The sequence below is a fragment of the Oreochromis niloticus genome, linkage group LG13 (genome assembly GCF_001858045.2).
Source record: "Oreochromis niloticus isolate F11D_XX linkage group LG13, O_niloticus_UMD_NMBU, whole genome shotgun sequence".
Lineage (NCBI taxonomy): Eukaryota > Metazoa > Chordata > Actinopteri > Cichliformes > Cichlidae > Oreochromis > Oreochromis niloticus.
This window is the reverse complement of record NC_031978.2, coordinates 19,468,793-19,755,394: the sequence shown is the minus strand read 5'-3', so window position 1 is coordinate 19,755,394 and position 286,602 is coordinate 19,468,793. Positions and strand designations below refer to the sequence as shown.

The following is a 286,602-nucleotide window of genomic DNA, read 5'->3' as shown; positions in this document are numbered from 1 at the left end:
TGTCATTGGGTTTGTTTAGGCAGCAGTTCTGAGCAAAATATGCTGTTATGATGACGGTATGGAAATCATGATTCCATTCAAAATGAATAGGCCAGATTAAATCTGCAAGGCAGTGAGAGCACAACTGCACGAACTCCTGCTGAGAAGTTAAAAATGAATTAAATGGTACATTTGAATTAAAGATGTGAGTATCATGGTGGAGCAGTGCTTAACACGGCTGCCTTACAGGAAGCTCCAGTACCCTTGATGACATAAGGTTCTTATAAAAGCCTCAGCATCTTCTATATGTCTTTTTTTTTTTTTTAAATTAAACCCTCTTCCTCATGGTTTATGTTGGCATCATAATACATTTGAATCCAGGATTACGTTTTGTAAAATGTGCTTTATGTATGTATGTGTGCATGTATGCACGTATACATTCTATTGGACTACTGCCTGTGAAGCAAACTGTCCCATGGGGACATTGTTACACGACTCTACCCACTACTGAGTTCTGGTTGGCTCCTTGCATCATCTCCCTGTCCCTGTTTTGTTTCCCTGTCAGAGTGATCAGTTTTTTTTCTTGCAGTTTAAATATATCTAAGATTAACTGAAATTTTGCTCTAAGTGGGTGTGAATATAAACGGTTATCTGTCTGTCTGTTAGCCATGTGAACCAGCAGCCTGTCCATTTTATATGCTTCTTAGCCAGTGTCAGCTGAGATTCTCGGTGGATGTGAAAATTTCAATTTCAGTTCAGCCATCCACTGTGGTGTAAAATCATTAGTGTCCAGTTATTTTAGGTCCCTCAATGTACCTCAAAAGTGCCATTGATTGAGGTACTGCTAATAATTTTATGAATGTGTTATTGACATTATTTTGAAGGTGGCACGTGAAATAATTAATTTTAAATTGTTGTTGCAGTCAATGTTATTGCTAAAACCTTTTAGGAGACATCGGTCTATTCAGCAACACGAGTCATCTATATTTTTTTTGTAGCAAATTGATTTATATTTATGTTTCTACCCCAGTCATTGTCATTGTCCATTAGCTTTTCCAGAGAGCATCCAGGTATTGACTTTTCTGACTGTGATTTTATTATTAAGGCACAGCAGGGTTTTTTTCTTTACGCTGAAATTTGCCTTGTTTATTGCATTGTGTGACTGTCTCTTGTATGTCAGAGAAGACTCGTGTTACATATGCCTCATTAGTCGTTTTTACTGCATTAATGTGACACAAAGTGGAGATTTATCAAAGAGTTTTTTGTTTAGTGCAGCCATGAACTGAGTCATTACAACTATGCTTCCTTATCCTGAAGGTCAGACACTTATGTGTCCTTTCTCAAGACTTCACTCTTGATAACATAAAGTAAAGCAAAAAGAACATGTTCAAGAACAAGAGGAAGGACAAACATACAAGTGCTCAGCTATAATCATTAGAAGTGGTAGACTAGTTGTCACCCCACACCATGTTTCCTGTCTTAATGCTAGACTAACTGACTGCTCACTATAGCTTACACCTGTTTAGCTGCTTGTTAACAACACTATCTAATGAGCCAATCACATGGCAGCAACTCAGTGCACTTAGGCACATAGACATGTGTGGCAGGGGTGTGGTCTCTTGCCTGCAGCAGAGGAGGGGTGGTACAGTGAGCTCTCGGGGCGGCGTCAAGGTGACAGAGGACAGAGGTGTATGTGCAGGTGACTGTTGACGCACGCTCTCTCTCCCCCATATCGGAGACGCGTGGGAGAGCGAGTGTGAGTGGAGTAGCTGCAGAAGGAGCTGCTTCCTGAGTCACTTCTATCTATGTGTTGTAATGCAAAAGAAACGGCTGAACAAGCAAAATAAACATTTCCCAAGCAATGGGTTTGTCAATCCTGTGTGTGTCGGGTCTTTTGCTACAACATGCTTAAGATGAGATGTTGAGGTTCAAACTGAGCATCAGATTCAAGGGACTTGAATGTGGGGTAGTTGTTGGTGCCACACATGCTGGTCTGAGTTTTTCAGAAACTGTTGGTTTTCAGGATTTTCCCTCAAAACCATTTCAAGGGTTTTAAAGAAAAAAGAGAAAATAGCCGATGAGCAGTAGTTCTCTGGGTGAAAATGCCTTGCTGATTCCAGAGGTGTCTTCTCTTATGAAATCTGCGCCATTAAGAAAAGCAAATGAGTGTATTTCTGAAAATACCAAACTGTTTTAAGACTTACCTCCTGGTATATTTTAACAGCATGTTTGCCCCTGCTTTGTATAAAGCTAGGCTAATTGCTTGTTGGACATGACCTTGGATTTAGCATACGCACATTAAAGTGATCTACATTTCTCAAAATGTTGAGAGGTGTGTTGGCCTACTGTGAGGTCAATTTATTATAGCTGCTAATGTGCATAATTTGTTTATTGTGACAAAATGGGCAAAGTATCAGTGTCACACCAATTTGCAGACCCTTTCATGTTTATCTTCCACTTTAATGCAATTATGGAGATGTGATGGCTGATACCCAAAGAATAATATAGAGGAAAAACATCTGATCCATAATAAACTCTCAGAAAAAAAAATAGCAGCTGCTTGCTACAACTGTGTGGCACTGCAGGAGTACCCTGTGATGTAAAAAACAAAAAACAAAAAACCCAGCTCATTCAAATTATACATATATATATGTATATATGTATATATATATATATATATATATATATATATATATGTATATATATATATATATATATATATATATACATATATATATATATATATATATATATATATTTCACAATATTCATTTGTTAACCTGGAAATTGACTTTTGTAGTCTTTTTCTCCACTCACAGCTAACAATCAGCAATTAACCTACATGTCCTTGGACCTTTGAAGGAGAAAACCTGGAGAAAATGTTGCAGGCACAGAGAGAACAAAGGCTGCAGACATCTTCAGACCCAGTTCTTTCTTGATGTGAGGTGGCAGTGCTCTGCTCCTTTAAATACATATATATAAGACAGATGGAGAATGACAGTTGTTTTTCATTTAATGTCAATAATCCATAAAACCTTAAACGAAAATATGTATTTGGCCTAAAATCTTTTGCATTTAGCCAAAAACAAGCAGTTTTTTCATATTGCATCTTAAAATCTGGAAGCCCAAGATTAGCCCCAGGGGGTGCATTCAAAAAGATTGTAACCATAAAACCAGAAATAGACTTTTACTGTTTCCAAATTTCTGAGCGTGTATGCTATGCATTCCACATAAAAGTTCAGAAATAACTCCTGGGGTTCATGTCACTTTGAGTGGGTGTCAAGGTCTATAACAGGGGAATACCACGCACTTTTTCAAAGCTGCCTTTTTCTATTAAATTAATGCTATATGTTTCAGGTGTCATCAGTGAAAGTAGATTGTTTTCTCTGAGCCCAATTTACTCTCAGAACATAGAAGCAGAACTCATTATTTTAGGAACCAAGCCTCCAGCAAAACAATGTCAAACACAATGGAGGTAAGCTTCTCTTCAGTGGGCTCACCTAAGACTGTAGACAAAATGATGATATTTGCACTCAAATATAAGAAGATTATTTGCAGTAATGAGTAGGCAGCAGCTATGAAATCATGAGTCTGATCCATTAATTTTGTGTCATGTAGGAGTGAGCTGCTGTCAAAGTCGGCTTTCATTTTCATGTTTGAGAGTAATAGATCAATCTTTTGTTTGTATCGATCAGCTCAGCTAGGTTTTTGTCTTCATTTAGACACCTGACAACACTGAGCTGTTTAAAAAATCACCAGTCTTTTATTCTTGCAATATGTGCAATATGAAACAAACTATCTGTATCATTTGTTATTCTATTTATATACTGTATATAAAAATGCTTTATATGTATACTGGAGAGAGTGTACATATATATATTGGCAGATTATTGAAAAAAACAGCTACAAGCACCTTGGTATTCCAAAGTCTAATGGGAACAATGATGAAGCTGCAAAAGGTCAGCCATAGCCAGTTACTCCCACAGAGTGAAATGGGAGCTGAAAAGTCAAATCAACAGCATGAATAAGATTTAAGCAATCAATACATAGGCCTCACTGGTCATCAGATACCCAGCTGGAATAGCAAGAGGCCAAAGGAGGAAATCAATGCCATGGATGTCAAAACATGAAAGTTCCTCACAATGCAGATGTTTGCATGGATGTTTCCACCTCATGGCTCTGAGCCACAAAAAGTGGAAAAGGGGGACTAGTGGGTGTCAGAGCTATGAGAATACATTAGGGAGATGGCCCCTTTGAGATGAGGTGCTACAAGAGTGCCTCAGGCAGCTGAAGACAGATGGTGATAAGAAACAAAAGGAGGAAGTGTGGTGCAAGACCAAGACCCTGCATTTAATGTGCTATTGACAGACGGAGGAAGTGGCTGACATTGAGAAATACTCCCAAATGCTCGAAAAGGCTGACCAAAAGGACAGGAAAGATGTTTTGATCATGCAAGCACAAGATCCTAAGCACCAAATCCACAGGGGTAGGAATCTACCATAGCCATCAGGACTCAGGTTGAAGGCAGTACAAAAATGTGCCCTGGATACAGTCCAGCTCATAGTAGCAGGATGCAAGAAGCAAGATGGGACAGCGTACACAGAGATGCACAACTAAGCAGCTGGGATAGTATACAGAAACATCCGTGCCACATATGGATTAGAAGGCTCCAATTCCAGATGGGAGACAACAGCTAAGGTGATTGAAAACAAAGAGGCTAAGGTGCTGTGGGACCTTAACTTCCAGACAGACATGCAGCTCCTGGCCAACCAACCAAACACAGTGGTGGCTGACAAGCAGCAGAAGACTGCAGTGGTTATAGATGTGGGAATCCTGGCTGACAGCAAATCAGCCACACATCAGAGAAATTCCTTTTGATTTTCCATCAGCTGGGATTGCCGCATTTATCACATCATAAAGAAGAAGCACGAGAAAACTGAGCAGTACCAGGGGATGAAAGATGTCAAAGGTAAAATCAATAGCAGTAACAGGAATATTAGAAGTTGTAACCCCCAAACCAGCAGAATCCAGGCACAACATCAAATTATAATAGTGAAAAAATGTTCTTTTTGCTTAAAAAGCTGATATGAGCAATTGTGAAATGGCACATCTTTCAATACAAACACATGTGAAACATGTAAAATACTGCTCAGTGATCATGTGTAGTTTCTTTAGTCCTGATGCATTTAAGTGCTTTAAACATTCATTGCTTCTTGTTGCCAGCAGGAGGCTTCTCAGTTTGTAAAGACATCTAGGCGCTACTGCTCACTCTCTATTTGGTTTCAGCAAACACTTTCCAAATGAGATATTGGTCTCAATCTCTAGTTAAAGGCCTTGTTTAATGAAACGTTTTGGTAACGAGTACCTAATGTTAAACCTCACACACTGTATTGTAAAATGGGTGTAAAGTATCAGTCGAGTCAGTTTAAACAAAAATATTTCTAAGGTTCTCTTTTTTATTCTTGCCATGTTTTTTGAGTTTATATGTTGGTTGTTGCTCACCAAATATGTGACTGAAGCTCACGCTCATAAAATTTATAACACCCAGGATCTATACTCATTCAGTATTGAAATTGAGCTCTTGCTAAAGTATCCTAACTGTAAAGAAATAAAAAATGAATCAGATATTCTGCCTTTGGTGCTCCGCTAATCAGATAAAGTCCAGCGTTAAATAATAATCACAACTAAGCAGCATGTTATCCAATTTTTTGTTAAAATGCCAACCTCAGGCTCTGAATCCCAATTCAGTTAACCAAAAATCCCTAATGTGCAATACAATAATCCACGGCAGCCTGTTCTTTAATTGAAAATACAGAATCTAAGCGCTTTTTTTATTTATATGACCTTAAATGTTTCTGATTTTTGTTATTATCTCAACATTTATCGAATAGTATGGAGTGAAAATACATTACAACGTATCTCCCTGCAGAGATATTAAAAACGATCCATAATCAGGATTCCAGTAAATACTGAGAAATGACATCAATGCAGAACTCATCGTCTGTTGTTTTTTTAAAAAAAAAATTCCCCCCTTTGTCATGATTTGCAGGTTTGGTTGGTTCTGATTATATCTGCCAAATCCCTTTCGCAACATTCAACTTTCTATGCATGTATGAGCATGTCTCAACGTCTGGGTACTCTTAGGGAAGAGATGGCAGAGATTAAAATTTAGACCCGTATTGGATTTTTCTGGGTGGATGTAAATTTTAGATTTACTACAATTTCTGCTAAACTGACTCTAAGCTCTTTTGTTCTTGAATGGTTCTTAGAATTATAAATGTAATTTTATACAGTATATCTTAGTGGGCTTTGACTAAACTCATTTCAGCAGGACCTTTATTCCTGTTGTGTTACTCTTAGTTATGCATTACCATTTTATATTACCTTGCCTGCTTTTCTCATTAATGTCTCCACCTCATATAATGGCTGTGGGTGCAATAAATCCCCACTGTTGCTGATTAATGGCCGATATATGACACAGCCTATAGTCTCATTCAGTATGAACTGACAACTAAATACCACACACAGACTGTATATAAAGAATGGACAGAGGCTGGGGGTTTAAAAAGCTAAAGCTGCATTTCTTCTAGGAAGTGATGATTGCAAAAAAACATTAAGAGAAAATTACCCTACTTCTCACATAACTCATGACTTCAATAATTACTTTGATGACTATTCTTCTTTTTTTGTCTCAGTTCTTTGTTCCATGTGACATTTACTAAATCATGAAACTCATTTAGTAAATTGTTGTGCTTTTAAGCGGAAAACAGACAGTAAAGGAGGGGTCAACCTTGTGACTTTCGTTTTTTCTTGACTTCAGGTTCACACCTTAAAAAACATCTTAAAAAACAAGATGGAAATGGCCAAAAGTTTTAAAATGGGAGACAGAAACCCATGACTGACACCATGGTAGCTGCAGCCATCTTTTGCATAAAGTCTGTGGAATGATAATAAAAATATTTTACTATAATTATAATATAATGATAATAGATGTATGTCTGTACATGTATGTCACCCTTTTTCCTCCTTAATTGCAGGGTGAATCCGAACGACACTTTGCAGGAATATTGTCCCAAATATTACATCTGTTCCTGTATTCATCAGCGCCCCACTGAAACAAAGGGATTGGCCATCTCTTGGATTTATGTAAGCATCTTGCGTGTATTCAACACAATTGCCTAATGCTTTAAAGTTAAGTGTAACTATATAGTGTAGAAACTACATGATATGCAGAGAGGGTATATTAAATTGTTCATATCATGTTCGAGTGAAGTAAGTCAATAATATAGCAATGTTAAATCTCGCGACACCGCACATGATTTCATCTCGCACACTTTGGATCGTGGTTTGAGGAAGGCATCCATCTCAGTCAAGTCAAACAGCCGCCTCTACTTTCTTCGGTATACCGATAAAAAGATATTGGGTGGTTGTTACATTTAAAAAAGTCTAACTTGTAACTCGCCTCTCAGCAAGAAGGTCCTGGGTTCAAATCCACAATCTGGCTAGTTTGCAGTGGGTTCTCTCTGGGTATTCTGATTTCCTCCCACAGTTAAAAGTCATGCAGTTATTAGAGCTAAGTTAATTGGTGATTCTAAAGTACCCGTGAATGTGAATGCAAATGGTTGTTTGTCTCTACACTGAAAAAAAGGCCATGTTGGATTTACTTGATTCAATAGTGGACATTGGTTGCACACAAATGTTTTGCTTTGGCAGAAACTTAAACAACTGAGTTAAATCAACACAACTTATTCATAGTCAATAAACCTGTGCATTTTGTGTTCATAAAAAGTGATTGAAACATGTTTAGATTAAGTAAACTGAGCTCTTGGAATATTTTAATCCTTCAAAATTTTGTCATTTTATTTCAACACTATTCAATAACCTTTACCACAGTACTACTTGATCACTTAAATACTACATGTTGTCTTTATATTACATAATGTTCAACAAAGTCTAGAGTCTGGTTAACATAAAAGTTGAATGGATCTACAAGAACTAACATCCTATCTTTATCCTGGTTGCAGGGGCCTAGGTTACAAGGTAGGGTACAAACTGGACAGCTCACCAGTCAATCACATAGAGACAAACAACCATTTGCATTCACGGTGAATTTAGAATCACCAATCAACCTAAGCTAACTCTAATAACTGCATGACTTTTAACTGTGGGAGGACACCAGAATACCCAGAGAGAAACCAGTGTAAACTAGCCATATTGTGGATTTGAACCCAGGATCTTCTTACTGTGAGGCAACAGCGCTAACCACCATGTCACCAATCTAGGGTTGACAAAAGTAGGAAAGCTATGATTTCAAGGCTTGATGCAGAATTTTCTGTATGTTTTTGTCCTTGACAGGTTAAACCACAATAAAAAACAATAGCATACACGTTGTGTGTGTGTAGTGATCTGCCTCTTATAACTCTAGTAAATTTTCCTGCAGTTTGAAATCTCAGCTGATCTTGTTAATTTCATGAGTCCAGCAATTAACCACTCCTACTAGATTGTATCATGTCATCTCAACAAGAACAAATTAAGTTGTTGAATTTCGTACAGATCCTACATGATTTAATTACGTTCAAGATAGAAACATGAAAATTTAGTGTTCAATTTACAAGTTAGACTTTTTTAATGTAACAACTACCCAATTTACTTCTTTTGGTATACCAAAAAAAGTAGAGGCGGCTGTTCGACTTGACTCAAACCACGATCCAAAGCATGCAAGACTGAAATCCCATGCAGTGTCGCGAGATTTAACATTGCTATATCATTGACTTACTTCACTCGAACATGATATGAATAATTTAATCTACCCGCTCTGCATATTATGTATTTTCTACACTATATAGTTACACTTAACTTTAAACCATGAGGCAATTGTGTTAAATACACGCAAGATCCTTACATAAATCCAAGAGCTGGCCAATCCCTTTTTTTCAGTGTATGTGATAGACTGGTGAGCTGTCCAGGGTGTACCCAGCCCCGTAACATATCACTTCGGGGTTATGCTCCAGCCCCCGTGCAACCTGGATAAAGATAGGACGATGGTAGTCGCTGTAAATCTATTCAACTTTTATGTTAACCAGACTCTAGACTTTGTTAAACATTATGTAATATGTAGTATTTATGTGACCAAGTAGTATTGGGGTAAAAGCTATTGAATAATGTTGGAATAACATGACAAAATTGTGAAGGATTAAAATATTCCAAGAGCTCACCTTATTTCATCTAAACATGTTTCAATCACGTTTTATCATCAGAAAATGCAAAGGTTTATTGAACATGAATAAGTTGTGTTGATTTAACTCAGTTGTTTAAGTTTCTGCCAAAGCAAAACAATTATGCACAACCAATTTCCAGTATTGAATTAAGTAAAACCAACATGATCTTTTTTTCAGTGCCTGCAAATACAATGTTATATTGTCCATTTGCGTTTGTTTCACATGTTTCACATTCAACGTATATTGCCAGTACAAACATACAATGGTCACCAAAATTTGTATGTAAGATGCAGTTTTGTTTGAGTCACAGCTAAACACAGAATTTTGAATTTCCCCCCCAAAAAAACACAGCAGGTCTGACCTAGCAAAAAGTTTCATGTTAAGAAAGTTTGTCTTTTAAAATGATCGGGTGAAATGCACAATTTTAATTAAAATTTTTGACAGCTCATTAAAGATGCAGCTATTAAAATAACCATAATGGCCGAATCAAAAACAGTGAACAAAAAGTATAGTATCTGGTCCAGAAAGCAATTATAGAACCACATGGAGCCATTAGTCACAGGTCCGTGCTCACTGCTGGATCTCACACAGTTGTCTGACACCTGTCTGTCTAGCAGCAATAACCTACTTACAGCTCCACCTACTATAATTCATAATACATATGGGCTACAGTATGTGTTCTGTGTAAAATGAGACTGTTCCTAAACTTCGTGTTTAGAGCCTTTGATTCACAGTTATGTTGAGTATCTTTGTGTATGTGTGCGTGCATCTATACGTGCACATGAAAGTTGAAGAATAAAGCAAGAGGCTCATAATAAAGAGGTGAAGCTGTGAAACACAGCAGTCAGAGTGAGAATTTCAACTCTAACTTCTCATACATCAAAAAATAAAATAAAATAACTGTTTTTGTTTCTTTCAGAAAAGCCTCCCCCTGCCTCCCCATACTGTGGACATCTCTTATCCACTCCCCTCCTCCCTTTCTGCGCCTTTTATAATACAGGAGGGGCTTCAGGGGTTCTAATTATCCAATCACCTGCTGCAGCGCCACCACTCTTTTGCACCACTGGACTGCCAGATTGTAGAATCAACCAACTGTTGCCTGCTGCCAGCCCCTGAGCCACTCCTGCACTGGCTGAGCTTTGTTACACTTTGCCCTGGCGTTTCTTCAGCCAACAGTCTTCAAGTTTCTTTGCACTCTTCAGTCTCAACCACTAATCTTCAACTTTCTGTCAGCAACCTCCCAACTGCTCAAACTCATTCTGTTGCTGGCTTCTTTCCCCTGAACAGTAATCATACCAGGATAATTCTCTAGTCTGTGGCTCTTTACCCATGGACAATCTGGGGAGAGAGCCCTGCCATTCAGCCTAGCAGTCTTATTCTCTCTACTACATCTAACTGTATAAATAGACTTCTTGTCCTTTGGTAATCAAGAAGGCCAGTGAGCTCAGAGTAAACAGGTGGTTAAAGAGACCATAAATGTCTTAAAATACCCCTCAGCCTAGTTATCTGCAACAAAAGAGAGGTCATTTACCCTCTCAGCTACTGGCATTTCACAATCTGTGCTTTTCCCTCTTCCAAGTCCCACCTCAGGAATTATGTGACGGAGACATCAGTTCTTGCCTAAGTGTGTTTTCCAGTTTTTTGAGCTCCACGGTTGTTCATGGCATCCTGCATTGTTTGCCTAATGTGAACAAATACCTGATGAAAATGAAGGAATTCTTTTTAATTAAATTAAAGTTAAATTAATGATTAACAAAGGCATCAATCATTAGTGAATTTTTAATATGAATGTCGATGTAGGAAGCACTACAGAGGCCCACTTTGTTTTTACTTAGGCTAATTCAAGTTTATGTTTGTAAAGGCTGATTAATCATTAAAATCTTTTCCAATTATGTAAGTGCAGGTGAAAACATCTGTGATGATTAAAGAAGCAACATTTTTGATTAATGGCGTATCAGCCTTTGTCAGTTTTATGTGGCCTGTACGGGAAAAGAGAGCTTTCTTTTAAGAAAGGTATTTCAAAATTGACAAAGAAAATACAATTTTAATAGTCCCTTCACGCAAAAACACACACTGAACAACCGAAACTAAAAGAAAAGTGAGCAACAGGTACATCAGAGTGTTTAGACTGAAGAAAAAGCTAAGAGATAAAATAAATGGTACCTGTAAAACAGAGAGTTCAGCAGCGTCAGCAAAGACACATCACCTTAATGCTGACCTTCGAGGGTGGCAAAGAAAGAATCTTTTTGTCCTCCTTTGTCAAGCATCTATTCTTTTGCCCACCTTCTTTTCTATTCAGTGTTTCGGAGATGTTTTTTTTTTATTGCAACCCTGTGCTGCTGTTGAATCAGCTTCTTTTATATGCTGCTGTGAAACATTTTGTGGAAACCTCTAAATATGGCATGTGCAGAATTTCAAACAGTGAATCTTTGTGAATAATGTGAAAACGTCATATCCGAGTGAAGTTCACATCCAAACTTCTGCAATCTATGCAGAATAATAGGAGCAGTCTATAACATGTTTGTTCGAATAGTTTAACAGATTAAAAACTACTCAATCAAGATTATTCTACTGATCTTATTCCTAAATGGATTAACGGGACACAATTATGTTCTTCTCTAAAGACTTACAAGAAGACAATGCCTCTATTATCTGGCCATTCAAAGCTAATCTCTAATGCAGACACAGCCGTCTGTTAAATTTTCCAAAATCTATAGTGTTCAGGACGCAATCGGGCTTTCAAGGGACCATGTAAGCAAGAGCCTCTCTTTCCCTCCCACACACTAACAACAATAATCTAATCAGGTCATATCTATTCACTCCTGTGGCAAATTTTACAGCTGGAAGTGGACTGCATTACAATAAGATGGAAAGACATACCAACAGCATCACCGGGCTCAGGATAGGGAGGTGGAGAATATGCTTTTGTTGCTTGCTGTAGCCAAATAGTTCAAAGTCTCACTGCTCATGACTGCCATCAAAAGTTAGAGCATCTTCAGTGAATGGAGATGAGGATGAGGAGTAGGAAGAGGAGAAGGATCTATTATGCCTGTATTGCATCAGATATTGAGATTATTGTTATTGAATATATTGCTTGGGCTTTTTACATTAAGATAGGGCAGAAGAGACTTGCAGGATAAGATTTAATGGGTTAATTTAGGATATGATAGGATGGCACAGAGTAACGATTCTTCAGGAGTTGCAGGTTTCTGTATCTGAAAATGTGTAATACCTGCCTGTTTGTTACTTGCCAGCAGCAATTCTGTCACTCAGTCAGGTTTGTCAGGGGAGTGAGGGTATCTGCTAATTTGCTGCAGTAAGCTGCTGGTATATAACTCAGCTTTTCCTTCATTCTTGCTAGCAGTGCTGTTGTTCGTGATGAAGGGTTTAGCTGCAGTCATAGCCAGTTTTGTCTGGTTGTTTAGATAGGCCTAGTTGGGCTGTTGTCAAATTAGAGAAAACACTAACTAGTCGGTCCAAATAAATAACTAATGTGGATGAAAATGATTATTTTGGATAACTAATTCAGATATTTGTGTGCTTTTATTGCAAGAAGCCAGTTTGAACCACAAAATTAGATTTATATATGTGGAAAAGAACGACTGAATACGATGGGATATGGTAGGATTGCCTTGAATTTTACTTTATTTATTCTCAAGGGGAACGCACATATTAACACATCACAAATCCCACACAAATGTGTATGAAAAATGTGTTTTCAAGTGTTTTCAAAGGGGTTGGATGTTCTTGGGTTAAGTACTCTGCCTCAAGAGTGTATGGAAGGTCATCGAGGTTAACCATATGATTACAATTTTTTCTATTGGCCTTTATAGGTGGATTTAGATTTTATGTTTTATTAAAGGATAAAGTACAATGTGCTAATGATAGACGCAGTGTTGTTTATGCAACCCAGCACTATAAATACTATGGGTATTGTGATTGTAAGAGGTGTGCTTGATAATGTTGGCAAAGGGTAAAGGAACAAGGTTTCAAATGTGTCCTGCTAAAAATTTAATCTGGATTTTGCACTGACAGGCTACATTTCTAAATCTGATCACAAAGACTTCACACTCTGTAGAAAACAGACAGTGAAGCCTCTGCGATGTGATAATAGCAGCTGGTTACTGTACTGCCCTTTGAAGCCTTAAATTTTGCAACTTGTCTATCAGCTTATTTGCATTTTTTTTAGACGAATCAGAACTGTGCACTATGAAGCAAATTTAACATACCCAGGATCTCTTTCCTTATCTGGCTTCACTTACCCAAACACTGCCAAAGAAGCCAAGTGGTAGCACGAAGGTGGTTATCAACTAAATAATTCGACCCAGGGTTTCCCAATCTAGTAATCAGCACATTCACATGAAAGGGATTCCGTTATGAGTTATGAGATATATCTATTGGAACCAGAGCGACTGATTTTACAAAAGAAGATAAAATTATAATTTTAGAAAAATATGAAGAGGTTACACACAGAGGGTTAGAAAACAGAATGAAAGCAACACAGTTTCCAAAGCAGCAGCGTGAGTGTCTGTGGCAGGAAAAGCAGTGTAGTCTACAGTAGTACATTATGAAAAATCGTTCCACAGACGATGCCATCTCTCATCTCCTCCACACATCACTCACTCACCTGGACACTAGAAGGGGGAATTATGTTAAAATGCTCTTCGTCGACTACAGCTCTGCATTTAATACCATAATTCCCTCCACACTCACCACCAAGCTGGAGCACCTGGGACTCAGCTCATCTATGCGTCAGTGGATCTCCAACTTCCTAACTGGCAGACCACAGGCAGTAAGGATGGGCGGACATGTCTCAGCCTCCACCACTCTCAGCACTGGAGCCCCCCAGGGGTGTGTTCTGAGCCCTCTGCTGTACTCTTTGTACACATATGACTGTGTGGCCACTACCAGCTCCACCACAATCATCAAGTTTGCTGACGACACCGTCGTGGTGGGCCTGATCTCTGACAACAACGAGACGGCCTACTTGAAGGAGGTTAGGAATCTGGAGACCTGGTGCCAGAGGAACAACCTCCTTCTAAACGTCAGTAAAACAAAGGAGTTGATAGTGGACTTCAGTACTAAGCAGGAGAGGAACTACCAGACCCCCGTCATCAACGAGTGCCCAGTGGAGAGAGTGGACAGCTTCAAATACCTCGGAGTTCACATCACGCAGGACCTGTCATGGTCCTGTCACATCAACAGCGTAGTGAAAAAGGCCCGACAGCGTCTCTACCACCTCAGACGCTTGAGAGACTTCCGACTGCCCTCCAAGGTGCTCAGGAACTTTTACTCGTGCACCATAGAAAGCATCCTGACGGGAAACATCCTAACCTGGTTCGGGAACAGCACCATGCAGGACAGACGAGCTCTACAGAGGGTTGTGCGATCAACTGAGCGCACCATCCGCTCCGAGCTCCCTGACCTGCACTCAATCTACAGCAGGCGGTGCTGGACCAAGGCCAGGAAGATCGTGAAGGACCTCAGCCATCCCAACAACGGACTGTTCTCTCTGTTGAGGTCAGGGAAGCGATTCCGCTCCCTGAAGACCAACACAGAGAGACTGAGGAGGAGCTTCTTCCCGCAGGCGATACGGTCTCTCAATCACACCACCACACAGTACTGACCCACACATATGGTTCTTACATACACACACTGGACAGTCTGGACTTTGTTTACACTTAATCACTTTAAGCATATTTGCACTGCACAAGACACCTACAATGTGGTTTGCACAACACTGGACATTATATTTCTTCATTTCCATTTAATACTTGTAAAATGCTGCTGTTATTGTATATATATTTATATTTCTTCATACATTCTTGTATATTTCTATACTGTGTATTGTGTATTTTGCTGTACAGTTATTTTATTTTAAACTTTAATCCATATATATTTTTTATCCTATTCTTTCCCAGTTAAATTTGCCCTTCATTCTAATTTGTGTTGTAGAGTTATTCTATTTTCAACAAACTCATATATATATATTTTATTTTATTCCTTCCTAGTTAAATTTACCCTTTTTAATTTTTCATATTTATTTCCTATCTTATTCATAGCCTTTTCTTTTTTCTTTAGGTCACGAGCAGTTGTATAAGCATTTCACTGCATATCGTACTGTGTATGACTGTGTATGTGACAAATAAAATTTGAATTTGAAAAATGCTGTATGAATGTGTGCACTTTGCTCAGTAAGACTGGAAAAGACCTGCTGTAGTAGGCTAGGGTTAAGTTCAGGCTACTTAAAGCCAGTAAGGAAAGCCATCCAAAAAGAAGACTGTGTACATTTAGTAGACATTGTCGAATGTGATGGATTGCTGGATGTGCATAGGATGGTTTTTTTTTCTTTAGCTCTTGTGATGTTTGAGTGTCTGAGAGCAAAGATTAAATATAAAAACAGAAGTCAAGTATACATAAGTAAAAGTACAAATTTCTAACAAGGCACAGCCAGCTAGTATAGATAGGTGTCCTGTTTTAAGATCATATACTAAGACATATAGAACAATAACATTTGTATAAAATTGTTTGCATCCAACCAGAGGGGGAGAAAATCTTTAATATTGAACATAATTCACTCTGAAACAGGTAAAGGGCTGCAGCGTAACCATGGCAACGCACTCTCCAAAAGAAGTGTGCCACCTTTGTAACGCTGAAAACTAGTGGTGTGCGATACTGCAGATTTTGGTATCGATCCCATACCAAGTAAACTGTGAGCAATATTGCTGATACTAATACCGATACAGATACTTTTAACCCATAAAGGGAGCTTATGTAGGGGAGAGGGGTGTGTGAATCATTGTACATTTGCTAAATTCTGAACACGTTTTAATGAACACCAACACAACAGTGTAGCAAAGCTTAGTTAGTACAGTTTTCTTAAATATTTATCCTGCATTTTTTTAGAGAGCTGGAATGTAAATGTGCCTGTCTGTAAAGGGCTTTGGGTCAGCTACTGTTGTTTAAATGTCCATAGGCTATAAAGAATTCAAAGGAGTTTGCAAAGAAAAGCGTCTGGACTTCTTTAAGTTGCTTGAAGACGTTTCACCTCTCATCCGAGAAGCTTCTTCAGTTCTAAGGTCAAATGGCCAAGAGTCCCAGATTTAAACCCAGTGGGAGTATCCCCCCAAAGGGGGACAAAGGACCCCTGGTGATCCTCTAATCACATGCGCCAAGGTGTGAAAGCGGGTGTCATCCCCTATGTAGCCGGTGTATCAGAGAAACTCAGGAGAGTTTTCTCCAAGCACGACATCCCAGTGTACTTCAGACCCAGCAACACACTCAGACAGAAACTGGTTCACCCAAAAGACAAAACTCCAAAACACAGACTGAACAACGTGGTGTATGCTGTACAGTGCAGCGAGGAATGCCCAGACCTCTACATTGGAGAGACCAAACAGCCACTTCACAAGCGCATGGCACAACATAGAAGAGCCACCTCCACAGGACAAGACTCAGCAGTCCATCTGCATCTTAAGGATAAAGGTCACTCTTTCGAGGATGCCAATGTTCACATATTGGACAGAGAGGACAGATGGTTTGAAAGAGGAGTGAAAGAAGCCATCTATGTCCACTGTGAGCGACCATCTTTGAACAGAGGCGGTGGTTTACGACACCAACTGTCTGCCATCTATAATCCAGTTTTGAGTTCCCTCCCCAGACGACTTAACGCCCACTCACATCCTGGGCCATCTGACCTCAGGAATTCACATGACAAGGTGGGGCCAGGTTTCACAATGAGCTCACCCGAAACCTTGGCTGATTAGGTCCCACACCCGCTTTCACACCTTGGCATGTGATTAGAGGATCACCAGGGGGTCCTTTGTCCCTCCTTGGGGGGATACTCCCACTGGGTTTAAATCTGGGACTCTCGGCCATTTGACCTTAGAACTGAAGAAGCTTCTCGGATGAGAGGTGAAACGTCTTCAAGCAACTCAAAGAAGTCCAGACGCTTTTCTTTGCAAACTCCTTTGACTACGATGACCTGGATGAATGAGAACCTTCACAGGCTATAAAGAATTGACGTGACAATATTTTTAATTTAAAAAAAATAATTAAAAATTAATTTAACACAGTTCAGTGGGAAACACTGGGTTTAGGTTAATTGGTGGTTCTAAATTGCCCATAGGTGTGAATGTGAGTGTGATTAATTTGCTGTCTCTCTGTCTTACCCCTACTATAGACTGACAACCTGTCCAGGGTGTGCCCTGCCTCTCGCTCTAGGACAGGTGGGATAAGCTCCAGCCCCCCCTCCTCACATACTAGACTTTGAGGACAGAAACAAAGTATCAATCCAGTTGTGTTAGTATCGATCTGATACCGTTGTTGGTATTGATACTATCGATATGTGGATCGATCTGCCCATCTGTATAGAAAACTGAGGGTTAACACTGAAGTTACTTGGATAGGTTCAAATCCTGCTTCGTAGTGCACGGCTCTGGTCAGTGCATGTCAGTGCAGCTAGCTGGGTTTAGTGGAAATCTACAAGAGTTTAAAGAAAAGCAAATCCTGAATGTTTAGTTAGTGTCCAACTCTGCCACTGAATAATTTGAAGAAGAATAGCGACAATTACATGTGGAATAGAAAGTTAAACACAGACAAACAAAACTGACTTTCCTCAGAAACTGAACAGTTCCTAAGAACACTTTTTTGTAACTTATGAGCTAAGAATAGAAAAGAAGTGGCACGCGTCAGTTATTTAAAATAAACACATCCTGTATAATACTTCATACAGGAAGAGGAGGTAACACCCCCCCCTTTTTTTTTTTTTTACCAGGATGTAAATATATTTTTGTTGAGGTGGTTGTTTTTTGCTTTCTTTTCATTGGGGCTTTTTTGTTTGTATGTTTTTTTAATGGGGAGGTTATGTGATTTCTGCCATTTTAACGTTAGTGGAGTGGGGATGAACTTGATTTTCAAGCTAGACTCTAGTAATCGTGTTAGAAACTGCAGTTTTTGGCACCTTGCCTTCATTTTCCAACCTCAGAGTTTGCTGTCTTTCTCAGCTTTTTACATAAACTTGAGAAACACTAGAATGTGCTGAGTCGCATAGAAAAATTCATGTTAAAGCTTTTTTATTAAAAAAATTACATTAAAAAGCAACAAACAGACATTAAACGGAGCCTGTTTATTTTACACTGAGAAAAAATGGAGGTTTCATCCTAAAGGTAGTATTATATTTAAAAAACAAGAGGCTTGTTTAAGTATTCATTGTCTTGCTTACTTATTTTGATCTGTTTTTTTTTCTTTACCTAATCTAAATTATACATCTTTAAATGTGGACTTTAATGAGGTTGACCAACTGTCTTCAATAACATGTGATAATAAAAAAACATGTTAAATAGTGTAATTTTGTTTTACAATAAGAATTTCTTGCTTTTTCCATATTTTTTAAAAATAATTTCAGGAATACTGCAATTAAACAAAGCTTCAGAGCTGGCAGCTTCAGCATATTGAATTATTTTTTCAAAGACTCCTGTGCAGTGAGCTTCAAAGTAAGCTGCAGACCTTAAGGTTCTTCCTTCACACCAGGCTCATTTCCATATGTTCACGCTCTGAAGTGAAGCAGAGGACATGCTACGGTGTTATTACAGGTTTGTCACACAGTTTATGAAACTCTTTTTTTCCATCTTAATGGCTCAGTTACACAAGAAAAGCATTCCTAATTATTATTCACATTTTTTTTATTTTGGCAATTTATTATATCTATGCTATTATTGATAAACCTTAAATTAAATAAGTCTTATAACATAAAGATGTTAGGTTATGCTTAAGGAGCAGTGAGTTTCAGTGTGCGTGCTCTTTTTTCCAGTTTTTCCAGAAAGCCTTAAAGTCTTTCTGTTTCTCACTTTCATTCTTTCACAGTTCAGGAAGGCATATCAAAACCATGACATAAGTTCTGTAGGGAAATTTTTCATGTTCGGGCAAGCCACAAAGTGGAATGGTAGTTCCCAACTGATTATGCATTTATACCAATTTTTCTTTTAACAGTTTGATCTTTTCTAAACCTTCATTCCTGGGGTGGGGGGTGGCGCTCTGTCAGTAAGACAGAAATACAATATTCGTCATGTACCATTTGCACTTCTCTATCAGAATAAAGACAGAGAGCAGTATGGATCTACCTCCACAGTCCCATCAGTCTGACTAAGGCAAAATAAAGAGAACCAAAGTGGGAATGGCATCGGAAAAGCAGCATTAAAATAAAATTAACATTTAAAATGGCACTGAATTCTAAGTGGTGATATTATTTGTATAGAAATAATACTTGAATAATTAAAATGAGAGATGAATTGCTGCACTTTACATGCATTTACACTGGAGGCAAAGTGTAAATGCATGTACGCTGGATGCTTTACCATTATTTCCTGGGTGCTTGTTTTGAATTAAAATCTCTGAATCTCTGAACCTATGCTATTCATGTAGTGAATCATTATACTTGACAAGTCACAAAAATACTGTTGTTGTCATATCATTAAAAGAGTTTAGTGCTTTTCCTAAAGAGAATAAAATAAAAGCAAACATTTTGCCACTTGGTTAAAAGATTGTGGCGTGATTGAATACACAGTAACTCCTGTGGTGTGCTCCACATCAGCCCCGAGCGCTGAGCATAGAGTACATCCAGTGTTTGTGTGTCAACATAATCAAATTAGGGAATCAATGTAGTAATATATGAACATATTGCGTAGAGACAGACCTGCACCTCAAGTCAAGTATGGGACATTGACTTTTGCCTCAAGGCAAAAAACCTATGAAATAAAACAAACTCTTGGAAAGAATCTCTTAAAAGCAGATGAGTAAATAAAGGAAGTGTTCTTCATTTTCCTGAATACAATATATTAAAAATGATGCAATTTTTTATTAAGAAAATACAGCACATGTTTTACAGAAGTATTGCACCCTCCCAGCATTCGGTAAAATCTGTCTGACACAGGATGTGCTCCATCATGTCTTATCTTGGACACCTGTAGCATTTGCAATGTTTATACCGTAACTTACCCGTCAACATTCAAGTGGAATAATGCTTTGGCAGTAGTAACAGCACCTTGGTATGTGTATACACTTGCAGCAATACATTTTATACATTTGTGACATTTTGAAACAACAAAAAGGTACGTGTCCCCAAACACATTCTGACAGTGAATTTGTTAGGAAGTTCAAGTAGAAGAAAGACACAAAAGCAGCTTGACAACTGTATTACCAAATTATACAAATTGCCAGTCGATGGCATCCATCAGTGCACCTATAAACCAGTAAAGACGTAAACTCTGTTTGCCAAAAACAGCAAAGTGCAAAGCTACATGTATAAACATTACCCATCACATGTGCATTAGTAATTAGTGACCTGTGAAGAGTGTGCGTAATGCTAAGATACTTGTCACTACTTGTTCTTGTGTATAAAATTTCCCACTCTTTGAAAGAATTTCTCCAGCTTGTTTTCATGATGTCCACGGGCAGCCTGAGTGCTGTTGAGTTCAATAGCTGCCTCGCCTTTTGGAAGGCTTTTGGACTTCTCCGGGGACTGTTTGATTCTGAAGCTGTGTGGAGTGCGTAGAGAGGTTTTCTTTTCCAATGAGCCGAAAGGCTCAAATCTGCTCGGCAGGCGATTCTCACCTCCTCGGTCTTTGCTCCAGCTGCTTGAGTGAAATCCAGGCCTTGTGTTTTTGTCAAAAATGCTGGGTTTCTTCTGTGTGGTGGTGGTTTTGGAGAGAGCGCTCTGCGGAGGTTGTTGTTCTTTCTCAGTTTGGAATCGCGATTTTAAAGATTTTAGGCCCTCCACGTTGTTCCTCTTGCGCTCTGAGGAGGAACTGAGAGAAATGCTTCTGCTTGGGAGATGTTTTTGTTCTATAACTGACGTTTTCTCCTCATCCTCAGCAGTTAGAGTGTCCGAGCTGTCCGCTGACCTCAGACTTGGTGTTTTTGAGTTCCTAATTGAATTCTCTTTTTTCTCTTGTATGTTCAGCAAAGATGTGATTTTCTTAGCGCCCATGTGGTTAGATTTATCAGTCAAATCCTTGGTTTTCACATCCAGGGCTGCTGCTGACAACGCCCTGGCCGGTGGCTCCTGCCAAATGGGGCCACTGGGACTCTTTGTGCTTGTCATGCTCTTGACATCATAATGGGAGACAGATCTCTGATCTTCATTTAGATTTGACCCATGTCCTCCATTCAGTGCATTCATTGCTGCTTCACTTTGGCCTTCTTGCATCCTTACAAAAGCACTGTACATGTGATTTGATGATTCGTGTGTGCTTGATCTTGGATCTGCCACACTGTGCCTTTTGACCCAGTTGTCACTGAAAATGTTGGGGTTCGTGATTATTTGCCTGTCTTTAGCTCGGCTCAGGTTGGCATATGAATGGTAAGGGTTTCTACCTGCATCATAGCCTGCTCCTGTTGGAGTCCATTGCATGGATGAGTAGTGTAAATGACTGTTTTTTGTTGGGCTAAGACTAGTAGAAGTATGTAGATATCTGTTTGGCTCCATTTGTTCTTGCATGGTTGGCCTGAGAGCAAGAGAGGACCTCAACCCTCCCTGCATGAAGGGGCTAGCTTTGTCCAGTTGTTCAAACTGGTCTAAATAGTCGCAAGAGTCCCCAAATGGGACATCAGGATTATTAAGATATGACTCGATCCTCAATGTACGCATATAGGACTTGGACATATTCTCCACTGTTGGCATGTTCTGCTGCCTGGACAGAAGTCGTTTGTCATTTCCGTTGTAAGGCTGCAAATTGTGACTTCTGTGTATCTGTGACACTTGTAAATAATTATCCATAGCATAGTTGTTTGCTCCATCTCTAGAGATATTCCAGTTGCTCCCTCTGGGCCTGATGTTCTGTGGGATGGATTCGTGTCCATCTTGTCTCTCTCCAGCATAGCTGTGCCTTTTGTAGAAGTTCATCTCCTCCACCGATTGAAATTCCTGAACACCAGTGCCATTTTCCATCAATGGTCTAAGTTTGTAATCTTCCTCTTCAACCAGCCTCTCTTCATAATCTCTTGGACCAATGTTCCTCTCACGAGTCTTCCGATAGACTGTGTCCAGACTTTGCCTCAACATGTCCCTCCGCTGAAGATTTGGAGCAGAATGACAGTTTGGTAAAATCTGTTGCCCGAGTGACCCGTTTCGTTGAAGCAAACCCTCTGGAGGACACAGTTCGGGCGGCACCGTCGATCGGGCATAGAGGGTTCGAAACTCCTCATCGTAGGACTTCACCAGATGTCCTGTGATGATCTGAACCATGCTCAGATTGATCTTCTCAAATGACCAGGTGAAACTGTAAACAAACAGGAAAATACTTGTATAAAAAACTGTAATGTGATTTGTTTCCCTTGGTTTACAGCTTAGATTTGTTATCCATGTAGGAAAAAAACATGAAAGTCTCAAACTGAAAGGCTTTCACTTTAAATGAAAACCTTTCACTTAAAGGTTTGCACTTACAGACTCTAAGTGAAAACCACTAGTACGATACATTTACAACACCTGGTATACTGAAACTTTTTTGTCACCATAAGTGCAGTCACATTTTCTACAAGCTTTTCACATTAGTAAACAGCAAAAAGCTGAAACAAAAAATAAATACTAACTGTGACAGAAATTTTGTAAAGCACCAGAACAAACATAGTGCTGAAAGCTTTTTGTATGTTTACCTGTATGAACCGTAAATTGCTGTGTGACAGTCAGCTAAAAGAAACTTCTGCTCCATTGCACCATGAAATTTAGCTCCTGATCGACAGCGGTAATCCTGACCTTTCACGGTGCGTATCCTCATGTTCTGCAATCAGAGCAGTGAAAGGAGAAAGTCAGAACATATGTATGACTGTCAGATTTTACAAGTGGTAATAATATGTCAAAGACGAAATAAATATGTGATAGAGGCATGCGCATTGTACAGAACCATTACGATATTTTGTCGAATCCTCGAGTTGTTGTTGTTACTGTTGGCCTGTCATTTCTATTTAAAAGGAACTTTGTAGGTGTGTTTGAGTCTTTGTAATGTCTCACCAGTAATTACAACTCCACCCAAAAACAGGAGTAACCAGATTTAAAACTTTAGAGTTAAGGTCTATTTAAAGAAAAACAAACATGGTAATTTTTCACTTTGTATATGCCAATAAACACAGTTATTTGAACTTTGTTCTTAATTACTGTCAACTTTAAAAACATTTTAAGCCTGGGAAGATTATATTTGCATGTAAGAATGCATGACCAGCCAAAACATCAAATGAATGCTTTACACCCTAAACTTACTCTCAGTTGTTGGAGTTTCACATCTTGATTTTCAGCCATTGTCAGGAAACTTTTCAAATGGTAATCATCCAAAAGCACATAAACCGGGACTCCCCGTATTGAAGCATCGACGGCTTCTTTGAATATATCCGCATCAGTGAACACGTCCATCACAATGGCAATGACCTGCAAGGACAAATCAACAGTGAATAGTAAATCAATCTGACATCTACAAGCTCATAAATGATTAATTGCCGTAAATGAGATTAGATTAATCATTTATGAGGAAAGTCTCCAACATGATTCCATGTTGATCGATCCAGAGGGAAGAAAAAGGGGCACGATAAACGCCTACATGTGCTTATCTATAATCAATACATTTAAATGGTAAATGGGCTGGTACTTGTATAGCGATTTTCTAGTCTAACCGAGCCCTCAAAGCACTTTCTACCACAAGCCTTGTTTACCCAATCACATGCACATTCATACGGGCACTTTTTCTACACCTAAGCACTTTGTCTAACAGTCATGCACACACTCACACTCCAACGGATGCATCAGGGCCAACTTGGGATTCAGTATCTCCTGAGCCACAGCCACCCCCCTGAGCCACAGCCATCCATTGATCTTAAATCCATTTCAGTCACTCCTGGAACATTTTTGTGAGTGGGACCAAGCTAGAGCCCTTTTGCTTCGTTCTTTGATTTCACTTCAGGTTCAGTGAGGTTACATAAAAGGTTCCTAATGATAATGCAGATGGTGAAAATCCTGGACACTTTGGAAATAGCACTATCACACTGTGTAGCATGTAATGAACCTATGTGTCACTATACTGAGTGTTACCTTAATCCATGTTGTGCCTGTTGTGTGTGATCTCCATTGCATGTTCAAATATGCACTATTTAAAAATTAAAAGTTGCTGTCTGGACAGGCTTGAGACAGTTCAGCTGCTGTGTTTTATTAAAGATTTATTCCAATTTAGTTTTCTTTACACTTCACGAGCATGAGAACTGAGGGGATGGTTTCTTTAGCGCTTTGGGAGCTTTAGGAAACAGTCTGATGAACTTATGTTGATACTTTCCTGACATTTTCTGGTGAACATGCTGCTTTAATTAACAGCCAGCACAGCAAAAAGCAAGAGTTTCAAAAAAGCAATTGTCCACTACGCACAATTTTGAGAAGAAAAACTAGTTAATGACGATTTCTGACATAGGCTGTTTACTGAGGTGTAAACTGCTTCTTATAATGCAGTAATGCAAATTACTACAAGAATAGCTCACACACTCATTTCTCATGATGGTGAGTTGCAGAACCAGATTTTGGCCCCAGCAGACACTCCTTTTCCCTGAAGGAGAAAGGTGCTTCTGACATGCTTGTGTGATCAACGCGTGCCCGCATGTCTCAGTCCATTGTTGCTGCTAGCTCTGATTACCTGTCTTGCATCCTGAATGTGCTTCCGGATGACTTCTTTAATTGTTGGGCTGTTTAGTCTCGGTGGATGAAAGAGCAGATCTATATTAGTCTGTAACATTTCATGCAAAACCTCCGGCCACCCTAAGTCCAGATTTGGAGTTTCCACATCTGAGTGCATGGGCCAGTATGTCCCAGAGGATGATTTGGTATCCGAGGGATCGTTGATTTCCTCTGTCTGGGTTTGAGGTGGGAGCTGTTCCGCATTTCCAGTGATGAAGAGGATCTCATCCTCGGAGAGAAAGCTCCCGAGCCGTTCTCCTTTTAAGAACTCCTGGTAACTGTCTCTGCCGCCATTCACCAGGCGATCAATTGCCAGCCGATATGACTCCTTATAGTGAGGCTGAATGAAATCCTCTGATTTAAATTCACCTCGCAAGGAAGACAACAGGGAAAACTCTGGAGACTCCATGGCTCCAGACTTTTTCAGTAGGACCTGTAATAGAAAATGAAAATCAATGACATAATGATAGAGGATCAGAGAGCAACAGTGTAACAGGGTGGAACCGGTTGACTCATGGCAAACTTAACGAGGAAAGGTAAACTGTAATGCAGTACGCGGAAAGGTGTTAGTGTTAAACTATACTACAGTTTGCATGGAAAGGTCAAAGAGTACATTATAGGCAGTGTTCCTATTTAAAACAGTAAATTATTTAATGTTCTAGATAGTTTATGAGGTGATGAAGATATTAAAAGGCATGTTTAAAGATTTATTTTAGCCATTTGCCAGGCCTTATTACATAACACATTACAGACAGGAAAGCATACTCTAACCCGAGCCTCTGATGGAGACCTCAGCATATGGATCGCCTTCTCAACCAGGTGAGCTATAGTCCTGGTCAACATGTTTTGTTTTAATGGCATGTGCAGGCCTTCGTCTTCCCTAATCGTTGAAAGTATTTCAGTTTGCCTCAACAACATATAATCTTTTTTTTACGGCGCTGTTTCGAAACCTGAAAGACTTAAAAATTCACATCAACGGATTTCCACTGTACAGTTGAAGTGTAAATAAAACCAACCTGTTTTCACTTCTGTCACTTTTATCAACGTGAAGACCCAGCGTGGTTGGATGGTGAGCTCACCACTAGAAAAAGAAATCAGGGGCTGTACGAAGAGCTGTTTACTGAATAGCTAACCAGCATTTCCTCAGTAGCGCTCAATAATAAGATATGATAGATTACTTGAGAAGAGGGTAGTAAATGTCTCATACATCGGCTTGCCCATGTTATATAAACAACACAAAATAAAATTGCTAAACCAGGAACTACTTGATAATTCGCTGTCAGCAGATTTATATTTAATTGGTTTTTAATGTACACTGGTAAATCCGGTCTGTGTTTTACACTTACTTTGGTTTCGAAAGCTGTTTTGAAATACTGAACACCATATCTTCTCCTTCCATGTTTAAATGTGAATCGCTTCAAACTGGGGTGCCCTTTTGCGCCTTTAGAGTTTAGATTGACATGGCTAAATAGAGAAGTAGACAGCTTAAAGCCCCTGTTAATATCAGTACTGGACAACAGGAAATTAAAAAATACACTGTAGCCTTTAAAGCCCACGGTTTTCATTATTTTCAGTGATCCAGGTGCTTCCCTGTTATATTTGACATTATAAATCCAATCAGGTCTCACCAGATTAATGCAAACACGTGCCGACTGAACAGACGAGTGTTACAATTTAAACATTCAAGCTTTTCACTCTAGTTTCACATTAATGTTAGCTAAGTGTAGAGAGCAGAGAATCAAATTTGCACTCACCCTTTTCTCTTTTACTTTCCTCTACGGGAAAGTGTGAGTGGAAATTTTACTTTCACTGCCGACTTTGTTGCAGAGCATGAACCACTGCCAACATACAGATAAGTATAGCTGTCTCTTATGCCTGTTTTCAGGTACCTTTTCAGCTTTCTTGTACATTCTGATTTTATACATGCGCAGTTATTTACATTTTGAGTTAGATCTCAGTTATCAAAGCTCCTTCAAGTGTGCGGCTTGGTTGTGCTGCTTTTATAGTAAACAGAAATGTCAAAAGGCTGAGCAGCAGTTACCGCAACGCATTTAATCATAGGACACACACCTCATAACAACGGCTTGTTTTTTCTGTTTACATTTAACCACAAATCTCCCAGTGTTCATTCATGTGAAAGTGAGGCATTTGATATTTTTACAGCCGCTCGCTGAATGCCTCTCAGCGGCTTCAAAAGCTCAGGGAGCTAGTCACAACAATGTTATCTTATACTCAATAACAGTGACTTACATTTAGATTCCTGACTCTGTGAAAATCCTCTTGACTGCTCCCAGAATATCCCGCTTACATTTACATAATTTCAACTTATGTTCAATCTTTAGAGACTCATGTGTGCCTACTGAAAAAGACAAAGAAGCAGAGGTGTCTCAACATGATAAGCAGTCTGCAGGTTGAGGGTGTGGATTCCAGTTTTGACATGCAAATTATCAGACTCGAAACTTGCTCACAGGCAGTCATAAACCTGTTTCAGACCTAAAGCCACTCCCCTTCTCTCTTTGGGTACAAAGTTCAGAATGACGAAAATTGAGCGTATTGACGGACATAAAGAGGCTTTGTTAATACATCGGGAATAGTGGCACCGCACTCCTCAAAGACAATACATTTGAATTTTACAGTGTGACTCTATTTATTGTTATGTGTGGCCAGGAATATGGGTTTAAAACAGCAAATCAAATAAAACATGTGCAGTGTCTTCACACAGATGACTCCTACAAACTCATGTGAACTTAGAAAGATTACTCACATTTATCTCAACCCCTGTGGCTGAAATGTCAGGGTGGAGCTACCCAAACTTATTTTGCTGACACAAGTCACATTCCTTGTCCTTTTTGGTCAGCACTCAATTGGTAATGAAAAAGGAGCTATTAGGTAACAAAGCCACAATCACTGAAGCATTTTACCTGACGCAAACGAGTCTAAAGGACAACAACACAAACAGCCAGTTTAACTTTGTTCAAGAGCTGGGTGACTGCAAATAATGTGTCTAACATAAACAAGACAGCCATAAAAGATGTTTGTTGCATTTCCAAACATTTACATTCACAGAACCCAAGTGTGTGTCAGACTGAGACAAATTTATTCTCTATTGCACGTCTGTTTACAGTATACAGTGTGTTATCATGGATTAGGGACGACCTGAATTTTAGTTTAATTACTTTATTTGCTGACTATTAAACTGAAATGACCAAGTGTGACAAGAAAAGTGTTCTAATCTCCCTGTCGGGGTGTATCCAAATGCCATTAGCCTTAAAGCATTTTTAAGGCCAGTTCAGGTTTATATATCATGCAGAGGACTTTAACAGCAATTGATTAACTAACACCACAGGACACCTGCTGAAATAACCATTAAGCCTGTGCCTAGAGAAACAGACTCCCCTCCAGTCCGCTCCCTGCAGCCTTAGTTTGAAAAGATGTCTGTTTAATCCCTGGGAAAGTTAAAAACAAACAAACAAACAAAAAAAGGTCTGACATTTTAGGAGGTATCCATTTAGCCGATCGTCAGAAGAGATAGCTTGAAATAGTTATCTCTTCTGACTAGCAGCACGAAGACTGGAAATGGGAGAAAATGGCTCATCCAAAGATGACCTGCCTACCAGCACCCCTAAAACCTATCAGCAGGCTAAATGGATTTTCTTTGTCTTAGATGTAAAATAATTATAAACCACAAACACTATTACAGGCCCAGCTGAGTGAAATGATTTAAGTGACTGCTTTTTCTGTTTTCAATGAACTAACAATTAACTTTCACAGTGTGCTAAAGCACTGTCAGTCACAACTAGTTAAGACTACCAATGGGTTATCAGTTTGCCTAGTTCTTCTGTGCATTACATTCTTTTAATCAATAAAAAAAAAATCTGTCTTAAATAACCTGTTCCTAATAATATGACCAAGATATGAAAATCAAGTTCTTTTATATATATGAGACTCGCTGAGCTAACACTGAGGAATTAAAGCAATAATATGATGATTATTTAAAAGGGACTTGATTATAAAAGCTCCTGCCTCATTACATTATTCCAAATTACTTGTCTCTGGTCAAAGATTCATGGGAATGTGTGCTCATGGAAAAATGGCATTGTTACATACAGTGTCGACACTCTGCTCCTGGATCAGGGCTCACACACCTCGGGTAGTTCTCCAGTACTTCGCTTGAAAAGTAAAACCACAATGAACAAAATCTCTGCACCATTGTTCTGTCTTGAGTCTGGGTGTGTGTGGATTAAGTAACGTATGCAGGGAGTTTCTTTTCCTCAGTCGGCCTCCCTGTGAGTCACCTTTTGTGACACCCAATCCCTGTAGTCATGGTCAGTTCCTCAGGCAGTTCTCAGCTCCTGCCGGCAAGTCTGAGCAAGTGGTATGTTGTTATGTCGCTGTGCAGCGCCCGTAATCAGTTAACTACAGCTCTGACGTCTTGATAAACATCAGTGCTGAAGCAAGAAACTTGTCACTGAGTACACTCAAAATAGAGGAAGGAACTTATTAGTCTTAGAAGCATTTAACAATCATGTTGCATTCCTATAGCTTTTTGTATTTGAGAGTAAAAAAAAATGTTTTGAGTAGTTTTCCATGTTGAGAAATCTCCTACAGAGACTAAGCAGCAGGCTTAGTAGACAAATAATTAAATCTTCCATAACCTATTCTTAATAATTCCTCTTGCAACATTTAAATGAATGGTTTAGAAAATGATAATAATAATGTAATCAGTACAGAAGCATGCTCAGATACAAGGTGAAATCAAAGGTTTCAGCTGTTGTAAATTACAGGTGTAATTATGCATGCTGGATTTGTATCCGTTAAACACAGGAGGAAGTGTTACATCACCGCTTTGGTACAGAAGCTTGATCACACCTTGTTTAGTGGTTTGGATTTTTAGTTAATAGCCCACACAAATCAAACGTAGCTGCCAGGCTAACCACAGCTTTAAGTAACAAATGGAAAAATACAGATGCCGGAAATGCATCCAGACAAACAGTGGTCAGGTTCTTTATGGTCACTTATTATCTGCAGTGGTGGGTAAATACATACTTTCCTGTCCTGACTTGATGGTTCAGCAGTCAGCCAAGGATGTGGATAGGTAATTATAAACCAACAACAGATAGCGTAACATTATTTTGCCATTGTGACTGTGCCCAGGCCTATGGTGGTTCACCCTCCAGCTTTTTAGCAAGCCAGCTCACCACAACATATTAAAAATTACATTTTGAAGTTACGCTGATACTCATTTCTTGTGCCGTAGTAGAAGCTAACCGACCGCCCACTTCATCCATGAACCAAGCTCTCAAACAGTAAGACAGTCTACTTCAGTAGACTGTATATGGACAATGGGAATTCAAGATTCAGAGACTGAAAAGTGGAGCCAATGTAACCTGACATCTGTATTTTTTTTTCTGTTGGCCAGTAGGGGGAGACATCTTTGTTTTGTTTTTGTTGTTTTTAAAGCGAAAAAAAGTGATTGTACTATTGGACTACTCCCTTTACTGGATTCTATAAATAATGATGGGTGGCTGTAACTCAGGATGTGGGGCAGGTCCTCTACTAATCAGAAGATCTTTGGGTTCATTTGCTGGCAAAGTATCCTTGGAGCAAGATACCCCAAGAAACCCAAGAACCCCAAGTTCCTCTCCAATGCATTTATCGGAGTGTGAATGCTAGATAGAAAGCACTTAGGTAAAGCAAAAAGTGTGTGTGTGGATGGGTAAATGAGGCATGTTATATAAAGTGCATTGAGTGCTCAAGTAGTGGGCATGATTTACAGTAGCATTAAAGTCTGTATTCTCTATGCAGTTTCCCTGGTTTTAAAAAACATTAAGACTTTGCCATTCATGTCCAGTATCCAAATTGGCAATGGTCAAAATGCTCAACTATGGGCTTCAAAGCACAAGTCCACAGACCGATGAGTGATATGAGTTAACTATGTCCATCAATCACATGCTGTCTATGGCACTGAATGCAGAGACTAATATTCGAGCTCCATAGCCACTTAATTTTTGGCATTCTTTTGTTGAATCTATGAAAAATGTCAAATATAACCCAGCTTTACAGGCATATTATATTAATTTAGCATCAACAAGGTGATTCCTAGCTATTAACTGAAAAACTCTGAATACCTTAGCTTGGTGTGCAATGTTTCACAAAAAAAATTGACACAGCAGGAAAGTCATGTCTTTAAAGAAGTAGATTTAAAATCTGAGGGGACACTGAGAGATTCTCAAGGCAGCCGAGAGATCTAATCTCCCCGGCAAGTGCTGGGTGTGCCCTGGGGCCTCCTACTAGTAGAACATGCCCAAAATGCCTTACCTAAAACCCTATCAACTGGCTCCTTTTGAGGTGTGAGATCATTTTGTGAGACAATGGAACAAAGTGCAGCCAGCGTCCACAGAAGAGCTTTGAATGTCCTTTAAAAAGACTGGTGAGCTATGCCCAAAATAGTTCAGTTGGTTATACAGACTTTCAGGTTCATTAGACTTGTACAAACTCCGTCTTTGCCTGTGCTGTATTTCCATTTCTGTTTGCATGTCTCAATAAATGGTTGCACCTAATTCTCATTTACCTAGTGAAATATAAAGAAATGAGGAGTTGCTCAAGACTTGCACAGTACAGCACCTTACAGATATTGTATCTATACACTTTCTAATCATATATGGCAAAACGTAGATTTATAATATCGTGAAAGATTTTCTTCATTCAAAAAGCCTTTGCTTTTATATCCTGCTCATCAATGAAAGGGAGGGCAAAGGGATCGATATGCTGAAGCTTTTACTGACAACAAAAACTGAGAGAAACTAATGCGGAGAGATGGAAATCGAAGACTAATTTTTCATTTAAAAGCACTCTACAGCACACAAATCAGTGCCAATTAGTTTCATAAAATGAAAATCCAACATATTTTCCACTCAAGTACATTTTACAGTGAAAGACGATGCCAGCTGATGGCACTTATTTTAAACCTTTTTTCTTGTGTTTTTTTGTTTATTGTTACTGAATCACTGAATCACATACCCACCTAGCCTTAACCTCCCACAGTAATCTTCTCAGGAAAAACTTCTCATGTGTGGTTTTCCCTTCTTCAAAACAGTGTCTTCACACTGTGTCTAACTCAAACAGAATGCATTGTTCTTCAGCTTGTCAGAAAGCACAGAATCAAAGCCCCACACTGGCACTCAGATGTCAGTGAGAAAGTCCATTTTCATGAGGCCGTGCTAACACCCGCAGTTCTTAATTTTTTCCCCTGTTGTGTTCACATTCAGTGCATGGTCCTGTCTGCACTGCAGTTTTCTCTTTTCACTTTCAGTGAGTTTATCGTTAAAAAGTAAAATGAAAATTACGATCAAATCAAGTACATGACTCTTTGTGAGTGCCTAGCGTTTAACATGGGCTGAAAAACTGCCCCTGGTGGTGTTGTTACAGTGAATGATAGAAAGGCAATATGGCTGCATTCTTACTAGCATTAGCAGTGCTTGAAAAACAAAGCATTCCTTTATTTGAACATTAAAGTACTCATTAGCATTCGTGCATAACGCTTAACAGAAGATTTTCCACTGCCATCTCAAAATGGTTTGACATCTGTGCCAAATACTTAAGATATAAACTGTTTCCTGGAAACAAGTACAAACTCAGAGCCGCACAAAACTGCCCTCAGCGGTATTTCAGAGGAATTAAGTAACGCTAAGGTGGTGAAAGGAACTATTGAAACTTTTGTACCCTTAGAAGTGCACAGTGTGACATTTGACCATGCTGTATATGACAGCTGTTTTGGTTTTGGGTTGAAAACGATCATCACCTTCTTTATTTTCTGCTACCCACAAAAGTATGAAGAGGACAGAATCTCAGTGAACTTAAATTTTAGTATCCATTTATTAGCTAACAACAAATAGCTAACAACACAGCTATTGTTGTTAGCTATTTCATGGATCGTGATGGTCCAATGTCAAATATGTAGAGCATTTTTGAAAGGAGTTTTGCAATTCCTGGAGAAACTCCAGTGAAATTGTTGCCACTGGTGCAACTGGTCCGTTGCAATGACTGGTGGGAGATGGAGTTGAAAATGTGCATTTTTTAAAAACATACTTGTACTATGTATACAGAATGAAAAACACAGACTGTGGCTTCAGTGTGGCTCTGTTTTGCTTTTGCTCTTCTTAATGTTTAAACTTCACTCTTCTTTACAAGTGACTGCCACACTAACAACAGCAGAACAAGAGTAGCCCACAGACCAGTTGTACCACATACTTTGGACACTGCCTTCATCTGGCAACAGATGCTCTCTGCAGGTAGACAGTCTGTCCATAGCTCTCTACTGTCTATCACCTGTCAATGGAAACCCATTTTCAGCCCATCACTGTCAAGGGTTTTTGTTCTGTCTACTGGAATTTATCATACGCTGGTTTCTCAACACTTGTAACTCAAAAGGCTGACTAAACTAGCCAAAGGGACAAAACATTTGACAGGTTTAAAAAAGATTCAAAAAGCTCAATAGAATGTTTTCATTGTGAAAATCTGACAGCTTAAAGCATCCAAGTAAATTTCCATAAATGAAGACTTTAATTCGAAAATCAGTGATCTTTTTTTAACACACAGCTTTTATTTTTAAATTGTAACATCAATAAAACATCTTGAAAATGTGTAAAATGTAACTGGAGGATTTATTTAAGTTCCCATAACTATCCTGGAGCTTTTATTTTGAAAATCACACGACAAAATAACTGTAGCTGTATGTGCAAACTGAGAAGTTGTACTTTGAGAAGTCCATACATTTTAAATCATACTGGTCTCCCAATCAACCAAGGGCTTTTATTTTGAAAATACAACACACCTGGTTCTTCCTGTTAGCTACTAACAGGGTCTGGGACTGTTGTCTGTTGTACATCAGTATGTGTCATGAGAAAGAGGCAGACAGCTTTAAAATTGTGTGTAACTTAGAGACTTAGAGCTTTTTATTGTCATTGTGCTGATAAGACCAGAGATTAACAAAGTTCGAATTCCAAGGATTAAAAAAGACCAAAGCTAGGTATACAAATCCATGAAGCACAGGAAACTACTTCAAGAGAACAACCGGCTTCATGGAAAATGTGACAAAAGTGAGACGAACAAATCTCTACCGAAATAAGACAGGAAATAACAAAACTGAACAGGGGATTACAAGTCGACAGAGGGAGGACAGAGGCAGGCAGGTTAACACAAATGAAAGTGAAGGAACAGAATGAAAAAACTCTCATGAATAACAAGCTAAACAATAACCAAAACTTACAGAACCCCAAACAAAGATAACCTAAAATAAAAGACTTGAACAATAAGCTAAATGTATACAGGAGCCACTCGGAAATAAATTACATAAAACATCTATATACATAAAAGTATAAACAACACTGATAATCTAATTTTTTAAAAGAAACAAAGGACAAAACCCACACATGTATCATACACAAAAAGAACAAAGAACTCTCAAAAACATTTAAAAAGACCCAGGACCATGACAGAATGACAGAATGGTACTTACATACATACATGCTGTTACAATTAGTCTTACAACAGAGTATAAATTATATCATTTACTCAAAACATGTGTTTGTATTTTCTGTACGTTCATAGTCAAAGGAGACGGTCACAGACTGTCAGCGACACCACAGATATAACAGACAGATGGCTAGATAGCTTTAAATACACTGAAATGTGTATAATTTCAAACATGGCCTTATAATCAGACTCAAGCATTTGCCTGGGAGACAGACAGGCATTTGATGTGATTGCACAAGACAAATAACAGCCAATCACAGGGTTGATATTTGGGCGAGAAAGGATATTTAAATTAACCATCTAGATGGAAATATTCAACTGAATCAATTTTTCAGCCGTCCGTTGCTTATATCTGGAATGCAGCCCAGGGCTAAGGGTACAATTCATCTAGATTTAAGTGGAGTTTCCAAAGCATTTTATTTGAAATTACCATGTAATTATATTTACTTGAAAATGTGTAGATACATATTTGTATCCTTTTTTGGGGGGGATAACAGCCTGTAGTTGTTTGCTATAGTTTTCAACAAGTCTCACGCATGTCTCCTGAGCAATCCCGGCCCATTTTTCTCCTCCAGATTTGATGGTTTTCTGACATGGACCTTGGTCTTCAGTTCACCCCACAGATTTTCAGTGGGATCAATCAAGTCAGGACTGTGTGCAGGCCAGTCAGTAAGGTTCACTTTGGTCTTATTCTCTTCTTCTTTAGAAAATGTTGACAAAACAAATTTCATAGGGGTCTCTACACTAGACTAATGGAGTAATAATTCATTTTATTACAGGAAAGTAGTCATTCTAAGTGCAGAACCTCTGTGTTATTTAGTTATTTCCCCATTTTACACTGTAAATATGCTGTAATTTTATTATGTGGCTTAACCTTGCCTTTTAAATATTTTGATAATGCAGTATATTTCCAATCAACATGGCTGTTTCACTATTCAGTTGTCCTGCTATTATTAGCACTCTGCACTTGAAAAAACGTTTCCACATTAAAATTATAAATTTGCACATCAGATCTTTTAAATGTTTGATCATTTATTAAGTATTTTAATGATTTATGTGTGATTCTGTTCTCTAGCCATATGAGCAGCCAGTCTGTGTATGGTGGACAGATAAAGAGATAATATTAGCCACAAATGCCAGTGATTGCCATGTGGGGGGGGAAAGTGTGGTCAAACATATTTGTGCAATTTATTGAGTACTAATTTTAGTACAAGTGGATTCATCATGTAGCCTGTTTTCTCCTTTTTTTCTCCATGGTGCTCAAGCAAATGTGTTCCTGGTGGTGTGAATTACTGAAAGAGACCAATAAGATTGTGGTGTGGGGCAGTTGCTTGGGGGATTGGGGTGATTACCTGGGGCTCATACAGTTATAGAAGCTTTATAAAAAATATCGTATATGTGGGAGCTGTTGGTGATCTTTGCTGATGTTTATGCAGTAAGCATGGAAACACGCCTGGCTTGTTATGAGTAAAGTGGTTCGTCGGCAGCTGACTACCCAATTTGTATCTGCAGCTGGTGGAGGTCATAAGTGCTCCATGGTAACTTGGTAAATAAAAATAACAAAATCTTGTCTACTCCAAATCCTGCTTCTTCTCCAATGTTTGTTGCCTAGCTCCTCAATGGTGTCATTCCAACATTTTTGGACTGTGCATTTTAAATAGTTCACTACTTTTAATAAGGCATGGGGATGCAATAATGGCCATGGTTGGAAAATCATCTAAAAGAAGAAAGCAAAAATAAGAGACTAAACTGAACAAACTGAACAAAAAATAGATAAACATATTCATAATTAATAAGAACACTGCATTGTTATTTCTGTTGTGGCAAATATAGATATATATATATATTCTGTTGGAGTCTTTCTTCAAAAAAGTCCATTTTTTTGTAGTTTTCTTGCAGTCATTTTTAAAGTTGATGGCTGAACAGTATTTGTGAAAGAAAACATCCAGTTAGACTTAGCTCTATCTTTATAAGGGTCACAGTTGGCAGCATGGTGGCACAGTGGTTAGCGCTGTTGCCTGGCTGGGATAGGCTCCAACATATCCCAGGGATCTGAAATTATGATCTTACTAACAGAATTTTTCTGCTTTTCCCACTCTGTTGGTTAATTCATCCACTCTGACCCCGCCTTTCACTTGAATGAGTATTGATGGAGATTATTCAGATTTTTGCAACAAATTATGAAATGATTTGTAAAAAAGTAATTAAACCAAAGTGCTAGCAGTCATAACCCTGCCAAGCCATGTGTAGTAGGCTCCAAGGAAGAAAAATAATAAAAAGGAGTTTAGTTGATCATAATATTGTCATAGCTTCTGCCAAGGCCATGCTAAAGACTCATTGGCAGGACACGCTGGTAGAAAGTTCAAGGATTTTAACGATTTTAATGAACACTTCAAATTTATAAAGAGTAAGTACTTATCCTTGTTCAGAAATCTCTGTTTCTTTACAGGATTAAGTCATGTTACCATCAGGTGGTTTGACAGATGAGTGTGTTTCTATTTCCAAGCTGGTTCCTGGTTCAAGTAGTTATTGCTTTTACAGTGGAGGTTACAGGCGAGTCTTTGGGTGGCACAGGCACAGAAACAGGTAAGAATACTCTGTTTCCGATGAGTTTGAGCTCAGATAAGTATTTTCTTGTGGGTGGGAGTGGAACACAGGTTTCTCCAGAAGCAGGTGGCTACAGCAGGACAAGATCTGTGACAAAAGAGGACAGGTCTGGTAAGTACATTGAATGGATTAAGAGGTAAGTAAACAAAGCATCAGAGCTGTGGGTTCTGTGGTAGTGAATTACAATAACACAATGCATACACAGAGGACAAAGATAGAGAACGCAGGTTAACACCTGAGAGGACACGAGCATGGCAAACATATACTTCCATTGTTTGCAACAATCTAACCAGGGGTCTTTAAATTTCATTCATCTATTAATTTTATATCCATACATTGCTTTTCTGTAGCCAACTCTGAGCATTAAAGGTGATTGATCTAAGTATCCATAGTATCCATCCTGACACTGGTACTGATATCCAACCAATACTAGCTTTATAGCACTGATATCTTAATTCTCGCCTATAAGTTCAGAATGTAGACCAATGAATTGTGTTACTTTTACATACACTATGGGAATATCTGTAAAATGTGTTCAGAAATGATTAATCTCATAAATCATGACACACTGCTCTCCCCTACTTAGGCTGCTTTTATAGGTTAAAAGAATCACTATTGGTATGGATTGGTGTGAAAATTTGCAGTACTGCACAGCACTGCTGAGCATCAGTATTATAGGATGTATCATACTGTCAGCAGATAAACTCTTTGTCTCACAGCCTTGTTTTTTTCTGTGTCAAAACTATTTTTTAATCTAGTCACATTTTACCACATGTTTAAAAAACCTATGCTTATGAAATAGAGAAAAAACACTGGTGTTTATGTGTTCTTATCACATTGATAAGACAACTTTAGATCTGATAGTCACATCCCTTTTTACTCACTTAACTAAGTTTAGAGAATAACATCCACTTGCTGTGACATTTGTGTTCACCCTCACATCATCTATCTCTAGTGAATGAAAAAGGAGAAAATATAGGATGACGCTGATGTATTTGCAGGACTATAGCACACAATATATCCATAGTTTATATTCATAGGAGAAAATGAAGATTTAATGATGTATCAAAAGAATAAAAGGTGACAGATGTCTCAGCCTCTGGCTGATGACACAAGTTATATTTCAGGGACACCTCGAGATTACTCAGGCTCTGCTGTTATCGTTTGGGTTTTTTAAAGAATTGCCCTCAAGTGACTGCTAGCAGATGAATTTGTATTGAATTTTTGTGCACCTGAAGTGCATTGACCTGGTGGTGACACCCCAAAAGAAAACAAATAAACATTTTATTGTTCAGCATTAATATTTTATAAGTTGTCCTGTTTGATCGGTATATTAAACCCATTAAAGGGTATTTTTTTGTTCTATTAACAAGTTCTCCTCTCAGGAAAAGCAACTTATAGTCTGACCTGGGTGATTTGCTTTGACATTTACAGAGGCTACTGTGTCCAGGCCACCATACTTTCTGCTGCAGTTTTCTTTGCTCTGTTCTTCATGCATGCTGGAGATAAATTTAATCTTCCTTGTCACGAGTTCATTATTTGCTCACAGTGATCTATTATTTCTGTTTTTACAGTATAATACCATTTGTGTAAACTTTGTGAATACCAACACAAGGGAGTATATGTAGTTTTACTGCTGGAATAAAACCAGCAGGAAGTAAACAAGCTTTCTGGGGGGCACGCAAAAAGGCAAAGAGTAATGTTTTATAGATTTTCTTGGCGATCCCTTTGACAGCACATCAAAACATACAGCTCTCCACACATGACACATATCAAGGCTCTCTGAAATAATTTATGAGACCTTCTTCACAGCTGCTACCCACACTTGCACAACAGCATCCGAGATCTACAAACCAAATCAAACTTTTGTTGAGTTTTGGCTGCACCCTGCATTTCTGGATCAGCAAACAATACATGAGATGGATAAACTTCCAAGCCCTCGTGTGAAGGTGATATGTTAAAAGTAGCTCTTTATATTTTAATGCATAATATAATAGTGCAATATAATAATGCAATAGACACATTTCTATATATCATCTTGGACTCTATAGTTTGGTTTTATATTTTAATTGCACATGTATGTATTTTTGTGTCAATGGACTATGCAGTATATTTTCACATTGTTAAAGCAGGTCCAAAAAAGCTCGATACGAAGTGTTTTTCTAAGGTTTGGGGCCACCATGGGTGGTCAGACTCAACTAAAGTTCAGCTGTCATTGATTCTGAACTCTGTATGGAGCACCATTCTTGCCAAAGATACCCCCTCGTTTAATTTTTATCATAATTATTCATATCATTTTCATACTCATTAAGTCATTCAGTGACCCATCATGCTTGCTGGATGGGGGCACTATTATCCAGCAGGATAGAAGCACTCAGAAGAACTTTTGTATTGATTTTCTTTGACATTGTCTCTGTAATGGGAGAAGTGAACCAAACCATGTCAGAAAAGGGCTTCCACATCATAAAGCAGCTACTGGATTCATTCTCGCTGGAGGGGTCGAGGTTTTCCTCCCTAAATATGCAATGCACTGAGCCTGTACTCTCGCAGTCTATTGTTTCTCTGCGCTCCATTTTTGTAAAGCAATCAGAAGTTGTCATGTTAGAGTAAGTGTCAATATTGTCAGCTGTACCTGAATGAAACTGTGTTGTGCCCATGATGGATGGCGTTCCTCTGTAGCTCAGCAGGGAATAATGACATACATTAGCAGGCATTAACAGTAGTACATGGAGACCAATTTTCTTCTAATTGGATATAATTGGATCTAAAGCTTAATTTTGCCTCTACATTATAGTGGTCTTAGTCACAAACCAGAAATTGCCCCCCCACCTCCCCACACACCTTTTATCTTTTTCTTTTTTTTAAATAAATCAAGATGAAATTAATGTGATGATAAATTTCAATGTAAAGAATATGAAGCATCTTAAGGGACATCTTCATTACACAAGAGAGCAGCTAGGATCTGACTGAAAGGACACGTGTCTGTGTCCACACTGGCTGTCTAATTTTGTTAACATTAAAATTAGCTACTACTACATATATGTATGTGCAATGGTGGCTGTTAAACATACTAATAAATAAGTATTTACCATATAAAGGTTTCTGGTTACCTGTGTGGGCAAGAAGTAGAATTTCAGTCTATTGTACTTCTCCACTTTGCACCACCATAGCCAAAGCTAATCTTCCTCTCTTAAAAGTCAAATGGATGCTTTTATATATGAAACCCTAAGGGAAGCACATTTTTGTAAAAAGCACCCACCTTTTTCTTTATGTGGGTAGGTCACCACTACCTTTCTGTCTGGCTGTCTGCAGAGCATTCGTCCACGGCTTTCAAAGATGTCTTTTACATTTGCAACCCTCAATGCGTCCCTTTCTATTTATAGGAATAAATATAGCTGCACATATTTAGTCATTCCTTCTTCAGCCATCACGTCTGTCTCATTTTAAATATTCATATTTTTAGTCACACTGGTGTTGCCTCCACACCTGATAAATATCTTATAGGATACATTTCTAGACAAGATAAATCAGTGACCTTTAAAGAATCCAAGTTACGGTTTAGGAGTGTCTGAATTTAAATCAATTATCAGGTCAACTAAAAACTCTTAGTGCCAGGACTTGGCCTTAATTTGAGAAGAAGTTATTTGTTTACAGTGAATAGAATAAAGTGCACTGTGTGGTTAGTAAGATTATTCAAAGTGCTATATAAAAGCCTGCCTATTCCACAGTTTACATATGTGGTGTCAGTAAGTGTGCAATAAGAGTTAAACATTTTCTGTTCAGTGTAATTGCACACTTTTTTTCATGGTTATGTTGTAGCCATGGGTTATTGGCATAAATAATTCATATTGTTATTCTAACACATTTATAGTTTTGATTACAATAGAGCTATTCGCAGATGATTGAACCTCCCGTGTAATGCGGAAATCTCTGAAGCAGCTGTTTAAAATTAATTTCTAGTTATCATAGTACAATATTCTCTTATTACCACATGTACAGTGTGTCGTCTGAATGAAAATGCTTTCAGGTCAGTATCTGTGAATCCATCTGGTTTCCGTAAAATTAAATAGGTGTGAGGATGCTGTGGTATCTGACAACGAGACATGTATGTGTAGCAGAATGAATATTATATTTCAGTATTCCATTATTAATGACCGTTAGTAGCCAATCACATTATATGGTGCTACTATAAATCGTAGCTGCCATCTGAGTATCTTCCACTCACTCACTTGTTGCTGTGCGGCCTTCCCTAGCTGTTACAGGTAGGAGTCGCGCACATGTCGCTGCTGCCTCAGACTCAGTTGGCTTCATTTCTGTTGGTTGGTGCTACTCAAGTTTCTGCAGAGATCACCTGCAGATTATTTCCTTTGAAGCCTTCCAGCACTGTGAAGTTATCTGGTCTAAACTGAAGATTTAATTTATTTTGTGTTTTTATATTGATATATTTGATCTGTAGATTCTCTTTTGTGTTACTCAGCTGGAAGGAGGCTCTTTTTCTAGCTGATGATCACCAGTGTGTTTCTGCAGTCAGGTTAACCACAGAGGGTGCATTTGATTTTTGTTTTGGATACATTAACAACTTGTGTTTCTCTTTGATTCAGAAGCGGAAGGCCTAAAGTGGAGGTGGTGGGGCCTTCTGTGTGCTGTGCTTATTTATGCACCGTTGGTTCAAGCTGCACCATAGTGTGAGTGTGTGTGTGAAGATGAGCTGCACGTAACATAAGTTGGTGATTTTCTGAACCTGACCTTATCTGGCATCCCATTCACCCAGTGGTAAGCAACAACTTTACAGTACATGTAGAATCGATTCCTGGGCTCTTTTATGTGATACATTTTAGATAGCTGTCAATAAATTGTATTTACACTGAAACACATCTCTCTCTCTCAAGTATAACTGACCTAATGGACCGATGGACAGGAGGAGGAATACAGGAATACAATAGGGTGGTGGACAGCTTCGTTGAGTGGTGTGAGCTAAACCACTTACAACACATCACAAAGACAAAGGAACTGATTGTGGACTTTAGGAAGCATGCTCCTCCTTCTACCCCTGTCACCATCAGAGGGGCTGACATGGAGGTTGCGGAGGATTACCGGTAACTGGGGGTACACACTCACTGTAAACTGGACTGGTCCAAGAACACTGACGCTGTCTTCAAGAAAGGGTAGAGCCGGCTTTTTCTACTGAGGCAGCTCAGGTCCTTCAATGTCTGTAGGAAAATGCTGACAATGTTCTATCACTTTGTGGTAGAGAGCACTGTGTTGTTTGCAGCTGTGTGCTGGGGCAGTGGGGTGAAGACAGCTGATGCCAACAGGCTGAACAAGCTGGTTAAAAAGGCCAGTTCTGTCCTGGGTGTCAGACTGGAGAACTTGGTGGAGGTGTCTGAGAGGAGAATGCTAAAAAAGCTTCTCAATATCATGAACAACCCTTCTGATCCCATGCATGCTTCCATTTATGGGACATTGGAGCACACGCAGCAAAAGACTAAATGCAGAACTGACCACCACAGGAAATCCTTCTTATCTGTGACAATGAGACTGTACAACTCTTGCTCACTCTGCAGATGACTTGTTTAGAATTAATATTAATGTAATTTTTTGTCTTTTTACTCAGATTGTGCAATATTATTATTATTCATCTGTATGTTACTGAATGTTTGTTATTGAATGTTTGTCTCATTCCCCCATATGCTGCTACTCTATTTTTATTCATTGCACTGACATTATGTCACTTGTATTGATATTTATGTTATTTTATTTTATTCTATTCTTGTGTATTCATTTTTTTCACTCTTGCCGCAGTGAGCATGTTTATGACAAAAGAATTTCCCTCGGGATAAATAAAGTTCTTATCTTATCTTCTCTAAGAGCCTTCTTGATAATTAGCATAGTTTCAAACTCATTATTCTCTGGGTGAAATTCCCAGAGTGGCGTTGTTGGGTTTTGACTATAATTGTAAAGGCTTTTGAGCTGCCAATTGCTGCAGTCCTAGTGTGTTTGTGGCATCACTGGTTACTTGCTCTTCTCCTCATTACCCTTCACCACCTTGTGATGCCACATATGATTTCACCATTATGACTGGGGTAAAATTTATTTTTGTGTTTTAAAAACCCATAGCATTTTTTTATTATTAATATTTGGATACACAGACACGGTTGTTCTTCAGGATGTGCATGCATTCAACTGGAAAACACCTTCCAAGAAATAGTCCCCATTGCTGCTCTCCACAGAAGGATTAAGACTAGGCTTTGAGACTATATTCCCAGATGTTTCATGATCAGCTCCAGATCTCAAACAAGGCAAACTTTTAAGTAGGTTTTGGGTCCTCTGTGTATTATTAACGCAGCAGCAAGAGTGAGTGAGAGGTTCTATTGGCATCTTGTGTTAGCTTGACTATAGATATAAACAGTCTTTATAAAAATTAAGATACAGACAAATGGGTGCAGACAAGTGATGTCAAGTACCTGTTAAGGTTCAGATGTGTGGAAGGTAAGTTTTGGATCCAAACCCAGGACTCCAAAAGCACAAAGTAACACTCAAAAACAACTTTATTGTTGACTCTCTCAGAACACAAGGAAGACAGGTTAGGAGAAAATAGTCCAAGGACACAGCCATGAGGGACGACGCAACAAAGAATAAAAGGAGACTCAGGCAGTATATACACACCAGGTAATTAGGGATATGAGAAACTTGAGGGAACACAGCTGAATGAAATCAGACTAAGGAGACAAGCTTTTTAGCTAACTGGCTAGTCTAGCCAGTTTTCAAACTACAGTTTATTTCCCCAAAGCATGTATACAAATTGTAATGTATAAAACATGTTTTCTCCTCAGATGGGTAGCCACAGCGACAAGGAAGCTATACAGAGAAAAGTGTTTAAATAAAGCACAGTTTCTCACATCTAATATTCATTTAACTTTGAAATCATTTGAAAATGGGCCAGTCATCTGAAGATTTCTGTGTTGAACTCAGTCCCTTATGCCCAATTAATGCCTTTTGTCTGCAAATAGATCTGTGACCCTAACCTAAACGTAATCCCTGTTTGTGCAGTCTTATAGAGCCACATGCACATGAATAAATAAATAAAAGTAGCTTCTGTGTAAGTTTTGGGGGAATGTGGGGAATGTGGGGAACTTCAGAAAGTTATAAAAGGACTACATTAAAAAAGCCGTTATTATCCATTTTTAATAGCCCTGGGATTCACTTTCATTGTATTTCTGTTTAACAGTTTAAATAGCAGCGAAATATGTGTGGACCCCTATTAAGTAAAGAATAATACTTTGTACAGTTTGGGCCTCGGTGCCTCAAGTAACGTCCTACTCATGAGCTGGATCACAGGCAAGGTTTAGTTTGAGATTTTTTTAGCTCATCTCTGACTATCTTTGAAATTGTAATTGCCACTTTTAATGATCACATGTCAGTTATTTTTATGGTTGCTGAAATAATGATCAAAACCAGTGCCCCTATTTGAAGCGCACATCCTTCCACATCAATTACCACTGACCACTTTGCTATGGCTTTCAAAGACCATGCGCTGAACTGTCACACAGATGAGATCATAATTATTTTAATGTCACATGGATATTGTTGCCTCATTAAGGTCATACATCTCTGAAGTAAAACTCCAACCACTGCTGAACAAGCCTATTTGTTCACTCAGATATGCAATACAGGAGAACAGAGCTGCAGTTCACTTGTATTATTAAATGACCAGATACCAGATTGTCTTGTCTGTTTGTACATTTCTAAAGTATTTTGTGCCTAATGCTGCTGTGTTCAGCTATAGCACTTTACCAGATAGTACCAACCACTGTGTTTCATCAGTTTGAGCCCATCTCACTTCTAGACTAAAACTGACAAGTTGAAAACTTCAGCGCTGATTTCTTTCAACCCAGGTTCTTCAAAGGTATAGATAGAGAGTAAAAGGACCACTGATTTTAGATTCAAACTCGAACCAACCAGAGCACATCAAGATGCAATATGTTAAAATAAATACTTCAAAGTCAAATCACATACAATCAATATAAACAAGCTATGGCAAGTGAAAATAACCAAGGTGTGACAGGGCCATCAAGTTAGATGGCCACAGGTGAGAAATTTCTGTGGGGCATTGTTTGTCGAATGAGTCTTTTGCTGAATGAGTTCCTGTGCCTGTCCAGCACATCGTGGAGATGATGTGAAGGATTGTCCAATATTTTCTGTAACTTGGACAGCATCGTCCTCTCTGACACTTCAGTCACAGAGTCAAGCTCCACACCCACAGTGTTGCTGGCCTTGCAGGTCAGTTTATTCAGTCTGTTGGTGTCCACTGTCCTCATTATGCTGCCCCGGCACACTACAACATAGGAGTGTATACTGGTCACTGGCTACCAGAGATTCAGCAATTACAAATTTGTGTCCAGTCACAGGTTCAGTCTCTCCACATTTTAAGCATGCAGCTGTGCTCTTCTTGTAAAAGTAAAGAAAACCACTCTGGATCCAAACGATCCATCAAACTCTAGACTAATCTCTAGCTTGCCATTTCTGTCTAAACTTCTGGAGAAAGCTGTCTTTTAAAGCTGCAATCTTTTTGAAGTTTGATTGACACTGGTTGGATTTTTCAATCTAGTTTTAAATTATACCAAAAAGCACTGAGTGTGCACTTTTAGGAGCTTCTAATGATCTTTTATGTATTGCAGATGCTAGTGACTGAGCTCTGCTTGTATTCCTTAATCTCATTACTGCATTCACACATGAAAAATTGATTTCCTGTCTTGAGAAATAGATTGGTATTAGCGGCACAATACTAAATTGATTCAAGTCATATCTGACTACATAATCTGCTGAATGAATATAATTTTATTCCCACCATGTCTATTTAAAGGACTCAGGTACCTGTCTGTCTCAAAGTTATCCCAAAAAGTTGACTATGTTCATCTGGACTTGATCAATGACCACTGATTAATGGCTATTCACAGAGAGCTGGGGAATAGCTGCAATCACAGCATTGTAAGATGGTGAAAGGTATACCCGTAGGACCATAGGAACAAGACATACTGGGGAGACAAAAGGAGGAGACACAAAGAGGGAAACATGTAAACAGTTAAGGGAGATACAAGGACATGACTACCACCTGGAGAGTGAGGGAGTGAGGGTCACATAGATGAAGACAAAGACACAAAGGGAACTTAACAGACAAGAGAACAAACCAGAAATGACCAATAAATTCAGCAGCATGAAAAGGACTAAACTCAATATTAAATTGCAGAAAACTAAATCATTACAACTCAAAGAATCACAAAAACACAATAAACTCAAAGTGCTGTGTCAAGTGACCCAGATCCATGACACATTTCCCAGCTCTCTGTGAATGGTACTCATGGCCATTGATCGGTGGTCGTTGATCAATGGCCGCTGTTCAATGGTCATGACAATTTGCATATTAATGATCAAAAAACTGACCTCACAGCCCATTGTTCGTCAGTGGTGTTAGTTTAAGTCAATATGTACTGTTTATAAGGTTTGGGAAACCTGCAGTCAGCTGAGACTGAAGAAATCACTTGGATGAGTGATAAAATGTTTCTCGCACTGAAAACGTGACATCCAGATAAACAGAATCAACTTTTAAGGGTTTCCTTACCTGGATGATTGAGCATGCATCAAGACATCTCTGAGTTATGTGAACATCAAATACATTTGCCAGTAATAAATTCAGATTATTAGATTTTCAGTCCAAATGTTGTGTTTTTGATAAATCTAGATAGATTTGTTTTAATTCGCTTAGCATCATTCAAATACTTGAGTAAAACAAACTTTTTACCTTGTTGTAAGATGTAGTGAAGTTTGCCTGTATAACTTGTGCCAGTCTTTAAATTATAGTTAATTTAATCCAGCTCTTCTGAATTTACAGGGAGGGAAATGTGGACATCGTGCTTGTGGCAGTAATTGGATGAGAATGTGAGACACTACAAGTTAATTACTATAAGTTGTCAATATGAATATTAAAATTAAATGACACTAATATGGTACATTTTGTTTTAATTTGGGAAAAAGTTCACCAATTTCTTCCAGAAAGCCATGTCTAAGTCTAGGAATATGATATATTGTGGAGTAGGGGAGTAGTAGGATACATAGTAGCAGGAGATATAGAATACTTACTAAACTTAAATGTTCAATATTCAGATAACCTTGTTTGTCAATGTAACCAACTGACCCCCTGCTTTTCCTGAACTCTGAAACTCTCCATCACTCCACATTAAATTCATTAAGTTTTGCTCTGCTGCATTCAAATACTGATGTTATTGAAGCAACAAATTATGTGGCTTGGCTTTAAACATTCAGAATGAAGACTCGGGGAAGAGCTACAAGACAGAGCCAAAGCTCCTAAAAAGTTTTCCCTCCCACAGGTGCCATTCCTTTTGACAAATCTTTCATTCCTAGTGGCAACTATTACATCACTTTCCAATGAAAATAAGATTTTTCAGCACTAAATGAGGTAAATAAGACATTTATTACAGCACATGCAGCACAAGAATCTTACAGTGTTTTAAAAATTCCTGTAAAATGTTTTACCAAGGAGCTGTTCACTGCGGTAGCTCAATTCTTTAATTGTGCTTATGTTTTTTGCAGAGATACAGCATAATATTTCAGGTTAGAGCTTTAACTTTGTGTTGCCCATGCTGGATAGGAAAACTTCTGTCTGTCTGAATGCTGAGCATTTTTCCTTATATGAATTTATAAGCAACCATGTATAGTGCTTTCATATATTCATATAGAGCAAAAAAGCACACTCAGAATGAAAGCAATAAAAACGTTTCTCCACCCACACAAAGGAAAACAAAGGCTAGTGTGTGAGGCTGGACAGACAGCTGCATTGATTTCACAGTCAGTGATTTCTCCCTGTCTTTGGGAAATAAATGTTTTAATGTTTTCTAAAACGAAAGGATTTATTCTTTAAAAATGTTTTCTTCTAAACAACAAAGCATTTTTTAGGGATTTAAAAAGAAGTGTTGCTTCCTCAAAAGGTTTCTGACTCAAGGGCATCCGAGAGAGCGGAATATGTCTGCTTTTTCCCTCACACTGTTTTCCAAATTCATCACCTTCTCTCAAAACGAATGAGAGGTTTCTCAATGATGGCCAGTCGTTTCATTCATTAAAAATAGCTACACGCAGAGGTGCCATTACATGTGCTTCAAGTACTTGAAAATCACACAAACAGAACTTTGGCTCTCAAATCTGTAAGAGGTTGTTGCTTCACTTTTCTTTTTGCTAGTAACTTTCTTTAAAGCACCTCCAAGTGGTACTCCATTCCTTGTTTCTCTCAGAGGGTGGAACTGAAGCCAGACAAAAGTTTACCTAAAGGAGCCTCCCGCTCTTTGCCTCCTCACTGTTGAGGCCCGACCTTATTCGATTTCACCATGATTTATCCTCGGGAGCTTCTTCATCGTCTGTGTTCCACCCTTCTCCTCAAAATGTTGATAGATTAGACCAGTAATGATGCCTTCAGCAATGCAAACCTCTTAAAATGTCATGCATATTAAACTTTAAAATTTAATCTAATTTCATTCATTTGAATCTCAGGGCACACTTATGTCAGTGCAGGTGAAATTACAATTTTCAGTTCACACTCAGATGTAATTTAAAAATAAGTAAGGGTGGTATTGAATGATGGTTGTAAGACTATGAAATGGGGGAAAAAAGTAATCTGGCATCAAGCCATCATTTTAAATGCACTGTTGTGCAACCTGTTTGACTGCTTTCCTTGCCCTGAAAATGCTGTGCAAAAACTTTAACTTTCTTTTTCAATATAAGTACTCCTAATTTTTTCGTATGCAAGCTCTTTTATGTATGACAAAAAGTGTCTCTTGCTCAGGGGTTCTGATATCAGAGGAAATCAGCAGTGACAGATCCAGGTCTGGCATAAACTAACAGCACAACATCAACCTTGAATTTGCAAACAAAAGGTGGTTCTGCATTTTTATGAGGAGCAACGTTGAGTTTACTGAAAATGTATTAACCTTTCCTCCAGGGCAGCTAAATGTATTAGTATTAGTCTTCAGCTGCTGGTACTGGTGAGCACTACATGTATTACATTGCTCTAATTTGTGAAATAACCAGTGGGATCAATAAGTCAGATTGTATTTTAAACCCTGTCCACAGGGTGTTGTGGATTTTACCACAGCCAATCTGGGATGAAAGAGAATTTAAACAATTATTAATATAATGGTTGTTAAACAGAAGACGGTGTTGTACTCTCAAACTCCAAAGCCTGAGCATCACCACAGATGGCAACACAAAGTTGTTGTCTGTGCACAAAATCCCAGGTTTTGAATTATTCATTCTCCCATTTTAAAATAATTTGTGGCCACAAGATGCAATTGCTTGAAACAGATTAGGCTTTCTCCCTAAGTCATTAATTGTAGTGCATCTGCTACTTTGTTGAAAAGATGTTTACAGATTTAGACCTTTCAAGGCATTAACTGATTTTTTTTCCCTTCAAAAAACTGTTGCCTAGCTGAAGGCAACCCCAAAGGGCTGTTTTGATGGAGAAGCCCTGAAAAACTCGGAAGCAAAACATTCTTAAAACACAAATAATAACTTTTGCTGGTATAAATACAGCATGGTAGCCAATGAGCCACAACCCATTTTTCTTTAAAACTGCCTAAAAATATGACAACCTTTCAAGCTGGATAAATTGCATATGAATGCACGTTTTGAACTTACAAACAGAAGTTATTCATTTTGCAGAGACATGTCATTCTATCCTCATTTATACCCATTAGTGTATTAATTTGCATTGTAAAATTAGTCTCAAGGTCAATGCAGGTTTGCTACCTGATCAAGATGGAGGGTCTGTATATCAAGAGCCTCAGCGTCTGCCACATGTTCCAAATTTTGTGATTACTTTGCTGCTAACATTCATTCTATTTCAAATCAGCACGGGCCTTCTGCTCGACTGCATCCTATTTTTGAAAAATGTCATGGCACAAACTCTAAACATATACAATGATTGCTGTAAAAAATATATCAAATACCTTTTAAGGCTTTCAGGACTTTTTTTTCTTTCCACATTGAAAACTGAGGCAGTGTTTGAAGCTAAAAGCCTGAATTTTTCACTAGCCTTTCTTACATATAAAAAAGATGTCACCCTGGACAGGTCACCAGTCTGTCACATACAGACAGGCAACCATTTGGGCAATTAAGAGTTACCAATTAACCTTACCCCACTAGCTGTATGTCTTTGGACTGTGGGAGGAAGTTGGATTACCCAGAGAGAACCCACGCAAACACAGGGAGAAAATGCAAACTCCACACAGAAAGACCTCAGCCTGATGGTGGAATTGAACTCAAGACCTTATTGCTGTGAGGTAACAGTGCTAACCACCTTACCACCAAAAAAAAAAGTCCAGCACTGTAAAAAGTCTATTTTTGAACACACACTAGTAAAAAAAAAAATAGACTTCACACTGGACAAAAAGTGAAAATTTCTAAATGGTTTATAGTTATATTTCTGTGTGCATGAATCAAACACCAGTTCGCAGATGACCACGTGGTGCCAGGTTTTATCAGCAGGGACAACAAGGAGGCTTACAGGAAGGAGGTGAAACAGCTGGCTGCTTGGTGTGGAGATAAGAATCTGAGCCTTAGCATCAAGAAGACCAAGGAGCTTAACACTGGGGCAGCTCACACACTCCATTTAACCATTTTCAGAGGCAGTGAGGTGGACTGTGTCCTTAAGCTGATTGTTTTGGGCAGTGGCGGTCCTAGCCTAGAACACTCCCACAAGTTTCTTGATATTTATTTATAATCACCTCTGTTAATCCCTTATTTATAATTGAGTGATCTGCATGTATTAGTGCTATTTCTTAAATGTGTAAAATCTGTAACATAGTATTGTTTGGAGTTTAGTCTGTTACTGTTACTATTTTTACCATTTCTTCTTGGAGCAACTGTAACCCACATAATTTCCTTAGGGATTAATAAAGTATTCTGATTATGATTCTGATTGTTTCAGGATACATGACCTGCCATTGTCCAATGACACATCTGCTTACCTGCATCTTTTGCTCGTTTCTCCTCCTCTTCTTTTCTATTTTTCTAAACTGAGGACCTGATGGCTTTGAACTTTTCTTGTCCATCTTCCATTGGTTTTAATTTTGCACTCCAGTATGAACACCCATCCCCCAACCAAAGGATCACCACAACATAACCTAACAGACCTACACCTTAGTTCACAGATTCACTGGGATTTTGCACAACCCAGGATTCAAATCATGAATACATAATGGGCTTGGATTTACAACATTATGAATGAAATGTGCTCTGCTCTCAACCCCTTTCGACAGGTTGTGTTTGAGACTTTAAATCATGAAGCTGTAAATTATAAATTTTAAATTGTTATCGCTCTCTTTACCCCTCGTCCTAAAGTGGATATTTATTTTCTTACTCTTCTTATATTTATTGTTTGTTTACTTGCACTGCTGTAACTGGAGCCTCGTCGTCTCGTCTCTCTGTATACTGGACTGTATGTAGCTGTCTGGTAGCGGAGATGACAATAAAGTTTACTTTGACTTCAGCAGCGAGCAGGCGCACGGAGGGCTCTCACGCTAACTTTTCGCATATAGAATTTCGAAAAAAAATGCAAATTATAAGTCTGTATCATGATGTCTGGTGTTTTCGTGTTTGTTGGCTTGTTTTTATTTTGTTTTATTTTGCCAGTTGGTTATTAGATACTGCTCCAGCCAGCCAGAGAATCCTCCGCCGCAAGCAGCAGGCGCACCTCGCAAACGGAGGGCGCCCTTACTCCCAGCAAATGGGCGATAGAAAACCGATCGGTGCCTATGCCATTCCCAATATCCGCTGGCATGACGTCGGGGCAGCATGACTACGAGCAATTTTTTTAATTTTTTTTTTTTTTTGCCGATGCCCGTGATGCCGCCCCCCACCACGATGCCGCCCTGGGCAACCGCCCGTGTCGCCCGTATCAAAACCGCTACTGGTCTTGGGAGTCCTCAGTTGGCACACAAATGAGCTTTCTCCCTGAAATGCCACGAACTTCTACAGAGACATCCTAAGCGTCTTGACCAGTTGCATTACAGTGTTGTGCAGCAGCTACACTGCATGTTTGCATGTCAAATTGAATGCCAAACATTATTTTATTGTTTGAGTAATCTACTTTTCAATGACAATAACATCTAATGAAATCTGGTTCTCGGTTACTCATATTTAGCCAAATTTCTCAAAATCTTTATATTCCTTTTCTGTGCCTTTTCTGCTTTTCCTGCACTGACGCACACACGTTAATTTTGTTTTTTCTGATATTCAGCAACCTCCCGCCTTACTCCGCATCTCCTCCATACCCTTCGAGTGGCCTCAAGTCCCTACTGCGAACTCATATTTCTCTTCTTTTGCTTTCAGCAGCCCTTCACATTTCTTAAACCTCTTATAAGGACTTTGAAGACCTTTCACCGCCATCCCCTGGCCTCAAGCTTCACCCTGAGTTTTTCATCTTCTTTGGCCACGATTTTTCTCCTTTCCTGTATCTCACACTAAATTCTATCTCTGCAATCTTTCCTCATAATAATTTAATTTCATATATATATTAAAAGGGGATTTGTTTGCTCAAAACTAAAGTCAAGTGTTTGTTCTGGGCATTTGGCAGACTCTTGACTTTTCCTTATCCTCTTGACCTTACAATGTGCATTTTAAGTGCCCTGAGATATCCACTCCACACTGACCTTCTCTTGCATATATTTGGTCAGGTTTTATCATCCGAGCCTAAATGCCACATTTTTATTTTTGAACCTACTCTTGTATTAGACTAGGTAGCGCACGTGGTTAGCACTGTTGACTATTGCCACACAACAAGATCCAGGACGACAGCAAGGTCCTGGGTTTGATTTCAGATTGGGACCTTTCTTTGTGGAGCTTCCAGGTTTTATCTGTGCATGCATGGGTTCTCTCTGAACTATCTGGAGCTTTTTCTTCTTCTTTTTTTTCAAAGACATGCAAGTTAGGGTAATTAGTGATTAATTAGTAATTAGTTATCACTTGTGAGGGTGACAGATTGTCTGACTCTCTATGTCTGCCCTGCGACAGACTCACTATCTGTCCAGGGTGTACCCCAGCTTTTGCCCTATGACAGCTGAGATAGGCTCCAGCCCCACAATGATCCTGAATTGGATCACTATATTTAACCTAACATGATCTTTACACTACAGTCACACAGTCTCTGTGATCTATCCAACATCCATCTGGTCTTAGTCTGCAATCGCTAATGTCAAAATAAAATGTGTTTTTTGTCAAACTAAGCTAATAACGAAAACCCTGTTGTTCATGTTTTAAGTGAGGCAGACAGATACATTATTGTGCGCTGCAAACAGAAATGTAAAATAACAAAATGGTATTTATTTAACTGGGTGCTCCTGTTATGGTTTTAGGACTGGGGTGGAGTTTGTTTTCTTTCTGTTCTTTTTCTTCCTCTGTTTTGTTAATTGGAGTCGTTGGTCTGTGTTCAATCTATCGATGGAGCCTTTCTGGCTGAGCTGTTCTCCTTATAACTTTCCACAATGAAGCAATTAAGCAGCAGGTATATCAAGGTTGTGTGGCTTTAAGACTCTTTAGACTGCTCATATCACTATAGTAACTTTTAGGTTTGTTTTGTTTGAAATTGCTTTTGGAAAAACTATTAAGCTAACTTGTTGCCTCTACTCACCTCGCAGACTCTTGCCAGAGAATCCTGGTGAAGCTCAGCTGACCACACACCTCTCTTGCTTCTGCGATCCTCTCTGGCCTTAAAATCTCAGTAAGAAGTCTCTCATACCAGGCCCCAAACTGCCTGTTTCTATCCACCTGAAAATCTTAGAACTATGTCTGCCAACCCAGTGCTCCTTCCCCACTCAGCCTCCGCAGTGTAAAAATGTCAGATCACTCAACTCTAGTTCCAATTACGCTTATCTCACCTTCTAGAATAGACAGCAACCTATCCTCTCCCCTAACACCCATGTGAACTTTCCTGAACTGAAGTTTCTTTCTCACCTTCACCCTCAATCATTCCATAAATGACTCCATAAGTACTGTCGCTCGAGTCTGCTCTTTCGGTCCGGTCAGAATCACATGACAACAGCTCATTTTTCATCCAACTGGTGATTCTAAATTGGCAGCAGATGAGAGATGGAGCGATGAATGAGGTGCCGAAAACAGCCCTGAGCTATTCAAGGGTAAAGATGTTTATATAGAGTAGATGAGATAAGATTTGATTGTGTGTTTATATGTTTGCTTGGATCCATAAAAGACTTGGAAATTAAAACTCTTCCTACTTTCTCTCTTAAAGCTCCTAGCCCATGTCCTTGTTATTGATGATGGTGGTGGTTGTGGTGTTATTGTTAACCAGAGTTTCACATCATTAGCCATTAGTCATTTTCATGACTAAAGCATAGAGAAATCAAACACACATCAAAATAGAGAGCTTCTTTATTAAATGTTACAATTTTTCATAAACGAATTAGAAATAATAAAATATTTTCTTCCCAGTGAGTTACATAATTTGCATTAATTTAATGCAGGCCATTGGTAAATTGAACAGCTGCAAAACACATGCATGTGTGGCAGCAATTGACCATTCGCTAATCTAGGCACTGCTGATCAGTCAAGCTCTTGATTATTTGACTGATTCAGGTGACATTTCAATAAACTTCATTCTCCACAATTAAAGATTTTAATGGATGACGTAGTAACAAAAAAACCTGCAACTGTCACATATTTCACAACTGTAATCCAGGATGCTACAAGATCCAACTGTAGGGTAAATCTTAGCAGCTCTGTGAGCTTTTAACTAGATTTAAGGATGTCTCCTGTAGTCAGTACGTTATGACATAGCACTGCACTCCTATCAACATGCTGAATAAAATATGAGCAATGGGGTGTTTGCATGTTATCTACCCAGTCAACCATGACACAACACCCTTTCCTATCATACTTACAAGATTGGTTATATTATAGCTCAGTGGTGCAATACAACAACAATGTGCCTGCATTATTTGCATGATTTATTTAATACATTTTTTTACATTTAAGCTTAGCTTTCCATTGCAATTTGGTTAAAATACTTTGGTTAGAGCTAGGAGCATGTAGCTTTATTACATGAGTAATCAGGTCAGTACTTTTCTCCACTATGTCTGAAATTAAAGGCGTGTTGTTTGGTGGTTAATCTGCAAGTACTTAATTATCAGCTGCACATGTGCTGTGGAAAGATCGAGATCAAAGGATCAGGAAAGTAGCAAAGGGTCAATTGCACACAGATTTATGGTCTCTGTAAGGAATACTAAACCAGTGTTATTTACTGTAAACAATCATATGGAGATGTAATTTTTTTATCATTCTTGAAAGGTACAATAAAGATTGTTCCTGAAAATGAGACCTCGTGTCTCAATGAGATTTACCTGTATAGATAAAGATGAAATAAAAGTTTTCATCCTTTAGATGTGATGTTTTTTTACCGAGTAAGGCTTATCAGAAATTCAATAAGAGTTATTCACTGTTTTAAATATGAGCTTCAAAAGCTTCCATATGCCTCTCGGTGGAGCTGAAACTTGCTGAAGCACCTTTCCCGTGGCGACTGAGCTGCTCGTCAGGCTCTCTAATGTGCAGATCACATAGTGAGAACGGACTTCTTCTTTCAGGCTTCCTCTCCTCTCTCAACATTTTGCCCTTTGTACCTGTGTGTGAATCGTTCCCCACCTCATCGGGATGTTTGTTTTCCACCTGAAATAGATGAGAATACAATGTTTTTCATTTTAATGTCCTAAATGGCCAACATGAGCAATTACAGGCTTTGCAATTTTCTGCACTTTTTAGTTGTCAGTTTCAATTTAGACCTTCCCCCCTTGAGCCTAATTTCATCTCACTGTGAAGCTTCTTGATATTTCACTTGGGTTTTGTTCCTGCATTAATATTCATTGTGTGATTAATTCTAACTGACGGCTATCTCCCTGGACTGAATGTTGACTCCTGGTCAGATGCTCCAGTATATTGTCTGTAGTTCTACAATAATAAATGAATAAATAGAATAAATAAACAATTTATATTAAATTACCTGAGCTAATTTACATGCCAAAATATGACACATTTGGAAATGTTTGAACATTGTATTATTGGTGTTTGTGCTGATGTATTATTACAATTTCCTGTTTTGTCAACAAATATGTCTGTATTTCTCTCAAAAAAAGAAATTGTACACTATTGAGGGATGAGAGTGCACCTATTGGTTCTTCATATTCTGCTATTTATAATTACCGGTATAATGGCGTGTGCACAGTTTCAAAACATGAGGTCGGTGAATTTAGGCAAAAACTTCCTACTATTCCAAACTGTCTTTTTCAGAATTGTCACAGCTCAGACGATGGATATGTAAGCCCCGCCCATTTGCTCCATAAACCTTTCATTTGCAAATTTTAGAGAGACTGGCTTTAAAGAATAACAAGAACAGCTTGTTTCAAATGGAGAATGATCCCTACTTTAAAATAAGTCAACATCACTTAAAGAAACTTAGTATCATATCTACTATAATGCAGTCTGATGTCATGCTATAATGATGGTAGTGTTCATATATATGCATCTTTGTATGTTCCCTATCTGCTCCTAGACAAGTGGACTAATATTGATAAAACTTTGCATGAACATTGCTCAGGGCACTGTGAGTGTTAATATCTATATCATATACAAATATTTTATGCAAATTCCAACAATTGTATATATTTGTACATTTCATAGTTTAATTTAGCACACAATAGCAACCTGACAACTACATTTACCGTGCACACATTTGTTGAAGTTTAAATGTGTGCTTCATTTCTGAAAGAATTCACTATGAAAATCCCTAAGGCTGAGAAAATAGCTCAGCAAAGCAGAAGCCAGCAAGGTGGGAATAAGAACATGAAGTTTGGGTGAGAATCATCATGTCTTGAGACTTTTTATGAAGCAAGCTGTCTGGTATTATATCCTCTCTATTAATATTTGAATAACTTTTCAATAATAAATAAGGTTTAACCTCCTATTAAACAGGCTTTCCATTCTGGGAAAAAATAAGTTATGTTAACAAGAAAGTTCATGCATTCGTGTGAAAATTAAGAGGGTAAGTAACAGCCAGGTGCTGCTAATCAAATTCACTTGATTAACCGATCATCAGCAAATGTGAACATCACCACCATTAACATATGTGTTAACTCAATGCCACAATCTTCCCAGGAGTGGATATCTCAGCAAATCCCTCCCAAGGTCAGACAGTTCAACGTTCAGAGAAACTGCAAAAGACCCAAGAGCAACATCTCAGACTCCTGCAGGCCTCTGTCATCATGTTCGGTTTTCAAGTTCATGAAGGTACAAGAAGAAGATTGAAGATCGTATCAACTGCCAAGGATGGTAGGTCATGCATCAAGGTGTTGCAATATTTCTACCCGACTGAAATGCAGTGGCGGGACCTTAAGAGACCTGCGCATAAATGAATCCCAGCAAATTGCATGTAGACCTTTGAAGGTCTACCGTATAGGCACATAACTTGTGCTTCCGCTAACATTTTTGTGGTGACAGAACTATTTAAAAATCTATTGATTTCCATCTTCAAGAGAATCTCCAACGTTTGGAAATCCTCTGATTGACTGAGAAGCTGCATGAAAAAATCAATAAAAAATTATTTTTTGCTCTGTATTTGGTGCAGAGCCTCAGTCAAGCTGTGCATAGAGGCTGGATGCAGGAGGGAAATTGTCAGCCAGTATCTATACCATCAAAGGTGATTATCAGTTGGAAGTTTTCATAAATACATGTTGTAACTTGTGTTTTTGGAAATGCGCAAAAAAAAAAAACTTGAATAACAAGACAGCAATTTCAAAGCTGTTTTTGTGTTAAAGGTGATTTTGATCAAAAGAACTGCCTTTCCTCAGTGCTGTATCTCTGGTTTGCAAAAACAAGAATGTAAATGAGACAAATTTGGAGCTGTTGAAAGATTTACCTCTTCCTTATTGACTAGCTACCACCCACTGCTTCTCCTCTCCAATGCAGTCTGGACTAGTTCTTTTTTCTGCTAAAAGGACAGACATTAAATCAGTGTCTAGTTTCTTACCCTTTCTGAAAAAAACAAAATAGCAAAACATTCTATAAAATTCCCTCCTGGGTAGCTGACATATTATCATGTGTGATCACATAAATCCATGCCTATGGAGAAATATCTATCAAAAAAAACTTTTGTCTGAGTACCTGTAAAAATCAATGTTTGTTTTATATGACATATAGGAAAGTAATCGATTCCATGCTTATCAGAGATATTGTTTGATTGATTAATCTTTAAATTTATTAAAACATTTCTTTTCTATATGGGCACATATTTATTATATACATACTGAAAAATCAACATCATTATCCTCAATAAATGAAATCTAAAAAGATTGCCAGCTTTGTAAGTTTTGTGTCTGAATTTTTGGAAAAGAGACTGTTTGGTGTCAGAGATGTAAAATTCACTGAAAGTCAGTCTAATTGTTCAATACTCAGTGACGAATTTTATGTTGTCTCATTACAGGAAAAACATCATTTTTTTCATGCAGGATCTGTCAAACAAGATGAACAACAGAAAAATGCCAGGACTACCAACCCTGCATTCAAAAATTGTGCTTCTTGTGGCTGCAGAATATGAGGGGAAAACATGTGAAAATGTTCCTTTTTATGGACAACATTCACACTTATGTATATATTCCTTAACAAGTGTAAGCAAGTCATCACTGCTTTAACATAACATAACCTTTAACCCTGTGCTACAGGAATTTAAATGATGTGATTTGGGGGATTTGTAAACCTTTCATCTTTTTAATATTTCATGGTTTCATAGTGTGATCCAGATCAAGTTAGACTCAGGCCAAAAATTCCTTCGTAGTAAGTGTGTATACCAAAATTGAAATACAGATCGATTTAAAATGTATAAACAGCCTATCTGATATTAATGAATGGGTGATCAATCCTTAATTAATGTTTCAGAGGGAAGAGAAAGTGCGGGGGTTTTTGGGGTTGTTGTTTTTTTAGCTTTTACCACATTTGTTTTTGGCCTTAAATCTGTCTTACCTTAAGTTATGAAAACAGTTACAGCTGCCTTCACTGCTATAGTATATACCAGAAACACCTCCATAACTAACATCTATAATATCCCTAATAATTTGTGGCAAACTAGTGCATTTAAAGTAGTAGTAGGAGACTTTGTGTGGGATTCGCACATGTGTTTCCATAGACTCTCTGAAACGGCAGCTCAGGAGGCTTTATAGTTCCCCGCCTCTCATACTCTTCTTTCAATCTCAGTTACTTTTCGTTCAGTTTGTGAGGATTTTAGGTTCTCTGACCATGTGTTTTGAGTTTTGGTGGTTTGGATTTATTTTTGAGTTTGTGAAAATAATTGAGATTCTAGTTTTTGTGGTGTTTAGTCTTTCGAGTTTAATGTTATTCTCTTATTGCTTCTAAGTTTTGTTTGTTGTGGGTTTATTTATTTTTTTATATACCTTAGTTCTTCATCCTCTCCTGTGTCTCATCTCTGTGCAGTCAGCCTTTGTCTCTGTGTTTGTTTACCTTTGGTTTATGTCTACTTATAGGCTCAAATCAAGTTCGTAGTCTGTAGTCTTTGTTTATACTCTGGTTCTTCTTCTTGGCTTTGTGATATTTAGTTAGTGTCGTTAGTGATCCTATTGTTACCTCAGTCTTGTCATAATGTCTCTCTGTTCTGTATCCATGTTTATTTTCTGCCCGTGTAAATGTGGTGTGTCTTAGTTTAAGTTTCAGTATTACTTATACTTTGTGCTAGTCTCTTGTCTCGTGTGCATTGTGTTAAATTTACTTCCCTAGTCTGCTTATTTCTGATTTGCTCCCACTGTCTTTCCCACCCATTTCATCTTTGCCCCTGTGTATTTATGATGCTGTCTCCCCTTAGCCTAGTCGTGTCATACTGTTCTCCCAATCTTTGTTCCCAGTGTTAATTTTCATTGATATCTGTGTTCTCACTTTCACAGATTGATATAGGCCTTCAATAAAAGATTGTTTTAAGTTTCAAGCCTGCCTTGGACTCTGCATTGGTGGGCTTGCTCTTTCTTAGCACGACACAGTTAGCTCAATGGCTGGATTCTAATTAGTTTATTTTTACATTATTTAGTTGCATTGTGGGCGCATGCAGGAGCAAATGTAATATACTCGTCATGTAACGAGCGCATGTAACACTTTATTCTATACAATCCAAGAGGCCAACTTAGAATCACCAATTTATCTAACATGCATGCCTTTAGACCGTGGGAGGAAGACAGAAACCCAAGCAGGCACAGGCAAATGTTGCACGTAAAGACCATTGCTGGGAATTGTCTTGCTGTGACGTGACACTACTAACCTCTCCATCACTGTGCTGCTCGATTTCAGATTTCACATCTGTGGGAAGGTACTCTCAGACGTCTGTACAATTCATTTCATGAAGTGCACTACTGTATCTATCATCACTCCAGAGCTTTTGGCTTTTACTATTTCACTGTTTCGTGAGCCTTCAAAGACCCAGCAGGTTCCTGTCTGTGTGGCAACCTGGGGAATGTGTTGGGAGCACAGACAATTCTTATGTCTCTACTAAAACCACAATTTTCCTTTACTTCACCCACACTGCACTGGTGGATCTAAAATCTAATTTGAAAAGATCAGGTTAGTCAAATTTGACCCAAACAGTTTATAAGGTTTAAACATTTATGAGGTGCTGCCAACTCGTGGTGGTTGGTAACCCCACATCAGAATTACTTAACCTTTTCCAGACTTCTCCAAAACATTATGTTCAGATCAGGGTAAGGCTAACAAGGGTAACTGGACCTCCACAGGGTTAATGTTGCGTAAGATGTTGCTGTTTAGTATTTCTCAGTGGAACCTGCACAGGCAAACCAAGGGCATCATAAAAGGTAGATTAAGAAACTGGTGTCAGATGGAATCATCTTGATCAAACACAGCACAGTGATCTGTTTCAAATCTTTTGTTGTGTTTTGTTCTGAGGCTTAACGTAGCGAGTCACATCTCCTCAGCCAGGGTGGTTAAAGCAAACACATTTGATACATCTGTGTTTAAACTCACAGAACCTGACTGACTTCATTTCTGTTTTTATACCAATTTGAAGAAGACCTGTGGAGTCCTGAACTAAATTGTGTTTACTTAATGTTTAACTAATGCTTTGTGCATTAAGGTCTAATAGCAACGTTAAATGGGTTCCTTTATAAAAAGCTGTACTTTTTTTTGTTGTATGTTACATGTATATTTACCAGCTGCCAGTCTTTGTCACTACATCGCACTGCTGCATTTTGTTGATGTACATTGTGTACATGCATATTTATACACTCACCAACAACACAGCTCTATAGCGTCACCTTTAATGATATCAAATAAAAATGGTCTGACAGGACACTTTTACCTTTAAGCACTTCAATACTTGTGAGTGAGGATAGGTTTGGAGTTAAACTGCTTGCTTTTAACCAGACAATGAGATTTAGTAGAGATGTTAACACTTATTCAGTTGTTGAGGATTTATGAAAGATGTACAACACAACTTTTATTTTTTCAACAACATCACAACATCATTACAACATCACAACAACACCATAACAGGTTGATGTCATCATATTGTAATAAAAACAGGCCGACATCAGCATGTTGTGATAAAAACATCATGAAGCATTAAACAATAGCACTTACCTCTGATTTCCTGACTATGAATTGTCACTGAAACATTTATAATTACACTGATCTTTCTTTTTTAGAAAAGTTTGACAATGCTTGTTGTTTTGCAGTATTCTTTCATTTTTTTTGTTCAGTTTCCTCAGTCTGTTTTTTGTTTTTTAAATATAAGCACATAAGTATCTGTCAGGCAGCTAATCTGAAATCTTTTTGCCTCTCAAATTGAAAAACTGACTTTTGGCCATCGTATTTGGTTTTCTTCTGTCAGACAAATACTCACTCTTTAAATAGTTCTTCTTGGCAAATGCAACACTCACATCTTTTGTACTTTCATTCTGACATTATGATGATGCTGATCTAAGGCTGTGGCTGTGATTGTAATATTAGACTTGCTTCGATGTGATGGGTTTACAGAAAACCAAACAGACATAATGTCGTACAGAATTTGGTTATATTTTTGCATTTGGCATTTAAAATCTGCCCCAGTTAAATCAAAGCAGGATAAAATTCCCCAGGGAGCGCTGTGAAGCAGTTCCACATGAAGCTGGTTTGATGCATATAACTCTGATATGAAATATACATATACAGTGACGTCAATTGAGATCAGACAAGTTGACACAATTAGGATTAAGAAAGAAAGCAGACAGGGAAAGAAGCAGGAATGGTGAAAGGACACCAGCAAATCAGTAAAGAGAATAATGAGTGTCATGCAGAGATTACAACCAGTTGCAGTTCTGCAACTGGTTGTAATCTTAGCAGCTATTAATCATCTCCTGGCTCTCAACATTTAAATTTTCTTATGCACCTTTTTTCTGACTTATGCTGTCTTTGAAACTCTTTGAGGAAGCTACTAAAATTACAAATGATGTATGTTTTAAGATTTCTGGTCTGGGTGCTTGGCTCTTGGGGTACACAGGGTTGTCTATTAACTGGAAAGTCAGTGGTTCAATCCCTGATGCCTCCAGCCTCAATGTTAAAGTACCTTTAAGCAAGAAGTATTTGTCTGTATCTTCAAAATCAGACAATTTAGTTGTCATTCTCTATTTGTTAGCCCTGCAGTGGCTGGCATCCTGTCCAGGGTGTACCCTGCCTCTTTCTCTGTCATAGCTGGGACAGGCTTCTCTGCAATCCTGAATTGGATAAGTGGAAAAGGATGGATGGATTCCAAAGCCAGAGAAGTTACATAATCATCAACATTCACAGGGTGTGACATTTATTAGTGGAGCCAAAAACATGTCATGTGAAATTATTGAACAGCAGTAATTTATTTTGTATATCTGACTATCTGAATAATTTTACATGTGAAGGCTAAACAGATGGCTGCAGCGAAGGAGGTCACTCTTTTTAATTACAAGAAACTTTCCCAACTTATTTACTTATTTACCCCCCCCCAAAAAAAAAAAAAAAATTGCATAAATTTCTGCAGCCTAATGTAAGAATATGTCTTCTACATGCATATGTCTTGATGCATTCTCAATCATCCAGGAAAGTTGACTCTGTTCATCTGGACGTAGCGTTTTGTGGGAGAAACGTTTCGTCACTCATCCAAGTGACTTCTTCAGTCTCAGCTGACTGCAGGTTTCCCCAAACCTTATAAACAGTACATTTGCATAATGACTGAAACCAGCCCACTGAAGGAACAATGGGCTGGGAGGTCAGTTCCTTAATCATAATTATGCAAATTCTCATGACCATTGATCAACAACCACTGACCAAAACCCACTGATCAAAACCCACTGATCAATGGCCATGAGTCCCATTCACAGAGAGTTGGGGAATGGCTGCAATCACAGCGTTGTAAGATGGCGAAAGATGTACCCTTAGGCCCCCTCCTCGATTCAGAGATGGTCTTTCCCTTTTCACGTAAATGGCCTCCTTGACTCCACGCTCAAACCAGCGTTCCTCCCTGTCCAGGATGTGTACATCCTCATCTTTGAAAGAGTGTCCACTGGCCTGTAGGTGTAAATAAACTGCAGAGTCCTGGCCTGATGAGGTTGCTCTTCTGTGTTGTGCCATCCCCTTCACCAGAGGTTGTTTGGTTTCCCCCGATGTATAAATCCTGGCAATCCTCCTGGCACTTAACAGCGTACACTATGTTACTCTGTTTGTGTCGGGGGACCCGATCCTTGGGGTGGACCAGTTTTTGGCGCAGCGTGTTTTGGGGTTTAAAAGCCACAGAGACCCGGTGTTTAGAAAAAATGCGTCTCAACTGCTCCGATACTCCTGACACATACGGGAGTATCAGAGGTTTTCGGTTGGGCAGCGGTTGTCCTTCTCTCCTGGATCGGCTGGAGCTTTCTTTAGGTGCCTTCCCAGCTTTGACAAAAGTCCAGCTGGGATAACCACATTTACTCAGGGCCTTCTTGATGTGCTGTTCTTCTGCCTCCCTGGCCGCTGTGTCTGTGGGGATGGTGTTCGCTCTGTGTTGTAACGTCCTAATGACACCCAGTTTGTGCTCCAGTGGATGATGAGAGTCAAACCTTAAATACTGATCCGTATGTGTAGGTTTATGGTACATGTCAGCTTGTAGATGTCCCCCATTACTGATGGAAATCTCACAGGGAACTGACCTCCCAGCCCATTGTTCCTTCAGTGGGCTGGTTTCAGTCATTATGCAAATGTACTGTTTATAAGATTGGGGAAACCTGCAGTCAGCTGAGACTGAAGAAGTCACTTGGATGAGTGACGAAACGTTTCTCCCACAAAACGCTACGTCCAGATGAACAGAATCAACTTTTTGGAGTTCTACATGCATACTTCATATTATGCAAGTAAGGTGAGACTGAATTTAAGTTTTAAGTTTGCAAAAACACCTACTCTGTACCAGCTCTGCAGTCAAGTGAAGAACAAAGTTTTTAAAGGACTCTATGAAGTCCTATGACTAAGACTTTCACTGTTTCCATAGGAATTGAGAAGGTAAGTAGCAGCCAGGTGCTGCTAATCAGATTCAGCTGAATGACTGATCATTAGCAAGTGTGAGAACTTATATAAAAGCAGAAATTCTGTCAGTTTGCTAATTTGAAGCATTCAGGTGTGTTAACACAGTACACAGTGTTCCCAGGAGTGGACCTCCCAACAAACTCATACCCAGTTCAGACCTGCTCAAAGAAATTGCAAAAAACTTAAAAGCTATAATTTAGACTCTGCATGTCTCAGTTAGCATGTTAAATATTGAAGTTCTTGACAGTACAATTAGAAGACTCAGTATGCATGTCTTGTTAGGAAGGGCTGCCAGAAGAAAAGCTCATTCTCTCCCTAAAATAATAGCATCATGGTTTAGGTTTGCAAAGTAACACTTTAACAAAACACCAACTTCTGAAACTTGTTTTGCAGCCACAGGATCAGGGCATCCTGCAGTCATTGAGTTAACCATGAATTCCTTTGTATACCAAAATATTCTGAGGTCATCTCTGTGATAGCTAAACCTTAGGCCAAACTGAGTCATACAACAAGCACAACAGCAAATCTATATCATAGAGGCTGAAAAGAATCCAAGTGTGGCAATGATGCAGTCCATAGTCCAGACCTCGGGATGAATGCTATGAACTAGCAATGAACTAAAGCAACATTGTAAACAGCGGGCCAAAATTCCTTTACAACGATGTGAGATACTGATAAATCATACAGAAAATAATTACGTCAAGTTATTGCTGCTAAAGATGGTTCTAGAAGCTACTGAATTCTGGGTTGTGCTTAGTTTTTCATGGGATTGTAGAAAGCCCTATGAAAAATTTCACATGGTGCATATTAGTATGCACTAATTACCATCCACAAATTTTCCAAATAATTAAATATGTAGTGATTTTAATCATGCATTTTATCTCATTTATTACGATTAACTGATTTTAAAAATATATATTTTTATATTATTAACATTCTCGATTATGTATACTTTGCCTGTATAAATTAATGTACTTCTGTCTCATTATTAGTCACAACCATTTGTTTAACTTCTGAGAGGGTCTTTTTCCTTCTGTAGTTTTACTTCAGTTTGGGATTTTTGTGTCCCCGTACCCATTCCGAATTTCTTACATATAATAAAAAAAAATTATATGGGAAATAATAAAACTTATTTAAACCACATTTAGATGTTTTAAAATGATAAAAACTAAAGAAAATTTGAGCAACACCTCTCTGGAAAATGAAAATCAAATCAAAAATTTAAAATGTAAGCCTAATTAAAATTATGGCGATATAACAACTCTGATGACCAGATTCAAGTAGGAATGTATAAGTATTGGGAAGCTTCCCCATCTCCCCTGTGGTGCTAAACACACCTCTGTGCACCAGTGTATAAACAAAATGTTTGGCTTAAGTCACTCAGGTCAAACCACTGTGGCAGCCTTCTGGTCTTGCAGGTAAAGAGAATGCCCGCCTCAAATGCAGATCTTTTATAGCAGGGGTAGTGAACTCCAGCACTTGAGGGCCGGTGTCCTATATATCCTATAAAACAGGGGTTTTATAGGAGGTGAGCTGGCAAGAGCAGGAGCTTGATTGGTCAACCATTTGTTGAAATGTAAAGTAATTAGAGAAGTGTGTATGTGTGTATACATGACATGTTTGCTTTATATTCCATTACTGACAAATGAATGATAATTTTAGGATTATTTGTGAAAATTACTCTTCTTTGTTTTTCTTTTCCCTCAAACTGATAGGCCAGTTTGAATTGAGAAGGCGGGGTCTGAAAGTGCAGGTGGACTGCTGGATGAGAGAGAGGGAGATGGATGGGTTGCCGTTTTGGAAGTTGCTACTTGTGTGATGATTAGAGGACAATTAACTAACATTGTTTGCTGCTCAGTCAAGTCAGAGTGATGTCTGCTGTTTTCCACACTACACCTCTCTGCGTGTCAATAAGAAAGCATCTTTATTCTTTTTATGAATACAATAAATCTGGTCTATGAGTAGCATTTTCAAATCTAGTGTCAAATGTTTCATTTTTCACAATTTGCTGATATAATAATTTGTTTAACTGGACACTTCTGATCATAAATGCTAGCCAGACCTCAATACTCCAAACCGCTGTCAAAAGTCACAGCTGGGGGCATCCTCTCTCTGCGACAGAGCCAAAGATACACCCTGAAAATAGTCACAGAAATTGCCTCGGTTATGTGGCAATAAATACAGACTGACGCAACTGCTTGTTGTTGCCACAAGTCTTCAAAAAAATGACAGCTGAAATTGACCAAAAAGGCACCCTGTCAGAAAGTATTGTGGCAGACAGCAACATCCTATTTTTGTACCAACACAGTACACCATTAGAATAACTGGATGAATGTGACACGCTGGACTGCCTGTAGCCTTCTAGACAATGCTTCAATGGAAGTACTAATTAAACAAAAAAGTTTTGGGGTTTTTTTTTTCTTCAAATGTGCTAATGGCTGAGTTTTATATATGGTGATGTTTTTCTTGTTTGTTTGTTTTACTGGTGGCTGGAGCCTTCTAACTGCAGCTGCAGTGACATAATTGCAGGAACAATCAAAATGTGAAACACTTCCAAGTCCCACACCTAAACTTAAGAAGAAATGAATATTTTATTACATATATTTGACCTTTCTTTTCTTCACAATCTGCTGCAGCATGTGGGTGTTTGTATGGGTAAACAACACCAGCATGTTAAATGGCAGCAGTTGTATAAACGGCATACAGCCGGATGGTGAATATAACTCTTGCTGCTCCCCGTGGTTCCAAACAGTCTGTCTGCAAATGTAACAAACCAATTGGGAAGCGAAATATTCCATCGATATAGCCAGGAAACAAGCTGCCACTTTTTTTTTCCCCCAATAGAAATGGTGCTAATGTTTGTCTCACTGATGATTTGACTTTCACATTAGAAACAATGTTTTTCGCATCGGAAGTGTCAGCATTGGCATTTTAAAAAGCCTTTTTCCTCCGGAACACTCGTGAAAGCATGCATTCATTTATTAAGTGTTTGTATCTCATCTGTTTTTCTATCTACAAATGCTTGCCTTGTCTGCCAGTCATCATGCTGACCTTGGCATTTCCTCAATAAATAGATACATTTTTTTAAAAAAAATTCAAAGACTTCAGACTGTTCTCAAAGATTAAAAACCTTGTTGCTGAATAGATTAAGATCATAATTAGGACTCAGTTACAAACACTGCTAATGCTTAAGTTTTCCAATAAAGAGTTTGTATAGAGGGATGTGTTCATTACAACATTGACTCTGATTATCTCTAAGTATGCTGAAAAAACTTTGACGTGACGTTTAGGACGCTCACATTAATTCTGTGGCCGTTGCTTTGCACCTCCTGGTTTAACACCCTGAGTCGTCACGTGGCAGAGCAAAGCACCCTGTACTTTTCTTCTCCTGTCTAAATCTGCATATTTTAACAGCTGTTACTGCAGCCCTTGGAGACCGTAGGTCATAAGCCATTTGTGCGGGCAGAAATTATGACCCATCGTTATGTTTTAAAGTTAAGCGACCTTTAAAGGAATAATTGCACAGAAAATACAGTGTGGAGTCATCAACTTTTAGGTGGAGATTAGGTTAAAGTCGCCACCCTGGAAAGCTTACAGAATGAAGCTTCCTAATGTGTGACAATATAAAAAGGGGTATATTTTAAAACAAAATAGCCTTCATTAAGATGTTTTTGTGCCAAAACCCAACCACACCATTAAAGAGAAAATGTTAACAGTTATTGAAATGAAAGCTTTAACCAGATTGACTCCATTTCCAGTTAACAGGACAGTTTATTAGTCGTTATAGAGGACAGGAACAAACCATCCATTATGAGTCTGGACTGATCAGGTGTCATTTATCCATACTCCAGTAACATCTAAACTTGTTCCCCCACAGTCAGCAGAATAATTACATTTTTTCCCTGTTAGATACATTACAGCTCATTACGTTTTCTGCTTTAATGTTTTTTCCACAATACTTTTTAAACAAAAAAGTTCATTTCTTTTGAAAAACCACTTTACTAAAGAGATGGCTTTTTGGACGTCCAGCATGATGCTGAGTGAAGCAGTTTCTTTCTGCATCACTTCACTTTTTTTTAATGTGAGAAAGAGACAGTTTGTAAACAAGCCCGAAGCTCAGTGGCTTGTGAAGGAAAGGGACTCATCCTCTAAGAGAGTCTGACAAGATTAAAAATATCTTTGGAACAGACTCACTTTTCACCTTAAACGCTAAAGTAATGTTTGACACGATGGCCTGCACGAATACTCTGCATTGCTGTAAGCTGTGATAAAATGTAGAAGGTACCCTGTTAGTTTCAGATGTAATAAACCTGGGAATCCTCTCAGAGGATAAATATTTGTTAAAATATTTTTAAAAAGTCTGGTGTACCGTGAACACACTGTCATGTTCATGAAACCAGTTTGAGATGATTTGAGCTTTGTGACATGGTGTGCTATCCTGCAGGAAGCAGCCACTATGCGATGGCTACACTGTGGTCATAAGAGGATCGTCAGCAACAATCCTCAGGTAGGCTGTGGTGTTCAAATGATGCTCAGCTGATACTGAGACAAAGTGTTCAAAAAAAGGATATCACTCACACCATTACGCCACCATCAACAGCCTCAACTGTCAATACAAGACAGGACGGTTGCATAATTGCATGTTGGAAGTGACTTCTTGTAAAAATGACAGCATAAACTGACCAACACTTACTTTTTATGCATGCGTGGATAGTCGCACTTGTTCCCTCTCAGTGGTTTAATGGGAAATAGCTGGAGCCAGAAGCTGCTTAAGTGAGGAAGACAAGAACAGGTATCTACACTGATAATAGAAGGCAAAGGTGTTCAAGTTTGTTATCTTTTTCTCAGCATAAGGAGTAAGGTTAACTCATTTTTGCCTCCCTCAAAAGAAAATTGGTAATGTAGCACAGGGCATGATAAGAGCTTTTAGACAAATTACCTTGTGTCTTCAGGGAAACTAAGGGCGAAAGATAGGATACAGTCAAAAGTTCAGAAGTTTTACCAGAATTTGTCTTTTTTCTTAAACTTTTTGTCTTCTTGTATGTTTGCAGTGATTTTATATTATGGTGAATCTAGGAATTTTCACCAGTCAGTCATAGCATTGTGACCTTACTTACTTAGACTTAGACTAACCAAGCGCCACCAAGAGACTGACTCTTGGTGGCGCTGTCACTTGGTGTTCGCTCGCTCTGTGGTATAGTATCACTTCCTGTTCCTGCTCAAACACAGTGGTGTTTCTGAGTAGCTTTTCTGCTTAGCAATTTAATTTAAATCTTTTGATACATCCCTTTTTCATAGTATAATCTTAACGTGCTTCATCTGAATCACCCTTTCTGTGTACTCACTACCTAATTTATAGCCAAAGTATTCACTCACTGTCTCTTTACTGTTTCGCTAGCTTAGCTTAGCTCGTAGCCGACTCGTTAGCACCATGGCTACTTCACCTGTCCCTCCTGCACTTTCCTGCTCATTGTGTCAGATGTTTAGTTACTCCTCGGCCTCCTTTAGCAGTAATGATACCTGTAATAAATGTAGCATATTTGCAGCTCTGGAGGCCAGGATTACTGAATTGGAGACTCGGCTTCGCACCCTTCATTCACCCGTAGCTAGCCAGGCCCCTGTAGCTGGTGCAGCCGAAGATAGCGTAGGCCCCGCTAGCTGTTCCCCGGCAGACCCCAAGCAGCTGGGGAAAGAAGGCGGCTGGGTGACGGTGAGGAGGAAGCATAGTCTTAAACTGAAGCCCCAGGTACACCACCAACCTGTTCATGTGTCTAACCGTTTTTCCCCACTCGGCGACACACCCGCCGGGGGTCAAACTCTGGTAATTGGTGATTCTGTTCTCAGACATGTGAAGCTAGAGACACCCGCAACCATAGTCAATTGTCTTCCAGGGGCCAGAGCAGGCGACATTGAAGGAAATTTAAAACTGCTGGCTAAGGGTAAACGTAAATACAGTAAGATCATAATTCACGTCGGCAGTAATGACACCCGGTTACGCCAATCGGAGGTCACTAAAATCAATATTGAATCGGTGTGTAACTTTGCAAAAACAATGTCGGACTCTGTAGTTTTCTCTGGTCCCCTCCCCAATCAGACCAGGAGTGACATGTTTAGCCGCATGTTCTCCTTAAATTGCTGGCTGTCTGAGTGGTGTCCCAGAAACGATGTGGGCTTCATAGATAATTGGCAAACCTTCTGGAGGAAACCTGGTCTTGTTAGGAGAGACGGCATCCATCCCACTTTGGATGGAGCAGCTCTCATTTCTAGAAATATGGACAAATTCATTAAACCCCCCAAAATATGACTATCCAGAGTTGGGACCAGGAAGCAGAGTTGCAGTCTTACACGCCTCTCTGCAGCTTCTCTCCTCCTGCTACCCCCCCAAAAACCCATCTCCATTGAGACTGTGTCAGCTCCCAAAAAGACAAAAAACAAACTAAAAACCAGCAATAAACAACTTAAACATAAAAAATCACAAAGAAAGAACAATACAGTATCCACATCTGAACCAAAGAGTAAAACAGTGAAATGTGGATTATTAAATATTAGGTCTCTCTCCTCCAAGTCTCTGTTAGTACATGACTTAATAATTGATCAACAAATCGATTTACTCTGCCTTACAGAAACCTGGTTGCAGCAGGATGAGTATGTTAGTTTAAATGAATCAACACCCCCGAGTCATTCTAACTACCAGAAATCCCGAAGCACAGGCCGAGGGGGCGGTGTGGCAGCAATTTTTCACACCAGCCTATTAATTAACGAAAGACCAAGACAGACTTTTAATTCATTTGAAAGCCTGATGCTTAGCCTCGTCCACCCCAGCTGTAAAACTCAGAAACCAGTCTTACTTGTTATCATCTATCGTCCACCTGGGCCTTACACAGAGTTTCTCTCTGATTTCTCAGACTTTTTATCTGATTTAGTGCTCAGCTCAGATAAAATAATTATTGTGGGTGATTTTAACATCCATGTAGATGCTAAAAATGACAGCCTCAACATCGCATTTAATCTGTTATTAGACTCAATTGGCTTCTCTCAAAATGTAAAAGAACCCACCCACCACTTTAATCACACTCTAGATCTTGTTTTAACATATGGCATAGAAACTGAACATGTAACAGTGTTTCCTGAAAACCCTCTGCTGTCTGATCATTTCCTGATAACATTTACATTTACAATAATTGATTACACAGCAGTGGAGAGTAGACTTTATCAAAGTAGATGTCTTTCTGAAAGTGCTGTAACTAAGTTTAAGAATATAATCCACCCACTGTTGTCATCTTCAATGCCCTGTACCAACATAGAGCAGAGCAGCTATCTGAACGCTACTCCAACAGAGGTCGATTATCTTGTTAATAATTTTACCTCCTCACTACGTACGACTCTGGATACTGTAGCTCCTGTGAAAACTAAGGCCTCAAATCCAAAGTCCCTGACTCCGTGGTATAATTCTCAAACACGTAGCCTAAAGCAGATAACTCGTAAGCTGGAGAGGAAATGGCGTGTCACAAATTTAGAGGATCATCATTTAGCCTGGAGAAATAGTTTGCTGCTTTATAAGAAAGCCCTCCGCAAAGCCAGAACATCTTACTATTCGTCACTGATTGAAGAAAATAAGAACAACCCCAGGTTTCTCTTCAGCACTGTAGCCAGGCTGACAAAAAGTCAGAGCTCTACTGAGCCAACCATCCCTTTAACGTTAACTAGTAATGACTTCATGAACTTCTTCACAAATAAAATTTTTATCATTAGAGAAAAAATTACCAATAATCATCCCACAGATGTAATATTATCTACAGCTACTCTTAGTACCATCGATGTTAAGTTAGACTCTTTTTCTTCAATTGATCTTTCTGAGTTAACTTCAATAATTAATTCCTCCAAACCATCAACGTGTCTTTTAGACCCCATTCCTACAAAACTGCTCAAAGAAGTCCTGCCATTAATTAATTCTTCGATCTTAAATATGATCAACCTATCTCTAATAATCGGCTATGTACCACAGGCCTTCAAGCTGGCTGTAGTTAAACCTTTACTTAAAAAGCCATCTCTAGACCCAGCTGTCTTAGCTAATTATAGGCCAATCTCCAACCTTCCTTTCATATCAAAAATCCTTGAAAGAGTAGTTGTCAAACAGCTAACTGATCATCTGCAGAGGAATGGCTTATTTGAAGCGTTTCAGTCAGGTTTCAGAGCTCATCACAGCACAGAAACAGCTTTAGTGAAGGTTACAAATGATCTTCTTATGGCCTCTGACAGTGGACTCATCTCTGTGCTTGTCCTGCTAGATCTCAGTGCTGCGTTCGATACTGTTGACCATAATATCCTATTAGAGCGATTAGAACATGCTGTAGGTATTACAGGTACTGCACTGCAGTGGTTTGTATCATATCTATCTAATAGACTCCAGTTTGTACATGTAAATGGAGAGTCCTCTTCAGACACTAAGGTCAATTATGGTGTTCCACAGGGTTCAGTGCTAGGACCAATTCTATTTACATTATACATGCTTCCCCTAGGCAACATCATTAGAAGACATAGCATAAATTTTCACTGCTATGCAGATGACACGCAGCTCTATCTATCCATGAAGCCAGGTAACACACACCAATTAGTTAAACTGCAGGAATGTCTTAAAGACATAAAGACCTGGATGGCCGCTAACTTTCTGCTTCTTAATTCAGATAAAACTGAGGTTATTGTACTCGGCCCTGAAAATCTTAGAAATATGGTATCTAAGCAGATTCTTACTCTGGATGGCATTACCTTGGCCTCCAGTAACACTGTGAGAAACCTTGGAGTCATTTTTGACCAGGACATGTCCTTCAATGCACATATTAAACAAATATGTAAGACTGCTTTCTTCCATTTGCGCAACATCTCTAAAATTAGAAATATCCTGTCTCAGAGTGATGCTGAAAAACTAGTTCATGCATTTATTACTTCCAGGCTGGACTACTGTAATTCACTATTATCAGGAAGTCCTAAAAACTCGCTGAGAAGCCTTCAGCTAATCCAAAATGCTGCAGCAAGAGTACTGACAGGGACTAGAAAGAGAGAGCATATTTCTCCTGTTTTGGCTTCCCTTCATTGGCTTCCTGTTAAATCCAGAATTGATTTCAAAATCCTGCTCCTCACATACAAGGTCTTAAATAATCAGGCCCCATCTTATCTTAATGACCTTGTAGTACCATATCACCCTATTAGAGCACTTCGCTCTTGCACTGCAGGCCTACTTGTTGTTCCTAGAGTATTTAAAAGTAGAATGGGAGGCAGAGCCTTCAGTTTTCAGGCCCCTCTTCTGTGGAACCAGCTTCCAGTTTGGATTCGGGAGACAGACACTATCTCTACTTTCAAGATTAGGCTTAAAACTTTCCTTTTTGCTAAAGCATATAGTTAGGGCTGGACCAGGTGACCCTGAATCCTCCCTTAGTTATGCTGCAATAGACGTAGGCTGCCGGGGATTCCCATGATGCATTGAGTTTTTCCCTTCCAGTCACCTTTCTCACTCACTATGTGCTAATAGACCTCTCTGCATCGAATCATATCTGTTATTAATCTCTGTCTCTCTTCCACAGCATGTCTTTCATCCTGTTTTCCTTCTTTCACCCCAACCGGTCGCAGCAGATGGCCGCCCCTCCCTGAGCCTGGTTCTGCCGGAGGTTTCTTCCTGTTAAAAGGGAGTTTTTCCTTCCCACTGTCGCCAAAGTGCTTGCTCATAGGGGGTCATATGATTGTTGGGTTTTTCTCTGTATTTATTATTGTGCTATCTACTGTACAATATAAAGCGCCTTGAGGCGACTTTTGTTGTGATTTGGCGCTATATAAATAAAATTGAATTGAATTGAATTGAATAGATCCTCCCATGCTTTATGTGGCATATCGGGCAGCAAACGAACGCCACCAGGCTCGATCTTGTGCCCGGGTTTCAGCTTCTTCCAACGATATATTCAATGTCTTTAGGTCTTGATGGAATGACCTTCGCCAGGTGTTGCCAGCGCATTGCTGTTTTTGGAATCTGTGCGTCATCCATGCGGAGGATATGGCCGGCCAGTCGAAGCCTTTTGCGTGCAACGATGTTGTGAAGTTTGACTGTGCCACTCCTGCGCAGGATCTCCTCGTTGGTGATGTGGTCGGTGTAGCGGATCCTCAGAATCCGGCGAAGACATCGCTGCTGAAAGACGTCGAGCTTGGTGTTGATGCAGGCCAACACCTTCCAAGTCTCGCTGGCATAAATGGCGGTTGGGATCACGATTGAATTAAACAAGCTTTGGCTGTAGCCACAAGGAGCAGTAAGTACGTTCCAAGGTCAACGTCACTTCCTGTTTGCCATTTGTTTGAAAGTTGTGTTTTGATCGTGTCCTGTGGATTTTTGAAATTTGGCCATCAATTTCTGGAGCAAAGACTCAAATTGTTGGAACTTTGGTAAAACCCTGTTTGGATTAAGACTTTGATACAGGATATTGGACTGGACTAACAGAGTTAACGAGGTAATTGCAGGCTAGCCAACAGGTTACCAGGCTAACAGCTGACTGAGGAATCAGCTGACTGAACCTGCTACCAGGGTAACCAGAGAAAATGGGGCCGAAGAGGACACCGACAGCTGAGGAAGTCGAGGACATTAAAAGTCTCTTGACTTCATAATGGAGGAAATTTCCACTATCAGGTCGCAGCAGAAAAAATATCATTGAAATTGTGGAAGAGGTAAAGCTCCGCATCCAAAACGCCGAAAAAGATAAAAAGATTGCATACCTGGAAAGTAAGGTCGCTGACCTGGAACAATACTCCAGGATAAACGACGTCATGATATTGAAAGAGTCAGTGAAAATAAATTTCTGGGGGTGATAATAGATGAAAAACTTAACTGGAGAGCTCACGTAAGATATATTCATTCCAAAGTATCACGTAGCATTGCAATACTAAACAAGGCAAAACAGGCATTCGACAGAGCATCACTTCATATTCTCTACTGTTCACTGGTTTCACCATACTTAAGCTATTGTGCAGAGGTCTGGGGCAATAACTATAAAACCACATTACATTCACTTTTTACTCTTCAAAAAAAAGCAATTCGAATCATCCACAATGCAGGTTATAGGGAACATACAAACTCACTATTTTTGCAGTCTGAAATATTGAAAATGAATGATCTAGTGAAATTCCAAACAGCACAAATTCTATTCAAAGCAAAAAATAAAGAACTGCCAGCTAATATTCTGAGTATGTTTTTTTTGAAAGAAGGAAGTTATAATTTAAGGGGTTTTTGTAACTTCAAAACAGGGAAGGTACGAACTACAAGAAAAGGCTTTTGTGTTTCTGTTCATGGGGTGAAACTATGGAACAGTCTCAATATGGAATTAAAGCAATGTCCAAACATAAAACTGTTCAAAAAGAGTTATAAAAATATGATCTTCTTGAACTATAAAGAAAAGGAAAATATTGAAATTAAGTGAATGTCTCTATTTAAAAAAAAAAAAAAAAAAATTCATGATATAATATTATAGTATAAAGTATATCAGAAATCTGTTCACTATTTCTATTACAAATTATATCAGTAAGGAAGCTGACTAAATATTAACTGATAATTTATGGCAAGGGGGTGGGTTTAAATAAGTGTTTACTTCTTCCCACTCCCTTTCAACATGTAAATTAATGAGAATGTTTTTTTTTTTGTATGTATGTATTTTGTATAGTATTTTTTTCTGTCTCTCTCTTATTTTCTTTTCTAAATGTACCTGTATATTGTTCACATGTTGAAATAAAAAATTACCAAAATACCAAATACCAAGTGGAGTTTGATCTTGAGGGAGATGGTCGGGGAGGACCAGATCTTGTTCAGCATTGTGACCACCTCCCTAATATCATGTTGGTCCCTCATTTGCTGACCGGTCGAGGCATCGGCTCCGCTCAACCCTTGAAGGTGTGCTGTGGTACCAAGATGTTAGAAAAAGAGCCTTTAAGTCTCGTAAGTTGAGAGGTGGAGCTTCCATGGATTGAACTTGTTTGCCTAGCACATCCCACAGAGGTAAACACCTCAAACTCGTTGTTGTGCTCCTCAAACCATTTCTGAACCGTTTTTGCTTTGTGGCAGGGAGCAATTCTGCTGAAAGAGGCCACAGCCATTCAGAATACACTGTTTGCATGAAAGGGTGGTCTGCAACAATGCTTGGTGGTACGCATCAAAGTAACATCCATATGGATGGCAAGACCCAAGACTTCCTATTAGAGCTTGCCCAAAGCATCACATTGCCTCCACTGGTTTGCTTTTTTACCCAGATTTCATTGTGGTGCCAAACCCGCTGGGCCATCCACATGATGTCTGCAGCTATGCAGCCCCATACGCAATAAACTGCGATGCACTGTTTGTCCTGACACCTTTCTTTTAGAATCAGCATTACATTTTTTGACAATTTGAGTTACAGTAGCTCTTCTGTTCCATATTTACTCCCCACGTGCATCACTGAGCCTTGGCCACCCATGACCTTGTTGCTGGTTCACCACTGTTCCTTCCTTAGACCACCTTCAACAGATACAGTACTGACCACGACAGACTGGGAAAACTCTGACCCAGTCATCTAGCCATCACAGTTTGGCCCTTTTCAAACTCACTCAATCCTTATGCTTGCTCATTTTTCCTGCTTTGAGAACAAAATGTTCACTCCACGCTCCCTAATATATCCCAAACACTTCCCACAATAAAGAAATAATCACCTGTCAGTGGCTATAATGTTATGCCTGATGGATGTATATTCTGTACTGAATGTACTGAATGCTTTGGCGAAAAAAAGTATCCATGCTATCCATGATCTGGAGATTGGAATATAGTTTGAGTAGTTTCTGGAAGTTTATTTTTACTGTGAGTCCGACAGTTGCAGTTCAGTGCAACTGTCACCAACGAGACACATTTCAAGTCAATGAGGAGGATTGTGCAGACTGTGAAGTCTTGTTATCACATAAAATAAAAACTGATTGAATGCCACTAGCTTACCCTTTTCTTGTCAGTTGAGGTCTGCTTGCTGACAAACTGCCTGAAGGGCTTTGGATGAAATTCATCTGTATCCTCTATTGTCAGTCTCGGAATGGCCGTCATCGGGCGAATGACCCCAGGTTTTGTCTGGATAATACAATTCAGACATTTGACAGCACAAAGGAATTAATTCTCATAAGCAGCTCATAAATTCTCATAAGTCAGCAGATGAAGGAGCGTGATCAAATAAAGAATGTGTACCTGTTTGCGACCCAGCAGTTTTCTCTCCACGTCGGCAGATGGGTGCAAGCTGCATAAAGATGCCTGAATAAATAAGTTAGAGGAAAAAAAGAAATATTAACACAATTACTAATTCCTCTCACAAAAGTTAAACACTGATAACCAAAAGCACTCCCGCCTTCTTCTCTTTCAATTAATTATGATATTTGCCATCAGAGAGAAAACAAATACAACTGGGACAAGTAATTTATTTTTGAGTTTTTATGATAGCATAAATACATAAACATCTGGTTGCAAATCAGATTCATTATTCTTGCTCAAAATAACAGAAAATTATTCGGTTCATGCAAGAAGATATACAATTTAGAGGAAAATTAAGTTTTAAATTGGAGTTTAATGAACCCAGGAATGAGGTTTTATTTGTGAGTTTGCTAATAAACTGTTGCTATGAAATAGAGTAGCTTCAACACATGATAGCACGCTGTTTTGAACGTCTTATGCGTGCATACTTATGCAGTAAGCTACTTTATAAATGCCCCGTGTTCCTGGTGAACTGTGAAATCTGTCAGAAGCTCAATACAAACACAGACCGAGAGGATGGAGTCTATCCCTGCTGTCCTAGTGCAAGAGCACACCTTACAGCCCATTTAAAATCACTAGTGAGCCCAACATGCATGTCTTTGGACTGTAGGAGGAAGCAGAGGGAACCCACGGACTGTAGGCACAGGGAAAATATGTAAACTCGGATTCAAATTCCTTGCTGTGGGGTGACATTAATCACTGCACCACTGTGCCACCCATATTTCCCATTGTGAACTATTCCTTTAACTTTTTTGAAGCTGGTTGAAATTCGGCAAGTTCTATTTTATAATATTCAAAGAGAAAATGTTTTGGCATGCGGAAAATCTTCGAGCCACCTTCAAATTCCTAATGAAAAATATCTCACCTCACACCTCACAGTGAAAAAATTATTTGCTTGCCATGTCCTGTGAATTCTGGAATAAAAGCATCTGAATAAGCACTGCGAATAAGCACCGTCAGCAGCAGGTTGTTTATCCTGTGGGGTAAAAGCTGAGAAAAAAAGAAAGCATTTGCCTTTAATTCAACGTGCAAAACTACCTGACCTCTACTCACATATTTGGTTTCACGTCCCAACGATTTTGAAAATGATGAGTTTTTCGGCTGGAAATGAAGAAGAATAACAGAAACTGAATGACACAAGCCGGATGTCAGGGGAAATTGAAAAATAAGAATCATCAAATGACTCATTCATTTGTAACTGTGACGGTCACTTTTTAGAAAAGAAATTAATGAAAAGATGATCAAAAGAAGTCCTTGGAGAACATGAATCATGGCCTCTCCAGAACACGTCTCTTTATTTTCTCAGACTTGAATTTAACGTGTTTTCTTGTTACACAACACAGTTTCCCTTGTTAGCGACTGAAAAATTGATGTTTTCATGCATACTTTCCCCCCTGCTGAGTTTACACAAGCATCTAGCTTAAGAGCACACATCCCATGGATGACATTTTCTCTCTCTCACACACACACACACACACACACACACACACACACACACACACACACACACACAGTTGTTTTCTCTGGAAACTATAGGAAGCATTCTCCTTTGATAAATAATGGACAGATGTCCCTTCATTTCTTGTGCTCATATAGTTAAAATTCACTTTTATCCAACTTCCTGCTTGTGTTTCAGTAAAACAGTACAGAGGACTAATTTCTTCAGTTCCAAAGCTACTGCAGTTCTTTATTTATCTTTTCTATTTCATTTTTACTTTAATGGTTCACACTTTTAGCTATATATAGACACAAATATACATTTTCTTTCTCTCTTTTATTTGTTTTTGGGAGTGTTTTTGTGTGAAAGCTGCTTGCCTGCTCCTTTTGAGAAATGATGAAACTGCAATTAGGATGCAAAATGATGACACTGATTCGCATTGTTATTCTGGGTGCAAAGAGCATGTGTTTACTCTTTTGCTTTTTATTGACCTAAACAAATTCTGCACTAAAGAACTGAGATGACAACGCTTTAGTCAGCTTTGCATCACCATGTGTGCAAAATTTGCAGTGTGAACTTTTAACAGTTTTTACAAAAAGAAAGACTAAAAAAAATAAAGATAAAAAGAAGAAAAAATTAAATTTTGTTAATCATCACAAACTGGACAAGATGGTGTCATTTCAGAGTGGTAGCTGACAAAGACACAATCAGCTACCACTAGTCCCAGATACCCAGAGAAGAGCCAGTGACCTTCATGGTAACCACCAGTCGCTAGGGGAAACCATCTAGTCCCTAACTGTTTGTCAAGTGTTTGCTTGAGTTGCTGGCTGTTGCTTGGGGAAATCAGTCACAGAGCGGGGCGGGGGCTACACCAAGAATCTGCTCATGATTGATTTGGTCACCAGCAGACAGTCATCTGTAGTTTTTATTCAAGATGCCATTTGTCTGTAAACACTCGCTAACTAACCACCAAGCAAAAGAATGTGAAACTAGAAACGGAGGATGTTCACCTTCAAAGTAAAAGCTGTGCCCCACCGCTGCAACCCACGTGTTTCAAAAGGGGCAGCTTTTGCGATGATTGCAAATGGGTTCTGTTTCCATTTGCTCAGTGAGCAGGTGGTGAGTATTTGCAGACAAGTTGACATCTTCCATATAAACTGTGACCGCTGCAGTGAAGAAAGCAATCAGAGGATATTGCCAGTACAGGGTAAGGTAAGACTTTTCATAGACAGACAGTCACAAAGCACTGTGCAACAGAAAAAGAGTCAAATAAATAAGAAAATTTTAGCAGCCAATATAAAGACATAAAATGCAATCAATAGAATTCCCAACAGAAGGCATGTTTAGTCTAAAATGTTTTTAACTGCTGCTTTAAAAAGATTCCACAGAGTCGATTTAGTGCGGTTGTAGTGACTGAAAGCTCTTTCGTTGTGTACGAGGAAAAACTACGAGATTCTGAGCCTGTGAACGACGACTGCGAGCAGCAGTGTGCTTGGAGATAAATAAACTTCTTTGTGACTGATTTCACCTGGGACTGGGCCAAAGATTGATCTGACACCATTCTCAGATGTGTCCCAGTTCAATATGAAGCTGGAGTCAGCAGCCAGTCACCTTAGGTTAGTATAAAGACAGAAACAGCAACCTGACTCCATCTAAGCATAAAGTGTGTATGGAAAAAAAAATGACATGGCCTCCGAGAGTGAAACATTTGAATTAAAGCTGCATTCTGTGTAACAGGATCCGTGACTCATGTGGCAACAAACTCAAGTTCAATTTAATAGAAGTTCGTGGAAAAATTACCATACTTTTGGATTTACTGCCAAGTTAAGCTTTTTATGTCTTTGGTACAGCACGATACTAATCTCAGAAAAATACAGTTTTAACCATTTTGATAAGAAAACAGAAAATAAGACAGGTTATGATCATATACAGGTGCGTATTTCACTGTGGGCTCAGATCCCACGTTTCCTCCCTGTTTCACATTATATTCAAATTTAAATACTTGTTAGCTAAGTAACATGTTTAATCCTTCAACTTCTAAGTTTTAAAGTGATAAAAAAAAATAGCTCACATGCTGTTAAAGAGATATTTTACCTGCAGACCATTGTTGGTTGTTGATGACCCGATGGACTACAGTGGCAGGGTTGTGTTGGAGTTAAAGGATAAAAAAAAAGAAACCTGTTAAGTGACTTTCAGCACCACATTTGTACTTGTTTAATTTCATATTAATAGTGAAATAAAACACCAAACTCACTGCAGCAACGGAATTTGCCAATATCTCATCAATGACGGCATAAAGTTCCTCAGACTGCTGCCGGAGCTGAGCAGGCGAGCACATCTGTGGAGAGCACAGACTTATTGATGCCGTTTTGCAACGTGTGCGGTAAATAACGACGGCGATGTGTGCTGTGGTACCTCGGTGTGGGTGTCTGATGCGACGCCTGTGTCCAGCGTCTCACAGGAACTCATTTCTCTCTCGACCTGCTCATCTATGGCCTGTGAATACAAAGAGAGCCAAGACTAATGGTTTCACTGGAGCAATAGCACGCAATTCATTACAACATCTCCTCCAGACAATTCCTGTTGATCCACTCTATATTCCTCACAGGCAGAACTCCTTCGTCTACATGTATCATACAGAGGTGTGAATGTGTTTTCATGTCTCCCTGAGCATGATATGACTTTTAATAAAGCTTTAAGAACTACTGTCCTTGCAGCTGCTGTTAAGTCCTTCTGAAATGAAGGAAGAAAATGTCTTTTTTTGCAGTTTATAAACCTGATTAGTGCATCTCAAGATTTATCTTAAATTACTCACATCATTCTCACCATAGCAACACTGGCTGCATCATTAGCGCTTCGTACTGTATGGCTGGCCATTTAATAGGATAACGAGGCAAATTAATGGGATTAGAGCTAAAAGTGAACTCACTTGCTGATCCAGTAGCAGGGTGTTTGTGGGAATAGCAGCGAGGGATTTGTAGCTTAGCGTAATCTTGTGTGTCTGGAGACAGAAGAGCAGACAATATGAATATAAATATAATTACAATTTCAATTTTATTGAAGATAAACTTTGTAGACAGTCTGGTGGAAATTGTTTCTGTCTCCTTTTGGTGCTGGCTGCTTATCATGCAAAACAGTCAAACTCAGAGTTGCCCAGCAGTGTGAACCGAAGTGTGTTAGCCTGTGGAAACTACATCACTTTGCTGCAGAGGAGGCCTGTTTGATGGATTACATTATGAACAAGCTTAGTTTTCCTTCACTGACAGGCAAGAAAACTGGATGAGTGTGTTATCAACTTATTTTCCCCCTGCTGGCTCGAAATAAATTGAATTCCTGGTGGTTAATACTCTGAATTTTCCACCCATTCGGTTGATTTCAGCTTTAAAAAAAGGCATTGGAAAAGTGCACTTGAAACTGCTGCAAAGCAACAAATGAGCACTGACGAAGACAAACGGATAAAAGACACATCTAAAATCAGCTCCACATAGATGATGGCGCTTGATATTCACTTGTCAAGTGGGAGAAGTCTGTTTTTAGCCATGCAGCGTGTGAGAACAGTATGTCAGAGGGAACACAGTAAACGAGTCATGCAAACGGCACGGATAGAGGCTACCTTTCTTTTTTTACCCTCCCTGTCACTGCAGTCTGATATTCCACTCCCCGGCCTTGGTGAGGGCGTGGAGCGCAGGGAGAAAGGGGAAGGGGTGAGATCTCTGATTGGTGGAGCAGGAGAGGGTGTTGGCGTGGGAGAGCTGGTGGGTGATGGCCATCCAGAAAAAACAATGGGCGTGTAGCAGGAAGGTGACAGACAGGGGGCTTTGCGAATGCCCTGCGAATGTGTGGCGCCTGTGGGGTCGAACTGGCTCCTCTCTAATTCGCACCTTCCTGTGGGATTTCGTGGAGGAGGGAGAGGTGATGCTGTGTCAGCACGAGCGGGGAAAATCACTGCACATGAGTGAGAAGGCGCAGGATGAGAGGGGAAGACAGGCGAAGATCTCAGTTGCTGAGAAAGCCAACGAAGCTTTGAGAGAGATGAATTTGGCTTGCGACTCCATTTCTGGGGCGTGGAAGTCTGCGGCTCGTTAATGAGTTTGGGGGACGGGGAGATGAGTTTTTTAAGGTTATTATCCGCACTGCCCTTGAGGAACGTGTGATTACTGCTGGGCTTCAGCTCAGGGAGTTTGGAAATGGAGATGTGTGTGAGGGGCAAGGTTTTGGAAGTTGTACAGACTGTTTCTTCATGCTTTGGTGGAGAAGCAGAGAGGAAGTTTGAGCAAAATACAGGAGCTCGGGGTAGCTTGAAACTCTTCACTGGCTCTGAGCATCTTTGCACTTGAGACGGCATGCACGTTCTGTTGAGCTCATTTGACTGACATGTTGGTTCCCTGCAATGGTGGCTCTGAACGTCTATAGATGCCAGGGAGGAGAACCGAGACGAAAACTCGAGGGGAATGGAGGCCACGCTGGAGGCTGCTGAGCACGCGTTACAGAAGGACAGCGTTACGGGGTTAACGGGCCAGCAGGGGGTGTAAGGTCTCTGCAGCGTTGAGGACAGAACAGGAAGACGACCTTTTCTCAGGATGGCAGTGAGGAGAGAGAGTCGGGTGAGAGGAGGCCGATGCCGGGGAGGGGGGTTCTGGGAGCAGACAGAAGAGGAGAGGCTCTCACAGGATGAGAAGCAAGTCTGAGGGATGTGGATCAGACTAGAGCCAGGAGCAAGAAAGTGCCTCTTGACCTGGATCACAGAAGGGGTGAAGACACCAGAGGGGACGGATGAGCAGGGAGAAATGGTACGGCTTAAAGAGGCAGGAGAAGTGACCGAGGAAAGCTGCACGGCGGACCAGCTCTTCTCTCTGTCCGAGGCATCTGAGAGGATGGACTCCCTGGAAGAAGCCAGTGTGGGAAGCAGGTCTCCAGAGTCTGCAGGGCTTAATATGTCCTCTGACCCTGGCGTTCTATTTGCACAGCAACCCAAGCTAACCTCAACATGTCTGGAGGTGTGGTGACACTGCTGCTGGGAAATGTCCCTGTGTTTATCAGCGCCTGTTTCCATGGAGGCCGTCCCTGCGGCTGCGTGGTTGGGTGTATTTTCAGACTGGGCACTGACTGAAAGAGAGGATTTGGTTTGAGAGAGGCTGGCACGAGCTGGAGAAGTCTTCAACTAAAAAACAAGAAGAAAGAAAAAAGAGAGTTTGGGGGGTTTTTTTCATTTTCTTTCCTGCGTCTTATCTGAAAATTCACACCTCAGGAAGCAATTACTGAAAATGGACTTTCCCTCCACATTCTTAAAAGCCCAGATATACCAAAAATGCTACCCCTGCAAATTAGCGTTTGTAACAAGCTTGTGGCCGATTTGTGAAATTACTTTGATGAAAACACCATCTGACCCCCTGCAAAAGCACGACTAAAATGTACTCATTATAGACACTGTAACTCTTGTATTTTTAGAGTCCAATTAAAATGTCACATTTGAAAAGCAGCACACGCACACCTTGGACAGTTGTTTTATTTTTAAATTAATCTCCCGACAGTGCTTCTTTAATGAATGTCAGCTTACCAAATTTAACTTTACATTGTAAATTAAGCCCCTGCAAAGATACATACTGTGTGTATACATGTACACACACAAACACATAAGTACATCATATTAAGTCAAAGCCTTTTTGTTCTGCCTTGCTCATGACATTGAGAGTTGTACTTACTTGCGGTAGGGTTACATTTCCTGCTCCTCCCTCCACAGAGTCGTTGATTAAGACCCACTCTGCTCTGATAATCTCCCCGTCTGATACACTTTTCCTGCTCGTCTTCTCGTGGGACACGGCTCCGTTCTGACAGGGGAAGATGAAGCAAATGTGAAACAGAAACTTAGCCAGTGAAACCTGAGTTGATCATCAGTGACCCTTTCTGAGCTTGGGGGTGTGCTTGGTTTCTCCACGCCACATCCCCCCACACATATAACTCACATGGGCACGCACATGTCCTCCAGACACCGGCGTAGTACACGCGTCATGTGAGCTACTGACGCAGGGTCTGTGTACATGCCAAAGTATTAATAAAATGTAAAGTGACAGCAGAGAGTGTGAAACATTAAAGCCTTGTTGTTTTTATGTATTAACACGGTGTGTTTGCCACCAGATGAAATTTAAATTTTGCACTTGTGGTGTCCTTTTGACCTTAATCCTCTTACCAGGAGATAATTAGAAAGACCAGGTAGTAGCATAAGAAACCTTTGAAATATTAGGCTCTGGCAGGATCCTTCTCACCTGAGGATTTGCACCTTCTGAACCCATTTCTCCAGATCCCAACCCAATCAAAATATATATAGCTATATGTATTTTAGACAGAATGAAGTCAAACAAAAATTAAGCACTTTCAACAATCAGGATAACAGAGCACCCTGAGGTTGATATTCAGGACTGAACATCCAAATAATCATCTGTGGAAACATTGGGAAGGCTGACTTCCAGGAAGTATCGCAGGTCATCTACTAATTGGAAGTTTGGTGGTTCAATCTCTGGCTGCCCTAGTCTCCAGTCTGCATGCCTAATTATGTTTGGGGAAGATACTAAACCACAAGTCTCTGATGCATTCACCAGAGTGTGAATCTGTGTAACTGGTACATAGAAAGCACTTGCATGTAGGAAAAAGTGCTTGTGTGAATGAGGCCTGTTGTATAAAGCGCTTAGAAAAGTGGTATATAAGAAACATCTCTGACTATATAGCTAAAATTTCAGAAATATAACGCATATTAGAAGCATAAAATCTTCTATGGTGTTTAATTACATTGAGTAAATGTCTGTTAGAGGAAGCGTGAGCACCCAGAAGACCCCCGCAGGCGCAGGAAGAGCTCTACGCTAAACGGTACCAGCTGACCAGCAGGTTTGAACCCAGAAGCTTTTCGGTGTGAGGAGACAGCTAATCTTTTTGATATAGTCAGCATTTTATCTGTTGTTTTACTTTCATTTCTGACTTTTCCTTTCTGATGTTTGGTTAAAGTTGGGCAACAAAGCTGTGTGGTTAGACTTAGCAAAGAAAAAAAGAAAAAGAAAAGAAATAGAATTTGGTTTAAAATGCACCGTTTCATAGTGTTAGTCACATATTTCCAGGCAAACTGGTAAGTTGTTAAACTAAGTTTCCTGAGTCACGACACCAGCAGCGCACATATTCCTGCAGCCTTGTGGCATACATTTTAGACACTGAAGAACTTCAAATGAACTCTATTAGATTACCATGCACGTTAAAAATGGATGCCAAAGGGGTACCAATTGCATTACTTTGTGAAGGCTTGGGAGTGGGCAAAGGTTGGGTTCGATCCAAAGTTAAAATCCAGCACAGCTGAAGCTCACAACAGCTACAAGCGAGACTCTTTGAGTTTGAGGGCCATAAGCAAGTGGACTGTCTTTAGCTAGCATGGCTTCCAACATTAATGCTGGAATCACACAGATTTTGTATCAGTGAGGGTCAAGTTCACATTATTTAGAACATTCATTTCACTTTGTGTTGTAGAGACCAGCAGTATTTAAAACCAACGCCACAGATAACCAAAAATGAGGCCTTTTCACTGTTTTACATATAATTAATATTAGTGTGAGTGACTATAAACGCATTTCAGGAATCGAGTTTAAAACAGGATTATCTGTGAAAATACATGTTGAGCTAAAAACGTGTAACTGCTCATTATATGAATCATTATAGATATGAACGCACTCTCCCTGGCATGGCAATTAGGATGCTAAATATACTTACAACATCATCTTATAATGACAACCTTCAGATTTCTGAACCAATTAAAAAATTCTCTGTATTTTTCTTTTGCCTGTAATGTAGATGAGCACTAATCAAAGCAATGAAAGGCTGCCAGAAGGATATTCATTTCTGGAACTGTGTGCAGCATAAATGTCATCTAGTAAGATTATCAAATACCTTGTGTCAAACGTCGTTATATTTAGAAGCTATGTGAAAGTGAGTTTTCTTATCTAAACTAAGTGCCATGAAAAAAAGTAAGGTTAATGTAAGTGATAAGATAAATTATTGCATCTATGGTACAAATATATTACTCTGGTCTGCCTAGTTCTTAACTAATTAATATAACAACATTTGTTTGTTATGGTTGCGTTTAAATATTGGCTCAGTTAAGCTCCCCCATCTCTTGGCAAGAAAGTGAAGATTTAGCGCCGGGTGTTTCAGAAAGAAATCTGCTCACCGCTCAGCTCAATTGTACAGTTGAAGGGACTCTGAGATGCACCGCGGATTTAGTGGGAATAAAAAGAAGGAAAAAAGTCAAAATGAGTGAGTAATTATGGGAAGAATCTCGACAGCTTCATTTCAAATTTTTGTCAGCCAATCAGAATGCAAACTGTCAAGGAGAACTTATCACAGTCCATCGCAAAGACATGTCTTTCCTCAAAACAAGAAAGACTCTTAATCTGGCTGCTCTAAATCACACTGATGGAGCTCTTGAATGTCTCACTAGGAATTCTTTACATTCTGTATATTGGGATGTCAATATAGGAGTCAGCTCAATTCAGGCAGTAAGTGTAGACAATGGGATTGTTCGATCGGCCAAAGTGAGCAACACGTGGTTGGATGTGGGTTGTAGCATGCACGAGCTATAGACAGCAGGTGAAGGTAGATGTTGGAGTCGTGTTTATATATAGCTGACATGAAAGCACAATATCAGGATGAGCACTGAGCTGTGATGAAGCGATGAAACCACACTAATGAAATATTTGCACTGCACTGCCAGCCTGTTATTTTTATGCATATTATGAAAGCATAGTTATCCCAGAAAGCTGTGTGCAACTTGAGGCTACAACTCAGCAGAAACCAGGCACCCGCTGTAATAAACTACTGTCTTCACAAACAGAAGAAAGAAGGAAAACGTCTGCTCATTAATTAATCTCCCCTCCAGTTGAGTGATGGACCAAACAGAGTAAAATCTGCACTCTGGCCTGTCAGCGACTACGGCTTCACTTCTAATAACCATATAACATCTCATTAAGAAAGATAAATCAAGGATGGCGATAACTGAGCACAGTCGTTTGTTAGTCTGCCTCTCTCGCAGATGGACCTTTAGATCCTATGACACTGAATTCATTAAAGGGAGAAAAAAAAGGATTTGGGGGATTGTGTAGAAAGGCTGTGCTAAAGGAAGGAAGCAAGTCAAAGATATCTCTCCAGATTTGTGGGAAATTTTTTGCTCCCCAGCAAAGAACTAGATCAGGAGCCAGATAATACCAGTCAAATGTCCGTGTGTTTGGGCTGCCAACCCTCCACTAATGGCCACAAGGCTCCCAGAATTGGATTAGTCCCGTAGAAATAATTAAAATGAAATCATTTGAAAGAGTGTTATGGAGTTGTTTTCTTGCACTTCAAATGGTGGGATCAACTGTTCGTGTTAGATTTCAGTTTTAACAAAAGCCCAACTGAATAGAAGATTAATAAAGTTGTGACTGGTTCATTCAGTCTGGTCTCGAATCGCTGCGTGAAACTGATGGGCACCCTGTTAACCTGAGTGTAAATCATCAGCGGCTGAGCAGGGAAGATTGCAATAGTGGAACCAAGGAGGCTTTTTTTCTGCGCTTAATGGAAAGTGGTGTGAAAATGAGTTCATAACTCAGCTTCACAAAGTGGATAATTTGAGAGCAGAAAGCAGCCTTTTTCACTGTTATCAAATGCTTTTCTTTTATCCAGAATGTCAAGGACTTGAACAAATAAGGGAGAGAAAAATTAAAGGAGGAAACAAAGAGAGCTTTATATCGGGGGCGGCTTGTTTAAAAAGCATGTCACTCAGTGAGGCACCACCATACCACCATGCTGACTGGTAACAAAATTCTATGCTTTGTTTTTCATTATTTATAATTTTACATTTATTTAGGATTATCTTTCCTTTATGGGGCGGCTGTGACTCACACGGACCCTTTAATGTTGGGTGTAGCGTGTTACTGTAATCAGTCACAGTAATGTAACTTATTACACTAAAGTCAGTTATTACGTCACAGTACAATTATGTCATTACTTGCATTACAAAGGTTCTTCATTTGTGTACACATTAAGAATAGAAAGAAAAGAAAATATATCAAACAACCTTTTGCCTCCTTTTACAGTCAGCTGATTTTGGTTCCTGTACAGGAGGAGGGCAACGGTGGAGTGATCGACAGCTTTTGAGCAGTGAAGATGAGGACATTAGTGCAATGGTGAAATGAAAACTCTGTCCAGGATAGAAACAAATCCAGTATACTCCTGACACAACATCAGCTCTAAGCAAGTATCTACACAGACAGCATGCTAACACAAAGCTAGCCAAGAACTGAGAATGATGTTAAAGCTGGGTGTTTGCTGACCCAGCAGCCTGACCCTTAACTTCAGGTAACTAAGGCAGTGATTAAGGTGAGTTACTTTCTCCAGAAAGTAATTAATTAACACACTGCATTGCTTTTAGGAAAAGTCATTAGTATCATGTATTACATGGTTTTTTTCTTGAGTAATGAGTCCAACACCTGTCGTCTGCCAACTGGAACATCCGAGGATTGATCCCCCAGCTCCTCCAGTCTGCACACGAGAGTAGGCTTGGGCAAGATACATGCACTTAAGTGTACATAAAAGTGCTTGTGTCTGTGTGTGTGTGTGTGTGTGTGTGTTTGGGTGAATGACACTGGTAGTAAAGGGCTTTACTGAGATGATTCTGGGTTCATCTAATTTTCACTACAAGGCAGGAGCACGGAGAATTTCATGGTTTGATCCAGGAGTTGAAGCCGTATCACGGCCACTTTCTTATATATTTCAGGATGTCAGTGGGACAGTTTGAGCTCTTGCTGGCAGACTTGGGACCATATCCAAGGAGCAAGAGAAATAATTTCAGAAAGCCGATCAACCCGGAGCAGCGTCTAGCTGTGTGTCTGAGGTAAAATAATATTATTTTACTACTTGTATATTCAATACTGGTGCACGCCTGAGCCTCTAGCACAGTTGTAGCCAAATCCTTTGGCCTGATTGGTCAGATCTGTTTATTTGCAAGAGAAAATTCAAAAGAAAAAAAAGAAGAATGTGAGCTAAATGCTGCAAATTTGTCCAGTGAAATATCACGTATGAACGACTTCATCAAGAACAGGTGAGTCCGAAAAACATTTTAAATAAAATATTTGCACGATTTTTATTTTTCTGGTGTGTAAAGGCCTTAAAAAAGCCCTTTGAGTGTTTAACCGAGTACAAAGGTGTTATATACACTTCATTTCTCATTTATAGTTTTTCATCATTATATAAAAAGCTATCAGGCTTGATTACAGTCATGTAACGCTACTTAATATAGATGATAAAACCTGATCATTTAAAGCTATATGAGAAGAACCTCTGTAGCTAACTTGAGCAGGTGTTTAATCATTTTCAAATTGAATAACAGAAAAAAAACAATGCAACCATATGAGAGGAAGATATAGATCACTGTAGAGGTCCATGTGAATAGAAAAGAAAACTCGGAAGATCAGCTGCATTCATAGCAGAGAAATTTGGAGCATGCAAACACACACACACACACACACACACACACACACACACACAGTTATCTGTTGTTCATTTACGAAAAGACTGAACACAGGCTTCTCTGCACTTTTGCAGCAGCATAGCTACGCCTATATGTTGTCAGTCAATAACATGAAGGGCTGTCACTCCTTTAGGTAATAGCTGTGGGGGAAGATGAGAAACTAATGGTGTCACCCCCCTAGTGAGAAGAACTTTGAAGTCTATATAGAGACAGACAGCAAGCTGACTCCAGGCACCCAGAGCTGTGATGCTGCTGTGATTTTGATGCTGGATCAACATCCAATAGCACGTTAACCCCTTCAGCAATCAAGACAACTGATGGTCAGCATCAGCCCCCTCCCCCAGATCAGCTGGTGTTTCTGATGTCCATGTGCGTGCGTGTGTGTGTGTGTGTGTGTGTGTGTGTGTGTGTGTGTGTGTGTGCACTAAAGTAGTTTCCAACAGAAAAAATGTCACATATTTGGTGAGAGATTATTTACATTTGATTCATTTTTGCTCCTTATTTTGTAGAAAACTTAACTTTCACACGATGAGCCGAGGAGCGTCATTAGCAGCAGAACCACTCCTTCTGCCATTTACAGTCAGAGAACATCTAATTTAACGCCCGAGGTCACTCTGACATATGTTTGATGTGGATATATGAATCTTCAAACATGATATATTCATGTAGGCTGTGTGAGTGTGGCTGCTGGAATACCTAGAATAATTGACTCCATCAATTTGCTTAAAGATGTAGAAATGTAACAGGAAATTTCTACCTGGGTAAAATATTTTCATTGTGAACCTGAGAACTAATTATAGCCTTTTCCTCTGGGAAGGTGATTCATGCGGATGTCTGTTGCACTGTCTGAGAAGGAAGTACCAAGAGTGAGATTAACTGTTCTCAGAAGCTAAGGTGTGTCTTTTGATCCTCGGGTGAATCATTTACAATTAGAGTCATTTGGAAAGTTTAAGTTTCATTTTCCACTGGAAAGAATCTAATATTCTGTCTGAGGTCTAAGCCATCATAGGTGATAAACCTAACCCCAGCTTAACCTAAGGCAAAACTGACTTTTTTTCTTTTTGATGTGGGGTAGTGGCGTTGCTTGGGGTGTCCCCCATGGAGGAAGAGTTTAATGGGGAAAAAAACAACATGTTTATTCTAATTTCCTTTAATAAGAAATAGGGTTAGTGTAGTTTGTCTCAGATGACATCTGTGTTTCTGTACAGTCACATGCAAATTTAGTTGAGTAATTTTTTGACAAAATATATGAAGTTTGTTTAAATAAGTGTTTCATTTTGAGACTTATTAGAGTGAGAAAAATGGGAACATATATGTCATGTTAATTGTAAAAGGAAAGTGGATATATTTGTAGTCATGTGAAAAACTAAGTACACCCTTACTGTTTTCATAAGAATTAAAAAGGTTAAGTAAGATTAACTAAATGCACTTGATTAATCATGATTATCAGCAGGCGTGACCACCTCTATAAAAGCAGAATATTTGGCAGTTTGCTGGTGTGGAGCAGTCAGGTGTGTGTTAACACAATGATATAAACTTCCCAGCAAATTCATCCCAAAGTAAGAGGAATTGCACAAAAATAAAAAATAAATAAGAGCAGGCATCTCAGACTCTACAGCTCTCAGCTCCCTGTTCAAGTTAATGACCGTACTGTTTACCAGAAGAAAGCTTCTACTCTCTGAAAAGAACATGGCAGCAAGGTTTAGCTTTGCAAAGCTGCATGTGAACAACCACAAGATTTCTGGAACAATGTCCTTTGGACAGAACAGACTGAAGTGGCCATTATTTGCAGTGCACACATTTTCACATTTTGTGAAACCCAAACATGTCAGCACAAACACCTCAATCCAACAATCGGGAGCAGTGGTGGAGGGGAGATGAACTGAGGTTGCTTTGCAAGTCAACCATGAATGCTTCTGTATACCAAAATATTCTAGAATCAGGTGTGAAGCCATCTGTCTGATAGTTAAAGCTTGGCCCAAACTGGTTCGTGTAGCAGCACAATGATCCCAAGCACAGCAGCAAACTGCAAAAAAAGAAAACATTCAAAATGTTGCCCAGTCAAAGTCCAGACCTCAACCTGATTGAAATGCCGTGTTGGGACCTTAAGAGAGCCATGCGTAAACAAATATCCACAACCCACAATGAAATGAGGTAACGCTAAAGAAGAGTGGGCCAAAATTCTTCCACAGTGATACGAGAGAGATTTATATAGAAAAAGATTACTTCAAGTTAGCGGTGCTAAATATGCTTCTACATGCTACTAAATCATGAGTTGTGATTAGTATTTCACAGAACTGCGTAGAGCTCTATAAAACTTTTTTAAAGGACTTTTTATGCTGTCATCCGATTTAAGTAAGGACAGAAATTTAAACTTCTCGTTTTAACACCGAGTCTGCAATTTCAAAAACATGATTACTTCAACTTTTGACATAAGCTGGAGGAAGTTTTTATGTAACAAGTCAGATGAGTGGGCTCATATTCAGTGCTAGTGACTCACCACTCAAAACATGAAGCATGAAAGCGTTGCTCTGCAGCAGCGCCACAACCAATACAAATATCAGGCATAAAATTCGATTAATATTTTAAAATCAAATTGTTTCAAAGATGAATATTAGTTATTAGTTATGTAGTTATTGCTTTGCCATCTTCTGGACAAGTGGTGCTGCCGTACCTTATCTGGTTTTTCTGTCAGAGCTCCAGATCTCCCCTCCTCAGTGAAAATGTTTTTAATTGCCAGTTTCTGCACTGCTGGCACAAACGTGAAAGTAGAAAGCTTCGAGGGCACTCCTACGGAAACCTGTAGAACGGAGAGGAGGGGAACAAATCATTCATGGGCGAGTTTGCTGAGTCAAGCATAAAGAGGCTTATTCTCAATTAAAAGATAGAAAGCAAAAACAAGTTTAAGGAAAGATGCCGAGCGCCCTGTGAAACTTTCAGTCGCTCCCATTTCTGATCTCTTTCTGATCACAGGGTTGTGTAACTATACCCGACCACTAATTATCCAACATCGCACTTTCACACAGATGAGGCAATTAAGCACCCTACAGCTCAGTGGCCTGACACACCCACCCTCAACGAGGAGTGATGAGTTGCAATTAAATCAGCTCCTGTTCTCATCAGCATCAAATAAGCCAAAGATCCTCCTTTGTGTTAAACAAAGGTAACTGTAGCGTTTCCACTGCAGGAATTTTCATCACAGGGCCGGCTTTTATTTCCATATTTTGGGCGAGAATATTCATGGGTTTAGCGCTGCACAGCGGGTCATTTGAAATGCATGTGACAGATATTATCACAGCTTTGCAGGCAGTGATACTAATGGACCGCTAAGAACAAGCTCAGGAAAACTAAAGGGACCAGAGGCAGACTGATAATCTGGGCATTTTGTCAATGTCCAGAACATTCTGTGGGTTGGACATAATTACTATTCTGAGGCAAGAACCTCGGATTGACTGGCTGAAAGGAGATTGCCTAAATACTAATCAGTGCTTCTGTGTGTCTGTGTAACAACAAAGCAGTCTGAAAAGTCTGAAAAGTGCCAAGAGCTGTAGATCTTCAAAAACTAGTAAAACCCTCATAGACTCTACTGCAGGGGGGGAAAGCCTGGTGCCAAAAATAAATAAATAAATAAAAAGAAATGTTGGTCTCTGTTACTAATTTCCCTCTTCATGACATCTACACTGAAAAAATTCAATAAGATGTACCATTTTAAAATGAATGAATTTCCTGTTTTAATATTTCACAGATGCTTTTTTTCTCCATATTTTAACCACATGTTGAATTTTACCAAACAGAATAAAACAAAAATGTTACCTTTTACGAATGTATTTATTGTTTTTAAGAACTTTTTCTTTGCTTCTTTTTACAGTGTAGATAAGTCTTTATGTAACTCAGTAGTTAAAATGTAATAAGCCTTAAATTAAATTGGCCACACTGACATGTGTGCGCTGGGCTGTTTTACTCAGATTTCATGTATTTTTTAAAGAAACTATATCGAAACAAGCTGGTTAAATAATTTAGTAACTCATAAGGTCTGGCTTTGTGTTCACTCACCACAGCTCTAATATGATACAGAGATAATAGAAAAAAGAAATTAATGCCAAAGTAAGAAAGAAAGAAAGAACCCAAACAGAATTGAGTGGCATTGTTTTTCTTGTTCCTGCTATATAAGTGATTAGCTCATCACTGTTATCCTGATGGTATTTACCATTTCACAACAGCAGCTGCATCTATCAAGAGAACTAAAACTTGAACAACAATAGAGCTATGACAACAGCAAGAAACAAGAAGGTGCTTGTCAAAATGTCAGTGTCATCAGAAAGAAAAACACTGAAGGGGAATGCACTAAACGGGATTATCATCAAATCAAATACCACAGTGTATCAGCTAGAAATGCTGTTAAGTGCAAGAGATTGGCAGTTCTTTGGTGGACCAGCTGGTCATGGAAATGTCACGGATTCTGCAAAAGTCCTCCTGGAATCCACGCTGGAGGACACAGACACTTCTTTTGAAGGTTAAGCTTAAAGTTTAGCAGGATATTGAAGCAGTAATAAAGCTGTGGAACTGTCCAGCGTTCATTTTTTTACTGCTTTGTAAAGAGATATGAGAGTAGATACACTTTTCTGTCAAGAGTTAAATGACATATCACTCTTGTGCTAAGCTTAGCATAAATGATATAGAGAGGCAAAATGATTAACATGGCACTGCCAAAATATGTTTTAAAAAAAGCTGGAGAAGTCCATTATTAAAATATTTTTGTTTTGTCTCTTTTAATTTGTCATTTAAAAAGATTTTGAGGTGTAGATGATTGTCTTGCAATGCTGTGCTGTGCTGTTTGTCTTTACATCAAAGACTCAACTATTCTAGAGCCTCTACAGCTCAGTGCATATCACATTAGCTAGCAGTGATAATCAGTTGACTCTCACTGAGGCCACTCATGCAGTTGAGAGGTGTACAAATTCAAATTTGGCAGAAAATGATGTTTGTTTCCACCTACAAAGCTGAGATCAAGCTGCACAAAGTCATTCTAAACATTACCCTGGTGTGATGAGGCACTCCAAGTGTTGTGCATATATGTGAGGAAGTGCTAACTTCCAGTTCCCTCCAGAATGAGAGTTTAATGGCGTTTCTTATTCTGTGTTTGTGAAAGTGTTTTTGTCTGCAGCAATCAAAGCTCACACACATTCATCAAAAGTGTTTCTGCTGCTCAGTAATCACACTTCTCTGCTCAGTGTGGTGGGGTCATCTGCAAGGCAAGCTGGAGAGTGAGGCGGCTGAAACGTCTTGCCTAATCAGTGGAGGTTATTGTAGCAGATATTTGAGGCAGTGGTAAAAATGGATCACAAAACCTTTGCTCCTCAGTGTTCACATAGTCGGAGAATGAGCCAAACCACTTTATAAAGGAGCTTGGATAGAATATTTACTCAGATATTTGCAAAACAAGATTTCTTATTCATCGCATTCCCTTATTCAGGATGTCATTTCGTTTATATTGTATGTCACGCAGATGTATATTGCAAACAGTGGGATGTAAGTAGGTGTGATGTTTGAATTCCTTACAGGAAATAAACACTTCAGGTACAGGTTGTTTTTTCTTTCTTCAACAACATCGCATTAGACTTTAAACTGTGGGGGACGTTAATAATAACTAATGATTACATGCAAAGTGTTGTATAAACACATAGTGTGGAGAGTGAAAAGAGGTGGGTAAAGGAGAAATGTTCAGTGTGTCATGGGAAGCCTCCAGCAGTTTAGGCCTATTGCAGCATAACTAAGGGAGGGTTCAGGGTTACCTGATCCAGCCATAACTATAAGCTTTATCAAAAAAGGAAAGTTTTAAGCCTGATCTTAAAGTAGCGAGGATGTCTGAATCCATATTGGGAGCTGGTTACACTGAAGAGGGGCCTGAAAGATTGATGGTGCTGCCTCTCATTCTACTTTTATTCTACCATATGAACCACAAGTTAACTAGCAGTTAGAGACCAAAGTACTCAATTAGGTGATGTGGCACTATGAGGTCTTTAAGACAACTAAGGTCCTGATTATACAAGACTTTGTATATGAGAATGAGGATTTCAAATTCTATTCTGGATTTAAAAGGGATCCAATGAAGAGAAGCCAGTATGGGATATATATGCTTTCTCTTTCTAGTCCCTGTCAGTACCCTCGCCATATTCTGGATCAACTGAAAGTGTTTTTAGGACGACCTGATAATAAGGAATTAGAATAGTCCAGCCTAAAAGTAATAGTAACCAGTATCTAGTAATTAGTTTTTCAGCATCACTTTGAGACAGGATGTTTCTAATTTTAGAGATATTGCACAAATGTAAGAAAGCAGTCCTTCGTATTTGTAGTAAATATGCACATTGAATGACATATCCTGGTCAAAAGTGACTCGAAGATTCCTCACAGTGTTAATGGAGTATTAGGTTAAACACTATGTTTTTAAAATCTTTAGGGCTGAATTATAAAAGCAGGGAATGAGAGGTATATTAGAGGCCTTCATGTCTTTAAGACATTCCTGCAGTTTAAATACCTGGTATATGTCACCTGTCTTTATAGATAAAGCTGGTTATCATCTGCATAGCAATGAAAATGTATTTAATGATACTACCTAATAGAAGCATATATAATGTAAACAGAACTGGTCCCAGCACAGAACCCTGTGGAACTCCATAATTAACCTGTGTGTTTGAAGAAGACTCCCAGTTTACATGAACAAACTAATTCATTAGAAAGATATGATTCAAACCACTGCAGTGCAGTATCTTTAATATTTATGATGTGTTATTAAGTCAGATAGTATAAAGCAGGATATGATTTAGGGTCATCATACTTATGATTGGCATGTAGTTAATTTAAAGGTCCTTAATGGTGACAGTAAAAGTGATTCATAATGGTATTCCATTCCAGGGCATTACATGTTTTTTATTTTTTTCTCATCAATCGGCTTTTCAAAGAAATCTTTTTCTTTTTCTTTTTCCCTTTATAAAAAGAAAAAGAAAAACATTCTTTTTCTTTAATGGCAAATGCATTATTTCAAAACCAATTTGACCATTTATCAGCATTATATTATGTAAAAATTATGTATGCATATATACTAGTATAACTTTGTTGGAACAACACTTCCTGCTCTGTTGCCCTCTGTTCTGGTGGGTGTTACGCATAAATAATTAATAAGAAAACTGAATTAATGATTACATAATTCAGAAAATGCTTCTGATCATATTTAGGCTGCATGTTTAGTGATATAGAAGCTGTAGAACTAGCAGATGATGAATTGTGTGCAGTAAGATCAGGAGAGGGAAATATTTATTTCAATTCCAATAAAACAAAGTTCTCAGTTTCAAATGGAGGTTCATTTAAGTTAAACATATTAGTTCAGTCTGTGTTCAACATATTCACATGTTCACAGAGAGGTCATTCATAAAAAATAAATGACTGTGATATTGCATTGATGAAAATGTCTTTGTGAAAGCATTCTTACAAATTAGACAAATGTGTGTGTGTGTGTGTTTGTGTGACAGAGAGAGAGAGAGATGCAAACATGTGTTTTTGATGGTATTGCTATGATTACTCTGGTATTTATGGGTATGATACATTTCAAAGAGGGGGATGACAGAAACACAAATGCATGATCGATCTGAATGGTCTGCACTGCTGAACTCATATTTATGATTAAAAAAAACATGTCACAGATAAAAAATAGTTATCAACAGTGGCATTTGTTAAATAATTACAATTTTTTCATATTTACCAAAAACAATATTGAGGTTAAGTTTAACGCTGTCAGTACCCATTCTGTCTCTATGATGATTGGTCCACTTTTAAGTGCAGTTTATACGGTGCCATTGTAAGTTTACCATAAAAACAACAGCAATAATTTTATTTAACATTTTGAATACAGGGCCTTAACTTGTAATCGAGTATTTATATATTGTGTCAATATGGCATTTATTTAAAACCAGTACTTTTGAGTTTTGTGACATCTTAGACTTCTGGGGCCGTGAGAGGTTTAGTTATATCCAACGTATCACTAATCAGCTTTATATAAACAACCTGAACAAATTCTCAGGCTAAAATAATCCTGAGTCATCATATTAACTTGTTTATGTACTTGTGTTATTATGAAACCCCCTTGTTTGTGTGTCCTCTGTAGTCATAGCAGAGTAAGTTTACATGGTGAAAGGTTAAAACAGGCACTTCCTACTTGCCTGGCGAAGCCCTCGTGAATGTTTGAGTGTTGCTGAGGTCATGATGTCCTCATGGATCACATTTCCAGCCACCACTGGCTTAGTGTGCTGCGTGTCACCTCACTGTGTGCGAGTGCCATCACTCAGTTATGTCTTGTGGTCTGTCAGACCCGTCCCAAAGACCTTATAAAAGCTGCACTAAATCATCTCCTGAAGGAGACCACCCTGTGTGGGAGCCTTCAGGGACTCTCCTAAAGTGACCTGCTGCTAAATGACAAATCTGTTTTTAGGAAACTCAGCATTATGAATGAATGCTAAGGATGTTATGCTTTTTCAAAATTGTCACAGTTTGAATATTCTCAATATTATGCACTTTTTGCATTTTTTCTTTAATATCTAAAAATTTAGGGTTGACTTCTCACATATTGTTATCAGTCCTTGTTGTTCACAATGCTCAGTTCATTTCCATAATTACAGCTGTAAAGCCCAGACTGCTGTGTTCCACAGATGCTAAAATCCATATCAAAGCAGTTCATGCTGCGCCACAGCACATGCATAAGGAGTTGGGTGTGCCACTAAGTAAAGAGTTTAATTACAGCAAACACACAACCCCTCCCTCCAGCGTAGTCTGTGCAAATATAGCTCACAGCCAGCTGCTTCAGAGCTCACTAGGCTATTGCTCAAGATTATAAACAAATATTATCATTACATATCTCATACAATAACAACAACAAAGCATGTGCAGGCATTTCAGTTAACGTTTGAAAATTTTAGGGCAACATGTACACGGATAAAAAGGCATGTAGAGGAAAATTAGAGTTTAGTGACACTGTAGCTAATAAAAGTCATATATATCAAGTTCCAGCTATATATTAGCATTAGACTATAAGTTCTATTCTTGTAACTTATAGTTCTGGCGTAGTAAAAGTTAGCATTAAATCCCTCAGAAATTACTCTGAGTGAAAATGTGGCAACCGTTATTCACCCGAGCGCTATGGGAAACAGTGGTTAGTATCAAGTATCTGAAAATAAACTGCCTCTATGTGTTTATGTGTGTAAGCCTGGAGGGTGGTGACTGCTGGTAGAGGGCACAGAGAGAGTGTTGTTTAGACAGAATCGTGTTAATGCATTAAAATTAAATTCCTGGTTTCCTTTTTCTAGAAGGAAAATAGCTTTGAGGGAAATATTCTTCTAAAAACATCATTTTAAACTAGCTCCACTGGAAGTACAAAAGTCAAAAGAAGGCAAAGGCAGGTCAGTCGCATCACTTCAGCTTTATAGCGATTACCCAAGAAGAAGTTTAAATGTCTTCAAGAGAAAAAAGTATATATATTTCCAAATCATCTTACCTCTCCCGTGCTCAGATTTAAACTGTCCATTTCGGTCTCAAATGTCTCCCCATCCAGAAGTTTCGCTTGAGTCCAGACTTAATAAACGACTTCACATGGAACTCAAAGCAGATATGGAAAGCAGGATGCCCACTTTTCAGCTCCTCTCATGAAGTTCAAAGTGTATTACTGTTGGTGTGTGTATCACCCTGCAGATTTCCTTTTATAGACACATAATAGCCACAAATAGCTTGCAGACAGCAATCTGCCTGCTGGGCAGTGGTAACAATGTTCACACCAGGAGCAGCACACACACGGGAGAAAAATAGCCATAACTGTTTCATTTTGCTTTTGACTTTCTTTTCAAATAAACTCTTTTTCCTCACATTCCTCACAACTCAGTTGATCCATGTGTCACCCACAACTCTTTAGTTTCACTGTAATAACATTACTTTGTCCGTAACACGGTTTTAGAAAGCATTACTTTTCAAAAACTTCAGTAATCACATTACTGTTACTAAAATAACTGCTTCACAGTCAGGCACACAAAAAGCAACTGTCCCGAGTGTGATGCTTTCTTTCAGTGTTTTTCTTACATTCATTGTTTTAGAGCTTCACGCCCAACCGGTTGCAGAGGATGGCTGCCCCTCCCTGAGCCTGGGTCTGCTGAAGTTTCTTCCTGTTAAAAGGGAGTTTTTCCTCCCTACAGTTCCCAAGTGTTTGTTCTTTTCTGATTTTCTAATTGTTGCTTCTCTGTATAACTGCAGGGCCTTTACCTTAGAATATAAAGTACCTACATAAATAAAATTGAATTAAATAGGTTTTGTGTTATCTTTTGTTTTGGCTCGTGTCTATTGTAATTTGTATAAGCATTTGTTTCCTAGTTTTTTATTATGCGGCCCTCTGTCTCATTTCCATATTTATGCCTTGGCCCCTCTCCGATTCCTTGCTAAGTGTTAGTATTCATGTCTGGCTTTTGGAAGGTTTGTTTCCTTTCTTGTGTTGGTGTTTCTTCTTGTCACCTGTTGTTAAATGTGCTGGCCTGTTGTCCTCTCCCTCCTCTTTCCCATCACTAATCAGTTTCTTGAACACTTAACGTCCCTTATAGTCTTTCATTGCCTCGTCTGTAATCCTCTGTGGATTTTCCTTGGCGTGTTTATGTGTTTCTCATGCATGCAGCCCAGTAGTTTCCTTTTGAATTTTACCCCTGGCTCTTTGTGCTCCCCATGTTTTTTTCTACCTTGATGTCTTTTTGTTTGCACAATCTGTCCATAATATCATAAACAAATTTCCCACGAGTGGGACTAATAAAGGTTATTTTATAAGGATGAGTTAGTTTTGCGTGTGTGTGTGGAGTTGAAGTGGATGGTTGGAGGGCTGATGGGTGAAGCAGACATCATCTGTTACACATATAAAAAAAATATATTGTCTGACAGAAGCCAGATTACAACAAAAAGAGATGAATGTGAAATTGATTATACTGTGAAAAGAATGTGTCTGAGAAAAAAAAACCTTTTTCAAAGGAGGGCGTTTATGAATGTTTTTGTTGTTGTTTTTAAATCTGATTGTTTGGCAAAGCTTTTGTAGTAGCAGAGAACACTGAATAATAGCGCCTTTGTCCTATTTTGACGTGTAACCGCCAAGAATGCAGCAGTTTGGTGCACAGAGGACAGCATTATAAAATTACCTTCTTTTTTTTGGAATGAACAACAATTATATACTTTTAAATAAAAAGTCTGAATAATATCAGATGGTCATTTACAGTGTGCAGATGATCTAAAGTCCTGTAAGCCAGCAGACCAACGTGACATTTGCAATAAAGAGATATCAGGCAACTTGAAACAGAATTCATTACCCTGTTGCAACATCGACCTCCCGGCTCCCTTATCAGTGAGTAAAAACAGACCTCTGAAGTGGATGCTAATCCTTTACGTACACTACATTCTTCATTCCTGTCACAGCTGTTCTTGTCCATTTCCACCCTGCTGTCTCCCTCTTCCTGCCTGTCTATGGCAGAGAAAAACACATTAAGATAAAGCGTACTCCAACACTGCTTCCTCTTCCTTTCTATTTTACTCACACTGTTGTAGACTCTCAGGAATATTGGCATTTTCTTTCATCGAGGTAAGTATTCGACAAGTGCCCAAAATGCTTTTTGAGTGGCAAATCTTGATAGCTTCAACTTTTAAATTGTAGCCTCGAACCATAAATGTGATCCTGTTTCACCTGACTTCTGGCATCCATCATAAGAGGGTGTGGGGGGGAGTCACATGTAGGCAGGAAGCATGACTCTTAGCTTTCATCTTTGAGGAGATTTTCTTACGAGTGTACTGACACATGGATTCGGGTGGCATAAGTGAACATCAGCAGAGATGTGTGTCTAATCCACTCACAGCGAATCAGCATTTGAATTAGCAATTATCTTGACATAATGCTGTCATCATAGTCATTACTGCATTACATGATTACATTAACTCAGCTCTCAGATGTCAGACCTCATGTATCCCTGAAAGCTATCTCCTTATTTGGTGTCAACTATACACCTGTGTCTTTCAAGACTCTGATGCTATTGTGACTGATCTGCCTGCAAAATACTCAAAACTACTTTTTTGTAGTAGCTCCTGCTACAGCTGGAGTCTCCACAACTACATTTTCTCACTCAAACAGACAAGAACACACGGCTGTAGTTTTGCTTCAGACACAGGTATTGTTCTTGACGACACTGAACATCTTCAAGCTTGTGTTAGTGGTTGCTGTCTTTTGCACTATGTGGAGGAGATAAATAGTAAAGGAATTCAAAAAACATGGCTAATCCAAACAAACAGCACTGGATTCTTCTTCTCTTGAAGCCACTAAGGGACGCCGATTATGATGGGACATTAGTTTAAACACAAGCAAAAAGGTCTTTCTTGCACAGACTGCAAGAGTTTCAACATGTGCTAATGATGGACTCATCTGAGACATGCGTGTTCAGTTGTTCGTTACTCTGTAATATTATGAATGCGTGCAGATGGAACTGGATAGCAGACAGGTAACGGTGCATATTGTTTTGACATCTTTGAAGTTTTCACAACTTGGGCTCTTTCTCGGTCGAGGTTTTGGAAAAATGCATGAATGAGATTTTCTGGCAGGTGGAGGTGTCTCCCTTCCCACTGGATCCTGTTACACATGAATGAATGAGCTTAAGAATAATAAAGGTTTTAAAAATGGTGTTTGACTGTGTGGATCAAAATGTATGGACACATTTTGCAAGGTTAATATTAAAAAATGCTTCAGCATTTATGAAGCTATTTATAATGACACTTTTATCCAGATATGTTATTTTTGCTGCGAAAATTATAATTGATCCTTTTTGGCAAAATATATCGGCTAAAGCTTGCCAACTAATTCAACTCATATGAAGAATACTATGTTAACTGTAAAGATGTGTCTTTAGATATAGCCTGTAAGGCACCAAGTCTACAGTTAGGTAATATATTATGTGCCTGTTATGGAAGCAATAAGTATATAATATATTACCTAAGGCTAAAAAAGGAAATAGCTCTCCAAGGTTCAAGTCAGGATATCAAAGCTATCCTGAATCATGTAAAGCTGAAGTCATCTTAGTGATGACGACTGAAACAAAGCAATTTTTAGATCGTGTTGTTCTACACTTTGGATAACAAACCTGAAACTCATTATGAAAAGGATCGGAGTTGTTAATAGAATCTAAAAAAAAAACCCCACAAATCAATCTACAAAAATGTATCTAACAGTCACCTCCCGAGCACACAGGGAGGCTGGATTCACCAATCAGCCTGTTAGACTATTCAACAATTTCATTCTGTGTGAGCGGCTGTTCTTAAAAGGTAAGCATCCAAGCCATGATACCAAGGAAGAATATAAAATAGCCTCAATAAAAACACAATAAATAAGATCGTCATGGTTTCCGCTCTGTGGGCATAAAAAAGTTTCCTCAAGCATGACAGATGCTGGTGGCCTTTTTTTGCACAGAGCTCCACAGTTTGCTTCAAAGTTCACATTTGAGTTAATAATTGGTCCGAGATTGAACGCACTCCTTCTTTCATGAATAAGCATATCTTTTGTTTTAGGAATGGGACTCATCACACCAACAGAATCACAGAGGACTGGGGAGATGCCTAGTCTCATTCTTCTGGAGCTGATTATCAATAACTGATAATAATCTGCATACACTGTCTTCATATATCATCTAGTTGTGTGCACTGTAAAGAGAAAGCACTTAAAAAGCACTTAAAGTGGAAAGTTAAAGCTCTGTGTAGGGAAGTTTGTGTGTGTGCAAATGAATAAATACAGATTTGATTGCTCAGTAATATCAGAAAACCAACCCATAATGTATCGTTTTTCATTATTTGAAGACTAAAAATCAGTAAATCATTTGACATTGTCAAATGAATATATGCTTCCTACAGTAAAGGCACTTATGGAAACATATACCCTGTGACAATCTTCCCAGATTCACAGTTTATTATCTAGTCCTCCAAATCCATGTTCATCCTCCTCATCTCCTGCGAATTTACACAAACGCCTCTTGAGACAGTTTCACATAATAGACTCTGAATTGAATTTCGCACACTGGATGTGCTTTCCAAACAGGTCGTATCCCTAAGGGAATATCACCCAGGAGTCATCACTATCATATGTTAAAGAAGCAGACAGTTTTTTTTGTGGGCAAAGGAAGAGTGAAAACAGAAACAGCAGCATTGTGCAATCTTACATTTGCACAAGTAAACACGCCTCCTGCCACTCAGATAAAAGCCTCTTGGAATATTGATATTGTTGCTCTTTATTGAGAAAGTAACACGAGGTAATTATGCATTTACGGGCTGAGCATTCTAGGGCTGTGGAAGCGAGATTGCAGATTCCTCCTGCGATGTGTCCGGTCTCTCCCTCGGCTCTGCGTATAATCTCACAAGTGTGCATTTTGCTCATACAGCAGGTGTGTGAAGATGAGAAGCAGAGTTCAGTCAGTCTCAGGTCTCTGTGGGATTCAGACTCCCTGCTGTGCACTCTGTTCATCCATGTAGCATTTTATCACAACGTGGGCTATAAAAGGTTTAAGGGCTTCACACTGTCATGGGCGGAGACACTGTGTGCCTCTACGTCCATAACTTACACTCCGTGGTGTGAAGCAGAGGTATCCAGCAAGCATTCGCTGTTTAAGTGATCACATTTGACACTACAACCTGTATTTTATGTGGACTTTGCAGAGCTGTACAGTCTTTTTAATTCAGTTTTGCAAGAAAAAAACATTTCTAATAAGCATTTAAAGCTTTAAAAAATATTAAACACTATTAGCAGCAGTTGAAACTGACAGGCAAACAAGCTTTGCAGTGACAGTGAAAACCACATTCCAACAGTCTGTTTCATGCCTAGACTACACAGTAACATCAGTGAAGCTTCAGTACTGAAATAAAACATTGAGCTGGAGAGGAATAGTCTGTGTCCTTCATCTCTGCAGCACCAATCTGTGGTCAGGGCGGACAGAAAGCACTGTCGCAGCGGTCAGCGTGCACTCGTTTGCCAGGACCGTCAAAGTCACGTAGCAGTTCTCTGCAGGGGCTTTGTGTCAAGAGCTCCACATCTTCATCTGAGGTAGAGGGATGAGTGAGGATGATCCGGGGGATCTGCCACATGATTGTCAGAGAAGGAAATAGGATGGAGGAAGGAAACAGGCAAGTTATCAGGTGATATGATGTGAAGACGCTGAAGTCTCAGAAGAATAATGTCACATAAATCCTAAATAGACAACGTGGTTTTTACAAGATTTTCATATTAGCATCTACTACTCCAGGAGACAGGACATTCTTTTCAAGTCAGATGGAAAAATGATGACGTCCCATTTTTTTACTCGATCACTTGACTGACCCATACTCACAGCTAAGACATAAAATCTTTGCAACTGTTTTATTATTATTTGTTTGCTTGTTTTTCATTGAGAAAGTACACTAAAAATTGATTCTTGGCTCTCATAAACATGAAGCAATAATTTTGAGCAAAATCCAACTGACAAAAATCCAATCAAAGGTTTATTTAAGTGCACATCCTCAAATCCATTAAGATTAGAGTCAGGAGTTCCAAATGAGGTGTCAAATATCAGCACTACCTTAGCGAGAGACAGGTGGAATATGGTTTCTCCGATTCTTGCATACTGTTTTCTATTGAAGTGTTTGGTGTCATTATGCCAAGTTTTAAGCATTTTCTCAAAAGCCTTCATGGTTGTGCATACATCTGGCAAGTAAATTTGTTTGAAAGTCTTTACACAATGAAAAAAAATCAGCAACAAGTGATGCAGGTTTTTAATGACTGCTAATATTGCCAAGATAGTTTGCCCTAGGACATTCAGCTCACACACACTGTCTCTAGTTGCAAAAAGAAGTCTCCAGGTAAGTCTTGCAACCATCGCGCTACAATTTAAAGAAAATATTTTGCAGGCACACAAGGAAGAAGCCTTTGCTGTACAAAAAGAGCAACAGAGCAGAAATATTAGCTTACTAATGAGTATGTCTGATCAGGGTAGGCAAATCGAGCAGCCACAGTAGCAGCAGACGTGCTCGCGGCAGATAAAAAAAACAGCTTTTCATAAGAAAAACGTTCTAACGACTGTGAAGCACAGCACAGTGGAAATTTGATGGTTTGGGGGGGTTGCTTAGCTGCTTCTGGGACTGGCCAGCTTGCACATAGTAATGTTGCCTCTTATCAAAGAGTGCTTGAATATAATGTGAGGCCATCTGCCTGACAGTTAAAATCAAATGAACCCTTCAACAGGATGGAGACCAGATGCGTTACTAGGATGTCAACTCTGTGTTTATGATAAAAGATGAGGACAAAAAAGCCATTTCTCCGAAGAGCACAAAACTAGTTTCTAAGGCCAGTCGTGTATTTAGTTTGTCCACAACAGAATATTACATCAATTCAATTTTTCATTAAGACAGTACTGAAAAAAAATGTATTTTCCTTGTGATGTTTTTGTTAGTACGATATTTTTACTTGTGGGCAGTTTCAGCTTTTCCTAATGTGTCTCAAAACACACCGGATTTCATCAGTTGTAGTGCAAGCTACTTGATGGCAAGTTTTCCCCGAAAAATAATAACGATAGGCTTTATTTCAGAAGGAAGGATAAGAAATCTGCTTACTGTCATCGTCTGTTTCCCCCCTGCTAGGAAATCGTTTTTTGTTAAAGCCTCCGCCACCAGCTCAGACACAGTCCTTTTCAGATCACTCTCCAAATCAGACTGAAACAAGAGAAACAGAGCAAATTGGGAAGAAGTGTAAAAGAATTACTAAAGGAGTGCTGTTTCCTGAAGGTTTAATCCACACGTGGCAGGTGGAAAAACAGGAAGGATTTAGAAAGTGTGTTTTGTGTGCTATATAATATATGAGTAAACCACCCACAATGCCGTTGCCATTGCACACAACCGCCTCAATCTTCTTGGATACACAGTCTTCTGCGCTCTCCAGCTTGAGCTGTTTACTCCGGCCTCCGCCGTGCTGGCTGCACAGCTGCCGTCCAGCCGCATCCCGAGGATCCTGAGACACATCCAGGTCACGCACCACTCGAGGTAGAAGCCTCTCTCTGAGTACTTTCATCTTGATACAACTCCCAGCATTCCTGAGGGCGCTGACCGCTTCGTGGTGGGTCGCTCCCTGCATGCTGATGCCATTGACCTGGGAGGGTGATGGTCACATTACACTTTGAGGAGCAATGAAAGCAGGAGCACGAGTCAGAGGTGAGAAATTCTCTCTCTCTTTTCCTCTCTCTCACACACACGCACCATAAGTACTGAAATAGTATGTCTAAAGGTAGATATTCACTTCTTAATTGCTGTTTTCTGTTTCTCACAGCGGTGATTGTCTTCTATGTTAGTCTTATGATGCCATCCACTGGTCACAAGAGGAACACCAACGGGAAGTACCGGAGTTTTATGTCTGTGTGTTATTTAAATTCACCGCTGATGCGGCTTCAGTAAACTCTGGATGGATCAACTGAAGGCCCAAATCCATCTTTTAGGTCCTGAAGGAGGGCTTAGCTGGATTATTTCTTAAGGACATGACTGTCAGACACTGTACGTCTGCTGTGCTTCTTTTTCTGTCTTCCATCTGTCCAGTTTCCTCAATGTTTTATAAGGACACACTGCACAACATACAGAGATATGCCAAATTTCCAGCTAACAGCTCATTGAGAATCACCTTATATTTGTTTAGCAAAAATACTTATAAAATATACTGTTATATTTGACACTCTTTTTGTAGATTCAACTAAAGAAATGGTCACAGACGGCTAGTAACAAAGTGAATACAACTTAAAATTGGTTCTTTGCTAAGATGTCTTTTACACAACACTTGTTCATCCCTTAAGTTAGATGTGGGGGGGAGTTAGCTTAAACAGTTCAACAAACAAACAAAAAAGAAAATGTTCAGGTACAAGGCTGGAAAATGAAGAAAAGAAAAACTTTGAAAAGGCATTCAGAAAGCCTGGAGAACTATTGCTTGACCAATTTTAAAATGGGAAGAAGGCTGCTTGGAAGCAAAATATAAAGAAATGAGAGGTGGCTCAAGACCTTTGCACATATTGATTAAATCAGAAGTTATAAATAATTATTACAAATACCTCTAGCAGTCTGTCTCCAACATGGATTCCAGCCTTTTCAGATGGCCCCCCTTCAGTTACTCTGGAAATAAAAATGCCCTGAAAAGAAATAGACACAATAACCTTGGATGAAATTATCGTTTAAGTATGTAATGAAAGCCTTTTCGAGTGACTAATCTCTTCAAGTTGCATACAGATCCATATGAGTTTCACTAAAACCAACAAACCCATGAGAACCTCGCGGCAGCTGCTTCTCATCATCTTCAGTCAGGCAGCCAAACGATGCACTATAAATGTACAGTGTTGCAAGAGATTGAGCAATACCCGACTCTTCTCCACCAGCACTCACCTCATCGTGATCTTTGTAAGGCAGAGAGCCCTTTCCACCAGCTATGCTGATTCCCAAACTACCCCTCTGACCAGACACTTTGATCTGTAACTAAAGGAAATAGTTTTGTTAGGGTTAATGTAATTTGAGGCCTGATGGAGCAACACACCATGGTATATTTAAAATCAATTAGTAACAATTTGACAGAATCAACACACTTCTCTGCAGTGACTAGAGTAATCCTGCAGATGCAATGTGACATTTAAGAAAGATTGAAGTTACTCTTAATGGCACTTGGGAGATGAATGATTCCTGAAGAAGGGACTTCTCGGTCACCACAGAAGATTTCTGATGCACTGTGATGGATGGGATCTTTATGCTGTGGACAGGGTCTCCATGGGGAAGAGAGCCCACTTTAATAAGAGCTCTGTGATGCTGAAATTTCCTGCACGCTTGGGTTTCAACTCTCTGGTGGCCAAACAGACGAGGTAAGGCATCACACTCTGACAGCTGGCCCGCACCAGCCTGGTGATTAGAAATAATTTCATGGTTTTACTGGCTTTCTGTGAGATATATAGATGACAATATTTAAATTTTATTCAAGGAGATGCAGATTATTAGAAGAATTAAATCTCCACTTAAGAAAAAGAATAATGAGGTAGAGTTTCTTGGCACGGGATGTGCAATCTTTAATAAGTGAAGCAGGGGAGCAGTGAGGCTTTAAGAGATAACAAATTATAACAAAGCAATATCATCTGATTGAGATATCTAAGTTGGACAACAAACCTCCTCGGGTTGTTTAATTTCCTTTACGTCCTCTTCTGTGCAGAAGCGACTGCACACACTGTTACTGGGTGGCAGCACCTGAGATTCCTCCTGCAGACGCTCTTTGCTTGCCACCCAGCTGAAGCCTGGGATGACCCAGGTTTGGGAAGGGGTCCTGAGGGGCGGGTTAGTATGAGGATTTCTACACTCCTGGAGTTGGTCAGAAGACAGTGCCTGCTGCTGAAAATTTAAAAGTCAATGGGATGTTTTGTAGAAACAATCTAATGGCAGTGATGGCTCAGGGTTAAGTAAATCTTGAATGCAAATGTACAGTTGTCTGTAGTAAAGGACCAGCTTGGTTGCCATTCTGGCCCTGGGACAATGTTAATGTTAATGTTAGGAGAGACCATTATGGTTTTATGCACCATAGTACATCAAAACAGTCAGTATCCTACTGTAGTACCTTTTCCCTTACATAGTTTTAAAGCTCCGAAGAGCCACAAAGACAAAAGCTGAATTCATCTTTCTTTCTCTCATTTTTGCCAGAATTTTTCCTTCCTATGACTGTATGATTGAAGCAAGGCAAAGAAGGAGTAAAGAACGATGACATGCTTTAAACGCATTGGAGTCTCACTTATGGAGCCCATACTTTAAAAAGGTAGAAGGTCACTTGAGGCAGTGCTACATTTATCAATACAAACCGGTCAGGACCAGTGAAAGGTTTTTAATAATCCACCAGAAAAAAAAAGATTCGAACTTTTTTAAGTACCAAGGCTAGTACACTTGTCTTTAAATGTTTGATCCAATTTAAAAGTGCATGAGTACTAGCTTACTTTTTGATGCCTCGAACTAGGATAACAGATCAATACATACGTGTGCCCCTTTGATCTGTAGCTCCAGTTTCATGTGTTTGGGCGTGGAGAGCACAAAAACACTGTATATACTGAATATACACTGCACAAAATAAATTAAGAGAACACTTTATCATCTCAATATAGCATGAAGTCAGTTAAACTTCAGGGATGTCAATTTATCTAATTAGTAAACAAACCATTGTGAGTCTCTTTCACCTCCTTTGGTGCAAATGAAAGTGACAACAGCGGTATTCAAGAGGCAAAAACAGGACAACCCCCCAAAAAGAGGATGGTTTTGCAGGTGGTAACAGACTATTGCTCATCCCCTAATAACAATATGTATACATCTTATTTGTTGGTTCTGTTCAAAGCACTCAAGGTCACCTTACAACCAAAAATTAACAACATGAACAACCTTGAAAGAGACTTAAAGCAAGGAAATAATATGAACTTAAAACATATAAAACAAGATGGCTATAGTTTTTGCATTCCGATTTGAATTGCGTCATAGAGTCTAGCTGATGAAGGTGAAGTGGTAATCAGCTGCAAAGTCAAGGTGCAGCACAGTTAAAGGCACCCGTGGTGCCTAAAGTGAGCAGCAGTCAGAAGAGCAGCTGAGGCTGCTGGAAGGGATGTGAGGAATAATGAGGTCTGAAAGATACGGGGGTGCCAAGTGCCTTGAAAAAGAGAAGAAAAGTAAGAAGCGAAATGTTGTATTGGATACACTGAGGAATGGGGAGTCAGTAAAGCTGGATATGAATAGGTATAATAGAGTTGGTGCGGGTGATGACTCATGCTGTGTTATGTACCACTTGAAATGGATTAAGGAGGGGTTTTTTTGGGAGACCAGAGAGAAATGCAATGCAATAATCCAAACAAGAGGTGACCAGCACATGAACCAGGACTAGTGTGCTGTGTTCAGAGAGAAAAGGGCGTAGTCTAGAAATGTTACATAGGTGGAATTAGGCCTTACTGATGTGGGCAGTAGAGGAAAGAGTATTGTCCAAGATGATTCCAAGACCTTTGACACTGTGAACCTGACATCCATCTATAGAGACAACAAAAGGGCGTAATTTTGTAAAGTGAGACCTTCTAGCTAATAAGAACAACTTGCATTTTGTCACTGAGTTTGGGCTGATTGTGGTAATGGAGATGAGAATAGGAGGAGAAAAGAGAGGTTCTTGGTTTTGTAGAAAAAGAGTCATCAATATAAAAATGAAACTGTACACCAAAATGATGAAAGTCATTTCAGAGAGGATGGAGAGAAATTGTAAATAGTGGTGGTCCCAGCACTGATCCTTGAGGGACACCAGAGACACTCTTTATCCCTCCTGACTGATTTTTCTCTAGTTGTGCTTTTTTTCTGGTGTCCTTGTCACTGTACAAGGACCTGTGGAACCTGAAGAGATCATTTTTTTCCATCCACGGCGCATCCATATCTGCTGTCACATTTGCTGTGTCTCCCACTCAGTCTCAGTGTGGAGGAGACAACAGGAGGCACACTGTTAAACAAGGTCTGTGGCAGTCCTCTTCTTGTTCCCCCTCACATAAAGGAGTAGATACTGGTCCTGCTGCTGGGTTGATCCCTTCCATGGCCCCTGTCCAGGTGTTCTTGTATATAGCTTCTGTTGCCTCTTCCACAGTGTTGAGATTGTGCCACACTAAACCTTCTTGTAACAACATATATGCCATCCTGGAGAAGCTGGTCTATCTGTGCAACCTGACTCTGCTGCAGGTACCATCTCACGCTACCCGTCATGGTGAGGACATTCACAGAAAGCAAAACTGAAGAAACATCAGTCCAGTGGGCATAAGGACAGCAATGATCTGTGGCCACCACCTACAAAAAAAAACATTACCTAATGGGGGTTATCTTCTTGTTGCCTCTCCAGGTCACCTGATGTCACTTTCATTTGAACCAAAGTATGAAATGGATTCAAAGTAGTTTATAAATCTTAGACTAGTCTATAAACTAGACAGGCTGATATCCCCCCAAGTTTACCCGACTTTGTGTTACATGATGATTCAGTATTCCCTTAAATGTTTTAAAACATATATTCGCATTGAAGTGGAAGCATGCCAGCACTAGAACAACATGCAGTACATGCAGGATAAACAAGTCATGCCTGCAGAGCATTACAGAAATATCATGCACTTCCGAACAGACAGAACAAGCGTGAAAGGGTCAAGAAAGGTTTTAATTCAAAATGAGACGGGTCCACTCTAAGCTTACTTTGAAAATATATTATTTTTGGACAGGGAGATAAATTGAAATACATTTGGTGGGATCTAAAAAAAAAAAAAAAAAATATTAAATTTTAATCTGAATTATACAGGGTGACTAATGAAATTAAAGGAAAAACAAACATATCGTTTAGTGTTGCACTCATTTTATTGATCAGTGGTTAAAAAGTCATCCAAATCCCCAGGCTCACCACCTATTTGAGATCTGTTTTGTGCAGTTTGATCAGAAAACAGCTAAAAACATTAAAACCAACATTTGAACCAATTTCCCTGGTCCACTTTTTTCAGTTTAAAAACAAAATGATACAACTGATCGTGTACCATCTCAAGAACAGGATTTGAGCAAAGCTGAAGTGTATTGAAAAGGAACTTTATCGACTACATTTGTAAAGAATGCCGACACTGTGGTACAAACCTCAAACTTCCAATGATTATTCTCGACAGTACTCTTTGTTAAAGACAAAGAAAAATACATCTGTTTTTGACATCTATTTGAAAAAGATTGCAAAGCAGTGAAGCACAGCACATATTATAATAAGATAGCATTATTACTTCTGCATAGTTACATTGCAGATGCGTAATTCAAATTTAATGTGCGGTACTTAAATCCAAACTAAATTAATCTATTTATTTCCAAAATTATGGGTCTAGATGTTTCATAGATTAATACGAGGATCCAAGGCCATCCACTCATCCGATCACAGTTATATTGGTTGAATAAGACATTAGTGACTGTGTTTTGTTCATTGCTTTGATTTAAACCAAGAAAAACAAAGAAAGACAAATGTACCAAGTTTGAAAAAGGGAAAAAAAGTTTTAAAATCGCAAATGATTAAGAAATTTGCTATACATTTTATTTACATCTGAGCTGCCAAAAAGTATAAAAGTATCAATATTCACAAGAGTATGTACAATAATCCTTAATCAGTAGGTCCAAAGAAAAAATAAATCCTGGTTTGTTTGCCCAAAAGGTAAAAAGAAGTATTCACCCAGTGTTTTAAAAAATATATAGAACATATATATAATAATACATTTAAAAGGTTTGACCACATTAATAAAGACTTATAATAGTGCAACTACCTAAATTATATTCTTAAAAAGAGCCGTTTAAAAAAGTAATAAATCTCTAAAATGTCTTTTAAAAGGAGTCTCTCTGTGCAGAAAATTTCTGTGGACAATGATTTTTTTAAAAAGGAAGGCACAGCAGCCCTGGTAGACTGAGTGGGATTTACACAGGACTGGAGATAGAGTAAGGTTACAGGCGCCCTAGGGTTTAATCACAGGAGGGGTAGGCCACACCAGGGTTTGTAGGTAAAAGAGAAAAGGGGCAACTGGGTTGTGCAGGACAACACGGCGAGACACAGGAGGTAAAAGACATTTCTGAGGTAAAGGTCACACAGACGTGGTCACGCTGTCCGCAGCGTTATTGACCTCATTTTTGTTGGAGTCCAGGCCTTTGGCGGCGTTCATGTCGTTGCGGAGGTTCTCTGCTGCTCTCTTCATACTTTTCAGCTGGTCGGGGTGAGGAGTGGCCCGCCGAAGTAGTGTTCCCTGTGTAGATGAAACAGAATCTAATTAGTGGGATGCTTTTTAAAATCTCCTTAAATTGCCCTGCATTGGAGAGAGCTGATGAACAATGTTTACATGACAGCACACTGTGATGGTCGATGCACGTGCCTAGCATTCATGATGTGTCAAAATAATATCCCAGAAAATATTATTAGTATTTCCAGTAATTTGTAGCACTTTAGCATGACTGTCCTACCCCAAGGCTGTGGATATAAAACGATCAGAGTTCCTGAAAAAGCCACTTGAGGCAATCCCCATAACCTTATTCATGGCATATTTAATACAGATGAGGACATACACCCATTAAAATCTATGGAAACTAAGCTAACCAAGCTTGCTACTTGGTAAAGCTTGCTAAATAATTAAATTGTGCTCAAATGTTCAAATCTTGCTTTAAAATGGGAGTTCTAAGATTGCATCCATCTTTTATATACAGCCTATGGACTCACCGCATCGTCGTCATCGTCGTCATCATCTCCATCTACGAAGTGAATGACGCTGGTCCTGTTCACGGCGTTGTTGTCCCATGTTTCGTTAGCAATGTCATTCACCAAGCTCTCCATACCTCCGCAGCGGGCAAGATTATCAGAGCCTGGGGTTGTTTTTAAAACAAACAACATATTTAATATTACTGGAATTCACATACACATAAAAATGTTAGTACAAGCTGAAAGCAAACATCTCAACAGATCAAAATCAGTATGGTTACGATTACTTCTGCAATCTGCAAACACAAGAAATAAAAGCTGTCCAGTGCTAATGAGAGAGCCTGAAACTGTCAGATCACCATTTCAAATCCGAGCTTAGTCACAGGCTTACAGCAACACAATCTTCCCTGCCCCCAACCTCAGCCTCACTTCCCCGACTTCCGCCAGCTTTATAGCTGCATTTCTCTGACAGGAGAAATGCAGCACTTCTCAAAATTAACGGATGAATTTGCTAATTATTTTTGCTGGCAGAAAATAACATGAAAAATAAAGTGATCAGCAAGCATATATCACAAATATTTACAAATCTGTGTGAAAATCTGTCAATGACGGGACAGAAAAAAAGAAAAAATTACAATAAACTGCTGTATCAGGCAGCGATAGAGCCAGCCGTCAGCGGCATCTCTGTACCCAGTTTGTGAGCTTTTAATGGCAGCAACCCAGGCGCTTTTAAGCCTCTTTAGCTGTCCAATCCACAACATTTCTGAAAAACATATTGAAGGAGGGTCTCAAGGGACAAGAGAGGGCCTGATCTGTTATAGGCGCTGTGATCCCTTACAGGACCTTATAATCGACAGATACTGCAGGAAGGGATCAGAGGGTGCAGAACACACTGTGCTCCTCCGAGCAGATCATGTGATAATGTCACGAAAACTGCAGGAGACGGTACAAGACTTAATGATGAACATTACTAAAAATGTCTCAGAGCGAGCACAAAGTTATTTCACTCTGGACGAAGCCCATCACTTTAAGAGCATGGAGACGCTGATCCACCTCTATGTTTATTCACACAAAGTGCTCACATGCAAAGAAGCAGAGTGATTTCAATCAACCAGTGAGAAAAATGCTTTTCTGTACAGTTAAACAATCACTCAAACCTCCATAATTATCTCAGGCTTATACTCGATGAATAACATTACCTTTGTCATCACTTGGCTGTTGAGGGAGCAGCACGCAGGTAAGCACCTTCTCGCCTGACTTAGGGTCCTGATCAGTCTGAAAGGTGAGGAGCGGCTGCGACTGGTTTTCTGACAGCCATAAGGCCTTCAGCTGTAGCGTCGTCAGAGAAAGCGGTAGGTGGGTGAGCCTGAAAAACAAACAGGAAATAAATCACTGCCCACACAACACCCCCCCCACCTCCCATATACCTCCTGCTTATTATTTCCAAAACATACACACTGCTGTGGGCACAGTGTGAATTAGTAAAGGTGTCACATTTGGATGAGGTACATGGCAGTTGTTTTATTTATGTGGAGGAGGGGAAACACTCTCCAGACGCAGAGGTGAACGCGTCTTTGTGTGACTCAAGCTGCAGATATCTGCAGCTTTTGTTCTAGACAAAGCTTGGAGCTATACAGGTACAGGCAGGGAAAGAAAAGTCCAAACAACCTCTGACTAACTGAATAACATGGTCAAAATATCAGGATGATCTTCAGGGATTACCAGGCCGAAACAAAGTATTTATTTATAAAACAGTATCATAAAAACCATGTTTTTGCTACTTATTATGAAGTGTTTTTTGGGGGTTTTGTAATCGAGATGGAATAAACTGACAATCCGACTTTGCCAGCTCGAGATGAGTGAACGTACCGGTTCCCCGACACGTCGAGCACGTGCAGCTCTGTGGCTTGCGACAGCTCTGACGGTATCCTCGTCAGCCTGTTCTCTCGTACGCAGAAGACATTCAGACTACTGCAGCCGCCAATCTTAGTAACAGGAGACACAACAACAACGTGATTAGGCTGCCGGCACTTCAAAGTTAAAATGGTTAATCATAAGTAAACACACGCACACACAACTGCCAATACAAGTCTATCTTAATATCTTTATCAATCCAGTCTAAATGCACATCTGATGTTTTTCAACAATGACACAGCAATAAAAAGCAGGATAGATCTGTTGCCAGCATTTGGAAACTTTGTCCCCGGTTTAGTGATCTTGATGGAAGAACAATTACATGTCAATAAGATGTGGCAGAGTGGCCTAAAATTAGGAACAATTAGGCCTGGTAGCCAGTGAAAACAATGCGCCGGCTGAACTCCAGCTGCAATATATTTATCAGCACAGACACTTGTTAGGTCAGTCTAACCAGTACAGATTAGACGAATCGGGCTAAAAGGTGCAGGGTAAAGTAAATATTACAGGTGCTAAAAGCAATTACATGCAAGAATAGTATAGAAACGTTCAAATTCACTGAGCTATTTGCATATGTGTGAGCAAGAATAAGCAAAAACAACCAAGGCACTGTCCTTGCTGGAGAATAAGGGCTAAATGTGCTGGTTTCCATCCAAGCAGATCCAGGAGAAAGGGTTATGCATCTAATAATCAATTAATAGAGTCAATAAAGTTAATACAACTGGGCCAATGGTGGAGCTATTCACACACACAAAAAAATAGACTTAAAAAAAAAAAAAAAAGAAAACCAATAAAAGTATGAACTAATTATTTTTGCTAAACACGCAGCAGATTGGTGGGGAGTGAGTGCCTTCAGGGTGAAATCCAGTGCAAAACAAGAGCATGACGACGAAACACAATGTGACACAATAATTATCGATCACCTTGTGTTTGTATTCGACGAAAGCCAACATCCTAATTGAAAATAAAATCTGATTAATTGTCCAGCCCTAGCCAGTGATCAAGTAGCTAAGCAAAGCTCAAATCAATACACACGCCACAGTAACACTGTCACTGTTAGACATGTCATGCAATGCAAAACAGTGATACCATGGATTCATTATCTAGGCCAAGTGTGCCTACTGTTATTTTTCCCCGAACACTGCAGGCTTTGCATCATTTAGACACAGGGGCATTGTCCAACATTTCAAGAAGCCTTTCAGATGAAGCTTTAAACCGAGCGAGCCTTCACTTACGCAGACAAGAGGTTAGAGAAGAATGTCGCATGCAAACACAAAGGACACACTGAGACAGAGCTGAAGCTGAACAAACCGGGGGGCCGAGCAGTAAAAATGAAATGAGAGAGCACCACAAGCAAGAGCATTGTCAAGTCAAATGTGAATGAACCTCGGTTTGAGCTTTATACCCCTCATAACAGTTGCAGAAAAGCATCATATTACAATAAGGGCAGTCTGGCATAACCACATTACATCAGTGTGTATAAAACAGATTCGGTTTCAATTTCCACTCTAACCTGTGCAAACAAGTGACAAAACCAGTAACAGCAAAGGCGCAAGAGATTCATATCTGTGTCATTTACTAGCAAGGAAAGGAAATGCTTCAGTGCGGCTATAAACTTGAATAAGCAGTTTGCCAGCCTGCTCTTAAAACACCAGCATTGTCAGGTGGCATATAAGAAGCTTACCTCCTTGGGTAAAGACAGTAGCTGGTTTCTGTCACAGTTCAGGTGAAACAGTCGCTTTAACTTTCCAATACTCCTCGGCAAGCTCTGTAATTATAAACCAAAACAAAAATTAGAGGAAACATCAGCGTCTGCTCGGTTTTATCTTAAATAGAAATATTTATTTCTCTCATTACTAAGCAACTTATCAATTTATCCATAAAACAAGGTCAATAAAGTCAATCAAATCATCCATGTAGTGCTTTCATGCACTGTGTTGCCCATGTTGTCATGTCATTTACACACAAAACAACAACATAAAAACAGGCCGACTTATCGGTGGTGATGTGTACAATGCTTTCTGTTTCACTGTTTGCTACCACTGTGTGTCAGTGTGTGCATCCTGAGAAACCTAACTGTAATCATTTTGTCGATCTCCTGCACGTCCTCAAAGAAAAAAATATCTTAAATCTGGCTTATGCATTCAGGCATAATAATCAGAATAAGGAAGAAAGATCATTTCAGTGATTTTGAAGGTGGCATGCTGCAGATCCATTGGGATTTTCCCACATACTAATGTCTATGTATTACAGAGAATGGTCAGACTGCTTCAAGCTGTTAAGAAGGCAACACAAACTCAAATGACCACTCGTTACAACCGAGGTATGCAGAAGTGCATCTGAGGTTGAACCTCAAAGCAGATGAACTACAGCAGCAGAAGACCACACCAGGTGCCGCTCCATACAGCTAAGAACAGCAAACTAAGGCTGTCAGCACAAGCACAAGTTCAGGCTGATGACAAATGGCTTTCGCAGTCTCCACATCTTAATCCAATACAGCATCTTTAGGATGTGGTGGAACGGGAGAGTCTCATTATGGACATGCAGCTGAAAATTCAGCAGCAACTACGTGATGCCATCGTGTCAATATGGACCAAAATCTCTGTGGCACGTTTCCAGTACCTTGTTGAATCTATACCACGAAGAATTAAGACAGTTCTGGTACTAGCAAGGTGTACCTAATGAAGTGGCCACTGAGTGCATATTTATTGGTAAATACTTGAGGCTTAGTTTAAACATTTGCACAATAGCCTTGGCTGTAGCCGTTTTTCCATTTGACCATGAGCTCATTAATCTGTTTTTAAAGAGGCTGCATGAAGTTGAAAAAGACCCCCAACAAACCTGTAGCTGGTTCTCTGTGAGCACGAGTTCAGAAAGACTTTCACAGTTGCCAATGCTCTCTGGAAGATACGCCAGTTGATTCTGATCAACTTTCAGTATAGAAAGTTTTCGTAGTTTTCCTGCGGAGAAAGAAAATATATACATATGTTGAACATGATATACATTTAACATTATAAACCCTGTAAGCATTGAAAGACAGTCAACTGAGGCATTTATATCAACATCAATCTTGGGGATCTGATGTTTGCATATTTATCTGTATCTTCATGGTAGTCATGTTCTAATCCAGCCGTCCCTAACCTTTTTTGCACCACGGACCGGTTTAATGTCAGACAATATTTTCACGGACCGGCCTTTAAGGTGTCGCGGATAAATACAACAAAATAAAATGATACAACCAAGACAAAAACTGTGGTATTTTGTAAATATAATAATAAAGGTGAATGTACTGTGTAATTGTGTAACTTTATTAGCACCGTCCTCCTGAAATGCGCCAACAACATTGAGAGTAACATCCTCCTCTCTGCCCCTTAATGCTATCTGGTCGCTATGGTAACGTGTAAATATTTCTTTCAAAATAAGATACAAAACTACAACATGGGAAAAGACCCAGGGAAACCGAGTTAACGATAAAAATCCTGAAAACCATGAATTTCACATCTGAGCATCAACTCTCGTGGCCTTGTTCCAAACGACTCAAGGACCAGCCCGGGGATTGGGGACCGCTGCTCTAGGGCAACTGGTATAAATGCGGACAACAGTCACCCTTCATCCTGCTCTGCGTGTGTGTAGCTCAGCCCCACCCTTGTCAAACAGACAGGGTTAGAGTTAGACCTACAGTTGTTATTGGCTGTGGGTGACACACCTACTGCCCAAAAGGTTTAAGGTCAGAAACATCTCAAACACACCAAGAATACGACAAGAGGCAAAGATTATTTCTCTGCTCGCTTTAACGCACCTCTGGTAGATCATAAGTCATGACTAATTGTTTTTTATTATTATACATTTAAAAACATAAAAGACCCAAGAACATTTGTAAACCACATATTATGTTTCAGATTTATTACAATCATGCTACTAAAAGAGCTGACAAATTCATATGCATACCAATGCTTTCTGGTAGAGAATCAATGTTGTTCTGGGATACTAGCAGGTCAGTGAGTGACACCAGGCCTCCCATCTCCTCTGGAAGTTTCTCCAGTTTGTTTTCTGACACATCCAGACACAGCAGGCTTTTGATGTTGCCCAGTTCCTAAGGTTCACAGCAAAAACGTGTGTATGTTAAAATAATACAACGCCAAACCTGATCAAGGAGTAGGAACAGAGACAGTCTTTTTCAAAACTTTATATATGTAACAGTATGCAAATGACAGTGGTTTTATGATTAGCAGTAAGTCTGGAACAGACTATAAAACATAGACATGAAATGCATGATTAGCTTACTGCAGGTATTTCTGTCAAGTGGTTTCCATCCAGCCACAAGTCCTTCAAGCTGACAAGGTGGCCTATTGACTGAGGCTACGTGGGAGGAAGAAATGCAGGAACCATAAGAGTGCGAGCCAGGAAAATATAAAAGAGAAAGAGACAAAAAAAGGGACAAAGCAGAAAAAGCCATCTCAGTTATTTGCTTTCAACTGAACATGAGTTTCCCTCCAATACAATGCTGCTTGCTTTAATATGACTGCACCTGTTGTGCTGCCTTTTGGCAAAATAGCAAAGAGTCAATTCAAATTTCTAAACACTATCTCCGTTAGACAATTCTTGGCAGCTTATCCTTGCATGATCTGCCAGTACCTCATTCACCATCAGAGTTAAACCTCTCACATAAGATTACAACTTAAAACCAAAGCTGAAAACAGATGGCAATCCTCCCAGCTGCACGATAAGAGGTAAAAGCTGTTCTCGAGGGATGCTAATCTACTTGGACATGACAAGAACAAGGCAAAGAGAAAAGTTGTGTTTGTGGCATTCTTCTGAGTTAAAAAAAAAACCTCACCAAAGAGTAGAGTTCATTGTTGCCTAGGTCGAGTTCTTCAAGTTTATGAAGCTGTGATAATGACCTGTGGATGACACGTGCAAGACAAGTTAAAAAAAAAAAATGGTAAAATGGTTAGGAACACATGCATATCCACATAAAGCAATGAGTACTCACTCTGGTAGGAATGTCAATACATTTTCTCTGAGTTCTAGTGATACCAAATTGGAGAGGCTGCAATGACAGGTAAAAAAGAAAGATGATTACATGTTACTCATCATGTTTATGTTACATGTTACTGAGTGTTTTTAAAACAATGAGTTTAAATGACATCTAAATATGGCCATAGACAGTCTTTTTGCAATCAGACATCTGAAAACAGGAAGTCGTTTGGAGGCGTGTCCATCTTATCGAGGCTGTAAAATTGCAGCAGGATAAACAACGTCTGCATACTTTAAATGAAGAGCAAAAAACAGAGACATCTCAGGGTTGTCTTCTGGCCATTCATGTATGCCTTCGTGCTATACATGCACCTAACTGATACAGGATTTTTATAACAGTAGCCGTCTAGAACAGTACAAAGTCTATGTTGTTTACGAGAAGTAACTCTAAATAGGTTAGACTTTGTGTGTTATTAGTGATGGACCAGGGAGACAACGCCTTTTACAGCACACCCTTGATTGAAACGCCAAGCCGGCACTCCTTGCATGTTAACAATTTCACTGCGGAAAACTACAGACGCGGCAGCAAATAAATTAATTTATGCAAAGCTCCAACACTGCTGCTAGTTTTCATTAACCTTGCTTCCACCGCAGCAGATCACTAAAACCAGATATTAAAAAGACAAAAGAAAATCTTCCCAGTTCCAGCACACTGTGTCTGAGATTCGGTTTGAAACACGCCGCCTTACTGCTCAACTCTCTGATTTCTGTGCGTGCCATTTCACGTCAGCAAACACTCCCATCTCACAAGATAAACCGCTGCTGCTGTGTAACCCCTTGGACATTTATCTTATCTACTTCTAAAAACCCAAGGCATCCTGTTCCAGCTGCGCTATGGTTTTCATTACCTTCTCCTTTTGACAGAGAGCAGGCCTTAAGCCATTGTGTTAAGCGAGATAAAATATGGGACATATGTGCAGAACATGCCGTACCATGAGGCAGAAAGAGGGGGGAGAGGCAATCCTGAGAGTTTGTGCAATCAAACTAATAAAAATCAGCCATATACATATATGTCTCATATCATAGTGAAAAACGTGAACAATATGAAAAGAGACTTTTTTGAGAAGAGTCTGAAGATTATAGTGGCTTGCAAGTAGGCAGATCACAAACACTGGAAATTAAAAAATCAAATGTATTACGCTTCTAAAGGCTGAAAAGATGACATCTGATGACCTCCCCTATATCCTCAAGGGTTAGGTTAGGGGAATGGAAACTCCTCCCTCCTAGCAGGCTTTGGCCCACGACCATCTATGATCCATCACCATATGAGTATTCATCTTCTTTATCTTAAAGGAATAAGTAATTGCATTAAGATACCACAGCGCCACCTGGAATTTTCTCAACATCATTTCAAACACTACGGTCCTGGCCTGAGGCCAAAAGAATTAGCAAAGACTTTCTGTAATCAAACAGTAATCCTTCCACAGAAGGTTCTTTTTTCTTGTCTTTTTTTTGAGACCCAGAATGAAACGCAAAACGAAAACCTGGCAGAGAACCGTTCTTGAGAAAAACAGTCAAACAGCTTCACACATCTGGAATAATCGTATCCCTGTCAGGCCTCCAATTCAGTTTACCTTAAAATACCAAACCTCTACTAAAATATCTCCTGTGGCACTCTGACCTGAAAGCAAATAGCTTTGTTATTAAATTCAATTAGAACTGATCTCAACGCTTAAAAAGGGACCCCACGGGACTGAGAATGCTGGCAGGAGTGCCTTTAACTACTCTGGATTATATGCCATCTCCAAACAAGCATTTTTACCTTTTATGAACAAAGACAATGAAGTCAGGGAAAAGACGCTAACTGATGAGTTGGTAAGGAGTAATGTGGTTGGTATGTTCGCCTGTGAGATACGATGAGATGGAGGAGATTGTGAAGAAGAAATGACGGCAAGCAGAGATAGTAAAACTGAAACCTGCTTGTATGTTTCTAACGGCGTTTACTGTGTAACCTTTGAATAGTGGGAGGTAGAATAATGACCTGGGAGTATCACAGATTTTGAAATGCTTTCCAGAAGGAACATACTGTGTGTTAATTGGCTGTGTAGGAGGACTCACCGTGTTCAACCTCGACAATTTGCCACTAGACAAAGTTATCACGCAGAGAAGTGGCACCCTAAAGGAATACTTTGGAGCTTTCTGTGTTTTAAAGTAAAAATGTTGTTGCTTATGCTAAGTGCTTTGTTTGAGCAGAGTAACAGACAAACCACATAATTGAAGGTGCCATTAAATCAACAGAAATATGTGCCTTTTGTTACAGTAATTATCAAATTCCTTTCTGGCGAGATCGCAAAGACTAAAGCAAGGTATGTGACTTGAAAATGCAAAGGGAGGCAGGTGAGATATTATCAGACACAAGTCACCCTTAAACTGGATAAACATCAGTCTACCAGTGCATCGAAACTCTCCAGAACAAACCCTTAGTAGGCTTAGAAAGATTCGGGTTCATCCTTAACACTGTATGTTACCATTAGACACACTTCAGATTTCATGTTAAAATATACATACTTTAACTTTTACTTTATATACTTGTGCTGAATCACTTACTTTCCAATGTTTCCTGGAAGCAATTGCAATGAAATGTCATTGATGGAAAGGCAGGTTAGATTCCGCAGCTCCGTGAAGCTTTCAGGTAACCTGGATGAACAAACAACAAGTCACAAAGTGAATCCATGAGAATTCACACAGTATAACTTCATCCAGACATTCCAATCTTTCAGTCAGTATTCTTTAGCATTGATGAGACCAGATTAATAATACAACAGCAATGTACAACTGGACAGAAAAAGGGACTTTGATCGGATGCCCTTGCTGTAATTATCTGTGCTTGCTGCTTATCATCTTTGCCCACAGTTTGGATCTTTTTATATTAAACAAAAGACCATATGCAACCGGTTTAGGTTTTATTATGTGTATGAATATCCCAAAAATGCATCACACAGACCACTGACAAATGGAAAACTGGTCTGCTTACTCTTGTCAGGTTTTGACTTTAAAATCCATTTTTGTGCACTTCAGAAGCTTTCACCAGTAAACTACAGACCATCCACCTCTGCTGATATATGAACCCACAGACACTACCTTGCTTAAAGAGCCACATGTAAATTAAAATACCCTAATATAATTCCTACAACTGACTTTCAATCAGAAACCAACCATTAGGCTCAAATTACATCACAAATAATTTAATAAAATGCTGTCAGGGCCTTTAGTTTCAATCATATCACAGAACATACATATATATAGATAATGCATCCAACAGTTAGGGCTTTATTGCTCCATTGAATTTATGACTGATAAACAAATGATGTCACATTCCTGTAAAGCCACAGTCCACAGTCCAGTCATCCCTGCAGTGTTACTATTAACCTGTTAAAATAGGGCTGATGTAGAGTGAAGAGTGGGAAATTAGGTTACTACTCTGGAAAAGTAGTGTTCTGTGTGTGTGTGTGTGTGTGTGTGTGTGTGTGTGTGTGTGTGTGTGTGCTTTTAAAGTATTGAACACCAAAGTGTCACTATTACTTCCTAAACTTGTGTGGCTTTGTGCCCCTGCTGAGGTGCAAATTAGACATGATCACACCCACACATGGAAAAGCAGAGTATGGGAAATATGCAATCTGCCAGGTATATAAATATTACTACTGTTACTAACAGCAGAGAGGTTAACACCACACAATGCAGAAAATGAAATTATATATATGTAATTTCATATAAAAATGAACAGATATGAAATGCACAGTTTGAAAAGCCTTGAATGCAGATTATTATAAAAGTATTAAAAATAATCACAGGTAATGTTTTTTAAAGTATGTCAAATTCTTACTTTGTTAATGGATTTCCGCTGAAATCGGCCACTTGGAGGGCTTTGCAGTGTGAAATGCTGTCTGGAATGCCCAAAATATCTGAACAAGAGAAAATATGTTGATTATAACGCTGCTCACTGACTCCAGTTGGGTCTTAAAATGTACTAACTTTTTAAAAAAAGCAGCAAAATGAAAAGTACAAGTGAAATAACAAGTGTTTTTATGTAGAACAAAGCTGTTTCACTGTCCAGTAGCTCTACTATTGAGTACTTATTCCAAATCAGAATGTATCACTGTTTCAAACAATTGATTCAAGGCCTGAACAGTGTCTGTTTAAGCCATCTCTCAACTTAAGAGGTAATTGTTAAATCCTTTAAAATCTGTTATTCTGATCTTTCACAGGTTTGATTTTGTACTGCAGAAACACACAAAAGCCACTATCCCTGTCTCCCCACGCTTAACATCAAGTACTTTTCTGTGGCTTGAAATATTTTATGACATAAAAGGCTGTCATGACAAATATACGGCTCTCCCATCACAAACAACTTTACAGACCTTTGCCACGGTTGTGTCGCAGCTGGTAAGTTTACAGTTTATACAGGTGTAAATAATAAAATGAAGAAAGCTGAACAAATTTAGCTGCTTCGGCTTCTGGAACCTGGGGTTGTTATTATGGTGGTTCACTGTCTGGGCTTACTGGGACATAGAACAGAGCCAACGTTAATGGTATTAACACCTGTGTTTTCTCTAGTATGACACATCAAAATGTCTGCTTATTGTTTGTCATGTGTCTACTTAAGCTGAGGTTTTTGAAAAGCAAGCAGTGCATGACATACAGCTACAGCTGAGAAGGGTTGCTCTGTTACAAAAACTCACCAGTATATCAAAAAGAATACGTCTATTTATCTTTAAACTTGTTTGTTGCTTTAATTTTAGAAAAGGGAAATAAATATCTGAGTGTAACTCTTTTTCTGAGTTCTTCTGTGTAAAAACCTGTTCTAGCAGTGACAAATGAAATGCCTTCGAACATGTTTACTTGTGTTGTTATTTTGTGGTTTAGCCATGTGATATACCAGTGTTTACTCTGCTTACCATTTCGAGAGACATCCAGTTCTACCAGCTGCATAAAGTTGGCTATTTCAGCTGGAATTATCTGGATCTCATTGTCACTCAGGCCAAGTTTTCTAAGTTTCACCAGCTGGAAAAATTGCTGAAAGATGGAAGAGAAAAAAAACATATTTATTAATATGCTTCAAGATATTTAACATTTTAACCACTCTCTTCAAATTACAAAACCTGGTTAAAGTTTCATTTTTGTATAAATTCAATTCAATTTTATTTATTTATTGATACAGTGCCAAATAACATCAACAGTCGCATCAATGCACTTTATATTGCAAGGTGGACCTTTTAATAATACAACAGAGAAAACCACAAAAATAATATGGTCCCTATGACCAAGCACTTTGGCGACAGTGGAAAGGAAAAACTTCCTTTTAACAGGAAGAAACCTGCAACAGAACCACCCTCGGGGAGGGGCGGCCATCTGCCAACACTAGTTAAAAGTTGAGGGTAGAGAGAAAGAGAAGCAAAAAGAGAGAGCATAGGGAGGCACATAACCAGGGGTGCACATAAGTGGTCCGCAGGTGCGCATTCGCTGTCAAAATAAAAGACGCGCACCAGATAAGAAGTTGCAGCGCGCGTTTGCGTACATATAAAAGGCAGTGTTTTTGTCCGCTAGAGTGGGATTTTCACGGCATATTCTGCACCAAATCTCTGTGCGTTCATCATTTGTTTGAAGCCAGCTCACCTCCTGCAACCACTTTTCCGAGAATACGCGCTTCTTTTGCGGTTCGGACTCCTTCTGACATTTCTTTGGAGGTGGAGGAAAACCAAAGTAATTGCTTAAAGGAGCTTGCTTCTTGGACATCTTTAAGATAAACAAATGTCTGTCCTCCTTATGTACGCAAACGCGCGTTGCAACTTCTTATCTGGTGCGCGTCTTTTATTTTGACAGCGAATGTGCACCTGCAGACCACTTATGTCCACCCCTGCACATAACCTACATCTTTCCTCATACTCAACTGAAGGTTTTATATTTAAGAGGTAATTGTTAAATCCTTTAAAATCTGTTATTCTGATCTTTCCCAGGTTTGACTTTGTACTGCAGAAACACACACACAAAAGCCACTATCCCTGTCTCCCCACGCTTAACATCAAGTACTTTTCTGTGTCTTGAAATAATATATGTCATAATATTATGACATAACAAGACTGTCATGACAAATATACGGCTCTCTGACCACAAACAACTTTACAGACCTTTGCCAGGGTTGTGTCGCAGCTGGTAAGTTTACAGTTACAGGTGTAAATAATAAAATGAAGAAAGCTGAACAAATTTAGCTGCTTTGGCTTCTGGAACTTGGGGTTGTTATTATGGTGGTTCACTGTCTGGGCTTACTGGGACATAGAACAGAGCCAGGGTTAATGGTATTAACACCTGTGTTTCCTCTAGGATGACACATCAAAATGTCTGCTTATTGTCTGTCATGTGTCTACTTAAGCTGAGGTGTTTGAAAAGCAAGCAGCGCATGACAAGAGACTTGAGCATAGCAAAACACCTACTAGCAACCACTCAGAAAAAGTCTTGTAAAGAGGGAGAACTCAAACACAATGAAAAGCATGTGCTGCCTTTTATGACTCTTCCGTAAACTTGCTACTGCAAAAAAATGTTTTACACTATTATTTTATTCCAACTTAATGAAAAATAATTGTTTCAAAGTTAGAAATTTGTTACATAGTAGCAACATTCCCTGGCACAGAAAAAGTAACAAAAAATAATCAAATTAAAATAAATTAAAGGGTAAGTGGCCTATGTTTTAGTGACTTTAGTAATATTTGTCAACACAACCTGACTGAGGTCTGCTCCAGAGAGCAGGTTTAGAGAATTGTAGGCTTTCCAGAAAGAGCATTAACTTAAATTACAACTACAACTCTTTGAAATCCTCCCAATGCAGTTTTCTGACCCACTGTTCTTATTTCCTCATTCAAATCAGTTCAGTTCAGTTTTATTTATATAGTGCCAAATCACAACAATAGTCCCCTCAGTGCGCTTAATACTGTATGGTAAAGATGCTACAATAATACAGAGAAAACCCCAGCATTCAACCGACCACCTAGGCTCAGGGAGGGGCAGCCACCTGCCATGATCAGTTGGGGATGAGGAGAGGAAGACAGCACAAAAGACTCACTGCAGAGAGCCAGAGATTAATGATAACTAATGATTAAATGCAAAGTGATGTACAAACACATTCATAAAATCGATTTGTAAACTCATATCAGAGCTCATTAATTAAGAAATGTACATCTTTGCAAACACTGAAATCCCAGTTAGATGTTAGTTTTCTAGGACAGGATAGTGATGGTGATCACTGGGCATTGTAGATTTATTATGAGGTTGGCACAAAATCTATAGGTTGCCTTTTCATAACGCTGTGCTTGTGTACAGTAAGCAGGCTGTGAGTCATTTCCTCTGTGCTGAACCTTTTACTGTCCATTGCTATGTGTTAATCGCTGTGCAGATAACACAAACCTATATGAAACTTCAGACGCAAACACTGATAAGGAGTCATTTTTCATGCTGTGATCTGTCACAATGTTGGACAAATTCCTGTCATAGTAGGAATTTTGTTGAAGATGATGTAACGCAATCCTGGTTACGCAAGCCTAGAGACCAGTCAGCCTACCCCTGGCAAACTCCGGTCACTAAGGAAAATGTGTAAGTGGTTGCTAGCTGTCATTAGGTGAAATTAGCAGCAAAAAGGGTGCTGCACCAAAAAACACGGGGGTGAAAAGTTCTATTTTTTTTAAATTAAAAATTTAATATAAAATTCAGCCGGAATTACAGCTTTATCTATATTAATAATGGAACATAATAAATTATGCAACTCTTTTTCTTGTTTTTTAAATATAAATGTTACCATCCCCACTGACATGCAGTCACATTTACAGTTTCATAGGAGTAATATGAAGGCTCTGATGTTCATTTACCTGAAAACAATGAATCTTTGAGCTCCATTGTACAAAGTTCCCCTCCACATGTTTAACTTAGGGTGATCATACTAAAAGCAGAGCCTAATTTTCTGAGCTCAAAAGTCATAAAATCAGAGTTCAGGGTCAGACTCAGGGTTTGTTAACCTTGCTTTCTGGTGCAGGTCTGCTTTGGTGCAGACGTTTATTGAAACTTGGGATGTCTGTGTGACTGTAAGCCTGTTTTCACTGTAATATCAACTCACCCCTAACAAATACCCTCCATTCAAATAAATGATTCAAAAGACTACAACGTATACTGAAACGAATCAATTAGCTGGTCCTAAACTGAATGAAAATAAAAACTCCAAAAAAAATATGAATTTACAAAAGAAATAAAGTAAACAACTATAAAAACACCGATTATGTTAGAAGTGTTAAAGCAAAATAGAAATAACTGACAGGCTACGTTCACCACAGGCCCCTCTGATCCTTTCTGTGCCCTTCAGACTATGATATTCGACATGAGGGCAAAAAAGAAAGAAAGATCCAGACAGCACACTTCTTTACAATGCAAAAATCAATTATGACAGGCACATACTTGACAGCCATAACAAGAACAGGCAGAGCCTTGAATGTGTGTGTGAGGGGGGGCAGCAGACTGCCAACAATACTACTTCAGGTTCTCTTAATGTTTTGGCATGAACTGAATAACTCTTGATCTCCCCCTCTGGGCTTTGTGAGTTACAAGGTGTGCCAAGAGGCCAGGACGGTTCATTCACTTTATACATATCATTTAAATCAACCAACCACTTATTGTCTTTTAAGCTGCATGTCCAGTTTGTTCCAAACACATTTAAGTTCAAATACAGTGAACCCAATGTAAAAATGTCTCACAATTGTAATCCACTGAAAACAACATGAATTCATACTGCAGCTGCTTACTACAAACTTGTTGGATACTTATTTCATTGACAAAACATTTTTTAGGGGAACAATTCTCTTATTTGAAGAAAAACCCTGCAGGCTATGGGAAAATATTTGTCTTTACAGTTTAGAGGAAACTAGAAAGTTGTTCCCCTTTGTTTGCCTAGAACACAAACAATGCATGCAGCTAATTATTACCAAGTAAAAACTTACCTGTCCAGCTTTAATGATTTCTGACTAATACTTAATAAATTTTGCCACTTCCTCAAAGTTAAACACTACCACCTTTAAACTGTATAAAGACTACAGATGCTATCTATGTGGATAAGCAATATAAAAAGCTGTAACCATAGGCAGCACCAAAAACAATGATAATGTTATTGAGCTGCCAAATCAACAGCAGATCCGATCTGAGTTACTGTCAGTGAGGTGTAAATGTGTTGCTCATTATCCACAGAGCAAATCCAGATACAGATCACACTGTAATAATCCGTGCACAATAAATAAAACCCACGAGTCCAAAAGTCAACTCCACCCTGTTGCAAAATGCACATGTTATTCCAAGCTCTTAAGGACATTTAAACACCTCTCAATCTGTCTTTTCAACAAACAAACAGAGCTGATGTCCAATATATGGCTGATCTTTTGCATCCTAAACGCCTTCTTTTCACTCTCACTAAAAAACACATTTGTGTGGGTGCAGTTTTTTTTCTGCTAAGTCAGTATCCCTATTACAAGCGGACACCTGGAGATTTGTCATGTTTCCAACCAGGAAACTAACTAAAAGTTTAACACATATGGAAAATTTGTTTTTTAAACTCGATTATAGCGTGTGTTTTTCCTCTATCCGACTTCCTCCTGTGTAACTTTTATGACACAACAATCGACACGGGAAGGACATACAGGTTCAGTGTCAAGGATTCGAAACAGCTAAGGACAAAAAGGAGACGGTTTCATTGAAATCCTTTTAACAATAAAGACAATCAGAGTTAAAAGGGAGCAATGCAAAGCCGGTACCAGTGTTGTTACCACCTTCTGTTTTAACTGTGACAGAGTCCTGTATTAACTGAAACCCTGACAGCAAACCTGTTCTTCCTGTTGGTTTTCAGAGCCCCGCCCCAAACAATCACCCATGTATGAAACGCAAAAAACCAAAACAGGGCAAGTCAAGAAAACATTAACCATTCTCATGCAGTCCGAGCAGACGTTTGAATCCTCAGGTTCACCTTCAGCAGCGCTAGTTAGAACATAAGCAGCAGTCTGAAGGGATTTTGTGGTAAAACGACTGCAATCAGGAAACATAATCACACAATTGCTTTACAATACCTTTGTTTATTTTAGTCTAGTCCATACAAACGACAGACTCCATTAAACTAACTTAACTATTACATGTTGACACACTTAGCAAAACTGACTGCCAGGCACAATCCTATAAGCACAGAAGCTTAAGTGAAAGACATGAGTGTCAAATGTGTTGTGGAGTCTAATTCACTGCAGTGTAGGCTATAGTATTATATATCGCAGCATAGGCGAGAGTTAAAACCGTCTCAACCACATGTCAGACAGCCAACAACTGCGCTACCTTTATGACAGTTCTTCCTGTAGATCACAGGATACTCAGAGCACCACTTTCTTTACCACTTAACTTGGGTCATAAACCCCGCAGCTTCCTGTCTCAGACCGGATATTGCTTCTTCCTTCCATCACCACAGTCACCGTGTCTGTATTTTCTGAACGAATGCACACCAGATCTCCAAAAAGGTTGCCGAGGCCAAAAACTAGTGCCTATTTTCACTTTGTCACTCAATCTGCAGATTATTTACAATAAACAAAATGTCATGTGTGTAATAAAAAAAAAAACAAAAAAAAAACATATGAACCATGCTACTGTGACAGATTCACAGTGATCAAAAACAAGAACCAATTTTCAGTGGACTAAAAGTTGACTGACTTGTTGATTAATCCGTCTGCTTTCATTTATTCTGCTTTAACAGTAGCCTGAAAATCATCAAGTATACTGACTTCTCCTGGACGTGTCCTCGCAGGTTAATTTTCAGCTACCCATCAGGGCGACATTGTCCTCAACTTTCTTGTTAAACTGCAAAACAGTTTTTGCAAATTTCCTAGTAAAGGCCAGATCGGCCGCTCTTAGCTTTTCATATCAACAACTGTCATCATAGTTTCTACTCAACTAAATGTTGTTCGTTTTTTTACATTTGGCTTGATAGTTTCTGTGTTGTGTCTGATATTACAAACTGACGCTAACACAGGTAAAGAAACAAAACATTCAAAGACCTTTAACAGAGTCACCGCTACGTTTGTGTCTTACAGTTTCAGTGAAGCTCAGTATGCTGGAAACTGCATTCATTTTTAAACTGGGTGAACAAGCAAGTGCATTTCAACAGCCACCTAGTCTTGCATTCCTATTCTGTCTCTGCAGGCAGTTTGTTCGTTTGAACGCTGTTTACCAGCCAGCCTGATGTGTGTACTTTAAGGGCCAGCTGCTCAAAGGGAACTTTGAATAAACAGACAGTCATGAGTTACAGTTTGCAAACTTAGTCGTGTACCTGGGTAACAAATAACACATAAAACAATTAAACCAACAAAAGGAGAAGCAGGGCCTAACTATTAACCCTACTCACACAAACCCACGCTTCAGGTTCCTTGACTTGGTCAGCTGATCTGTCTTGGTAAAACTATGAAACCATCTGCTCAACTTGCCCCATCTTGTCACAGTAAAAACACACCTTTGCCGTTTTATCTTGCTATTAAAACTGCCTCATGCATGTTTTTATCCGCCTGCTGTGTAAAAGCGACTTGAAATACGTTACTGTCAAGGCTCTGTAATGCCATTGTCAATACAATGATAACGTTGGGGAGGCTTCAGTGCGATCAGTTAGCCACCTCCGAGGCAAATGTGATGAGATTGCGCGGTGCGCACTGAACTGGACGGATACAACAGTTTGCCCAGTCGAACGTTTCTTGGGTTCTCTCGGCAAGCACTGATGACAACACTTTCACTTGTCACCACGCAAATGATGCAACCCCTCCATCCCCTAAACATGCTTAAAATATTTGTGAACTAAGTGTAGAAATAGCTTAAATGTCACACAGTTCTGTGTCCACTGTCACAGTGTGATTACACCTGCTAACTGCATCTTGTCTGGTGCAAATATCCAGTCTGTCAAGTGTTGGGGATTTTTTTTCCTTTCTCTTTTTTGTGCATTTGTTTGGGGCTTTATCAGTCTGTACTTTACAATTCAGGTCATTGATTCATTATGACTTCATTAGAAAATGCTAGAACACACAATTGCTCTAGTGAAGCAACAACAAAACACATAATGCAGTCTTTGTTTTCAGACAGAATACCTGTTCCTGTGCTTTTCTTCGATGGACAAAGTAAGCAGTGTGGCTCAGCCATGGGAGGTTGCTCACATTATCTCTGTTCCATCACGTTTCTATGCTCATGCCAGACCCAAAAATATTCTTTCTGTGGTCTTTTCTTTCCTGCATGGCTCTCTGAAAACTGCACACCAAGTCACTGTACATCCTGTTTAGATAACGTTCATCAGCTTTAAAATAGCTAAATCTCAGCTTTTTGACACAAGGAAGAAAGGTTGAGCAGAAAACTGCCCTCCAGAACCAAAGCTTTCCATCTGACCCACCGTGACTTCAGGAAGGTTTCTCGCTTGTCAGGAACAGCTGTAAACCCAAATGAATTACTACTCCTAGGTTACAGCATGAACGGGTAACAATTTCTCCACCTTAAAATGTATTCAGAGCTGAACCAAGGGCACCTTCTAAAAACCAACTTTTCTGCTAAAGAGAATACGAATGTCAGGCAAGGTATCTTCAGCCAAAAAGGTCTACATGACCCATTCATGCGCTTGGGAAAAAACACGTAAATCCTCTGAGTAGTAATCCAGATCTCTAAGGTCACATGTAAGCAGACTGGGATTGTGTATCCCAACTTCACCAAGGCTGTAAGTCACACTGAGAAGCCTGCAATCAAAATACATGGTTGCTCTTAAAGGATGAAGGACCAGTACTTTAGTCATGGGGAAAAAGCAGTTTGGCTTTACAGAACTTTTCTAGACAATCCATTAGTGACTCACTTGAGTGATTACATTCACATACATATTAGTAAAACTTTGTGGATGTGTGGTGTCAGCGTGATTATTTCTTAATTCTGCTTCCTTTTTTTGGACAAGCAATCTGACAGCATCACCTTGGTCTCGGGAAAATTGTGATATCAAGTTTGTGGTAGGGCTAATGTTTTCAAATTTGTATTAGCAGCAGATGCAGCATCAGCTATGATCATGACCAATCCACAGCAAAGATTGTTGTTTTTAATGTCAAAGTACCTGTTTATGTTAGTCAGTTTAGTTTGTGCTGCCAAGTTGTGCTATCAGATAGCCCTAAAACAATTCATCGCACATGCAGTGTCTCTAGACTAGTAGTCATAGTACAATACCCAGTGTTGATCGTCCTATCATTTAACTTTTGTCTATTCCTGGTTTTATTACAAGCTACCTTATTGCCACAGACGGAAAATTATGATCTCCTTGCTGGAATTTTTATAGAGGTTTCAATGCTTTTATCGGCAGACAGGTTGCTTCTTTTGCCAACATATATCCAAGGCCATTCAGCATTTGCATTAGAGAAGAGCAAAAACAGCTGTTTCATTTAAAGCAGTGAATGCCTCTTCCTGCTTGGCAACCACATCCACATAAATGATGACTGCATTTCTCTTAATTAAAATCTGACATCCATACCATGGATACATATCAGCCTGGAGCAGCAGTGCTGTTTAACTCTAACCTCCCAGGGGGAAATATACATAAGTTACATCATCTGCATTTATGGCTCTCTGTCATGCAGAAAGATACTATATGTAAGGAAAAAGCACAAACACAAAAGGTCATCATAACCTCATAACCTGCCCAAACAGGTTCAGCAGTTCAGATAGTAGTATCAGTGCTATATAGTGTGCGATGAATATCTGAGAGCTTAAATTTTAAGATTGTGAATCATACTTCTAGCTACCCTGAGGTACAAAGGTGTATCTTCGGGGGAAATTTCCGCCCTTACAGTGTCTCACTTTACTGATCTTGTGTAATTTTCGTGCCCAGATCCCACCTAGACACTCTCTCGCGGGGTGCCAGATCAGCTCAGTTACCTGCCATTTAATTTAAGCGAGCGGAAGCTGCTTTCTCCTTACCTTGGGCAAGTCTCGGAGTTGATTGGCATCCAGCAACAGCTCCTCCAAACTCCGTCCGTAGCGAAAAATCTCATCGGGCACATAGAGCAGGGAGCAGTGGCGTTTATCGATCGTCTCGACATGACGGTTGCACCGCCACAAGGGTATACAGTTAAACATCACGGGGGAGGTGGAAATAAATCTCGTACCCGTGCGATAAAACAAGCAGCGGGGAGGAGGAGGTGGTGGAAGATGCAACAGATTGCTATGGCGGGACAGCCACCGACAAACACAAGCGAGGCGAAACTCGCAGGCAAGTAAACACCGAAACTCCCGCTGTAAGTCAGCCGCTGTAACGTTACCGAGCTAACGTTCCGCAGGTCGCGAGTAACATGGGTGCTCTAGTCCCCGTCGTAGGCTCACTTTGTAGTTTGCAGACACCTGTTTTTTCTCTCCACTCGGTTCCTCGTCCAACGTCCGCCTTTTTTAAAGCCCCCTCTTAAGCGTTAAACACACGGGCTACATCTCAGTGTAAAGGAGGGCGGCATTCTCGTGTGGGGGGTTTTTTTCGTCTCGTCCTGGAGTTAATTTCCTCTCCCGTCCTGTTTCTGACCCGGAAAATTCACTCCCTCATTCCAATCCTACGTCATCATTCCAGGCTGCTCCTCCCTCCGGTCCCTCCTCTGGATCCCGTCCCGCACGGGGCCGCCATGATAGGGCACAGATGACTGGCAGCGGCCCGGGGCGGGGGAAGGGCACCCACAGTGTAAACCCCGGACCTCAAGTATGTGAATTATCCGGGTTCAAACCTGTATTATGTCTACAATTTTAACTTGTTACTCACTTGCAAGTTACTCATACTTGATACATGAGTTTTTGAGACCTGTACTACTCATATATGCAAATTGTGATTCAATTTCCTTTTTTTTAAATGCCATTGGGTTCAATAAGTACTTTAGTTTAAAAAAATAGAATTTTCTGGTAATTATTTCATGGTTCAGGTTTTAAAGGGTTGGAGTGTTTTATCCTGTACTATTTTAACCTGCTTTGTTTATTTTATTTCATTTTATTCAACAAAAAAGGCTTGGAAATACTGTTTGAACTCAACATAAAAAACAGAAAGCAATGAATTTCATATAATATATATCCAATGTTTAGATCTCATTTAAAATGGTACAAATACAATGTCTTAAAACTGACAAAGCCACTTCACTGGCTCCCAGTTCAATACAGACTTACCTTTAAATCCTTTTATTATAGTTCATAAAGTCCCAGTGCATCTCGGTATCTTTAACCCAGTCAGACCTCTCAGGTCATCAGGTGCAGATCTTTTAACTCTTCTTTGAATTAACTCTAAGTGTTCTTTACAACAACCTGCCAGCTGACCTGAGGTCAGTTACAGCTGTCTCTACAATCAAAAGAAAGCTTAAAATGCTTTTACTCTCACAGACCTACACACAATAACTAATATAAATATTATATAACTAATAATAAATCCTATTATTATTTTTGCCTTTGTTTTCTATCCTGTGTTGAGTTAAAGGGGTCGGATCATCATACTCCTTTTTAAACGTGTACATTGTGTTGTATATAGATATTTGTGGCAATTTTATGTTCTTTACTTTTTTCTAATTACACTGTATTTTGTTGTTATTTCAGTTACGTGTACATGTTTGAAATAAAACAGTCTGACAATCAATCAGTCAAAATCTCCTGTAAGATTAAAGTTGACACTGACATCAAAACTGAGACATTTTCTTTTCTTTTTTTAAATACCTAATCATTTTGAATTTGATGCCAGCAACACACCTAAAAATGGCTAGGACGGGGGTATATTTAACACTATGCTGCATCTCCTCCTCTTCATAATGCACTAAATGTTTTTAGTTGCCAGGTCTGGAAGGCCAGTTTCCCCTGGACTCTTTTAATACAGAGCCATTAAACCAAAGAAGAGCTTATATATAGAATATCGATTGTTTAATCAGACATTTATGTATCTGTCTGTGCCACATGCACTAGTGCTCTCCCACAACATTACAGAGGCTTGCTTTTAAAACTCGCCCTGGTAACAAGTCAGATGGTCCCTTTTATCTTTAGCCCGGAGACCATCGTCTATAATTTCCAAAAATTTTCCTTAAATATAGATTCATCAGAAACCACGAGAGATTTCCACTTTGCCTCAGTCCATCTTACATGAGCTTGTACTCAGAAAAAGTTACAGCATTTTTTTTCTGTTGTGTTTTTTTTAACTGAACTGTGTGGCACCTTTAGCAAGCACAATCCCGGTCTCCTCCTGACTCCTATTGTTAGCCAATTTCTTTTTATTTTTAGATTTGTTACATTTATATGTGTATAGTATAACAATGCCAGGAGCTGATAGGCGACGAGGGGGCAGAGTGGCAAGAAGGAAAGCGAATAACAAAACAAAAACAAATGAAGCTTTACTTGTAATTCAGTTTTTCTCAGAATGTCCGAGTTTTAACTTGAATTTATGGTTGCAAAGACAAACTGTGTTTTCTGACAGTGGTTTTAAAAAGTCTTGCTGAGCTCATGCAGAAAATTCCACTTCTGTTATTAATGCAGCGCCACCTCAGAGCACCAAAAGTAACTGAGTTTTTCAGCGTTTTGCCTTGTATGCAGAAGTACCTTCACATTCCACATGTTTAGTTAGCTGTGTGCTTCTTTTAATTGGCAGATGCAGTACAGTATTTCTTATTGCTTTGAATACCACAAGGCAAGTGATACAGTATGTAGTTCCACTATATTTTAAAGACATCACTGCAGTCTGTAGCTCTGAAACTATAGATGTGGATGGTAGAAACAGAGCTACAGAGCAGAGAAAAGAAACAAAAAACAAAACATGGATTAAATTTTCAGCTGAACTGTCCCTTTATACGTTAGAACTGACTCAAAAGCTCCTCTGATTAAATGTCGTGACAGTTGAAGAGACACACTGGCTCACTGGTGACAGCAGAAAACTGCCTTACACTGTGTCCTGGCTGTCTAACCAGTCTGCATGGTTGTTTGTTTTGCCATGGCCACTGTGCACAGTGTTCTAATTGTCAAATACCAGGTACTTATGCAACCACATACTGGGAAAGTTCCTCCATTACATCTTCATCAACTGCAGCTGCACAACATCTATTTTGAGATGCCCCTGTGCAACTTTAAAGACATGCAGACTGAAAAATGTATACAAAACATAGATCATAATATTGGATAGCATTAATCGCAGACTGTACTGCAATATTAAAAAGCAGTTATCTTCTTCATGTCACCGCCTCTGCAACTCACTGCTCCATAAAGAGACCTATGGGATTTATACTCTAAACACTTTGCAGCCTTAAACAAAGATCTAAATTTGTCCTGCTGGGCAGATGTTTATACAACCCCAATTCCAAAAGTGCTGGTACACTGTGTAAAATGTAAATAAAAATGGAGGGCAACTGATTGTTGTATACACAATAGGACATAGTACAAATGTCTCAGTGTAAAGATTTTTCTATTTTGTGAAAAAAGGTAGCTCATTTTGAAATTGTTGACAGCAAAAAGTTAGCCCAGTGGCAACAAAGGGCTGAAAATGTAAAGAGTGCTGTAAAGAAAAAGTTGGAACATTTTGCAACTGATTAGGTTAACTGGATACAGGTCAGTAATATACCTGCGTATAAAAAGAGCATTTTGGAGAAGTAAAGAAGAAAAGATGGGCAGGGGTTCACCAATCTGCAAAAAAAAGAAACAAAAAAAATCTAAATAACGGTCCTCAGTGTGAAATTCCAAAGACTTTGACTATCTCATCATCATTGTACATAATATCATCAAAAGATTCCAAGAATCTGGAGAAATCTCTGTGCGCAAGGGACAAGACTCAAAATCGCATGGAGTCAGCAACACTTCCAGAAACACAGTTCACCAAGACATCCATGAATGCATGTTAAAACTTAATCATGATCTAGAAACTCTACCGGGATTGAACCTTATTTGACACGAACTGAGACAAAGTGGAAAATTGTTCTGTGGTCAGATTAAAAGAAATTTCAAATTATTTGTGGAAAATATGGACACTGTGTCCTCTGGACCAAAAAGGACCGGAAACATCCAGCTTGTTATCACCTCTTTCTCAGGGAAGGCCATTTCAGTAAGATGATCCTAAACTGCATACGATTTCTATCACAACAGCAAGGCTTCAAGATAGTGGAGTTCGGATGCTGAACTCGCCTATCTGCAATCCAGACCTTTCGCCAACTGAAAACATCCAGAGCAAAAAATACAACAAAGAAGACCCGGGACTCCTGAGCAGCCAGAGTCCAAAATTAAACAACTGCTCCCGAAAATCCAGAGACTGGTCCCCTCAGTTCCCAGATGTTTTTGGACTATTAAATGATGAGATGATGCTACACAGTGGAAAACATGGCCCAGTCCCAACTTTTTGGAGACATGTTGCTGGCATCAAATTCAAAAACAGTTAATATATTTCTTAGAAATAAAACAATACATATTCTCATTTTATATTTTCTGTGTTCTGTTGCAAATAAAATGTGGTTTTGTGAGATCTGCAAATCATTGCATTCCAGGTTATTGTTTTTTTCATATTTCACACAGTATACAAACTTTTGGAATTGTGGTTGTACTTGCTGTATTTTGTTGTTTTGTACTTTCGGAGGTGTGACACTTAACGCATTGACTTTGGCAACTCCCACTCTTAAATGTATTACCCAATAGGATTGAAACCCTGTTCAACCAATTACCCACCGACAGCTGTGTACCTGGTTTAGGTCAACTACAATGGCTTTGTGCACTTTGACTTTGATGAAGATGCAGAAACATTAACAGTTTGTTTGCACAAGTGTGAATCATTGTGCTGCAGCCATCTTTTGCGCTCTGCTACTTTGCCGAGGTCCGAGTTGAGGAATGTGTGTAGCACGACCAATAATGCCTTAATTATATCCTTCAAAGGGTCAGCATCAGCTCCATTTATCTTATTTATCTGGTCCCTCTTGTGGAAGGACTGCCTCATTAACCCTTACCTCAGTTTCCGTTTGTTCCGTTTTCTCTCAAGATGATCCCACACTGCTTCTATAAAGTCCAGGTTCGGGGGACGCCAATCCATGACTCGATGCTTCTTTGTGTGCTTTTGTATCCAGGTATGCTTTCACTGTATTGGCAGTATGTTTAGGATCATTGGTCATGGTGGATCACAATCTGCACTTTTCTGTGATGAAAATTCCATCGATTTTGACAAGATCCCCAACTCCACTGGCTGAAATGCAACCTTAAACCCAAGATAGATCCTCAACCTTTTTTTTTTTTTTTTTTACAGATGACTGTAGGCACTGTTGTACCTCTCTGACCTCCATATATACTGACCATTTGATCCAAAAGTTTCAAATTTGTACTCATTATGCCATAAGACCTGTTGCAGTCCAATTCTTGACTTTTCTCCCCATCTCCCTTTCTTAATGACTTCATGACAGACACCCTTTGCACAGACATGCCTAGTGAGGCTTCAGTTTGATTCATCCGTTTACTGAAGGGCCAGATGTATCTTTCAGCCCCCCCATTTCTTAATAACATAACCTTTAGATACTGTTCAGCTGCTGACGATAATTTTTTCTTCTTTTTTTTTTTTTTTTTTTTTTTAAGCAAGCCACTTGTTTTTTTGTCTTTTGCTTCCATCTGTCCAGTTTCCTGACTGTTTTATAAGCACGCTATGCAGTGATATACCAAGTTTTCTGCGAAGAACATTTTGGAAACCTTTGCTTGTGCATAAATCCCATTTTCCCCATCATGCTCATCTTTGGATTTTTTGTAGATTTGACCAAAGAAAAGTGCCTAAAGACCCAAATTAAAACTGCTTGTCTGTCAAGTTGTCTGTTATGTGCAGGCACAAAATTGGTTCATCCCATGAGTTTGCTGCCTTTTTTGTAACTGGATGAGTCACAGGTCAGCGTTAAGTGATTAAACAAAACATTCCTCTGAAAGTGGTTACTGGATTCAAAATGAGCAAAGAAAGCAGTCATTATTTTTGTCTGTTGAAATGGCTTCCATCAACTATTGCTCAAGACCACTTTAAAAGAAAAAAATTAGAACAGAGTCCAGCTTTCGCTCTTTGGAGCAAAATATTATAAATCAAGGATATCTCAAGACTTTACACAGTACCGCACATAAAGTTGACACGTTTGCTACATTTGGATTCTGTTTTTAATTTATAGTCCTGCAAGAGCTGAGAGATATGATATCAGTAATGTCAAAATGCAGATATATGACTAGGAACATTCCAATTTCAAAAGAGAAAAATATTTTACAATATATCCTCTAGAGGGCACCAAATGCCATTAAATGGATGACCTTGTTCCCCTTAAAGAACAGAGACAAAATCAAAGCCAAGTAAATTTGCTGACTTCATGGCTCATTTAATAGTGAAGACAACTTGCAGAAAAGAAACATGGCACTGCCTGATCGCAGTACATATAGACAAGCAACACAGAATAATCTTAAGTGAACACAGGCTTATTACTGCCCAGAGTTAATCATTGATCAAGTTCATGTTGTGCTGATCCACACCGTAAATAGCATCATATAAACACTTATCTACGTCCGAGCTGTTTCTTAAATGCCTTCAAGGACTTCGCCATCATTGGAGCCACTCCTGTGAGAACAAAGAAAAGTATAAATCATCAGGTAAAATTATGTCAGGATTACTGTGCAATGGCACATATATTCATTTAACCTCCAGCCTGATCAGTGAAAAATATGCATAAAAGAAACAACTGAAGCAATCAATCTGGGAGGCTTGGAAAGCCATAAACTACCAGCTCACTTGTTTTTTTGCGAGCGTCCTGTGTTGTACCGCTTCCCCCTGAACTGGTGCTGCTGGGCCTGCTGGGCTCATAAGTCTGCTTCGATCGATTGTCCTGAACCTTGAGACTGAACAGAGGAAATAAACAGAACTATTTAAAAGGATAAAAAACAATGCAGATGAAACTACAAAATTAGTGGCCATCTACCTCCAAACATCGGTGTTACACACTGCCGGTGAGCACAACATCCCATGTTGCAACAACTGACAACAAAGCACCCAAGGCTCTCTACAACTGGAATAAAACCAGTTTATCCAGCACATTGCTCCAATTCCTGTGTTTGGCTAAGCTCACCCAAAAAGCATTTCGCCCACCGTTATCGCATGAATCTCTGATGGGTTATGACCCCGCTAAGCCGCTGTTGTTTAGTGATCACGTGTGGTTAAGGGCTATTATGTGGAAAAGTAATAGATCGAGACAGGTGTCCACACTTTGCCAAAGATAAACAGATGCATATAAATCCCCCAGAAAAGCTCTTATATGGGCTTTTTGTTAGTATGCTTAATATTGAGACTACTAATATAAATGTCATGAATATATAAACATTAGAAAAATATGCTATAATGTGATTTAAAGAAAACCTGGTCAGAAAATGTATCATCTGTATGTAGGAGGCTGAAACCCACCTGCTCCTGGGCTGATGAGGCTGCTGAACAGCAGTTCCATGAATTTCCTGCTGAATTCGCACATCTCTCGGTGGCTTGGCAACAGTGTGAATAAATGCCATCTTCACCTGCCGACCTAAAAGATGCAAAAAAAAAAAAAAATGTCTAATGAAAGCCAGTATACAAAACAAACATCACTAGAGACTACTTTTCTTCTACTTTTTACAAATTTCAGTTTTAATTCATCCAGAACTTCTGGATGAATATCAATCAATAAAATGTCTTGCATCAACAATATGGCCGCGTTATTTCTGAATTATCACTAGTAGAAATGACCTGGGTTGCATTCAGTGTAGAGCACTCACCTTTGGGTTTCTGAGATTGTGCTGAGACAATAGTTTTTGTCAGTCTTTTCAGTTTCCTTTCTCTCTCTTCAGAAAGCCGGATGTACATCTCTTTCCATGATTCATACTCTTGAAGTTTAGAGTCTTTGAAGTCTCTCTGACAATGTTTGCCCCATAAATGGTCTGTCACGCCGACATAGATCTGCAAAATTAATGAATGGGAAAAAAAAAAATTACACAAAGAAAACCTTTCTATATACATCTATATATATTTATATCTATCTATATATTTTAATTGTGTTTTCTTTCTTTAAAAAAAAAAAAAAAGAACCTTAAGAAATTTGTAGTGCATAATATTACATCAGAATAGTTTATCGATAATGGGCATTAATTTTGTAAATAACTTGACATAAATACCTTGACCTTATTATAGTATACCACAGTATATTTCTAATTAGGCAGCTCATTCTCTCTCGACAACACTTTAAAGATATGAAGAATTTTGGGGTCAATTTGAAAGAACGGCAGATGTGAAATGTAAAAGGGTCAAAGGTCAAATGCGACCAGTACTTTCTGTGTCTTGACAAAACACACTACATTTGTCACAATCACTGTCTCCAGGTCAAAAGGTTTTTTTTCCATGTTTTTTGTCCAGGCCTTGAAGACCTTGTGGCCAAACCAAATTTTAATGGATTGTTAACATGACCCCAAATCTACACCCCTACAAAGTTTTATTAGAATTCACTCAGAATATTTCAAGCTATTGTGTTTACAGTATAACACAAACGCGCTATGAAAAATATAACCTCCTTGGAGGAGATAACAACCTGTACATACTTGGTAACCAAACAAAACAAAACAAAAAAAAAAAAAGCATAATGAGGTCAGAAGGCTGGGTTATTCAAATAAACATTGTTCTGCATGACATGTGCAGTCTGAAAGTTTGAATGTGGCTCGATTATCGATGCCAAGTGTGGGAGCCCTCTCACAAAGATGCACTTTCGATTGGCACGCAAACAGCACGCAAGTTTTGACTTCTCTGTTGACTGAAGGTGTACACCTTATTAGCCAAAGCCCAGAGAAGACACATAGGCAGTATAAAAAAAACATGTTGAATCTTGCCTATATGAAAAACATCATTTGTTGTACTGACAGCCAAGGAGGACGACTGAAAAAACTTTGACTAGAGGATCCAAAGAAAACTGATTTGGAAGAATTTGTGTGACTGTCCTTTCAGCATAAAATATAAACAGATTCCCCAATTTTACATTCCCAGCTCAGTGGTATTCTGCTTTTCTCCAATTTTACATTATTGTAGGGTCAGCTTCTCTAAACAAACATAAGATGTAAAAATGAACTTTAAGAAGTTGTGCACTTCTCACCTTTTGATACCAGATAGACTGAAAAGTATTTAATAAATTAATAACCAACCAGAAAGTATAATGAAAATCAAAGTTCCTCACAGCCCTGCCTTAAGTAGACCATTGTAGTGCAGTTAAAAATGCCAACCTTTTAAATCTAGATTTATATTTGTGTACTTATCATTAGATCATTATCATAAAATTATATCGACAAATATTCAGGTTATTTGGTAGATCACCTGACTGTTGCTTTTTTGGGGGGAAGCTCTTAATACTGATTTCTAATCCATATCACAAACAGTAATGTTTAGGTGGTTAAGGAAAAGCAGATACACATGGCTTTTAACCCAGATTTGCAGGTACAAACTGGGGGGAGTAAACCCACTGCTGGTCAGGTAGACCTATTAAAGTGGCCACAAGGTTTTGTTCTGCACTGAACATGTTGGCGTGTCACTTTCTTACTGGGTTACATTCTTCGATGCGTAGCAGCTGCTCTGGGGTACACTTCTCCAACACAGGTTCGAGGATTTCAAACGGGACCCCGCCGGTTTCATAAAGCACTGAGAAGAGATGCCTGCAGTTAATTATAAAATCAGACATAAACCAACAGAGCCTTGGAAAAAAATGTCTTCCTGGGCTCCACTCACAGTTAATGTTGTTCTGGAGGGTGCGGATACACTGCTGGTACAAGCTCAGCATGGCTGGGAGAAAGACGGTCTTGGCACCAGAGTACACCTGCATCTTCCTGTTAAGACGCTGGCCGGTGAAGACTGGCGACTCCTCAGAGACGTCCGAGAAATCGGGCTCCTTCTCGACTTTAAAACCAAAGCAGAGGTGTCAAGAGCCAAACAATAAAGCTGAAAATACACTTGCATTTACTGAACATGTACCTTTCCTTTCATAGTAGTCGAAGCTGGAGGGCTTGTCACATACAGGTAAAGCAGCAGGTAAAGGAATGTTCATCAGGTGCATTACAGGCTCCAGAAACTTCTATAAATATGAGGGATTATTAATCAGCATCAGCAAGATTCTCTTTTCTCTGTAAGCAAAGATCCTTGACAAATATACCTGTTTCGGGGCCAACTCCATATTTTTCATTACAGGAGCTTTTATTTGTTGCTCACTGGGGACCATCTTGGGTTTTTTGGGCAGCTTCCTCACTCCAGATCGCTCCTTTCTCTTGTAAAGAGTCACATCATAGTTCAAGTAGGACTCAAAAGACATAGAGGGCTCCTCTGGATCACTATTAGTCTCATTTGTTTTCGCCTTCTTGTGTTTTGAATGTTCCCTTTCAGACTCCACTGATGTGGTATGCTTTCTTTTTCTCTTTTGGGCGTCCGAGCTTCTCAACATTCCTGACATTCTGTCATCCTCCTTGCCTCCCCTCGGCTCTTTCGAAACCTCTGATTTTGTGTTCAACTCCCTGTCTGACCCGAATCTCCCACTCTCAGAGTCTTTACATTTCTCTCTGGAATCAGATCTGGATTTTTGTTGGCTTTCCTTCAAGTTTTTGTTTCCGAGCAGACTATCGCAGTCTCTAGGTTTTCGGTCGCTCCGATCAATTTTCTTCTTCTTGTCCATTTTGTCCTTCTGTGTCAACATGTCATGCCGAGAGACGTACTGGTTTTCTTGACTTTTCTCACAGTCTGTTTTTCTTTTCCGTCCCTCACATTGTCCTTTCGGTGAATCCATTTTCCTTTTCCCCAGTTTAAAATTGGCGTCATCTGAAGAATCACAATTCTTACTGTGATGAGATGTCAGATCATTACTGTTCGCATCTTCCATTTCCAAACTTCCATTATTTGGACTGCTTTGATCATCTAGTTTGTCTTTCACAGAAGGGACTTTCTCTGAGAGCCTATCTTCTCCACGGCTGCGTACAAGGAAAATTCAAGATTAAGCTGTTAAACACATAAAATTAAGAAGAAATATTTTATTGCTAAATGCACTTTACCTTATGGATTCCTTGGAGAGCAGCTTTTTCCAACCTTTTACTAGAGACTTTGCTAATTCTCCAGCCTGTTCATGTCTGCGTAAGGAGTTTACAGTTTTGCCAATTCCAGTCTCCTAATTGATGATCAGACCATTATCAGGGGAATAAAAATGAAAAACAACCACAATGTACATCAACAAAAAAACAGTCTGTGAAAAAGAGACTCACGGCAAGAACATCTAAAGTGATATCCAGATCCTTCAGTTTCTGCAAGATTTTTAGAACCTGGAAAGAGTGACAAGCATATTATCCCCACTGCCTGCAGCCATGCTATGGTGCATTTCATAATGTTCAAGCATTTTTGTCAACATAAAGGTGATTCGATTGATTGTGTTCGGTTAAAAAGTACCTAGAATGGGATCTCTGTCAAAGAAAAACTGACTTGCCAAATATGGCAGTCCTGGTTTTGGATTGCCACAGTGGCTGACTGTGCATTTTAGAGCAGAACCTATGTATGGGGACCTTACACACCCACTTAGACTGCTCCTTTTACCCTGAACTATAAATGGATATAGCCGTGGCTGGCTGATAGGAGGTGGTGGTAGTAGTAGTAGCAGCAGCAGCTTATGTCTTTAAAGCCAAATTGGTGATTTACAGATTTTGCGTGTAAATTCCTCAACTGAAAATTGATCCACGGGATACAAAGACGATATGTGTAGGCTTATACGGCACAGGCATAGGTGGTTAAAGTTGCCTGCAGTGCACTGATGATGGACAGCAGCCATAAGCTGAACAACTGCAGGAGCTGCCATTTTTAGCAGCAGCCAAGCGCCTCCAGTTTAAATAGCTTGACCCCACCACCCCACACACACACACACACACTCTACAAATCAAAGGATTTTCAGCGATGTGTGAAAGCGGCAGGGAAACACTGCTAGCTCAGCTTCTGTTCACACATATACATATAATAATACAAAATATATAGATACAAAAATCTAATTGAGCTTCATAATTTTCATTAAGGAAACACAGTCATTTTTTTTTAAATAGCGCCCGATGTGGCAGCAGGTGTTGTGAGCTAATGATTGGACAAAGCCATGACTAAAGCAGGTAGGATTTGTTCAGCCGGTAATGAAACAGCGGTGAAATAATACTTCAAAACTTTCCAGTTTCTTGGGATTATAAAACGTTTTAAACGGTTTAAATCAAATGATAACTACCGTAGCAGGCTCTGCTTTGTCTGAGAGCTGAAGTTTGAGCCTCATGATTTTCTTCACCACATCAGAGCTGCTGGCCATCACGGTGACTCACGTGAAGCCGTCTACACACAGCGGGCAGCGCGCGTCCGTTGATGACACTATTATAGTAATGGGCGGAACCAGTGACAAACGATATAATGGTATGTGAGGTGTGGGTTTTAAAATGATGCCACTAATGCGGTAAATGGATATATCACCCTTCAAATCAGCAAACAGCAATAAACCATGCTGGTGAGATTTTGTTTTTAAAGTGAAGCTTCTGTATCTACAAGCAGGTTCTGTATCTACAAGCAGGTTAATTTTGAAAAATAATTTATTTGATTCGATACAATTCAAGTCCGTTTTTTTTCATATAATGCCAAATCACAACAGTCCCCTCAAGTCACTTTATACTGTAAGGTTAAGACCTGACAATAGAGAGAAAGTCCCCACAATCATATGCTGATGTTTTAATGGGTATTTAATAATAATAATAATAATAATAATAATAATAATAAAATATGTCACCTTTATGCTTTCTCAAGATGCAGAATTCACCTTTATTCAACATCTCCTCAGACTTCTGCTGTCTCTGTCTCTAGCTGCAGCTTTTTAGCATGCAGATCATTAAATGTGCTGCACTGGGACACTAATTGCTGTAAATATTACAACATCATTTTAATGTAATCTGGCTGTATTTTAGGAATACATGAATATTCTGTAAAACAAAAAAATATTACAATAAAAAAAGCTGTAAAACAAATGACAGTGTGGTCACTGGGAATTTTGCAATTACATTTTTAACATTGCTTAAATGTTGCACGTGTCTTTCTATAATTAAACCTTTATTTGGCAGCGACATCATGTCTGCAAATGAATATTTCCTTTCAATAGTTTTATTGTAAAAGTGTACAAAGTTGTTTGCACTAATCACGTGACACATGGCATCCCACTGAGGATACACAGACACCCCTGCATCATGTTGACATCAGATGATTACAGGCTATTGTGGGACACTTTCACGTTGAGGGTCTTCTGCCACTTGTATTGCACAATACTTGATTGGAACCCACTCCCCTGGAGGAGGAGTTTACTGCATATCCCTTTCCACGGGGGTGACGGCTGGTCTCTCTCCTGCTCCAGTAACTGGAGGTGCAAGCTCCCTCTTCACCGGCCTCAACTTCATTTTTTAGGTAAGATTCTAAAGCTTGATTGTTTGGCATTATAACAAAGCAGGAGGCAGTCAGAGGAAGATCATGCATCAGTATTTGTCAGCTTTTACAGAACAGAAAATCTGCTTTCTCACTCCAAATGTTGTGCTTCAAAATATACAAATTGTCTGATGAGTAGAACTTAGTCATCTCATTTTAAAAACATAGGCATCGGAAAAAGAGCTATCTGTGTCTGCTAGGGCTGTGGTAAATAATGCTAAAATGACTTTTCTGATAGTGTTTTGTCTTGTATACGGTCGTCATTGTAGACTGTAAGACAAACTTGAAACAATTTATGAAAGAAAAGTGTCAAAAAAGAAAAGAACAAGCAAACAGTCAGAGGACATGAGGCCTGCTGTTCATGTCTCAAAGTCTATAAAAGGAACGTCATGGGTGAGCCGTCCAGTGTTGCTATTCCTGGACATGCTGCTGATAAATTGTGACAGATGCAAAGAGGGAGCATGCTGATGCACTTAAACACTCCTGCCTCACCTGGTAGCACACGTTTTCTAAGCTGCCAAAAGAAAGCTGACCAGTTCCAAAACAAAACCAACATTAAAGGTGGGGACATCTCACATAACTGACAAGAAAATGATTAATATAGATTAGAAATATAATAACATGGAGTAAAATGTAAATACAAAACAGAGTGCAATAATTTGCTCATTGATGATACTATGAGGACAACACATTACATTTTAAAACTGTAAAAACTTTATTGTTCAATGAAAAATATAAGCTAATTTTCAGTGTTCACACAGGGTCTGGTGAGCTCACTGCAGTTCTTTTTATTATTATCTTGTTAAAATAAGCAAGGTTCTTACCAAAAGACGGTTTGCCTGGATGGCAGTACATGTTGCCCTAAAAGCCTGAATATGTGGTTTTCAGTTAAAATGTGCCATATGCACATCCTGCACCCTCATGTCCTCACAGATGCTGACTTTCATACCCCACACTGTGACAGTAAGCTAGATTTTCCTGTTTCTTCTTTAGCCCTGGGGACTGGCACCTTTGAGTTCCAAACTGAATTTTAAACAGTTTTTCTGCTTTGATTTATTAACTTGGGTAGCTGTGTCTTTTGCTGCCCCTGTCCCCACTGCTTAAAATGAGTTGCTTTCATCAATAAGATAACCCAGAACAATTCATTTCTGTCACAAGTTGCATTTCTCACACTTTATCTGCAGCTGATGGCTTTATCTAGTTCACTCATAAAACATTTTTTTATCCATTCAAGTTGAAATAGACTAAAAAGCTAACATGTATGTGCTCAATTTTTCAGAAGGTCCGGGCTGTGTTCTGCTGCTAAAACCATGGCACCCAAAAAGAACAAGGCAACCAAAAAGAGCAAGGGAGACATAAATGATATGGCCCTGATGGTTGAGAACAGCCCCATCAACAAGATTAACGGGCTGAACACTCTGCTTGAAGGCGGAAATGGCTTTAGCTGCATTTCGACTGAAGTCACTGATTCGGTGTATGCCCCGAACCTCCTTGAAGGTCTGAGCAGCATGAGAAACGAAAGCTTCCTCTGTGATCTAACAGTCGCCACCAAATCAAAGTCATTTGATGTGCACAAGGTTGTCATGGCCTCTTGCAGTGAGTACATTAGAAACATCTTGAAGAAGGACTCGACCCTCCAGAAGATAGACCTGAACGACCTCTCACCGGTTGGCCTCGCTACTGCAATTACGTACGCATACTCAGGAAAGCTCACTCTGTCGCTCTACAGCATTGGCAGCACTATTGCTGCAGCCATGCTGCTGCAGATTGGCACCTTAGTGAAGATGTGCAGTGACTTCCTCATGCAGGAGCTCAGTGTGGAGAATTGCATGTACGTAGCCAATATCGCCGATGCCTACGACCTCAAAGAAACCAAAGAAGCGACTCAGAAGTTCATGAGAGAGAACTTCATTGAGTTTTCTGAGATGGAGCAGTTCCTGAAGCTAACCTATGAGCAGATCAGCGAATTTCTGTCAGATGATTCCCTGCAGCTACCTTCTGAAGTTACAGCCTTCCAGATTGCCATGAAATGGCTGGACTTTGATGAGAAGAGGTTAAAGTATGCGGCAGATCTGCTAACTCACATCAGGTTTGGCACTATCACTCCCCAAGACCTGGTGAATCATGTCCAAGGTGTGCCAAGAATGATGCAGGACCCCGAGTGCCACCGCCTCCTCGTCGATGCTATGAATTACCATCTGCTTCCGTACCAACAGAACATCCTCCAGTCACGCAGAACAAAAGTACGTGGTGGTCTCAAGGTGATTCTCACAGTTGGCGGACGCCCTGCCTTGACAGAGAAATCTCTCAGCAAAGACGTTCTCTACAGAGATTCAGATAACGTGTGGAATAAGCTGACGGAGATGCCAGCAAAGAGCTTCAATCAGTGTGTTGCAGTCCTGGACGGATTCCTGTATGTTGCGGGGGGTGAGGACCAGAATGATGCAAGAAACCAGGCAAAACATGCCGTGAGCAACTTCTGCAGGTAAGAACTAAGACACGTAAGCCCACCATCTGTCATTTTAGTTGGTGTGTAGCATAAAATAATCCCTTTTGCATTCCTTAGGTATGACCCCCGGTTCAATGCTTGGATTCACTTGAGCAACATGATCCAGAGGCGCACCCACTTCAGCCTCAACACATTCAACGGCCTCTTGTTTGCCATCGGCGGGCGAAATGCTGATGGCGTGCAGGCCTCTGTGGAGTGCTATGTGCCTTCCTCCAACCAGTGGCAGATGAAAGCACCCATGGAGGTCCCCCGCTGTTGCCACGCCAGCTCCGTGATCGATGGAAAAATACTCGTATCTGGAGGTTACATCAATAACGCCTACTCCAGGTCTGTGTGCTCTTACGACCCCTCCACCGACACCTGGCAGGATAAGAGCAGTCTGAGCACGCCTCGAGGCTGGCACTGCGCCGCCACTGTGGGAGACCGCGCCTATGTCATCGGCGGAAGCCAACTAGGAGGCCGCGGGGAGAGGGTGGACGTCCTTGCTGTCGAATCTTACAACCCTCATAGCGGGCAGTGGAGCTACTGCGCGGCTCTTCACACGGGGGTGAGCACAGCAGGGCTTTCCATTTTGAATAACAAGATCTATCTCCTCGGTGGTTGGAACGAGGGCGAGAAGAAGTACAAGAAATGCATTCAGGTTTACAACCCTGACCTCAATGAATGGACTGAGGATGATGAGCTGCCAGAAGCCACAGTCGGAATTTCATGCTGTGTCGTCACCATACCGACACGGAAAACACGAGAGTCCAGAGCCAGTTCGGTTTCATCTGCACCTGTCAGTATATAAAGAATTAGATCATAACAACCTTGTACTGTACATGTCCGGAGGTTTCCAACTTGTCTGCTGCATAAGCTCCTGAAAATGGTCCTTAGCTTTCATGTTATATTTGGCATCAGTAAAGCCAGGTAGTGGTTATGAAACAGATACATTAATGTAGTAAATTATTAATTTATCTTCTTTATTTTTCCTTTCTTTTTTTGACAAATCTAACTCTGGGGCCAATTCAGCCAGGATAATTTTGTTAGCCTTTTTTTTTCTACAGCAAATGGAGTGCTATTTAAAACTCAAATATAAGATATAAAATTTCAAGATTCCTGTTAAAATTCACTTGCAGCATAACTATCTTTTTAGCCCAGTGCCATGGAAACAATGTATGGTCTGACAGTCTTGTTTATGGTGATTATAGCTACTGTGATTCTCAGATACTTGAAAAGAAGAAGAAGCTGGAATAAGTGTTGGCGTCCCCTACCAGGAGTAGGCGCTCATGTCTGGTGTTTAAACGCACCACGGAGCGAGACTGCAGATTCTCTGCTTGTGTGCCACGTGCAGCATTCTGCAGCTTCGCTCTGTATTGTGTGATCACCATAAACACTATTGCAGCAAAGAAAACAGGTTGGGGTTAGGAACGTGTTGGAACAATGAGGGCTGAATGAGTTTAGATGTGAGGGTGAGACACTGTTTTTGTAAAAAGGACAAAAAAAAGGAACAAGTTAACTCGGGAATGATGTTCAGAGCCTGAGCTTTGCTGGAAATCGTTATTTATGGATTCCCTGACTGCTCACGTGTTTCCATTTTTTTCTTTGTTTTAATTAAAGAGAATAAGGATAAGCTAGTCTGAGCTGTGGTCATTTATTAAAAAACATTTTTTTATTGCTTCTCTTGAAAGGCATACTTTGCATAAATCAACAAATCAGCATGTGTTGTGTTTACAAATTTATATGTGCTTTTACAGCTTTCTGTGCTTTGTAACTGAAAAGTCCAATGACCTTTCAATACAACTCATAAAGTTTGAATTTATGAGTCAGAAACTGGTGGGCACCAGCTGCAAGCATTACAGCAAAACTTGGCTAACATGTGCATTAAAAGTGGCATTAATACAATAGCACAAAGAGCTCAAATGGAAGCAAAAGCAGAACGTGTTTAAACAGAGCGTAACTTGATAAGATAAGAGATCATAAATCACAGTCAAAAGCTGATGAAGAGAACTGATTTCATAACTTGGATATTTCACTGTTAAGTCTGTAAAGTCACACTGGCCTTTATGACAAGCCCTTGAGGCACATTAGGCATATGACATGCTCATCTACGTTGCCTGTACCACAATGTCTGATTTCCAAACTAGCTGTGAGTTTGCTCATATATCTGAGCTGTTGACTCCATATGTCCCCTCGAGGTCACTGAGGCCTGCTAGTCCCAAAAACCTCAAATGAAAAACAGCTGCGATTGAGCTTTTTCAGCTATGGCCCCCAAACTTTGGGGGGCTATAGGATCGGCCCCCTTGTTGCCTGTTTTTAAAATACGTCTTAAAGCTCATTTTTACTCTTTGGCTTTTACTGAGAATGAGAGTGGTGTTTTCTTACCTTGTACTTATTAATCTTTTTATTGTTTTATTGTGTTGTTTTGGTGCTTTGTACACTACTTTGTCAAAGTCCGTTGTTTTAAAAAAAGAAATGCTTCATAAATAACATTGGATTGGATTGTTTGACGGTACAAACCTTAAACTGAATGATTATCAGCGGGATTTAGTAGTGCGGGGTTTTCACAGCGTCGTTGGTAAACAGGCTGGAGTAGCAAAGCGGCATTCCTGTCTTCTAAAATATGAAAGAGATATGCACCTTTTGTTTCTGGTCTTAATTCAGTCTTTATAGGCCCCATGATGTTTGCAATGTCTTTGACACATCATTTTGAATCTCTGCACATACACAGAAAACAATATACAGTGAAAGTCTCCATGAACATTGATTGCATGAATCATTCTCCAGCAGAGTTTAGTGTAACTAAAGTGGTTTAGTAGTTTTTGGAAACTTATCTATAATATATTTGTCCTTATCTTTAATGTCCTAAAATGTCTGCCTGAGGACAACAGCAATTCAAACAGAAAGTCTGAATGGTTGTTTTTAATGTTGCCTTGTGCTTTTTGGGGGGGCAGTGGAAGCTCTCCACCCTCTCCTAACCGCTCTAAACCCCATACAGTGGCAGCACATGCTTTGGCTTAATAATCTAATCTTTATAATCTAGCTGCAGTACTTCACAATCCTCCAGCCTTTGCCATACCTTTTTGCTTTCCAGACACTCAAAGAAAGAAACAAGTAATTAATATAACAAAAGAGACAAAGCAATTATTATATAAGTATGTAACCATACACGTGGAGAATGTGTCAAGCGTTTTGTAAATTACATAAACATGAAGCTTATTTAAGTGAGAGTGTGAAAAGGGATTTTTTTCTGTACCTACAAGCAAAAATCACAGGAAGTTGGTGCTACAGGCAACCTACATGAGTATATCATATGTTTAGCACGGCCTGTCATAAAGGCGAACGTGACTTTACAGCCTGAACAATTAAATATGTGAGTTATGATCATGTTTTGACTGTGATTTATGATCTCTTATCTGATCATGTTCTGCTCCGTTTACACATTTTTTGCTATTGCATTAACATCACTTGTAATGTACATGTTAGCCAGGTTTTGCTATGGTCTTCACTTACAGCTGCTGCCCGCCACTTTAGTAACTCATAAATCCTCAATTCAAAGCAAAATATTCATTTATAATAAAATAAAAAATTTAAAAAATAAAATTGCATCCCACATGTATTTAAACAAGCTGTAAACCGAGTCTCACAAATGTATTTTACTATATATTTGTGAATACAACTTAAGAAACTCTTAATATTTGGACAAAAACATTATATCGACAGTGACATTGCTTTCAGTGATTGCCTCTAAGTGACTGTGCAGGTTTTATCGACACAGAGGGGTGTGACCTGAGCAGTCGATTGTGTTTGGTTAAACCACATCCTTAAATCTTTATTTGGCTATGAGTGTAATCATTCATAACCCTACAAGCTATTTTGTCAACTCATGCATATACAGTCTATCCTCGCCCTCTCACAAGAGTGCTGTATCATTATTACATTTACTTTTGCAAATTTGCCTTAGTATGAATTTGCATTTAAGTGTTTTTCCTCCAGTTGGTACATCCGACACTCTACCCTAAACATGACTCGTTCGTTTTAGTGCTGTGGAAACTAAGGGTAAATAAGTTACCCTGCAAAAATAAACAAACAGGACATGGCTGCTTTTGATTTTGCTTTCTGTAGTCTTCCTCATCTATTCTTTACTTTTAAAAAACAAAACAAAGAGGGAGCCAATGATCAGAAAACTCCAAACGAACATGAAACCAAAAAACTAAAGAAACGAAAAGCTTGCCTTATGTCAGATAAACAACTGTGTTTTTATTTTGTGTTTTGTGTATACAAGGAGGCACATTTGCTCTGGCAAAATGATATTTTGTCTTTAATAGTCATTGTTCTTAATGTAATAACCCTCTTTTTTCATATATATAAGAATAAATTCCATGTAAATGTATATGTTCATTATTTATTTTTTAAGATAGAAAGTCACATAATACAAGTTTTGATAATTAAGCCTAAAGTGAATGTTTGATACTTTGCCATACAGCAGGTTAACTTGAGTTGGCGTGGATTCTGGTCTTACCAGAATAATAAGTTCATAATTATGGAAAAGACAATGGCAAACAGTAATCTGCGTTAGAAGAGGTCAACATGTAAAGAGAATATGAAAGATTTCCCTGCAGTCAAATCCACAGGAAGGAAGACTTAAAGAAGTCCAGACGCTTTTCTTTGCAAACTCCTTTGACCACAGGAAGGAAGGACTCACTCTCTGTGAAGTTCAGTGCCCCATTTTGCCATTATCATTTTAAGATTTATAGACTCTGGCTAAATCTGTTCCCGGCTAGAAAGACAGGATGAGAGACGTTGCCTGTGGAGCCTTGCTGATGACCCTATAGAAAAAAATAAACCTTCAATAAAGTCTTTGATTATTTTGGTGTTCCTCACTGTCGTGATATTTTTTTTATTCTTTGTGTATCTTGTTTTTCTTTCAAAGGAAACAAAAAAAAATCTTAAACTTAGAAATAAAAAAGACTTTAAAAAATAAAAGACTTTGATTGGAATGAAAAACTTTTTATGCAAAATCTTTAACTCGAATGTAAACATAACGCGTTTTATTTCCTCGATTTTCCTTTATTTGCTCCTGTCTCATTTAATTTTCTACACGAAACAAGGCAGTGTATTAAATTATTAAACTATTTTAATATGGACGGATAAGTTGTGTTATTTGATTTGATTTGATTTGATATACCTTTATTAGTTCCACAAGGGGAAATTTCATGTATCATGTATATATCTAAGGCGTCTCGCTTTTCCAGCACTCTTGAACGTGCCGTGGTACTCGCTCTGATTGACGGCTCAGTGGGCGGAGCCACGAAACGAAGACTGCTGAGTCATAGTGACGCCACTCCACGCTACGCTCCGCCTGAAGATGTCACGTGTGTTGAAGCAGGAGGGCATTCATATGAAAAACACTGAGCGACTGCGTGCGGCAGAGTGGTTCCGAAACACCGACTTCTCTACCGGCGCACGTCGCTGTCATTCCCCCCCATATAGCTGCGCTTTCACCGGCTCCAGTCCGTGGCTGTTTACCGAGCTGGGGTCACCGGGCACTGACTGAATAACTCGTCCGTTTAGCAGCGGGTGCGGAGTTATTAACTCACGGTACCGAGCTAACGAGGCATTAGCAAGTGATAAGCAGGGGCCTATTTCTTTTGGACGTCCAGTTGAGGTTACCGACAGGACACGTTGTTGCTTAGAAGCACCAAGAGATCGTTCATTCAAAACGCGGCTCTGCTGAAACCCCTCCATACTCCGCCGCTTGTTTTAACCGAGGCTTCATGCGAGCTCTCCGACCTGGACAGACGAGCTAGCTAGCTATCGCCCGGCGTGCCGTTTAAATAGAAACCAGGCAGCAAGAGCCCAACAGCGGTCACCTTATACCTGCAGTCAGCGTGTGCGATGGGTCTACTGTCACAGGGATCTCCACTGAATTGGGAAGAAACCCGAAAGTATGCTGACCACATCAGAAAACATGGCATCATCCAGTTTCTCAACATCTACAACAAACTGAAGGATCGCCAGAAAGATGTGCTAAAGTGGGGCGATGAGGTAAGGATTGTGGAATATTAATGCTGGTGTTGTCTGTTAATGCTTTTAGTCTATTAGTAATGCGGCTGGGCATGATGCAACAGTGGTCCTGTGTTGATAGAGACTAATTAAGTGTGTGTGTGTGTGTGTGTGTGTGTGCACCCTGACCGACTGCAGCACATACACGTGTAACTGCAACAAACCCTGCAGCTCTTTGATACTGTATACCAACGCTGGCAAACATAAGGCCCGGGTGCCAGAATTGGCCCTGCAAAGACTCCAATCCGACCCACTGGCCATCTTTGGAAAATTTCAAAGGAAGGCATAAGTTTTGGACTTTTAACTGTATTTTTACGTATTTTACAGCTTGCCCTACTGATAAAGACCCCCCCCATTGCCATTCAGCCTGCACCCAAGTTATTAAGTAATAGATAAACAATTAAATGACAGAAAAGTTCGTGTTTGTCTAATATAGAATTTTCAGTTTTTCACGTGTCCACCATAAAATAAAGCAGGACATTTTCTGTAAATTAAAAGAAAAAGTTTTCTGCTTTATAATTACAGGACAGTCTGGGCAGCAATTTTAGACATTTATTTCTTAGAATTTAAGCCCACTAAGTCACGCTGACAGATTACTTTTATTAACTGAAGCAGCATTTCTTTATCGTGTAGAAAAACTGAGGTGTTCTTGTAGAAATTGTGCTTCTTTGCACCAACCGCTCCAGCACTTTCATAATCAGAGCGGCTGTATGTGGCCCCCGATGTAAAACTAGTTTGGCATCCTTGCAATATGTGAAGCGGTGCAATTCCCAGCATGTTTGAATTTACTGACATGACAAGGCCGTAACCATGGAGCCAGTTTTGACTTTTAAGTCGGGTGTTGGGGGCGTTGAATAAGAGTTGAATAGAGCCGTGAGCAAAAAACATGACAAAACAGAAGTCCAGCTTTGCCAATGGTGGTGGTCCAACACTCATTTATTTTCCCTTACTGCTTACACTGCTGGCATGCTGGCTACCACATGAGGACACTCCTTGCTGTGTGGATGGTAACTTAATGCCTACTATGCAATGTATGTGGCTTTGTCTGTTGCTCGCTGTGGTTTTCTCTTACATTTTCATTCAGAACTTCACATCTCTTCATCCGCCACCAGCCAGAAAAACCTGTACAGCTTGAACAAAGTATTTTGATTTCAAACCATGTGGAATGCTGTTGTTATAGATTAATCCCTCTTTCAGACAGGGGATTACAGGGTAGCGGAGTCAAAAGTCAAGGAAATCTAACTGATGAATTGGAATTGATGTGATGGCGTCTATAGCGCCAATGGAAAGCCTGGTGTTTATAGAAAGAAAAAAAGTCAGGCAAGTACTTTAAATACAGTATTTGTCTAGTTCTGTCTTTGATCGTTTTGCTTTTAGGTTGAGTACATGTTGGTGGAGTTTGACGACAAGGATGAGAAGGTTCGCCTCGTCCTGAATGGTGGAGATATTTTAGCAACTCTGCAGGACCAGGGAGAAAACATAAACCCCAAGTAGGTACACTTTAACAGTGTGTGTGTGTGTGTGATCAGTTGCATATGCTACTAAAATATGAAAGATGCTCATAATTTACTTGGCTAGTGTTGTTTTGTCCTTCGTGTCTCCTCCCAGTATTAAACTGGGGATCTTTTACTTGTTAGGCGAATGTGTAAACCACTACACTATGGAGACACTGTGTTGTTGCACTGAAATGGCAACACGCAAAACTAGAATATGAATAACATTCAAATAAATGCCACACCTCAAATGTCAGGAGCTGTGACAAAAAGGCTGTTGGTTTGTTTTGAATAAATGTAAGCTGAGAGATTAATGGCTGATCTTGCTTTGCTTATGACACAGTGGGATAATAAGAAGAGGAGGAGTGAGATGAGATGAGATGCTGTATAAAGGTTAAATCAGCATGCATCGCAGGCGGATACTTTCTTTTTGTATTTGTTTTGTTATCAGCCTCAGTGAAAGCTCCTGTGTTGGTGCATGGTGGCTTTTTTTTTTTTATAACTTTAATTGGAAGTGAAGCAGTTAAGAGAAAACGCTTCTTTTTGATATGCATCAATGTGACTTAAAGTAACACATGCTATAGCTGCTCAGTGGAGTTCTTATGCATTAGAAATTACAGCTCCCTATTCCTCCAGCTGTTGCAGAACATTTAGTTTAACGTGCAATGTTCAACAGAGTTCTGTGGCAGCTTATTTATTGTCTTGTTTTATCTCATCAGAAGTTTTTAACCTAAGGTTATAAAAGAAGTTTCCATACAGAACATGCACAGAGGCTCTCTGTTGATCACATTGTCTTTGCACAAGCAGTTAACTGGAAGAGACACATCTCCCCGACTCACAGTTATTCTGTTTGATTTTGGCAGAGCCCCACTGGCTCCCTGCACATGGTATCAGAGCTTGAATCTTCCAGTCTTTCTGCTCAATAGTTCAATTAATATTGCAGCACAAGAAAAGGGTGCATAGCACACTTGTTAAAAACAAAAGAATGTACAGCACAGTGAGTCCCTTTGTTTCTGTGACGTGCCCTTTTTTAGTGTCGTTTAGGTGGCTTTAAAAATATGTGATGCGGAAATTAATCGGTTACAAAAGTTTTGTTGATGACTGACTGACATCTCCAAGGTGATGCCAAGGTATTTCCCCCCTGAGGAGCTCCTCCTGGGAATACTGTTTGCATGTCTAATCTGTAGTGCCATCTCTGCAGTCGCTGTAAATGTGTTTGTACAGGCTCCTGAGTGTTATGTTTGCTTGCAGCCCATGACGTCGGTCTAAATCTGTGTAGCCAACTTCACCCAGGGGAAATACCAGTGACAGTGAGAATAGTAGAGCCGATGCATTCCTCATTACTGCCCCTCTGTCGCACACACCAAAGAGCAGGCTCAGAAGCACAAATGTGTCGCGTTCATTTGCCCCCACCAGGATTTTGCCCGACGTATGATAAAGGGAGAGCGGTCCGTTTATTTAATCAGAAAGGTCATCGTGATACTGAAACCAGGGGCCTTTTTTCCAGGCTGACCTCTAAGTGTTGTAGTTTAGTAATACACTTTGTGTGTTTTTTGCAGTCACCCCACACTGTGGAGACCAGAGTATGGTAGCTACATGATCGAGGGAACTCCAGGTCAGCCATACGGCGGAACAATGTCAGAGTTCAACACTGTCGAGGGCAACATGAGGAAGAGGCGGCGCGAGGCGTCATCTGTCCTGAACCCCAAAGAAACGCTCTGCGCCATCACCGCATTTCCAAGGTGCTTCAGTTTATACTGATCAAAGGTTTTTACCCTCATAAAGGAAATCAATACAAATGTGAATCTATAAGCTGATATGGGATTGTTCTAATAAATGTCAGCCGCAGCTTTTTAATGTTGCGTTGTGTGATGGTTTTGTTCAGGCTTGGCTGCCCGGGTTTCACCAAACCAGAGTACCGACCAACTCCTGTTGAAACAGGAGTGTCCAAGTCGCTGTTTTTCCCCGATGAAGCCATCAACAGACACCCGAGATTCAGGTAGGCTTCATGGTTGTGATGTCAGTGCAGTTTAGATGTGTTTAATTAGAAATTTTGGAGTTAGTTGAGCAAAACGGATCCGAAGCTGATGGGCAGGAAATATCCGCATGGTTATGTGTGATTTTTATTATGTTTTAGATTGTGATGTCATACTTTTGCTTCTTCTGTTTTATCGTGTAGCACTTTCATTAATATTTTTTTTTAATCTGTGAAAAGTGCTGTATAAATAAATACATTTTACTTGCATTTTTTACGTTTTTTTTCAGTACTCTAACCAGAAACATACGTCACAGAAGGGGAGAAAAAGTTGTAATAAATGTGCCAAGTAAGTCTGACTGAATTGAGTATATTTTTATATTATTGGGGGTTTTTTGTGATAAGCAACAATTGCGACCTGTAGATGTGGTCAGTGTCAGACACATCTGTAATGTGGAATCTGTAAGCTACTGTAAATGGAGATAGTTATTTTTTTAATGTGATTCAGTTGCCTTTAAGACGTTGTGGAATAAATGCATGTGACCAAATTTCTTGTCACCCTTTAGTTTTCAAAGACAAGTGCACTCCATCTCCGTTTGTGGAAGAGTTTCCTGAGGATGATGGCGAAGCGGCGAGGGCGGCTCTGCCTGACCATATCTACATGGATGCCATGGGCTTCGGCATGGGCAACTGCTGTCTGCAGGTAGTGCATGAACTGATTGAGCAGCGTGCCACGTCTGGTTGTCTTTGTCAGCTTCACATTCCTAATAAGTGACTTATAAATGTACTTCATCCTATTTTTACGATGCTTTTGCAGGTGACATTCCAGGCTTGCAGCATTGATGAGGCAAGGTATCTTTATGACCAACTTGCAACATTCTGCCCCATTGTGGTGAGTGGATAAACAAAACACTCGCTTCCTGTCATATATTTTGTTTGCGTAACTGACCTCATTCTAATCAGGACTGTTTCATCTGCTTATCAAGCTATTTATGCGCTTGATGCTAAAGCAGCTTTAGAACTTGCAGTTTTTGCTGTGCTATAGCAGATGTGATGTCTAAGAAGGCAAAAGCAGACCACACTGACATAAACGGATGCTGTAAATAAACACTGTCTGTGGCTCTACAGTAGTTGCATGCCCCATGCAAAAAGTAAAACCTGCAAACAAACCAAGTATTATAAATACATAAAATATATTTTTTTTAATTATATGCTAATTTTTGGTATTTTGTTGATGCAGTCCACGTCGCTTCTTTGATATGCATTCATTTGATTAGTTAAAAGCTCTGAAGCTCTGTTGGGTTGTTAATGGCTATTTAAATAGGTTGCTCTTTTTTTTTTTTTTTTTTTTTTTTTTTCATCTTTTAACAAATTTGCATCCATTTTATTTATTTAAACCCACATTTCCTTTAAACACACTAAAGAGAGTTTTTTTTACTCTTTACCAGATGGCACTGAGTGCAGCTTCACCCTTCTACAGAGGCCATGTGTCAGACATCGACTGTCGCTGGGGAGTTATTTCTGCTTCGGTGGACGACAGGACGCAGGAGGAGCGCGGGCTAAAGGTGAGCAGGTGGACCTGAAAATGGCCAGGAGTAGCCATGACTTTATAAAAGTGTTTTATTCATATGTAGAGGAAGACTTCTGGGGAGTTGTTGGATTTAAAAGGGGCTTTTTGTGTTCCTGTTTCTGTCATTTAAAGTCATTAGTCATCAGTCTTTGAGATCCACGGAAGTAACCCGAGTGCAATGGGGAAACTAAGTTACTGGGGAAATTTCCCAACATAGTTTGAATCTTTTTTTTCTTCTTTTTTTCCCTGTCTTAGTAGTTTAGCCCATTGATACAAAGTTTTTCCAGACACTGTAATTGTGCCTGGAAGCGATCATGTCATTTAAAAAACAAACAAAAAAAAAAACACCTAAAGGCAACTATCGGGAATAAAAGGAAATCAGTCACAGAGAGAGCCAAATTCTTTTGAGTGCAGTTTGCTGACAGTGTTTTCAAGCAGTTTAATATGATATGAGACTGTGAAACCAACTACAAAGAGTGAGTGAGCTGCAGGTCAGCATAACCTTTTCATGCTTGATGATGCCAGATGAGCTGAGCTCAGAAAACGCAGTTCAGGCCGTCATTTAAGTTCAGTGTACTCATCAGATTTAAAAACCTCGAGTGAAAGTGAGTAGGTTGATTTACTCACTTTATTTGTAATATGACTAATGTACAAAGTCCAGCAGGTGTCAGTAGTGACAGTAGGCTCTCTACATCATGGCTTGACCCTTTTGTTTCTAAAGTTTATGTCAGTCATGTGTTGCATCATGTGCTTTCATGCTTCCTGGAAACTAATCTCTCCAAATTCTGCAAACAGTCGTTCCTCGTTCCTCCTCTAATGAAGTGCAGTGTCACATCTGTGTGTAGAGGCCAAACTAAGATGCATTTCTGCTTTTGCGTAATGCTCAAGGTGTAAGGAACAAAACACTGGAAGTTGTATTATAACCACTGCAGTGACTGAGTATGCTCAGATTTTAGATTATACAGACTTTCTTACATGTGTTGAAGAATATTTTGTAATGATGGCTGTCGCAACTTAAATTATTAACATGTATAATAAAATGGCCAGAGGACCGCTGATACTCTATGCAGTTTATGTGTTATCAGGTGGCAGTGGCGGATTTAAAATAGCTTTTTGTCAAACACAAACTTTTGCCGTAAATTTCTTGTCATTACTACTACATCACTAACTGCTTTTTTTTTTTCTTTTTCTTATGCTTATGATGCTTCTCATCTAACCTTGTAAAGAGCCAACTTTTTATTTTCTTTACTAAGTTACTTTTCATTATAGTTTGTTGAAGTGAAACGGTAACGCAATGTTTTTCTTTCCTTGAAGCCTTTAAAAAACAACAAATACAGGATCTTCAAGTCGAGGTATGACTCCATTGACAGCTACCTGTCCTGCTGTGGGGAAAAGTACAATGACATTGATTTGACGATAGACGAGGAGATCTACAAGCAGCTGCTGAGTGCAGGTACTGATTCTTAAAATACAAACATATTAGCCACAGGGGAAATCCTAAACGAGACGATGGTGCAGTAATGAAATGAATAATGCATTCTGTGTGAATAGGCATCGACAAGCTCCTGGCCCAGCACATAGCGCATCTTTTTATACGAGACCCGCTCTCTGTCTTTGAGGAGAAAATACACTTGGACGACGAGAACGAGTCAGATCACTTTGAGGTGAGAATTTAAATGATTTCTTAGAAGAGGGCCACCTGTGTGTAAAAATGCAGTATACACATGGCTGCACTGTACACAAATATTCATTCAGACTTCTTGCAGAACCTCCAATCGACCAACTGGCAGACGATGAGGTTCAAACCTCCCCCTCCAAACTCTGATATCGGCTGGAGAGTCGAGTTCCGCCCCATGGAGGTACTGCCCACCTCTTCGACTGTTTTGTTGTAATCTGCTTTTAAATTCAGTGATGTGGTGAATTGTCTTATTTTTGCCCTTTATTTTCAGGTGCAGCTCACTGACTTTGAAAACGCAGCATATGTGGTGTTTGTGGTCCTGCTGACCCGGGTGATCCTGTCCTACAAACTGGACTTCCTAATCCCGCTGTCAAAGGTGATAACCACCACACAGTTCTTTTTCTAAAAAAGGAAATTAACCGGTGAGTAGGGCTGTGGATTTTTGTACACAGTGATCTGATACAGGAAGTGTCTTTTATTAGGTCGATGAAAACATGAAGGTCGCGCAGAAGAGAAACGCTGTCCAGGAGGGCATGTTTTACTTCCGCAAGGACATCTTTAAAGGTGCTTAAAAAACAGTTTATCTTTGGCTCTGCGCTGGTTGTCAAGGCTTCATCAGACTGAAGCAGCTGATATGTTTATTTTGCAGGCTGCAACCCGGTGCTCGATGGCACTGCGTCTGCTCAAAACGGCGTGGAGTCTGATGGTGCCAATGAGGAGTACACACTGATGAGCATTGACACAATCATCAATGGAAAGGTGACTTATTCTCTTGCACAGGACGTTTGAGCTACGCTGGTAGTAATGACTCAATAGGAAAATGATGTTGAACCACAGTATCTGTCTTTATTTTGGTTCACCTTTTTTAAAGTCACGATGCCTTTTTTCTTTCTTTATTATCTTACTTTTTTTAAGCCTGTTTTCAGTCTGTAATGACTCTTTTATACTTGTAGTGCAAGTATAGGCCAGTCACGTTTGAGGCATTAGTTGCATGCAGGTTAACTGCCGCTGTGAAGAGCAAAAATGCATTAGACAACATCTGATTTTCATCAGAGTGTGACTGAGCTGGGGGGGATTGTATCGCTAGACAAAAATGAGGACCTGCAGAGAGAAAGTACATTCTTGCTTCGATAACCACTGCTTCAACAAGACTCCCAGTAAATTAGCCATTTCCCTGAGAAGTTGATTCAGAAGATTAGAAAAGGGATTCCTAGATTTATGATGCCAAACTCCAACAGTAGTTATTGCAAGGCACTTAATATTGTCAGTTAAAGGCCATGCAATATAATGAAAACCTAATGATCTTCATCCAGCAGCAGTTGTCAGTGGTGTGCCTGGGAACCTTTTAACATAAAGAAATCTCTGACAGAAGCAGATGTACACTCCCATCTGCTCTGCTTTTCTCTTCTTTTCCCTCACCTTGGTCTTGTCACGGCTGGTAACTGTCCCTCCCTGACCTGGTCTTGCCAGAGGGGTTTTTTTCCTGTTAAAAGGGAGTTTTTCCTTCCCACTGTCGCCGGGTGCTAGAGGATCATCGGATTGTTGGGGTTTTCTCCCTGATAGGGTCTTTACCTTACAGCATAAAGAACACTGATGTGACTGTTACACAAATAAAAATGAACTGAACAGAGTTGAATTTTATTGACTTGGAAACCCTGATGATTTTCTCAACTATAATTTGTCGTTATTCATGAACCAGCTTTTGGATGGAGCACTATACAAATGTTAAGACAAAGTTGCCCCCAGTTATCATCGTATTGATTAAAATTAACATGCAGATGTATTTTAGTAGCCAAACTCTGGGAACAATATTTCTGCCTGTGAAGCAAACATTGTTTGCAGATGCATGTAGATGAAATGAAACTGGCAGACCTGAGTGATCCAATTTTAAAGGAGCTTTGTTGTACAAATAAAAGAGAGAAATTTACAATATTAAGTTTTGGCCAGGATGGTTTTGTTTTTTAACGCTCTTGAAATAATCTGGAACGGTTTGTAGTCAAAATAGTTTAAGTTTTCTTTTTCTATCCTGCTGAGGAGACTTGTTTTTTTTTTTTTTATGTTTCTCCTTAGAACAGCTTCACTGAGCCGCTGGCACATCTGTCAGTTCTTAGTGTGATATAACTGCTGTTTTCTCCTCTTTTTTTGAAATCACCAGGAGGGAGTATTTCAAGGGCTTATCCCAATCCTTAACTGCTATCTGGAAAACATGGAGGTGGATGTGGACACCAGGTGCACCATCTTGAATTATCTGAAGCTAATAAAGAAACGTGCCTCAGGTAAAGTGTCATTAAAAGGTTAATACTGAGTAGTCACGTTAGCCGAAAGCATTTTTTTTTCTCCTTGTAACGCTCCCTGAACTACGTCTCCTGATGTGAAATAGGTGAACTGATGACCATGGCCAAGTGGATGAGGGAATTTGTCGCGAAGCACCCCGACTACAAGCAGGACAGCATCATAACCGACAAGATCAACTACGACCTGCTCAGAAAGTGCGACAGGATTGCTAAAGGAGAGGAGCAGTGCCCCGAGCTCATTGGCAACCCAGTTAACAGATCCCAGTGAAGAGAGAGGAGGGGAAAAATACTGTAGATGATACAAACGTGCATGTAAAGAAAGACCAAAAGTGTGGCTCGGAACAGAAGAGGTCCAATCATATGAGAATGCAAACCGGCATGTGTGTAATCTAAAGAAATGCACCTGCTTCAAATGTATGTGTATATATACTGTATGAGATTTTTATGATTACAATGTTATTTTAATAGATGAGCAATAAGACATGCAAAGGGTTGTGTAATAGAAATCAGATGTGTATTTATTTTTATCTGGAAATTAAGCCTATCTGTGAGAATGTAAATGTAGCAAAGAGTTGTACAGTAGTCTGCTTTTAATCTCCTTCTGTAAATACTGTACTTCAGCTCTTTAAAACATTAACACAACTTTTTCTTTTTGCCTTTTTAAAATACATTCATATGATATGTTTGCTTTGCTCTGCTGACCCAGCGCGTTCTCATCCCGGGGAGATGATCAATCAGATACCGTCGACTGCCAGTCATAGTAACGCACAATGTATTGTTTGGTGGTTGTACTCAATGTGAGAGGACCATGTGGTTTTAGAGACCTACAACATCTGGGGCAGGTTTGTCAGCCTGGACATCATGAAGTTCACTTTCTTCCCCCCCACTCAGATTATTTTGTTTTCACTTGTTTCTGTTTTTTGTTTTGTTATTGTTTTACTATCACTTTTTGGTTGGGGATGTGTTTGAGTGAGAACCAAAAAGTACTCTGTCGCATATAGGCGCTAAAATGAAACTACTTGATCATATGCGGGCATTAAAAACAGTTTTTGTGTTGGGAGGATGTGGATCCCTTCGCGGTGGTAACCCTGCACTGTGGAGGCAAAGGGAAAAAAAAAAAAAAAAAAAAGATGAACTGGCTGTGACTGACCTGTCTCATGTGACACACCGCCAACTTTGACAAAAACCTCATTATCAGATTCCCCCCCGTGGAATGAGAATGAACTGGCTAACGTTGTAGTGGGACCTTTAAATTTGGTGTTGCATTCAAGTGGTGAACAATTGTTTGCAATGTGATGCTGTTTTAAAATAAATCTGTGCAACAGTAAGCTCATGGGTTTGTATTTAATGGAGTCCTGTTTAATTTTGCTCAAATATGATGCAGATGCCTTGGGAGCAACCTACACTTCACAGTGAAGTATTAAGGATCTATTAAGGGAAAACTGCTTGTTTCAATATTTTTTTCTGTTTTGACACCTTCTACTGTAGAAGTCCCAAACCTGTCCACCCACAAGATGGTGGTATTGAACCAGCGTTTCACACAACAGTGACAGATGAGAGCATTACCTCGGTTTGACCTCCAGGATAAGGATAACGATTGTGGCTGGTACAGGCCTACTTATCCTGCAAAAGAAATCAAAGCCCTGGGACCCAATGTTCTCTTTAAAATAAAACGCCCTGGTCTGAATTGATGCGTGATTATAGGCTGTGCACAAATATCAGGTTCACACTGTGTACCCATAACAAGAGGACAATCGTGCTCATCTGACAGTAATCTGCAGCTAATGTGCTGTTGGTGTGATGATGTGTTGCAATCAATGTTTTAAAAAAAACGGTCTCTTTGTGGAAACAGCAGTCGTGCAGCAACCAGTAGCAGGTCTTTAAAATATTACAGGTTGACCAGGGATTATACAGAAAAACCTCTAAAATGATTATTAGGGGGGATTAAATTAAAAGGGACCATAATGATGACGAAAGATGTTTTAGGTTGTAATCATAGTGGCCATCGGTGGTACTGCAGCTTTTCTAGTCTTCATGTTGTAGTTCTCCTGATCCACCTAAAAAAAATAAATGAATCCCACAGCTGGAACTTTGAGACAAATATGTAAGCGAGTAATAAAATCCTACAAACTTAACTTAGAGACAATACAACAACTTTCTATCCTGTGATTGTAACAATAAAGAGTAAGGCTTTACTTAAAGACGTACTAATCGGGTTTTGTTTTTTGTTTTTTTTAATAGTCCCCACCCCCACTCTCATCAGCAGGGTTTCTATCAGCAGAAGGCAGACGCGTACACACCCTTTTCCAAACCATTGGGAAGGGTCAAATTCAGGGGAAGAAACTTTAGTTTATGAATTTAAAAGGAAAAAAGAAAGCATGGATGTTCACTCAAACTTAGTGGAAAATTGGTGGAAAATTACTGGAGCGTTTAGACAAAGACAGATAAATGTGACAGTTTTATGCTTACAGCTTGTTTCCGTTGACTCACTTTGGCACACAAGTTTTATCAATGAGCAGGCAAAGCAGCCCACATAACCATCACTGATTCAGTTCAGTTTTATTTATATAGCATCAAATCACAACAGCAGTCACCGCAAAGTGCTTTATATCTACAATAACGCAAAGAAAACCCCTCTGAGCAAGCACTTAGCAACAGTGGGGGAAAAAACATCCTTTTAACAGGAAGATACATCTGGAAGAACCAGGCTCAGGGAGGGGCATCCATCTGCCACGACCGGATGAGGAAGAGGGGACAGAGACAGGTCAAAGGGCACACAAGAGAGGCAGAGATGAATAATAACTAATGATTAAATCCAGAGTGGTGTATAAAGACACAGAGTGAAAAGAGGTGAGTGATGCTCAGTGCATTATGGGACGTCCCCAGCAGCCTAGGCCTTTTCCAGTGTAAGGGAGGACTGGGAGCTGGTTCCATAATGAGGGACCTAAAAGCTGAAGGCTCTGCCTCACATTCTACTTTTAGATACCCAAGATACCATAAGTTTCTGAGAGTGACAGGCTCTGTTGGGGTGATATGATACTGTGAGGTCTCTAAGATAAGGTGGGGCCTGATTATTCAAGACCTTGTATGTGAGGAGAAGGATATTAAATTCTGGATGAATATTCAATGGCTAAAGGGTGATTCTGTGAGTGTGTCTGTATCAGTGTCAACAGAGTACTTATTAATGACAAATTGGATAAATGTGTTTTCTTTTTTCTTTTAAAACATTTAGGAAAAAAAGACTAAATTAAAGTATGACCTGGAAAGTGTTACTGGTGAATTAAATAATGTAATTAAACAATATAAAAACTAATAACTGAGTCAAAAAAGTTCAAAATCAAAATCCAATAGTTTACACAAGACAATTTTATTTATATGTATATATATTTCTAATATGAATGTCATTTATTTTAACTGTCATAAACAGGATGTGACAATGATAATAATAACAACTGCACTGCATTAAAACATTCACAGCAGGTGGGATATCCGGTCTTTACGTGATGATGTGATGAACCCTGCTTCCGGGTCCAAACTACTCTGCATTTATAAGGCTGTTCTGTTTTTAAGATGTTTTAATGTTTTATATTTTGTTCTATATAATCCGAACAAGCCCCTAAAAAAGTCAGTGATCAGTGTCGGCCTCTCTCGGTTTTTATTACCGCTATTCATTTTAAAGCCCAGTTTTTAAAACCTTACGATGCATCTGCAGCTCAGCCCATGCAGCAGTACATTAATGACTAACCTCATATTGCAGTTGTTCTCCTGACTTAAGTTTGGTTCATTTACAGCATCCTGCCATGTGATTGCATTTGTCCCTAACCATCGGGAACCCTCGCGTTAACTTTTATCAAGTGGAAAAAAGTTAGCTTTCATCCTCCAGCTTCACTGTGTTTATATTATGCTAACCATAGCTGTGTAGCTAGCCACCACGTAGCACATCATTATATACCAGCTAGCCCTAGTTCCCGGGATTGTGTCTGTACTTTATGGACCTACTGGTCTCTTAAAAGAGATGGGTGTGAGGTATGCATAAATATAAAGTGGAAAATATCCTGTTTACCCTGCAAGTATCCAGTCATAACTGTAAGGGGGGGAAAAGAAAGAAAGAAAAAGCAGTCTTTTATTAAAAATGCACAGTGAGCACACAGCCATACTTCAAGTACGCTTAGCTCAGCAGCCACATGCACAATATTAAATGTCATTCAGCAAGAATTACCTCTAAGTGTAACATGTACTACAGCTAGCTCTGGAGAAATCAAGGAAAAGTTCAGTAAACTACTATTACCATCGCCAAACACACTGATTATATTTGCAAAATATTTCATTTTAAAAGACAGAGAAAGATGATGAAAGAGTGTCTTTATTATGACAGGTCGTAAAAACGGATCAGTTGTAAACTAGACCAGGCATTTCAAAGTCATTTTACATAGTGGGCCACATACAACTCATTTTGATCTCAAGTCAGCATGAGAGTAATTCACATTAATTCACAAGAAATGTCCCTTTTTTCCATGGACTCACTGTAAAAAAACAAACAAAAAAACAAAACAAAAAAACAAAAAAAGAAGAGAGAAATGTAAAAAAAATTCTGTGTTTTAATTGTTATGTTTCTTTATTATTTTTGCTGTTGCTTTTTGCAGCTTTTTCTAAAGTAGGAAAAGCTGTAAAAAGCTATGAAAATGCAACAAACATCTAAATATAATGCCCTCTCTCATATTTTCCACTTCCAGTGGGCCAAACTCGAGTGTTTGCTGGGCTGATTCTGGCCCCCAAACCTTATGTTTAACTCCCCTGATCTAGACACTTAAAGAAAAGATTTTTTTTTAAGTCTCATGCGAGGGGAGGATTTTTTTTTCTACAGTATCATAAGTGATCTTTGATACAGATTAAATTATGCCTGACCAAAAGCCTGACTCATTTGCAGAGTGCAAAGCTTAAAAAATGACGATGCACGAACGAGCTCCCCTTTGACCAGCAGTAAAAACCTCAGTGACATAACTCGTGTCTTTAAACCATAAACGTCACGCGCGGCTTCAATTATTTCTACTTCATTTCTACTTCAAATGTGTTTCCCACTGATGAGAAATAAAATCTGCAACGACCCAATTCTCCCTTCTAATGAATGTGACTTTGCAATAAAGTTACAGATGGTACAGAAAACCTGGATGTCATCTTCTTTTCTTTTTTCCTGCGTGTGCAGTTGCAACGCATCGGGTCACCTCGTGGCTGTAGCCCTCCTGCGGGGCAATGGGCCAATCTGCGTGTTCCTCCCACTATTTTCCACTGTGAGCGACAAGGCTGCACATTGTGCTCAGACCCGGCCAAGCCAAGGTTACACAGGCGGGCTTTTTTTTCTCCTTTTTTTTCTCACCCCGCCTCAAAAAGGTAGGCAGTCCGCTGCTCACAGCTGCATCCACTCTCTCCTGATCCACTCTCAGGGCTTCCTCCTCCGTCTAAATAAGGCGACCACCCAGCTCCGTGGCTGTACGGTAGGCGCTTTCTGTGTCTTCTTCTATGTTTTATGTATTTTTTATTATTATTTTTTAATGCTGCTGCCCTCATGGCGCCTGCAGTGAAAGCGACGAGTTTTGAGTGATGCTGCCGAAGCGGTGACCTCTGCTGTTACTGTGGGCTGTAGGTTGCGATCGACGGGATGCGATAAGTTTGCTGCTCGGCATGTTAATGAATTCCTCTCTGGAAGTTTCCGCTTTGAAATTAACGGGGTTAACGTCATCGGCAGCAGCTCTCATCTTTAGGTTAACGGGGCTGCTGCTGCTGCACAGGATAGTGCGTAAAGTGCAGCTTAGGTTACACGTGTGACCCCCTCCATGTAGAATAGTTGCTATTATACAATAATACTGTGTGTGTGTGTGTGTGTGTGTGTGTGTGTGTGTGTGTACGTGGAGGGGGGTAGCATTCCCGTGAATCTGTCGCGATCATCACGTTAAAAGTCTTTGCAGTACTCGGTGGCTACTTCCAAAGTGTTTTTGTGCGCTTATACATGCTTGTAAGTGATGGCTGTAGATAATGTGACAAACCTAGGAGTGAAAGTGTGCATTTTTATGTGCTCTCGGGAACTGAATGGGGTTTCTTCATCGTCGTCATCATCATCATCATCATCTGTAGAGCCACTTTATTCTCGGTGGTCACCCATGCAGATAATGAGTACATTAGCATTTAAAGCAGGGCACTAGAGAGAATAAGCTGGCCTTATATCGACTATTTCCATGTTATTAATAAGAAATGACAGGTGTTTAGAGTGAAAGCATGATGCTGGTTTTTAGTTGTAGTTTCATTTTTGTTGAGAATTAGTTACATGTGTTACCAGAGGTGGGAAATGTCCATAAAGTTTTGTAAGTGTCATATACACATGCAAATAAGCACAGGCAGGTTTATACTGTACAATGACATTCTTATTTTGCCAGACAACCTTCACACAGCAGTCATAAAAAAATTGAGAGGATAAAATTAAGTGTCCAAGAAAGTACAGAGAAAGTGGTGGAGAGATCATTACAAACCATTCCCAGAGTGGCCTGAAACAAACAGAGAGCCTTTAAAGTGGCACATACTCATAGTATTCATCACTGCATTGAGTCTTCCTCTCTTCAAGAAAAACCAGTTGCAGGAGATGGCCGTCCCTCCCTGACCCTGGTTCTGCTGGAGGTTTTCTCCCTGTTAAAAAGGAAGTTTTTCCTTCCTACTGTCACCAAAGCCCTTGCTCATAAGGGGTCATATGGTTGTTGGAGTTTTCTGGGGTGGGGGGGTATTATTGTAGGATCTTTATCTTACAACATAAAGCACCCTGAGACAACTGCTATTGTGATTTGATGCTATATAAATAAAATAACACTGAATAGAAGCTTCAGCTCTGACTGTTTAGACATATTTTGCAGGGCTGCATGCAGCTTGTACCCAGCAAAGACTCGCTGACTGGCTGCTAACCTGCTCCCCTGTGAAGGCTCAGCCTGCTCTGATTAAGGCCCTGCAGATTATCATGTTTTGGTGCAGCCTAATGCATCTCAGATAATCAGCGAGGATATTACCAAACCGGGGTCGATCAGAATAAGCCATATTCAGTGTCGACAGATAAATGATTACATGCTATTTGTTCCCTGAGCACCGGTTCAAATAGGTGTTTAACTTTTAATTATATATCCTCTGCATTTATGGGCTTTAATCAGTTTAAATAAGAATTTCTTTACATAGATTAAACGACTTTCTGAATGCATGTAAACAAAGTCATTAGCGTGTCCTCTCAGTTCTGTTAGTTGCATTTCAGTATCATATGACTGTGTCTAAGAGGTGCGTGGAGATTGAAATGAGATGCTTTGGTTAAATTTGATAGATCTGCTCACATTTCTGGTTTTAGTGGCCAAGGTTATTCTGAAAAAACTCTGCGATTTACTGTCAATCTAAGAGTCAATAAAGTGCTTTCATATGTGGTAGAAGAGCTACAGTTACTCTCAGCCTCCAGGAGAATGTGATTTGTCTTCATGCTCCCAGCTGTACACGCAGGTGTAGCGACAGTCCAGCGGTGCAGCAGTCGGTTAGATCACAGACTGCTGCATTGACTCTATAGCTGGGGAAACATGTCAGAGCATATAAAGAAGGCAGACATGCTATTTCTGTTTGCAAAGGCTGAAGTGATACAGCAGGCTTTTGCAAACAATATAAAGGCCTGCAGGAATGTGTAAACACCTCTGGGGTGATAATGAATAAAGCATGTGATCATGAGACTTATCAGATTGGGAGTAAGAAAATCTTAATGCAGGGATTCGTGCACTTCTGAAGTGAGAATATTGTTAAGACTGTATGTGGAAGCAGCGCTGTTATTCTGTAGAAGCACTGGTTTTTGAAAATGTCCTCTATTGTAAAAACATGATGCGTTTATCCAGGCCTGCGTGTCGTGATGAATGTGCTTCCTGCTGCTGTAAATCATAGTAGGAGGCAGGCTTGTGAACAGAACCTGGCAGTAGTAACTTATTAGACTTATATGGAAAAAATATCCAGTGGTGCACATCCAGACATTCATACTGGCCTGTACATGGCCTTCTGCTTCATATCACTGGGCCGATCTAACTTTCTGAAGTATAGCAGTAAAACCTAACTTTTTGCTGTGTGACAGTTATATAGTCGTATATCTACTCACAGAGCAATAATTTGCTTTTCAGGCTCTTCTTGACAGCTCCTCAGGCAGCTGTTTAAATCAGGAGGGGGATATTACAAACTGTGGGTTTGAAACGGTCACAAAGGGCTAAACGATCAACAGAGACAGGGCCAGAACCACCACCACAATATGACAGCTTTGGCAGGAGAACATCCACAAGGTTTAGGAAATATATATATATATAGCAGCGCTGCCTGGAGCACATAAAGGGCTAATGAATCTGCACATTCTGACACGTTCATCATCTTCAACAATCTGAGAGCCAGAGAATCAATACACATCGCTATTAATGGGATAGAGTCGTGGTTATCCGCTGAGTACACCTGCCTCCTGGCCTCTGGTCTTCATCTGCATTCCAGAGTGAGAACTGGATATATTTTATGTGTTGATGGAAACGAGAGGGATGTGAAGGATCGCTGCTAGGTTTATGGGATGTGTTAGATGAAGAGAATCTATGGACTGAAGTATGGAGACTTAAAGAAAAGGCAGGCAGGCACAGATGCTTTCAGCTGCTGATAGGCATATATCAGAATTGATTTCTTGGAGTTGTGTCATGGTGTTTAAACTCTGCTTAGAGTTGATCATATTTTTTTAAAAGGCTGTGATTTTGATCACTAATAAAGACATCTTTCAGAAGGATTAAGATTACCACTGCATTCATCTATATGTCTACTTGTAGTAATAAACCTATGGTTGGTTCCACCACACTCTATAGACTTAACATCTTTTCATTGTGCTCGTTTTGTTTTACTTCCTGAAAATGTACTTGTTCTCGAAATGACTGTTGTTACTAATTCCAAAAGACAACCATATTGGGAGAGGTGGTTTTGGGCGTCATGTTCCTCAATAGACTTATTTAGGTACTGTGGTATTAAATTTAGGTTATAACCTAGTATTTTTGTATGTGTGTGTGTGTGTGTGTGTGTGTGTGTGTGTGTGTGTGTGTGTGTGTGTGTGTGTGTGTGTGTGTGTGAGAGAGAGAGAGAGAGAGAGAGAGAGAGAGAGAGAGAGAGAGAGAGAGAGGGAGAGAGACACAGAGACATTCAGTGACGTTAGCTAAATCTCTCAACTCACATTTGAAAGCAACAGAATTGGATAGAAATTTCAGAAACTGCTCATCTACCTGGATTTTCTCACACGACCATCTCCAGGGTTTACACAGACTAGTGAGATATCCTGAAGAGCAGCAGTTCTTTGGCTGAAAAAGCCTCATTGATGCCAAAAGTCAGAGGAGAATGGCTGGAGTGCTTCAAGCTGATGAGAAGACAATTGTAACTAAACAAACAACCACTTGTTACAGCCATGGTATGCAGAAGAGCATCTCTGAACGCATAACACATTGAATCTCAAAGAAGATGGGCTACGGCAGCAGAAGACCACACTGGGTGCCACTCCTGCCAGCTAACAACAGGACACTGATGCTACCACTTGCACTGGCTCACCAAGTTTGGTCAATAGAAGACTGGAAACATTGGTAACATTTGGATGTTGAGGGTCTGAATTTGGTCCAGGTAGCATGAAAGCGTGGATCCAACCTTTCAGGCTGCTGGTGTTGACATATTAGTTTATTGGGGTGTTTTCTTGGCACACGTTGAGCCCTTTGATAACAACTGAGCATTGGTTAAACACCACAGCCTACCTGAGTATTGTTGCTGACTATGTCCGGGTCCCTTTATGGCAACAGTGTACCTACTGATGGTTGCTTCTGGGGGAATAACGTGCCATGTCATGAAGCTCAAATCATCTTAAACCTGTTTCTTGAACGTGACAATGAGTTTAGTGTACTCAAAGGTCCTCCAAAATCTCCAGATCACAATCCAACAGGGCACCACTGGGATCTGCAGCTGACAAATCTGCAGTAACTGCGTGATGTCATCATGTCAATATGGACAAAGATCTCCCAGGAGTGTTTCCAGCACCTTGAATCTATGTTGCCATGAAGGATTGATGAAGTTGTGAAGGAAAATGGGGTTCAACCTGGTATGTTGCATATAAAATTGTGGAGTGATGAGTAATCCTCTCCTGAATGCACAGAACTCAAGTGTACCCTGGGTTGACATAGGCAGCATTAACATAACATCTTTTAATCCTGCAAGAAACCAGAGCTCCCAGTGAACCTGCAAACTCCACACAGTAGTGCCCCACCAAGGTCTGAACCCAGAAGCTTCTTACTGTGAAAAAACGGTGCTAACCACAGTCGCCGTGATGCTCATGCTGTTAAGTCTTAATTGTAGATGATACAGAGTAGTTCATTTACCGTACTGTGGCACATACTCTTTTACATTTATTATTCTTTTTTTAAGCTTTTTAATAATTATTTTGTAATAATGTCTAACAACACTGTTCTTTTTCTAGGTGAAAAATGGAGACCTTCAATCATAAACTGAACGCGTATATTGACTCATGGATGGGTCCAAGAGGTAAGATGACGCAAAATGCAATAATTCACTGAACGGTGCAAATCATTCAAAGCTCTAAAAGTACCCTGTGAGAAAATGTTATATAAGGTAAACATTACCTAAAACCTAAAACCTTTGACCCAAGTCGTACGTTACATGCTCGACACTGCTCGGTGGATCCTCTTGTGCTTTTCCACCTGCTAACTTTCTAGGTGTTGAGCAACATTCTTTTTGCTGGCGATTTTTTTTCAGCTCTCTTCATTCATTTGCTGCTGGCAGTCAGGCCACCTTATTGTCCATCCTCCTCACCTCACCTCTTTATCTCCGTATTTCAGATCAGCGGGTTCGGGGAATGCTGCTGCTCGACAACTACCCACCAACCTTTGCACTCACAGTCATGTACCTTCTGATCGTTTGGATGGGGCCCAAGTACATGAAACACAGGCAGCCGTACTCCTGCAGAGCCGTCATGGTGTTCTACAATCTGGGCCTCACGCTCTTATCCTTTTATATGTTCTATGAGGTAAACGAACTGCTCAGCGCTGAGAGATGAGCTAAACTGGGCCAAAGCAAACACAGCAGAGTCGCACTGCAAACAGATTATAAAATCAAGAGGAGGAAACTAAAATGACCCAGAACTAGATATACACCAATTGGCCATTGATTGTGTTGTTACTGTGGCAACTATCAAGAGGCAGGTTATACAAGGCAGTAAGTGGACGGTTGTTTAAGTTAATGTGTTGAAAATTCAATTCAAGTTTCATTTATATAATTGCAAATCACAACAGCAGTCACCTCACCTACTTACAGAAAGAAAGTAAAAGTACCTCCTTGAAGAACATTTCTACCACGTTTTTTTGTGCAAAGCTAACTAAACCTTGTGCTTTATTAATGTAATGATAAAATAATATTAGTAGATAGGAATACTGATTTTATTTCAGTCTACATTTTAATTCTTACAAAGGTACTCAGCTCGAATCAGGTAAGTAGGACATGAGCAGAGAAAAAGACGGAAAATTAAAAATAGCTCTATTTTCTGTAGAGGGTGACTTTGCCTCTAAACAGGAAAATGAGTAGGGAAGAGGTTAAAGTCTAATTTAGCAGGTGGGGGAACCCTAAAATCAGCTGTAATGGCTCAGCATGGGGAAAAGAATCACAACTCACAATTATTACTGTTTAGAGCTCCAGTAGATCTTAGTGCACAGGCTGTGATCAGCTGACCCACTGCTCTTTGTGGATGTACACAACTGAATTCATCCAGATGTTTGCAGTTGTCCTGGCGGATTTCCATCCTTCACACAGACAGCACGCTGTTTTTGCTGTCTTTTTTTCTAGACGGCAAAACGTTGGTTTGAAGGTGGAATTCAGTGAATGAATCTCAGTATCATCAATTTAACTTCAGTTTCATCTCTGCGACACTTGTTGTAACCTAACACACTGTGTGACAAACTGCACACAGACAGTTACCTGCCACTACTCCCTTTATGCTCGCTCATCTTCTGTAGGGCTAGCTAGATGCTGAAGTACTGCAACCGGCCCAATTTGGCACACGGTTTAGCTCTTTCATCTCTTTTTATGCGACATCCTCCGGTGATTTCATTTGTTACTCTTCAGGCTTAAATCTGTTTCATGTTTGAAGACACAGTGACGAAATAATAACTCCCCTCAAAAAGTAACGAGTCTGTTTTGAAAATGTAAGGAGTAGAAAGTACAAATTTACAATGTAGTGGGGAAAAGTAAAAAGCTGTCAGAAAAATGACTGATACCTATAGTAACGAAGTATTTATACTTTGTTACCTCCCACATCTGCCTCTAACATGAGTTATCATGCTAGATTAGTACATAAATGGAGTGTAAAAATGACAAGTTTTAATTATAGCTTCATTTTTAACAGATATCAGTGCGCCATCAGTCTTTAGCGAGGAATTGGCTGCCTGCATCTGTGGCTGAAAGCTGCACCAAGAGACAATGCCCCCGAGGGGGAGAGAGGGACGCAGCTGGATGCTGACAGGCTCATTGTGCCAGCCTTTAGCACAGCACACTATTGTTTGCTGGAAAACTGCTTTTTTATAAACAGGCTGACTAAGTGACTGAAACTGAGAGACGCACTAATGTAAACAAACATGGAAGAGCATTCTTATTTGGCAGGGAGGCTCAGTCAGTCTGAGCTCAGTAAACTGGGATGTGGCAATAGTGCAGAGAGTTCTCTTATCAGTGACGGCATCTGCTGTTTTGCGTACTGTGAACACCAGGACGTCAGAACCAGACATAGCATTTCTGAGGACGTGTAAGTCTAAAGTATCTTTAGTCTCCTCCCCATCACAGCTGGCAGACCAATCTTGTCTGTCCCTCTGCATTGCGTAAGGCCCCAGTGGACTGTTGCCTGCTTTGATTCATTAAGCACTCCAGTTTGGTAATGCCGCAGCCACGGGGTGAACTTTTGGCAGTCCAGAATCAATCAAGGCCACCTGATGTGAATCAAAGTACAGGGCACTTTTGTTCTTTGTCAACTTTCCAGAGCGCAACTGTAACTGTGATCCGTTTTGTTTGACTATAATGCATCTGTAAGTTTGGAAAAAAATAAATAAATCCAAGCTGTATATTAAGTTAGAGACAGGCTAATATCTGTGGCCACAAGATAAAATACAAACCTCATTATGCTGGCGGTTTCTTGGCTCTGAGCTGTGTAAGTGAAGCCTTTTACAGCAGCAGACAAAGTGCATCTATATGGAAGTGGTGACTCAGCACTGAGCTAAGTCATCCACGTGTATTTGAATAATTATTCTTTAATGTGCCCTTTCAATGCCTCTAACAAGATTTACTAGAAATGACAACAATCAGGCTTCAACCTGATTCTGTAAGTTTCCTCCTCTTATGTAGTCCACAGAGATTACAGGCTGCTGCATGTTTATTGTTGAAGCTAATATGTTGCAGATGGTCTGAGAGTCTGGATTTTAAGGAACGTAGCAGCAGGTCAGAAAGTGTTCAGAGCTTTGCAAATATTCAAATGAAACCTTTGACACACACACACACACAAAAATCAGTGCAAACAAAAGGGAGTGAATGTAGACTAAAGGTGAATACATGGTGTCCTTCGCTGAATAATCTGTATCCCTTTTTAAGCAACTTTTATGAGGTTACTAAAGTGCATGGGGGGTGTAAGGTGTGGTTGTCCTGGAGTACTGCAATTAGCCTTTCCTAGATTAAATGAAACGACTTCCAGCACGTTCTGTGATAACAAACGATGAGCTTGGTGCCTTTTAAACTTTATCGTCTTTGTTGTCATTAATTGTTATCAGCTAAAGATGGTTCATCACAATCTGACACAACATATGTTAACAGGAGAAAATCTAGTTATCTTACTTGCTATTTGTGCATATATTTGCACACGTTTGTTAGTTGCTGGAAGGACCGAGTCATATTTAAAAACACAAATCGTTCACTTCTATTTGTGCACTCCGTATTCTTTGTGTTCAAAAAAATTAATTTTATATTTAATATCTTTTTATCTACAGCTCGTTAGCGCTGCATGGCACGGAGGCTACAACTTCTACTGCCAGAACACTCACAGTGCAGAGGAAGCGGATATTAAGGTCAGTCACCTTTACACTGTGCACTCTTTTTGTGTGGGTGTTCCTCTGTCTTTTGATTGCTTCTTTGATACACTGATGGGCTTTAGAGTGAAATTGTAAGAGAGTCTGTCTAATACGAGAGTATCTACTGATCTGCTTTGATTTCTGTGGGCAGGTAGCTTTAAATTCAGCCAGATAAGCTGTGGAGACAGTGCATTTAATCCAGTTCTCGACATCATGATGGCTCTCTTCAGGCTTGAAAACAAGCCTCTCACTGAAATGTGCTTGGCTCTGCAGTTCTGCAGTGATTGAATTAAAAGTTTTATCAGTTTGTCAGTCCTATAGTTAAACAGCTTTATGATTCCAGACCTTCAGGTGCCTTTGGGAACCCATTCCGATTTTGCCAACATTTTATTTATTTTTCTCTCTCCCTCCCTCTCTCAGGTTATAAATGTCCTCTGGTGGTACTACTTCTCCAAGCTCATCGAGTTCATGGACACCTTCTTCTTCATACTACGAAAAAATAATCACCAGATCACGTTCCTGCACCTCTACCACCACGCTAGCATGTTGAATATCTGGTGGTTTGTTATGAACTGGATACCCTGTGGTCATTGTGAGTGTTTTTACACAGCTTCACCCTCCAGTAACCACAGAAACAGTCTGGCATCACAGTTCAGCTAAATAATTCAAGTGCTCTAACCCATTAGCCTTGAAAGCAGCTCATTCTAGTCTCTTAAAGGATACAAAGTGACACTTATTGACCCACACGCTGCTACATTGTGTAACTAACTTTGTGCTTTTTTTAAACTCATTTACTGCTCACATAAACTAGATTACTTCTGCATCACTTTACTGTTAATGGTTTCTAGTGTTTTTATTTTTTATTTTAACATAAAATCTGTAGTAAATTCTCCAAATTTATTATCCCCTGCTCTCTCTGTGTTAATACCGTCCTGTCTCTCTCTTTTGTGCCTCACCAGCGTACTTCGGTGCCTCACTAAACAGCTTCATCCACGTCGTGATGTATTCGTACTATGGCCTCTCAGCCATTCCAGCCATCCGGCCATACCTTTGGTGGAAGAAGTACATCACGCAGTTACAGCTGGTGGGTTCACATTCTTCCTCCAGTGCTAGAAGCAATATTCAGATTCTTAAGTAAAAATAGCGGCATTTTAGTAAAAAATGTGGTTTGTTTCAAATAAAAGTGCATTTAAATGCATAATTTAAATCCAAAAGTACTGGAACTCCATGGACTTCAGTTTCTGCAGATGACCCTGTGATTTGTAGATAGATTAGCGTGCGTGTGGAAGATGAATGAAAGTCAGGAGATGCAAGAGAAAACATATGTGTGAATGAGAAGGAGGCAGGTGGAAAGGCGAAGATGCAAGAAGGACAGGTAGTGAAGGTGGATGAGTTTAAATACTCGGGGTCAACCAGGTATTTAAACTCATATAAGTTAAAGAGGCGAGGCTGAGATGGTTTGGACATGGATTAAGGATGTTGAATATGGAGCTGCCAGGCAGGAGGAAAAAAGGAAGATCACAGAGGATGTTCATGGGTGTGGTGAATGAGGACATGCAGATGGTTGGTGTGAGTCTGCCTCCCTCTCACCCTATCCTCAGGGTGAGGGGGGCTCTCTGTCACTTTCTCACTCTGTGGTGTGCTGTTTTTGTTTCTTTTCTCTCCACAGATCCAGTTCTTTTTAACTGTGACCCAGACAACTTTAGCAGTCATATGGCCATGCGGCTTCCCCATTGGATGGTTGTACTTCCAAATAAGTTACATGTTCACACTCATTATCCTTTTCATGAACTTCTACATTCAGGTGAGTTGTTTTTCCTTTGTAAGCAGGTAAAACATTCAAATGAAGTAATTGTTTTATGCACGACTTTATCAGCGTGTCACATTGTTACGGAGGAATTTTGGCCCCCTCTCTTACAACGTTGATTCAGTTCATTGAATGTTGCAGGCACAGCTCTCAAAGTCCAGGCCTCAGTGCAATTGAGATCTGGACTTAGTGACACCTTAACTTCGCCATTGCAACATTGTGATTCTTTTCTTTTCCACCCAGTCTGTTACGGTGCTTGGGATCATTGTCATGTTGTTTAAGCTGATTTTGACTAAGACCTACAGGGAGTGCAGAATTATTAGGCAAGTTGTATTTTTGAGGAATAATTTTATTATTGAACAACAACCATGTTCTCAATGAACCCAAAAAACTCATTAATATCAAAGCTGAATGTTTTTGGAAGTAGTTTTTAGTTTTAGCTATTTTAGGGGGATATCTGTGTGTGCAGGTGACTATTACTGTGCATAATTATTAGGCAACTTAACAAAAAACAAATATATACCCATTTCAATTATTTATTTTTACCAGTGAAACCAATATAACATCTCCACATTCACAAATATACATTTCTGACATTCAAAAACAAAACAAAAACAAATCAGCGACCAATATAGCCACCTTTCTTTGCAAGGACACTCAAAAGCCTGCCATCCATGGATTCTGTCAGTGTTTTGATCTGTTCACCATCAACATTGCGTGCAGCAGCAACCACAGCCTCCCAGACACTGTTCAGAGAGGTGTACTGTTTTCCCTCCTTGTAAATCTCACATTTGATGATGGACCACAGGTTCTCAATGGGGTTCAGATCAGGTGAACAAGGAGGCCATGTCATTAGTTTTTCTTCTTTTATACCCTTTCTTGCCAGCCACACTGTGGAGTACTTGGACGCGTGTGATGGAGCATTGTCCTGCATGAAAATCATGTTTTTCTTGAAGGATGCAGACTTCTTCCTGTACCACTGCTTGAAGAAGGTGTCTTCCAGAAACTGGCAGTAGGACTGGGAGTTGAGCTTGACTCCATCCTCAACCCGAAAAGGCCCCACAAGCTCATCTTTGATGATACCAGCGCAAACCAGTACTCCACCTCCACCTTGCCGGCGTCTGAGTCGGACTGGAGCTCTCTGCCCTTTACCAATCCAGCCACGGGCCCATCCATCTGGCCCATCAAGACTCACTCTCATTTCATCAGTCCATAAAACCTTAGAAAAATCAGTCTTGAGATATTTCTTGGCCCAGTCTTGACGTTTCAGCTTGTGTGTCTTGTTCAGTGGTGGTCGTCTTTCAGCCTTTCTTACCTTGGCCATGTCTCTGAGTATTGCACACCTTGTGCTTTTGGGCACTCCAGTGATGTTGCAGCTCTGAAATATGGCCAAACTGGTGGCAAGTGGCATCTTGGCAGCTGCACGCTTGACTTTTCTCAGTTCATGGGCAGTTATTTTGCGCCTTGGTTTTTCCACACGCTTCTTGCGACCCTGTTGACTATTTTGAATGAAACACTTGATTGTTCGATGATCACGCTTCAGAAGCTTTGCAATTTTAAGACTGCTGCATCCCTCTGCAAGATATCTCACTATTTTTGACTTTTCTGAGCCTGTCAAGTCCTTCTTTTGACCCATTTTGCCAAAGGAAAGGAAGTTGCCTAATAATTATGCACACCTGATATAGGGTGTTGATGTCATTAGACCACACCCCTTCTCATTACAGAGATGCACATCACCTAATATGCTTAATTGGTAGTAGGCTTTCGAGCCTATACAGCTTGGAATAAGACAACATGCATGAAGAGGATGATGTGGACAAAATACTCATTTGCCTAATAATTCTGCACTCCCTGTAGATGTCACACAGATGGCCATTGAAGTTCATGATTCAGGTCCATCTAACTTGAGAGATCATATAAGCAGTTTGTTTCATTATGCTGTGTTTTAATGCTGAACATTTCCACTTTGGTTACATCTGTCCGAAGGACATTGTTCCAGATTCTTGTGGTTTGTTCAGATGCAACATTGCATCCTTTTAGAGAGAAGAGGCTTTCTGTTGGAAACCTGTGCAAACGAGCCATAGTTGTTCAGTCTTTCTAATTTTAATGTTATGAACATTTAGCATGCACTCTTTCTGATGATCATTTAATTGATTGGATTTTATCAGCAACACCTGGCTGCTACTTGGACCCTTTTTAATTCATAAGGAAGTTTTCCCTATGAAAACTTTCTTTTTCATGAATGTGCTTCTTGTTCCTTTGTGCTACAGCCCTCTGCCTTTGCACAAAACTCATTAAAATTTAGAGAGCCATTCACTGGAGTGGATGACATCCGCGGTCCTACAATAACTTGCTCCTTAAAATACCTGAACTTGTGAAAGCACCAATACAAGCCTTTATCTGCAGCTGACTGTAGTCTGCTGCAAACTCACCCTTTGCACCTTTGAGTCATAAGAGCAGTGGCCAGCTGTTACTATTTCTCAAGCAAACTTACAGTTGTTTTTATATAAAATGAAATATGCCCGATTCACACACGAGTTCTGTTCTCAAGCTAACATTCACACTCTGATGGATTCCTCAGAGTTCAGTATCCAGCCCAAGGTCACTGTGTTATGCGACTAGAGGAGCCAGGGATCGAGAAATACCGTGGAAACATTACTACCGCCTCAAGGAGTGGAGCCCTGGTCTCCACTCCTTGAGAGGATGAGTGAATTTTCATCTATAAAATTATATGTAGTGATTTATTTTTCCCTCTTTTGTCTCACTCAAGACTTACAAGAAGAGCGGTTCTCAGAGGAAGCATCCACAGAACAGCTCCCTGCTATCAACAAACGGACATGCTAACGGGACGCCATCGACGGACTTCACCGCACCCAAGAAACTGAGGGTGGATTGACATTTGAGAAACCTATTTCTCAATGTAGCGTGTTAGCTAATGCTGCTAGATGTGTCTTCTTACCTAGAATAGCCTAGCACTTACTTCAGATGAAATAAGCCATAGCCACATACAGTATAGCCAGAGACTTTCCATGTTTTTGCACATATTGCTACTTACTGTACTGAATTATTGACTTAATGAAGAAAATTAATATTTTGTAGTAAGGTTGACACTGTACAATATTGCCTTCCCCACCCTCTAGAGGTAATGATAATCCAAAGCAAACATGTTGTTCTTGCTACACATTCAGCAACGCTTTACACACGCAAGATCTAAAAATGAAAGCTGCACCGAGTGTGTTGGCAGCTGAAGGTTCTTATCACACTCAGTGACGTCAACTTGAGGGACAACTGAAAACACACACACACATACACGATGCTTACTGTGGTCCTTAATGTGTAACCAGAATACGCATCTCGCGTCTTGCTTTATCTCATTCCTGCCTCAGCAGTTGCATCATCTTAAATGTTGCTCTCTGTAATACTGTAATGCATACTTACTGAGAGGCTCTAACAACTGAAATTGCACATTTGCAGAATAATATTCAGCGCAGGGTCTCAAATTTGGAATATTTAGCAATCTAACAAAGCATAACCAAAGTATAGTGTTCTGCGCATTGTAGGATTTCTATTTAAAAAGCATTTAAGACAGCGTGACAGGGCAGCTGCGGTGTTTCATGAGAGTAGTTTAAATTCAGTTCTGCTTAATAAATTCTGAAAATTCAGTCTTCCCTTGTACACTGAGCTTTTAAGACCTTAAATATAATTTGATTAAATGAACCTATGCCATTAGCACTGCAGCATAAATGCTTATTTTTAAACTATTTAGATGGTAAAGATGATCATAGTGTTTTTGGCTAAGTAAGTAAATATGTTGTATTCAGACAAATTATATAGTTGGCTATAAAAGATCTGTTCTCTTTAGATCAAGTTGTTGAAAGGCGATCTTACCCCAGTATTCATTTAGGCAAACCAGATAGAACATGTACGATCTGCTTGAACACGTGACTAAACACTCAAAAACTGGAAAGATTATGACAACTGGACGAACCCCATTGCTGAGAAGCTTTATACTAAAAGCTCAGTTAGGACAGTTTATTATTAATATCATTACAATTCTTTTTAATTATCTTTATTGAAATAGGGTCTTCTGTGCCTTCTGGACCAGTTGATTTGGTTTCTAATGTAGCATTTTCACATTTTTCTTAATGTTTGTTCACGTCAGACAAATATGTGTCCAACTTCATGTCTGAATCCTGTGCCTGAATCTACATTTCCTTTGTGGAATTTGAGAATTTCAGCAAATTATTATTTCTAACAACTTCTAATTGTATTTTGATGTTGATAAAACAGAATAGCAAAAAAAAAACAACAGCAAAAAAAAAGACCTTTTTCTATTCAAAAGTAACTACATCCACTTACATCCCTCTAAAGCTCACTTTGGATCAATAATATACATGAACATAGTCAAAGTAGCTTTTCTCCCAGTTCCCAGCCTTCATGCTAAGCTACTGGTTGTAGCTACATATTTGGCACACAGATATCAGCAAATGAGTATTTTCTCTATTCCTCTCATATCTCCCCCTCCACCCCAAAAAATAACAGCGTCCAACGAGGGAAAAAGATTTTAGTGATTAAACTATTTATTAATTCATTTTCATTATGTTAACATTTTTTTGTGTTTAATTTCCAAGCAGAGGTGGTAGTAAATGCTGGTATGGAAAAAGAAATGTATAAGGGTGGCTAAAGTACAAATCTTAAATTAATTTCCGACACTGTACCCATGAAATCATACAGGTGTGTAATGACATGTAATAAGATGCACTGAGATCAAAGATTTTCTAGATTGTTAAATCGATATATTTTCTGAAATCAGGTCATAAATCCAAATTAATGTGTTAGAATTTGTTTATTCACTGTAACACATTAAAAAAAAGACTATGAACATATTTGTCGTGTTTTGTCTTGAAAATTAATCACACTGACAATAACGAGAGAGAACAGACTCTTAATTATTTTTGAGTTTGCAAAACATTTACTAGCCATGCTAATAGCAAAAGCAGTTTATCAGTTGTATTATGTATAATTAGTAAGCGTTGGTATGCTAACATGCTGTCATGTGAGCATGTTAACATGCCTGGCTGCATGAATAAAAAGATTTACAATTTCCATGTATTTTAAAAAAGGAAGTTATTTTTTGTGACTGACCCTCCCAGCCCGGTTCTGTTTCTGGCTTCTTCCTGTTAAAAGGGAGTTTTTCCTTGTCGCCATCACCAAGTGCTTGCTCATCCAGCGTCATCTGATTCCTGGGGTTGTCTTTCTAAAGTTGTAGGGTTTTTATCTTGCAGCGTAAAGCACTTTGAGGTGACTCATTGTGATGTGGTGCTGTATAAATAAGATTTAATTTAATCATTTTCCAGATAAACTGCATTATTATAAATGAAGCTATTATTGATCAAGCAGTGCAAAAGTAATTTAAGTAAAGCGCTGCAACATTAAGTGATTTCCACATCAATGAACCAATCATTTTAATCGTTTGTCATTTTATATAACGACATTAAAAAAAATATGCATGTTTGGAATACATGCAGTTTGCTATCAGTTTTGAAGATAAGTGAGGCCTGTTGCATTGGGGAAAAAGAATGGCAGCATATGTTAGTCAAAAATTTGAATCATTGAACAATACTGGTGCCTTCATGAATTTCTATACCATAATAAAGCACCTATGTAGCATCACACACACTAGTTTTTGGGGACACAAGCTGCATGTTCCCCCTTCTCTTTAAGCTATGACGCGCAGTCACATTTTCTAAAATTAATTTACTGGCTAAATCCTAATATGCCTTCTTCTCCACAGCCCTCAGGCCCAAAGGAGGCAGAAGTATCTCTGTGTCTTTTGTAAACATTTCTCTTTTTTAGCATGTTGGAATTTAAGCTTGCACTTGTGGAAGCAGCAACAAATTGTTCACTGACTGTCTTTCAGAAGTGATCCTGAACCCGAGCAATGATCGATTTCCACTACAGAATCACGCCTGTGTTTAATGCAGGGCTCCAAAATAACCTTCCAATATTAGCTTTCAGCTTTGTCCCATGTGTGCAGATGTGAGTCTGGACTGTCTGAATCTTTAATGATATTTTCTTCTTTAGTTCATGAAATCCTGAAATTCTTTCCAGCTTTAATTTGAGACATGAAACAACCTCTCTGGGATCCTTTTTTTCCACACCCAAGCATTTTACTGAATAACCGTATTAGTTTTGAGAAGCTTCACCAGCTGTGGGTTTTCCCCCATTACGTAACATCGGCAGAATTCTTGTTCTCCCTGTACCTGACTTTTTGAAAACTTCTTGTTTGCATATCAGGGCATTGTGTTTTTATTTGGTTTTTAAATATGATCCAGACCCAGCAAATTATTATTGTCCTATGTGGGGGACAGGAGTCTGAGAGCTCTATACCAAACAAAATTAATGCATCTATTTGAGTCCTGCTGTACAGTCAAGAGGACATCCTCGACTTTCTAGTGATGCCACATTTGTAGGGATTTGATAGACAACATAGACTTTATTTTCAAAGTGATGAGCATTGCAGTTTCCACATTTTATAGCAAGAAAGGATGTCAAATTATACATTTTTAATCATGTTTTTATTGCTAAAAGTCTTTTTTTTTTTTCTCAATGTGAGATTCCTAAATTCAGTTTAGTACAGAATAGTAATTTTAATCTTTTCAAAATAAAACTTGTATTCAGTGTCCTACTGTGCATTATGCATAAAAACCAATGTGTAAGCTAGGGCTCTAAAGTTTTTTGGTATTACTGTGTGTAGAAGGAGAAATGGGACCTTTTTGTGGAACATTTCTTTCAAACACAATACTTAATTATCTTTAAAAAAAAATCTAGATATGAAAATGATTTTTTTCTGATTCTCAGGAGAATATCAATTTCTCTGTTTCTCTGTGTGTGCTCGCTCACTGTGGATTTAATCAGGATGTTGTGACCAAATGTCTGACCTCAGAAAGCAGACTAGGCCAGAGTGAGGGGGTCACACCCTGCACAGCTTTCTCACTTCCACATGAAACTATTCCAGCTAGCTCTTTGGGAGCTTTGTCTTACAGGATACCCTGACATGCTTTTTATTTAAGGGCGTGGGGACGGAAAAAAAGCCTCTTCTCCCCTGTTACCGAGGTCGCTCAGCGTCGTTTCGACTTAGTCTACGTAGTACGTGTCAAGACAATAACCCACTCTCACCCCAAAGTTTTTTTCCATTTGCTCTGTCCTCCTCCTCATGAACACTGCACGCAGACTTGATGCACTGGAGAGCCGTGAGTCACACTGAGCTCGCGTTTGGAGGACAGAGCCACTGTTTGTGAGCTTTGGTGGCGTATCTGCTGGCCAGCCACTATTCAAACAATGCCTTACTCACTGATTTTTAGAGGCCATGGCCTGAGGACATGCAGAGGTCAGAGTACAATATTGAGGTTTATAAAATCAGCAGTACAGTATGCAATGTTTAGATTTTTTTTTCACAGTATCTCTAATAGGAGCACAGGAAGAAACAAGGTTTGGTTATCAGATCTCCTCCTGCTCCATCAATAACAGAGTTATTATAGATAACTGAAAGTAAACAAAAAAGCCATAAAACTAGATGTGAAAAAAATGAGTTAATTGAAATTCAAATAAAAAATTAGACCTCTGAAAAAATAAAACAAATCATTTTTTTAACTTGGAAAACCAACTAAAATAAAATAAGACAAAAAACATGTTTAGTTTTAGTGTTTGGTTAAAAAATTTGCCTGATGAGGCTTTGATACATATTTATTCATATTTTTTGCAATACATGCTGATTTTTTTTTAAATCTTACCTTTGACATATTAAAGGCTAAAACTACAACTGAAACCAATGGAAATTAAACATTTTCAATAAATAAAAACTAAAGTGAAATAAACAAACTAATGTTGGAAAGTAAACTAATTGAAAAGCAAAAAGTCTAAATGAAAACAAAAACTTACAAATGACAAAACTATAATAACTCCGATAAATGCATCTGATTTTTTTAGCTGTGCTGAGTTTTACCTGTGACTGCTTGACGCGACTTATGAAACAGACACACAAACATTCAAGTGGCTGTTCATGTAATTTGCCTCAAACTAATTTCTCAAACTCTTGCTATGGGAAAATGATATTGTGTCCAGTATGAGTCAAAAACAATAACCGCTTACTGGTGTGGTTTTCTGGAGGTATTATTAGGCAATTTCCTCATTATCCTCCCACTGCTTTTCCCATAAATCAGTGCCAGCTAAACGACCAAACGCTCGCTTCATCTCAGTGATTCAGGATTACTGTAAAAGAAGCCGTTTATCGACCTTTTCCTTCTGTTTACTGTGAACCACCAAAAAACTGGCAACAGCAAACTATTTAAATATTTACTTACCATTTTCATAGACCAAAGTTTTAGATCAGCCACCAGCTCTAGTAAAGCTACAAATGATTTCAGACTAATCCAAACAACTTTCACATTTATTGTTTTTTTTCCTGTAAATCCTGTTTGATCTGCTCAGTTCCCAGAAAATGTAATATGTGGATTAAACCCACGTGTCCTCAAAGAGACAAATGATGTAGAAGCATGAAATTAAATCTGCAATGCTTTCTGTTGAACTCATGTTGTGTAATAGGTTTTCTATTGTAGGTTTTCCGTAACCTATCAATTTTGAGTAAAAGAAAGCCCCATCAGAGCAGCGAGGCGGTTTTGTTCATCACTGTTTATTTGAGGAAGAAAGTGCACAACAAAACAAAAACAGTATGAACATTCATTGCTTGGAACAGGTGGGAAATTCTGCTAATTATTTTAGCTCTCAGCATATTACCACAATTTCTGAAATCAGAAAATAAGTATTTTTCTCTAAAGTGTACCTGAAAGACTGGCATGCTTTCATTTAGAAAACGTGAGGGTTCAAACAGCAACACCATAAAGCAGCTGCAGCACAAATTAAAACAGGCTGAGAAGTACGTGTGTTTTTGATGCGACGAGGACTCAATCTCTGCTGTGGTCTTCGTGAGATCATGTGCAGGGTCTGCTTAGAGAGGCTGCTCAGAGAAAGCAGTGTAACTCTTCACACGTGCAAAGAAGAAGGGTGTGTACATCCTGTCCAGGTCAAAAGTAGTAATGACTGTTTCCCCAGTCAACCTAAAAGCATAATCACGTCAGGTTTAGAACAGAAATTGACGTTTTTCCCTTCTTGTTCACTTCTATTAGCAGTCCTGTGACTTACTTGTAAGTGATGTGGCAGGAATGGTGGATCCACACAAGCTTACTAAAACTCTGATGCCCCCCAGAGGACAGAGCCAGTCCCACGTGAAAGCTGTGTTCAGCCTCCGGAGCTGGGTTCCGCCTGCAGAACCGATTCCTTTGGAAGTCGGTCGCTTTCTGTCAACAGATACGGTTTACAAGCTCAGACGTAATCCAACAGGTTAGGTGAAATATTATGGAAAACTGGAATTCACAGCAGATGCTCTCAGAGACATGGCACCTAAGAACGCCGAATATACTGTAAATCTGCCAGAAATTTGGTAACTACGAAGCTTGCAATCAACCAGAAGAGACAGCTGAGATTCATGAGTTTTAAAATTTTGTTGGCTAACTGTATCCGTAACATAAATAATCAAAGCGTTTTTTCCCAGGCTCTGGGTGCTTCGAACAGAGGCATAGATTCTGTCAGCACCTGTGGGTCAGTGCTGCAGTGTTTAGCACCCTCACACATTTCTAGAAGTATAACTTGTGTAGGGGGAAATCATTTTATACCTAGTGAACTGTAACAATACATTTAACAGTGTTGTGTTTATGTATAAATAACTTCTTTGTGTTCAAGTATAGGCCAGTAAGAGGCCAACTTCTACCATGAAAAGAAACAGACATGCTAACAACACTGATGAATGAGGTACTAGGATTAAACAATACGTAATTTTTTTCAAGGGGAAAATTCCCAAAATTGTGTAACTGCAGCTGTATTTGCACTGTTTTAAACATATGACTTTTTTTTTTAACCACTTCCATTTATTGAGGTTTAATTTACTCAATGAGCTGGCCTTATTATACATATATGGTTATCTAGTCATCTCCCACCCCTCAAATGCCTCAAACATTTTCTTACCTCATCTTTTTTCTTGCAGACAACAGCAAAAACTTTGGTTTGATTGCCTGTCTCCTGTGAGAGACGGAAGTGACCGAGCAGAACTGAATCCATTCTGAGAAATGAAACGCAATTAAACAATTGTCAATCCTTTATACTCTCAATGGGTCCGGCTGAGTTTAGAGAAAAGATGAGGTGTACCTGGTGTTCCTGGTACGCAAACGGGGAACAACGGACAAAGGCTCCTCAGGGGTGGTCAGCATGATGACGTGGCCATCGGGGAAGAAGCGGAGGTACCTGAGGTAACAATGTCGTCACTGTCAAAAATGTCATCTGTGGTTTTGTTACAACTCACAATAAATAAAGACTACACTCAAATATTTACCTGTAGTATTCAACATGGTGCCAAGCCCTGTAAAATCCATCCAGCGATTCCTCTCCTTGGCGAATGTATGATGTTTTGCTGATATACACACCTGTGGAAAGAAAATGAATCATCCAGTAATTCGTTTACATTGAATATGGTAGCAATAACTTCTAAAAGCATCAGCAAAAAACAACACTAGTGGGTGGTAATTTGAGGCATTTAGCTCTGAACTGTTGTTAGCTGCATGTAACAATCATCTAAAAGTTTGCAGCATAAAGAAGTATTACACCCGTAACATTATTCCTGTGGTCTTTTTATGTACTGAAACTCAGTACACTTCCAGCAGCTGCCTCACACTGCAGGGGGCAACAGTGAGCTGCAAGTTAAGAGCAGGTACGCAAACATGGTTGGCAAACAGGCTGGGCTAATGTGACTTGAAATAAACTGCTATAAAAAAAAAAAAAAAAAATTGCATGGAAATTTTTACCTGATAAGCATGCTTGTGGTATCTGTCTTGATAATAAAATATATTTTCTATGACACTCTAGTTCTTAAATCATGCTGTATCTGTTACAAAACATTACATTTTCCTGCACTAATGTGGGTTTGGAGATCCAAGTTGTCAGTAGTAATTACCATCAAAACGGACTCTGGGCCTTTGCAGGAACATCTCCCTCCAGGATGTGAAGGGTACAAGTTTAGTGCACTTCCGTCCCCAAACTCTTAAACAAGCCAAGCGCCAAATCTCAGGGTCTCTGGAGAGAGAATGAAAGCGAAACAAAAAATTTAGAGCTCACAGCACCATGAGATCCTTTATTGCCTGATATGAAATTGGCAATTTTGTCAAAACCTGAGCCTGCTGACAAATAATTTGTCACCCAGCTGATTTCTTTGAAAGCGAGGCTGACCTTGCACAAATGTAAAACCCACGGCAAACCAAAGACAGCTGCTCCAGAGCGCGCATGTCCAGATCGCTTGATACAACCCACCGAAATATGTACATCAGGATTTCCCGTGGCAAAGCTGCAATTTAAAAAAAAAAAAGATAAGAAAAGAATGATAATGGCTATGTGTTAATTATGACTCAAGAGGTTTACAATTAAATTACATTAGAGGCTTTTACCTGAAATGTGCACCTGAGTCATTTCAACCTCAGGAGTGCAGATCTTTGGAAATGAGCCTTCCACAGATAGCTGCTGCTCGAAGTAGGCAAGTAGATCCTCGATCTCCCCATCAACATCACTATCCTCCATGCTGCAAAAAAGAAAAATAAACACAGTGTGCTCGGTTTAAAAAATTAGACTATGAATTACTCCCATACAAGCCAGCACACTATATTATTCAACTACCAAACAAAAGCGAAGACAGAAAAGTTGCTTTTGTTGTTGTTGTAAATGGGCCAGCTTAAGTTTTAATCCAGCTGAGTGATCCTCCTCACACCCTCAGTCTGACTGTTTAGCCCTAATATTATAAGTTCAGCCTTTATACTACTAGTTTTATTACAATAATAATAATATAGCAGCTCTCTGTTTAGCATCTTAATTACTTCACAGGGGGAAATGATCCCCAAAAAGAAAGGAAAAAGATTTACATAAGACTATAATTTTAGAACAACTTAATGTCTGAAAACATGCTGTCACAAAACAGACCTGCGGTAAGCTTAAACAAAATAAAGTAGCTTACTAGTTCCCTCCGCCTCTGTCTGCATCAGGAGGACGGCTGTAGTTGATTTTAAACTCAATGTCAGGAACAAGCTGCATAGCCATGCGATAAAATTTGATAGCTGCAAGTAAAAACATCATATTAGACTGACAAACAAATCCAACAACCAGTTGTTTTGGTTTCTCAGAGAAATTACAGAACTAAATGGACGACGTTTAAGGATAAAGAGTCGTTAACTTCTAAAGAGTTATTTTTATTTGTGGTAAAGTGCGATCTGTATCCTATGTAGCGCATACCTTCATAGACAGCTCCATTCTGCTCCTCCTGAACAGCTCTCAAGAACAGCTCTGTAGCCTGAGGGAAGGTGACTCTCGTCAGTCATTTAACAGCTGATAATAATCGACAACACATGCAAGCCTACAGCTAGAAAAAATTATTCCCCAACTTGCCTTTTCCTCTCTAGCAATTTCTTGCGCCTTCCTCAGACTTTTGGCTTGCAGCAGTCGGTTGCTCGTTCCACTCGCTCCGGAGCTCGGTTTGAGCTCAGACATCCACTGAGCTCTGAACACATTGAGCTCCAGCTGCAATTTGATTACAACATTAATAGAGTGAGTGCCAAAGAAAGGCTTCAGCTTATCCACGCTTAGTTGAACTTTAACACTGCTGTTACAGCCTATTTGGTTTACAAATTTAAGAATGAGATACAATACTGTATGAACTCAGCAATATATAAACTGCCAGGAGGTGAAGACAAATATTAGAAACAAAGATGGATATGCATCAAAGAGTAGAGTTACAGTGTACTACATTCTTATAATATATTTTTATAAATGAATCGTTGCAAACAAATAAAAAAGTCCTCCTCATCTTTCATTGTACCTCCCTGACATATGAGAATTAACTCGCAGCACTGGGCTCAACAGCTGAGGAACAAGATCCCTCTCTGCTTCGGCTGCCATGTTTTGCATACAGTCCAGGTTTTGCCACTTTAAACAAATAAGTACATGAGGGGATAACATATCTTATCTTTGGCCAAAAGAAATGTTTTTGTTAGTGATTTCAGTGCTAGCTCGAAAGATACACTGATGCACAGTACAGGTTCGCTTTTAGGAATATTGCAGTTTTTCTTGACCTTTATGACACTGCAGTTTTTGTTGTATTTTCAGGAGATAAGTTAGATGTGTTGCTCCAGGCTCTGGGGAGGCCCCAGCCCTGACTGATAGCATAGTGTGTGTTTTTCTATGCAGGTATGTTTTTACTACATTAGTAGTGTGTTTGGGATCATTGTTATGCTGAAAAATGAAGCTGTTGACAATCAGAAGCTTTGTAGACGGTTTTGCATGATGGATCAAAATAACAGCACCTCCACCATGTTTTATAGATGGCTGTTGTACCTCTCTCCTGGCCTCAACTGTACATATTGATGACAATTTAAAACAAGAATTTCAAATTGGATTCATCACTCCATCAGACCTGCTGTCACTGATTGTCAGTGCAAATTTTGTGTAATCTGACATATCTCAGTCTTTTCTCCCTGTGTCCCCTACTTAAGAACGTCTTCTTACCAGGCTTACCTTCTACTAAGACCACTGTGTCGCAAGAAAATGTGGCTCCTTGGAAGTAAAATTTAATGAAGCACAGCCCTAGAGTGTTGCACAAACCATGATTTATGCTGCTCACCTGAAGATCTGGATCATCTGAACTTTCATCTTCATCCTCTACTGTACCTTCAATATCTGCATTTTCGTCAGCCTGCGCAAGAAACCAAAAAGTTATAATTAAGAAATTAATTTACGGTTAACTATATATATATATATATATATATATATATATATATATATATAAGAATAAAACAGATTATCAGCCATCCTGTATATAGCAGTCAATAAGGTGATGAAGATAAATTTAGAGACTAAAACAGCAAGCCTCATGTAACCAAACTTAATACACATTAACATTAATATATGCAATATATAGCTCACTTTGCGTCGAAGTTAATTATACTGCTACTACCTAAACAAAATCGATTTAAAATGCATATGAAATACGTAATAAACAACAATATTGTAAGTACACGTTGCTTTATATGCACTGCACAGCGTTCGTTGTTGACAGTTTGGTGCTCCTTGTTATTACAGCACAGTTCCCTGTTCATGTTGCGGTAAATAAGTTTCATTTTTCATTAACATACAAACTGTCAAAGTGGTCAAACTTGTTGCAAGAAATAGAAACTATAAAGTTCTGCTGTGGGCCTGATTTAGAAGCAACTCAGGTAACCACCAAACATAACCATATTTAGCTTAACAGTCTGCGATGCTAACCCTCGGTGTATAATACTGTGAATTAATCTGCATATCGTTGATTTGAGGGTCTTGCATCTAAATGTAGGCGCCAAGTGTTGTAAATCAACTACTTTCGCAAATAGTTTGTAAACTGGTTAGCTTACAGCACAGCTTAGCTGAGCTAGGCTGAGCTGCAGGTAACATTAAAAGAAGCCAGGTGACGTTAGCTACATTAGCTCGCTAGCTCGCTAACACTTTTCGCTGCATAACTGCCAAAAACACGGTGACCCACCATGACAACCTGGCCAGTAAGTCTCCTTGTTATCTTCACAGGCGGTCAGCACTACCGTTTACAGTTCACGGTCGGAGAAACGGACAACACAACGGACATATTTACGAGCTCGCAGGAACGCAGCCATTTCGCTGAGTAGCCCGGAGCCTCAGTGGCACAGGAAGTCAGGAGGCGCTAAGAGACTCGAGAAGCGCCCTGTGTCACTCCGGCTCTTCAATATCAGCTGAAAAATAAACATCCCTGTGTGGGGCAACGACTAGCAGCTGTCATTTATGAATGACCTGTATGTGTGTGTTATATTAGATTATAATCTCTTATACAACTGTCTTTAGTGACCAAATTGTTGGCATGTTAATTACTGGACATTAAATACTCAGACAGGTGCACCTGTTCCACTGCTGGTTAAAGGAACCAGCCAATCACATGGCAGCAGTACAATGCATTTAAGCATGATCAAGATGACCCACTGAAGCTGAACCTGAGGATCAGAATGAGGAATAAAGGTGATTTAAGTGGCTTTGAATGTGGCATGGTTGTTGATTAAAATTAAATTCCAATTAACCACTCATCACAACCGCAGAAGAGCATCTCTGAATGCACAACATGTGGAACCTTGAACCAGATGGGCTGCAGCGGCAGAAGACCACACTGAATGCAACTCCCATCAAGGAAATAGAGGCTACAGTTTGCACAGGCTCACCATAATTGGATGATAGAAGATCGGAAAAATGATGTCTAGTCTGATGAGTCTTGAATTCTGCTGCAACATTCAGATGGTTAGCATAAACAACAAGAAAGCATGAATCCATCCTGCCTTGTATCCGTGGTTCAGGGTTGTGATGGTGTAATGGTGTGAGGTATATTTTCTTGGCAAACCTTGGGCAACTTAGTACCAACCAATCATTTAAATGCCACAGCCTACCTCAGCTTTAGCCACAGTGTACTCATCTTCTGATGGCTTCTTCCAGCTGGATAACAGACCATGTCACAAAGTTAAGATCATCTCAAACTGACTCCTTGAACATGTCAGTGAGTTCCCTGTACTCAATTACCCTCCACAGTCAACATATGTCAATCCACTAGAGCACCTTTGGGATGCGGTGGGATGTTCCAACCAAAGTCTCAGAGGAATGTTTCCAGCAACTTGTTGAATCTACACCACAAAGAATTAATGTAGTTCTGAAGGCAAAAGGGAATCCAACCTAGTACTAGCAAGGTGTACCTTATAAAGTGTCCTGTGAGTGTAAATTGCAATGTGATTGTCAGAGCTGTTGCTGTTTTAATTCCTGCCAGTTAAATATAAAATGCAAATCAGTAGGCTCGCCAGTATTCCTTTTTTTGCTTTTTTTGAAGTTTTCTTTTTTTTAAATGTACTTATTTATTTTTGCAATTCATTATAATATAGCACCAAATGGCAACAGCAGTCTCCGAAAGGCACTTTATGTAAAAAACAACGTGTACTAACAATTTAGGGAGTAGGGAAAACGATGATGACCTCACATTCATATTAAGGGCTCTTTTTTTCTTTAATCAAAGAAGAGTGCGAAACAAGAGCATTAAATGTTGCTCACTTCCGCTTTTGCTCTGCACCTAAACATCTTTTCCACTCTTTGCGTATTTTTATGTTACTGGCTGGTCTTTCCACCTCGCCATTCGCCCTTCACGATTATGTCATAAAATGTCAATAACTTTAAATGACTGCACCGCTTCCTTTTTAGCTTCTCTAGCAATGTGTGGACTAAACGCAGTAAAAGCCCTTCTTTAAATAGTCCGCACTCGTTAAAGGCGATGTAGATCATGAAAGCTGGTGTTTACACTCCAGCATCTTTGACTGCTGTGATTTGTTGAAATTAAACCGCAGGGTCTTTTCACAGCAACGCGAGATCTTGATAATCTCTGTGAGGAAGGAAGGAGGGAAGGAAGGGAGGAAGGAAGGGAGGAAGGGGCCTAGCTGGAGATTTATTTACGGTGTGTGTTGGGCACACTGGTTGCGGCTATTCGCAGTGTAACGGTAACAGTTAGCAGGCTAATGGAGTAAGCCATTTGTTTACCATCGACTACGAATGACTGGCTATGAGCTGTTGGCGGTTTGACGCGAGGAGGGTAAGTGCTTTGTGCTGCTCGTCGTTTTATTTTGAGTAAGTAAGGAGCCCATTCAGTCCACTGTTTCTCTGATGGCTTGTCAGCAGCTGGGCCACCAGCAGCATCACAACGCGGTCAATGTTTATTTCTACCACGCTAGCTGACAGAGGGCTGGTTAAAATGTAACCACAAACTCACAGGGGGTTGTTGTAGTATTAAATCCAGTCTGAACAACGCGAGTGTGAATAAAAACAGTAAACAGTAGCTGGTTTGCTAGCTCTTGCCAGTAGGTAAACATAACGTGAATCCCTCTTTTGGAATGATTAGTGATAAATTGGCCTATATAATCACACTTTCCTGGTACTGTGCTGTTAAAAAGGGAAAAAAAATAGTGCCTCCTTCTTAATTTTTATTCTATTTATTATCATTTTAAACGTTTTAGCTCATGAATAAAGCTTAATGTTAGACAAACATAACCCGAGTAAATGCAAATGCAGTTTTTAAATATTTCATTTATTTAGGGTAAAACAGCACAGCTATCCAAACCCATATGACTCTGTGTGGAAAAAGTGATTGCCCCCTAACCCTAATAACTGGTTGTGCCACCCTTGTCTGCAAGAACTGCAGTCAAATGTTTGTGATAAGTGGCAATGAGTCTGTCACATCACTGTCTAGGAATTTTGGCCCCTCTTCCATTAGTTCGGCCACATTGGAGAGTTTTCCAGCATGAACAGCCTATTTGAGATGCTTGAAATGCATGATCTTAATCTGATTTCACACCAGACCATGACTGGGCCACTCCAAAACAGACGGACTGTCTCCTTCAGGATTTTCTGATAGATATCAGAAATTCATGGTCCCATCAATTACAGCAAGTCTTCCAGGTCCTGAAGCAGCAAAGCAGCCCCTGACCATCACACTATGACCATTATGTTTGACTGTTGGTATGACGTTATTTTTATGATTTTTTTTTGTGTTAGTTTTACTTCAGTCCAAAAAATATTTTGCCCAAAGTCTCTGGGATCATCAAGATTTTTTACTTTTCACAAATGCGAGACGAACCTTTTGTTCTTTTTTAATCAACAGGGGTTTTCTCCTTGGAAATCTCCCATGGATGCCATTTTATCCACTCTCTTTATTATTAACTGAGGCAAGTGAGGCCTGCAGTTCTTTAGATGTTGTTCTGGGTTCTTTTGTGACCTCCTCAATAAATCGTCAATGCACATTTGGAGTAATTTTCGTAGACTGCTCCAAGTTTTCCCCATTTGTGGATCCATTTATCTCACCATGGTTCACTGGAGTCCCAAAACCTTAAAAATGGCTTTGTAACCCTTTCCAGACTTGATAGATGTCAGTGCCTTTTATTTCTCAGCTGTTTCTTTAGATCGTGCCATGATAGCTAGTGTGTATATGTGTGTTCAGTGAAACTGAACTCAGCTTTCCCAAAAATGTGGTTAATTACAGTAAAATTCACAATTCAACAATTACTTTTTCACACAGGATCTTTGGCTAACATTAAAATTTGTTTGATGTTCAGAAACATGAATGACAAAAAAATCACAAAGGGCGCAATTACTTTTTCACAGCACTGTAAGAAGGCATAAATAAAACATAATAAAGAAATTAATCATCTTCTTTCAGCTGCGCCCTTTAGGGGTCGCCATGACAGATCATCTGCCTCCTCCTTATCCTATCTCTACCACCCCAGCACTAACCCTCTGCATGTCCTGCTTCACTACATCCATGACCCCTTCTATGGTCTTCCTGTTTTCCTCCTTCCTGGCAGCTACATATTCAGCATCCTTTATTTAATATATCCACTCCCTCCTCTGCCCATGTGCAACCCATCTCAGCCTTGCCACTCTAACTTTGTCTCCATCTCAACTTGAGCTGTCCCTCTAATGTTCTCTGATGCTGATACTGAGAATCTGCACAGCATCATCTAGGATAGCAAAACTATGATTTGTTTATTGGAGTGATGGCTGCTGGAGGAAAGCTATTTTTAAAACCTTGTTATGCTGCACTTTGGTACTCAAAGCCTTCGTCTAGAAGGAAGAAACTGAAACTCACTACGCAAAGCATGCAAGTCTTTCAGTCACATGTTGATGGAGATGGACTTAAATTTTATGTGGTATAACACATTGACCTCGAGGGTTATGATTTTTTTTTTATGATTTTTTTTTTTTTTTATTCCAAATCCTCTATTCTATTAAATAAGGGATGGAAGGGTGACTATGAATTGCATGCATTCAATAAAAGATATGATATGAGTGAGCTGGTGTGTTTATGTTTCTTCAAGCTTCCGCTGTGTCGTAATTATTTCCATGCAGAGTTGCATTACTTTTTCACCATGATGTTGCATTTATGATGAGAGAGGCGGACCACTGTGTAATGTCTTCTCCAGCACATGCCCAAAATTCTCACCGGGGTTCCTCCCTGAACTACTCTAAATCCTACTATTATCATCTCAGAAAATGGTGCGCTATCAGGAAAGGGGAAAAAAAAAATAATTCATGTTTGTTTGTTTTTTTTTATCCATATATTCAAGTAGTCAGCGGACCTCATTTTTTTTGGTCACCTGAAAAACTGAAGCAACTCGACGGTATGCACTATGCATGATGGGTGCATCACTTCACCTGCCTCTCTTCTTACCTCGATGCATCACATCCATCACTCTGGAGCATTCATCAGATCACACGACCTTTTAGCATTGCTCCAGAGTTCAGACTCTACTGCAGTAACTAACCAATGAAGGCTCTTAATTATTTCTGGTGACTTTTTGGTCAGTATATCTGTACCTGGATATATTGTGGAAACATATACACAGAAATCGCATTGCAGATTTAATATTGTCTTCCGTCACTGACTGATAAGATTTAAAGGCTTAAAGAAATAATGTCCCACTCAGTGGTTAGTTTGTGGATCCTTTGCTGAGTGATCTCTCGCTTGGTCTCTTTATTTATTTGTCTTTCTCAGCTCAAAGGACACAAGTCCATGACACAATGAGTCCTCCACCTCTGCCTGTAGTCTTCTGCTGTTGTCACAGGAAAATCTGGTTGCATTCAGAAGTAGGAGGCGAACACATCTCTGTTTTCCACCCCGTTATTATCTGCCCCCTGACAATGCTATGGAAGGACAAGCATAATGAATAGATACACTACCATCAGACAGCTCGGGGATGGCACCTACGGCTCAGTCATCCTCGGCCGCAGTCTGGAGTCGGGGGAACTAGTTGCCATTAAGAAGTGAGTATCACAAAATTGTGTTTTTCTGTAATCTGTGATAGATGTTTTTCCTTCTCGGGTCTAGCTATTGTATGATTTCATTTGGTCTTGACTTGAAAAGCTAACTGTAAGCCAAGACACAGGCTGTTTTTATTTATTTTTTTTCTGTTATGTTATTTCAGAATGAAAAGGAAGTTCTACTCCTGGGAAGAATGCATGAACCTCCGTGAAGTGAAGGTGAGCTTACATTTTTAAAAAGTTTAATATTTTAAAGTGAGTGATGGAAAATAAATCAACCCAAGTTTAACATTGAATCTAAGTGATCTGGTGCAGCTGCATCTTTGATTTGGGCAGTAATTGTATGTACTGGTATTTATTGTTCAGCTGTACGTGGCTGTTCCCTGTTAACACAATTCTTCATTCTTGGTGGGGTAAAATGATTTAAGCAACCCACTAAACTTACTTTTAACACCTAATCCTTAAAGGATATCTTGCAGGCTCTTCAGTTGTATCCAGGCTTGAATTGATCAGCATTGTTGTGCTTTAACATAGTACCTTATTTTCTGAATAAAATACACAGAATGATATTTATATTTGACACAAGATGTCATGTTTATGATTTTAAAACATGTAAATGAGCTTGTCCTGTAGCTTTTTGTTTTTATTCTACTAGTCCTCCTTGGCAGATGAGGGAAAGAGGTAGCTTTGCACACTGAAGACTCTCAGCAGAAACTGATTTATGCTGCATTACACAGAAATAGTCAGCCAAACCAAAGTGGTCAGCTGATCCTGGGTCGATGTGCATTAGGACAAGTCATTTGACCCCTGTCATGCTTGTCCCATCCAAAATAGTCCTGAAGAATTTAACGTACTCAGAGAAAATATATATTGTCCCTTTCACAACTAGAAACATTTGCCTTTATCCTTAACAAAACTTAAAACTGTCACCTCACTGTATATTTCTGAACTGGACACTTGAAGTTATTTCACTGTCTAAATATTACTTACATGCACTCACTGGCTTCACTAGTTACACCTTCCCAGTACCAGGTTGAAACTTCAGAACTACTTCAATTCTTCGTAGTATAGATTAGCCCACGCCATTACACCAACAGCAGCAGCCTGAACCTTTGGTACAAAGCAAGATGGATCCATGCTTTCATGTTGTTTACACCAAATTCAAACCTTACCATCTGAATGTTGCAGCAGAATTCAAGAGTCATCAGACAAGGCAACATTTTTCCAAGCTGCCATTGTTCAAGGTTGGTGAGCCAATGAGAACTGTTGCCTCAGTCTCCTGCTCTTACCTGACAGGAGGGCACCCAGTGTGGTCTTCTGCTGCTGTAGCGCATCTGTTTGTGCATTCAGAGAGTCTCTTCTGCGTTCCTTGGTTGTAACAAATGGTTATTTGTCCTACTGTAACTTTGATGCTCAGTTTGAACATTAGCAGATCGTCTCAACTGTGTCTACATGTCTGAATGCATTGAATAAATTGCTACCATATCCTACTGAGAATCAAGGGGAGGTATTTGTGTTAATTAGCAGTTGATAAGGTGTACCTAATAAAGTATCAGTTGGGTGTATACCACTCATGAAATTCAACATGATCATATTTTTGAATTCATGATATCAAGAAAGGCATTCTGCACTACAGGCAGGTACATCAATAAACACTGATTGCAACAGGAAACATGACCATAAAGTATGATGTTATTACACGTGACTAGCACTTCAGGATTTACAGTTAAAAATTAACCATATTTACCACATGCTGGGCTTTAGTGCAGTCTCCCACGATAATGCATCTACTGTCCTTCCCTTTTATGGACACTCTCCTTCTGATTGGCTGCTCCACATGGAAAACCTTTGAATAGCAATTGTGTTTGGGTTGCTGTGTGTCTGAGATAACCATATTTGGAAATGCACTCATTCTGACGTCATGTACAGCCAAGAGTAAAAAAAAAAAAAAAAAATCTAAAATCAAACACATAAGGATTACTTTAAATCTCATTATTATCAAGTTTTGGTATGAATAACAACATCCCTCATGGCAACAGCACATATATGACACAACTCAGAGAAAACATCAATTGGTCCTTTCATAGCTAGCAAGATTTGTCTTTATCCTTAGCAAAACTTAAAACTGTCACATCACTGTATATTTCTGAATTGGACACTTGAAGTTACTTCACTGTGTAAATATTACTTGCATACACTTACTGGCTTCATTAGTTACACCTTCCCAGTACCAGGTTGAAACCCCAGAACTACTTCAAGTTCTTTGTGGTATAGATTAGCCTACACCATTACACCAACACCAACAGCACCAGCCCGAACCTTTGGTACAAAGCAGGATGGATCCATGCTTTCATGTTGTTTACACCAAATTCAAATCTTACCATCTGAATGTTGCAGCAGAATTCAAGAGTCATCAGACAAGGCAACATTTTTCCAAGCTGCTGTTGTTCAAGGTTGTAGCCTCAGTTTCCTGCTCTTACCTGACAGGAGTGGCACCCGGTGTGGTCTTCTGCTGCTCTGGCGCATCTGTTTGTGCGTTCACAGATTCTCTTCTGCGTTCCTCGATTGTAACAAGTGGTTATTTGTCTTACTGTGGCCTTGATGCTCAGTTTGAACATTAGCAGATCGTCTCAACAAATGTCCGAATGCACTGAATTAGTTGCTGCCATATCCTACTGAGAATCAAGGGGCAGGGTGGTTGTTTGTGTTAATTAGCAGTTGATAAGGTGTACCTAATAAAGTATCAGTTGGGTGTATACCACTCATGAAATTCCCAGTGACAATAGTTTTGAATTCATGATGTCAAGAAAGACATTCTGCACTACAGGCAGGTACATCAATAAACACTGATTGCAACAGGAAACATGACCATAAAGTATGATGTTATTACACGTGACTAACGCTTCAGGATTTACAGTTAAAAATTAACCATATTTACCACATGCTGGGCTTTAGTGCAGTCTCCCACGAGAATTCCTCTACTGTCCTTCCCTTTTATGGACACTCTCCTTCTGATTGGCTGCTCCACATGAAAAACCTTTGAACAGCAGTTGTGTTTGGGTTGCTGTGTGTCTGAGATAACCATATTTGGAAATGCACTCATTCTGACGTCATGTACAGCCAAGAGTAAAAAAAAAAAAAAAAAAATCTAAAATCAAACATATAAGGATTACTTTTAAATCTCATTATTATCAAATTGCAACATCCAGCACATATATGACACAAAATAAGGAAAAGCATTATCACATGTGGCCAACGTTTCAGTTTGGGTTGATTATTTTTCATTATTTTTTTTAGAAAGCTCACAATAACCTTAATGTTATTGTGTAAATATGCTGTTGCTTTATGGGTAATGTAGTGATGATGTACATGCTAGGACATTTGTGAAATCAATGAATGCCTTTCTGTTTGTTTTTCACACCGTTTCAGTATTTTACTGTTTAAATTTCCTCACAGTGCAACAGTCACACACCAGCTCTAAGAGCAGAAGGTGATTCTTGTGTGCTGTTGGTTTTGAGCTCTGTTCCCCACCCCGGCCTACACACACCCCTTTTATAGAGCCTAACCTTGATACAGTAAACACGAGTAGAAAACGCTGCTCCTTTGTGTCCTGCTGAGTAGATTTATAATTACAGCATGCTATCATGAAATCTCAGACCCATTATGGCTTTTCTCCCCCTTACTAAAATATAGCATGGTTAAACCTATACCATCCCAGTGCATGGGAAAGTGTATATTTCTCCATTCTGCTTTCTATTTATTCCATATTTGTTTTCCTCCTTTTTTAAATTGTAAGCATAAATCCCACCTTTGCAGCATTTCGCCCTCCAAACTACACCCTACCTATACCTACAAGGGTTCTTTGGTAGTTGTAGGGTGTGCTTCTGAATGTGCTGCAGTGACCTCTGTGTGTTGCCCAGCATGTTTAGATTCATTTATTTCTCCCTCTGCTTTGGCTTTATGGAGTCCACATTGTGTTAACGCTACCTGTTTGTTTATTCTTGCAGTCCTTAAAGAAACTGAACCATGCTAACGTGATCAAGCTTAAGGAGGTAATTCGGGAAAATGATCACCTGTACTTTATATTTGAGTACATGAAGGAGAATTTGTACCAGCTCATGAAAGACAGGTGCTTGCAGTCATTTTGGTATTTCCAGATTTGAAAGTGTATTTGAGTAAGGTTTGCTGTTTCTGTACTCATCCAGCTTTGAATGGTTTCTTTGTGCAGGACCCGGTTATTTCCTGAATCTACTGTAAGAAATATCATGTTTCAGATACTTCAGGGGCTCGCCTTCATTCATAAACATGGTACGTCTTTTTTTTGTTTTGTTTTGTTTTTACTCCAGGGTGTTCATTAAATGTTGCATCCCTGACATTTCAATCTGGCGAGATGCTCATGCACGCGTCTCTGGTTAGGTTTTTTCCACAGGGACATGAAGCCAGAGAATCTTCTGTGCATGGGCCCAGAGCTGGTGAAAATAGCTGACTTTGGGCTTGCCCGAGAGATCAGATCTCGACCGCCTTACACGGATTATGTTTCAACTAGATGGTGAGTTGGTTTTTTGTTTGTTTGTTTGTTTGGTTTTTTCGAGCAAACATAGTTCTCATGTACTTGGAAGATGCTTAAGTCCTCTTACTCTTCTTTTTGGACCAGGTACCGAGCTCCAGAGGTGCTCCTCAGATCCACATCCTACAGTTCACCTATAGACCAGTGGGCAGTTGGCTGCATTATGGCAGAGCTGTATACCCTCAGGCCTCTTTTCCCAGGATCCAGTGAAGTAGACACCATATTCAAGATTTGCCAAGTCTTGGGTACACCAAAGAAGGTAGTTATTCACACACAGAGCCAAAAACATTTTGAGTTTGGGAGAAACAAGGTGTTCCTTAATAAGAGTTGGTGTCCACATCAGAAATCATAGTTTTAAGCCACCTCACTGAAACTCTACAGTGTGAGGAGCCATCTTTAAAAAAGGGTCTTTTAAAAAGACCCTTCGAGTCCTCCTTATTTGCTGTGTGCAGTTTGAGTCGACTTCTGTCAAACTAGTCAGTGCTTATTAGTGTTGAGAACTGCTTGTGGGATCCTTTAGAAACATGCTACGGTGCATATGGTGGAATCATAAGGACAGGCTTGAGTGGGCGCGATCATGTCTACTGTTGGCATCGCAGCGAGAATGTGAAGCTTTCTGAGTTTTTCATGTCTCAAGACGTGAACTGTGGACTGACTCCTCCTTCTAGAATGATTGGCCCGAGGGATATCAGCTGGCAAGTGCTATGAATTTCCGTTGGCCTCAGTGTGTTCCCAGTAATCTGAAGACACTGATCCCAAATGCAAGTCCCGAAGCCATCCATCTGATGACCGACCTGCTGCAGTGGGATCCCAAGAAGAGACCAGCTTCTGCCCAGGTAGTGTCTGATTTGATCTCCTGGTATTTCCATGACTCTGTGCAGCTTAGCGAAGAGAACAAATACATTTTTTTTTTTGTCCACAGGCTCTCAGGTATTCGTACTTCCATGTTGGCCAAGCTTTGGGGACGCCTCAGCAGATCTTGGAGCAGGGCAGGCCTCAGCCGAGCCGTGTGCCAATGCAGACTCCTTTACAGTCTCAACAGATGCTGCAGCAGCAGCCTCTGCTGCTTAAGCCTGTGCCCCCTCCCAGCCTCCTCCTCCCAACCAACACTGCTCGCCCTCCAGGCCTCTTCAGCAGGTCCAGCACTCCCCTGCATCAGCAGCCGCCCAGGCTGCAGCGTACCAACGGCACACAGAGCTGGTGCGAGAGCAGCAGCAGCCAAAGCACATCCTGAAGCAGGAGCAGACTGAGGGAACGCCACAGAGTCATCTTCCTTACATCGTTGACAAGACTCTACAGAGCAAGGTGAGGCTCCTAAATGCTTTGAAAAATCTGTGTAATCCACATCTGAGTAGCGCAAATGTAGAGCACAGAATAAATTAATCACTGAAAGGCTAAAGAGACAAGTTGTTGCATTGTCTTAATATTCTTGGCCAATCTTGGTGTAGCAAACGAGGCAGGAGCCAGAAAATGCAAACCTGCTGAGCTATCAGTTGAAACCTAAAGGAGGAGGAGGGCGGCGGCGGTGGGGCCACGGCACAGGGCACCTCAAGGGTGACGACTGGGACGATTACGAAGAAACCGATCTGACGTCTATAAGTATTCTTGGGAAAAGTAACTTCTCTACACAGAAGTCGAGGCAGGGAGAGGGCACGCTGAGCAGGTGAGGCTCTGATCTGTCTGTGACATTTGCACCTTAATCACACACAAACAAAATACACCCAAATAAGCCTGCTGCACAGAGCTGTAATGTCGTTCAGGGATGTGCATGCTGGTTATTCAGATCCCTCCACTTTTCTGTCTCACAGATATGGAAATATTCTGGATTTTAGCCGACCCACTGGAAATGAAGATGCACCTTTAAACCTGAACAAGACTGCATCCTATCAAGAGCCATCAAGAACTGCCTCTGCTAAGCAGCATTACTTGAGGCAGTCGAGATATTTACCTGGTAATAAACAGTGTATTTTAATACATAGCTCAGCAGAAGTAGGGGATGGGCTTAATTTAAAAAATAATCTATAGTGTTGGGTCTCAGTTAATAGGTTTACCCAGCTCTGTTATTCTTAAATGTTGCCCATTTAAGAGTCTAATATTTATTATTGCCTTTCTGTCCATTTCAGGCATTAGTACAAAGAAGAACGTGGCCATAAATGCCAGCAAAGACTTCACTGGTAGCCATCTTTGGGGCAGCAGTAGTATTCCATTCGGAGGGACTCTGCCAAGTAGAGGCGCTCACGGTAACTTCACTGTAATCTTTACACTTTTTTTTGTTGTTGTTGTTAAAGAGGTTCAAAGTAATGGGCTTTTGCTTTTAACTATCAGGCACAAATACAATCCCAGGTGGATACATGCCATCTTTTTACAAAAAAGACAGCGGCTCTGCCGGTCACAGAGGGCATCAGGGTCATTCAGTGGAGACAACAACATCAAGTGAGCACAGATCTGAGCTTTCTTTAGTACCCAGTTCTTAAAAAAGGAATTTAAAACAGGAAAAAAACCACTGCCTTCAAAACCCGTTTTTCGAGTTTCTTTGTTGCCGTTTCAGATTATGCAACATGGCGGTCTGGCCGGAGCCAGATGAACGCGTCTGCCAACATGCCACCGACCAACAAAAGCACCCCGGGTCTGCTGCCTCGCCCGCCGCTGCAGACTATTCACGGGCGAACAGACTGGTCTGCCAAATACGGACACCGCTAGTGGCCTCGCCCCGGAGCTCCGATCTGTGCCCTAAGAACTGTTTCTCTCCAAAGAGTAGGCGTAGTCGTTTTATAATCAAAATGTGTACATAAATCTTACACAGCAATAAATTCAGTTTTGTCGTGCATACCGTGGATGTTGTGATATGTAAAATATTTAAGTAAACAGGTAAAATGCAACCTGCCAAAATGTGAGCCCAGATTTGCTCATCAGTGTTTTATTTTGCATTTCTGGAGCTGAACGTCTGTCCTGCAGAGGTTGCATCCACAGTTTTGTATCATATCTGTTATTTACAACATGTACACATTATATGCATACTGTAACTATTCACTGTGACTTTTTTTGGCTGACGAGTTACTTTGCATCTGTACAGTAGTTATGTTTTTCTTTTTACATGATTATTCTTTTGTTTTAAAGTGATTGCATTTCCAATCAGGTAGCTGCCATTTATGTGTTATCTTTTTTTTACGTCACTGAATTTTAATGCAATTCAAGGGGTTGTTACATTGTATAGATCCGTTTCTGTTCAGTAACACATTTAACCCCCTCTTGGCCAAACTGAGTGTAATTATTGAAATGCAGGTTATCAAGTACAATTAAATTTTTTGACTGGGTACTGGTATTAGCACAGTTTATTCTTTTATGAAGCAATTGTAGTCGATTAAAAGGTTTTATTATTATTTCTTTTAAATGTAACTATTACCTGTCAGCCCAGTTTCCATGTCAGGCCCACAGCTGCTGCAGGATGAGCACAGCTTGGCTGCTGGATTACTCTGTCAGGGATTAATCCTGCTATTAATACTAAAGCAGATAGGTTGGGAAATATTTGGAAAGTGACACAGTTTTCATTATTTTAACTCAAAATTGGATTCTGCTTGAAGCTTTCAAGGGCTTTAACTAAAATATTCCATCAGTTGGTGTAACTAGTTTATACTCCTACCTTCTTGGATGGATTTGCTTTATTTTTCCAGCCTAAGGATGACCTGTTTCGCTTGCACAGAAAGCTCCTCTGACCGCTTGTTGTTTCACATCGTCAGCCTATTCAATGTATGACAGTAACAGCTCACAGCTGTGCATGTCAAATTCTGTTTTCTTGCTTTAAACTGAGGGAAATGAGATATTGAAGAACTGCATGTCCTAAACCTTTGCTCCAGCCAACATGTGAATAGCCTCATATTAAAGCAGACATTCTGCACTTTAAGCCCAATGTCATTATTCAGCTCGAACTTGAATATATTTTGGCAAATGGCTTAATAACAAAAACTGTGTCAGTTTCCAAATAATACAGTGTTGTGCAAACGTCTTGCAACATCCTTCGTTTCTTTATATTTTGCTTACAAGCAGACGGACTTTGTCATTATTTTATTGTGGTCTTGGGAAATAGTTCTCCAGGCTTTCTTGAGGTGTTTCCAAGTTTTGCTTTGGATATTGGCTGATTTTTCATAGGAATGTTCTTTTTCTCAAGCCCCTTTAACACTGACCTATGAATCATTAAAGCATCAAAAAAAAGGCACATAGCTGAAGGGATAAGCCAGATTTTTGTCTACATATAATAGACAACTCAGTAAAAAGGCAATTTTCAATCACTGAAGCTTCATCAGAAATGGTCGCAATGGAAGGGTGGCAAGAAGTCATTTCTCAGGAAAGCAAGCAGGGAGAAAAAGCTGAAGTATCCCAAATTACAGAAGAGCTGGACTGGAAATCATCATCAGCATGCACTGCAACAACCAATCTACAACTCACGAGGTGTAGTCAATGCACAGTTAAACCCAGGAAACACCTGAAGGCTATTGCATCACCACCACAAGGATTGTAGGGGCTGCAGAAGGATTAAGAGGTCAGGAGAGAGGTACAACAGCCACTTGTAAAACACTGTGGTCTCATGGTTTGGTGATGTTGTCAAAACTGATGGAATTATGAATGCAGAAAAAGACTGTGAGATTTTGATCCTCCATGCAATACCATCTGCTTAGTATCTGATTCATTTTTCAGCAGGAGAACGATCTCAAACACACTGCCAATGCAGTAAATGCAAACCTGGATAGAAAAACACACAGTGGAGCACTATGAGTCATGGCTGCCCCAGAACCCAGAGCTCAACAGCAGTGATGGGATCATCTTGACAGAGAACCAAACAAAAGGTAGCCAACATCCAAAGAAGAGGCTTGAATGAGGAAAAAGAAGCCTGGAGAACTAATCCTGAAGACTACTTAAAGAAACTGGAAAGAAAGAAAGCTGACTAAGAGTTCACGCAATATTTTATGGACCGCTAACAGGGGGGAACTAATCTTAACATCTTGGGAATTTTTTATTTTTTTGCTACCAAAGCACATTCACAGCTTGTGTTGGTGGGCACTGACCAATCACAGACTTCACATGTTTCCCCGCCTTCATCCTCAAGTTGTCCAACCCTTGGACTTCAATAGGCGTTATATAACAGCTGAACTTTTATTTGCACTTCTCCCTTCGCTTCAGTCACTTCTCCACGAGTGCCGGAAGGTTCGCAGGTATCCCAGCTTCACATCCAGTAGTATCACTTCCATCTTCATTCAGCAGCTCATATTTCACTGTGATTGCATTGTTGTTTGCAGGTTCACGGATTTATCAGTCCTGGAAAAAAAAAAACTAACAATCATGGGTGAAAGAGTTGTGCTGCACTATTTCAATGGGAGAGGGAAGATGGAGTCTATTCGCTGGCTTTTAACAGTCGCAGAAGTCGAGGTAAGTGAAAGTGATGCTATTTTGAAGACCTGCAGACTTGATCAGTTGTAACATTTGTTATTTCATGGTAAACATTACAGCTGAATAATGAAAATGGGCTCAAAGCTCAGGCTTTATAACTGATCTAAAATTTTTATGTTCACAGTTTGATGAGAAGCTCTTGGACACACGCGAAGAGTATCTAAAACTCGTGAATGGTGAGTTTAATTTCAATGACCACCTCCCCACACGTGCACACACACAAAATAAAATAAGAAAAAGTAAATTAAACAGAGATTAATTAAAAAGGAATAAAAAGAACAGCTCTGCTTTAAGCCAAAATCGTGAGCGTGGGTGCACCCTCTTTATGGCCATCCTCAACAATTTTATCTTTTAATTTGAACCCACATACAGTGAATCAGCAGTTTTTGTGGGCAAAAGGTTTCATGTGTGTCGTGACCTACAGACAAAGATGTAGCCTAAGATTAATTATTATGCCTGGGAGTGCCAGCCTACTTTACCTGCTGCTGCGTTTACCCTGCAGATGGAAAACTCATGTTTCAGCAGGTGCCATTGGTGGAAATCGATGGCATGAGGCTCGTTCAGACAAAAGCCATCTTAAATTACCTCGCCGAGAAATTCAACATGCACGGAAAGGACCTCAAAGATAGAGTCATGTATGGTCTTTTATTTATTTATTAGGGGTAATAAAGAGAGTCTGCCTTGTAGTTGAAGAAATAATGCTTTCTTTCTTTTTGTTGTAGGATCAACATGTACTCCGAGGGACTGATGGACCTCATGGAAATGATTATGGTGCTGCCCTTCAATCCAGACCCCACAGCAAAACTGGAAGAGATTGAGAAAAAAGCAAAGGAACGCTACCTTCCTGTGTATGAAAAGGTAGAAGAACAGAATAAAATGAGTGATTATTGATGATTATAATGGTTTCTGACAACTAAAGTATGTGTTTTTGGACAAACTTCTCAGGCTCTGACTGGACCCGTGTACCTGGTGGGAGGCAAACTAAGCCTTGCAGATGTGCTGCTGGTTGAATGCACCCTGATGCTGGAGGAGAAATTCGCTGGGATTCTCAAAGAATTCTCTGCCGTTAAGGTAACATTAACAGAAACACCTTCTTCTATAATAACACTTGGTTTTTTAATGACACCATGAAAGTTTGTATTTACCTTAAAGTTACAGGCAGTTTTAGTGCACAGGGGTTTAGATTTTAGATTTTGTTTTTTTGTTTTTCTTTATTTTATACTTGAAATGACTGTTATTATTAAAACCAAGTATTGTGAAATGCTCAGTCAGCTTTCTGTGTTTCCTCCCAGTCTTTCCAGGGCAGGATGATCCAAATCCCTGCCATCAACAGGTTTCTGCAGCCAGGCAGTAAGAGGAAGCCACCCCCGGGTGAAAACTATGCAAAGGCTGTCGTAGAGGTCTTCCAGATCAAAATATAACCTCAGTAAAATCCATTACATTCCTGCTACATTCCTCATTATGCTGCATGACTGGGGTCAGTTATATCTGCAGGCCTATGTGGAGATAAATGCTGCACTAACACAATGGAAAGCATACGAATCTTGATCTGTGACCTTTTCTAACAATGTGAAATAAATAAATCTTGATCTTACAAAAATATTTGAAGCTATTGTTTTTTTTCTGATTTTGTTTTTAAATTCAGTGTCAAAGAAAATACTAAGAAATGTTTTCAATTCTTTAATCTAATTTTTGGAGTTTTACAAAAATATAGCATTAACTGTTTAGAAATTACAGCCCTTTTTATACACAGTTCCCTTGTTCTGAGGCTGAAAATTGAGATGACAATTGACTGTCCAGCACTTTCATGGCCAGAAACATTTCAAGTTGATTCAGTGTGTTCCAATGCAATCTTACTGTACTTTTAAATATGAGGCTCAAAGAGATGTAAGTGGAAGTGAGCGGCCATCACTAGTCTGAAACTAAGGTCTCAAATCAGAAGTACCTGACTCCGTGGTATAATTCTCAAACACGTAGCCTAAAGCAGATAACTCGTAAGCTGGAGAGGAAATGGCGTGTCACAAATTTAGAGGATCATCATTTAGCCTGGAGAAATAGTTTGCTGCTTTATAAGAAAGCCCTCCGCAAAGCCAGAACATCTTACTATTCGTCACTGATTGAGGAAAATAAGAACAACCCCAGGTTTCTCTTCAGCACTGTAGCCAGGCTGACAAAAAGCTCTACTGAGCCAACCATCCCTTTAACATTAACTAGTAATGACTTCATGAACTTCTTCACAAATAAAATTTTTATCATTAGAGAAAAAATTACCAATAATCATCCCACAGATGTAATATTATCTACAGCTACTTTTAGTACCATTGATGTTAAGTTAGACTCTTTTTCTCCAATTGATCTTTCTGAGTTAACTTCAATAATTAATTCCTCCAAACCATCAACGTGTCTTTTAGACCCCATTCCTACAAAACTGCTCAAAGAAGTCCTGCCATTAATTAATTCTTCGATCTTAAATATGATCAACCTATCTCTAATAATCGGCTATGTACCACAGGCCTTCAAGGTGGCTGTAGTTAAACCTTTACTTAAAAAGTCACCTCTAGACCCAGCAGTCTTAGCTAATTATAGGCCAATCTCCAACCTTCCTTTCATATCAAAAATCCTTGAAAGAGTAGTTGTCAAACAGCTAACAGATCATCTGCAGAGGAATGGCTTATCTGAAGAGTTTCAGTCAGGTTTCAGAGCTCATCACAGCACAGAAACAGCTTTAGTGAAGGTTACAAATGATCTTCTTATGGCCTCTGACAGTGGACTCATCTCTGTGCTTGTCCTGCTAGACCTCAGTGCTGCTTCTTAATTCAGATAAAACTGAGGTTATTGTACTCGGCCCTGAAAATCTTAGAAATATGGTATCTAAGCAGATTCTTACTCTGGATGGCATTACCTTGGCCTCCAGTAATGCTGTGAGGAACCTTGGAGTCATTTTTGACCAAGACATGTCCTTCAGCGCACATATTAAACAAATATGTAAGACTGCTTTCTTCCATTTGCGCAACATCTCTAAAATTAGAAATATCCTGTCTCAGAGTGACGCTGAAAAACTAGTGCATGCATTCATTACTTCCAAGCTGGACTACTGTAATTCACTATTATCAGGATGTCCTAAAAACTCGCTGAAAAGCCTTCAGCTGATCCAAAATGCTGCAGCAAGGGTACTGACAGGGACTAGAAAGAGAGAGCACATTTCTCCTGTTTTGGCTTCCCTTCAAATCCTGCTCCTCACATACAAGGTCTTAAATAATCAGGCCCCATCTTATCTTAATGACCTTGTAGTACCATATCACCCTATTAGAGCACTTCGCTCTCGCACTGCAGGCCTACTTGTTGTTCCTAGAGTATTTAAAAGTAGAATGGGAGGGAGAGCCTTCAGTTTTCAGGCCCCTCTTCTGTGGAACCAGCTTCCAGTTTGGATTCGGGAGACAGACACTATCTCTACTTTCAAGATTAGGCTTAAAACTTTCCTTTTTGCTAAAGCATATAGTTAGGGCTGGACCAGGTGACCCTGAATCCTCCCTTAGTTATGCTGCAATAGACGTAGGCTGCCGGGGATTCCCATGATGCATTGAGTTTTTCCTTTCCAGTCACCTTTCTCACTCAGTATGTGTTAATAGACCTCTCTGCATCGAATCATATCTGTTATTAATCTCTGTCTCTCTTCCACAGCATGTCTTTATCCTGTTTTCCTTCTCTCACCCCAACCGGTCGCAGCAGATGGCCCCGCCCCTCCCTGAGCCTGGTTCTGCTGGAGGTTTCTTCCTGTTAAAAGGGAGTTTTTCCTTCCCACTGTCACCAAAGTGCTTGCTCATAGGTGGTCATATGATTGTTGGGTTTTTCTCTGTATTTATTATTGTGCTATCTACTGTATAATATAAAGCGCCTTGAGGCGACTTTTGTTGTGATTTGGCGCTAAATAAATAAAATTGAAATGAATTGAATTGAATTGAAACCCTTCTGTAGTGCTAGCTATAGGAGTACTGCGTCATTGACATCTGCACCATGAACGCATCACGAGAATGAGAAGTAAAAAAGGGAAGTGTAATTTTCTCATCACTGAGCAAGCAGCTGGTTTAAAGCAGGAGGGTTGAATTAGAGGTGAAGTCGGACCAACCTGGTGTTAATTTACCAACACTGAAGAACATGCACAACAAAGTCAAACAATGCTGCCCACATGTGGTATGTTGGCAGTTTAATGAGGTGATTTTGGACACTGTATGAAAAACTGGTGAATTGTGAGCAGATTAAAGACAAGATCTTTATTTTTAAATAAATCCGAGCTCTGAAAACAAAATCTAGAAGTGGACAAACTTTTAGTTTAAAAGTTCAAAAAATAAATGAACATACCTGATTTTTTTTTTTTAATTAAAAAAAAGAAATTTTAATTTATTTTTTTTTTAAGAAAGAAAAATTTGCATCTGTTTTAACTAAAATCAATTAAACCTTATCACACATGTCGGTTTTTGTTTGTTTTTTTGTTTGTTTTTCATCTTTGAACCTTATCCTACCTAAAATGCAACGTGGGATGAAACAGCAGTTTTTTTAGGTAATGATTCACATTGAGTTGTGACCTATAATCAAAAATTCATTAAGAAGGATATTCTGCACTGTAAGCCTTTTTTTACATTTTCAGCTGTAATGCAAATATAGAATTTACAGATATGCTGTATCTGTACTAGTGTTATGTTGTGATTTGAATTATTTTTCCTAGAGGGCACTGACTATAAAATGATATTTCTGTGCACTGGAGAAAAATCTGAATTAAACGTTTTTCCTTTTCTTCATCCTTTAGCACTCCAATCTTTAGACTGCAACAGGTGTTATAGAACAGCTGAACTTCCCTTTGTACTTCTCCCTTGTACTCTCCCAGTCATTTCTAAATGCTCGCATGTTTTCACTTTATTTAAAGTTTCACAGAGTTTCAGATTTAAAATACAAGGATCATGTCATGGAAAGGTCGTGCTGCACAGCTTCAATGGGAGAGGGAGCATGGAGTCGATCCGCTGGCTTTTGACGGTTGCAGAAGTTCAGGTAAGTGAAGGGACCGTTAGTCTGAAGTCTTTATAGGGAGGGATGAGTTTGATGAGATGCTTTTAAACACCCGTACAGATTTTGAAAAACTACTGAGTGGTGAGTTGGTTACAAACAGGCACTTTAAACCAAGATTATTGTAGTTAACAAAAACTAAGCAAACAGAGAACAAAGCCTAAGAATGAAGAAACTTTTAGTTTAAAGACAAAAAAAACACATTTTTTAAAAATATATTTTTAAAAAATTAAATAAAAATGCAACACTCTCAAATCTATTTTAAGCTAAAACATTGAGTGTGATTGGATTCTTTTATGGCTGTTGCCCACTGTGTTTACTCTGCAGATGGAGCGCTCATGTTTCAACATGCACCTATGCTGGAAATCGATGGCATGAAGCTCGTTCAGATAAAAGCCATCTCACCGAGAAGCACAACCTGCACGGAAAGAACCTCAAAGATCGAGTCGTGTATGCTCCATTTCAATAATCATGGAATAATAAAGAGAGAATTTCTGATATTATATCATGGCTGTATTTAAATACGTTTTTATGCATCAACATGTAGTCTGTCACTGCCGTTCTGTGCAGACCCCAAACCTAAACTGGACAACATTCAAAGCAGAGCAAAGGAGCGCTACCTTCCTGTGTATGAAAAGGTAGAATAACTGACTGTTTTTATTTAGAAAAACATGATTGTTGCTAAAATGGGCATTATTCATTTTTTGGACAAACTTCTCAGGCTCTGACAGGACCGTTTACCTGGTTGGAGGTAAACTAAGCCTTGCAGATGCTGCTGGTTGAATGCATCCCGGAGCTGGACATTACCTTACATTACATTACATTACCTCCTCAACATCTCTTGAAGTTCTGCAGAGGCCTGGGTACGAACTAATCATTTGATTCAGGTGTTTTGACCCAGGGTGAGATCTAAAACCTGCAGGACACCGGCCCTTGAGACCTGGAGTTCCCCACCTCTGCTCTATATGCTGTGAATACAAACAATGGAAGTAAGAGACATGTTTTAATTAACTCTATATAGCATCATTATCACTTTGACCTTGCAGATCACTCTGTTGATGTTAAAAGGGAGGTCAGAGGTCAACTGTGACATGATATCTTAACTCTTTATGTGGTATTTTCTATATGTTGACGGTAAATGCCACATTTGTAATAATTAATATTTCTAAATTATAAGGCTTTCCACCAGTATATTATTAAGTACACCTTGAAGACCTTGGTGGATGTAACCCAAATTTTAATGTGTGGTTAATATGACAGAATGACACAAACACAAAAGCAGAGAATCAGCTGGTTCTCAGGGAGTCAGGTGGAAGCTTCTTTTGAGATTTGATGAATTTTATATTGAATGACTCATATTATTGTTCTTATTAAAACTCAGTACTGTGAAAAACTTAGTCAGTCTTATGTGTTTCCTCCCAGTCTTTCCAGGGCAGGATGATCCAAATCTCTGCCATCAACAGGTTTCTGCAGCCAGGCAGTAAGAGGAAGCCACCGCCGGATGAAAACTATGCAAAGGCTGTCATGGAAGTCTTCCAGATCCAAATTACCATCTCAGTAAAATCTGTTACATTCCTGCTATGTTCCTTATCATGCAGCATGTTTGGGATCAGTTATATCTGCAGGCCTATGTGTCGATAAATGCTGCAGTAAGAGGATAGACAGCATGAGAATGAGAACGGATGTGAGCTTTTCTAACAATGTGAACTAAATAAATGTTGATATTAAACTAATCTTATAGCAATAGTTTTTTTGTTCTGGGGAAATGAACAACTTTGTGAAGTGTGCAACGCATTTATCCAAACTTGAACATGTTTGGATAGATGCCTGCATGCATGGAAATACAGTAATTAAGCCAAAGTTTGTGCAATTCTAACAAGCTAGCAAGTCAATATTTAGTATGACCACCTTTATTCTCCAACAGCCTGAACTCACTCAGGCCAGCTTTCTTGTTGTTTCAAGCAGTCTTGTAAGTAGTCTTCAGAAAAAGTTTTTCAGGTTTCTTACTGGACATTTCAAACCTCTTCTTCGGATGCTGGCTCCTTTTTTTCCTGTTCTCTTTCGAGATGATCCCACACCGCTTTAATAATGAGGTCCAGGCTCTGGGGAGGCCGATCCATGACTGATAGTGTTACACTCTGTGTTTTTCTATCCAGGTATCCTTTTATTGCATTGGCAATGTGTTTGGGCTCATTCGGATGCTTGGTGAATCAAAACTTCAGGACATGTTGAGGAGCTAATTTAGCCATTTAAATCAGCTGTGTTGGTTCGAGGACACATCTAAAACCTGCAGGGACACCGGCCCTCGTGGACTGAGATTGCCCACCCCTGTTCTAGACACTCACTGTTGTACCTCTCCTGACTTCTTCTGTACTGCTCCACTGCAACCCCTGCAGTCCTTCCCATGGCAATGCAACAGCCATCAAGTGTCACCTGGTTTCCAGTCTATCTCAGGATCCAGTTTAAAATTTTATTACTTGTTTTTAAGAGCAACAGAGCTCCGCCCCCTCAGGCAACAAACTTAAATTTTATTTATTACACTTTCCCCTAACATGCTATTTATTAATTAATTTTTATTTAACAAAACAAGTCACATCACTTTTCAGTAAAATAGAGAGTAAAAAAGAGTTTGACCTTTGACCCTGGGGTGGAGTGATCCTTTTAGGGACCAAATCCACACTAGATGTGGACTAATATCCTTTTTATGCATGTTTAAATTAGAATAACTGTATCAAAAAATTATGTGCACTTATATGAATATCTGAAGAAGTGTCGTCGGTTGTTTAAAGACAGATTTTGATTGAATTACTCTTCTAACACAACACTTTTTTGTTTGTTGCCTCAGAGCAATGTAATGCAGTTAGAGTGCCTTTATTAGGGCAGCAATGCTAAAGCAGTGCTTCTGAACTCTGATCCTGGTGACTCTGTTTTAGGTTTGTTGAAAGGTTTTTATGGGGATAACTGCAGGGACTTGGGTCACAGGGAGAACCTCTGGGGAAATGATTTGAGAGTGATACATAAGCAGGCAAACCAACTGAACTTGTACCAAATTGCAGGAAATAGGCACAAGAACTTTTTATGGGAGGAAAAAATGTGATTGGACAGTTGGGGGTCATTCCCTCAGTGAGGAAAGTGAACTAGATGATAGTGAGAATTACGTTTGAGTTCATGTGAATGATGATGTGTGCCTGTGTTGGGAGGTGGAAGGTGCCGGGATGGTAGTCCAAAAGGCAAATGACAGAAATGTGACATCCAGCTCTGTTTTATGAAGTTCCACACATTTAAATTCATTTACAATAAACACACAAACATACAATATCACATAAAGACCAACCCAAGCATGGATGAGTGCACATACACAAATACACTTAGTTATTTGTTTGTTGGATTAAATGCTTTTATGAAAATTGAATAGATAGATAAAGTAAAAGTGCCACAGGTGCATAGTGAGGCCCTCATACTGTATATTTTACATATACAACAGTGATTAAAAAAACAGTAACAAAACAAATAACCTTTTAAATAAGTGGAAAATATATATATATTAAACTTTTAAGAAAAAAAAGTTTTTTTCTTACAACAAAAACAAAAAAGGAAGGCAGACTGCCACGTGCAGCGCCGCATTTGGATGTGTCTGAAGCTTGGAGCTTGACTTCCCTACGTTTCTCCTACAAATGGGCCTTGAGCTTGTTTGGAGGTTCTAGCAGGGGAGCGCAGCTACTGGTATACCGATGGATGGTCGTCCGCCGGGGGGGACATCGTCCGCTGCCACCGAGCGCTGGGCGTCGGGAGGGACACACATGGACCGGTGAGGGAGGAAGGGGACACCCGCCTAGCCAGCCAGATCAGCCGAATCAACCCTAGCGATCAATGGGGTGACAGATGTCGCAGCCAGATCGCCCTCACATCCAGAAAAGCTCATTCACCTAGCATATTTTATAGCCCTCCAGAACAAACCTGTTCACAATGAGGGTTTAAAGACTCAAAATCCTGATCACGATCCGTACAGTTCGTCTGGTTCATCTTATAAATAGAAGCTGCATCGGTAAAATTCTTTTAAACAGTCGCTAAAACAGAAAGCTGTATCAGTTTTACCCATGATGGTTAGCGGCAAAATGCAAATAAGCATGCTTGCATTGGCTGAAGCTGCCCAATCAGCGCCTTCACGCGTTTTCCCCGCCTACTCCAGCCCTGCAACAACCCTGAGCGCTGTGAATGTTACGTAAGATTAACTTTTACTTCAACATTTTTGCATTTCTGCGCAGAAGTTGAGCGCGCACAGGTATGAGAACTGCACACTCATGGGAACAGCTTCCACATTTATGCAGCTGCTTGTGAATGTACTGTGATTTCACTTTGCTTCACAGATTTTAGGCCCTAAAAAACAAAAAGAAAACAGCAACAAAAGCCATGTCTGAAAAACCTGTGCTGTACTATTTTAATGGGAGAGGGAAGATGGAGTCAATCCGCTGGCTTTTAACTGTTGCTGAAGTCGAGGTAAGTGAAGGAGGTGTTAGTTTTTGAAGACCTGCAGGCTTTTATGCAAATCTGATCTGAAATGTTTTCTTTGCAGTTTGATGAAGTGCTTCTGACAACTCGGGAGCAGTATGAAAAACTCCTGAATGGTGAGATGGGTGCATGCAGGGGATGCAAGAGATAGGATTATTCTGGGTAAACATTAAACTAAAGGTTCAAACAAGGAATCACGGAGGGGTTAAATCTGTTAAGTCGTTTAAAATTGAACTCATGACTGTGGGTGGAGTTTTTGTGGTTTGCCTCCAAGTCATGCTTGAACCCCCTCCACCCCATGGTCTTAGAGCCACGTTATGTAACCTAGATTGAGACAGCAGCTTGTATGCAAGCGTCTCTTAATATTTTCTCATCTACAGTCAAAGATGCACGTTAAAACAAATTGTGTTGGTCTTTTCCACTGGGAGTGCAAACCTGCTTTACCTGCTGCTGTTGTGCTTGCTCCAAAGATGGGGCGCTCATGTTTCAACAGGTCCCTTTGGTGGAAATGGATGGCATGAAGCTCATTCAGACAAAAGCAATCCTGAATTACATCGCAGAGAAATACAATCTGCATGCAAAGGATCCCAAAGAACGAGTAATGTATGGTCCTTAAAAAAAGAAAAGAAGAGTGTAATAAAGAGTTTGTCTTACATCATAGCTGTATTTAAATAGGTTATTATGCTTTCCTTCAGGATCAACATGTACTCTGAGGGATTGACAGACCTCATGGAAATGATCATGATACTTCCCTTCACCCCAGATCCCAAACCCAAACTGGACAACATTCAAAGCAAAGCAAAGGAGCGCTACCTTCCTGTGTATGAAAAGGTAGAATAACTGATTCTGTTTTGTTTAAAAACCTGAGTTTCTGCTGATCATTGCTAAAATAGGTGTCATAAAATAGGCTCTGACTGGACCCGTGTACCTGGTGGGAGGTAAACTAAGCCTTGCTGATGTGCTGCTTGTTGAATGCACCCTGATGCTGGAGGAGAAATTTCCAGACATTCTGAAAGACTTCCCCAATATCAAGGTAAACGTGTTTCAACAAAAAATAAATCAACAACAAGTTCAATGAGATAGTCAACGCCCAGTGCTGTGAAACGCTCATCTTTCTGCTATTCTTTCCAGTCCTTTCAGGGCAGGATGACACAAATCCCCGCCATCAGCAGGTTTCTGCAGCCGGGCAGCAAGAGGAAGCCAGCGCCAGATGAAAAATACTTGAAAAATGTTGTGGAAGTCCTAAACCTCAAGTTGCCACTTTAAGAAACACTACAAAAGATCTGTTACATTCCTCATTAGGCAACGTGATTATGATCAGTTACATCTGGAGGCATACGTGAACATAAACGCTGCACTAACACAACAACATGGAAAGAACTTCTGTAATCTGCTTTACCAATAAACACATTTGACACAAACACTCGAAGCTGCTGTTTTTCTTCTGGATAAAACACAACAGTTTTTAATGAATTAAACTTGTTTTAATTTGCTGTTATTAGAAAAATCACAAAAACTCTTTCACCATCATAGACGGACAAGAATACAAATGAAAATGCTTCAACTTGTTCTTTTACTCAAGTTATAGAAATAAATCCGTACCCTAACAGCGCCCGGAGCCCACAGCCGTCTCCTGCACTGTGGGTTAAGAAGTCATGGAAGTTCCCATTCATACACTTGCTTATATGCATGTATTTAAAAAAAAAAAAAAAAAGTAATGCAGTAAAATTTGATTTAGTCGGCTTAGTGGGAATGTTTCCTGTTTCCAGGGTAAAGGTTGGTGTTCTCCCGGTCAGACGATCAGAAGTAAGAGGCGAAACACCATCAACAAGCTGTAAGACAGACAAAGCAACTGCATCAGCAAGTTTAACAAATAAATGTCCCAATCCTTGATTTTCACAACAATTCGTACTGTCTGTTAGCACATCTGACCCTGACCTTAGCCCTGTCATTATTCCAGCTGGCATTAATTTCCCAGAGTTCTTGTATCTCATCCCCATGATGACTGCGAGGACTCCCGAGGACACTGAAAGAAAGAAAACACCCTGTTATGACACTAGCTGGACACTGAACCTCTACACTCTTGATTGTAGCCGCCGCACAGGCTGCATATAGAAAGCCATACTCACGCAGTGACACCTTGATGTCCTTTGGGTCATTCGTTATGTTGTAGGCACCGAAAGCAGATAATCCGCCAAAAACTAAACCAGCCATAAGGGACATCACGCTGCCTGCAGGGAAACGCAAAAATCAATCAGCGTTGATTTCATTTTCAGCACTTTAATATTTAGTTGAGCTTTATGCACAGCTGTGATCTGGATCAGAAATACTTTATTAATCCCGAAGGAAATTATGCTCATCAACCTTTTCTCTTATATCCCATAAATCCTCCAAAAGCGACGGCTGCAGCATAGCTGAAGCCAATCCAGTCCAACGCCATCGTAAAGCTGAAAACAAAAAAGCAGTGCAGGGTGTCAGGTGGTTAATAGGCACAACTCAGGACACTTATTCAGCTTTAATCTTTACCAAGAAGGTGCTCCCCAATAGAGGTGCGCCTCTAATTATCGACAGTAGCGATACTGGATAGATACTAACATGACAGAATTGATACTTTGTTTCTATCCTCTAAGTTCAGTGTATAGCCACTGATGCGTGTTATTATTATTATTTTGTCTTTTTGATTTGTAAATTGATGATAATTCACCTGATAAGTTATCACATAAGTGAAATTTATAAGTTAAAAAAAATCGGTATTGCTATCTACTGCATCCACTTGGTGTCGGATAATTTTTGAACTGCTCACCAATGCAGATACACACTGATACACACTGCACTGCTCCCAAACTATTCTTCATAATTCTTGGGTTTCAACATATGTGTAATCTAATCATATCTACCCACAATAAGATCTCCAGATGTGGCTGTGAGCCTCTGGGATGATTCAACTACAGAAACAATCGCAGCACAAAGCTACAGACGTGCAAATGAACGCATATGCTGGCTACTTTCTTTAAACTGTTGTTAAAACGACTACGTATTGGTGAAGCTTATGTTATTTGTACGGTTGTACGAATCGTGTTGGTATATATTACACACCTGGAGTCCAGACAAGTGAGTAGCAGAAGCAGCCACAACCTTTGGTCCGAAACTGCGCTTCCTCGTTGACTGGCCGTGGAGATACGTAGAAATGCGTAAATCCCGCGTCATCAGGGATCGTGAAGCGCGTCTCTCCCGCCGCCATCTTTCTCAGGGGTTGTGGCCACAGTTATATATCGTATTTCTATGCACAGCTCCCGAATGTTGCTGTGTTTATTTATTTATTTATTTTAACGTTATTTATTAATAACGTTTCACACGTGACCTAAGCTGTTTTCTGTACCAATACGAAGCCAAATTCTAATTTCGGTTAAGTTTTAGGTCCAGGTAATTTTTATTGGTGAAAGAAAAAAAATGATTTGTTAAAAATGTTGTTGCTCAGGTAGAAAACTCGTGGACGGAAAGTAGAAGCGGATGATCTCCCTCCAACCCTAGCATCCTCCCCTGTCACACTAAGCCTCTTCTCTCCATGAACCCTCTCTGTGGTCCTCTTCTTTTCCTCCTGCCTGGCACAGCTCCATCCTTCCACCATCCTTTCTCCGGTATATCTACCATCCCTCCTCTGTAAATCTAATCCTGCCCATTCTGGTCACTCCAGGATAATAAAAAAAAAAACCCTTCCCTCAACTGCTCCTGTCTGTTTGTTACTAATAAGACTTTGAAAGTACAAAAACATCACTATAAATATGTTTGTTTGTTTTCCATTTTATTCATTTGCTTATTTTTGGATTCTTTGGTAAAGACTAACCTTTCCTGTTCATCTTTGCAGATTTAGTGTCAAATTAAAGTTTTACATAAACATTAACAATATATAAGCGCACTCAACCCTATCATTTAAAATAAATACCGTATTACCTTCATTATCCTGGACATCTTACTTATGTCCAGCTGTCCATACAGGTTCAACCTACAGGCAGAGCAAATCACACCGCTGGAAAGTTGAAAATCCTGACTTCAGGAGGCGCGGCTCTCCCGGACCAATATGGCTGCTGTGTTGAGCACTTCCAAACAAAAACCAGAAGCGACCCCTAGCGGTAACCTCGAGCTAATATTTTGACAACTATCCCCATCTCTGACCCATTTCTGAGTTTCTAGTGACAAGTGACTTCTCTGAACTAGTATGGCTTTTCACACTGTCCTTATTCACCTCTAAAAGCAGTGCTTCATGTCTGTATTTCTTAAAACTGGAGACACAAATGGTAAATGGATTGGTGCTCATATAGTGCTTGTTTTTCCCTCTACTTGAGCACTCAATGCGCTTTATACAACATGCCTCATTCACCCATTCACACACATTCATACAAAAGATTTTTTTTCTACACTTCAGTCTTTTTATCTAACATTTAAACACAAAAAAGAAACATAAAATGCAAGATCTGCAATATGATATAAAATATATCTCCCAAAGAAGAGCCCCACATGTGTCTCCTTCACTGCATTGAGCTACAGAGTCAGGTGTGCTTAATTTTAGGTCTTTCTGCAAATTATTCCATGCTGTTTTCCCCAGATCTGTCAGAACTCCATGCACATCAAAAAGCAAAAGATGGTCTCTCTCCACTTTAGCCCAGAAGATGCAGCGTTCATTTTCTCCAAAAATGGTTTCACATTTTGTTTCATCATATTTCCACTTTGAACGGGTTCATTTTGAATGAGCTTTGGCACAGAGTTGTGTTCATTGTTAATGGTTTCTGACAGTGCTCCTGAGCCCATGCAGTGATTTCTATGACAGATTCGTTCCAGGTTTTTGTACAGTGCCACCAGAGGGCCTTATACCTTGTCCCCTGTGTGGAGATTTCTCTAGATTCTCTAAATCTTTATATGATATTATGTAATGTAGATGATGAGATATTTGAACTAGGTCTTCCCAATTTATGTTAAAAAATAGATATTCAAAGTTTTTTTTGTTTTTCTTGCTGAATGGTGAAACTCTATATCTATAAGGGGCCCTTTTTATACCCTTCCTGCTTATGATCTGTTGCCAATTAACATAATTGTTTCTTTGTAGTATCACTTTTCCAACTTTTTGTTCCCCCATGCAAAATTCTTTGAGACGTGTGGCTGACATCAAATCAAAAATGACCTTTTTGGAACTGGGGTTGTATTTATACTGATTTAATATGAAATTTACTGAATGCAACTTTTCTAATAAAAACAAAAAAACAAGAGAAAATTCAAAAGTTTTTCTTTCAGTGCAATTAGATTAGATCTGCAGTGTATGTAAATATGTTGCAAGGGTGGGTAGGAAGAGCATGAGGTGAGCAAGGATACAGTCAAAGCTTTTACGGCATTTTAAAGTAAAATCAAACTTCTTCTTAAGTACAAATGTTGATAATATTAATATACTTTATTTGTACACACAACATTTAAAAACAGACTTAACAAAAGTACAAAAAGCAGAGTTTTCAGAAGGTAAATTCAAAGATCAGCCCAAAGAAAACAGATACAGTTAATGTAATGAAACAGAAATAAAGATTCAATGTTATGACAAATAAATAACACCAATAAAATCACAAAAGCAAGAGTGCAGAACAAATAAACAGAAACAAAAAAGACGAAAAAAGATGACATCACAAACAACGACACTAATAAAATCTCCTCAGGTATGTCATTTTAGAGTCGAGGGGCTCTAATGACGCAGTGATCACCTTTAGAGTGTGACTGTGAAACAGCTGGAAGGCCCCAGCTGAGTATCTACATTTGCAAAATGGCCCACGAGGAGTCAACAGCTCTGACATGCAGCATGCAGCCAGACCCTGACGCGCTCAGGAAGCATACAGGGAGCCAATAGTGAAAAGCAAGAGCTGGATTCATGTCAGGCTATCTGCTAAAACTACTAAGAAGCAAGTGCTTAAACAAAACATGACTTATTTCACTAACTCACTTCAATTTCACACTAAATTACATCCTTCTGGATGTTTTCAGTAACAATATAACACACGTGAATAATGAGATCACCGAGGAGATAATATCCTATAAAAAGCCAACAGATTGTCATCAGCTGTTAGCTGTGTGGAAGTTTTCGCTTTTCAGGGTTTTATCTAAGATGATTGATTACTTTGGTGTGTTGGGTGTTGTACACATAAAATAGCATCTACAGTAAACTACACACTCCTACTGTAAAGCAACTTTACTTCTCCGTAGTATCATAGTTTCCCAGCGCCGTGGCCCAAAGAACTTACCCATGTCACAGATGGTGATGTGAAGAGTCTCCTCTCTTGGGTCTTCAGCAGCATGTCCCAGATGATGCATCAGAACCAAACAGGCACATCAGAAAACTTGTGACTGAAGGAGAGGACTCATGAAGAAGAACTGGAGGACTGGTGGAAAGAAACTTGGGGTGAAGTGAAGCTAGACAAGAATAAAGAAATGAAAAAGGAGGACGAGAAGACAAAACTGAAGGGTGAGAAGAATTTAGAAAAGGTACTGGGGATTAAAGAAATGCAGGAGATAAAATTTAACAAAAACTTGATGAAAGGATGAGAAAAGGTTGGATGAAAAGAAGAATCAGCAGTATTAAAAGTAGTGTTAAAAGAAAAAGGAGTGACTATTTTTTTCAAGCACAGGGTATGCAGGCAGAGCAGCAGAACAAAGAAAACAAAGCAAAGAAAGAAAGAAAAGGGGGAAAAGGAAAGTCAAAGGGAGGGAAAAGGCTGAGCAGACAGGGGAAAAAAAAAAGAGTAAAAAAACAAACAAAAAAGAAAGAGTTAAAATAAGAAAAGGTGACAACAGAAAATAAGGACCAACAGGAACAGAGAGGAAAAGGAGACGACAAATGGGTCAGAAGCCAGAGAGGAGGAGAAGGAGCTGGCTTCAGGAACTGGATCTGAGGCGTGACTGTGCCAGGTGACGGTGAAGGTAAAGACCCGCCTTTCTGCCTCCCCCCTCTATAGGGGTGTTTGCAGGATTTAAATGGGGCAACACGGGAGAGACAATAACAAGGCAGAAGGGATCATGGGAAATCGGAATATTTTCAGAGAAATAAAAAACAGAATTTAGAAAGAACTGTTGCAGAAAACTTTGGACATGTTTTGAGGCTCAGCGCAGCCCCTTAAAAGACAGTATGTAAAACCAGGCATTGCCTTAGTTTAGGTTGACCAAATGATTTGCAAAAAAAATTAGAGCCAGGACCCCCTCCCCTCCCCGCCTCACTCATCATCTCCATTGTTCCTTTTCTCTGCCCACCTCCTTTATCTCAGCCCTCTGTTAACCATCAATCACCGATCATTAAAAACTAAACATCATCAGCTCTGTTTCTGCATGATGTCGTTACTCTGAATAAACAACAGTTTAAACCACACAGCAGACCGACTGCATCTTATTGTTGAGCTGGTGCCTATCTCACCAATTTCAGAAACGCCCGCCGTTTGTGAGCGTTATTGATATTAATTCATTCCCAGGCTTTTTATCTCCAAGCTTAGTGCCAAACTTAACTTCAGTCACTCATGCAGTTGGGAAGAATCATTTGTATGGAGGGCTGTGAAGGAAGAGGCTGTCTACACAACTTTGAAAGGCAGTTTAAACACCACAGCCTACCTGAGTATTGTTGCTGACCATGAGAAGTAATAGAGCATAATGTATATACATAATACAGAGGCAGAACAGTATGCATCTTCTATGTATATCTGATATAAAACTTATAATCAAAGCAGTAAGAGCAACAGAGAAGAGACAACTTGCCCAGGAAAACCACTTTATTTCATTCTCACCCAATTTCCATAACTTGCACGCATTAAAGGTTTCACCATTTAATAATAGTCCTCAAGTGTAAATCAATGCATTCTTAGAGCAAAATAAGCCACTATGAACTGTAGACAGTGTGGCCGCATGCTGCAGTGAGCAGCAGCTCCAGCAGAGAGCGTCTGTGCAGTCACCTGGCGGAAAAAAAAAGAGCCACCGTGGCGCTCTGTGAGACGGCCGAGGACCGACTCCTCCAAAGAGAAGGCACGCATTTCCAAAAACAGTTGGCATTTAATACACTGTCTACACAGAGTTTCCTGATGAGTTATAGTCAGAGCTCGTCTGGATAAAAATGACTAGAAAATGGCTGACAAAGGTCATTTAAAAACAAGGAAGGATTATTCAAGTGAGGTATTAGAGCAAGATGTAAATTACTATACCATCCACACGAGGAAACAAAACACACATCAGGCTACAGGAGGTCGTAAATACGTAAAGTGACGTGTGGAAAATGCAATGCTTTCATGGTAAACAACGACAACGGACACACAGTGCATTTCACGATACAATGATGTTTAAAATACAAATGGCTTTGAGTGCACAGGAAACCTGCGATATACTGTTAAGATGGCTTTGTCAGCTTTTTGTTAGGTAGACAGACGTGAACCTTGACACGGTAATAACAAATGCATATAGAAAAGTTATGAATAAACAATTATGAAAGACATCAAATCAGTTTGTTTTTTTATAACTCAGAGGAACAAACACACGTAAAGTCTCTTTGCCGTCATCGACAACGTATTGCTCAACTTAAAACACGCAGAGACGCTCTCAGTGGGACGATGTGGAAAAACAAAATGCAACAGGTTTTGGCAATGACTGACGATTTTAAAGGTGAAAGTAATGATTTACATTGGTGGAACAAGTTCACTGACAGTCCTCCACTGCGAGCTCAAGCGGTGTTTCTTGACAAAAAAGGCTGAGCTGAAAAGAGAAAAAAGGGGGAGGGGTAGTCTTTCACAGATGCACATATATACTTGTTCTTACGGCTACATTCAGTCAGGAAACAAAAGATGAATATTTAAGATAAACAATGTAGCTGGTGTCACCCGTATGGGCCCGTGTAGAGGACTGCAAGTTGTTCGACCAATGTAAAAACCAAAAAAAACCAAACAAACACAAGCATCACCTTACACGAGGGGAAAAAGTGCATTTCTTCCTGATATGAGACTTGGCATGAAACAAGACAGACATTACAACCAAAACCAATAAATCAGTGCACTTAAATGATCAATCAGCAGCAGGCTGTGCTCCTTAGTACAGCAGCCAACTGTGATCGTTGCATGTGTTTTAGAGTGCTTGGCACACTTTGCTCTCAGAAATAATTAGAACTCTAAACTGGCCAAAGACCAAAGAAGAAGAAAACAGCATGCAAGGATACTAATTTGGCTAAATCCGATGAAAGGAAGGAGGGGTTATTTTAATAGAGGTATGAAGCTATTTCAATAACTTTTGAGGAATATAATACTTTAACAAAAGGTTTTGTCATTTCAGGTTGGGGAGGGAGCAAGTAGCACAAAAGGCTAACATTTCTCAGTGTCTCCGGTCAAACAGTCAAACTGGAAAACAAACAAAAATATCTCTGAGCCTCTTATCACATACTGCTCTGCATCTGGAGCATACATTGTGTCGCGATACAGGAAAAATGGCACCGTCTCGAGTCTTTTGTGCGTCTCATCGTGGCAGACTGGCCCCGATTTGTTAGGGAAAAGCGTTCACCCACAGCCAGCCCAGCAGCGTCCCGCACACCCAGGTTCTCACGTACAGCTTCCTGCCGTTTTCTGTCAGCAGCATTGGCAGTGTCAGTCCCCCAAGGATGACCACGGAGGGCAGGGTTTTCGAGAGATTCAGCGGAGAAGGTTTGCCCTCACCGGGGAACTTGCATAATTTGTCTGAATCCTGCGACTCGTAGAAATCGGTCAGCAGCCTTTGAAAAGACAGAGTAGTCTCATGAAATCAGGATGAGGAGGGAAAAACATTTGAGACCATTTTTGTCACTTTCACGTCTTTCTTACTGACTGAGAAATCACACGTGGTCTGTTATACTACAACAAAGGAATACCAAAACAAATAAAAACTGAGGTGTTTTCTTGTCGTTAGTATAACAGTAAATAACATTAAAGTTTATTACAGTGGGTTCACAGAAAATAAAATATTTTCTGTGAATTTACAGTCCAGGTAATGAGCTACCAGTACTTTTATATGCAGTTTTACACCTTTGACTTACTAAAGCAGAATTTCTTCATCATGTAGAAAAAAAAGACTCTTTCTTAAAACACCTCATGGATTAAAATGCGTAGGTCAACTCTTTTTTTTTGAAGCAGAAAAAAAGGGGACATTTTTTTTCTTTTTTACAGGTTATGAAGCAACAAATTAGCTGATCTGGACCACTTAAACTTAAGTGTACTTTGACCATGACGTAAATTGAATTTGACACCACTGATCTGGACCCTCTCTGTCCGTGCCCACATGGAAATGTCACAAAACCATTATTCAAATGGTTTCTTCAGTCTTCAGAGATAATGTCACATAATCACACTAGAGAAGCCACAAAAGGAAACCTTACTTTTCTATGTTTCTCACTAAAAATGAATAAGCTATCTGCAACGAGCTGTCAGTGTGAAGACAATTTAATTAACGAGTAAATCGGCGACCACATTTGACCCATTTGTACGTGTGCCTGGAACAGCCTTTTTTTTTTTTTTTTTTTTTTTTAACTTATTAAACTGTGTGCCATGAAGCAACTGTTGTCACATTAAGTGAAAAAAATACTTATATACAGTTTGTTGTCCACAAATACATAAAGTCAAAGCCACGTTGTGTTCTTTCACCGTCACAACCCTTAGACACGCTTTTCTCAGTTTGCTAACATGTGTAATTGTTTTTTGTTACAGGTCATTTGTCATTAATGTCTTTTGTTCACAGGTCTTGATTAACAAACGATCTTTATCCAAATGAGAAAGCCTATTAAAATAAATGATTTATTAATTATTAACTTCATAATGACTGCCTGGTATTGTTTTATTAGTAATTAATTAGTTAGCATAGCATAAAAAAAAGACATATAGAGTAAACAATTTTGTTTTCTGGCTGGAAACCTGTGAAACAAAACCCTTTGCTATATTTTACTGGTTGAATATTAACTTAATACTGTTAATTTATTCTAAACACAGAAACACACAGAATTTAAGGTTTATCTCTCTGTAGCACTCTCGGTGGCGCACAAAAGAAGTCATTCTGCAAAAACACCTCACAGCTCACATATTGACTAGATGACATGCAATTTCAACATGATTAATTACTCCACACACACGTGCGTGTACATGCTCTCACACACAGGCACGCACACACTCACCGGTCCTTGATTTCGAAGCGATCGTGCAGCCATCTGCGGAAAAACGCCGGCTCTGAGGGAATTTCTTTTATGTCCACACGGTCAAAGTGTATGTGGATGCGGCGGCATTCTTTGCAGAGGAATTCTGTCAAAGAGAAAAAAAAATTAATCCATAAAAAGACCAATCAAAAACAGGAAAATCCTGTCAGTGCAACGTCACGTACAGTAAACGCTTAAAAACCAACACGAGGTGACAGTGATGGACTGGAGCTGCTGTGATGCAATTGCCCAGTAAAGACCAGTAAAGGAAGGAAGCTTGATATCATGAAATCACTTAGGTGAAGGTAATTCCAAAACAGTCACTGGTGTCAAATCACAAGACACAAAAGACAAAACATCTTTCCAAATATGATAATTTAATGTTTCAGTTTCAACTTTTCTTCATACAGTGTGTTAAAATTAAACTGTCAGTCTGCACTTAAGCAAAGAAACAGAAAGTCACACATCTGAGGAGGTCATATATAAAAGCGTAACCAAGTGTGAACGCTCAAGGCTGCTCGTCTATCCCCGGAGACCTTCAAGTTCCTGTTTCCACAACATGCAATATCATCAGGAAATGTGGCACTGAGGCCAAAAGAGGAAACTTGATCGAAGTCGGCAGCGAAAGACTGCTGGAGAGAGCACCTCCATCAGCGGCTGCCCGGATTTAAATTGACCTTCGCACACAATGTGTGCCAGTTTAACGAGCGCCGACAACTCTGTGACGGATGAAAATATTTTTACTGTAACGCACAATAAAAACGCCGGAGTCATTCTTAAGGTGCAAAGCAGTGTTGGTGCATTTCCTCCTCATGCTTGCGGGGGGTTAAATCCTGTTTTTGGGTTTCTTGGCTGCAGACACTCGTGTTTGGCACCGAGAAGCTAAAAGACTCTTAAAGCGTTTCATAAATCAAAGCTCAATCTCAATGACTGCATGTCATGTGTGTTTGAGCAGAACAATGCTGCAAAACAACCTTTAAAAAACAATCACCTGGAAGGGAAAACAACTCTGCTGTGAAGTGACAAACAACTCGCTATGATCCAAATATCTTTAACAAATAAAAACAGAGAGGGAATCTTTGATCTCGCGAGTTGAAAGAACAAACCGATTGCTAACATGAGCGGTGCAGTTACAAGTTTGACCATAACATTTAAAACAAGGATGGTCTTTACAATTTTGCCTCCGATCACGCCGCCACAGTGGATCTCAAACAAATAACGTGTAATTAACATGCAGCCTTTTAGCAGGAATTTGACGGCTTTAACAAATATTTTGCATGAGCCGTTTTTATTCAAAAGTATTTGAACAAACTAATCTCATTTCTAATTATAAAGGACTGATTGTAGCATGTGGACCACAGATGCCCATGTCACAACATTGCTGCCACCATGTTTGACAGGTGGTCTGAGCTGTACCTTTCCTTCTCCATACTTTTCTCATTGATACAAGTTCATGTTTATTTCTTTGGTCCAATATTATTGCAGAACAGACGCTTTTAGAGGCTTTCTGGCAAAGTGTAATCTGTCCTTCACATTCCTGAGTTCGCTCCCCTCTGCACTTGCATTCAAGAAGGTGTTTGACAATAACACTCCTGCCTCCTTGAGAGTATACTTTGTGTGTGGTTACATGTTGTGAAGTTGTCTTTCTCAACGTCATTGTGCACTTTAGCCGTCTTCTGTGGTCTTTTAGGCCTTTTGTTGGCCGGTCTTCTTTTTAGCAAAGGCAGCTGGCGGATTGTTGATTTGGACACTTAAGACTTCTGCCGTCTCTCTGATAACCTGACAGCCTAACAACAGCCTCGCTCACGTGCACTAATATCTCTTTGGCCCCTTATTTACAATCACAGTGAGAAGCTGTAAAATACTAAGTCAACATACCGACTCATCTTCAGATATCATGTCTCCTTCATTTATCATAAAAAAGGGACGGGGCTTCATCTGGCCATGAAACTGCTTGTCAGTCAATTGTCAAACTAATTTTGAGAATGAAAAATTGGGAACTTTGTATAAAAATTGCTGTAATTCAGAAACACTTCATGGATTTTATTATTTTTCTCTCTTATTCCCTTTCATCTAGAGCTGAACATATGCACTTCAATCACATCAACTGATTTAAAAGCTGCGGTGAAGTACAAAAGCAAAATTACAAATATGTGTAATCGTATGCAAGTAGTACTCCAGAAGATAACATAATTTGTAATCGCTGGTAACAATCAAGCATTTGTTCTTAAGTTATAATTTAATCAGTTTAAAGATTTTTGTTGTTGTTTTTAATACACTCAATAAAAAAGGGGACATAAAACTTTGTTATTTGCAATAGCATTATCCAGCCCCCCCCTTTCACAGTCACTGAACAAATTGAAGTAACCAATAAGTTTATAAAGTTATTTTTAAATCAGGTACATTTTGGCTGCTACGATTTTTTTTTTTTTTACCATGTTTTTGTGACTACGAAGAAAAAGTCGTGGACCACATGCTAATGTTGTTGTAGCGATGCAAGAACCACCCCTCATTTACAACTATCAAAACAAGAGGCCTCCCATGGAGGCACTGAAATGACTGCAATCAAATCAACAAGCCATTCTGATTTGAATAGTAATTCTGCAAACCAAGTAAATTAGTTTTCAGCAGACACCAAACGTGACACACTCAAATACAGCTTAAAGATAAACCACAACCAGCCACAGAAACACCATGATTCATTTTTTAAGATAAAGTGAATGTACACAATTAATCGATAGTTGTTTTTGTTTAAAAACATTACCCGATAGAGAAGAACGGCAGAATAATGTGTTACATTTAATATTGCGAATTTGTTTTCTTTGTTGCTTTATTTTTTAAGTAAAACAGGAATTGGAGCAGAAAATATTATAATTTATATTATGCAGTAAATTACTAATTTATCCTCTCAATTTGCAGCTATTAAAAGGACTACAGAAATATGTTGAATGCTAATTTAGTCACCCTGATAAAAAAACATTTGCTTTGGCAGCCTCGAGTCACTTCCAGCTCCTTGTGAAATCACCACCGTCACCTTCACCGCATGAGGCCAGGAAGTGCGTGAGGACAGGAATGCTTTTCTATTCTCTGTTCTGTTTTCTAGAAACACACAGATGTTTATTCCTGAAACGGGATGTTTTTTTTTTTTGTTTTTTTTAACTCATTCAAAGAGCGCTTGTTGAACAACTGGGAACACGGAATAATCAAAGGCTCCAAAACACCGAGTCATGTTGTTTACAGGAAGGTGTGACTGTTAATAGGTGATGTTTGCTGTGTGATTAATTACCGGTGGCGTCGTTTACAATGTTGAAGGACTAATAATACTACGTGTGCGTGTGTGTTTAAGGATGCACTGATTAAGAAGAAAGCAAACTGAGGTCGCTGTTACGGGCAAACCAAAGCATATCTCGTGCAACAACAACTGCCGTCTACAGAAATAAAAGTGCGCGTAATCAGCTGTAACACCAACAACAGAACCCCCCCTGAACCGCGTCTAAAACAACATGCCTGCATACCTGGCATCGCTGGTGCAGATCTCCTCTGCCCGGAGCTGTCCAGCGTTCCCTCGTAGGCCACTGTGACGTCATACACAGCATCCAGGTGGCCCTTCATAGTATCGATGGCTACGTGAGCTGCTTTCATTCTGGGTGTTAGAGTGTGCTTCAGGACAGCGAGCCCTGTGAAAAATATGTAGAAACCGTCATAAATTTGTTTCTTATCAGCCTATGCAAACCAGTGTTTTACATATTACAGTCCTGGTGTCTTGGTGATTTATGAGCCACGTAGATGCCTTCCCATACACGAGTGTGGATGGGAACCTTTGTTGTGCGCCATCTCCACATCTCTCCTCATTTCCTGCCAGCTCTACTGCTCTACTGTAAAACAGGTGACGGCTAGAATCCCCCACAAAATGAAGAAAAACAAATGTGAATGTGGCTGTTTGAGATATTCACAGCAAAGCGTGGTGGATCCTAGGTTGGTGTGCCACCGTCCTCTGCTCACTAATGCCACACTAATAACAGATAATGTCATGTGCACATGTCAGCTCTCCAGAGCGATTTATTTGGATTAATGGGGGAAGGTGATATTCAGTGCTGAGGCCCAGAGATAGTCTTAATCTCTGCAGAATCGAGGCTGTTTGTGAGCAGAAAGCAGCACAAGCCCCTCAACTGTTTCAGTTCATTGCACTTCATGGTGGTGCCAAAATAGTAAAAGCTGGTGGAACGTGGATACTTCTCAGCACAGCACCAGTATTACAATATTTTTTATTTAGTGAGGTTTTCATTTGATATGTTTACTGTTCCATATAATCTATGTTTTATATTCATGAGCATTTATATAGCTTTCTGAGGCCTTAATCCTACTGAATCCGGTTCTGCTTCTAGTTTTATACAGTTTTTCCTCATTTGTTATCACATCTAAACTTTAAAATACATTAATCTGATAACGCTCAAGAAAGTTTTATTTGCAGGTTATGTTTTAGTGGCCAAAGAAGGTCACAGAACTAAATTTAAGTCAGCTGTTTTACTGACTGAGTGGGCTGAACTGAATCAGTATGCACAAGTACAGCAGTGAGTGGCTGCTATCCTGACTCTACCTTCTTTCGCAGCAAAAGCCTGACTGTCAGCGATAACATTCTTGAGGTCTGGATTATACCGAGTTCCTTCAGGGAAGATGACGAGGTACATCTGTGAGGAGAAAAAGCACATGAAATCAAAGAGAGTTTTCTAACAAATGTACTATTTGTTGAGAAGGAAGCTGTAAACCCAACATTGTTTAGGCTTAAAAGAAAACCTGATAAAATGTTTTCATTATCTTGATTCATACCAGTTTAGATTCCAGCTAACCTGAACACAAAACCTGCTTCCCAGGCCCCGGCTGTATCTGATTCATCTACTTTTGCCCAACCTGTGCCGATGCCTTTATGACAACATTTGCACCAAATGAAACTATGCAGCAGTTTGAACCAATGTGAATAACTGGCATCCACAGCCAAGTGGGATTTACTGATTCCAGCCAAACCAAACCATTTGTGAAAATTTGTGTCTTCATTAATATGATCGTAAGTTTCTTTTCTCAGTTTCCAAATTCTTGTTGCATTAACAACTGATTATATGGGCAGCAACTATCAGCAGTGAACTGTGTTGCACAGTTTTCACAGTGTGCCTTTTGGAAACCATGACGACTTGTGCTAAAACACACACATACGCACAGGCAACACTAATCCCCCACAGTCAAATCCAAAAAAGCGATTAAAAGCAAGTCCTTGCACGCAACAAACACACAACACAAATGAATCTCAATACATAAAAACGTCCAGTTATCCATTTTGATGGAGTAAAAACTGCTGCCTGTTTCCCATGGCAGAAAATAAAACATTTTACTGACACAGAACAAAAAAAACGTGAAATATTTATAACTTTAATTTCAATTACTATCTTGTTTTTATAAATATTCCAGGAGGTAAAAAAAAAAAAAGTGTTGAAATGGTAATAAGCTTCAAATGACCTTTGAACAAAACATTTTTCATTTCCTGTGTTAAGAATATAATTACGTGCAATTTAAATTTTGAAGCCTCTTCTGTTTCAACTTAAGAGACAAAAAAGATTTACATTTAGGAAATATTTGAAAATGTGTAGTTACCGGTGCTCCACGCTGAGTCTGAGCAAGGAGCTTCTTCCTCATCGCCTTTTCATTGAACTTTGAGCTTCGTTTCACATATATTCCCCCGTGCTAGTTAGAAGAAAAAGACATCCGAATGAGAAAAGGTCGCAATGAAAGTGAGTCAAGTTATCTGTACCACCAGGAGCAGGCTAGTACTGTTTTGACCATGCAAGTCTGTGTGTGTGTGTGTTTGAGAGCAAAATGTGGGCAAAATGTGGTTCCTGAGATATGAACTGAAGTGGGAACTATCGAAAAGGTGGTTTTGAGCACATTAATAGAGTAGCTGTGGTTCAGGTCTACTAATCAGAAGGTCGGTGGATCAATCCTCGGCTCTGCTCAGTGTCAGAGTATCCTTGGGCAAGATGTTAACCCCGAGTTGTCCCTGATGCATACATCACAGTGTTGATGTATTACAAAACAAACAAACAAACAAAAAAAAAAGCATGTATGGAAAAAGTGCGTGTATGAATAGAAGTGATTGGGTGAGTGAGACTTAAAGTGCTCTATTGAGTAGAAAAGCACTATATATATGTTTATAGCAGAGATTTTTTTTTTAAATGCTATGGAACAATTGTGCAAAATGAAGGCTGCGTTTAGAGATGGGTTTGGTTTGACATTTGTGTTTTCATGTAGCTCCAAAACTTCTTAACAAGTACTCTAATGAGTACTCATGGGTTCAGAACAATTGTCTCTTTCCCCTCACCCCAACCAATGGTCTTGGATGGCTGCCCCTTCCTGAGCTTGTTTCTCCTGTAGTTTTCTTCCTGTTAAAAGGGAGTTTTTCCTTCCCACTGTTGCAAAGTGCTTGCTTAAAATGGGTTGTGTGATTGTAGGAACTTCTAATATTGTACAGTCTTGACCTTACAACATAAAGAGCCTTGATAAGACTGCTGTTATATTTTTTGCGCTATATAAATTTATTGTAATTGAAATCAGTGATAATGACCATTACAGATGGTGTGACCCCAATCCTAAGTATGGTCTCTTGGCTTAGGTGTGCTTTCATCAACAACAAACTGAGACTTTGGAGTTGAGACGAAAGCTTTGTTACAAACCATTCACCACACACAAACAACAAAAAAATTATTGTGTCAAAGACTCTTCCTCTTTTAGACATCATTCTCACATGTTAGAAGAGTGTTTGTGGTAATCACCCGGCCACACTGGGGTTAGCCTTTTTTTATTCTGAGCTGAGCTGAGGCTGCAAACAATGCAGCGCATTCAGAGACAACTCCCTTCCACTCTTACAGAGAAGAAGCGCAACTTAAACATGTTGATACAGACATACACCTGGCAGGCATGGTAGAATCGTTTTTTTTTTTTTTTTTTTTACTTCCCCCAAACCAGCCCTTATATCCATCTGTGTATGTGTGTGTTGTTACTGTGGCAAAATATGTCAGGTTAACTACTTTAGCAGGAAGTAAGACAAAGGCACACACCATGACGTCTTAATGATCCAAGATAAACAGACGAAACTTTACAGGTTAAGTTCAAATGGAATGCCAACGTTGCAGCACTGGTGTAACCCATGAGCACTCATGTTGTATAATAATGCAATAAATATCAGTCACAGTGCCATGCTTTTATACTCTGAGCTCTCAAAATGCTTTACACAACTTGCCCCATTCATACAAGCACTTTTTTCTACTCAAATGCTTTTTATATAACATTCACACACATTCATACTCCAATGGTTGCATCGGAGAGCAACTTGGGGTTAGTAGTATCTTGCCAGGGACTGGAACCACCAACCTTCCTGTCTACTTCCTGAACTACAGGCACCCCAGATTAAGCAGCTGGTCTCTTCTTAATCTTAAAAATGACCTCCTCATACTCACACAGATACATTACCTCAGAGAAATACCATCCATATAGCGGCAGCCACTTGAGTCCATCTTTAAGGACATATCTGACATGACCCAGAGCGCTCTGCCTGATGGCAAGCATGTCAGCAATGATCCAGTCAGCTACAACAAAAGAAAAGGTTAGATGTTTGAATAGTGCTTTACATTGGACTACATTTTATAAAGCTTGATATTCAGATTAAGTACCTGTGCATTGATGATTTGACAGGTAAACCACATTCTCCTTGTTCTTTGGTATATCTCCATAAATAACAATCTACAGAAAAAGAAAAGAAAGCAGGGTGAAGGCCGTGTACATGTCAGCAAAAAGCTGAACATAAGACATAAGGGACAGAATCGGCCTAGCAAAGATTCCAATCCAGCCCAGTGGATGGCAGTTTTAGACTTAACTGTATTTTCAGTTTTAGTTTGACTTCACAGAGCGAAACAATATAAATGTTAATTTTACATCACTGTAAAATTAACATTTATATTGTTGCATTAAATATTAAAACTTGAGTCTTTGCAATGAATCCAAAAGAATTTACTCAAACACTACAGCACATTTAAGAAGGCTCCATTTGATGGTACACTGCAATGAATTTATGACATTAATCATTTTAAAGGCAAAGGTCAGCCAGCTACACCACTGTACCTGCCCTCAGTAAACACACGTTAACGTACGAAAACCACCAATTGTTCTAGGTGTGGCAACAGCAGTGCCAAAGAATGCAGACTTTCTTGCAATGTATCTGGTCCATCTTGTTCACTGGGCTGAATGTGTACACACACTCTTACAATTTTATACATTTACCCCAACGGTTTTAACAGATACAGAGACCTGAAAAAGTGCAATGCTCTCCACAGACTTTAATCCGCTGTAAGTTGAAAACCTGCAGACATATGCATCCAGAGGCAGCTGTATCTTAAGACAGTCTGTTTTTCTATTCATAGACTAGATATTAGTGGGTAAAATAACCCACACACAGAGTGGAGGATCACCCACCTCAACTCCTGTGTAGTTTTCAAAGAAGAATAGGACCATACTCTGGTAGATGCAGTACAACCGGTCGTCTATTTTGTGGTACAAACTCGATGGTAAGATAGTTGACAGCAAGCGCCAAGCCCCCCATGACAGCAGATAAGCCGGGGCTGTCCCCAGCATGATCGTAGCAGGAAACCAGTACCGCAGCGAGTATGTGTGCACAACCAAAGAGAGCAGCATGATTGCACCTCTGGCTCCACTGAAGTGGCAGAAAATCCCTGAAGTGGACTGTCAGCGCACGCCGTGATTAAGTAGCAGTGCACCCTGGGTATCCCACAACACACCACACCTGGCCCAATTTCAGCACACCTGTCCCGACTAGTCAGCGGAGGAAAAGTGATCAAGCTGCAGCAAGAAGGGAGTGAGGAGCTAGTTGGCTAAAGCTAATTTTAACCTTGTGTGCAAAAAAACGCAGTTTGTCAAGTCGGCTCAAGCGCTTAAAGCCATACAGCAATGCATAAAATTAAACTTCAGTTATCAAATATTAGTACGGACATCTCAGGACAGCAAACCGGAACACGTCCTCAGCCTGAACTCTGCACGTTTACTACAAGTTCAGAAAAAAAAGGCATTAGCTTAACTACTCAACGTGCTCGCCAACACAGGAAGTTTTACCAAACGCTACATTTGACATAAAGTATCTTCTCTAATCGGGGAACCATGACCAAGTCAAAGCCAAAGCTCGACCCTGATGCTAAACGGAAAAAATATTTCCTACTTTCTTTTCTGGGTCCTCATCTTTACCCGATTAGCTGTTCTCAAACTAGCTTCTTGCACCGCAAATGTCACACACACGCCTCCCTACGCAATGACGCCGGGTAAAACCGACTGGCCACGTGACGTAATGGGGGCCAGCCAATCAGCGACAGTGCACCACGAGACCCATATGTTGTAATATTAAAGGCGTATGCCGCGTTTTTGGCTTTCTTTCCAGCAAAAAGCCTCATTTTTGTTCTCTTGTTTGAGAACATGTGGCGTCAAAAGTTATCTCAGGACACACGTGGAGATTGCTTAATATGATTTGTGAATATATTAACGCTATTAGTACTTATTTTTAAAAGTAAAGATAGTAATAGTAATATTTATAGTTGGAAATATAACAGAGCTTTCTGTTTATTTTATTTTAAAGGGAAAATGCACGTTAATTAATAGGAACACTGAGGCTGATGATGTAAATATTGGCAGATTTATGCAGGGGATGTCTGCAGTGCCTGGTATACTAGGTTTCTCTTGCTATCTATACACCAAAGATACAAAAGCATCCCTGCATACCACACCACAGCACATATCTATCTACTGCACAGTTCCTGCAGACTTATTGGCCGCTCATCCACAAAGCATAAATCTATTTTACCACATCCCAAATGTGCTCTATTGGATTGAGATCTGGTGACGGTGGGGAACATTTGAGTACAGTCATGTTTCAGAAACCAGTTTGAGATTATTTGGGACACTGGGACACAACATTATTCTGCTGGAAGGAGCCATCAGAAGATTGGAACGCTGTGGTCATAAAGAGATGGATTTAATTAATGCTCAATTGGTACCAAGGGGCCCAAAGTTTTCCAAAAACATATCACTCACACCATTACACCTTGCACCCTGAACTGTTGATACATGGCAGGATGGATCCATGGTTTCATGTTGTTTACACCGAATTCTGATCCACCAGCTGAAATTGTGACTCATCAGACCAGGCAAAGTTTTTCCAATCTTCTATTGTCCAATTTTGTAGAGCCCATGTGAATTATAGCCTCAGTTTTCCATTCTTAGCTTAGAGGACTGGCACCGGATGCAGTCTTCTGCTGCTTCTACTTCAAGGTTCAATGTCTTGTGCTTTCAGAGATGCTCTTCTGCACACCTTGGCTGTAATGAGTGGTTGAGTTACTGTTGCCATCAGTTAGAAGCAGTCTTGCCATTTTCTTGCCAACTCTGGTTTCAACAAGGTGTTTTATCTAGTGTGAATATTTTCTTTTTCAGACTATGCTCTGTAAACCCCACAGAGGGTTGTGTGAGAAAATCCAGTAGAGAGGCAGTTTCTGAATTACTCAGACCAGCCCTTCTGACACCGACAACAATGATATAATCAAATCACCTTTGCTCCCCATTCTAATGTTTGGTTTGAACATCCACAGGTCATCTTGACCACATCTACACAGCTAAACACATTGGGTTGCTGCTATGCGATTGGCTGACCAGTTACATTTGTAATAACACGCGACTGAACAGGCGTACCTAACAGAGCCAGTAAGTTGTTCTAAAAACTCAGACACAGGAGGACATGAGGCCAATTACAAACACAGAAAATATGTTATTTAGGTAGGTGGGTATAGTATGCCAGGTATGTGGTGCTTATTGAGAATAGACTGAAAGCCCAGACCCATTTTCTGGCATTTGAAAAGTATTTACAATCCCTTCTAGAATATTCTTTTTTTTAATCATCATCTGCAGATGATGATAAAATTTGCTAACCTAACAGGTAAATGGAGTCAAAATTTATGATGCTGACTTTGGCGCTGCTCTTTAGTTTACTGAGCTTGGTATGAAGCTCCAAAAGTGATCAGTTAAAATGGCACACATCTTCCATGTATTAAGTGTGTGTTTCTAAAAAATTGTGACAGTTGCATTTATCCATCTGTATTTATGTTAATGTGTTTATTTCCCTGTCTGCTGTGAAAAGATGATAGGTGTCAGAGTCCAAGCTGTGAAACATCAGGCTTGTCATCTATCATCCAGTGCCCCTGCTGAGTGGACTCCAATCACACTTCTTCAGTTCACCGCTGAGTTTTGACCAAGACCAAGCTTTTACTCTCAAAGGAGTAATCATTTCATTACACTACAACAAATCAATAATACATAAGATGACAAACAAGCAAAGAAAAATAAGTTATTTTTATTGTACATTTTGATCCAGGAGTTCAGGAAAGAAGGTCCAAAATCCATTTTTTGTAAATAAAGTATTTATTCAAAAGAGATATTGCAAAAACATTTATAATCACACAAAATTTACCTTTTAATTACAATGTCAAACTGGCTCATTAAGGATTTCTAAACTCACATTGTCTTATTTTGTTCATTTTTACACAGTAGTGCTTGCTGCTTTAACCCAGGACAGTAAATAAGTAAGTAAGAAAAACAGTGTTTTAGGTTTCACAGTAACTGAGATTTTTTCTTATTCAACAGTCCCAAAAGGTAAACAAAAAATCTATGAACACAATGAAAGATAAGAAATCTGCCCAAGATGAATACTGCATGGAAGAAATGAGGTAAACTATTCAATCGCACACCGTCACACATTCAATTGTTAAAACTACACTTCATACTCCGAAAAATAGGAAAAAGAGAGAAAGTAAGAAAAGTCAGTGGTGGTCACTCCAGCTCATAGTTATCGTATGACAGCTGCTTCAGATGTGTGATACTGTCTGAAATAAAACCACACAAAACGAGACAAAGTTATTAGGGACATGCTATTATAGTGACATGATAAATCACAGAACTGAGCAGAATATGTCTCACCCAACACCCACTGCTCAGACAGGATCCTGCTCCCCTCTGGCCTCCTGCCGCTGTATTTCCCTATGCAGATTCCCGCCTGCCGCACAGTTTTGCAGACTGTCCCTCCACAGAGCTCAATCAGCTCCACCAGGTTCTGCGTGGGCGGCTGCGAGTGCTGAGACACAAACATGGCAGGCTGACCTTGGAACAGGTCCTGCTGGTGCTCCCCAGCAGACAGGTGCCTCTGGAGACGACAGATCTGTGAAGAAAACTGACAATCAAACGCTGCACTGGTGCACTGTTTTTACTATGTTTTCCTGTTTCAGAAAATAAGCTTGGGACCTTTACGCACAGCAGCCACTTAGACCCACGTACACCTGAGCACCTCTTCAAGATCAAGATAAAAAAAAATTACATCTCAGCATCACAAATAAGGTATAAAGGTGATTAAAGCAACTTTAAAGACAGCACGGTTGCTGCTGATGTGAATTTTTTGCAGACAACCAACTTCAGGCTTTATAGAAAAGGTTCTGAAAAAGAGAAAATATCCAGTGTATTGCAGTTCTCTTTGTGAAAATACCTTGTTCATGCCAGAACGAATGGCAAGACTGCTTCACTTGGGCTTTAGCATAACTGAGCACAAAACATATCAGAAGTTGAAGTAGATGAGCTACAGCAGCATTAGACCACACCAGGTGACACCTCTATCAGGTAAGAAGAAGAAACTGAGGCTACAATACACACAGGCTCACCTAAATTGAACAATAGATGATTGGAGAAAAAACTTGCCTAATGAGTTTTGGATTTATTTTACTACATTCAGATGGTAGGGTCAGAATTTAGTATAAATATCATGAAAACATGGATCCATCTGCCTTGAATCAACAGGTCAGTCTGGTGTGATGTGTGGGGGATCCCTGAGCCTGTTTCCGAAATGACCTGACCTGAACTGAATATTGTCTTTACCCATTCTGGCCCCCTTAGTATGAAGTGAGTATCATTTAAAGGCCACAGCCTACCCAAGCAGTGTTGCTGACCATGCCCGTCCCTTTACAATCACTGTGTACCTATCCTCTGAGGACTGCTTCTGGCAGGATATAGCAGCGTGTCACAAAGTTCAAATCATCTCAAACTGCTTACTTGAACATGACAGTGAAATCACCAGATCTCAGGCCAACAGAACACCTTTGGGATGTGAAGCAGTGGGAGATCAGTGGGACATCATGGATGTGCTGCTGAGAAATCTGCAGCAAGTGTGTGATGCTATCGAGTTAATATGGACCAAAATCCCTGAGGAATGTTTCCAACACCTTGTTGAATCGGTGCCATGAAGTAGTAACGCAATTCTGAAGGCAAAAGGTCTTCCAACTCATTAATAGTAAGACGTAACCTATGACGTGCCAGTGAGTATATGAAGTTAGTGCCAGCAGCTTATTGGCATACCTCAGCACAAAAGCTGGAAACAAGACTTAGAAGCTATTCTGGCTCTTTAACAGCAAATCCAGAGTTCATTAAAATGTTTTGCACAAAAACAGAAGTGTAAAAGTTACAGCTCTGCATGTGTGGCAGACTTTGTTGTCTGCTTCTTGATGCTGACTCAAATAAAGAGACTCCAGGAATTAATTAGCATAGTAATGACAGTTTTTTTGTAATCCAACTTCTGACAGTGCAAAGAGCATTACTCAAAATGTCTAAAAGCTAAATTAAAGGCACTGAACCTGCCACATCAAATGTTTTCCACCTTTAACATGTCATTAATCACAACTATACATAATAACAGAGATGCCTTTGCAGAAAAACTAACTGTTAACTTAAAAGATGTGTCATCGCTCTGTCTGTTAAATCTCTCTTACATGAAATAGTGGTTAACATCAGGTGCTACTAATTTGATTAATTGGGCTCAGTTCTAAATGAAAGCAGGACTCTCATTAACGTCATTAGCAACACCCGTGTTTACCTATTGTTTCGTGTTATAACAGCGGGTGTGGATGAAGTCTATGAGCTCTAATGGGGATTATATGATTTTACCAAACTCTGGATTAATAAGCACAAGCATGTTCACATCATTTTGCCCTGTGATAGCAGTAAACATGCAGGCACTACTAGCACCATTAACCATGGATGAATTATATTCCAGTCTCACAACAGGTAATGACAGATTAAGAATGTGCCATCATGCACAGTTTCAAGGCCCCTGAGAAAGAAGCAATTTATACTTAATTCTTTTCATTATTTAGTCCTGAGATTTATCGACTGTGACGTGTCAAAATGCCATCTGCGGGGGAAAAAAGGTCTGTGAGGAAGTGAGCTGTCGGTTTAGTACAGTATAAACTGTACATGCCCACACAGTCATGAAAAGGGGACACAAGCAAAAACACCACCACAATCACTCCACGGTGGCCAAGCAGAGACAAACACAGAATAATCATGAACTCATATTGTGTGACTTTACAAGGAATTATGAGTCAATTTAATCTCCCGATGAGTGTTCGCTAATCCATCAAACATTGTTAGGTTTTTTGGCACGCTTCCCAGAATTCATTGTGTGTTCGGATTTTCAGGAAACCTTTGTCCCTTGTAGTTCTACCAAGATTTCAAATGGAAACTTGATAAATATGAGTCATAGCTTTTCTTTCTCTGATAAACATGAAAACAATTCTCTCCATTTTAAAGATCAGTGCTGTCAACCTGCACGACACTAAAAAAGGCAAATAGAGCACTCTTCCCTGAAGTCACTTTTACATGATACTGATTTGTGCTGCTGATGAATAAATTCAAGTCAATTTTAAAAATGTTATTCATTCAGCTATACTGAAACTAGCCTGAAGGTGGCTGCTGGAGATAAAGCAGCAGTTTGGCTGTGAGGCACACACCCTCACGGCCTAAACCAACGCACAATCACTGCACCATATGAGACCAATTTAGACAGCAACAGCTGTTGTTAGTATAAGCAGACATTTGCAACCCACAGCTGAATGCTAAACCTCACTCAAATATAGTTTATTGCAGTAGAAAATTGATAAATTCTGATCAAACTCTGATACTTCCAAGTAAAATAACTCTAATTTGATTAGAATCACAAAAACTCAGGCAAGAAAAAGTTGAACTACAATCCCAACCTCTGTGCCTGGTTTCATTTTTTTAAGCTCACCTTGTTCTCAGACTTATTTGAAGCTCTCTGCCTGACTGAAGCTGTGATTTTCTTGGAGGGTCTTTCTTTTCGAGTTTGGTGAGTGATGCTCTAAATTCTCACGACAGTTCTGTGCAGTATGCAGCAGGGTTCAGCTGATAAACTGAAGGGGCAAACTGCTCTATACCAAGTCAAATACCTGCAAAAAAAGACTTCAAGGCTTTAAGTCTTTATTCACAAAATCAGAGTCTGTTGAGTAAAGAGTTCGGGAAATAGCATCACATTAAATTTAACCCTCATTAAAGATTAAAAGACTTTATCTGAGCTCTAATATGGGAGGAAAAACAGAAGCACACATACAAGAAGAAGTTTGTACATTAATTCTTTTGCCTGCCATTTAAGACAAATGACAATCACGGTGACAATGTAGGAGCAAATAAGCAAATAAGTCCCCAGTCACACAGGCTTAGATTGGTCCATGAGGTCATGAAGAAAAAAATGTGTATTCCCCATACTGTGGGCAAAAACCTCCTTGTTATTGCTCTGGTCTCTAGTATATTGGTGAGGTTGCCCGTAGTTTGCGTGAAAGTGACAGACCTCTCTACAAACACTGTCCAGCTGCTCTCGGAGCTATAGAGAAACAGTGAAAAGTGTGACACAAACGAGAAACTGAGACCATCTACCCTCAAAGTAGTAGCAGATAGATTTATCATAACTCACAATTCTGTTTGTATCTTATTAATGTATTGGTCGAACATTAATACCCTATTTTTAAGGGTAGAGACGAGCTAAAGCCCATTGCATCAGCATATATGCTAAAACCTTTTTTTATTTTAACATAATGTGGAAAAAAACATGCTTGAGTTAATTTATAAACGGCGTAATCGCATATGAAATGTAATCAATAAACGCAACCCATGAAAGTCCAAAATCTTTTTAAAATTTAGCCCATCTCACTTTCTAGGTCCAGTTCTCTGGCACATCCAGATCCGCTATTGGTGTGGTTGCTGTTTTTATATTAATACCAAGAAATTTGTTCTGCCCCCCTGAATCTGTGTGTTTGTGATGCACGCTGGATCTGTTCCAGTGTATTAAAAGATTATCCTTCACTTTCATTTTTGGGAAGTGGATAAAGTCCCGTGAATTGAGTCTGACATAAAGAGAAGCTGTGCTGTCTAGAGGTGCAGAAGGAGGCAACCTCGAAGGGGAAATAAGGTCAAGTTAAATCAGGTAAGGTTTTTGATTTGTGATTCTGACTCCAGTGAAACAAAGCGAATGAATGAATGGTCCCTGGACTGGATGTATATTTAACTGAATCACTGTTGATGTTCCTGCCCTTCCCTTAGTTTTCAATGACCGTAAAATAAACTGAAATACTAAAAGTGATGCAGATCAATCTACTGTGTGGGTGATTCAGCCTGAACACCTGAAAAACTCAATATTTTTGCAATGACTGCATGTCCTTCCTCTTTGGTAATGTGCTTAAAATGTGTAACATTTCCTTTATACCATAACTATTACATCAGGCTACTTCCTACAATTCTGTTTTGGTATTTGTACTGTCCCAAGAAAAGGTTTGTGAACCCTTTCTGCATCGAGTGCTCATAAATGTGGTCTGAACGTCATCCAAACAAATCTAACTGGATCAAATAAATATTTAGCAGCTGTACTATTCATGTAAATCTACAATCATCAATCTGATCTTCTCAAGAAAGATTGGTCGGTATGCACCATGCCTCAATTGCAACATCTTTGACAAAACCATATGAGAAGCATTACAGTGATGCTCAATGTTGGCAAACAGCTACAAAAGCATTTTGAAAGACCAACATGCTCCACAAGTTTTCACAAGAAAATGTAAGGGGAGCACTCCATGACCTGCTGCTTTGTAGAGGCTGGATGGTGCAATGAGAAAATGACCCAAAGGTTGAAAACAATGAGAAGCAGTGTTTAGGAAACCTCAACTAAGATGTTGTGGAATGAGCAACTCAGTGAAATTAAATGTTCAAGCAAATCATCCCAGAAATAATGATGACCTAAAACAGTCTTGTAGGAGTAATGGTTCAACATTCCTCCTACTTGTGGTGCAGGAAACATTTGATGGAGGCTGCTGCAGCTAAAGGAGGTTCTGAGCTACTGAACTAGTTTACCTTCTTTTTTTCAGCCCGCACTAGAGTCCAGTGTGTTTGATAAAACATTAAAATTGTGCATGTTTGTGTGTTGTAAGTTTAGTCAGATCCTGTTTTTTCTCAACTTGAATTTGACATTGAGGAGACCCCTCTAGTTGTCACTAAAATGTGATTAGAATACACATCACACATGTGGTTCGATTTCTGATGTCACAGAGCCCTTAAATTCGTTTTACTGACTACAACAAATTTGTCATGTCAAGATAGTGCTCCAATTGGACAAAAAGACCCCACAGTACGCACTCTGTGTGTTGCAGAATAGTTATTATAAAAATAAATGGATGCATGTGGTTGTATCATTACATGCTGCTGGAAGCCAGTTCCCTAATTTTCTATCAAACGTAACCATTAGTTTTCACAATAATGTTTTGCTCTCTGCTGCAAAACATTATTTAAGCCACAGAAAAACAAATCGCTAATGCATGCATTTTAGGCGCGTTGTTCACCACAGTTTCTGGAAATACTCCATTACTCCTAATTACTATCAGAACATGCTGGAAAATCACAACACCTTTTAGAAGGCTTCAAAAACATTCAATCTGTAAAATAAATAAATGAGAATAAATAAATTAAAAAAAATTACACTTTCCTGTGTGTAAGAGTGTGGGACCATGTTTTGTTGGGCTATTTTGGGCTTGTGTAAACAAGAATGGGCTAGGCTACAGAAAACACCCACAACTTGCTGAGATGAAAACTCCCAACATAACAGAAAAAACTGCTTTGCAAAAATTGATTTTTTTTGTAAGAAAGAAAAAAGAAAGAGCTTTCCCATGACTTTTTTGGTCTGCAAGGGTAAAAGCATATAATGCTTCATTATACTTGTGAATCATGGTTCTGCTAAGGTCATTTAAACTCTGAAGTAGATGCAAATGAAAAAAAAAAGCTATGTTGTTTTTCTAATTAGAGGTCATAAAACGGCCACTCTGAACCACTGGGAAATAATAAATGACATGAAATGAAAATCTTAAAGTTTAAGACATTTTGAGCTTATCAAATAAACCAATTTTATTAAAAAAGAGGACAGTGTATTTAATGTAGGTACTGCTTATATGTACAAAACAGGAAATGGTTAATAATAAAGTTGAAATGGAGGCTTCTTCCTTTGAATCTCCCATTCAGGGTGCTTGCTGTAAACCGGGAAACATTTTGCAATGAATGGGATGGACGCTGCTACTATCAAAGAGTGTGCTGAAGGTGGACAGCTGCATCCTGAGTAGTTGTTCAACTAAAGCAAAAAAAAACATGTGGGTATTGTGGAGGATATAGTGGAAGATGTGTAGTTTGTGCATCTGCTCCTGTGTGTTGCTCAGCGAGTGTGCACTGAAAGGAATCTCCACTTCAGGGCTCTTCACAGTGACTGGCCACAGGGAAGAGGGTGTGGTTTAAACTCACAGTTTAAAGCACTATAGCAAGTGGTCAGGGGTCTAATGAAAGGCGAGCACATGCAGTCTGGGACCATCAACCTTAGGACACACTACCTCTCATTCCTGATGGCTTTTTCTCCTCCTACCACTGAGAGGTAATAAAAGGAACCTGCAGAACCTCAAGAGAGCTGTTTACACTTGGATGCTGCTAGAAGAAGATATCCAATCAGATAGAGATAAGATTAAAGAAGCCCTGAAAATCCAAGGGGGTTTATTTGTAAGTTTAAGATAACTCGCTCTACAGTGAAGATGCTGAATGTGGACCTACTAGTTTTAAGCTTGTGCCTTGGTCTGGGAACTGGATTCAGTGCTGCTGAGAAAACACAATATCAAATCCAAAATGGCCCTTGCAGCTATACGTTTCTGCTGCCTGAGCAGGATAACTGCCAAACTCAGTATAACAACTACAACTATCCTGTCCAGAAGGACGGACCTACGGACAACGAGTCAATTCAGAGGCTGGAACAACTGGAGATCAGCATGGAGAACAACACGCAGTGGCTGCTTAAGGTAAAGTTGTGTCACACCCATGACATCAGTGAAAGAAATTTAAACTCAGTGGTTAAACTGTATCACAGTAAGTTAAAAGTAATGACAGAAAGCCTGCGTAGGTACCAAAAAAAACCCCTCAAAAAACTGCAATGATGTGAAAGAGGACAAAATGTGCTGAAGAGCTGAAGGAGTCACCACAGGGGTGTCAAAGTGGAGATACTTTCATGCCGATCTTTTGTGCCAACGTGGGCAAAGACTAGTAAATTATTCTCTCACCATATTGCCTCTACACTTATGTGCAAGTATCAAATATACTTTTACGGGTGGAACAGACGATTATGTGAAACGTGCACATTTCACGTGGTGAATGGCTCATTGTGTCTGACCACTAGCTCTCTGATATGAGAAAGTTTTGACCAAATTAAAACAAGAACAGTTTTTTCTCTCTCACTGTGTAGTTACATAGAAGCAGTTAAAAGAAATCACAGCATCAACAACCACATATTCAACAAAAAAGAAAAAACAAAACAAAACTTGTTTTTGTAAGACTGAAAGACTCTTCTGAAAGCTCTCCCACATCCTTAAGTTGGATAAGTGGTTGGGAAAATGGACGGATGAATGGATGAAAGGCTCTTTGAGAATCTATTCTGATTTAATGACATTTAAAATTGACACAAAAAAATGTGCTCAGTGTCTGTGAGACACCTTTATTCAACCCGGACTGACAAAGACTCAGCGCAGGTGTCCACACGGGGGGATGCACACTTTCCTTTCAGTTTACTGAGCCATTACATGTCCAAGCAAAAGAAGCGAGATGTTTCTTTTCCCGGGCCTTTTCAGAGTGTGATTAATGATCAGAACGAAACAAGACGAGCCAGAAACACAAAAAGCATCTCACAGTTTGATGACACGATCCCCGTCTTGTAACATAAAACAAACCCTGATCCGTTACACGGCGCTATACTCACACAAAGACCCAAGAGCTGCCTCAGAAATCAAAGCCTGTTCACAATACAAACGAACATTTATCCAAAGCCACATCTAATGTACTGATCGCCCAGACATTTCTTACAGACTAAAGAAGATTGCCAATTAAGTATGTGCCACTAAAAATGTGGTTTTACTTTGAGCAGCGCACTTCATCTGTTTCACATCAGTCTCTGCGCACAGAAGACGACTCCCTTATCTTTATCTGTTACATGTCTGCCTCAAATTAACACTTTTGGGAGAAGAACTCACAACTCAGGTGTGAAAACTGATTTCTCTTTGGACAGTCTGCACAAAAAAGCATATACATCCAAAAGCCTTGTGTGGGTATAAACCCAGGAAAAAATAAATCTTAACTCCACATCGAAGTATGCTTATTTATTAATAACTACTGGAAAGCTGCAGCATGACATATTAAGTATTAAGGCATATACTAATATACAAAACAAACCAAAGTATTTCTTAATTCTGCCATAATGAATAACTGAAAACTCACAGCAGTTGATAACACTCAACTGTCATTTGGAAACTGTGCTGACTGTGACAATGACTTTGCTACCCAATAGCTGTGGGGAGACTTTTTAGTAATTTTAAGCTGAAATTTGTTATGTGTATTAAAAGTGAGGTGAACACTGTCATCGCAAATAAAGTAAAAGAGACATATTTGTTCAACATCGGAAGAGCAAAGATAATCAGGCTGGTCTAATCCAGCAGGTGTAAGTGTGTTCAGGCACAGCCTTCCAGAGTGCTCAAACTCTATTTTAACTCTTGATTAAAAGCTCCACTGAGAAAAATGTATGTCATGTAACCCTAAAAAACAATAAGTAGCTAAGGTGAATTGAAAGATTGCCTGCTTCATGTTTGAATGAATACCTCACAGCCCTGCCTCACTGAGGTTATAAATCTCATCACACCTCCATATATCAATGGTTTGGTGGATGGATGGAAGAGATTAGATGAAAAGAAAATAATTTGAGAAAACAAGCAATTCCCAGACTTCACAGCAGTCAAATAAATATACTGGGGGTCTTTAAATAAAGTTGCACATTAGGAAAGAAAAAGTTGCAAATCAGTAGGTTTGTTGTGCTTTATTATCAGAGTGTACTCATTTCATTACTGAAAGTACTATTCATGCCGCACCGACTGATGACAGCTGGAGAAAAAATGTCCGTCACATGACTGAGGAACACAGTCATTCCCTCACTGACGCCTCTGAGGCACACAGAGTAAACAACTGATTAGATCATTGACTGTCAATGGGACATCCTGCCAACAATTCAAATGACACCCTTCCACATATCTGCGTGAATCCGAGAACATAAACAAACTAGACAGCAAGAGAGGAAGACAAACAAAATCAGCACTAATTGCAGCCTTTGGTTGTTTTTAGCATGTTAATAGTCAAATAAAATGTCTGCTGTTGCATTTCTGACTGATGAATAAATAACAACAGTGATTATGCTAACTAAGAGGAGATAACATCGATATTCAACTGACGCTGGTTTCCAGTTGCACACAAGTTGCACACTGTCATGAAGGATGTAACTTCTCACTCAGCACTTCCATCCTGTTTACGAGTCGTGTGACCTGATTGCCACTCAGGAACACCATGCAGGAAATAACTTAATGATTAGTCTGGGTCTAAATCTGGCAATACAGTAAGGTAGACGAGAACAAATCCCTAAATTATTAAGAAGTTTGACACGGGCAAGGTTACGTCAATGTTTGACACTGAAACGAGACAGTTATCAGTTTATTATGTCATCATTTCCTTTTTTTACCACTTGCAAACCACTTTTGTTTAGATTCAAAGAGGTTTTTAGTGAAAAGGCCTCATGATGGGCAACTTTTGTTAATTTCTATCCCCAAGGTCCCATCTTAAAAATCAATCTTGGTGCATGTTTTCACTGTATTATCGCCCTATTTCCGATATATACATTATCATCCACATTACTAATGAAATACACAAAGCACTAACATTTATTAAGGTTACAGATTATAAAACATATATATTATCAGAGTCCATACAGTTTTAGGGAAGGAGGTGTAGTGGCTCACATATTCACCTAACAAGCGTCACATCTCCCGTTAAATCCCAGAAGGAGACACAAATCCCTTTGGGTGTTGCGTTAGGAAGGGAGCTGCCTGCTGTGGTGACCTCTTGTGAATAAGCGAGTACCTGAAAGTTGCTTTAGCTCATGAGAAACATTTTACTTAACTCCTGATTTCTCACTTATCCACAACCAATGAGAAACAGAATCTCTGTGTCCCATATTAATGTCAATATGTGGACCTCTGTATTACCCCTAATACAGGATTGTACACAACAAAATGACCAGGTGATGAAGAGAATTGGTAGCTCACAAAAACTGTCTAAACCTAATCATCATCCTTCTCTTTTGCAGCTTGAGAACTACATACAGGACAGCATGAAGCAGGACATGATCCAAATCCAACAGACTGCTGTACACAACCACACAGCTACAATGATTGAAATTGGGACAAACCTGCTAAGTCAAACTGCTGAGCAAACAAGGAAACTGACCAACGTGGAGGCACAGGTGAAACTGCACATTTTGTTTATTCCTCAAAAGCAGAAATAACAGCCTACTCTGTGACACGCTGCAATAAATATTATCGTTTGCAAGTGTTAAAAAAAAAATAAGCAGAGAGAAAAACAGGCATGATGGCGTCAGTTTATTATTGTGGCTACACGTCAATGACCTTATGTGAGCCAACTGTACAGCATTTCCTGTTATTAGCACACTTGTATTCCCAGAGAAAGGGTCTATCAGTTTGTCACAATCAGACATCCGTCTGTTCAAAGACATCAACAGCTCCATTGGAGACACACAGCTAGGATCCATGTAAACAAGCTGCTTTTTGCTGAGTTCAGTTCCTCCGAACTGGGAAATTAGTGGCAAGGTCCCCAACCCCAGAGTGCAGTTCAATACGTAGGTTTGTGAAAATACGTGGATTCTCAGTTTCCCCTTGTTCAGGTATGTCTGCTGTATTGGAACTTGGCTGTTCTTTCCTGTCATGTTTTTTTCCATTTTAAAATGGTTGTTTGTTCACTCTGCAGGTGCAAACCGAGTTTAACTTGATCAACATGACGAAATACAAAGATTCATGTCCAGATTGGCTCTTGGCTGATATCTCTCACTCTTATTAAATTTAGGACTTATTTACATGTTTAAAGTTTTTTTTATTTCCAGGAAATTGGCTGTTGTATTAAACCTGACAATAATATTTCATTTCATTATATCCAAAGTAAAAGAGTGTTTCATTTGGGTCCATCCAATTCTTAGGATACTGTCAACCAATTGACATAAAGACAGTACAAAACATTTACAGCACAATCTCAAGTCTCAAGTCTACAGAATCAATGGATGACCTATAATGAGATATGGCTGAGACACTGTGCTTCATTTCTTTCTTTTAATTTTAGGTTATTCATCATACAACTCGGATTGAGCGCCAGCTTCTTGAAAACTCTTTGTCAACCAACAAGTTGGAAAAGCAACTAATTGTCCAAACAAATGAAATCAACAAACTGAATGACAAGAACAGGTGAGGACAGCAAACGAAATGCAAAAAAATGTTAAATTTTCAAATTCACTAGCAGCAGCATTTAGGCAATGAAGAAGCTACCTGCTGAGCCTGCATGCTTCTCCTCAGTTTTCTAGAGAAGAAAGTAAAAGAGATGGAGGAGCAGAGGCAGGTGGAGATGAAGACGCTTCAAGAAGAAAAGGAGCAGCTCCAGACTCTGATACTGAAGCAGACGGCTATCATCGGCGAGCTGGAGCAGCAACTGCTCAAAGTCTCAACCAACAACACAGCCCTGCAGTATCAGCAGCAGGAGCTACTGGACACTGTGAACAACCTCATTTCTAACATCGCTTCTGGCACCGCTCGAGGTGAGGCAGGCCCCCATCAGGCCATTGTAACTTCTTTTAAAATGAAAGTTCAGGTATGAGGTCTTTTAAGTACCATTTATGTCAACCTACATTTGCTCAGGGGTCACCAGTCTGACCGTAGACCTTACATGTAGGCTGAAACAGCTTGACGTAAAATTAAAAGGCGAGGCCAATACCATTATATCAGTTAAGGTGAAGCTACAAGCTGTTGCTAGTTTGTTTGATTTTATACTACCTAGGCTAGCTGTTTCCCATCAGCTTAAGTCTTTTAAACTTTAAGTTTTTGTGAGTTGTTTAAAATAAAAAGGTTAATTTCTTCTACAGGGCCCAAAACTGTCATGATGCGGGACACACCTACTACATTCACGGACTGTGCTGCCATCTACAAATCAGGAAATACCAACAGTGGTGTCTACACGCTAACATTACCCAACAATACAATGGAGGTTAAGGTAAAGTAGGACTGACTGACTGTTTTTTAACTGGTTTTATGCTACACCATCATGCTACAGTCATACTAGAGAAAACAGCGGTTGGTGGGTATGGGACAAACAAAATTACTGTGACCTTGCCCATTAAACTTGTTCCCTTTGAAATGGTTGCTGTGAAGATGAGGGCTAAATCTGCAAACACTCGCAATCAATGTGTCTCTAAAACAACTTTGGAGCCTTAAGATTGCGGTAAACCAGAAATAAGACAAAGACGGTCTGCTATTAGTTTGTGACTGAACAGCAAGTTGATGATGATATGCAATCTGTGACAATACGGCAGTTAACAGTGAAAAATCCACAAAACTCTCAAATTTGGTGCCATCTACGTACACAGCAAAAGCATTAAAAAGCTATTCAATTAGATTGGAAACAGAAATTCATTCTCAAATAGTGATGTAGCTGCTCTGAGTTAACTGCAAAATGATATAGGAGCTTGGCAACCTTGCTTTCATATATGGAATATAAAGCAAATGCAACCAGATGAGTCCCCTGTTGCAGATTAATTGTACTCACTGATGCAGACTGATTGAAATATGTTGGCAATCCATCTGCATTTATAAATTAAGCAGCAATTATTTGCAAACCTTCGCTAATCTGTTGGAGAGTGAAGTCAGTCCCAATTGGACCATGACTGTTTGGAGGCAAGTTGCCTTCCTAGTGACAAGGATGTTGCCATCCTATTTTTACTGTTGTGTGACTGAGCCGTAAATGGGTAAGGCACACTTGTATGAGTGCCAGCACATACTGAAAATATGCATTCAAAATGTACAGAAACATTCATACAGGCATGATCTCACCTATCAGTTAGTTATTAAAACAGATCGGTCTGCTTTAGGAGAAATTCAGCTAAAAAAAAGGGCAGCGAGGTTAGCTTAAAATGTTCATTGACTTTTATCCGTAATGCGCATGCTTGAGCTACAACTGTGATCTCCTTAGATACTTTTAAAAACTTCTGACTGCACTTCTGAAACCTGGAACACATTTATTTTATCAAGGTCAAAATATAAATAAGTATGAACTGTTTACAGAGGATTATATTTGAATAAATATTCACTCCTCTTTTTTTCATTGTGTCTGTAGGCTTTCTGTGACATGGAGACAGAAGGAGGTGGCTGGACGGTTATACAAAAACGCTTTGACGGCAGTGTTGACTTTCACCGTACGTGGCAAGAGTACAAAAAGGTAAAAGCTTCGAGGAAGAAATTCTTCCCTTAAAAATAATATTACCCAGGCTACGGCCTCCATTCCAAATCAAACAGCCCAACAGTGGTCAGATTTGGTTTGGGCCATTGACTATATTTTAAGGAGCTGGAGATTGTCTCCTCTGAGGTAATTCAAAGAAGGAACAAACCGTAACCACTAACACAGAGAAGCAATGCCCATCTTCTGTTCAGGAAAATAATAGTAGCATTTTCCCCCTCACATTTTGGAAAAAGGCTTTACATATTTTCAGCTCTTTGTCATTATTTAAGTATCATATTCAATTCCACTGTTATTACAGCCAATGCCCCTGAAATTGTACAATGACAAGTGGGATACAACTGGGCTGACACTATGAATGCAAGCGTGGTTAAAACTGACATGGTTTTTTCATTAACTTCTTATTGTGGAAGTGAATAATTGTGATTTTTTCTTAAATTGGATGTTGTAAACAGATTAAATATTTTATATTCAGTGGAAAAATAACTTTTAATGTTATAGTAAAAAATGTAGCACATTCTGATCTTCCACTGGTGCACTCCTTGTTAAACTGAAAAGCATTGACTGCAGGATTTTCACAGTTTAATAAGTTTTCTTTTGTGTCCTTTCAGGGATTCGGAGAACCTTCCGGAGAATTCTGGTTAGGAAATGAATTTGTCTCCAGACTGTCAAATCAACAGTCCTACAAATTAAGGATCCAGCTGAGTGACTGGGAAGGAAACTCTGGATTCTCACAATACGACCAATTTTCTCTTGACAATGAAGCACAAAATTACAAGTATGTTGAAATAAATCTATCAGGCCCCAAGTGGCAACTAATTAATATTTTGTTCAATTTCATGCTTTGAGCAGCAAAATGTTTCTGCTCGTGCAGCTCAAGTTATTAAGGACAAAAAAAGCCCATCAGCAAATTATACAGTTACGAAAGCACTTTTGAAGACTGCTATCCTTAACACATACTAAAAACTGCTGCCAATTTTGAGCCAAGATAACATGACATAATTAAAGCATAGCCTGAAAACTCAACGAAATTAAATATGTAAACATAGAGAAGCAAGTAGCCTCAAAACAAGGTATATTCTCAACATAATGCAGCAGAGTGCAATCTCCCACACGTGAACATCGAGTCGAATCTGAATTAGAAAAGTATGTGTGTAATATTTTAAAATGTTTTCAGCTACTCTGGATGCAAACTTTTAGATCATCATAAGTATGCATCCTTTACCGTACTGACAAACACAAGACTATTGAGTTGACACTACAATTGCTTTGAACACTTATCACTACCGTACAAAAAGGACAGTTCTTTAGTATTAGACGATTTATTCTGACAGACAAAGAGTGTCCCTCATCACTATCATTTATAAAATTTTAACTGCTAAACAACTACTACTATTTGGACCCACTCTAGAAATGTCCCTGGATAGTGTTTCATGCTGTATAACACTATATATTTCCTGATCCTCATGTACTGGCATCAGCCCAAAGAAAATGTACTAAAGCTCTTCTGTACATGAAAAATAGGAAATACATTAAAAGCCTCAGTTTTTCAGACATTCTTTCCCGACAATAAGACAACCTCCAAACATGTTTTTGCTTTCCAGTCAAAGCTGACTTCTATACCTGAAGCTAAATTTGACAATCAGAGCTTGAAATGCCCCATTTCAACACAGCTTTATTGAGGTCTCCACTCTACTCTAATTTGGTTTTGAGATCTTTTTTGCTCAGCGATGCCGGATAACTAAAAGGAAAACAGACAAATAGCATTACAAAAAAACCTCACTCTCGTAAAATAAAATTAGTTTTTTTTATATTTGCTAGACACAAATATCAACAAAATCAAATAGCGCTGGCTTCTGTTCTTATGCTGTTAGGCCGAAGAAGTACATAAGTGAGGTTGAGCAATGCCTTTTGAGGAACAGAAATTACAGACTTCCTCTTCTTCCTTCATTTTCCCTTTTCCATTTTACAGGATACACCTTAAAGGCTACAGCGGAACGGCAGGCAAAATAAGCAGCATTGGGCAGCCAGGAAGTGAATTCAGTACAAAGGATGCAGACCATGACAAATGTGTTTGCAAATGTTCACAACTGACAACAGGAGGTAGGAACACACTACTGTAAATATCATGCCTTAGCTTGGGAAATTAAAAAATAAAATGTGTCAATCAGCAATGAACATTTTGTGGAACAAATTCCCATCCATACAAAATCTTGGCACTTGCCCCAAAAATCTTTAAGGCCAATTTAAGGGCAGCCATCCTTTTGTAGTCGTGTCAAAGAGCACAATTAGCTCAGACTTAATCACTGATCAACTCATTGGGGAATTCAGTCTCTACAATGGCTGACATTAATAGCCTGGGAACAGAGCTTTTCCCTCTCTCTACTGATGGCTTAAAGGTCCTCGTCCATTCCCCGTAAAGTAACTCAGCTGCCAGAAGTTTGCCTCCCTCAGTACTGGGGTTTGCCAAGTGAACATGAAAACACACAAACCCTTACCCTATCCTTTTTTTCCCATGAGGGGTCTCTCACAGGGGACTCCTTTGAGCACATTATACACAAGTGTAACAGAGGGGCACTGGTCCAGAAAAAAGAGAAAAGTGGGATCTGTCATTACAAGCATGAAATTGAAATAAACAAAAATGCTAATGAATGCAATAAATCTGGATCTAAACGGGGCTAAATGCACTTCTCACTATAGTGCTTTTCCAAACAACACACATAATAACAACAGTTTTTTAACCGTTTATCAGCCAAGTATTTTACAGCCTGCCTGGTCTTATTTTGTAATTTTGGCTGTAAAATTACAAAATAATTCTTATCTTTCAGGAACCATCTAAATTTTCTCTCTAGTGCAGAAATGGTTGAGGAGTTGTGCTAATGTGAAGCATACATGGTAAAATCTAGGTGGAGCTGATTTTTCTGTCGGTGTTCAGACAGCAGTACCTTGTGAATGCTTTGTGCCACCTTGATACACCAAATATCCCAAAAGCATGTCTTCACTTCTTTCTGAAACCATTTGAATTTTGACTCTATCACAAATGGTAATGGACTTATGGTTACTTAAATAGCATAAAATGGATCGTCTGTCAGGCTGAGGGTTAAAACCCCCCCATTAATAATCTGTCTGAAAGTTCTTCTGTATGTGTGCTGCTGAGTATGCGAGTAATTGCTGTGTGTAGTTCAAGGATTTTCAGATGAGTGGGTGAGGAGCGCACATAAACACAAAAAACCTTAACTTTAAAATGGGTTTAAAATTTAAAAATGAGGCCTGGCCAAAATGTTCTAACTTCTACAAAAGGTAATCACTCTAAAAAACCCAAAGTGGTTTCCAAAAGGTATTGGGACCTCTTTTTTTACTTAATTCTGTTTTGTTTTTTTGTTTCTCTCTGGTTTCCCAAATGGATGAACAGTTCTTGAGAATCCTGGCATCTACCTTTTCCGGACAGTCACTTTTTAAACACGCACAGCCAGACACACATTTGATTTCACTGACCGTATCCTTATATAGCTGCCCTCTTCTTAAAACAGTAACTTTATGACTGCCTGCATGCCACAGGTTTAGAGGAAATCTATAAACTTTAGCTACAAAAATAACCTGCTTACACTTTCCCCAAATGGGCACTACGCTAGTTTCACAAGGCCATTTGCTCCTCCGGACTGGCTTCTGAGAATTCTGACAAATTTCCTCAAGCAATACTACTTTACAGGTTACATTAATGATCCCCCAACCCCCAATGTAGGCAGCTCGAGCCTACATTAGACATAACTGTCCTTACAATCTGTTGTTTTGTATAATGGATCTAAACAAGCAGATTAGTTGTAATGTGTCTAAACACAAACTTACCACCTCTATAAAAAGTACACAACAGTTAAATTAATAATGTTTTTCTATTGTAGGCTGGTGGTTTGATGCCTGCGGTCCGTCCAACTTGAATGGGATGTATTACCAAAAGGGCCAAAACGCCAATCGCTTCAATGGAATCAAATGGTACTACTGGAAAGGCTCAGGCTATTCACTGAAGACCACTACAATGATGATCAGACCAGCAGACTTCTCGGGTTCCCTTTGAACAGTCAGATTAAAGAAAATGGGAAGCCTGCCTGACAACAAGCAACAAACAACAAGACCAAAAATAAAAATTCTCAAGGGATCCAAAATATTTTTATACACCTTTGTGCATCTTTATGTGGTAGATTTTAAAATATGGACAGTCACAGCAATACACATAGCTGTAGTATTTACAGTTGTTTGAATAGTAATTAAAATTAGTAACAGAACTCGCCTGAAAAAGATTAAAAGTAAAGAAAAGACAGGAGAAACACCCCTCAACCATGTCAGTAAGGCCTCATAAATAAATACACATCACAAATATTTATCTTAAAACTCCTATATCGGTCAGGCTCTATTCAGCAACATCAGCTAGCTTATCAGATTAATTTAATTTCTTTGCATCACTTTAACAGTTGAACTATTTTTTAAAAACAGCTGCCAATGTCATTGTATAATACAGACGATGGTACAATATGCTGATAAACATCTGGTGAAAGTTATTTTTTTTGCATTGTGAACGTTTTTCAAAATGTAAATGTTAATGTAAAAATACCACAAAATGTTTCTCTTATGATAACACTGTTTTGCTATAGAGATTATATGTACATTTGTTGTTTAATTTATAAGTAGATTTTAAGGTTGGTTATAAACTTTATCATATAAGAAAGGAAATTTCTTATAGCTAGTTATTAATTTTATTGCACATGAAGGGAAATTAATTATTTTAATATAATTCTACAGTAGTGGGAATGTTTTTTAATCTGCATTTTTATGTAATGGTTCTTTTGAAGCTACAACAAACTACAACAAAGAAAAATTGGACAAGTTCGGAAGTGTAACTTTTCACCAGTTAACACTGGCTTTAGGAGATTAGGACATGTAATGCTTGAGCAGCTGTTATAAACCTCATATTGAATGTTTAAAATCAACCACAAGACAGAGAGATTGGTTCTGCATTGTAGTGGGTGACATAATAGTTAAGCATAAGTCATGTGACAAAGAATAAACAGCCTTGTGGATGCTGATCTGCCATACAGCTAAAGTGTTGTTTAAGATCTTTCAAATCTTTCTGTCATTTTATCTTTTCCAAAATACACAATAAATTCTACATGCTACAAACTTGTGATTTTGTTGTTGCCATTAATAGGTTCAGCTGCACATTTCAAATTTAAAGCCTCAAAGGACCAATGCATGTTTAGCTACTGATGGTAATCTAGAATGAGAAAAGCCATTCAAAGACACAGAGTAGCAAACTTGACTGCAAGACGACAGCTGAGTAATGTCTGTATAAAAACATTAGACCAATGACACAATCAAGAACAGACTAGAATTTCCAATGTTTGTCATCTTAAAATTTCATAAAAAATAAACAAAAAGAAACTATTTAAATCTGTTTTTGGATGTTCATCTAGAATTTTTCAAATTGTAAGAAATATGAAAAAGGGACTTAAGCCTGGTTTCCACATGTTGCATTATATATAGATAAACTGACAGGATATGTATTCAGTTTATATCGATATTTCAAGAGATATCAGATTGATGCAAACCTCCTGTTATTCTAATAAAGAGTAGTCTTCATCATTTGATTTCCACCACTTTATTGCTGGCCTAATGCAGAGACTGTAGAGGGATAGTTAAGAGTAGATCCATCACGGCTACAAAGATCTGAATTGGTACAAAAATGGCATAGCACCTGGCTATATGCTCTTGGAATAAAATAAATAAAAAATAACAAAAGAGAACCAAATTTCTATGAAGATGTATCAATATTTGAGCAGAGACAATGTTTTTCACAAATTATATGACAGAATAAAAAAAACAAAAGACAATACTATTAAAATCTGTTTCTATGATTAACTGGCCACAGCTGAAGGAACACCACACCACACAATAGAGGCCACAAGAATTGAATGAAAAAGGGAAGCGTGTGGTGTGCCAAATGATAGAAGGCCATGGGGATATAAAATATTTTATCTGTCACAACAAAAGCCATCATGCAATTTTAAGAGGAAACATGCTGACATTCGTCTACATTAAGACCCCAAGTCTTTCCTTGCAGGGCAGAACAGGACAGTGATTCATGAATGACAAGTGCAGGAAGAGGCAACATCCACAATTCACACAGGATGCTGCAGGAAAAACAAGCCTACTGTAAATGGATGACTGGCAGTAATGAGACTTAAAGCATGAGTGGAATGCTTTCTAGATTGTAATGTTTAAGGTGCCAATAAAATCTCTAAAATACAAGTCCTGGAAAAATAGAAAATATCTCTTGTTGCATTCGGAGAGTAATAAATTGGAGGAGACATTATTTAATACTGTTGAGTCATATCTGAAAAAGGCTTTAATCTCAAGGGGATTTTGAACTAGTTAAACCAATAACGATGTGAAGATAAGACGATACGGCTTTTTTACCCTACTGGAAAAAATAAAAAGCTTTCCTGTAAACTCAATGCTGGTAGTAAATCTGTCAAAGACCCTTTTACTAGTACTGTTTGAGTAGTTACCTGTGCTGCAGGAAATTGATCTGAAAGTTCATACGGCTCTTCTGGAATCCACTGCCTTTGCTCCAAAGACCAGAGTATCTACTCAAAAGAAAACATTTCAATTAGAGATAAGACAGAATCACCCTCCATCTTAACTTTGAAATAATATCAAATGACATCTTTGAAACATTTATAGTCGACGTACCCATTCAAATGAGAGGATCCAGCAGCCACGAGCTATACCCAGCAAAATATTGACAGTCCGCCTGTGTTCCCCAGACACCACATGAGTTGTGCTTTCACAAACACGGTCAACAACTGAAAAACCACCGAGTGCTTTCACCACTTGAACCACTGTGTTCTGCTTCCTACAAGAGACGAACAATAAGAATTAGATGCCTTCTTTTACCAACTTGCTAATTAACACAATAAAATTAAAGAATATGAAGAATATGAAGCTGGTGGTATTCATAGAAGCACATGCCTACTTACTCAGTAGGCATGCTTGTCATGACGAGTGTTCTCAGTGCCTGAAAGAAACATAAACCCACAAAGCTTACAAGAATGAACAAATGTGTGTTCGCATAAATGATAACCACACACTGCCCGCAAATGTTTGAATTTATGTCTGTGTTCATTGGTTTCACACCTCTTGTATTTTTCTTGGGTACTTATAATCCTTACAGTGTGTTACAGGAACAGCCATCACGTTTTTGGCAGTCAAGCATAAGTGGAGTAGATACAGAGTTTTGATCAAAAATGCATATTTGGATTCATTTGTTTCTTGGCTTGTGTTTATAGGAGTACAAATCAGAGAGAAAGAGAGAAATCTGTGAACAACAATCTTCACTTTAAAGTAGCCAAGCAGTAGCTACACAAAGAGACCAGGAAACTGAAACTGCATATTATACCTCTTTTGTGTGTAAATATTGTAATTTGATTTTTGTTGAATGACGCAGCACTGAACAAGTAAAAGAGTTTTTCTTTCAGTGGCAGTGCCCTTTTTTTTACAAGCCAGGTGAATATTTTGTTGCATTGAGGCAAAAACATCAAGGCCATGAGAAGATGAAAAACACTTTCAGAGACGCTGACTACTGTAACAACAGTAAATGTACAGCCTGGTGGATGTGGTCTATTTAACCACGTGCCTGGCACTAATACAGAAAAATATCATCAGCACAAACACCTAACCACAAACAGGACCACCAGACCTTTCCTGCCACAAACTGATATCAGCCCCCACCAAGCTGGAAGTCAGGGGTTAAGGTCTGCTGAGAACAGTAGAGCAAAAACCGTCCACAAGCTGACCCCATGCTGGTCAAAAAACACATTATCACCAAGAAGGCCCCTTGGGAAGGCAGTCAATGATTATGTCACTATTTTGATATTGCAATTTATTTTATAGACATTGAATGACTGGGGAAAAAAGTTGATGAAATGAGCTCATTTTAAATTCTTTCAAGCCAAGTCAAACAACTGAAAGTATGTGCAGATACTCTGAAAGTACCCTTAAAGAAACTCTATCTTATGCAGTGGTCAAGTTCTGGCACAAGAAAAGGGCAATGAGAATGAATTAGCCTCTGACAAAGAGCTGGTGTGAACCAGCAAAGCGGCAGAGCACAAACACTTGCAGCACAAATGAAGGAAATTCTTCTCAGTATGACTAGATCTCCTTGATGGCAACTATTCAGCACAAAGTTAAAATGAAGCAGTTCAGACAATCACGGAGAGCCAACAACAATAAAACAGCCAGGTTATTACTTAATGCAACACAGAATAATTTACATGAACATTAGTGAGGTTCACATAATATTTTTTGAGCATGTTGGAGAATTGTTTAACCTATAATAAACTAGGAAAACGATAGGGATGATATACCAGCAACTTTGTTAGGTACATCTGTTTAAACTGAGCAACAGAGTGGGGAAGAAAAATGATGAAGTGGCACTATTGTTGGTGCCAGAGAAGGGTCGCAGAACGTGGAAATTCTCTGAGTAGGGATGCGAATTGATAAGTAGTGATTCCGTGTAATGTGCCAAGTTACAAAGCTGAAACTGGTTTCCTGAACAAAATGAGTTCACGGTGCTCAAATGACCAACACTTTCACCTGATCTCAACCCAATAGAGGACCTTTGGGATGTAGTGGAACGCAAGATTCACAACATGAATGTGCAGCTGATAAATGTGGTCAATTATGTGATGCTATCATGTCAATATGGAGCAAAATCTCTGAGCAATGTTTCTAGCATCTTGCTGTTTTTCTGTGCAGTGAAGAAATAAGGCAAAAAACAAAAGCAGATCCAACCCAGTATTAGCAAGGTGTACCTAACAAAGAGACCAGTAAGTGTACATCCACAGTTTTAGTGCCGTAGACATAAGATCACAAAGTAAACTGACAATGCCAAAATATGATCTTTTAAAGAACTGCACCTTTGTGAGATATCTGAGAACAAGCAAAGGTAGGAAGTGTAAGACAAAAGAAGAGCAAAGGTCCCATTAATATCTGAGTTGTATTTAATAAATATAAGCTGATGACATTTCCAGAATTTTAAAATTATGTTACAAATGTGCAGTTTTAACCTAAAGCTGTGCAATATGAGTTTTAACTTTTATATAAGCACTTTTAAAGATAAGACAAGTAATTATCTCTGATGACTGTATTTCCCAGGACTATAGGGAGATTAATCCATCATCACAATCTTTACAAAACCAAAACAACAATTACAACCTCTTTGTAATCAAGCTATAATAAAGTTAACTAATAAAAGATCCTCCGGGGATATGACATCATCTTTGGTTTATTTCATCTACAGCTTGTTGAGGTTAGAAGTGTAACGAAAACACAACCCAGGTGCATTTCACAAGCAAGGAAGTTGTATGGTACCATCACAGAGGCAAAACACAGGAAACCCTAAGGACCAGACAGTACCGTCAGTAGCGTCAAACGCCTACAGCCGTGGAAGTGTATGACCTTACGGAGGAAATACTTATTAGGAAGTTACACACACCAGTGATGTTTGGTTTACTTCCTAAACTTCCTATATTACAGACAAACATGGGGAAAATAATCTTTTTTTCTCTTACACCATGTTCCCTTTTATCTATCTATGTGACGAAGGAAGATAAACAATGGGCTGTACAAAGCCCACACTGGCCGTAAGCTGGAAGTAACCACAGCCACTAAACTAGACAGAAAAGTAATATCAATGTGTGACTGAAAGGGTTAATATAGGCAATTTAGCAGGCAACAAAGCACAACAAAGAAAGCAACTATATAAATAAGAAAATAAGAGATTTATAATTAAAACTGCAAACTCCCATACACCAGCAATATCTTTAATGACTCAGTAAACCTCCCACTGGTGGCATTATACTTGTAACATCCTGTTTTTTGCAATTGCTTTCCAATTTTCCCACAACACAGTAGGAAATGTACCGTAAACATGCATTGTTCAGTGTAAAAATAATGTCTTTCAATTAAGGCATGGAGACTAAACTGTCAAACTGAAGAGTTGAATTCAATTAGACAGTTAGAACCAGATGTGATGTCTCCTTACCTTTGTTTTGTTAACCATTTTCTGTAGAGTCAAGCTGACTTGCTTATTGTGATTTCCTTCAGCTTCAGTTAGGCTCTCTGCAAAACCAGCTGCAACTGTACATTCATTTCCTCTACCTACATTGGAAAACAAGACAATTTAAAACTGTGTGTGTGTGGTGGAGGTGGGGTGGTTTTACATGAGCTATCACACAGCAGGTGCTGTTTTGTATGCGTGTGCATTCATGTCTGCACATTTGTGCACAGAAACATTAAATGAGAGCTGCAACTTTACACTACTTACTACCACATCACACTGTGCATTTCAATTTCTCTATAATTTTAACTGATCAGATTGCCCAGGATTACAACATGCTTACTTCATTTAGCTGGACAGTAAATAAAGCACTTAAATTTAAATGATCTGTCGATAGATGCTTAGTTTCTCCAGGTTTATACTTATCCTGTTGAGGATCTTGGGAGTCAGACCTCAGCATTCATTGGGAAATATGTAAACAGAGACAATAATCTAACTTGCAACTTGCAAAATGAAACCAGAGAAAAGCCACAGTGACATAGGAAGATCACTTTTGTTTGCAACTTAAATCTAATTTAACAGTGTGCTATATATATAATAAGATATTAGGCCTTTAACAGTTAAACACAACTACAGATTATTATGAGAGAGCTTTCATAAAGGCCTCATTTGTTTATTAATATTATCTTGCTACATAACTTTGCACTTTGCTGTAACAAAACAAATTTCCCACCTGTGGGACTAATAAAGGTCATCTTATCTTATCTTATCCATGCATTACAAAAATGTTCAGACTGGCTGGAATAATGATACTGCAAACCGTGTGAAGCCACACACAACCCCAGGGATTATAGACAACAGTATAAAACTTCAACATCTGTGAAGATTCCCACCATGTTATCAATATGATTTGTTCAGTTCATAATGAGGAAGTCATTAGAGCAGACCAGACCTTAGTCCTGGGTTCATTTTTATCCCAAACCCCCCAAAAAGTTGAGACACTGTAAAATGTAAATAAAAACACAATGTCATGATCTACAAGTCTCATAAATCCACATTTTATTCACAGAAGAACAGATAAATCATCTCAAATCTTTAAATTGAGAAAGTGTACCATTACATTTTTTTTTTTTTTTTAAAGTTCATTTTGAATTTTATACCAGCAACATGTCTCAAAATCCTAGGTCCATGTTTTCCACTGTGTAGCATCCCCTCTTCATTTAATACGAGTCTATAAACATCTGGGAACTGAGGAGACCAGCTGCTGGACTTTTGAGAGATGAATGTTGTCCCATACTTGTCTGACATAGGATTCTAGCTCCTTAACAGTCCTTGATCTTCTTTCCAGATTTTTTATTTCACAAGTCAGTTCAGCACCCAGACTTCGTTTATAAAGCCACAATGTTGTAATAGATCGAGTATGCAGTTTAGTATCATCTTGCTGAAATATAAAAAGCTTTCCCTCACAAACATGTTTGTATGGGAACAGATTTTCCTCTGAAACTTATCTAGCACTGATGGTACCTTTCCAGATGTGCAAGCTGCCAATTCCATAAGCATTAATGCACCCTCAGACTATCAGAGATGCAGTCTTTTAAAGTGAGTGCTGACAAGCCAGATTGTCCCGTTCCTCTTTAGGCCAGAGGATGTGACATCCATGTTTTCCAAAGAAATTTCAAATTTCTTTGGAAAATTTTGATTCATCAGACCACAGAATAATTTTCCGCTTTAAATGAGTCCTGAATAATGTTCACATAAGGCCTTTTTGCATCACTGAGCTTTAATCTGCATTTGTGGATGGCATGACAACCTGTTTACAGACAATGACCTCTAGAAGTGTTCCTGAGCCCATGCAGTCATTTCCTTGTTAGAACCATGCCAGTTTTAAAGCAGGGCTGCCTGAGGGCCTGAAAATCACAGGCACGCAGTATCGATTTTTAGCCCTAATTTCTCCAGTAACTGGAGAATGATAAGATATTCATAGTATAGCATAGTTTCCAAAACTTTAATATTCTGAAAGTGGTCCACAAGTTTTAGTTTTTTTATGCAGATTGGTGACTCTCTGCCTAAGATGATCTTTTGTATAAAAGTTACAGACCTGTTGCCAGTGAACCTAATCAATTTAGTAATATTTCTCCAGCAGTTTCTTTTCAAACGTCTTGTCAGCCCATTCCATCCTTTCTGAAACGTGTTGCTGCATTCAAAATCCAAATGAGCTCCTATTTTTCATGAAATGCAAAATGTCTAAGTTTGACATTTGATATGTTTTCTATGTTTTGTTGTGAATAAGATTATTTTATGAGACTGGCAAATCATTTTATTGTTTTTATTTAATTCTTACATAGCATCCCAACTTTTTTTTTTTTTTTTTTAAAGAACTGGGGTTGTATTACACTTTCTAAATTCTGGCACTCATACTACTCACTTTCCACAATCTGAGAAGGAACACTGAAATCAGAGTTTTTCTGCAGCTCTGGCACAGCTTTAAACTCTGGTAACGCAGTTTGTTGGCCTGAAGACGATGCACTGCTTGTTTCTGTTGTTTCACTTGTAGTTTTATTGATGCTTGTAAATGTTGAGGTGCTTTGTCTTCGCCTTTTCCCCGTTGGCTTTTTATTAACGCTTGGACTATCCAACATAGGCAAAGATTCTTCCCCTTGATGAGTTTGGGTTTCAATACTAGTTTCAGACTGCTGATCAAAATGTTTACCAGTGTCACTTTCTTCCAGTTTCCTCTTTTTTTGACCCTTTGGTCCAAAGATTTCACTTCTTCGTTTTTTACTCGCTGGGAGAGGATCCAAATTAAAAGGTATTTTAATATCGCTTGCCACCGGTAGATTAAGTGACCGAGGTCTTTGTTTTCTCTGGCTGTGGTTAGCTGAAGAGAAATAGTCCTCAAACACGTCATCACGTCCATCAGCCGTACCGGGGGTGCCACATTTGTGTTCACTGGATGAAGTGAAAGATCGTACCAATGCTGAAAATGACTGTCGAGCCCGTTTGGGGTTTTTCTGTCCTGAAGCAGCACCACCTCGTACAGGTGATGAGAGGCAGCTAGAGGATTCCAGAGTGTCAGGAAAAATATGGGATTTAGTCTCTGCTACAGAGTTTACTTTTGTGTTTTTTTCTTTTCTTTTCTCAGATTTATTAGGTGTTAATTTAGGTGACTTCATCTGTGATTGCGTTCCTTCTTTCTGATCGTTCTTACTGTTGTCAGACTTCCTGTCCTGACAAGGACTTTGTAAAAAATCTATAGATTTGTCTTTATCCATTTCTTTTTTTCTAACCAAGGTTCTCCGTGACTTCTTTTGTTTATTTCCTTCTTCATGCTCAGAGTCAGGGCAGGCAGGCACACTTATGACCTGTTCAGCCACACGATGGCTGGGTGAGAGGCAGTCTTTCCTGTGGGACAGCTCAAGATGTTCATGGTCTCTGACATCTGTGTGTGTTCTCCCCTCTTCCTTATCAGGTGAGTAACCAAGTTCAGGAACAGAAGCACTGGAATCATCGTCTGACTGGTCATCTATGTAGGAGAAAGAATAACAGAAACTAATTGTACACAGAAACAGAAGTTAAGGTGTAATAATAACAATAATAATAATAATTCAATTGTTTCATACTTATTTTAACCACCTTCCGTCCATTGTTTTGCTTTGCAGTGTGGCTGTTGGGATTACTAATAATTCTCGCCCTTATACAAATATATGAATACAAAATATACGGGCAGCTGTTTGCCTTTCACACATCCAGATTGAACACTACACCCCCACAGTAATTGCGTGAAGTGGTAAAACTAAATAACAGGTGGTGAAGAGAGCTGTATATATATAACAAAATAAAAACACCAGGATATTTTCTTAGGAGAGGATACTACAAAGCAACACTGTACTGCAGTCACCATAAATCTATCCAAAGGCTCTCGATTACCCTCTTGATTACAGTGTCTTTTTCTTTGTGTGTGTTCTGTTCTTGGCAATCCAAGACAGTCAATAAAGACGTCCCTAAGGGAACACTTTTAGCCCACTGATATTTAATTCTATTCGCTGTACACAGAAACTCAACACTGTATTGGTCAATTTAATTTAAGCTGTACCATTTTGTTTGCCAACTGCAGCACTATAAAACAGCTTCTCTCTTGCATGTTGTTTCTGAAATCCCTTCAGACATTTCCTGTTTAATTTTAAATGAATACATTTCACTAGAACATGTACTATTGATGTTTCCAATCCTACTGATGCACTAAATGGGCATCTAATTGATACAGTCTGGCATTATAAATAGGAGTCTGGCTTGAGAGCTCTTACTGTTACAAGGGATACAATGCTGGTCTTGTAATTGAGAAACCAAAAAGAAAAACTGGCTGAAAAAGAAAAAAAGAAAATAAACCATCCTGTCTAAATTCGATTACAGACCCCTTTCCTTTCTTAGCAATATACAAGCTTACTTTCTGTGTTATGAAAGATAAATATCACACTACCATTGCCTGTAGATCGATATATCAATAACAGCACCCAGTTTTCTTACACGTTAATTTGAGGACACTCGGTGAGCTCCCAAGAGAAGGCTTCAATCTGGTGGGTGAGGGAGATTCAACCATTTGTGAAGCTGAAAGGCAGTGACATTTTCATGAGTTGGCTTCCTTTCAAAGATCCTGAAATATTTCAAGTCTGTCAGTCCATCAGGCTGTTCACCTGCTGCTGCACTTACCTGTGGGTGAAAGGTTTTCTCGTTTATCCTTCATGTCTTTCAAACGCTGAGCCATATATTCTGACCTTTTAAAAGCAGGGCTATAAACTATTCCATTCTCCTCGTCAATAATGATGGGTGACACATCTGTAACTGTGAAGAAAAGGAAGTATGAAATGGTAGACAAAAAACAAAAACAAAAAAAATCCACTGCTGTTATAACCTTTTACCTATTGGTTCTTTTGGAGCAAGCTCTTTCCTCATCTTATCTAATTTCTTCCTCATGCGCCTGTCATTTTCAGGTGTCCTCTCTGGAGAATCTTTTGGCTGCATGCAACGATGCTACGTGAAGCAAATACGGACAGAATACATTTTTGAATAGTTTTAGATGAAAATCACTGATTTTAACACACAGATTACAGTAAACACACAGGTGAACAAACAACATAAACAGGACACACAGACAGGTGATAAGAGCAACAATTAATTTATTTTTCATTAATTTGCAGTGACTTCTTGCTCAAAGGAGATCAGCAAAATAGCACAAACAGCATAACTGAACCACCAGGCTCCCTGACTGGCAGGTTTTTCTTGGCTCAAAATTGGCTTTGGGGATTACATGCATAATAACAGCTGGTACATATATTTAAGATAAAGAATGTGTTACCTTCAAACAATCAGATTTAATTTAGTGACTTCTCTGTATTTATACATCAGGATAAATAGAAATGGGAATATTCACACTTTGTTAGTGATCCCAAATAAACACACTGCTTATTTACAGCTTACAATAAGATCAAAATAATCATCGAGGTGCATCTCACTCACTTTCTTGTTCTTCAGCACAGGATTGCTTTCATCATTTGACGCTGCAAATAACTCCTCATCCACACGCACGCCATCATCATAACAGCTGAACATCATTTCACAAAAAAATAAGAAAAGGCACACAACATCTTAAAAAGTTTCATGAAAGCACAATAACAACAACAACAACAACAACAAAAAACCCCCAAAACAAACAAAAAACAAAACATGATGGACCCTTAAATTCAAAACTACTAACCTCTTGAGTGTAATTCTTACCTTCTTATCCAGAGAACAGTGACGAGATGCACATTACTTTTTTTGGCTTTTCTCCACGTCGCTGGACGACCACTTTGGAAGACTACATGTGTGACTTGCTTATTGAAGGTTTTTGATACCTGTAAAACAAGGGTAATCAGTTTGCATATATCTACAGCAAGCATATACATTAGGTCTCCAAGAATTTGGACAATGACAATGAATTTTTCAAAGCTTTTGCTCTGTACATCTCCACAGTGGATTTTAACCTCCTAGGACCTGGCGTCCACATATGTGGGCATCACATTCTGGGTTGTCTAGACCAAAATACTATATTTTGCTCTACAAGGGCCCGATATCCACTTACGAGGATATTATACTGCCAATGTTCTATCGTCCTGATATGGATCTGATTTTTCCTCAGAAACAAAAATCAGGTAAAAAAAAAAAAAAAAAAAAAAAAAAAAAAAAAAAAAAAAAAAGCAGGTAATTCTTTGTTTTCATACTCATCAGGTCCCAATCAGCCCCAAATAGCATAGAGAAGTTAAAAATGCCTGCCATGAAAGAGTTCGGGTCTTAAGAGGTTAACAATCACACAATCAAGATGTGAAGCACAGACATTCAGCTTCAATTCAATGGGTTTGATAAAATTGTTGTCATATATATTTCTATATAGTATCCATTTTTCAGAGGCTCAAAAGTAATGGGACAACTGATTGACAGGCAATTTCATGGCTAGGTTGAGGCCTGTTTCCTTGTTACTTAATAATAAATGAAGCAGATAGAAGATCTGGAGTTGATTCAATGGTTGAATTAGCTGCTTACAGGAAATCTAAATATGAGGCCCAAACAGATGTTGATGCAAATAATGCAGGCAAAACAAACAAAAAAAATCCCCACAGAAATGGAAAAATGAATATTCTGGTAAATTCTTAAAGGGAAGAAATGCACTGGCCAGCTCATTGAAAGGTCTGACCAGCCACAGAAAACGACTAGTGTGGATCATGACAGAATTATTTTCATGGTTAAGAAATATCTTCTTTTTGATGTCTTCATGAATGAAAACACTTGAGAACAAGAAGGTCAGCATAAGGCTTTACCCAAAAATATCTAAAAGAGCTGTCACATTTCAGGAAAAACGGAATCTTTGGACAAATGAAACCAAAATTAAGGAACGGGTTATGATCCAAAGCATACCAACCCATTTAGAGGCAATGTTACAGCATGGGCGTGTATGGTTGCCAGTGGGTACCAAGTGGCTTACATTATCAGCAACCATCATCAGTGGTTACTGATGATGTGACTGCTGGTAGATGTAGTAGGATGAATTGTGTGTGAAAGTAAAAGTGTACTTAGCTATAATCTGTACCAATCTGTAATCTGCTTGAATTCAGCCAAATGCTGTAAAACTGATCAGATAGCACTTTATAGTGCAAATGAATAATGACCCAAAGCATACTTCAAAAGCAACCCAAAAGTTTCTCTAGGCAAAGAAATGGGACATTCTTCAATGGCCAAGCCATTCACACACATCTCAATAGGCCATGATTTTCAAGTATTAAATACAAAACTGAAGACAGAGAAACCCACAAACAAGCAACAATAGTTTTATAGTGTTAAACAGATTCCTGATATTTAAAATTCCTTTGGAGTCTCTGAAAATATATTTGTAAATGAAAAGTAATTGGACACCGGCTGTGATTCCTAATCAGTAAATACAATACTTAAACCTCTTGACTGAAAACTGAAAGTCTGCACATAAATCACATCTTGACAGTTCAATTTAAAATGAACTCTGATGGTGTAAAGAGGCAATAATCCAAAAATCGTCTTGTTGTCTAAAGACGCATGGACTCAACTTTATTTAAACAGCCTGTAAAAACAACAAACACAATAAAGTGAAAATAATGTCTCACCTGAGCTCCCATTTCCAGGAGCTGCTGAACGAATGTTTTTGAGTAGTTTCCTGTTTTGTCGGTTGACCACACATCAACATAGGCAACAACATCTGCAGACACATTGAACAGAGTTTCACACTTAAACCCATAGTCATAAACCTCAGCCTGGATCTATTGCAATAACACCAAGATGTGCAATACCTTTAAGAACTGACGAGTTGGTCGTTGTGGTCATAACTGTCCTCTTTACCTCCGAAACACAGATACTAGAGAATAAAAAAAGACATACTGTGAGCTTGTGACCTAGCAGACTGCATGCATTTTATCCTGTGACACTTTTAAGGACAAGAAAACTGGCTGATTTATATTATTTACAATACCGAGTCACATGACTAACTTATTAGCCTAAAAAAAAATTTGACATTTTTTGAAATTAAAAGTTTAGCTTCATCAGTCCAAAGACATTCTTACTGTGACACAAGGAAACACAAGGAAATTGTTCATCCTGGTCCATACTACATCAGAAATGTATCAATGACAGTCAATCATTCAAGTGTGTCAAGTGTTGAAATCAAAGCTACAAATCAGAAATACATTATGTAACTGATAATTTAACTATATAAATAGCATTAATAGTACTGCGGCAGTCTGAGCAGCATAAGTAAGGGATGGTTCAGGGTTACCTGATCCAGTCATAGCTATAAGCTTAATCATTTTTTTAGCCCAACCTTAGAAGTACAATGATGTCTGTCTCCCAAATGCAAACTGGCAGCTGGTTCCACAGAAGAGAAGAGTGAAAGCTTAAGCCTCTGCTTCTCATTCTACTTTTAGAAACTCTAGGCATCACCAGTAAGCCGTCTAGTTTACACTCTGATCCCTGATTTAGACTTCTGCTACAAATCTATGTCATAACTTTAACTGTAACCAGAAACCCCCTTAAACCCTACACCATAATTTTCCACATATCTCGGGAGATGTGCAAATCACGAGATATCTCGAGTTGACGCAGCCCACCATGACTAAACGGCATGGGAGGTTACGGTGTAGGGTTAATAGAGGTTTGCAGTTATGATATAGATTTTCTGCATAACTCTAAATCCAAATGAAAGGGAAACACTCTTAAGATATGACAGAAAAGGATTTGAAATTAAATTCTGAATTTAACAGGGAGCCAATGAAAATTATATCCCTTTCAGTACTCTTGCTGCAGTGTTTTGGGTTAACTGTAGGAATTTTAGGGAACTTTTGGAGCGACTTGCTAATAACAAATCACAATAGTCCAATAAGTAATGAATGCATGAACTAGTTTTTCAGCATCAATATGCAACAGAGGGTGTTTCTCATTTTAGAGACACTGCGCAGATGAAAGTAACCAGTCCAACACATTTGTTTTATGTGCACACCAAGTCAAAAATGACTCCTAGGTTCCTCACAATGTCTCTGGAGGTCAACATATCTGGTTAGACACCATGTTTATCAGATTTTTAGGGTCAAAAATAACAACCCTCAGTTTTGTCTGAGTTTAGGGTATCAGATCCTGACAACTTTGTTCGAATTGAGAATAACAAGCGAGCTACGTAGTAATATTGTGTCAAATCAATTATTCAATTACCCCAAGCACTTCTTGATAAATTACTCAAGGCACAGACGCTTGCTGGGGTTACATGCTTAAACTTGAACGAATACCACAGCACTGCAAATTATGAATATACTCTCTGTGCGAGGTACATACAAAATATATGACGACTTCTAACCTTTGTACTAACTCGTAATTTAAATCAAATTATTAAAACGCTTAATTTTACTGTTAGCTAACTAAACCACCTATTAGTGAAATTGACTCAAGGCAGGTTATCAAACATATGGATATGACATTAATTACTGTGTAACGTAAAACATATAGGGCAGAGTCGTTAAATTTAACACGTATCAAAGTGCATGAATGAATGCCAGTAACGTTAACAAAACCGTTAGGCTGCATTTTGATGCTAAACTCGCGAAGCTAACCATGGTGGGCGTCTATGATTCATACTTCCGCTGACACATGCATTTCACTTGTTGTGACTTTTAGGAGTCCGAAGACGTGAAAGAAGATATAAACACGCACTTTCAGAGGTTGCCGTTGACTTACTTTGCGTGGCAGTCACTTTTAAATCGCACAGTTTCGACCAACAACTCACTCCTGCTTGTATTGTTCGCGCGTGCAGTTTGCGGAAATTATGGATTCTGGGACAAACAGCTATGATTGGTTATAGAGATTGACAGACCACGTGACTTTCGCGCATTGCATGCCGGGAGGTGGTGGAAAAACATTCAAAGTACCGCATTAAATGCAAGCATTTGCAGCGCCGCAAAACGTTTATTCTCCGGTTCCAGTACCTTCTTGCTTTTTTCTTTCCTCACCAAAAAAAGAACGTACAAAACGAAGGAGAACAATGCCGGACCGTACAGAGACAGACTTGACGAAAAGGCAAAGAAAAGGTACGAGGAAAATATTAAAGGAGTGAAAGGGTCAGACCCTTACCAGCACACAGAGTGGACAAAAGACGTCAGCGTACTGCCCAACTTCCACCACGCTCAGATTTATAATTTCTACGGTTCTTGGAGTGAGTGCATACACTCATGAAGTTTTTAGTAACTTCAGGTCATTGCAACAAGCCCAGGTACAGTTTACCGACGGATGGGTACAGGACCTTGAAATGCACCGTGTAGAACACAAGACCATCGTACGAACAAAGGTAAGTTTACCAGTCTCACAAATCGTCTTCATAAACGTGGCAATTATTATATATATTATATTATATGCCCAGTCTGGATCGCATTCCAGCATTTCGTAGGCTGGTTTGCCAACAAAATACAGCAAACATTACACACAGCAGCATAGCGCGATGATTTCTGTTCAGCGCCAATTAAGACGTATTAACTACCACAAAACACTTACCTTTGTGGAAATGCTTGGAGCAGACTAACATGTGAGGTGGAGTGTTTTCGAACGTTATATTAGGTCTTCTGATAGCGGCAATCCAGGCCATCCGTCGCCTATTCGTGACTTCGGAGACATGGCTTGGACAATTTCTCTTCCACGCCGGAATCCGATAAAAAACAATCGCATTTCCCGTCGACTTCACGCGGCTGTCGTTCGCCCGACTTGTGCAGTTAATAATACAACAGCTTCTTGCCATTTTTTTGTTTCTTTTTATCGCTGTGTAACTGATTTCTATTGAAAGCCTGTGCCGCTAGTACCTCTTGCCACTACTTACCAGAATCCTTTGCGGTTTTACCCCTGAATGACGTCACATTTTCAATCTCTATCCGGTTGTTCAGTGATGACGCGACGAATCCTACTTCCGGGCCTAAAGTAGCCTGCGTTTAATATGGCTTTTGTGTTGTTAACATGTTTAATGCTTTGTATTTTCTTCTATTTAATCTCAAAAAGCTCATAAAACAGTCAGTGATCACCATTGACCTCCCTCGGTTTTTATTACCGCTAATCATTTATTTAAGCTCAGTTTTTAAAACCTTACGATGTAACTACAGCACAGCCCATGCAGCAGTATATGAATAACTAACCTCGTATTGTGGATGGATTATCTCAGTTGTTCTCCTGGCTGAAGTTTGGTCTGTTTACAGCATCCTGCCATGCGATTACATTTGTTCCTGACCACTGAGAACACTCACGTTAACTTTTATCGAGTGGAAAAAAAGTTAGCTTGTTTATATTATGCTAACATAGCTGTGTCGCTAGCGGTCACGTAGCACATCATTATATACCAGCTAGCCAAACTTCAGTAACCCTACAAACGTCACTGCTGTTTAGTTTTCTGTCTTCATTTATGTTGGAAGTGATAGCAGAGCTGTACGTTTGAATTTGTTTCTAAACCCCTGCAGTCAGGACATGCTATATTGTATTTAGATGGAAGCTAGCGAGCTAACTTCCTGCTAACTTCTAACTCCGTTAAATGTCATAAATTCCGTTTTCATGGATGCCTGGATGTTAAACTCAATTGTTAGACCTGGTAGAGAAGAACGCTGATCATTTTATTAAAGATGAAAGACTTTAGACAGTGTTTTAACTCTCAGTAATGCCACAGTGATCATCTGATATATTGACCTGCAGCAGAGTTTAGGCCCAGACACGGCTAGTGACGTCAGACTGAACAACCGGATAGGGCTTTGGAGTTGACGTCACTGGAGGTGGGCCACGCCCCCTTTCCGCCATGACAGTAGGCTAGACACAGGATACAGCTTCAGCTATGGTTCGTACGTGTTGTGTTATCAGTTCCAACGTTTGATCACACGATCGTGAAGGCAAGAAGCTGGATAATGGGCTCTCTTTTCATCGTTTTTCAACCTGGAGGCAACGTGAGGGATCCCATGTATCCGATATTACTAAACAAAGACGTCAGGCTTGCATTGCAGCGGTGAGACGAGCGGATCGAGTTCTGTGCAATCCCCAGCTTTTTGTTGGTTTGCTCTCCGCATCTTCTTTCCGGTGAGTTCTAAATTAATTCATATCACTATTAAAATGCTTTTAGTGTTATTTTCAATGTGCTGAGGTCATAGATAATGAGATAAAACATGCTAATGTGTGATGCTGCAGAACCACGTCATGTCATCATGTCGACTGAGTAGCTTATGATTTAGCATTATTGCAGGCAAACCAGCATATGAAATGGATGTAACAAATCCAGACTGGGCACCAACACTGCTCATGGGCCTCTAAAAACATACTAAATTGCTCTCATTGTACACTAATCCGCACATAACTTCCAGATGAATCACACACCTGTCATGTGCACTAATTTTATCTTACCGCCTTTGTCCTATCCCGATCTTTGCATACCTTGTCTGTGGAGTCAGCGCATACACAGCAAACCAGTTTAAGAATTATAAATCCCTGGAGGCCCACATCCAATTCACGAACGGCTGGGTGCAAGATTTGTCCATCTTTATGCCTCCACGCTGCGACAACTGTACGTTGTCGTTAAGACAAAGGTAAGTCGGTTTGAACATGATAACTTTCTAAACAACTTCCTTGTTACAGTTTTTGATTTGCACGTACAGCCAAACCATCTATATTAGCCTGGGTCATTACAGACTTTTTATTAAAAGTGGTTTTTGTGTGTTTCAGGTACTGCACTCACAACGACTGAATGAAACTGCACTGTGACCTCGTTGTGTGGACACAGAGAGACCTGTCATACGCATCTTCCCTGATGTGGATTTCTGGGAACCACGTTTAAAGCAAGCACAAGACTTCTTTCTTAAAGTGTGTCTTCCTGAACTTGTTGGGAAATACTTCTCCAAACAACGTGCTCCTCTAAATAGCCTGTAATGTTTCATTTTGTGGTTCAAGATTGATGCCAGCTGTGTGTTGCCATGTAAATAGTTTGCATTTCATTTCTATGTACTTGCTAAGTACATGTGATAAGATCAAGAATAAAAAAAACAAAAAAAAAACACATGTATACTATTCTTTTCTGTTTTATTGAAATTACTTCACACAAAGTACAATTATTTACAATGAACTACACATGCAACACAACAGCTTTATGAATACTCAACAAGAGCAAGTTTCATTTGGCGCTGGTTTGACAACCACACTGGGGCACATATTCACCAAAACACAGCAAACCTTAACAATCTTATCAAGCAGTGTTGTGTTTATTTCTGCTCTGCCCTGTTCATTGCACACACAATGCTTCGTCTGCCCTTTAGCTTCTGTGATGCTGTCTGTCCGATCACCACTGTCCACATTTACAGCTGGTACCTCAACCTCACTTGTCCAACACAACTGCTGTCCACAGCTATGACATTGTAATTTTGTTGTTGTTCTTCTGTCAGATCTTCATCGATTACTTCTTTTTTTTCTTTTCTTTTTTTTTTCTCTCTTCTTTTCTTTTTTAACCTGTCCCGTTTGGTTCTTTTGCCATCAGAATTATTGTCTAAAGGCGAAGAAAGATGCCCAACGGATTTACTTTACCAAATGGACCATCCCAGCCTTGCCGTAATGGTCCATTTGATTCACCTTTTATTGTTTATTTTATTTTCACTTGCTGAATACGGGACAGACTTGACTGGTGGAAAGAAGGGGGAGAAAGAAAGAGGGAAAGAAAAAAAAAAAAAAAAAAACCTGAGAAGAGGGACGGGGAAAAAGGGCAAAAAACAAAAACCAACAGAATAAGCAGACAAAAAATACATATATTGATCACCTGGATCACCTGTTGAGAAAGAAAAAAGAAAGCAAGCAGAAGAAAACGAGAGTAATAAACAAGATCACAATGATATATGGGAATATGACAGTAAATACTAAATATTAAACATTATTGTGCAGCACGTGAGATCGACAGCGCAGTGTGTGCTTTGAGGTAGGAGCCAAAAAGGGTGTAGTTTGTGTGTGTGATCACCCGTGTGTACACCTGTGAGCATGAACGCGCTTGTTTTTAAAAGGTTCCTTCATGTAATGATCTGCTAGAGGGTGTGGGGGGCCACTGCCCCGACCTCCAGGGCATGAAGCAGGTATGGAGGAGATCAAAACTCCAGACATCCAGAGGCCCCCAGAACACAAGAGACCAAGGAAGACCAACAGAGGGGCAGCCGCGCCACTATCCCAGAAAGAGCTGAGGAGAGTCCCAGATGAGGGGTCACTCAGCAGCCGCGGAGCAGAAGCCAGGGGGGCTGCAGTGACGTGCCCGTGAGCTCCGCCGGCAGCCAGCTGTGCCTGAGTGACCGAGCCCCGGGCCGAGAGGCCAAGGGCACCCCATCCCCGAAGTGGCCCGAGCGAGCCCCAGGCTCCATGCCCCGATAAGCAGCCGCCAAGGAGTGAGCCGGTGGGTACCTGGGCGCCCACCCCCAGACACAAAGAACCACCAACGCACCGATGTCTGAGGGCGTCTGCCACCGGCAGGGGAAGTGGTGGGGGAGATGGGCCTCCAAACCTTGGAGGGCCTGAGATGTCCCCAGAGAGGTGGCGTCTGATACCCAACCTGACATATAGACACAGACAAACAGGCACACACAGATACAAACATCTATTCCCACCCTCATGCTCTCATATACAATTACTCAACACTCACCCAACATGGAGACAGACATAGAGAGACACTGTACACACAATCACACTCCCCAAGCGTACTCTAAGCCCCGGGTCTAGGTACCCTTGCCCCTGGAGGGGGAAACTGCGCCCAGACCCAGGTGGTGTTACCCTTTTCCCTGCGGTGGGGAGAAGCAGACTGCCCCGACTCCGCAGCAGCAGGGAGGCCCCACATTCCAGACCCCAGTCGGACGGCCAACTCCTCCTCCTAGCCCCCCCGCCCCAGCAGGCCGCAGAGAACGGGGGTGTAGGAAGACTCCAAACCTCCCTCCACCCGCTCATATGTAGTGTTGATGTATGTGTGTTCTAAGGTGCATTTAAAACCCAGGAGGGCATGGAGCTACCTGCCAGAGCAGCAGGTAAGCGTATAGCCCCTCCTGCTAGCCCTCAATGTCTACGTGTATTTAAAATTGAGAGGTGGGCAACGACGCCAGGGGTGAAGTGTACACCCTGATGGTAATTTGGCATCCGTGTAGCGTGCCCACCCCCAAGATCCTATATGTATGTGTAATGAAAGTGTGAGTAATGTGAATGTCTAAGTTGTGGGATAAAATTGAGGCAGAGGCAGCCAGAAGGGGACAGAGGGGGGGGATGTCTCCTCTGCACCCTGGTGACACACCCCTACCCCAAGGCCCTGCATGTGTGGGTGATTGTGGTGGAGCGGGAAGAGGGAGGCAGCTGGAGATGGAGAGGGAAGGAAGGGAGGGGCAAGTGACCCCTCCCTGGGGGCAGCTCCCCCGCTGACCCCAGTAGGCACCCCCATACTCTGCAACCCACCAGGGAAAGGGGGGCCCAGGCCCATCCAGACCGGGGCCCAGTGCAGCAACGCCGCCCGGCCCCACAGAGCCCGGGACAGTCCACCCGACCCCACCACAGAGAAAACTGCACCCACCCCATCATCCACTCATCTTCCAGACTACACAAGACAATAGACGCCCAGGCTGAGATCTTCCTCCACCTCTCCTGTATCTCCCCCTCCTGCAGAGAGAGTTCCTGAAGAGAGGAAATCTCCTGCAGGATTTGACAACCTCCCCCACCAGTTGAAGCGCCCCCCCAGGTGGTTCGATGCACAGGCGGCACCCTGCGCCAGGACTGGGCCCCCATACACCCACCCGCCCACAACCCCGGCAACACACCAACCAGGACCCAAGCCCCTGAGGCTTGGCCAGGGCCCCAGCCCAGAGACGGAGTGCCCCCAGAACCTCACGCCCATCCCGGACCCACCCAGGGGCAGCCAGGCTACCAGGTCAGTAACCCACGTCCGTCAGCACAGACCCCCCCCTAGCCCTGCTGCACGCAGCCACGAGGAAACCGTCACCTAAGAGCCAACAGAGCCCCTAATTGGCCATGACCGCTACCCCGGGTTGAGCCCCCCAAGGAAGATGCTCCCGGGGAACCCCCTGATGCCCTAAGCCTATCCCTACCCCCACACCAATCACAACAGTGAAGGTGGGACCAAACTAAGATCCCCCACCCCCACTAGGTGATGGAGCTGATCAAAGGAGCCCAGAGCAATTGATCTGATGTGGTGGCAGAGGCTGTATCAAGACTAATGTAATCTAATAGATAATTTCTATATTGGTTAGAATTAAGATTATTTTTATTTTTCCAGTTCATGAGGACTGTTTTCTTGGCTATGCATAGGGCAGTGAAAACCATATGGGCTATATTCTTTTCCGTAGTGACATTATCTAAGCTGCCCAACAAACATACTAAAGGGGAAGTTGGAATGTTACATTTCAGACACTTTGATAAGTCTTCACATATCTCGCGCCAAAACTTCTGAACTGGTGGACAGAACCAAAGTGCGTGGATATAATTGTCCGGTGAATTGGTTTGGCAGTGTGAGC

General features: G+C 39.6%; 16 protein-coding genes and 1 long non-coding RNA gene across 31 annotated transcripts; 9 read left to right on the top strand and 8 right to left on the bottom strand.

Moving 5' to 3' along the window:
* Positions 1-20,023: 20,023 nt before the first annotated feature.
* fam83b (family with sequence similarity 83 member B) lies at positions 20,024-29,264 on the bottom strand. 3 transcript variants are annotated; one of them, XM_005474084.3, is made up of 6 exons: positions 27,151-27,343; positions 25,917-25,981; positions 24,860-25,333; positions 23,449-23,613; positions 22,848-22,972; positions 20,024-22,474 (listed from the first exon to the last, which is right to left on the bottom strand). In XM_005474084.3, exons 3-6 carry the CDS (start codon positions 25,307-25,309, stop codon positions 20,575-20,577), a joined length of 2,640 nt encoding a protein of 879 aa, XP_005474141.1. In that variant the 5' UTR covers positions 25,310-25,333; positions 25,917-25,981; positions 27,151-27,343; the 3' UTR covers positions 20,024-20,574. The 3 variants fall into 3 exon arrangements, with proteins under 3 accessions (XP_005474141.1, XP_005474142.1, XP_005474140.1); XM_005474085.4 differs by lacking the exons at positions 25,917-25,981; positions 27,151-27,343 and adding an exon at positions 29,008-29,264; XM_005474083.3 differs by lacking the exon at positions 25,917-25,981.
* A 25,210-nt stretch (positions 29,265-54,474) lies between these two features.
* Positions 54,475-100,680, bottom strand: mlip (muscular LMNA-interacting protein). 5 transcript variants are annotated; one of them, XR_002064235.2, is made up of 13 exons: positions 100,484-100,680; positions 93,617-93,742; positions 85,106-85,231; positions 83,017-84,564; positions 82,333-82,404; positions 81,819-81,899; positions 81,658-81,741; positions 81,498-81,533; positions 79,019-79,066; positions 77,906-77,968; positions 77,666-77,791; positions 76,456-76,602; positions 55,698-55,782 (listed from the first exon to the last, which is right to left on the bottom strand). XR_002064235.2 is itself a non-coding variant. In XM_019366397.2 (12 exons), exons 4-12 carry the CDS (start codon positions 84,454-84,456, stop codon positions 55,561-55,563), a joined length of 2,172 nt encoding a protein of 723 aa, XP_019221942.1. In that variant the 5' UTR covers positions 84,457-84,564; positions 85,106-85,231; positions 85,367-85,433; positions 100,484-100,679; the 3' UTR covers positions 54,475-55,560. The 5 variants fall into 5 exon arrangements, 3 of the variants coding, with proteins under 3 accessions (XP_019221942.1, XP_005474143.1, XP_005474144.1); XR_269745.4 differs by having other exon boundaries at positions 55,700-55,782; positions 76,463-76,602; XM_019366397.2 differs by lacking the exons at positions 76,456-76,602; positions 93,617-93,742 and adding an exon at positions 85,367-85,433 and having other exon boundaries at positions 54,475-55,782; positions 100,484-100,679.
* A 12,710-nt stretch (positions 100,681-113,390) lies between these two features.
* lrrc1 (leucine rich repeat containing 1) lies at positions 113,391-136,817 on the bottom strand. The gene is made up of 14 exons (XM_003440994.5): positions 136,190-136,817; positions 127,105-127,222; positions 126,033-126,111; positions 124,757-124,846; positions 122,166-122,222; positions 122,010-122,073; positions 121,457-121,531; positions 121,121-121,265; positions 120,014-120,132; positions 118,857-118,940; positions 117,128-117,243; positions 116,458-116,624; positions 115,280-115,422; positions 113,391-114,812 (listed from the first exon to the last, which is right to left on the bottom strand). Exons 1-14 carry the CDS (start codon positions 136,346-136,348, stop codon positions 114,654-114,656), a joined length of 1,575 nt encoding a protein of 524 aa, XP_003441042.1. The 5' UTR covers positions 136,349-136,817; the 3' UTR covers positions 113,391-114,653.
* Positions 136,818-142,553: 5,736 nt separating this feature from the next.
* eloal (elongin A, like) lies at positions 142,554-148,774 on the bottom strand. Of its 2 annotated transcripts, none has more exons than XM_003441124.3 (11): positions 148,489-148,774; positions 147,497-147,553; positions 147,290-147,402; positions 146,404-147,208; positions 146,226-146,325; positions 145,983-146,150; positions 145,798-145,895; positions 143,996-144,176; positions 143,652-143,766; positions 142,986-143,092; positions 142,554-142,814 (listed from the first exon to the last, which is right to left on the bottom strand). In XM_003441124.3, the coding sequence occupies exons 1-11, from the start codon at positions 148,564-148,566 to the stop codon at positions 142,753-142,755; spliced, it is 1,884 nt and encodes a 627-aa protein (XP_003441172.1). In that variant the 5' UTR covers positions 148,567-148,774; the 3' UTR covers positions 142,554-142,752. The 2 variants fall into 2 exon arrangements, with proteins under 2 accessions (XP_003441172.1, XP_005474145.1); XM_005474088.2 differs by having other exon boundaries at positions 146,226-146,322.
* An 807-nt stretch (positions 148,775-149,581) lies between these two features.
* klhl31 (kelch-like family member 31) lies at positions 149,582-157,075 on the top strand. The gene is made up of 3 exons (XM_003440993.3): positions 149,582-149,699; positions 150,997-152,202; positions 152,284-157,075. The coding sequence occupies exons 2-3, from the start codon at positions 151,028-151,030 to the stop codon at positions 153,014-153,016; spliced, it is 1,908 nt and encodes a 635-aa protein (XP_003441041.1). The 5' UTR covers positions 149,582-149,699; positions 150,997-151,027; the 3' UTR covers positions 153,017-157,075.
* Positions 157,076-157,563: 488 nt separating this feature from the next.
* Positions 157,564-168,609, top strand: gclc (glutamate-cysteine ligase, catalytic subunit). Its single transcript, XM_003441123.5, has 16 exons — positions 157,564-158,253; positions 159,649-159,761; positions 161,324-161,506; positions 161,650-161,763; positions 162,030-162,088; positions 162,306-162,442; positions 162,557-162,631; positions 163,188-163,304; positions 164,624-164,762; positions 164,861-164,973; positions 165,076-165,168; positions 165,259-165,363; positions 165,470-165,551; positions 165,637-165,746; positions 167,143-167,263; positions 167,368-168,609. The coding sequence occupies exons 1-16, from the start codon at positions 158,104-158,106 to the stop codon at positions 167,547-167,549; spliced, it is 1,893 nt and encodes a 630-aa protein (XP_003441171.1). The 5' UTR covers positions 157,564-158,103; the 3' UTR covers positions 167,550-168,609.
* Positions 168,610-172,592: 3,983 nt separating this feature from the next.
* Positions 172,593-187,927, top strand: elovl5 (ELOVL fatty acid elongase 5). 2 transcript variants are annotated; one of them, NM_001279460.1, is given in 8 exon segments: positions 172,593-172,773; positions 177,807-177,871; positions 178,186-178,373; positions 181,366-181,443; positions 181,867-182,038; positions 182,406-182,530; positions 183,116-183,250; positions 186,024-186,264. In NM_001279460.1, coding segments are annotated over 7 exon segments (882 nt in total). In that variant the 5' UTR covers positions 172,593-172,773; positions 177,807-177,813; the 3' UTR covers positions 186,150-186,264.
* Positions 187,928-191,925: 3,998 nt separating this feature from the next.
* fbxo9 (F-box protein 9) lies at positions 191,926-198,134 on the bottom strand. The gene is made up of 13 exons (XM_005474092.4): positions 197,916-198,134; positions 197,022-197,093; positions 195,791-195,922; positions 195,638-195,695; positions 195,363-195,462; positions 194,803-194,933; positions 194,588-194,702; positions 194,316-194,434; positions 193,698-193,788; positions 193,514-193,609; positions 193,334-193,427; positions 192,455-192,609; positions 191,926-192,369 (listed from the first exon to the last, which is right to left on the bottom strand). The coding sequence occupies exons 1-13, from the start codon at positions 197,916-197,918 to the stop codon at positions 192,261-192,263; spliced, it is 1,275 nt and encodes a 424-aa protein (XP_005474149.1). The 5' UTR covers positions 197,919-198,134; the 3' UTR covers positions 191,926-192,260.
* Positions 198,135-199,810: 1,676 nt separating this feature from the next.
* On the top strand, positions 199,811-214,263 carry cilk1 (ciliogenesis associated kinase 1). Its single transcript, XM_003441121.5, is given in 20 exon segments — positions 199,811-200,018; positions 202,974-203,242; positions 203,404-203,458; positions 207,247-207,368; positions 207,468-207,547; positions 207,656-207,788; positions 207,894-208,065; positions 208,475-208,642; positions 208,729-208,972; positions 208,975-209,111; positions 209,255-209,469; positions 209,615-209,757; positions 209,930-210,046; positions 210,132-210,239; positions 210,355-213,013; positions 213,098-213,227; positions 213,373-213,424; positions 213,751-213,883; positions 213,971-214,106; positions 214,194-214,263. Coding segments are annotated over 14 exon segments (1,947 nt in total). The 5' UTR covers positions 199,811-200,018; positions 202,974-203,141; the 3' UTR covers positions 210,507-213,013; positions 213,098-213,227; positions 213,373-213,424; positions 213,751-213,883; positions 213,971-214,106; positions 214,194-214,263.
* On the top strand, positions 213,141-214,669 carry LOC100707162 (glutathione S-transferase A2). The gene is made up of 6 exons (XM_025897749.1): positions 213,141-213,227; positions 213,373-213,424; positions 213,751-213,883; positions 213,971-214,106; positions 214,194-214,319; positions 214,541-214,669. The coding sequence occupies exons 1-6, from the start codon at positions 213,141-213,143 to the stop codon at positions 214,667-214,669; spliced, it is 663 nt and encodes a 220-aa protein (XP_025753534.1).
* A 3,285-nt stretch (positions 214,670-217,954) lies between these two features.
* On the top strand, positions 217,955-219,290 carry LOC100695543 (glutathione S-transferase A2). 2 transcript variants are annotated; one of them, XM_025897301.1, is made up of 4 exons: positions 217,955-218,291; positions 218,634-218,756; positions 218,877-218,944; positions 219,028-219,290. In XM_025897301.1, the coding sequence occupies exons 1-4, from the start codon at positions 218,204-218,206 to the stop codon at positions 219,064-219,066; spliced, it is 318 nt and encodes a 105-aa protein (XP_025753086.1). In that variant the 5' UTR covers positions 217,955-218,203; the 3' UTR covers positions 219,067-219,290. The 2 variants fall into 2 exon arrangements, with proteins under 2 accessions (XP_025753086.1, XP_025753087.1); XM_025897302.1 differs by having other exon boundaries at positions 218,854-218,944.
* A 3,073-nt stretch (positions 219,291-222,363) lies between these two features.
* gsta (glutathione S-transferase) lies at positions 222,364-224,238 on the top strand. 3 transcript variants are annotated; one of them, XM_005473790.4, is made up of 7 exons: positions 222,471-222,588; positions 222,674-222,803; positions 222,880-222,931; positions 223,286-223,418; positions 223,511-223,646; positions 223,723-223,848; positions 223,947-224,238. In XM_005473790.4, the coding sequence occupies exons 2-7, from the start codon at positions 222,717-222,719 to the stop codon at positions 224,079-224,081; spliced, it is 669 nt and encodes a 222-aa protein (XP_005473847.1). In that variant the 5' UTR covers positions 222,471-222,588; positions 222,674-222,716; the 3' UTR covers positions 224,082-224,238.
* Positions 224,239-224,456: 218 nt separating this feature from the next.
* tmem14a (transmembrane protein 14A) lies at positions 224,457-226,067 on the bottom strand. Its single transcript, XM_003440989.5, has 5 exons — positions 225,912-226,067; positions 225,180-225,262; positions 224,945-225,046; positions 224,754-224,841; positions 224,457-224,647 (listed from the first exon to the last, which is right to left on the bottom strand). Exons 2-5 carry the CDS (start codon positions 225,253-225,255, stop codon positions 224,608-224,610), a joined length of 306 nt encoding a protein of 101 aa, XP_003441037.1. The 5' UTR covers positions 225,256-225,262; positions 225,912-226,067; the 3' UTR covers positions 224,457-224,607.
* Positions 226,068-230,587: 4,520 nt separating this feature from the next.
* Positions 230,588-242,754, bottom strand: agpat5 (1-acylglycerol-3-phosphate O-acyltransferase 5 (lysophosphatidic acid acyltransferase, epsilon)). The gene is made up of 8 exons (XM_003441119.5): positions 242,536-242,754; positions 241,737-241,806; positions 241,537-241,652; positions 239,665-239,754; positions 238,619-238,709; positions 237,537-237,698; positions 234,004-234,127; positions 230,588-232,575 (listed from the first exon to the last, which is right to left on the bottom strand). The coding sequence occupies exons 1-8, from the start codon at positions 242,752-242,754 to the stop codon at positions 232,350-232,352; spliced, it is 1,098 nt and encodes a 365-aa protein (XP_003441167.1). The 3' UTR covers positions 230,588-232,349.
* Positions 242,755-245,514: 2,760 nt separating this feature from the next.
* On the bottom strand, positions 245,515-279,912 carry mcph1 (microcephalin 1). 4 transcript variants are annotated; one of them, XM_019366398.2, is made up of 15 exons: positions 279,791-279,912; positions 277,861-277,925; positions 277,678-277,769; positions 275,783-275,901; positions 275,525-275,609; positions 274,927-275,038; positions 274,718-274,849; positions 274,535-274,615; positions 272,436-273,533; positions 269,996-270,111; positions 266,931-266,968; positions 266,644-266,806; positions 266,460-266,537; positions 246,091-246,328; positions 245,515-245,996 (listed from the first exon to the last, which is right to left on the bottom strand). In XM_019366398.2, the coding sequence occupies exons 2-15, from the start codon at positions 277,892-277,894 to the stop codon at positions 245,944-245,946; spliced, it is 2,439 nt and encodes an 812-aa protein (XP_019221943.1). In that variant the 5' UTR covers positions 277,895-277,925; positions 279,791-279,912; the 3' UTR covers positions 245,515-245,943. The 4 variants fall into 4 exon arrangements, with proteins under 4 accessions (XP_019221943.1, XP_019221944.1, XP_025753080.1 ...); XM_019366399.2 differs by having other exon boundaries at positions 245,515-245,992; XM_025897295.1 differs by having other exon boundaries at positions 279,767-279,905.
* angpt2a (angiopoietin 2a) lies at positions 252,814-264,407 on the top strand. The gene is made up of 9 exons (XM_003441118.5): positions 252,814-253,322; positions 256,697-256,852; positions 257,740-257,861; positions 257,970-258,208; positions 258,533-258,660; positions 259,780-259,881; positions 260,511-260,677; positions 261,872-262,002; positions 263,799-264,407. Exons 1-9 carry the CDS (start codon positions 253,062-253,064, stop codon positions 263,969-263,971), a joined length of 1,479 nt encoding a protein of 492 aa, XP_003441166.1. The 5' UTR covers positions 252,814-253,061; the 3' UTR covers positions 263,972-264,407.
* Positions 279,913-282,101: 2,189 nt separating the features above from the next.
* LOC112841928 (uncharacterized) lies at positions 282,102-282,853 on the top strand. Its single transcript, XR_003213422.1, has 3 exons — positions 282,102-282,151; positions 282,520-282,654; positions 282,791-282,853. It is a non-coding gene; the product is annotated as an uncharacterized LOC112841928 (long non-coding RNA).
* The last annotated feature ends 3,749 nt before the right edge of the window (positions 282,854-286,602 follow it).

What these genes read in the sequence shown, in the direction of transcription:
- klhl31 (XM_003440993.3), top strand. Translation starts at nt 151,028, where the DNA reads ATGGCACCCAAAAAGAACAAGGCAACCAAAAAGAGCAAGGGAGACATA. An exon ending in GCCGTGAGCAACTTCTGCAG is followed by an intron (nt 152,203 to 152,283) that starts GTAAGAACTAAG and finishes TGCATTCCTTAG; the next exon opens with GTATGACCCCCGGTTCAATG.
- eloal (XM_003441124.3), bottom strand. Translation starts at nt 148,566, where the DNA reads ATGGCCAGCAGCTCTGATGTGGTGAAGAAAATCATGAGGCTCAAACTT. An exon ending in GCATCGAAGAATGTAACCCA is followed by an intron (nt 144,177 to 145,797) that starts GTAAGAAAGTGA and finishes TTAATTTTGCAG; the next exon opens with ATCTATGTCGGCGTGACAGA. An exon ending in CCTCATCAGCCCAGGAGCAG is followed by an intron (nt 143,093 to 143,651) that starts GTGGGTTTCAGC and finishes TCCTCTGTTCAG; the next exon opens with TCTCAAGGTTCAGGACAATC.
- fbxo9 (XM_005474092.4), bottom strand. An exon ending in CAGATGATCCAGATCTTCAG is followed by an intron (nt 195,923 to 197,021) that starts GTGAGCAGCATA and finishes ATCAAATTGCAG; the next exon opens with CTGGAGCTCAATGTGTTCAG. An exon ending in TCCTGCCACATCACTTACAA is followed by an intron (nt 192,370 to 192,454) that starts GTAAGTCACAGG and finishes TTATGCTTTTAG; the next exon opens with GTTGACTGGGGAAACAGTCA.
- angpt2a (XM_003441118.5), top strand. Translation starts at nt 253,062, where the DNA reads ATGCTGAATGTGGACCTACTAGTTTTAAGCTTGTGCCTTGGTCTGGGA. An exon ending in AATGAAGCACAAAATTACAA is followed by an intron (nt 260,678 to 261,871) that starts GTATGTTGAAAT and finishes TCCATTTTACAG; the next exon opens with GATACACCTTAAAGGCTACA. An exon ending in TTCACAACTGACAACAGGAG is followed by an intron (nt 262,003 to 263,798) that starts GTAGGAACACAC and finishes TTTCTATTGTAG; the next exon opens with GCTGGTGGTTTGATGCCTGC.
- LOC100707162 (XM_025897749.1), top strand. Translation starts at nt 213,141, where the DNA reads ATGGGTGAAAGAGTTGTGCTGCACTATTTCAATGGGAGAGGGAAGATG. An exon ending in GTATCTAAAACTCGTGAATG is followed by an intron (nt 213,425 to 213,750) that starts GTGAGTTTAATT and finishes TTTACCCTGCAG; the next exon opens with ATGGAAAACTCATGTTTCAG. An exon ending in ACCTTCCTGTGTATGAAAAG is followed by an intron (nt 214,107 to 214,193) that starts GTAGAAGAACAG and finishes CAAACTTCTCAG; the next exon opens with GCTCTGACTGGACCCGTGTA.
- LOC100695543 (XM_025897301.1), top strand. Translation starts at nt 218,204, where the DNA reads ATGTCATGGAAAGGTCGTGCTGCACAGCTTCAATGGGAGAGGGAGCAT. An exon ending in TGACGGTTGCAGAAGTTCAG is followed by an intron (nt 218,292 to 218,633) that starts GTAAGTGAAGGG and finishes TTTACTCTGCAG; the next exon opens with ATGGAGCGCTCATGTTTCAA. An exon ending in AACCTCAAAGATCGAGTCGT is followed by an intron (nt 218,757 to 218,876) that starts GTATGCTCCATT and finishes CGTTCTGTGCAG; the next exon opens with ACCCCAAACCTAAACTGGAC.
- lrrc1 (XM_003440994.5), bottom strand. Translation starts at nt 136,348, where the DNA reads ATGTTTAACTGTATACCCTTGTGGCGGTGCAACCGTCATGTCGAGACG. An exon ending in ACAATGAACTCTACTCTTTG is followed by an intron (nt 121,532 to 122,009) that starts GTGAGGTTTTTT and finishes CCTCCCACGTAG; the next exon opens with CCTCAGTCAATAGGCCACCT. An exon ending in ACGACGATGACGACGATGCG is followed by an intron (nt 114,813 to 115,279) that starts GTGAGTCCATAG and finishes TCATCTACACAG; the next exon opens with GGAACACTACTTCGGCGGGC.
- gclc (XM_003441123.5), top strand. Translation starts at nt 158,104, where the DNA reads ATGGGTCTACTGTCACAGGGATCTCCACTGAATTGGGAAGAAACCCGA. An exon ending in ACGAGTCAGATCACTTTGAG is followed by an intron (nt 164,974 to 165,075) that starts GTGAGAATTTAA and finishes GACTTCTTGCAG; the next exon opens with AACCTCCAATCGACCAACTG. An exon ending in TCCTAATCCCGCTGTCAAAG is followed by an intron (nt 165,364 to 165,469) that starts GTGATAACCACC and finishes GTCTTTTATTAG; the next exon opens with GTCGATGAAAACATGAAGGT.
- elovl5 (XM_025897214.1), top strand. Translation starts at nt 177,814, where the DNA reads ATGGAGACCTTCAATCATAAACTGAACGCGTATATTGACTCATGGATG. An exon ending in CTCATGGATGGGTCCAAGAG is followed by an intron (nt 177,872 to 178,185) that starts GTAAGATGACGC and finishes TCCGTATTTCAG; the next exon opens with ATCAGCGGGTTCGGGGAATG. An exon ending in ACATCACGCAGTTACAGCTG is followed by an intron (nt 182,531 to 183,115) that starts GTGGGTTCACAT and finishes TTCTCTCCACAG; the next exon opens with ATCCAGTTCTTTTTAACTGT.
- tmem14a (XM_003440989.5), bottom strand. Translation starts at nt 225,255, where the DNA reads ATGGCGTTGGACTGGATTGGCTTCAGCTATGCTGCAGCCGTCGCTTTT. An exon ending in TATGGGATATAAGAGAAAAG is followed by an intron (nt 225,047 to 225,179) that starts GTTGATGAGCAT and finishes GTTTCCCTGCAG; the next exon opens with GCAGCGTGATGTCCCTTATG. An exon ending in GGACATCAAGGTGTCACTGC is followed by an intron (nt 224,842 to 224,944) that starts GTGAGTATGGCT and finishes TCTTTCTTTCAG; the next exon opens with TGTCCTCGGGAGTCCTCGCA.
- fam83b (XM_005474085.4), bottom strand. Translation starts at nt 25,309, where the DNA reads ATGGAGTCTCCAGAGTTTTCCCTGTTGTCTTCCTTGCGAGGTGAATTT. An exon ending in ACATTCAGGATGCAAGACAG is followed by an intron (nt 23,614 to 24,859) that starts GTAATCAGAGCT and finishes TTGTCCTTGCAG; the next exon opens with GTCATTGCCATTGTGATGGA. An exon ending in TGAAACTCCAACAACTGAGA is followed by an intron (nt 22,973 to 23,448) that starts GTAAGTTTAGGG and finishes CTCTGATTGCAG; the next exon opens with AACATGAGGATACGCACCGT.
- mlip (XM_005474086.4), bottom strand. Translation starts at nt 100,513, where the DNA reads ATGGACAGTTTAAATCTGAGCACGGGAGAG. An exon ending in TAAATCTGAGCACGGGAGAG is followed by an intron (nt 93,743 to 100,483) that starts GTAAGATGATTT and finishes TCCGTTCTACAG; the next exon opens with GTTTCCGTAGGAGTGCCCTC. An exon ending in TGGCAAATTCCGTTGCTGCA is followed by an intron (nt 81,534 to 81,657) that starts GTGAGTTTGGTG and finishes CTGCCACTGTAG; the next exon opens with TCCATCGGGTCATCAACAAC.
- agpat5 (XM_003441119.5), bottom strand. Translation starts at nt 242,754, where the DNA reads ATGCTGCTCTCTTTGGTTGTGCACACATACTCGCTGCGGTACTGGTTT. An exon ending in GTCAAATCATCAATGCACAG is followed by an intron (nt 241,653 to 241,736) that starts GTACTTAATCTG and finishes CTTTTGTTGTAG; the next exon opens with CTGACTGGATCATTGCTGAC. An exon ending in GGCTTTTGCTGCGAAAGAAG is followed by an intron (nt 237,699 to 238,618) that starts GTAGAGTCAGGA and finishes TATTTTTCACAG; the next exon opens with GGCTCGCTGTCCTGAAGCAC.
- mcph1 (XM_019366398.2), bottom strand. Translation starts at nt 277,894, where the DNA reads ATGACCACAACGACCAACTCGTCAGTTCTTAAAG. An exon ending in ACTGTTCTCTGGATAAGAAG is followed by an intron (nt 275,610 to 275,782) that starts GTAAGAATTACA and finishes AATGATGTTCAG; the next exon opens with CTGTTATGATGATGGCGTGC. An exon ending in ATCAATTTCCTGCAGCACAG is followed by an intron (nt 246,329 to 266,459) that starts GTAACTACTCAA and finishes TTTTCTTCACAG; the next exon opens with ATCTGTCGTCTCCAGAGGCA.
- gsta (XM_005473790.4), top strand. Translation starts at nt 222,717, where the DNA reads ATGTCTGAAAAACCTGTGCTGTACTATTTTAATGGGAGAGGGAAGATG. An exon ending in GTATGAAAAACTCCTGAATG is followed by an intron (nt 222,932 to 223,285) that starts GTGAGATGGGTG and finishes CTTGCTCCAAAG; the next exon opens with ATGGGGCGCTCATGTTTCAA. An exon ending in ACCTTCCTGTGTATGAAAAG is followed by an intron (nt 223,647 to 223,722) that starts GTAGAATAACTG and finishes GTCATAAAATAG; the next exon opens with GCTCTGACTGGACCCGTGTA.